The following is a 288,358-nucleotide window of genomic DNA, read 5'->3' on the forward strand; positions in this document are numbered from 1 at the left end:
TCAAGCGATCCTCCTGTCTCAGCCTCCCGAGTAGCTGGGACTACAGGCATGCACCACCATGCCCGGCTAATTTTTTCTATATATATTTTTAGCTGTCCATATAATTTCTTTCTATTTTTAGTAGAGATGGGGTCTCGCTCTTGCTCAGGCTGGTCTCGAATTCCTGAGCTCAAACGATCCGCCCACCTCAGCCTCCCGGAGTGCTAGGATTACAGGCGTGAGCCACCGCGCCCGGCCTGTGTTTTACAGATTTTTATCGTGAGAGGGAGGTCATGAAGGGAGAAGAGTAGGTCAAGAAATTTAATGCTAAAGATTGCAAAAATTAAGTGAAAATCATAAAAAAGGATAAAGTATTTCTGAAATCAAAATACTGAAAAAATAAAAATTTACCAACATTGTGTTAAAAAAAATACAGTTGCATTCAAATTTTCTTGTTTGAATTATTTTAGGATTTTTACTGTCCTTAAAATACACAGTAAAACTGTGTACACATACACATGCAGTAATCTTTTAGTAGTGACCACTATAGTCAATACTAGAATATGGTTCACTGGATTTTTACAACACTAATTGTGGAGAAATTATAAGAATCTGCCTATAGTTTGCTGATAACTCATCAAATCTGTGTAGGAACATCAGGTTTTTTGGAATATTGAGCAATTCATTTTTACCCATGCTATATAAAAATAATTCATGTTTCTTGTGGGTATTTTTTAAAACACTTCTTATTGTAATAAAATTATACTCAGATCTCCATGAATTTCCAGTTGGAAAATGGTCAAATTGCACCTCTCCATCTTTAAACCCCATTTTTTAATGTGTCTTTGTTTTTAGTTAAGAAGCATTTAAGAATGAAGACTAAAATCCAATTATCTTTCTGTTGACCTAGAGATACTTTAACCAGGTTGTATATAACTCATGTAGTAATTTATACAATTTGAAGAAGAATAATTTATAAAAATTACTTTTAAGTGTCAAATATATTTATACATGAAAAAATTTGTTCAATCATCATCAAAAAGTAATCTTTAAACCTGGAAACTAGAACTGTTTTCTGTATTTTAAAGAAAAATATACATTTATTTCAGCCTTAAAATATTTATTGTCAAATAGGCTGGATGTGGTGGCTCACGTCTATAATCCTAGCACTGTGGGAGGCCAAGGCAGGAGAATTGCTTGAAGCTAGGAATTCAAGACTAGCCTGAGTAAAACAGTGAGAATCCATCTCTACAAAAAAAATTTTAAATAGCCCGGTGTGGCGGTACATGCCAGTAGTCCCAGCTACTCAGGAGGCTGAAGTGGGAGGATCGCTTGAGCCCAGGAGTTTGAGGCTGCGGTGAGCTATAATTGTACCACTGCACTCCAGCCTGGGTGAGTGCAAGAACCTGTTTCTATAAAACAAAAAAAATATTTATTGCCAAATAATGTTGAAATATTTTAATTTTATTATTAGGGAAACATTTTCTATTCACATATATGTTAAAATCTTCTGGCAAATTGGTGTTTATATTCCCTACAATACAGCCATTTTCTTTATGCCTACTCTCAGCATTTATGGCCCTATTCTCAGGGGACTGAAAAGTGTGCCCTTTCTCTACTTCTTGCAGTTTCGAGGTTATTGCTCTTCGGAGTTTGAAGTGGCTATTATTTACACATTAACAAAAGACAGCTTGTTTATGGTTCTATAATACCAGGTATGCTAACTAATATAATTAGACACAAATAAGAGGCAAACATTTTTTTAACAAATATGCAATTTTTTTTTTGCAGTGCACAGATTTAAAAAAACATGATATTAGCAACTTTTTTAGCATACTGATGACCACTGCATTGTCAAAGTTTAGAAGATGCTTGGCATTCTTAAAGCGACACTTTAGCAATTAATTTTCTGAAATATTGATCCACTTAAAAAAAGAAAGGGCAATTAGTGGTGAAAAGGACTTCAACAACTCTATCAAAATCTAAGTAACTGTTCATCTTACTGGCAAAGCATGTGGATTGTCAATTTAACCACTAGTGGAAATACTTTCAGTCCAGGCTACCTAAGGACCACGGAAGGGACCTTGAATAAAGGCCATAAGTAAATTTGCCCGCATTAAGGGTTTCTCTGGCAGCTTTGAGTTTACAACCAACCTATAAAGAACCCATATGCAAACAGATTCAAGATCCCAGTTTGGAAGGTCCTTTGGGCGAGTGTGGGGAAAAAGGAGGAAAGAAAGATGCTGTAATCAACAAGAATAATTTGGATGTCTGACTCACTTTCCTCTCTCTCTCCCCACAGTCTGATTTTTTTTAATACTCTGCCAGCAATTCTATTTAATAGAAGTTGATGGGAGTGAGAAAGCGATTGCTTTTAAAAATGCAGCACCTCTGTGTAGTTAAAAGACTCTCAGACAATTGGACTTGTTCAGTTGGACTGTTTTCTTCTGGACACCAAGCCAAGATGCATGGAATTGGAGCTAGGTCATTGTGGAGCATGAAGCACCCTAGCAGGCCTTGGGGGAGGGGTGAGATGGGACGAGTTACAGAACATGGGGTACAGGGACCTGGGAAGAAACACAGAGAATGAGGGCTAGATGCAGATAGGACCATAGACATTCTTTAGCGTTGACCACATCATAGACACAAAAAGAGCAAGAGGAAGTAGTCTTTCTTCTCTTCTTCTTGGCTGCTTTGTCTGGTGCCCTGTTCTTGGGCAGAACCTAATCTAGTGTAGTAAACACAGGCATACCTCAGAGATACTGCAGGTTCGGTTCCAGACCACTGCAATGAAGTGAATATTGTAGTAAAGCGAGTCACACAAATCTTTTGGTTTCCCAGTGCATATAAAAGTTATGTTTACACTATAGTCTATTAAGCGTGCAATAGCATTATGTCTTAAAAACACAATGTATATACCTTAATTGAAAAATATTGCTAAAAAATGCTAACAATCATCTGAGCTTTCATTAAGTCCTAATCTTTTTGCTGGGGGAGGGTCTTGCCTCCATGTCGATGGCAGCTGACTGATCAGGGTGGTGGCTGCTGAAGGCTGTGGTGGCTGTGGCATTTTCCTAAAATAAGACAACAGTGGAGTTTGCAGTATCACTTGACTGTTCCTTTCATGACAGGTTTCTCTGTAACATGTGATGCTGTTTGATAGCATTTTATCCACCGTAGAACTTCTTTCAAAATCGGAGTCAGTCCTCTTAAACCCTGCCACTGCTTTATCAACTAAGTTTAATATTTTAAATCCTTTGTTGTCATTTCAACCATGTTCACAGCATCTTCACCAGGAGTAGATTCTGTCTTAAGAAACCACTTTCTCTGATCATTTATAAGAAGCAATTCCTAGCCTGAGCAAGAGTGAGATCCGATCTCTATAAGAAGAAAAATTAGCCAGGTGTAGTAGTGTGGGCCTGTAGTTCACAGCTACTTGGGAGGCTGGGGCAGGAGGATCGCTCAAGCCCAGGAGTTTGAGGTTGCTGTGAGCTATGATGACACCACTGCATTCTAGCCTGGGTGACAGAGTGAGACTTTGTCTCAAAATAAAATAAAATAAAAACAAATGAAAATTAAAATAATTTTTTAAAAAAGAGGAGCAACTCCTTATCTGTTCAAGTTTACCATGAGATTGCAGCAATTCAGTCACGTCAGGCTCCACTTCTAATTCTAGTTCTTTTGCTATTTCCACCACACCTGCTGTTACTTCCTCCATGGAAGTCTTCAAAGTCATCCATGAGGGCAGGAATCAACCTCTTCCAAGCTTCTGTTAATGTTGATATTTTGGCCTCCTCCCATGAATCACGAATGTTCTCAATGGTGTCTAGAATAGTGAATGCTTTCTGGGAGGTTTTCAATTGACTTTTCCCAGATTCATCAGAGGAATCACTATCCATGGCAGCTGTAGCCTTATAAAATGTATTTCTTAAATAATAAAACTTGAAAGTCAGAATTACTCCTTGATCCATGGGCTACAGAATGGATATTGTATTAGCGGGCAAGAAAATAACATTAATCTCCTGTACATCTTCATCAGAGCTCTTAGGTGCCAAGTGCCTTGTTAATGAGCCGTAATATTTTGAAAGAAATCTTTTTTTTCTGAGTAGTAACTCTCAATAGTAGTCTTAAAGTGTTCAGTAAATCATCCTATAAACACATGTGCTGTCATAGGCTATGTTGTTCCATTTATAGAGCACAGGCAGAATAGATAATTCTTAGGGGCCCTAGGATTTTCAGAATGGTCAATGAGCATTGGCTTCAACCTAAGTCATAGCTACGTTAGCCCCTAACAAGAGAATCAGCCTGTCCTTTAAAGCTTTGAACTCAGGCATTGACTTCTCCTTTCTAGCTATGAAAGCCCTAGATGGCACCTTCTTCCGATGGAAGGCTGTTTCATCTGCATTGAAAATATGTTGTCTAGTGTAGCCACCTTTAATCAATTACCTTGGCTAGATCTTCTGGGTAACATTCTGCAGCTTCTACATCAGCACCTGCTGCTTCACCTTGCACTTTTATGTTATATAGACAACTTCTTTCTTTAAACTGCATGAACCCACCTTTGCTAGTTTCAAACTTTTTTTCTGCAGCTTCCTCACCTCTCTCAGCTTTCACAGAATTGAAAAGAATTAGGGTCTTGCTCTGGATTAGGCTTTGGCTTAAGGGAATGTTGTGGCTAGTTTATCTTCTAATCAGATCATGAAAAAGTTCTCCATATCAGCAATAAGGCTGTTTTGCTTTCTTATTATTCATGTGTTCACTGGAATTGCTACTGGAGTAGCAATTTTAATTTCCTTCAAGAACATTTCCTTTGCATTCACAATTTGGCTAACTGGTTCAAGAGGCCTAGCCTTCAGCCTGTCTCAGCTTTCAACATGCCTTCCTTACTAAGCTTAATCATTTCTAGCTTTTGATTTAAAGTGAGAGACTTGTGATTTTTCCTTTCATTTGAACACTTAGAGGCCATTGCAGGGTTATTTAATTAATTAATTAATTTTGAGACAGAGTCTTGCTCTGTTGCCCTGGCTAGAGTGCAGTAGCAGCATCATCATAGCTCAGTGAAACCTCAAAGTCCCGAGCTTAAGTGATCCTCCTGCCTCAGCCTCCCAAGTAGCTGGGACTACAGGCATGTGCCTCCATGCTCAGCTAATTTTTTCTATTTTTTTTTTTTTTGTAGAGATGGGGTCTCACTCTTGCTCAGGCTGACCTCAAGCAATCCTCCCACTTCAGCCTTCCAGAGTTCGAGGATTACAGGCATGAGCCACCAAGCTCTGCCTCATTGTAGGGTTATTAATTGACCTAATTTTAATACTGTATCTCAGGGAATAGGGAGGCCCAAGGAGAGGGAGAGAGGAAGAGGAATGGCCAGTGGTGGAGCAGTCAGAACACACACAAGATTTATGGATTAAGTTTCCTGTCTTCTATGGGCATGGTTCACGGTGCCCCAAAACAATTATAATAGTAACATCAAAGATCACTGATCACAGATATAATAGTAATGAAAATGTTTGAAATATTGTGAGAATTATCAAAATGTGATGCAGAGACACAACATGAGGGCATATGCTATTGGCAAAATTGTGCCAATAGACTTGCTCGACACAGGGTGGCCACAAACCTTCACTTTGTAAAAATGGCAATAACTGTGACACACAATAAAGTGAAGTGCAATAAAATGAGGAATTTTCTGTACTGTAATTCAGTCATGAATTATTTAATAGATGGGTTTTTCTGGATTCACTTGGGAATCTAGCACTAGGTAATACATGGGGATGGAAATACACTCTGAGTTTTAAGGAACCGATTTACAAATGAACATTTGGAGGGCAATCCATTTATCATTTGAGGATTACCCAAATAAATCTGTCCCTAGAAACATCAGCTTCTGACCCCTCTGGGAATTATTCTCCATGGCATGCCTCATTTAGAGCCTTAGTTCTACCTACTGCTTGTCTCTTGACCATTTAATTTCTCATTAGATACCTACAAAAGTTAAGTGATGAATAAAAAACAAGATGCATTTAAGTCAGTTCTATTTGGAAATTCTGAGTGGGTTTAATTAGGCGAAAGGTGATATGTCTCAAAAAGTCGGTTTGGTTTTAACGGTGCATTTCTTTCTCCATTTTCCCTCTGATCCCCAATGCCACGATTAATCAAGTTATGAAAAGCCCTTCAGTTACTTGGAGAGAAGAGTGCTTTTGGGATCTGTATGGCTTTTTGAAATGAAGAGCCAGGTGAATTACATCAACTTTTCTTCTTTCCCTGGTCCATTTTTGCAGAGTTTTGGGTTTCCTCTGGGTGCTTCACGAATGCTGCATGTCTAACAAGTGTAGCACAAAATGTAATAGTAGGGTCTAATAAGGGCGATGTGTGTGCTTATTTCTATTTTCCAGGCATGCACTGCACATGCAATCATGGGTGAGTACTTTCTTCTTCTTATTTTTTTTTTTCTTATTTCATATAGTAAGATGAAAAGTACTTTCTTCATAGATGCTAACACTACAGCTTTATGCCCTCTACATCCCTTTGGACCTTTCTGGGTAAGTTCTGTGATCAAATCACAGTAATGAAATGATTCTTCTCAACCTTGGCTGCTCACTGGAATCACCTGGGAAGCTCTAAAAACTAGTGATGCCTGAGTCACAATCTCAGAGCTTTTGACTTAATTGATTTGAAGTATGGTCTGGGTGTTGGGATTTCTAAAAACCTCCCCAGGAGATTCGAAGGTGCATCCAAGGTTAGGAATCACTACTTGGGCTCAATTCACTTTATATAGAGACATGCTGACTTATACAGAATTTTAAATTCAATTTAGGTCGATAAATATTTATTGGGCGCCCACTTTGTATAAGGCACAAAGACAAACTCCTGACATAGTCCATACCAACAAGTAGCTCAAACCTAGTACAAGCAAGAGTGGTTAGTGCCGGGGGGGGGGGGGGGGGGGGCCCGGGGAGGAGGGAGGAGGGGGAGCAGGAAGGTATACAGAGGCTGCATTCTGAGTAAAACACTATACAAAGTAAAATTCTCTTCCTCTAGACTTAAGAAATTTGGCATAAGGATTCACAGAAAGTAGAATTCTATTTGGTTGGGGTGTGGGAGATCAGAAAATATTTCACAGAGGTAATAGCATTTGAGATGGACTTTAAGGAACAGGTAAGCTCTCCATAGATGGAGACTAGGGAGAGAGCCTTCCAGGTAGAGGCAGAAGAGAGGCATGTGGCTGGGAAGCAGGGCCCTGTGTGAGGTTTGCTGCTGCATTGGCTGTGTTTTCTGAGTAGTGGATGAAAACCTTTGGGATTATGTTGGGGTGAGCCTGAATACCATGAGGCAGAACAGCTGGTTCCTGGTACCACCCCCCCAGGTAGCCACTGAGGGTTTGAAAATTTGGGAATAATGATCTGCAGCTGAGATCTGGGCTGGATCTGAGTGGGGAGAAACAGCAGAACTAGCGGCGGGAGAGGTTAGGAGTCTACTACGGCTGAAGTCAGAAGTATTGAGGAAATTAAGAAAGTCATGAAAGTCTGAACTGGGGCACTGCAGGGAAATGGAAAAAAGTTCCTGAATAGAAAAGGAATAATAGAGTTAGAATTAATAGAACTTATCAACTGATAGGATAGAGAAAGCAAAAACTGACTTGGATGTTTCTTATTTGGATTATGAGGAATGTGATGGTGCCATTAATAGAAATCACCCAGCCAGGCTGAGGAATGGTTTATGAACGGGAAGATGATGAGTCTAATTTTGGGTATGTTGAAAACAAACACATCCGCTGGAACTAAAATTTCTTATTTGACTATCCCTCATTGTAATTGAATTCTAATAGAATTCTTAAAGGAGGGCACTGATTTGTTTAACACAGTGGTTCTCAACAAAGGATTCTACCTCCCAGGGAACACATAGCAAAGTCTGGAGATATTTTGGGTTGCCACAATTTGGGTAGGGGTTGCTGGTGGCATCTAGTGGGTAGAGGCCACGGATGCTGCTAAACATCCTACAATGCACAGGACAGTCCCCCACAACAAAGAATTATACAGTCCAAAATGTCTATAGTGTTAAGGTTGAGAAACCCTGCTTTTAACACTATCTGATAGCTCGAATTTCAGGAATGTTTTGGTCTGTTATATTTGGGGTGAGTTAGTGCCACCTAGTGGCCAAGCATAATATTTACCCTAGTTTTCTGTTGAACACTAAAAAGACAACAGATAAAAAATATTCAGAAAGCTAAGACACACAGTGATGAATGAAGAACATCCCTTCATGGGAGAACTATCTAAGGTTTACAGAAGTATATGTGATTGGGGGTCAGGTGTACAATCTAGAGAAGTCTTGGAGTTAAAAAGTGCTTGTTGGTTGTAAGAGATATCAGAAGTCAACATGGAAACAGAACATTTTACAGGATGCATTCCATATAAAATGTATTCTATTCCATTAAAGTTACCTATATTTTACTACTGTTATGCATACATAAAAAAACAAAATCTAATAATTCTGCTGAATAATTGACTCAAATTGTTATTTCTAAAGGATATAACCTATGGCATTTTGTTTTATTAAGAAATAAAGGTTGCAATTAGATTGAAAAGATTTTAAGTTATGAAAAAATGAGACAAAGAACACTAGAAGCTTCTATTTGCTAAAGAGTAGATTTTTGCCTCAAGAAGGAGCATTCTATATACCTTAAATATTACCTTCCTCCCAGATTGTAAGCTCCCTGAGGACAGGGACTGTGTCTTAGTCACATCTTTGTATCTGCCACGGTGTCTAGCATTGCAGCTTATACAGAGTATACACACAAATGATTTTTTGAGTGAATGAATTTATTCTTATACTGGAAATCCTTGCCTTGAAGTGAAGAAAGTTTCAAGTCTTTCTAAGCAATTGCTATCTGTTCACACAGGTACGACGCCAACTGAGGCTGCCTGGCACAGAGATTGCAGAGATTTGAATTGATAGCAGACATTTCCAATTCATTACCCTGGCAAGCCTAGGGCAAACTGTGCCATGACGACCATTCCCAGGGCAGTGTTTGGACTGGTGTGTGAATTGTATATTCTCTAATATAAGATTAGGTTAATATAAGACTCATTCATCCAGCAAATATTTATTGAATGTCTACTTTGTGCTAAGGTACTCTTCTAGGCAGTAGGGATATAGCAGTGAACTTAAGTCTAAGAAGTCCTTGAGAGGCAAGTTTTGAATTGAATTGGTGGATTAGGATAAAGATGCGTATTTCCCTTTCCCCCACTTTCCCAGTTAGCATAATGTCTTCTATGTAGAAAATGCAATTTGATCAATGATCTCAAAGCATTTTACAGCTATTAAAGGCCTCTCCTTCCACACCTGCTGCTCTGCTGGGGCAAGTGAAAAACCAAAACTCACTCATCACTTCCTTTCCTTGTTTACATCTTTTCCTTCCGTCCTGCTTCCTACACTTTCAGAATTTTGGGGAAGGGGGAGGAGTGTGTGAGGTGGTATTTTATGGGCAAATGATGACTCTTGCACATTTTGCAAGTGGTAATTGAAGCTAGTAGTTTTTAAAGTGACCCCGCAAAACAATTTCTTTCTGATTGGTTTATTAACAACCCTTTAGTTCTATAATCTATGGATATGCAAAGTCAGAAAAGAAAAACCAGTTACCATCCAAAAGAAAACGGTGCAAACAAGCTGGTGGGGCCCTGTTTTGGCCACAGAATAAGTGCACTGTGCAATATCAAGTGTTTTGGTGCTTTTTTTTAAACCTCAAGCACATTTTGGCACCTTATTATGTGGCTCCGTATACCCAGGATATGCAAATCAAAAGTGTGCACATATGTGAGTTGTATGGCATGGTCTCCTAATGCTAAGTGGAAGCTGATTTAGTGAATTCACCAAAACTATTGCTATAAATAAAATCTATGACAGGTGATGGTGACCTCCTCACCTTTTTCCTTTGCATTATTTGTTGAGTTAGTTATATCCTAAGGTCACTACTATCTAACTCTTCTCAGCCCAGGCATATGGCTCCTAATTGCTCCTAAATGGGATCTAAATATCCCTAACACAACAGGGGCAGGGGAGCATGCTAGTTTTTTCCCAAAGCAGTGGATGACAGCTGTATGGCATCTTTGGTTCATCTGCATTGTCTTCTCACGTTTTTGTTGGAATCTTTAGAAGGCACAGCCTACATCTCTCCCTCAGCAGAGACTGCAAGAATCCCCAGCTGACTTATTCAAAGTGCTCCTTGCCACAGGTCCAGCAGTGTGGGAACTTACTCACATCCAGTTGCTTGGAAACCATCGTGTCTGGCTTGTCCTCCTTCCCCCTCCACAGTCTGCCCTCTTACAGAGCACGCGGCCAGACATTCTTAAAGTTCGTCACTTTCCACAACACTCCGAGAAGAGCACGAATACACCATTGTGCTTTCCATGGAGGAAAAGGCAGAAAAAATGTCAAGTCCTTTACTGGTGAGAGATCCATAGCGACTGCCACTGGGCCGGATGGACATGGGCGTTGGGAGCTGCTGGTGCCACTGAGCTGGAAAACGGACCAAATAATGTATTATGACCAAAGGACTGCAGCCCAGCAGGTACACGGAGAGGGGCATTCTGTCCTCTCTCCAACACCCGCTGTGGATTCTTGTAAAGCGTTTCAACATATTTGGGTCTGAAATGCCTCATTTGTAAAAAACAGCTATAAAACCTCCCCAGCCAGGAGTAGGGAAACCTGGCTAGTGATCTCTTAAACCCCTAATTCCAAAATCTGTGATTCTAATCCAGTCAGATATTAGAATCCTATAAGAGATTAGAATTCGTATACTAAGGAGGAGTGAATGACTGAGGTGATTTCTCAGAATTATCCCCTCCCACTGAGCATGGGTGTCTGCCAGGTGCCCCTGTCTGCCCTCTGCGCAGAGAGGATTGTAGGCTCTCACGGAGGGTACTTCAAAAGGTAGAGAAAACTGCAGAACTGGAAGCCAAAAGATGGATTCAACCCTTTGAGCAATACCCACCCCACACCCTAACCATCCTAATCAGCCATTACCAACCTACATATCACCCTAATCAGGTTCTAACGTGTTACAGCAAGAAGGCTGACAAGTAATTTAGGTGCGCTCAACCATGGTTCAGGGACAAAAGGGGATGTCTTAGAGCTTCCATGTTCACCAAGCACTGTCCAAAGTGGACTCTGTTTTTAGCAGACATGATCCTTAGGCTTGAACATGGCCTGAATGAAATACCCATGCAAACTTCACGGTCTCTCCTGTTGTCTCTGATTCAGAAATTGCCAAGTAATCTTCTGATTAGGTTTCTCGGAACCTTGATATGGAGAGGGGGGTTCACTAGGTGGGGAACACTCATGCTCTGGGTCCTAGAAAGCTCTGCCCCTATTTAGCATTCTGATTTATAAATTGGTCCCTTGTTGATTTTGTTGTCTTGATTCAGTTTTTCTGAGTCTAAATACCTCTGAAGGAATTGAGACTATAAAATTTCGTAGGACCAAACCTATAGTGATTCCACTAAAGAGCTGGCTCTGGCTCTCAGTAAGACGCCCCCCCACCCCCCAGCAGTCTCCCCCCAGTCCCTCCATCTCTTAGCCCTCCCCTGCTCTCTCTGACATCTTAACCAGATCACTGTACTTCCTTGTATCAGAAGCTCTCCTTTGAAAGAGAGAGGGGAGCTACCGTCCCTGCTCCTCTGCCAGGCAGAAGTGTGGTGGTGAGTGGGGGCTAGGGACTTGATTCCAGCCTAAGTCCTCTCACCCCAGGTCCCAGCTGAGGAAACCTCCTCTTGCTGGTGCTGTGGAATCAGGACAGGAATGGGGGCCCGGTGACCTCACCTGGGGACTCAGCCACTGGAGGGCAGGATTGGGATGAGTCATCAGTTCCCGGGCTTATTGGTACTGAGTTTCTCAGATGGAGACCTACTGCCTTCTGACATGGTGAAGACTGGGAAATGGTTAAGAACTTAGCCTAGATTAAGAAACATATCACTGGCCTCTGTCTTCCCCGACTGTCCCAGGGAAAAGTACATTAGTGTCAGCTTTCCTCACAGTTGAATTTGCACTCAAGCCCAAGGATAAGGGAAAATAATCAGAAAGCTATATATTTCTCCAGAAATTAGATGTAGAGACAATGGCAGGTGAAGGCCCCTCCTGTATGGTACTAAATAAAGGGAATACCTGGTGTGTCCCTAAAAATAGCAGGGATCTTAGGTTCTAGACAAAGTTACTCTTATTTGTTATTCTGCTTAATCATGTTAAACCAGTTATGACTATGAAATGTATTCATATTCTAACCCTGTGGTCCCCAACCTCTGGGCTGCAGCCTGGTACCGGTCCATGGCCTGTTAGGAACCAAGCCATGCATCACTGCCTGAGCTCCGTGCACTATCCCACGTCCCTATGAGTGGAAAAATTGTCTTCCGTGAAGCTTAGCAGGAGGTGAGTGCACGGGCAAGCAAGAGAAGCTTCATCTGTATTTACAGCTGTTCCCCATCGCGCGTATCTCCGCCTGAGCTCTGCCTACCCCCTTCCATGAAACTGGTCCCTGGTGCCAAGAAAGTTGGAGACCGCTGTTCTAACCAATTGTTTTTTAAAAAATGAGAAAAAAAAGAGGCACTCTTTTGGGTTAAGGACTATGCTTCCAAAAATATCAGTTAATGCCAAAAAGTATAGGGGAGAGGAATAGAGTATACAAATGCATTAATAAAAACTAATCTCTTAGATCCTTTTGAAAATTGGAAACGTTGCTCGAAGAAACGATACAAAGACCTAGATTTGCTTCCTAGCTGTAGTCACTAACCTTTCTGAGTCTTGGTTTCTTCAGAATTAAATGAGGGTAACAACAATTACAATACTCTCATGGGTCTGGGAGGATCCAAGGGTAGCACTTTGTTCATTACAAGTTACTATACAAATGTCATTTGATATTATTATTATTAGGACAGCTCTCTATTATTAGAGAAGTCTGATCAGGGGATTGGAGCAATACACATTTGTTGAAGGAATACATGAATGAATGGGGCTTGGAAAATTCTGCTGGGGGATCACAGGCAGTGGAGAGTTCCAGTAGGTGGCCTGCAGCAGCAAAGAAACAGCATGAAGGTGCGGGTTGCTCAGAAGCACAAGCATGTGTAAACTCTGGACTAGCTGTAATTCCTAGTATCAGAAGCCCTTTTCTGGAAGAAGGTTAAGCTCATAGTAAAATGTAAAAATGCACAAAAGCCCTGAGTAAGTAACCAGGATGAGATGACTTTAAAAATCCATCCCTAAAGCATAAAAATATAATACAGCCTATTCAATTCACTTACTCCACCTATCCTTGAAAAAAGATTTTTAAGATGTCTATTATACACGAGGTTCAACTTACAACACTACACTTACCATATATGTCCAACCTGGCAGTGCACGACACGATGCCGGCTTCGTTCTTGGCTGACAACGTGTACCACCCAGCATCTGATTTCTTGGCTGGCTGAATGAGGAGGCAGACATACCCTGTTGTGTCCTGGTGCATACTGCAGAAGAGAAAGAATATACCCATATTTTATCTGGGGCAGAAGCATTCTTGTCAAGTTTAGGGCTCGGGGAAACTCTTAGAGCTTTTCCTCCCTAGAGGGAAGAAAGGGGAACTAAACTTAAGAGAAACATCAAGACAAATTTGAAAGGGGAAAGAAGTTACAAAAGAGCAGCAATGAACCTAGTGATGCTAAGAGGAGGGGGACAGCCGGGGCTGAGACCTGCCATTGCCCTCCCACTGCTCCAAGTCCACTGAAATTGTACTCTTTGACAGCGCTACCCTGACTTTTCACAACCAAAGTCCAGAAAAATCTCTTTTCCAAACAAAGTTGGAAATCTCAGCAAGAACTTTGTTAGGAAGCTACGAGAAATCAGACCAAAATGAGAGCCCAGGGATGGATGGACTGACAGCCCGGAGATGCCGTTTCCTTATGTAACCAGCCGGGCATGTGAAGCATCTAGCTTAATTTGGTTAAGGAGAAAATCAGCCTGCTCTTTCCTTCTATTTGTTCTACATCAGTAGTCCTCAACCTTGGCTGTACATTGGAATCCCAGGCCACACCCCAGATAATCACATCAGAATCTCAGGCTGGGACTCAAGCATTAGGATTTTTGGAAACTTCCCAGTGATTCCAATATGGAGTCAGAGATCAAAACCACAGGGATACATCTCCCCTAAACCCCTTGTTGGCCTGGCGTCCTTACCATACATCGTTCCAAGCTCCTTTCTGATGCTACTACAGCTAATTCGCAGGGCAGAGATAAGAGCAATAGCTTCTTGAACTCAAAGGATGAACAAGTGTTTTCTTTTTGTTGAAAGTTATTATGATATATCCAAGAATTTATAATGTAATAAGAATAAACAAGAATAAAGTGATGGCAAGTATAACAAGAATAAAGAAATAAAATATTCATCACAATCTCACCACCCTAGCACTTTGGCTACTTTTCCTTTCTGTTTAATTAACCCATTCATTCTTTGATAGATTTCTTTAGTAAACCTTTATTGAATACTATGTTGGGCACAATGCTGGATGCCACTGTCTTGGGAGCTGAGGGTGCAAAGATAAGTATGACAAAAATTCCTTATCTAGAAGAGTCCCTAGGTTTAGTGAGAAAGAAAAGATAAAAATATAGAAATAAATCATAGTGACATGAAAACCATAGACACTTACAACATAGTTATAATCACAGTAATATACAGACAGTTCCCAACTTAAGGATGGTTTGGTTTTTCGACTTTATGATGGTATGAAAGCAATATGCACTCAGTATGCTCCTTGATTTATGATGGGGTTATGTCTGGACAAGTCCATTGTAAGTTGAAGAGCATTTGTATACATATCTATCTCTATATCACTATATCTCTATCTGTGTGTGTGTGTGTGTGTATGTGTATGTGTGTATATATATATAGAGAGAGAGAGGGAGAGAGAGAGAAAGAGAGAGGAGACTATTCAGGTATTCCCAGGTGTGTGGCTTTCCAGAAACCAGTAATTATGGCTTCAAAGTATCAGAACGTTCTGTTCTTATAATAAAACAACAGGTGTGCTTGTCACCAAAGGCAAGGGGAAGATTCTGTGTGAACGGGTAGTGGTCTCTGAGTCTTAGACCCTCCCCCTTGCAGGATGCCAATCACCCTCCAGCCCACCCCGACCTCCATCCCTACCTCCCAGGCTGTCTTCCCTGGGGAAGTGATAACTAGGCTGAGCTGGTCCCCTGAGTCCAGAGGCTGAGCAGTCACCCAGCCCCAACAGTGAGCCTTGACTGGGAATGTGATTTCCAGACATTGACTTTTTGCCCAATTCAACCATATTTAAAATACTAGACCCTCAGTTTAACACATTAACTTCCATATGAGTTGTATTTAACTCATGCTAGTTTTGAGCCCGGGGCCTTGAGAAGCAAAACCTGGGCAAAACCCTGCAGTTGGTTTGGGGAAATATTACTTGTTAATGTTCTTATTGTTTCTATTAATATTGACAATTTAATTCTAAAGATGTGGATTAAATGAATGAAACTCAATAAATTTTGTTTTTCTATTTATGTTTACCTTTAAAGTATGCTTAAGCCTGACAAATCAAGAAAAAACACTTTACCCTTATGAACTATTTTTCAAGTTTTGATATTACTTTTTACATTACTAATTTGCAAGCTTTTATATTACTTTTTTAATTTAAAAAACACAGAAAACAATAAAAAAATAGCAAATTTTTTGTTCAATTAGAAAGGGTCATTTTGTTTTTTGAAGTTTTTGTTCTATTTTCATAATAAAGTATCAATGGCCCCAAGGAAAATATTTTTTTTTGTGGCAATCAGCATGTTAAGGTAGACACCAGGCAAGTTTACCTAGTGTAATGCATTCAGTCTGGTTTAACATGTTACATTAATTTAGATGGAAGTGTTAACTCAAGAATATTCTCTGTTCTCGCTTAAGTTTTACCAGAGAAAAATCATTATATATTTGTAAAACCTAACAGCTACAACGTCCTCTGGGGCATATTCTGTTTACTGCGGAGGTAGAATTCTCAGCAGAGTTTTGTACAGAAGCTATGATACCTTTGCTCTCTTGCCCCCTTGTGGTATAAAACCAAAATGGCAAAGAAATAAGGTCGGTTAGGGAGAACGAAGCGAAGCACCCAACTTAAAAACTGGATCCTTAAGCTTACTTTAAAAACAACCATTTAGTGTGGATGTAAAAAGAGTATAACTGCCTTGCCGTTGTTTTGTTTTATTTTAGCTTTTTATTTTGAAGAATTTTCTGGGTCCTAATATGACTGAAGACACAAGACAAAAAATATGCAAGATCTTCATAAATTCATCGTACACTTTTAAACTTAAAATTTAAAGTTTTAAAGCTATGAAACATCCATACAATGGACTATCAGTCAGCAAAAAAAAGGAATAAGTTCTTGATACACACAATAAGGTCAGTGACACTCAAATGCATTATGCTAAGCGATAATCCTAGCACGCTGGGAGGCTGAGGCAGGCGGATCGTTTGAGCTCAGGAGTTCAAGACCAGCCTGAGCAAAAGCAAGACCCCGTCTCTACTAAAAAAAGTAGAAAGAAATTAGCTGGACAACTAAAAATATATATAGAAAAAATTAGCTGGGCATGGTGGCGCATGCCTGCAGTCCCAGCTACTCGGGAGGCTAAGGCAGGAGGATGGCTTGAGCCCAGGAGTTTGAGGTTGCTGTGAGCTAGGCTGATGCCATGGCACTCTAGCCTGGGCAACAGAGCAAGACTCTGTCTCAAAAAAAAAAAAAAAAAAAAAAAAAACACACACACACAAAAAACCCAGACCCAAAAGGCCACAGACTTATCTGGGTGGCCCAACAAGCCCCCCTGACAGTGTTAGCCCTTTTGGATGTGGCGGCTGCTGTACCTGATCCTCTCTCTGGTGAAAGGGATGGTCTCGTTGTCTTTCTTCCAGTAGAACACGGGCGGGGGCATGCCTATCACGCGGCACTCCAGTCTCACCGGGTGGCCCTCAGGAACACCGCAATTCTGCAGTTTCTCCAGGATCACAGGCGCTTTCTTCACCTCTTTGGCTGAACAAGAGAAAAGTCATTCTCATTTGAATAGTAAGTCCTTGAGGTTCATGCCTCAAACTCACTACAATTGTGGAATTTAGCAGAGTGGGCACACGCCCGTCAGACTCTCATGCCTCTTAGTGAGGGTCACTACCTTGATGAAAGCTCCACAAAGGTTAAAAAAGAAATGGGGAGGCCGGGCGCGGTGGCTCATGCCTGTAATCCTAGCACTCTGGGAGGCTGAGGCCGGTGGATCATTTGAGCTCAGGAGTTGGAGACCAGCCTGAGCAAGAGTGAGACCCCATCTCTACTAAAAATAGAAAGAAATTATATGGACAGCTAAAAATATATATAGAAAAAATTAGCCGGGCATGGTGGCGCATGCCTGTAGTCCCAGCTACTCGGGAGGCTGAGGCAGGAGGATTGCTTGAGCCCAGGAGTTTGAGGTTGCTGTGAGCTAGGCTGACGCCACGGCACTCTACCCAGGGTGACAGAGTGAGAATCTGTCTCAGAAGAAAAAAAAAAAAGAAAGAAAGAAAGAAATGGGGCAACCATCTCTGCACATCCCATGATAAATGACACTTGAGGATCTGGGTCACACTCACAGGATGCAAATGCTAGGAGTGGTTTCTTTTATTGCTTAACAGTAAATTTTCAGAAATAATATACTCTATGTACTGAAATAGATCCTTTTTTTCTTTTTTGAAGGAGTTTATTTTGTAGGAGATATATTAATTTTTCCTCAACTTTTTATTTTGAAAAATCTCATACCTACAAAATAATACTTTTTTTTTTTTTAAAATAAGCTTCTCAAGGAGGCTTTATTTGGCCAGAACAAATTTAAATAAAGATACCTCACGTCTCAGGGTTTCAAAGTCACTATTTAGCAAAATAGTGGAAAAAAAGGTAAAAGCCTGAAATCAATGTATCCTTGCAGAGTTTTCCCTACCCTGTTGGGGAGAAGAAAGTAAGAGTGTGAAAAGGGAAAAGATCTACAGGGGACACAGCCACTAGCCTGGGAGAGGATTAGCATGCTGAAGCCACCCTGATTCTCTTAAAGGGCCACATAGACAGCAGGAGAAAGCCCAGCACCCGAATGTCTACATTTTGAAATTTAATTCTTGGTGGACTACTGCCCTGCAGGGTTGGCACCACCGAGGTGACAATATCTTATTGTCCTTATCTATAGGCATTACAGTGTTTTGTTCACATCACTTATAAGGTTTTATCTGTTTAGTTATTGATTCAACATGTGTTGAGCACCTCCATGTTCCAGGCACTGGGATACACAGAGGAGATCCGCAGGTGATGGAGATATACGGAAGAACAAGCTCAGCGTCTCTTCAGGGAGGCAAAGAAGTAAACCATTACACACAGAAGGCTCTAAGTACTCCATGAATCTCTCCTTTTCTATGTGCCAGGGAAATACAGAGGAGGCTTTATTTGGCCAGAACAAATTTAGGAAGGAGCAGTTGTCTCCGTGGATCCGCTGTGCCTGGACAATGACATTTTGAGTCAGGCCTTAGAGAGTGAGTAGGAGGCGGCTAGGCAGAGAAGGGCATTCTAGGTAGGGGACCATTGGTGCAGAGGCATGAAAGCTCAGGGGGAAACAAAAGAGCCTGATATGTTCCAGGAATAATGGACTGTAGGTCACTAAATGACCAGAATTTAGTGACAGTCAATTGATTGGTTAATTAATTATTACAATGGCTCCCATTTATTGCATGAATATTATGCAAAAGGTACCACATCACATTTTTAGATTACCCACGTCTTTGAAACCAGTGTAGGCAATATGGCCCTTACCACAGTGAAAGGGAAACAGACTGAACTCAGTGGGGCAAAGGACTAAGGAATTCTGCCAGAGGCTCTGCATATTTGGGCAATAAGGGTGGAGGGAGTTATGTTCAGGGGTTCCACCAGCAGCAAACCTTACCTACTACAGAGAGCTCCAGACTAAAAGAATTCTGCCCGGTTTTGTTGGTAGCAATGCATGTATAGGTCCCTGCATCGCGTTGAGTGAGCGGGTCGATGAGCAGGGAGTGGACTCCGGTTTCCCTGACCAGCATCTTGTGGGAGGCGTCTGGTAGCACAGGCTGGCCATTGAGCAGCCACGTCAGCTCGGGGGGCGGTAAGCCACTCACCTAATAAACAACAGGACAGCTGAAGCAAATGGCAGACTGATGACAGGCAGATTTATTTGGTGGCTGAATTCTTCATCCTTGTTTGGCACCAAATATATACTGAGAGAAAACACCGGGTGGTAAGAAACCTCTCCATAGGGGCATCGGGAGAAAGAGGGGTCTGAATGAACGGTTGCATGAACTTGAACTGTGTGGTATTTTGACCCCAATTCAGGTCATGATTAACCTATTTGATTATATTCTAGATTTGAGTAAATGAGAATTAAAAAGCTAAATAGATAATTAAAATAGGCCTGCAGTATGAACTTCAGAGAGGATATATTGCTCACATAAGCAAGAGGTGGCCAAGAGAAAGGCTAGTGTTCTCAAACTTTGCTGCATATTATAATCACGTGGGAAGTGTTTTAAGATCCCGATGCCCACTCACCTCATTAAATTAGAATCTCTGGGGCTTGGACCCAGCCATTGGAATCTTTTAGAGTTTAGGGAGGGGGGAAATAACAGTCAATCAGAATATTATTTAGGGAGCCACTGGGAGAGTAAGAACCACCTACAGAAGTGGGCTCTTTATGAAGCTTAACCTCACACCTCCACTAACTTGCATCTAAGTCTTCCATAACATCATACATCTTCGGGGCAGAAAGGGTGACTTAAGTTGCTCTTCGTACTGAGAGATATCTACACTGTACAACTAAAGCCTACTTGAAAAATTAGAATGTAGAATAGCTAAGTGTGATGGAGGTTGATTGTTATGAGAAATTAGCTTCTGCTCTCATAAACTGCCTTGGAGCCATCTTTTCATGGCTATAATTTTTTAAAAGGCTACACCTCGACTGGGCAAGGTGGCTCATGCCTGTAATCCTAGCACTTTGGGAGGCCGGGGCAGGAGGATCCCTTGAGCTCAGAAGTTCAAGACAAGCCTGAGTAAGAGCAAGACCACATTTCTACTAAAAATAGAAAAAAATTAGCTGGGCAACTAAAAATAGAAAAAAAAAAATTAGCTGGGCGTGGTGGTGTGCACCTGTAGTTCCAGCTACTCGGGAGGCCGAGGCAGGAGGATTGATTGAGCCCAGGAGTTTGAGGTTGCTGTGAGCTAGGCTGATCCCACAGCACTCTAGCCCAGGGGACAGAGCAAGACCCTGTCTCAAAAAAAAAAAAAAAAAAAAAAAGGCAGTTCACTTCAAGGATGTGAAAATCACACTTTTGGCTTTATATTAATAGTAATAAAGGCTTTCCAGGCACCGTATGGAAAATGTCAGAATTACAATAGTCCCCCCTTGTCTGAGGTTTTAGTTATTTGAGGTCAACCATCATCTGAAAATATTAAATGGAAAATTCCAGAAATAAATAATTTATAAGTTTTAAATTTTGAACCATTCTTAGTAGCATGATGAAATCTCTCACCATGCCACCCAGGACAGGAGTCATCTGTTGGTTCAGTATATCCACGCTGTCTATGCTACCCACTAGTTGGTCACTTATTAGCCATGTTGGTTATCAAATTGAAAAAACATGCTATATATAGGTTAAGTATTACCTATTATTTCAGACATCTACTGGGGAGTATGAAACGTATTCCCCTTGGATAAAGTGGGACTACTGTATACCACCTCTTTGGTTATCTTCTAAAAGCAGAGTTAACTTGATACAATACCAATGTAATTTTTATTAAGATATAAACATCTAAAAGTTTCATAAAATAATTTTGTCTGATATTAAATGCTCCAAAAGAGCCTTATGGGAATAAAAAGTGATCTCTCTCCTTTCCCCATCCCATCTTCCCCTGAAGAAGAAATACTGCAAAACAAATATAAACAAAAATAAATGCAAAATATGAACAGATCTGGAGCCAAGGATGAATGCTAAAGTCTACCTTACAGTCCAGTCGACAGAGGCGTCCCTCATGAGCTACCATGTCCCCAGGAGCCTGCAGGAAATGAGGTCGGAAAAAGCGTTCCTGTAGGGGCTCTTTGTCTCTTTCTTGAACTCGGGATCTTCCCCTATAATAATGAACATGTTCAGGTTCAGGCATTAAACATAGAAACCAACGTACAAACTTACAACCACAGGAATTTAGGCATGGTTTATAGGACCTGGAGAATGGATTTTTTTTGGGGGGGGGGATTGTGGACCATCAGTAAATAATAAATAATAGATAATGGTGTGGAGCTGATGTAAAACACGAAGTGGTGAGCATCTCACACACTGTAGGATTACCTCGGGAGATGTGTAATCAAATAAACAGGCTTTAGCTCCTTTCTCTCTGAAGTCATTCTGGGTTAAGTGGCTCAGCTCCCCTTGCTCTGGGTTTGACCAGTTGTTCAAAAGTCATCAAAATAAACAAATAAATCAGTATTCAATCTGAACCTCAAATGAGAGCCAAAAGAGAAGTCCTGTTTATTACCCAGAGCAAGGCAGCTGCAATCCCTGTGTCTTTGAGTAATAAAATTTAACCTGGCTATAAATTATGGCAGGCCATTAAAGATGGCCATGAACTTAAACTGGATAAGACTGACCAACGGTAACAGCTGTTATAAAAAAAAAAAAAAAAAAAAAAAAAAGGAGAAGAAGAAGAAGGTATAGTTGCAACCGTGGTGAAATACTGTATCTGAAACATGCGACACTATTTTTGTTCGTTTAGTAAGTCACATTTAATTCATCTGTGTCAGCAGCTATGGAATGCTTTGCTAAGACTTTGTGGCACCATAAGATTCCAGGGGAAAGCCAGGCTCTTCTTCTTAGCGATTAGTAAAATCAGAGAGAAAGTAAAACCAGTTGTTTCATTGGAGACAACAGCAACAACAAAAATATTCCATTGATAGACATATAATCATTAAAGGTTTCTGTTTTATTAAACAAAAGATAGTAATTTAATTCAAAGGGTCTGATTTATATATTATGTGTCCAGGTGCTACTGAAGGTTACAAATTTTGAATCATTAAAAGTGGTGCTTCTTAAAGTTTAATGTGCTTGTGAACCACCTGGGGATTTTGTTAAAATGCAGATTCTGATTTGGTAGATCTGGGGTGGGGCCTAGAGGCATTTCCAACAAGCTCCCAGGTGATGCTAATGATGCAGGTGGAAGTAATGATTTGTAGATCCAATACTTTGGTGCTCATTATGGTGGGTAGGCTTAGTGCCTGGGAGGGGCCCAGAGGAGGGGGATTTGTACCACCCTTACCTGTGAGACTGACCAGAGGGGCTTAGTCGACTGCGAATGGGCAAACTCTGTACCATCAAGTGGCCAGAACAGCTGATTCTCCCCTGAAAAACAGAAAATGAACAAGATTAAAATAAGAAGAAACCCACATTTTTAAAATGTTTGTAAATTTTTCCAGACCAGAACATTATGAAACTTTTGGCTAACTAGTATGAGTTTTTCTTCAGGGGAGAGCACTAAAAACAATATAATATGGCTTCTTTTATCACTGTTAATATTCCAGGGGGAGAGATTTTTAAGAGTATTGTAATGGCTTTCATTTTTAAGCTGAGAAATGAACAGCACAAATGTAAAAGAATTTGAATTCTTACGTACTTAACATTATTTGCAGCCACAATGCAGAGAGCATGGCCAAATATTTTTTTATACTTCCCCCAATAAGGAGTCTTCAAAACTAACATTTCCATAGGAAGCGTGGATAAGAGTGGAAATTATAGTTCTGTACTTCCTATTCAAATAGTAATTGAAGGTATTTATTCTGCCATATCTTTTAGGGGAATTTTAAGACTTGGCTTCATTCAGAAAAGGAAAGTGGAAGATTATGGACTTCCAACTTTAAAAAACAAAATAATCAAAAAAGAAGACATTATGAGTTTGAGGGACATTCACAAGGCTTTACAAAGTAATTTGCCTATTTTCTAAAGAACAAAAGTGACAGATCATTCTTTGATAGAATGACTTACTGACTCTAAGAGAATCATGAGTTGTTAAACATAAGATACAGTCCCACAGGCCTGGGAGGTATACAGAGTGAAGAGACAGTACAAATGTCCCTTGACAAAGGCTGAAGGATTGAGTGACCCATCAGTGGCTAACTAGTCTTTTAAATTGTGATGCTGTGCTCTAGTTACACACAATCACAATGCTTCTCATTCATTTTCCACAGCAATCCTTAGTAACTCGCACTTCTCAGGGTCTCATTCACAATGACATCAACCGCTCTTTCCTCAGAGTGCAGCACAGCGCAGAACCCTGCGTCTCCACCTGGGGGTTGGCTGCCATGATGGTGTAGTTGCCATCGTCATCACTGGTGGTGGATTCTATGTGCAGAGAACATGTCCCATCTCCTTCTCGCCTCATTTTGCAGTGCTCATTTCTCTTAGAAATCTGCTTTCCATCTTTGAACCAGTAAACCTGAGATGAAAGATAATCAAGGAGAAAATACACTGTTGCATGTCCATTATCTTTAGAGGATAATGATCTAGGGAGTAGGGTGAGGTGAAGGCCAATTGGCATCTCTACAATAAGCGAACCATCCCTTACAAAGCACTTGGAAAAAAAGATACAAAACATATTCAGAATGACGGTATAATATGCCCCTCCACTTGTACCTATACAGTATTTGAGCAAAAAATCCAATATAATTTAGGACTAAGGGCTTTTGACTGCTATTTGTACTTCATAATTAGTTAAAAAGCTACCCTAAGGACCAGATATGTCTTAAGAAGCAAAATCATGAAAAGCAGGAACTTAGATCTTTTCCCATTACCTGCTTTATAAGCTCAAGTCTCTTGCAGTTGCAGATCTCAGCACCTAGACTAGCTCACCTTGCTTGAAAGGATAGTATGGTTTGTTATACTAAGTGGAATGAGGCTAGGATTAACTTGCTAAATTTCTCATCTAGCCAAAATTTAAATATATATGTATACATATATATTCATGTTTAGTTTTACATGCGTCAAGGAGATCTCTCAAAGACAGAGAAGATAAAGTACTGGTTGCAGCTGCTGTCCACTGCTTTTCCTGGTTACCTAACTATACATGATAACACCCTGCTAATGTTTATGAAAGTAGAGTGGAGAGCAATCCCCTGCCACAGCCTCATCAGGTGTAAATCCTTCTCTCTGCTGACTGCCAAAAAATATGGTGACTCATAAGATTTTTCAGCAGCCAGTGATAATGATATGACATTTTTGGCATTTACCAACCTAATAGTAATGATATAAATATAGCTCACTTTGTGCAACAACAGACACCCTGTGGATATTCAATAGATATTACATAGAAAAGTAACAATTTGGTGAGTTTGATGGCTAAGAGAGTCAATAGCCCAAATATAAGTATCATGACTAAGAAATTTATTTTAAACTTTTATTAAAATTCTAACTTACCCATAAGTCTGATTTCTTTTTGGCCTATTTGATGATTCTATTCCTGATAGTCATTTTTTTTAGTCAAATTATCTGGCCTTTGCTAATTTTCTTTTTATTATTAGTATTATTATTATTATTTTTTAACAGAGACTCTTGCTCAGGCTGGTCTCAAACTCCTGAGCTCAAGCAATCCTCCCACCTTGGCCTCCCAGAATGCTACGATTACAGGCAGGAGCCACCGGGACTGGCCAAGGCTTTGCTAATTTTCTAGTATTGGTTTTCATTCCCTCTATGGATACTTCACTAGAGTCTGATAAGACTTTCTTACTAAGAGGGAAGTGTATAGCAATGAACATCTACATAAAAAAAAAAAAAACTCCAAATAAACAACTAATGATGCATCTCAAGGAACTAGAAAAGTAAGAACAATCCAAACCCCAAATTAGTACAAAAGAAATAATAAAGATTAGAGCAGAAATAAATGAAATTGAGACTAAAAAAATTCAAGAGATCAACAAAAAGTTGGTTTTTTGAAAGGGTAAACAAAATTGACAAACTATTTGCTAGACTAACTTAAAAAAAAGAAAGAGAAGACCCAAATAAAAATCAGAGATGAAAAAAGAAACATTACAACTGACACTTCAGAAATATAAAGGATCAATAGAGACTACTATGAATAACTATACTCCAACAAGTTGGAAAATCTAGAAAAAAATGTATAAATTCCTGGACACATACAACCTCCCAAGATTGAACCATGAAGAAATATAAATCTTGAACAGACCAATAACGAGTGACAAGATTGAAGCAGTAATAAAAAGTCTCCTATCAAAGAAAAGCCTAGGACCTGATGGATTCACTGCTGAATTTTACCAAACACTTAAAAAAGAACTAATACCAATTCTACTCAAAGTACTTCAAAAAATTAAAGAGGAGGGAATACTTCCAAGCTCATTTTACAAGGCCAGCATTACCCTGATACCCAAACCAGAAAGATACAACAAAAAAAGAAAACTACAGGTCATTACCCCTGATGAACAGAGGTGAAAAAATTCTCAACAAAATATTGATACTAGCAAACAGAATTCAACAACACTTAAAAAGATCATTCACTGTGTAGCACTCTGGGAGGCCGAGGCGGGTGGATCGCTCGAGGTCAGGAGTTCGAGACCAGCCTGAGCAAGAGTGAGACCCCGTCTCTACTAAAAATAGAAAGAAATTATCTGGCCAACTAAAATATATATATACAAAAAATTAGCCGGGCATGGTGGCACATGCCTGTAGTCCCAGCTACTCGGGAGGCTGAGGCAGTAGGATCGCTTAAGCCCAGGAGTCTGAGGTTGCTGTGAGCTAGACTGACGCCACGGCACTCACTCTAGCCCGGGCAACAGAGCGAGACTCTGTCTCAAAAAAAAAAAAAAAAAAAAAAAAGATCATTCACTGTGATCACGTAAGATTTGTCCCAACTATGAAAAGATGGTTCAACAAATGCAAATCAATAACGTGATACATCACATCAACAGAATCAGGGACAAAAACCATGTGATCATTTTAATAAATGCTGAAAAAGCATAAAATTCAATATCCCTTCATGATAAAAACCTTCAACAAGTTGGATGTAGAAGGAACATACCTCAACACAATAAAGACCAAATATGACAAACCAACAGCTAAAATCATACTGAACAGAGAAAAATTGAAAGCCTTTACACTAAGATCAAGAACAAGACAAGGATACCCACTTTCACCACTTTTATTCACTAGTACTGGAAGTCCTAGCCAGAGTAATTAGGCAAGAGAAAGAAATAAAGGGCATACAAATTGAAAGGAAGAAGTCGATTATCTTTGTTTGCAGATGACATGATCTTATATTTAGAAAAACCTAAAGACTCCGTAAAAAACTCTTAGAACTGATAAATGAATTTAGTAAAGTTTCAAGATACAAAATCAACATACAAAAATCAGTAACATTTCTATACACTAACAGCAATCATCTGAAAAAGAAATCAAGAAGACAATCACATTTACAATAGCTACAAAAATAACAGAATATCTAGGAATAAATTTAACCAAAGATGTGAAAGATTTCTACTAGGAAAACTATAAAACACTGATGAAAGAAATAGAAGAGGACATACAAAAAAATGGAAAGATATCCCATGCTCAAGAATTCAAAGAATTAATATTGTTAAAATGCCTATACTACCAAAAGTGATCTATAAATTCAATCCAATACCTATCAAAATACCAATGACATTCTTCATAGAAATAGAGAAAACAATCCTAAAATTCATATAGAACCACAGAAGACCATGAACAGCTAAAGCAATCCTCAGCAAAAAGAACGAAGCTTGGAGGCATCACACTACCTGATTTCAGATTATACTACAAAGGTATAGTAACCAAAATAGCATGGTATTGGCATAAAAACAAACACATAGGCTAATGGAACAAAACAGAGAATCCAGAAATAAATCCATGCACTTATACCCACTCATTGTCAACAAAGTCACCAAAAACATATATTGAGGAAAGGGCAGTCTCTTTAATACATGGTGCTGGCAAAACCAGATATCCACATCCAGAAGAATGCAACTAGATACCCATCTTTCACCATATGCAAAAATCAACTCAAAATGGATTAAAGACTTAAGTGTAAGACCCGAAACTATGAGACTACTGAAAGAAAATATTGGGAAAATGCTACAGGACATTGGTCTGGAAAATTTTTTTGATAAGACCTCAAAAGCACAGGCAGCAAAAGCAAAAATAGACAAATGGGATTACATCAAACTTAAAAAGTTTCTGCACAGCAAAGGAAATAATTAACAAAGTAAAGCGACACCTAAAGAATGGGAGAAAATATTTGCAAACTATCCTTCTGACAAGGAATTAATAACCAGAAGATATAAGTAACTCAAATAACTCAATAGCTTCAAAGAAATAATCTGTTTAAAAATGGGCAAAAGACCTGAATAGACATTTCTCAAAAGAAGACATACAAATGGCCAACAGGTATATGAAAAAATGCTCAACATCACTAATCATCAGGGAAATGCAAATCAAAAACCACAATGAAATATCATCTCATTCCCGATAGAAAGGCTATCATCAAAATGACAAAAAACTAACAAATGCTGGCGAGGATGTAGAGAAAAGGGAATGCTCATACTCTGTTGGTACTCTCATGTTTATTGCAGCACTGTTCACAATAGCCAAGATATGGAATCAACCTAAGTGTCCATCAACAGATGAATGGATAAAGAAAATGTGGTATATATACAAATGAAATAGTATTCAGCCATAAAAAGAATGAAATCCTGTCATTTGCAGCAGCATGGAGGGAACTGGAGGTCATTATGTTAAGTGAAATAAGCCCAGCACATAAAGACAAATATCACACATTCTCACTCAGATGTAGGAGCTAAAAAAATTGATCTCATGGAGGTAGTGAGTTGAATGGTGGTTACCAGAGGCTGGGAAAGGTAGGGAAGAGAAGACGATGGAGAGATGTGGTTAATGGGTACAAACACACAGTTATATAAAAGGAATAAATTCTAGTATTTGATAGTACAATAGGGAAATTATAGTTAATAAAAATTTACTGTATATTTCAAAATAGCTGGAAGAGAAATTGTAACGTTCCCAACACAAAGAAAAGGTAAATGTTTGAGGTGATGGATATTCCAATTGCCCTACTTTAATCATCACACATTGCATACATGAATCAAAATATCACATATACCCCAGGAATATATATAATTATGATACAATCAATAAGATATACAAAAAAAAAGGGAAGAAAAAAGTGTAAAAAAAAAAACTTTCTTGAAGACACTGTCTATAGTTTCATGCTGTTGGTTGGCCAATTGGCTGGTCATCATCCCTTACCTTCGGAACAGGTATCCCAACAATTTTGCAGGTGAATGTGACTGGAGAGCCTTCTGTGACCCGGAAGTGCTTGAGTCTTTTGTCAAAGATGGGAGCAATACACTTGCCCGTGGGGATCTCATCATGTTGGATTTCATCATCTGATTCATCAACAGGAGTTCGTTCCAAGCGAAACTCTATTTCATTCATCAGCCTCTGCTCAAAGCTTGAAATTTTGTACTCCTGTCAAAGTGACAAACATGCTTCAATTTCAATTTCTATATGGTGAGGAAGAACATGTCCATCAGTGTAATTGAGGATGCAACTTTTCAAGATTCAGATTTTAGATTTATACCATGGAACTCCAATAAACCAGGCATGTTCTATTTCTATTTTCTCACCATGGAGCACTAAAGGACATTTCTTTCTATAGCGTCTCTAATACCAAATTGCCTTAGGGAATCCTGATTCCTCACCTTGAGCCTGGAGCCCCAGTAGAATATTGTAGGGAATGGAATGAAGATGACATAACTTCCATAACGACTATTGGTGTTCTTTTCAATATGTAGAACTGTCTATAGGGATCAAGATTGTTATTTTACCACAAAGTAACCATGGAACTTGATAGGAACTAAAGGTGGCCCAAAAGGTTTTAAGATTGCCTTGCATTTGACATTGCCAGGAGCGGGAGAAGAATTAGCCCCGCTGGATAAATTTAAAGGGATAATGGGAGATAATGATAAATTGCTTTTTAAGAAATACTTGTTTAATGTACCAAATGTGTAATATAATATATAAATTGCAGATGAGCAACAAAATAAGAATACATAGATCAAGGAGTTTCCATGAAAGATTCATTAAATATTTGGGAAGTCGAGCCACGGAATAAGGAAACTATGCAACTGTATGTGGCCTGTTGCTAAAACACAGAATCTTTACATTTGAAATGTTAACAAAGATACACACCTTCCCCAAAGCAGGAATTGATGTTTTTTGTAGTGCTTTGCAACTAAGAGATAGTTTGTCCCCAAAATAACTATTCTTACTACACATAAATCAAAGTTGTCATTTTAAGATATGACTGACATGACTCAGATTTCATTAGGAAATTTGCAAACACAAGCAATATGTTTCAGTTAAATTTAAAGGTACTTTCTGTAATGTTTTGCACAAAGGTTTCACTACCGATCCACTTCCAGTGGATGTGCATTTTAAATTTCCAATACTGAATTTATGCTGTGTTCTCCATTTTCCCTTGCCTCATCTCCTTTGTGAGTAAAAACAGGAGTTCGTGTGTCAGTGGCTCGTAGCCAACATCTGCACTCAAAGGAAAGAATTTGTTTTCTCTGTAAATTTGGCCTGTATAGTAATCAGATCAATGATAAATGACCCATCCTTTTCAGGCTCATAAATTGCATAGAATAACAGTTGCTCTGTGAAAAAAGATGAAAAGCTAAAAATATTTATTTCAGAAGAATATGCCACTTGAAAATATAACCTTTTTTTTTCCCTTTAAAGATAATCCTCTTAAGGCTGATAATTTGACAGCTTGAAACATTTGATTTCTGGGACACATCTACAGAAAGTTTCTTTGAATTGAAAGAATTTCTTCAAATTGGTAGAGAGGGTTTTCCTTCTGTTGAGAACCACAGTCTAATGACACATCTCAATCAGAAATGGCATTGCCAAGGCATGGACCATGATCCAACACTCACTGCCTGAGTTCACCACTGGCTTCCTCTACTCTGGGTGCCAAATTTGGGCTTCAGGGGCCAGTAATCAAATAGGATCAAACCAGCTAGAAAACCTGCTCATAGTATTCCCAACCCTTTCTGGATATGACGTGCACTAAAAGAAAGTATTGTATGTTAGAGAAAGTGTTCTCCTTTTTGTTCCAGGGACTGCAAGAGTTTGGAGACAGCAGATAAAATATTCCTAGGTAAATTTCAAGGTTAACATACATTTTACTATTTATCTAATGATCACGCATTGCCTTCAATAGAAATAACCAGTTTTCATAGCCTACCCCTTGTCCCTGCTGCCAAATTCCTGGTAAGTACCTACTGTGTGCTAAATACTCTTATAGGCACTGAGGATGCAACATTCTTTAAAACATAGACTCTACCTTCAAGGAGGTTGCATAAAATACTTTTAATCCAAATTTTGAATTTAAGAATAAATAATTACTAAAAGATGAACAGATTTACTTTCTACTTAAAAGTTCAGTTAACATTTGTTTAGTTTCAGCATGTTTTTAAACGTTTTCATCTTTTTAATCAGCTGATTTAAATGGATAGATATCATGCTGGGTAGTACCCATAATTAGCTCTGATCAGAATTTGTATAGTCAAGTGAGATATTTTCCATAGATATGCAACAAATCCAAACTTTTCTACTTGTTAAAAGTTTCATTATCCTATCTGAAACTAATGTAAATGCCATAATTGTGTGTTAATTCGGCAAATATTCACTCAGTATCTACTTTGTGCCAGTCACAACAGGGATGCAGCAATGAACAAGACATCCCCCAATCCCAGCCCCCAGGGAGCTCATGGCTGGTGCATTCTGTGGCCCATGGCAGAGGACAAAGGGACACCTCACTATCGCAGCAGTCAGGGTCCTGCAATGCTCAAGGTAGGCAACCTAAAACGAGTGGCCTTACAATCCGCAATGTAAGGCCAACGTGGAATTCTTATTAGAAAAGAATGGATGGCATGACCATTTGCTCACAAAAGAGGACTGTCATAAAGAATTCATGGTAAGAGATGAAAGAGGTAAGATTTAAATAGAGGCAATGACTGAGCAGCTTAGAGAAGGAGATTAGGTGAACAAAAGGCAGAACAAAAATTAGGTACTTATTTTTTTCCCTCTGTCATATAGGGCACTATCTGGGTACTGCAGAGAGTTTTAAAGCAGGATTAATAAAAAAGCAAGCCGGTGGGTGAACAGAATAAAGAGATGGGAAAGTTTCCAGAAAAATGAGGTCAAGGAGGAAAGTTAGGATAAGCTATTAGATGGGGGGGGGGCATGAAGATTAGAAATTAACAATCAACATAGCAATCAACAAATATTTACCGGGTGCAGAACATCGTGGTAAGTCATGTGTGAATTAAAATTATTCATCATGAAGGCTCCATCATGTTTTACAATCCTGGGTTCCTTTGACCTCTCAGATTTACCCCACTAACCTACACCATTTAGGTTTTGCTGATGTCCCATCAAGATCTACCAGCGATGAATGGCACCCTTCGAAAGAGGAAATGATGCAGCCGACAATCGAGAAAGCAGGAAACCTCTCTCTTGGCTTATCCCCAACCCAAAGACACTTCGTTGCCAGTTTAGAAAGCTAAAAATTTTAATAAATGTGAGCGTCTGAAAGTATGACACCTTTGTATTTCACAAAGTTCTAAGAATCAACAAATGTTAATTGCTAATTAATATACAAAACCTGTTAGAGGGTAAACACTGAAATATTACAACAGAGAAATACAAAGTGGTAGATATATCACAGAAAACTCATTGCCTAAAATATAATTTATAATTTTGAGTTCTGGAGAGGAAATATTTTCCCAATCAGTAGTACTCATTGTGTGAGGACTTCTGATTTATTTTCATGCTCAGCACAATGTGGTAATGCTAGACCATCCAAAAGTTCTAGGACAGTTTATTCTTCACTTGCTTGGGACTAAAACAGGGCAAGAGAATCCAGCTTTCTGGGCCTGAAAGTTTTCAAAGCAAAATAAAGCAAAACAAATGCATATTCTTGAGAAGGAATTATTTGCTCCCCAACCCCCGACATGTGTAGGCTAATTTGGAAATGAGAAAACAGATTATTTTCATTCCTGTGTCTCCAGACTGCAGGTATACACAACAACCAATACACAGTGCCTCTATCTGATTGTTCTCTGATTGTCTAGTGTTCTTACACTTTTCTGAGCTTTCTTCTTAACCTCACCAACGTGGGCCACAATATATTTTAGACAGTTCTTCATGACATTTTCACTATCATTTCCCAAGGCAGCAACAGATAAAACAATATATTGTAATATTATTTCCCAAAATTTCATCAGAGTCAACACTGCCAACCAAATGCAAGCATTCCATCTCAGATAGCTCCTTAGTTTCCTGAATTTCGTTATGCAGCATGGATTTCGTTATCCATGGCATAGAATGCAGTCTAAGACCAATTCTGTAATTAACCAACTGTAATGATTCTTAGAATCATAATTCTCAGAAGATTGACACATGTCACAGGTGTTCAGATGGAGAAGATTAAGATGTTTTTAGAGACTTTCCTTGTTCCTGCTATTAGTCCAGAAGTTAATTCACGATGGAGGTTTAAGAGAGAGAGAGTTCTACTAGGTTTATGGCACTCAACTCAGGGAAAGTTTGTTTACATGTACTCACATCTCAGGTAATTAGGAGAAAAACGCTTCTTTCCCCTAGACTTGGGCAATGGATTAGCCTGGATCTACCTACAGAATAACTATAAAAGTAAAATCCAACAGCTCATGTGCTGAGCTGGTATCATATTTAGAGGGTTCTAATTGCTCCCTCTCTGAGTTGTAAACGACATAGGCTGAATACAGTTCTGATTTCAATGACACTTAGAAGCATTAACAACCACAATGTGATGACAGAATTATAGGAAAACAAATCTGCATTAAACAGAGCAACATTTATGGGGCTTGAAGTTAATTGTCATAAAACAGGAAAAGGCGGTAGAGTTTCAGGGAAAATGTGAAAGTGTCCTGGAAACCACAGCTCTAGTTGTAGTTTCACCACTGACTGATACTCGTGCCTCAGTTTCTCTGTCTAGAAGATGGAAGAGAATAGTGGCCTTGGTATTTACCTCCAGAAATAGATGTAATTTGGTGAAATAATATATGAAAAGTATACTCAGTTATAGCAAGTTTAAATATTCTGCTTCTGTTTAATAATTTAAAATCAATTTTTAAAAGACTTTAAACAGCACATTTTCAAAAGAGCTCACTCAGAAAAAGTTTCCCAATATATAACATAATTGCAAAATATTGTATATCCATGGCTCTACTGGAAGTAAGATGTAGGAACACTAAGGAAAACAGCGTACGGGCAGGGAAATCTAGAGCTTTGTTTCTAGGGGTCACTTAGGTGACAAATTCCATAATGTTTGGCATATTGTTTTGTTATATTTTAAAAGAGATTTTATCAGTTCCTGTCTTGGGGAATAAACAGAGTTAGATCATTAAAATGTGAAACTACATTAAAAATAACTATTTGATTATCAAAAGCAAAAATAAGTGGTTCAAACAAGAAAATTATCTATCTTTCTTTTGTTTGAATGGTGTACTCATGTGGCTTTTTTCTTTTTCTTTCAGTGTAAATACTTACTAGAAAGTAAGGAGTCACACAGGTTGAACCACAGGATGTTGCCTAATGGCTATTTCGCATGATTCAACCTAATATAAGGATTGATAGGAACTGGTGATCAGACTTCCAGGCACATTAGATTGAAGGGCAGCTTAGAACCCCAGAGTTCCTTAAAGTCTAGATCATCTCAAGGCTCAGATATGGAAGTATCTCAAAGACATGATGGTGTTTGCCAAAACTTGAGCTGAGGATTGCTGGAATGGACAACAGACTATCTAATCTCTCTCCTTCTTGAATATATTCTATTCGTGGTAAACACTTGTAAACAAGTAAACTGAGTTAACTGTTGGGGGTAATCAGGAACTGCAGATCTACATGGATGAGTTTCCTACATGACCCTGGGGTAGTCTGTGCTCTACCATCTAAGCTGCAGCATCAACCTCATCGAGGTCAGATGACCTGAGGATCCAAGGGCTGAATTAAGCAAAAATATATTCCTTATAATAAAATTGCAATAAGTCATCTGAATCCAACAATCTTACCTGCTGGTTTGATCTGACATCACTGAAATTCATTTTTTTCCCCAAGTCTAGAATCACTGCATTCTTAGTTTCACGAATGTAATCATCGTTCACGGGTTGAGGAGACTTTGTACTTTTCTTCATTAATCCCTGGGATGGCCTGTAAAATAAATTCACACCTGACACACCCATGAAAAGCACTAGCCAGTGTACAAAGGCTGAGAAATCAGACGGATTGAAATGACAGCCCGATACTGGCTGTCATTAGATAGACACTTACGGAGTTGAGAGCACTGTACAGAGAATCTGTGTTTCTAGAGGTCTTTTTGGTATTTTAATTATGAAAATTTATTCAAAGTAATCACACTCTTTATCCTAAGGTGGTGAATATCCATTTTGTGTCTAAGAGATAGGTTTATCTAGGAAGCCACTCAATGAGAGTCCTGTCCCAGATCAAGCTATTCTACATGTACATCTCCTCTTAACTGGCATCTCTCACATTGAGAAACCGCAAGGACACTTACACAGATGGCGCGCTTCTAGGCAGCCCCATGGCATTGGTGGGCGGGATGGTAGGGAGAGAAGGCAGAACGGAGCTGAGGAAAGCCACTGGGTTCTGAATCCGGCTGGTGGGAGAGACAGGAGTTGGGGACACACAGTGGGGCTGAAACTGGTTTCCGCTGGGGATGGAAAATGTGAGTGGTGGTGGTGGTGGCGCTGGCTCTGTTGGGCCTGGTAGGGGTGGCTCATTTTGGATGGAAACCCCTCCTGGAGATTTGGTTTTCACGGAGGGGTGAGAAACTAAGAGGCTTTCTTTGCTCACTGTCCTCTGAATGGTTTGAGGAGTGCTGCTCAAGGTGAACACCGGAGAGCTGGAAGGGGACACCGTTGCTGCCGTGGTGTTCGTGGAAGGGAAGAAATGCTTCGGCCGGGCCAAGCTGAACGTCTGCGATGAAGGGGCCTTCACCTGTTTGCTGGACGTTGTCACCAGCTGGGGAGCAGTGGAGTTCAAAACACTCATGTTGAAAGGAAACTCCTTAGGAGATGGAGGAGATGGGTTTTGCAACTGCTGTTGTTCCAGGAGGACTTGGTTGTGAAGCTGTTGTAACTGAGTGGAATCACTGCACACAAAACAAGAGCGGAGAGAGAGAAGGAAATGTGTTATCATAGGCCTCAGCCTTCAGAAATGTACAGTTAATAACTTGATGCTGATTAAGAACACACAACCAGAGTGGCAAGGAATCAGCTCATCAATCACCAGTGACTTGTTTGTCCTTCCTTCTTCCCAAGGGCATCATTCACATTGCATTCTTTGTGTTGTGACCCTGGAGTTGTGCAATATAGAGTGTTTATTAATTAGAAAAAGGAGGTAGAGACAATGTTCCTCTTGTTGGCAGTGCTCAAAATTCTGATGACCAGCAGGTAGTATCCCAGCTTCAGAACCGAGCTACACGCCGACGTGAGTTACCGAAAGGGGCTGAATTCTCCAAGAGAACACGCTGTATTCTTCACTCTGCCTTGCTTTAGAGCAAACCTTAGCAAAGAAACTGGATGTGTCTTAGTGCTTCTTATCCTCTCCTGACAGCAAAGCTTTGTAGATAAGGTGACCACATGTCTGGATTCATCTAGGACAGTCCTGGTTTAACCTCTTTTCCAGGCATAATTATTAATAGCACTCACTTTCACTCTCAGAAATGTCCTGATTTGAATGATAAATTATATTGTCACCATAAATAAATATTGACTCAGAATTTTCTTGTTTCTAAAAGGAGAAAGAAGATCAAACTGGGAGCAATTTCTCCATTTGTAGGAACCTGGGTCACAGAGGTACTACGTGATTTGCCTTAAGTCCCACAGTCTATTTAATTTCTCTTCACAAAACAGTTAATTATTTTTTAAGAAAGAAACTGCAACAAAATATCTTAAAATCATATATGCATAAAGTCATCAAGGATGCCAAACTTTGCTGTTTAGGAGAATCTACACTTGAATGAGTAACCAAGGGAAGACCCACACGAGAGATCACAGTGCTTCTGGGCCACTAGTTTCATGTTCTTTGGAAATATGTGTTGCTTCTGGGACACAGAGGGTTATATGCTGAACATGAGATCTATTAAAAATGAAAAGGTTCTGTGTTTTCAGTCCATCAGGAAAGTCAACACCAACAGCAACACAGCTGAACCAGAAATTCTCCAAATCTTGATTTTCCCAAGTCTTGGAGTTTAAGACCTTTCTCCTTCCCTTCGTGAACATTTCTGACATCATATGTGGAAAAAGTAATTTCACAAAATAGGGACCCACTGCCAGGTCCATTACTGCTGTCAGATCCTATGTACTGTGCAATATTTTGTTCATCCATAAAAAAACTCTTGTCTTGAGTTAAACTAAAAACTGAAAAGTATTAGCCGCTTGGCATAGTCACTTTCTTTCCCTCTTTTTTTTTCAGAAGTGAGTGTTTAAGCTGAGAGAGTAATGTAATTAAAATTTAATTAAACCTTCTCATTTCTTCACAGATGAAAGATTCAGTTCAGACCAAGGAAATATTAAAAGAAAAAGAAAAAAAGAAAGATTCAGCAATGAAGAGAAGCAGAAATATCTTTGTTAAATTTTTCTTAGAAAAATATATACAATTAGCACAGTTTCTGCTGGTGTTGACTTTCTGATGGTCTGAAAATACAGAAGCTTTTCATTTTTATTTTTATTTTTATTTATTTATTTATTTTTTTTGAGACAGAGTCTCACTCTGTTGCCCGGGCTAGAGTGAGTGCCGTGGCGTCAGCCTAGCTCACAGCAACCTCAAACTCCTGGGCTTAAGCGATCCTCCTGCCTCAGCCTCCCGAGTAGCTGGGACTACAGGCATGCGCCACCATGCCCGGCTAATTTTTTGTATATATATATTTTAGTTGTCCATATAATTTCTTTCTATATTTAGTAGAGACGGGGTCTCACTCTTGCTCAGGCTGGTCTCGAACTCCTGACCTCGAGCGATCCACCCGCCTCGGCCTCCCAGAGTGCTAGGATTACAGGCGTGAGCCACCACGCCCGGCCAGCTTTTCATTTTTAATAGATCTCATGTGCAGCATATCACCCTCTGTGTCCCAGAGGCAACACATATTTCCAAAGAACACGAAACCAGTGGCCTTGAAGCACTGCGGTATCTTATGTGGGTCTTCCCTTGGTTACTCATTCAAGGTTAGATTCTCCTGAATGGCAGAGTTTGGCAGCCTTGATCCATTTGATGGATCTCATGCTTGGCAGGTCACATTCTGTGAATGCTGTAGAATAAAGAGTGCTATGTGGTTTTCAGAACGTGTTTGTAGCCTGAGTAAATTTTAATCTGATGATGTTGTAGAAATATTTTATTGTGGCTATGGAAATAGAGAAGGTAGTACATGAAAATTATGTAATCTTAGAAAGAAAAAGATGATGAAGAGGTGCCAGGAAGTCATTTGGTATTGAATAGTTCTTATTTTCTCTTACTGCCAATTGAATAAAAGCTAAGATCCAGTCTTCTCCTTTAAGTAAGACTTCACATGACATGTCAGCCCTTATTATTTTGATTATTTTGATTGTCTAAATTATTTTGATTGTCTAAAATTCTGGAAGAATTCATTTGAGACTAATATCTTTTTGTTTGAACATTTTTTTCCATTAATAAAACCTCTATCTTGTTTCAGAAGAGATTTAAAACAGCTGTTTGGATTAATTTACTCATTACATCAGGGCAAAGTGTTAATTTTATTATTCAGTGAGCTTTTATTGAGTCTTCTGTGGGTCTACTATGCTAGGTATTGTGGGAGATACAAGTATGCCTGAGACTATATGAGTTATTGAGGGCTGAACAATGTAGTGGGGCACACATTCATATAACACAAATAACCAGTGGTTATTTACAAATAATATACAGAACTTATTTACCATTTCCTAATACATGTATAAAGTGCAATGAAAGAGTAAAAGAAAAATTCATTACAAAGCATACTAGTTCTAAAATCCTGAGTAACTCCTCTAATTTAAAGTAACAGCCTGTCATAAATTGCTATAAACTCAGCTGCTCAATTCTCGTTTCTATGAGTATTTCTGAAATCAGGATTATACCCAAGCTTTCTTTCTGTAGCTTTGTCAGCTCTCTCTGGTTACCTTAAAATAGCTTCCCTTTTGCCATGACTTAATTTAAGCATATGGGCTCTGCGGACAGACAGACTCAGGTCCTAATCCTGGCCCTGCCACTCATTATCTGTGTGGCTTTGGGTAGGTTCTAGGCTTTTCTGACCCCGATTCCTTCATGTGTAAAGTAGTAATAATAATATCTCTTAATGTTGTTGTGAAAATTGGTAAATAAATCACCCCAAACATATAAGTGATCAATAAGTATTGTATTTTTTAGTCTCTGAACTACAAAAGTTAATTTCAGTATTTGTTCAAATGAATATCAGAGTCTCAGAATTATAAGGAATACAAAAGAATATATTAGGGATTTTGAATTTTTGAGATAAAATGTCAGACAAATACAACACGACCAATTTGGGATACTGTACTGAGTACTTTCGAAAACAGTTTTGGCAGTGACAATTTCGGGCAGTGTGTGCTGGAGCCAGCTGTCACAGACTCTGAAGAACAGAAAGTGTGCATGTCCTCCTAACTACCCCTTCAACGACTTTCTCTTGGTAGCCTGAAATTCCTTATGGTGGGAGGAAACTGGCAAACGTTAAACATCAGGCCCCTGTTGGTTGGCAAACATTTGCCAGCGCATCACGACTTACAATAACCACTTCTGAGTAAATGTGCTGTGGTTTCAGCAGTGGTTGCTGTACTGGCTGTGCACTAGAATTATCGGAGACAAACAAACCTCACTGATTTAGGCACTACAGCCCAGAGAGTGAATTGGCCTGGGAAAGGATCCAGGCACAGTTATTATTATCTTTTCAAATGTAGGTCAGTTGTTTTCAAACTTCATTGAGCCTCAGAATCCTCTGAAAGGCTCGTTCAAACACAGATTTCTGGGCCTAGCCCCAGAGTTTCTGATTCAGTAGCCCTAGGGGTGGGGCTTAAGAATCTGCATTCCTGTCAAGCTCCCAGGTGATGCCAATGTTGCTGGTCGGCCTGCCACAAGGCCCCAGGTGATTCTCACCTGCATCTAAGACTAAGAACAACTGCTCTAAAGAAACACTTGCTCCCAGAGCACAGGCTTTCCCAGTATATTCTGATTTTTGTCTGACACTTTGTTCACTTTTAAATGTTAATTATTGTTTTTGCCTGGGTGTGGCAGGTGGCGAGTGGAAAGGGCTGCAACTCAGGTTATCGCTCTAACTCTAGACCAGTGGTTTCCAAACCGGATGCTCATTAATCTGTGAACAGATTCGGATTCAATTGAGATGGAGGACATAAATCTTTTTAAAAAGCTCTACATTGTGGCCGGGCGCGGTGGCTCACGCCTGTAATCCTAGCACTCTGGGAGGCCGAGGCGGGTGGATCGCTCGAGGTCAGGAGTTCGAGACCAGCCTGAGCAAGAGCGAGACCCCGTCTCTACTAAAAATAGAAAGACATTATACAGACAACTAAAAATCTATATAGAAAAAATTAGCCGGGCATAGTGGCGCATGCCTGTAGTCCCAGCTACTCGGGAGGCTGAGGCAGTAGGATCGCTTAAGCCGAGGAGTCTGACGTTGCTGTGAGCTAAAGCTGATGCCACGGCACTCACTCTAGCCTGGGCAACAAAGTGAGACTCTGTCTCAACAAAAAAAAAAAAAAAAAAAGCTCTACATTGTATTCTAGAGCATAGTCAGGATGAAGACTCACTGCCCTAGACAGCTTGGTATTCAAGCTGAAAATTTCAAAGTCAGATTATCTAGGCTTTGATGATATGTTTAAAAAGGACAGCTTCCTTTACTGTTGCAATTTTAAGATTTACATTATCTGTTTTCTATATGCATGGCAAATTGAAGAAACAAGCAGAAAATTGTATCCTCAAGATTGAGTCAATATTTTTTAATGCAAAATCTATGAGGTTAGTATCAGGGAGGTTAAAACTAGTCAGTAAAGGTTGTAGGCATGTGGCTTCACAAAGGGGGTGTGTGGGTGAGAGAGAGAGAGAGAGAGGGAAAGCATACACATGTATATTCATACCTATGCTATATATATAAAAACATGTATACAATTAAAAGAAAACTTAAGGAAGGCAAGGAATATTAAAGAATTGTGTAGTGCTGAGGACTGGATTTTTAGAGAGTGTCACTACATAATCTAACAGAAAGAATTTTTATGTCAATTGGAAGTCTCATATGGTAGACACTGCTGTCTACTTAATTCTCCCTTTGTAAAAGAACCTGATTTTATTCAGGGTGGCAATACATGCAGCTAAAGACTACATTTCCCAGCCTCTTTTGCAACTAGTATTCCATATGACTCAATTCTGGCCAAAGAGATATAAGCAAAAGATTTGGGGTGAGACCTCTAAAAAGGCTCCTTAAAAGGGATTCTGACATCAAGAGTGTGACTTCTGCCCATTTGCCCTTCCTGCTGCCTGGAATACAGATGTGATGACTAGACCACATCAGCCAGCTTGGTCCATGAGGGGACCTGGAGAAGAGGCCAGTGTTTGGAATGACAGAGCAGAGAGATACGATGGAAGGAGGTTGGGTTCTTAACGACCATGGAACCACCGTAACAGTCCCAGACACGTCTACTCCCTTTGTATGAGAGAAAATGAACCCTCAAGTATTTACCCCTGTTAGTTTGGGTTTTCTGTAATATGAAGCTTGACTTAATCCTAATTGACATACCTAATAGCCCTTCAAACAGTCCACGGGTAGGAGAAAGCCCTACAAAGGAGGCAATTCCCAAGGAGGTTGTTTGGAGTTACTGTTCCCCATAACTCCCTTCTCTGAGAACTTCCCCCACCCACGGTTCCTGATTTGGTCCATGTGATTCTTCCTCCTTCCAAACATGAATCCTCTGCACAGCTGAGTATATGGGGGAGGGGGTGGAGGGGGTGGAGGAGGTTACCTGACCAGGCTGGACCAATTGGAATTTGGAATCCAGCTGCTGAGAACAATTTAGTCAGCAGTGGCACTTGACACTGATCATGATGCAGAATGGGGACATGGCCACTTATGAATTGATGCATCTTCAAAGACAGAAGAAGGGAGAGGATATGTAAAGAAGAAACAGGGAGATGCTCAGGCAGAGGATGAGCCAGCCCTGTGTGCTCCAGCAGAGCAGACAGCCTGGACTGGCTGTGTGATCCCTGAGTGACAGGCGAGGAGGCCCGGCTCCCACCTCTCTAGTTCTCCTGCAGGGCCTGGCTGTGCTTTGTTTCCCATTCCTGCCTATACCCCTGCAATAACCTCTTCCCCTCTCTTTACTTTAGGTGGATTCCTCTTTCCTATGACTGGCAGAACTTTGAGGGGACTGAGACATTTCTGGATGTGACATTTCTGGATAAGGCATGTTTCATAACATTGAATTTTATGTCTAGAATTTTGCCTTATGTGGTGGTGAGAATATAAAACTGAACAACATGAACTGCTTCTAGTGAACATCACATGGCCATGAGCAACACATGCTGGGAGCACTGTTGCTGTATTTCGATGTTGATATTTAAAGGTTTATGTAATTTTAATTTTTATCATTTTGAGTGTGGATGAAACAGAACATAGTAGTATTATGCTCTGTATTTGCTTTGCTATGGATGAACATTAAACACTACAACATGGCTCTGACAGAGGCTGTCTGCAGAGTTAGAGTGACAACTACAGCAAGCTCTTGATCAAGTCAGAAAATCATGATTACTTCTTCTTTCATTCTATTATATTTATACAAAACCTGCTATGGTTACTACAGTGTATCCAGCAATAGCTAAGAACTATCTAGAAAATATTAAATAGCTTTTCCATAATGACTACAGAAGCTTAAGTTCAAGCAGAGATGGGAAATATAAGGGTGAAATTACAGACTATAAAGACTGTCAGACATAAGCAAGGGCTTTATAAGAAGAGCATAGAAGTGCTTTACCTAGGGGCCTCAAATGTTAGACAAATGTTTCTGAATTAGTTTAGGTGCAAAATTGCTTGCAGGTAGAATGTTAATAAGGATGATAATCACTTACATTGATGTAAGGATCACATTTTGCAAAGCATTTAATGTATATTTTCTCATTTGGTAATTCTCTTTTTCAGTTCCACCATTTTTAGGAAGGTGAGATTCAAGAGAATTTCACAGGTGCTCTTGGTTGTCCATCTTTTTTTTTTTTTTTTTTGAGACAGAGTCTCACTCTGTTGCCCAGGCTAGAGTGAGTGCCGTGGCGTCAGCCTAGCTCACAGCAACCTCAAACTCCTGAGCTCAAGCGATCCTCCTGTCTCATCCTCCCGAGTAGCTGGGACTACAGGCATGTACCACCATGCCCGGCTAATTTTTTCTATATATATTTTTAGCTGTCCATATAATTTCTTTCTATTTTTAGTAGAGATGGGGTCTCGCTCTTGCTCAGGCTGATCTCGAACTCCTGAGCTCAAACGATCCGCCCACCTCGGCCTCCCAGAGTGCTAGGATTACAGGCGTGAGCCACCGCGCCCGGCCTGGTTGTCCATCTTACAATAATTTTTACTTACAGTTTGGGTTTGGCCAGAACTGGAGGGGGCTCTTTGACGGGTGAAGAAGGCTCCGAGACTTTTGCTGCCTGTCCATTGAACCTCTCTGGGAAACAGGTGGGCCTGGTCTGGTTGGCAGCTGCCACTCCACCCTCCCAGGACGCTTCGCTTCCTTTGTCATCTTCAGGCAGGTTGAAGTGCACACGAAGTCCAGCCCTGGAGCTGGACCGGGGCTCGTTGTGGTTCACCAGAACCCCCTCGAGTTTGGGTTTGGGGGGTTGTTCCACAGAAGGAGGCTCTGGGTTGGGTGGAGATGGCTGTTGCTCAATAACAGCCAGGTTGGTGGTAGAGTTGGCTGAGTGCAGAGACCCGTTACTGCTGAGGTCTTCATTTCCTGCAAGGACATGCACGGGACCTGAGCTGTTAGCCTTACCCAGCAAGACTGAGGTAGGATTGTAAACCCCAGGTTGGGACATTTATACAAATGGGAAAATATTCAAACCAGGTGGGTGCATGATGGGAAAATGCTTGTCAAAACCAGACTATAATCTGCGGTATTAAAGAATGGTGAGAATGCAGGAAAAAAACTAAATTAAAAATTTAAGTATTCTTTTGGAAAGAATTTTAGAAGTTTATATGAGACCGAGGAGATGTTTTCTTAGGAAGTGTAATCATGACAGTAGGATAACTGAGGTAGTGGAGGTGGTGGCTCCAAGTGCAGTAAGAAATTAAAAATTGGACATAATTCAAAAACATTTTCCTCAATAATTTCGAATCTTTTTAGGAGGGCCAACTAGCTTCATATGAAAAGCAGTAAGGAAGGGTACCACAAACTGTGCATATTCACATTCAAAGTCACGGGCTAAACTGTTCTGGCATTTAGACAGCCCTTACCTCTCACATCCAGCCGTGCGATGCTTGACACTGTGCCATATTTGTTGCTTGCAGTGCACGTGAAGCATCCAGAGTCTTCTGCAAACACCTCAGCAATGACCAAAGTGCAAATCTCCTCTGTATGCCAGTAAAACAGAACGGTTACTGACTTAATTATGAAATTGAAATTATGAATTTACTGATATCAGATGATGATTCTACAAAAGTCAATCGAAGAAGATGACTATATTAATTCTTTAAAAACAATTAGTCAAAACAATTATTTGATCGAATTGACTGATTAGCAGGCTAAATAAGTCAGGGATATAGAACCAACAAATCCATGCAGACAGGCTAAGTACTGACAAAGGGATTTTAGAATAAGATATTACATATTATGGATTCCCCAATTATTTTCTATTTTTATGTCATCAGTCCAGATGGCAAAAATAGAACTGAGTAATGATAACTTAAAAGATCACAAAAACCAAATCAGGAGTCAAAGGAAAAAGAGGCTTGTGTGAAATGAAAGGACTAATAAAACATTTTTTAAACCCAGGTCTCTCACTATTTCCATGGGGAAATTTTGCAGTGAGTTATTTTCAAATAAAGGACACAATTTAAAATTGGACATTAAATAAATATTTTGCCTAGGTAGTAGTAATTAGCTGACAGAGTAACTTGAAATTCTGGGTGAAAGAACAGTGAAATGCATTTCCACTTTGGCAATTCTTATGGACTACTCCAGTACACAATATGGACCCCTGTGAATAACTATAGAGATAATTCCCAGATAGAACTATATGATTACAGACAGCCTGAAATTATTAAAGTTAAATATTCCTTTACAGCTAAGGAAGAGGCGGTATAAGATAACAGCATAAACCTCTAAGTATCACTCAGTAGACAAGACATTAAAAACAAAATTATTAAAACATAGTTGTATTAGGAGAAACTTGGCATCTCCATGCTTCACGATAACTGAATTGAATTAACTAGATCACCTCTAGGAAAACTGGCCAGGAGGCCTGGGCAGACAGTATTGAGTACTGCTATGGTTTGGATATGTCCCCCAAAGCTCATGTGTTGGAAACAATTCCCAATGCAACAGTGTTGGGATGTGGGGCCTAAAGGGAAATGTTTAGGTCATGACGCCTCTGCCCTAATGATGGATGAATGTCATTATCGTGGGAGTGGGTTTGTTACAAAAGCGAGTTTGGCCCCCTCTTGCCCTCCCCCTCTCTCTTGCGTGCACTCTCTTGCCCTTCTGCTTTCCATCATGGGATGATGCAGCATGAAGGCCCTCACCAGATGTGGGCCCCTTGGTCTTGGACTTCTCAGCCTCCAGAACTGTAAGAAATAAATCTCTGTTCTTTATAAAATTACCCAGTCTCAGGTATTCTTTATAGCAACACAAAATGAACTAAGACAAGTACCTACTCAATAACCTTTCATCCTCCTTCCTCTTTGTTGATAGGACCCTGGCTTTGTCTACATTCCTTGGAGTGGTCATATGCTTCAAAGAAAGCTGGCCCCTCTCAGCCTCCGGTGGTGAATCATAATTGGTCTAAGCCAGTCAAGCTAACTCTATTAGTGTTAAGTGATGGCATGTTACACACAATTCTGGTCAATGTGATATTAGGGAAAATCTATGGGCGAGTTTCTGAGAAAGTTTTCCTTGTTCCTTAAAGGGACAGAAAATAGTGTTATTTTCTATTTTTGCCTCTGGATCTTGTCATCTGCATTTGATACTTGGAACTGTGGCAGCCATCATGGGTCCATGAGTACAACCAGCCTAAGATGGCAGAATGGAAAAATGGAAAAAAGGCGTGGCTTCTGATGATCTCTGAGCTAGAGTAAACAATCTCAGGACTGCCATTTCTTAGGGAGTCCTGTTATGTAAGAAAATACATTTTTCTTATTGCTTAAGCCACTTTTAGTTAGTTCTTTACTTGCTACCCAGAGAATCCTAAATGATGTAGAGGCAAAGTTTGGTTTGCCTCTCTGACCTTTTTCTGAGCCCCTGGCCTATATTTCCTTCTCTCCATTCCCCTTCCCAAACATTCATACTCTCATATTTCAGCAACCTGCTCTCAGAAAACGATGTAATAAATTCATTCACATTACACTATACTTGCCTAAGATAAAGTATTCTGTCTCTGAAAGGCATTTGCATTATACAAGCTGGAAGGAAGAACTCTCTAGCTGTGGAATGTTAGACCATGGAGCTGGGAAGGGCAGGACTTGTTTTGGGCAGAGTTCCCTTTTGGGTGACTCAGAAATTATTTTGTGTATGTGACTGTGACTCTAGTGAAAAAACATGCTTCAGATGAAAGTGGCAAAGGCCTAAAATATTTTCAAGTGGAAAAATACTACTCTACTATAAGCAATACAAGAGTAAGACCACTTCTGGTCTGTACTAGTGTAGGGCCATGCAACATGGATGTTCAATGTCTCCTTCTGGAATGCCTTTCCACCCAGTTGTCTGAAGAGAGAATCACAATAATGAAATTCCAAGCCATCTTTCTCATGCAGGGTTAATAATACAATCTGATTTTTCAGGGTGGTCCCAGAGAGGGCATTCAGATGTTTATGCCTTGGTTTGTCAGTGACTTCTCTTTTCTAGCAGTAAGAGCTTCACCTACTGTCACTTCTAGCTATCTCATCTTAGTATCCACCCAACCAAATCTAATAACATCACATACTTTTATTGAATCTCTACAAATCTCAAGATCTGATGCTTAAGTTTTGAGACATCCAGGCTGTGGAATTGGAATTGATCTAGCATCATAGAAATTGCTCTGCTCTGTTTTAAGAGGGCTTGAGTGGGAAGGAAAGGACAGAGGAAAAATATTCCTAAGAAACTCTCCTCAGTAATCAAGAACTAACTGCATTCATGGTAGGTATTAAATACATATTCCAAAATTGCACATGCTCCCCTCCTCTTCTTCTCCTACAATGATAACTAGAGTTCATTTGGATCTTTGTTTCTAAAATTTTATTTTTTACTTCTTCTTGATCTCACTGTAGTTTCAATATGCTTTCTTATACATATATATATCTCAAATCACTCATTACATACTAATAAATTAAAGATGAAATAATCTTTACCTGGCTCTGCCATGGATCGAGGTTCTAAAAGAAAAAAGAAGATTCCGAGCATTTATTTTACTGAGAGGCCACATTTTCATCAAAAGCTTCCTATAGAATTTCATGGAAGAAATTTCTTCCTATAGAATTTGCATATTCAGGAGCGATTTGATAAGGTTAATCTCACAATGTTAAGCAAAATGACATAAACACCAATGACCTCAACAGGGATATGCTGGCTATTACAGAAAGGCAGCAAAAGAGCAACTAACTAAATGATGTTGCGACACACCTGGGTTCCATGTGGGGTACATAAACCTTAGGTGGGGAAAAGTTCCTGAGTCAGCTGGGATTCAAAAATGACTTGCTTTTATTGGTACTCGTTCAGCCTTACCTGAAAAAAAAGTTTGCGAAGACCAAGAGATCGTTCTTGGCTTTGGGATCTCATATCCTAATAAAATGTAGAATATACTTCCTGCTCTAAGGTTTCCAATGTGAAGCTCCTCAGGATAGATAAGAATTTCCTCAAGAGCAGGTTCTTTATCTTAAAATTCTTTGGCATTCCTGAAAGTGCCCACCATAGTACCGATTGTAGGTGTTCAATTAATATTTATTGAATTGCAGGCACTCAGTAAGTAGTTGTTGAACTTAGTTGCAATCTTCTACACTGATAGAACTGTTGAAGTTGTTTTTCTCTCTCAGTTTAAATGGTATTCAGAATATTGGTTGTTGCTACTGCTAATAAAATCTGGCAGTAGTTCTGATTCATATATCACACTGATCAAAGTACTACTATTTTGTGATAGGCAGAAAAAATTAATGAAAAGCAAATAACTTATCACAAAAAATGATAAGTATGTGATACAATGCATATGTTCATTAGCTCAATTTAGCCATTTCACAATGTACACATATTTCAAAACATCATGTTATACAGGATAAATTATGAAATTTTTATCAGTCAATTTAAAAATAAAAAGAAATTCACAATAAAAGTAATACATGTTCATTATAAAAAAACTGAAAAAATACAAAAATGCAAAAGGAAGTAAAAAATTGACTCTAGACTCACTGCCCAGCGACTGCTGACATCTTAGCAAATTTTCTTTCCAAGTTATTCCATAATAGATTGTTCTATATAGTTAACAAAAGCTTATTTTAAAAAAGAAAATAAGTTGCTCTGTATTTTATGGCTGAAATGGGCCAAGGAGAAAGCACTGCATGACAAAGTGAAAGTGCTGTGTGATAAGAAAAGAAGAATTAACCACTGGAATTTATAAAAAACTCTTACAATAAAAAAGAACAAAAATCCAATGTAAATTAAAGAAATACAAAGACCTAAATAAATGTGAAAAAGAAGTTCCATCTCAGATTTAATTAGTGAAGGGCAGATTAAAACAAATGTTCCCATATTTGGCCTATAAAATTAGTGAAAAATTTTAAAAAATGGTTAACCATCCATTGTTGGTGAAGCTGTGAGACAAAGGCATTCCCATATCTTGCTGGTTGTAGTAGAATATAGCTAGGGCAACATGTGTCCCAGTTCAACTGGGACAGACCTAGTTTATGTCTGGGATCCCTGCCTAATTATTAATAGCATTCTCTTTCATTCCCCCTAAGTGTCTCAGTTTGGCTGATTAACTGTGTGATCATCCTAAATTTAGCTCAACCTTTTAGGATGGCATTTTAACAATATATTTTAAAAGCCTAAAAGAATGTGAATTTACAGTAGAATTCTAGTGCTAGAAATTTATTCTAAGGCAATAACTATAGATATTCACAAAGATTTGCTTGGTCAACATGCATTGAACCATAATTTATAACAGCAAAAATTTGTGAACAATCTAAATGTTCAACAATAGGAGATAAATACATATGAAATTGATATTATTGATTTATTTTTAAAAGTAAGAAAACTCTGCATTTATTAACATGGAAAGATGTTCACGAAATGTTGAGTAAAAGGTCAAATTCACCCAAAACAATATGATGTTTTTATTTTTAAAAAAATGCATGGAAAAGTCTTGGTGAATATACACCAAAATATTAATAGCGTTTGGTTTTGGGGAGTATGATTACAGGTGGTTTTTACTTTATTCTTTTTGATTATATTTTAATTAGTTATTTAAAAGTTAAAAATAAAAATAAATATATACAATAAATTTATAAAAATAAATTATCAGAGAAATGATTTTAAAGTGTCAACTTACTTTTTTGTAAAATCCTAAAATCTGGAGAATCTTCTATTAAAGTCCCTTCTCTATACCACTCAACTTTAGGAGATGGAGCTCCTTTTACTCTGCATTCAAAGACAACCAGCTGACCCTCAGAAGCTGACAAATTTTGTAGCATCTATAATAAGAAGAAAATTGTTAGAATCAAAACGTATGCATTTTTGGAACCTAGCTCCAGTGGTTTAGAATTTTAGAAAAAGACATCATCTCCTCCATATCTGGATTTTTCTCCAAATCTATATCTCCAGCAGCTTCAATTCCATGAATGTGCATTGAATCTACTTTTCAAGAGAGAATCATCTGGGCCCATATAAACCTTTTCCTCACTATCTTTCCTTTACCTCTCTGTTACAAGGCTAAGTAAATTGATTAAATATTAGGCAAAATCTTTTGAGTAAAGTAGTGACTTTTCAGTACAGTTTAACTCTCTTCTTAAATGCCCAAATTAAATTTGGTTTCCAGAAATAATAATAATTTAAAAATCTGCACTATCTATGAGACATATTCAACATGGGAGTAACGTATTAGTCCACAATTGACGTGGCTGTTCATGATGTGGAACAGCTCTGTGGCCCAAGTCATTGATTTTTGTCTCTCTTCCTGGCTTTGCCTTGTTTACATTCTGGAGTCCTGGAATTTGATTTTTGTTTTGCTCTTTTGTTTTCCTTGTGTGGCCTTTGCAGTATAGCCTCAATGATCTGCTGAGGCACATAAACAATGGCAATATTTATAAAATCATAGTCACATGTGGAGTCTTACATCATTGTAAAATATAATTTTGTGAAAGAATCATTAAATACTTTTCTATACTTCCACAATGTAAGATTTACAAAAACCACTTTGAGCTGTAAAATATCAGTGTATACCATGCTAGTCTGTACGGGAGAACGGAACGCTCGTTTTTTCTTTCACAACTAGTTTCTCATTCATTGTGATTTGTGAGCTTAAAACCACACGCTCTTTTCTGTATTTGGTACTTCATTTGATTATGAAATGTTTCTTTGGCATGTATGTGGGCATATTTTTGTTTTTCACTTTGACCCAACGACTGTAAAAATAGAAAGGTTATGATTAATCTTCCTCCACAAACTCGTAAGCAATAAAGGCTGCAAGGCCTTCTATTGCTACAATGTTGGGACCTGCATTTAGGAAATACTGGCTCTTGCTTCAGAGAGGAGGAAAGCCAGTAGTTTTTTTTACCTTTGTCATTCACTCTCATAAATACTTAGCGACTTTTTACAGCGCTTTTCTGAAGAAATTACAATATTTTGTGCTTGGTCCTATCATATTTATATTAATAGCATTTGTCTAAGGAATACAGCAGTGGGGATAACCACCTGGCTTTGAAAGCGACTTACTTTTTACTTTATAGGAGTGTGTACATTGATATTGTGACAGCCAGGGGGCACTGTAGTTCAATGTTAGTGTTCTGTTCTTTTTGCATCCTCAAATTTGATTGCTGTAGTAATTCAAGATTAGATTAGCACAGAGTGGTTTCTGAATTAATAAAGAGCTATTTGATAAAAAGTCTTGTTATTCCTTGTCTATCCAAAACAACATCTACTGGTGACAAGAATGGAAAGCAGGACGCATTAATGGGTCTTGGGTGCTCCTGGCAAACTGGTGAATATGTTCTCCACTCTGACCTCTGAGCAAATTCTGTGACTAAATGGCAGCTTTGGGGCCTGTTTAAAACTTTAATGGCAGCCAGACATTTCTCTGGAATTCCTACATACTGGTGTTTTTATTCCTTCTTGAGGCAAACAAATTAGAGAACCAAACCAAAACAAACAAGTAAACAAAGGTGGAGGTGGCATAAGAGATTGAATAAATGAAATATGACACACTTGTAAAATGGATATAAACAGAAAGAGGTCAATCTACACACTCTGACACAGCTTGCAGTTCAGCTCAGATATATGAGCCAATTCTCAATCTGTAGAGGTTACACCAAAGCCCTGCTTGCAAAAGGACTTCCTTGAGAGAATATGTTGCTCACAATTTAGCCCAACATTAGTTGGTTGTCATAATTCATTTGATATTAAAGGCCAAGACCTGGGTTCTATTTGAGAGTCCAGCCAAGTTACCTGTGATACTACGGTGTATGGAATAGGTCTACTCAGTCTGTGATAGGAGATGGAAGCTTATTCCAGGGTGGCACAACATCAACACTCAGTAAAGGAGGTGCCAACAGTCATCTCATGAGACACTTAGAAAAATTGTTGAAAATCATAGTCATAAGGATGATGATAGTTGTTATTGCTGAAAACTGTGTTTTTCTGCAAAGTTTCATGAGAAAGTCTCACATTGTACATGCTAGGATCCAAACCAGTTACACCATTAGAACATAATGTAGATGACACCACGGTCATCACAACAGTAGGTCTTAGGCTATTTGTTACCAATGGCATGATGTGTACAGACTTGACCATATTCATCTTAACTTCCTAAAGATGAATAAGATTTATGAAACAGTCTCCAACTAGCAAAGATTAAGTTAGTTTTTACCAGGAATTATGGATCTGGACTAAAGTCACTCTAACCAAAGGTCTACAACCTTCTGAGGTATATAATATGGGAAGTGCAAATCTATCTTGTGTGTCATCACCATGGTGATCATCTGGGAGGACATTCTTTGTACGATGATGTGACAACACACAGACTTGAGAAGCACATCTTCCATGGCCTTTGGACATTGGATTTTTTTTTCCCTCTATTCTTTCTAAAGACACTCTGAAGCTACAAAGTGATGAAAATTATAACTCCTTCTTAGCTGAAATGGACATTATTTACCACAAAATAAAGATTAATATGCACCTGCGTTATGCCATGCACTGTGCTGAGTGCTATAAATGTGAGTTGAGAGGATATAGTTTCTGCTTAGCCCACAAATATAATGCAGGGACCTCCTTGAGAAAGAGCATCTTCCTCACTGGTTAAAAGATGTTAGCTACAAAGTTCATTTTGTCATTTTATTCGTTTTTAAATCCAGTTGTTATTTTTGCACTTTGGGAGATGCTGCAAGTGAACTTGTGCAGTGCTTAAGGCTGGAATTGGATCAGAGTAGTTTTTACTGATAAAGAACTGTTTGGTTAAAGGCCCTTTTGCCCCTAGATTGTCACAGGTGCCTTGTGCAATAGTTGAGTCAGAAAAGTCTCTGGAATCAAAGGGTTGGGGAGAGTTGCCCATGAACTCTTCAGAAATCTGGATCCAGCTACTGGCCCAGTTATTTCAGAGTTTCCTGCCTTTGCTGTTATATAACGAAATGCTCTTCTTCAAATTCTCACTTCCCCTGCCCCCTTGCACTCTTCAAATTACTGCTGAAGCAGCTGGAGCCAGGGCTGCTGCAGCCTTGAAAGCCCGCCAGAGCAGCTGCTGTTGGAGTGGGAGCAGTGGTAGAGTAAGATTCTAATTTGATCATTTACCTCCCTTCGCACTCAAGAAGTGTGAGTGCTGTTTTGCCGGCATAAACAGAGTGAAAGTATTTTTAATACTGCATAGAGGATGGAGGAGAGTCTATCTCTGGTCACAGTTAAAAAGCATTTCAAAACATAGCTATCACCTATGAATAGAGCAATGAACTAATGTATGGAATCCCATAGTCTTCTCTCAAACTCTACCACTGGGCAGCTCTCCTTTTCATTTTAACCTTTTTTTTAAAAAAGGAAAGTACTTCCCTGTCACTGAAGGAGAAAGAAGGAGTTAAGTAAAACTCTGCTCTCTAATTGTTGCTTCAAAAAAAAAAAAAAAAAAATGGCTTCTTGCCATGATTGGCAAAGAAATGCTTTGTTGGGCAGTATAGAAAGTGAATCATAGAGGCTGGAATGCCAGAAGTCCCTAAATAAGTAAATAGAGCAGGAATAACTTGAACAAACATATGCAAAGGATCAGTTATCGTAGCTCATAGCCACGTGATACCATCATTGGTGGCTCTGACTCAGAAATTTGCTAATGACACTGGCAGTGACTATGACCTCAATCCTGCCCTCACTGACGGAAACTAACGCAAGCACACCGTTGCTGATAAGTCTCTCTGGAATCTGAGCCATAGCCTATCCTCGTGCCTACGTCTGAACAATCCTGATCCCATTTATGGAGGCAAAAGCACACATCCAGAGGGCTGAGAAAGCCTCATCAGAGTTTGTGTCGTACCAAGGACCGTTTTCCCACCATGAAGCCAATGCTTTTTAGAGATTTTATGTAATAAACAACATATGCTAATGATTAATTCATTTTCCTATTTTTATTTATCAAAGGCATATGTATCTGCTAATCATAGCATCTAATTAGAAGGAACTAATCAGAGTCACCACACAAAAGCAGCTTAATCTGATACTCTAATCAGCCCCCGTGAAAAGTAAATGTAAAGAATAAATGTTAAAGTTCTGCTGGACTTTTTGAAATAATAAAAATAACTTCAGACCTATTATTACCTTTATGGACTCTCATCCAGCTATTAGAGATAGACTTCAAGGTGACTGGGAGAGACAGAAAGGAAAACAGCTTATTGTTGTGATAAATGTTGTACCAGAGGTGTGCTTTGGGTGATACGGATACAGGGAAGTCAGAGTACCTAGGACTATTTGAAATTGAATGGAGATAAGGACCTCTCTGGTGTCACCTGTCTGGCTGGGCAGATAGTGTTGAGAAAGGGAAGAGAGGAGGAAATTTTAGTTAGGACTGGGTATAAACTATTTTGTGGTTTAGCTGCTTTTGAAGAGTCAGCCCTGTCTCTAACGTATGACAAATGGGTGTGACAAGTTAAAGCATCTGTGGTACTTAATCTCTGTTTTAAGGTTAGGTGACATACCAGTGACAATAGAGACAATAAGAAGTAGTTCTATTATCCGTGTTACACACACACACACACACACATGCACACACACACACACACACACACACAAGTCCACCTATAACTCCTCATCAAAGTCTTACATCCACTAAGGTACAACATGTTGCTTTCCTACTTCAAGTCTCTGGAAATAATAATAAAGCTAAAACCCCAAATTCAGGTTCTGAAATGAACCTGAAAAATTGAAAGCCATCTTGTTTCTCAGAACAATGTTTGCCTAACTGATACTGATATGGGTAAATATGGCTCACTCCAGACTCCATGTTGGACTTTGGAAAACCATCTTGGATGAGCTGACACAACAGAATTTCCCTGACATGGATGCTGCTGTGGATTTAGCCATTCCTTTAAGGATCAGTACTCACTGGAAAAAAATCATTTTTGCCATTTTGCTCAAAACTAAGTTCTCAGCTTCACTACCATTGATATTTTGGGTTGGACAATTCTTTGTTGTGGGGGGCTGTCATCCCATGTGTTGTAGGATTTCATCAGCATCCTGGATGCCAGGAGCACCCCCCCAATTATGACAACACAAATGTTGCCAGACATTGCCAATGACCTTTAGGGGGCAAAATTAACTATGATTGATAACCATTGCTCTAAATCAAAGCATATTTCTGAGAGAATAAAATCTCTTTGGGCTCAAGTTTTGCATTCATGTAAACAATAAACAGTAAATCAAGGCATAGATTCCACCTATTTGGTCTTCATAATACCAAAAAATTCAATGTGACTCGATTTTTTCACCTTTGAACTTACTGTCTTGGGCAACATATAAACACAGTCTATGTTACATAGGGAAAGAATAATAGATTGAGAATTGGGAGAATTTGTTTCCAGTACTGATTCTGTCACTAACTAGTCCTGCAACATTGACTAAATGTCTTCATCTCTCTGACCCTCCCTTGATTTTTTTCATTTGTAAATGTACATGCTTGACTAAATTTTCCAGTTCTAAATGCAAAGAATATGAGACTCAGACGCCAGGGAACTCTAGCCCAGGAAACAGAGCGAGACTCTGTCTCAAAAAAAAAAAAAAAAAAAAAGAGAGAGAGAGAGAGAGAGACTCAGAATTTGATGCCACCACCATAGTTGATCCCATGGAATAGCAAAAGAAGAAAGCTCTTTGTCCTAGAGCAAGGCTTTATGTTAAACCTCCTAAGACTATTTAACCCAACCTCCTTGAGCACCAAAGACAGGTATCTGCAATCCAATTCTGAAAGTCCGGAGAAACGTTTGGAGTAATAAGTGGCTAGAAACGTATCACCTTACTTTTAGGTGTGGCTCCTGTGTTTAACGGCCATAGAATGGCCATAGAGATCAGTGTGGTGAGTGAAGAAGACCCTTCTCTCATTACAAAAAATGTTATTAGAAATCTGGGACTTGAGGTGATACTGTACCAATTACCAAAAAAACCCAAACCCTATACTGCACTTATATGAGACCCAAATTCTGAAACAAAATCAGTAAATCCTGGATCCTATAACTTTGTTTGGGTGCTGTGGTGTCTTTAAAGCCATGACAGAAAGAAGTAATATTTTGATTACCTTTGTAAACACAGGAGCTGCAATGATAGGTTTTCCATCCAATCCTTGCAAATAATTGGTAGGGCTCTGACACTGTTAGAAGGGAACCAACAATAGATTCACTGTCACTAAGATTATTAGATGCATAGAGAGATATAATAAATCTATAGAATTTGATATAGGAAATTAATCCCAACCAAAAGACTGATGATATTTTCTAAGTTTATGAATCACAGAATTCAAATTTTAGACTGAATTGATTATATTTCTTTCTAGGTCATGGTGGCTATAAAATATGTCCCCTCCATCTTCATCCTGCTCTTTCACATACAGATCTATGTAATTAACCCTGAACCCCTAAAGAGGTTCCATAGAACCCATGGGGCTACACAGATCACAGTTTGAAAACTAGAGGATTAGAACTAAAACTTGACATCTCTATGTTACTAAATGGGTCAAATTTTAAAAAGAGGCTGCAGATCAATATATTTAAATATATTTATCATCAATAAATAGATATATTGAAAACATATTACAAATATATTTAGACAGTATGATTTCATATGTTTTAAAGTCTATGCATACATATATATTCTTATACATGCATAGAAAATGCCTGGAACTATTTGCTAGAAAGTGCTACGAAGTGGTACCTCTGAGGAGTGGGGCATGGAAGTAGAACTTTGGCTAAAGTTTTTACTTAATATACTTTCGTACTTCTTGAATGTTTTTATAATAAGCATGTATTATTAGTAACTTGAAGGATGAGCACTTTTACTGTTTTCTAAAAAATAACTCCATGCTTGTTCCAACTTAGAAAGTAGAATTCTTCGCAGCTCCTTGAAGCTGAGTTTTATGATCTACAGTGTTTGTCCTGGGCCAGCCTGAGAACTGGCAGCTCACTGCATGTGTAATCAACACTTCTTCTAAAGCTGGAGTGTCAGAGCCAATTTGTAAAGAGGTTTTTTTTCTTTTCCTCAGAAATTAGCCTATAAAGCTGGAGAATATATTCCTAAAGCAGCAGGAGCCGCTGCTCTCGTACATCAGAAGTGCAAAGTGATTGTCCTGTTGTCGGAGTTGCACCTGAGGAAAACATGACCATGCCATGCAAGATAGTTGTGGTCACAGTGCCTGTCGTCACAGTCCATGGCACTCGAGTTTTGCTTAGATTCTTGTACCTGCTGAATGGTTGACACACGGGGCTGGGCCACCAAAGGCTGGGCTTGGGGTACAGCTGGAGGAATGGCTGCAGAGGTAGTGGGAGGAGATGACATCTCAGTTGGCTTCTGTATTCTGAGAAATTGTTAAAATATAGATTATAAAGCAGACCTATCACTGCTTGTGAAAATTCTTTCAGCAAAACTAGTAACGTGTCACTGCTTCCAGTTGGGTGTAATAAAAATCTTGGTTTGAGAATATTCCATGTTTACTGAGAGCATCTTTGCTATGCATTTTCTTGGGCAATGCAGACATGAAGATGAACAAGACACCATTCCTGTCCTTGGGTTAGTTGTTCTCGGTGTAGCCGGGAAGTCAAACATGTGACAACTCAGTGAGATCCAGGACAAGTGCTATGACAGAAGCATGTGCAGAAGATAAGTTTTGGACATTTGTTGTGTTGTTGCCCTCTGTGTTTCCCCTCCCCCTCCCATTTCAAGTAAGAGGCCAGGCTTTGTAAATCTGTACCTCTGGGATTTTGGCATGGCAGAAAGTAGAAATAGCCTGAAGTTGACGAGCTCTTCAAGTTTACACAAATTACATTAAAGAGATTATTTGAAGGGTAAGAGAGCCAGGAAGTATTCTTGAGAAGGCTGCAAAGGGACTTTGTAAACAAGAGAGGTCTATAGATCTTGCCAAAGAACCTGACCGGAGGGAGAACCTAAGTCCAGAGGGGAAGGCAACCGTCTGCATAAAGGGCTCCCGGTTGTGCTAAAGATACGAGTATCTAAGCATGTTAGGAAGCAATAAGCACTGGACTTGAAGGGACCTTGAGATCTGGGACATGGGCCTCTCACCCATAACTCATGGGGATAGATGACAGACAGAGGGCTTCCCTTTTGTCTGCTTTTAACCTCTGTCTCAGCTTCCTCATCTCTAAAGTGGGGAAATAATAATTCTTATCTTACAGGGTTTTTTTGTGAGGATTAAATGGGATAATTAATGTAATATGCTTGCTCTCACCCTTCTCCCTCTCTTTCTTTCTCTCTACATATATATGTATATATGTCTCCCAGGGATCTTTGCACAACTGTGGAGTAGGAAAAGGACGCTCAATAACGGCAGACTGCATATTTTGCCCTGCCAGGCAGGATCAGGCCTCAGAAGCAGAATTACGTAATGATGCAAAGCCTATCAGTGTCTCCAGAGCATCTGTTTTCTTCTGCAATAATATTAATAGAATCCCTGATTTCTTTACATGGCTACTCCAACTAAAGACTACATTTCCCAACTTTCATTGCAGCTAGGCGTGGCCGCATGAGTCCTCTCTGGTCATGGGATATGAGGGATGATGAAATACCCACTTTTAGAGAGATGACCTTAAAAGAGGCTTGGGACTACCATTTATTTCTTCGTATCTTAGACTAAGATGATGAAGGCAACACCTTAGCATGAGATGAAGCAGAAAGCTGGAAGCAGACCAGAACCTAGTGGAATGTGGAGCCATTTTACCAGCCAAATCCAGACTTTTATGTAAATAAGAAATAAATATCTGTCTTATTGAAGTCACAGTTAACTTGGGTCTCTATTGTACACAACTAAAGCTCAATCCTAACCTCTATAGGTAGATTTAAAACAAATAAATAAATGGGATATTTCTTGCTTATTTAAATTTATACCCATTAGGTTTATAAAACAAGTTATAGGAGCCTTGAGGAAGGAGTGATGAGTGTGCAGTAGAGGAGAAGCTTATTATAGAACTCGAAGAGGAAGAATATTTAGACCAGGTTATGTAGGATAAATAGGAGTTTGCCAGGCAGAGAAGGAGGAAGGGCAATCCTAGCGAAGTGAACAGCTTGAACAAAGGGGTGAGGAGGAGTTGTATATCCTTTGCGCGAGATGTCAGCAGTGCAGAGAGCCTGAGGTGGGAAACGGAGGAGGGGACAGGAAAGCCTGGTTGACTCTCCGCTGAGTAAGGCTTTGTGTGTGTGCTGTGTTAAGATTTTCAAAAATGTTGTTTGTGTCATGTTTGATTTTTGTTCCTCCACAGATGATCATCTTTTCTAAGCTAGGAAAATGAGAGGAGCAGAATTATGTTTTAGAGAATAACTGGCTGTAGTTCGGAGACTGTAAAAGAGAGAAACAGGCTGAAGCAGAGAGGAAGGCCCCTAAGGAGGTGGTTGGCGTAAAAGGCAGGAGAGAAGGAGTTGCTACCGCAAGGCCATGAGGATGATAAGGAAGAGGGTCGGCCGGGCACGGTGGCTCACGCCTGTAATCCTAGCACTCTGGGAGGCCGAGGTGGGCGGATCCTTTGAGCTCAGGAGTTCGAGACCAGCCTGAGCAAGAGCGAGACCCCATCTCTACTAAAAATAGAAAGAAATTATATGGACAGCTAAAAATATATATAGAAAAAATTAGCCGGGCATGGTGGTGCATGCCTGTAGTCCCAGCTACTCGGGAGGCTGAGACAGGAGGATCGCTTGAGCTCAGGAGTTTGAGGTTGCTGTGAGCTAGGCTGACGCCATGGCACTCACTCTAGCCTGGGCAACAGAGTGAGACTCTGTCTCAAAAAAAAAAAAAAAAAAAAAAGGAAGAGGGTAAAGGAGGAATCATTTATCCTGGTTATGAATGTTCATATCTGCAGAAAGGCTAGAAGCAAATCATCATTTCAAGGTAGGCACACATGAAGGATTTCTGCCCTTAAGGAGCTCACCCTCTGTAGGGGGAACAGAATATGCAAACACAGGTAACAACTCTTCAACCAGTCTCCCAAATATTGCCATTTGTTTCAGGTAACTTCAAGGAATGGTGCCGTGTCTGTTTCTGGTTCCCATGGCTTCTGTCTACTCTCCTCTGCTAGAATACCCTTTCCTCCCTTTTTAGGGGGATGTTCACCTACTGTCCTTTTATGACTCAGCTTAGGGTCATCAACTCTGTGGAGACTTTCCTGATCTCTCTCTCCCCCCAACCAATAAACAATCCTTTGTGCCAAATCCTATATACCCTGTACATGGTCATCATAGCCTGTTACACTTTATTATTATGTATAATATGTTGTATATGCTTGGTATATGTTTCTTGCTATGTTTGCTATATGTTTTCCTCTACTAGACTGTGAGCCTCTTGAATCTGATTTTTCTTAGCAGGATAGGTACTTAGTCAATGGTTGTGAAAAATAATGAATGGATGGATGCAACTTTGTTTAGTATTCAGTACAATTGTTTAGCAAAAAGGTTATGAGTTATCCTAGTCACTCATTTAGATATATGTATAAAACTATTATATTAATATGTTAAATAATACTGAAGTTTATATATATATACATATACATACATGTATGGTTATAGTTTGGAGACTGTAAAAGAGAGACATGTATGTATATGTATATATATAACATTTAGTATCACAAGATTTTGTGTTTCTGTGAGCACTATTATTCAGTCAGAAAAAATAAATTTTTTGAATCACCGGATTATTTGTTTTTTACTCTGTAGATATTAGTATTATGATATTTCATAGGTGATACTTCATTTTTCAAATATTGGGAATATGAATATTCAAATTAATCTGCTAGGTAAGACTTAAGCAAAAGAAGTAGAGTCTTCTCCAAATCTGCTCAATATACATATATATATTTTTCGGATCATACCCTGGAGCCACCTCTTCAAGTTTCTAGTAATCAATTAATAGCTTTCTTGGGATCCAAGGATGCTAAGGCTATAAAATAGAAAATTAGAATTACCGATTCATCTCTTCCTTGTGAGGGTCCCCTTCTGAGTCAGAAGAAGAAACCCCTGGAAAAATAAAAACAAGACATAAGATTTTTAAAATGGTAATTTCTTAAATTGGTTCATAAACAAGATACAAGAATTTAAGATGATAATATTTTAAACTGTTTCCTAAACATTTAAAGACCTATAGAATCTTAGACCTAGAAATGAACTCAGTGATTCCCTAACACTAACATCCAATTTGACAAATCAGGAAATAGACCCTAAGAAGTGGAGGGAATTGCTGAAGGTCACATGGCTAGTTAGTGATACTGTTCAAATTGGCCCAACTTCTAAGTGTTCTGGAATGTAAAACACTTGCTGATGCCTTTGGCCTAACAGAGCAGTCTTTGCTGATATTCTCTTGAGTTCAAAATTCTTTTGCTCTTGGCCTACACAGATTGAATAAAAGAAGGGATTACAGTGGATTCCAAACATTGTAGGTGTAGGTGGATGCTCTTCCGTCCAGTCCTAATATTAACAAGTCATACTTCATTTTGGGAGTGGGGATGTTTGAAGTCCTGTTGCTACAAAGGAAAAAACCCAGAAATCCAATCTCAGCACCGTTAGCAGAGCTTTGATCCTGGATTTACTTCTCAAGAGAGTGAATTCCAGGAAGACATAACAGAGCTAAATCTGGAGGTGTTTATTGGACTCTGAAAATTTGAGATAAAACACATATATACCTGCAACACATTTCTATTCATGTATCTATTTAATAAACGCTTATCAAATACTTGCTATGTACTTGGCATTATATAAGGTATTGGATATATAAAGAAGAATGAGACAGTCTTGGTCTTACAATCTAGTTGGTAAATGGGCATTCACATGATAACAATACAGTGTGTAAGTGCTAACCCCAAGGTATACATAAGGTATTATAGGTGAAAAAGTGCTAAAGAATGGTCCCCAGAAAAAACTTAGAGGATAAGACAAAATAGGAACACAAACTTAGGTAAATATATAAAGAGCATAAATTTATTTCTCCTCTAAAATTAATCATGTAAGTTTGGTGCTAATGTAAATGCCTTTGCAATGCTCCCAACTGGTCTCCATGCTACTACCCTTAACTCCCTGCAGTATATTCTCAACCAGTGCCCAGAGTGACTCTGTTAACAACTAAGTCAGATCACGTCAAGTCTCTGTTCAGAACCCTCCAGAACTTCCCATCTCCCTCAGAGTGAAAACCAAAGTCCTTGCAGTGATCTACAAGGACTTACATGATCTGCTCTCCTGCCTCACTCCAGCCCCACCATCTTGAACTTCTGACCTCACCTGTTCCTTTCTTGTGCTCTGCCCTGGCCATGTAGGCTCATCTCTGTACCTCAAGACAAGGATCCTCCCACCTCATGGCCACTGCCCTTGCTGATTTTTCTGCCAAGAGTGATTTTCCCTTGAATATCCTTGTGGCTTACTCCCTCCCTCCCTCCTGGTTTTCACTCAAATGTCACTTGTAATGAGGCCTTCCCTGGCCACCCTGTCTAAAGGTACAGCCAACACACATACACACACATACCCACACATGTGCACACTAATGCACACACATATACACAATTCCTATCCCTTTTTCTTGCTTTTTATTTCTTCTATAGTGCTTATATATATACCTGTCATGTTACATACTTTATTTATCTCATTTATTTTCTGTCTCTCCCATTATAATGTAAACTCATCAGTACATAAACGTAGGGATTTTTGTCTACTTGGTTCGCTGCTGTATCCCATGGCCTAGAAGAGTGTGTGGTAGAATAGGCCCTCAATAAATATTTATTTATTGTAACTCTATGTCTTAGTGGTAAGTGTCATGCTCCAAGTGCATTTTACTTTACCTTCTATATAAATCTCAGCAGAAGTTGAATCCGTCCCATAGATGTTAGAAGCAAAGCAGGAATAGCGTCCTGTGTCCTCTTCGAAGGCTTCGGCAATGGTCAATGAGTGCAGATTTCCTGCCTGCACAATGTGAATGTCTGGGGAATTTTCAAGCTCCTTGCCCTCACAGTACCACCTGCAGGGGAGAGAGTATGGCCATTGCACATGACTGGAATATGAGACAGTAACCTAGATGGCTCCAGATATTCTCTAAGGAGGAAACTGTGAACTTAATTTAAAGTCAGAACAGGCCGGGCGCGGTGGCTCACGCCTGTAATCCTAGCACTCTGGGAGGCCGAGGCAGGTGGATCGCTCAAGGTCAGGAGTTCGAGACCAGCCTGAGCAAGAGTGAGACCCCGTCTCTACTAAAAATAGAAAGAAATTATATGGACAACTAAAATATATATATATACAAAAAAAATGAGCCGGGCATGGTGGCACATGCCTGTAGTCCCAGCTACTTGGGAGGCTGAGGCAGTAGGATCGCTTAAGTCCAGGAGTTTGAGGTTGCTGTGAGCTAGACTGATGCCACGGCACTCACTCTAGCCTGGACAAAAAAGTGAGACTCTGTCTCAAAAAAAAAAAAAAAAAAAAAATAAAGTCAGAACAAAAACCCATCCATTATTATGGTAGCATTTGATTGTAACAATGAGAAGAGTTGGCAGGATTCAAATCACATTGACACCTGAGTCAGGAAATTAGAAAGTGGCTCCTATTGAGAATGATACAAAGGGAGAAGATGCATGGGAAAGCAAGTACCACCAACCACCAAGAGCAGGGTCTTTAATATGGAACTTGGCTTCACCTGAAATGACTTCTAGATTTCCATAGCATGCATTAAATAACTGTGACATTAGCTTATTTAGATGGAATCTAAGAGATAATAAAGGTTTGTGAAGTTGAGTACACTCATTCCCTCCTGAGAAATTTCATCTGACATAACTAAATGAAAATTAATTTGCTCTGTTACTTGAGTCATTGGAGTAAGGAGGATGGGTCATATTCTCCCAGGAGTGGCCCAACTCTGGCAAATAACTTAAGGTAAATATGTTTCTATATGCTAAGCTAAGAATAGGCAAGGGAGGATTCTTCCCAGAGTTTTGGATGGAACATGGCCCTGGTGACACTTTGATTTCAGACTTCTAGTCTCCAGAACTGTGAGAGAACAGATTTCTGTTGTTTGAAGCCATCCAGTTTGCAATAATTTGTTACAGAAGCCCTAGGAACCAGGTACCATGGGCAAGAAATAAGATATGCTCATGTTATTTACATTTGCATAAAGACAACTGGAAAGAATAAATTGCCAAAATAGCCAAAAGTGGCTACCCACTGGGGATGAAGGGCAACAAGGTGGATAAGGATAGATAAGATGTCTCAGTGCACACTTTTATGTTTTTTCATTTTTTGAAATAATTTTTTTTTTAGAGAGTTGCTAAGGCTGGAGTGCAGTGGCATGATCACAGCTCACTGCAGCCTTGAACTCCTGGGCTCAAGTGATCCTCTTGCCTCAGCCTCCCGAGTAGCTAGGACTATAGGCACATGCCACCATGAATGGCTAATTTTGTTGTTGGTTTTTTTAGTGATTGGATCTCACTATATTGCCTAGACTGGTCCCAAACTCCAGGCCTCCAATGATCCTCCTCTTGTCTTGACCTTCCAAAGTATTGAGATTACAGGTGTGAGCCACCATGCCCAGCTACTTAATAATAGTTATCAACATAATAAAAAGTAATTAAGTGGGAAGTATTACAACTATTCCATGTCAAAAATTAAATAGTCCTGGCAGTTGGTAATCTTTACTGTAATTTCAGATCTAACCACTCAGTGATTTAATCCCTCCCTCCCACCATTTACAAAGCAAGATTCTAAAGTTCATTTAAGAAAACCCACCTATTCAACTACTTCCCAATAGTCAAACTATTCTCTACTGCTCCATAAATATGTTATGGTCACCCCCACATTCAAGTCTCCGCTCATGTTTTTCTTTCTATCTGAGATTCTCTTCCTCTGTCTTTCAGCTACTGCAAATATAACTCATCCATCAAAATTTGGCTCAGATATTGCCTCCTACACTAAGCTATCTTTTACCATCACTTCTCAATGATCGTTATGTTTTCTAACTTCACTTTTTTCTAAACTGGGGCTATGTCATGCAAGACTTGATTATATGCTGTCTTTTATTGTCTATTTTGAAATTTTGTCTTATCTCACCAATTTCATTAGATTGTAAATTCTTGGAAGGTAGAAACAGTGTCTCATATGCTCTTGCAGCAACCACCCTGCATGGCACAGTTTTCTCTATACTATCTCCTTTGGCCATCTTACCTCATCCTGTAGTTTCAATCACCACCTCCATTTGGGATAACATCTAAATTTGTCTTTCCCATTCTGATTTCTGGACCCATGCCCCATCACTCTTCCCTTCACTGTGTTTCAACCACATTGGTTTTCTACATATTCTGTGAACACATAAGCGATTTCCCCACCTTGGGATTTTCCCCAAAATTCTGTTTCCCCAGATATTTACAAAGATAGGTCTTTCTTATCAGTCAGACTTCAGCTCAAATGTCCCCTCCTCAGAGAGGCCTTCCCTGACCCTCTTCCTCTATAGTCCCCTTGTCCTCAGTCACTCTCTCACATTACCCTCTTTTGTTATCTTCATAGCACGTTACTGTCTGAAATGATCTTATATACTTGTTTACTTTGGTATCGTTTGCTCCCCTGACTAGACTGTAAAGTCCATGACAGGACTACAATCCCAGTACCTACAGTAGTGTCCTGGCACATGGTGGGTACTCAGAAAATAAGTGTTTGATGGACTTGTTAAAAGGCTGTATGATGGAACAAATTAATAGTTAATATTTGGTAAGTATTTGTTATTTATTTCATCAAATTCTATGCCAGTCTTTGATTTCTGTTGTGATAGCAGCAGTACATGCAGCTGCTGAAATGTGTCTATAAATCTCCCAAAGCATAAATCTCACCAAGACCTCAAAGAACTTGTATAAACAAAGCCTCAGAGCATGTGTCGTTCTAAATCCAAATACTGGACATCCAATTAAACATGATGTATTGAGTACATGTGTTTACCTTTATTCCTCTCCGTAAATACCCCTAAAATGAAAATAAAAGAATTTTTAAAAGGTACAAAACCATGAAGGCAAAGAGAGTGGGAGGGGAGACAATACCAGAACAGAACCTTAAAAACTTTTGGAAGATAGAAAGCAGATTGAGGAGCCAGGAGAGTCGAGAAATGTGAAAACCAAGTGCTGACTTGGGAATGTCAGTGAAAGAAGAAGCCAATTTGTGCAGCAGAACCCCAGAAAGTTTTGGGATTTGAAGATAAGAGGTTGCTAACAATGGGGGAGGAGACAGAGCTTAAGATAGAGAAATTGGTTACAAGTTTGGAAAATGAGCTTTTAGATCTCCACACTAGGTCACCTCTCCTCTTCTGAACAGGATGAAAGCTGAGTTGCAGGCTAACCCAGCAGCTGCTCCATGTTGGAGCAGGAGGAGAAAGGCCTTCCAAAGGGATTTTTCTAGGGAAAACCAAATGGGTCTGATGGGTCACCTGAGACCTAACTGCGTAGAAGAGAATATTTAGGAGAAGTTACACAAATTTATTGGAGAATTGAGACAAATTTGTGTTAGAACAACAGAACTAAGCACATCAAAACAGAAGACAGCAATCAATTTTAGATGAAAATAAAAAGTTGCACAAGCAAAGAAACATTCATTTTACCCTTCTAGGCTTAGTCATGAACAATATTTAGGTAGTAATGTGAAGGTAAACATTAAATAATATTTTAAACAACAGTGTGATATGATTCTGTTGAGGTGATGAAGGAAAGAACAACAGGGGTGCTGGTCTAGTACAGGGGTGCTAAACTTCCATCTTACACAATAGGAAGTCAACAGAAAATAGCTAACATCGGCATACCAAGCAATAGCAATGTGAGCATCTTACAGTGGTTCTGAAAGTGTAGTTCACTTTTTGTGAAGACAAAACTATTTTCATACGATACTAAGATATTATTTGTCTTTTCACTGCATTGACATTTACATTGATGGTGCAAAAGCCACAGTGGGTAAAACTACTGGTGCTTTAGCAACACAAATTAAAGCACTGTCACAAAACTGATGAGTGGTTATTGTGTTTACCACCACATTTGCAGTAAAAAATAAATACATAAGTATATATATAAATAAAAAGAAAAAAGAAAACTCCAGTTTCACTGAAAAATATTCTTGATGAAGCAGTAAAAATCATTACTTTTATTAAATCTCAACCTTTAGTTCATGTGTTTTTAATACTTTGGGAGGTGAAATGGAGAATAGCATAAAGGATTTCTCCTGTATATGTAAGAGCACTTCTGTGATTGTTCACATTGAGCAATACATAAAACAATATTTTAACTTCAAAGAACAAATGACAGACAAATTATGGTTATTCAGACTTGGGAATTCGGCAGACATTTTCTCAAAAATGAAAGCAGTAAGCCTGTCACTTTAAGTAAAAATAACAGACAGTATTTGTTGCCAATGAAAAAAATTCGAGGTTTCAAGGAAAAATTAGAATTTTGGATAACTCGTATCCCCCACAATGAGTTTAGGGATTCCCAATACTTAAAAACTTTTTCATTAAATCAGTGATGATTTTAATAAATATGCTTTTTAAATATTATACAATAAAATGTGTCACCTTTTGGAAGATCTGCATTACTATTTTCCAAATGACCAATGTGTCATGATGTTACCCTTTAAAGTTCAAGACAGACCAATGGGTTTTAGTACAGCAGAGTACCAAAGCTCATTGGGATGATTCCAGATTTCACATGGGAACTAACCTTTAAGAAACTACTGCTTGTTTTATATTGATACAGTATTAAATAAGAATAGCCACAATTATCTGAAAAGCCTATTAAAATACTCTTCCTGTTTCTGATAACATATCTGTGTAAGGCTGGATTTTTTTTCATTTATTTCAACCCAAACAACATAGTACAACAAACTGAATACAGAAACAAATATGAGAATCCAGCCATTGTCTATTGAGCCAGATATTACACAGCTTTGCAAAAAATGTAAAACAATGCTACTTTTCTCACTCAATGTTTTGTTTTGAAAAATACAGTTATTCTTCATAAGATTATTTATGTTAACATGTTTATTATTAGTTTAAAACGAATAAGTAAATATTTAAAACATTTCTCAGTTTCGATTTCTAACATGATAAATAATTATAAGTCACATAAACAAAACCTCTTTTGGGCCTCAATGATTTTTAAGACCAAATGGGTCCTGAGAACAAAAGGTTTAAGAGCTACTGGCATGTTATTTAGAAAGCTAGAGGTAAATAAGCAGAAAACTGCAAAAAAGAGTTCAAAGTGGTCTGTGCTTTAATGATATTTGACTTTTTAAGCAATGTAACTATTAATTTGATAAAACAAGTGTAAATAGCTATTTCAAAACAAATAAATACCTTCCTTCATATAAACATTATAGGATTATCTTAATTCTTTACATCATATTTTTTGTCCTTATGAAAAGGAGAGTGAGGACAACCATGTGCCATTGGATAGCAAGGAGATCGGTGGAGTGATTCCAATGCCCAAACTCTGTCAGAAGCGTTTCTGTCCTTACTCAGATGGCCAGGACGGCTTCAGCAGGCCCAAAGAACAATCAGTAACCGTCACTCTGACATTAACAGCATGACCCACTTAGAAATAACACACAGATCAGGCTGCCTTCTGGAAAGGTGATTCAATTTACCCAGCTACTCTGAAAACTTTTGAGGGTAAAGAAGAAATCAGACTCTCCTTAAACGTCTGCCGTGTTGGGGAATGCTTTCATAGACGTGCCCTGCCCAGCAGCGTGTTTTTAGAATGCCAAATCCTCATGATACTTACCGAATGGCACTGCCTGCCAGCTGTGATGCATTGCTCAAAAGAAATGAGTACATGATCTGGGGAAATGGGGCAAGTTCACATAACAAAAAAGGACCCGCCTTTCATACCCAAGGCTAGCTCGCCTCATGTAAGCTACCAAGCCTGGGAAGGAAGAAGGAAGACACCAAGAGACACATTTTCCAGATTGAACTGGACTTTTTGGCTACATATTACCATTCTGCTGTTAGGTTACTATTTCATCTAAAATATGGCTTGGGTAAATATTATGACTCACTGTTTTAGCACATTAACAACTTCTAACCATAATTTGAATGTGTTATTCTGACTCACCAGTAACAACGTTCATTAAAAGAATGATTACTCAGAGTCTTTCTTTAAACATGTCCCAGTCCTTCCACAGTCCCTGTCCCACCTTCTATTATTCCCTCCCCTAATACCCTGTTCTATTTCTTCGCAGGACCTATATATAATTTATAATTATATATTTATTTGTAGGTTTATTTGTTTTAATGTCTCTCTCTTTTACTGGACAATAAATACCACGAGGGCAAAGATTATCTCGTTTGTTTACCACTGTTTATCTGGCACCTAGCAGAGTGCATTGGTACATCAAAGCTGCCCCAAAAACATTTTGTTGTATGAATGTTAAATGAATGAACCCAATTAGGATTATTATGGCCTCAAGTCTTTTTCATCTGCATTTTTTAAGAAGGCTTAGGTGCTAGAAAAGAACTTCCCTTGAATTGTTTTTAATTAGCTTCATCTAACAATGTTGGATCTCATAAGGGAAGAATGTGAGGCCTGCAACACAGCCAAAAGGTAGTTATTTGCTTGCTGACATTTCTAGCTCTCTCCAAGATTCAGAGCCACTCTTCATATACAGAGTACAGCTGGAGTATATTGGACAATAGGATGGTGGATGTTTTCTAACAGGACTCAAGGTCATGCTGGATTTTGTGATATAATTTGTATGTCCTGTTTGACTGCTACTGAGTTAACAAACTTAAGTTTTCATGTCCACTCGTGGGAAGGTGGGAGTGTAAATGGGAGGATATGTCTGTGCTTTCAGTTTTATTAAAACTTATTGAGTTCTTCCAGGTGGAAACTTCTTCATAACTTAAGAAAAGCATAAATAGCAATTGGCTAATGCTAAGTCTTCAGGGCCACCCCTTATCACATAGCCAATTTTAGACATAACAAAAGAGAGGATGAATAAATGTGAAGATGAAAACAGTTCCTAAAATAATATTTTAAAAAGACTAAATTACTTTGAGGAGGGGTAACTAGTAATCCTTCTAGAAATTTCCCTCTAGAAATCCTTTTTCTTTTTCTCAGAGTACTTATTACTAAATTCCTACATAATTTATTCGTTAAATCTATTGTGACGAAATAGATTGAGAATCTATCTATTCTCTTTCGTCTCATCTAGAATGTAATATGGCAGAAAACTTTGCTTTATTTACCGATGAATCCCAAGTCCTTGGACTAGTTCCTGATGCCTAGTGAGTGCTGAATGAATTGTTATTGAACAAATGAACAAGTGAACGTATTGAATTTCCTAGTTTTGTTGTTATTGTTGATTCAATGTACTTGAATCTTTCCATGTTACATATTCTAAAGTTTAATTTCTTCCTTTCTTCTGTTTGCTATGTTAAATCTTTCTTTCAGAAGAAATTCTATGTGTTCAATTTAGAGCCCCTTTCATGGTATTGACTTTCCTTAGCTGTTTGAAAACCTTGCAATTTTACGGAGGTTGGCTCTGATTACATACAGGAGGTGTTTCTGGTGCTTGTCAGGGAGGGGCAGGCTGTAATTTCAGGTGAGGCATGTATTGTGTTCCAGCAGCTCTTCAGTCCTGTTCCCGCTCGCTATCTGGGACACTGCCCTGCCTCCCCAGCACGCATTTGCCAGCTCTGGCTTCTGTGTCAATTGGCTGTGTTTGCTGCTCAGCCCAAGCAGGGGGAGCAGGAGGCACAGCCTACACAGCTGCTCTGAATGTAGTTTCCAGACTAATCACCCTGACTCCCCCTGCGCCCTCTCGCTTATTGTGTCTTGTGTCTTCGAGCCTCAGCACACCCAGAAGAGTTCTTAGCTCCGCAGCCGTCCTCTCTGGGGTATGATTTGGGCTTTGCATTTTCTTGTCAGTCAGGTTCCATCTGCTTAGAGGCAGATTTACCAGAAAACCAATGAAACTTCAGGTTTCCTCACCTGCGTGGTTCCCTTCCAAGGACCTGTACTTAAGTGTGTCTTCACAATTTTGCATTATTTATCTTAAAGAGGACCTCCCAAATTGTATACACTTTAGGGCCCGCAAAACTTGGATCTGTCACCTCCGCATGCTTTATACATTTGGGGGATTTCTAAAAATTTCCGGTCTATAGATGGCACTCTATACTGTTTTCCAGTTAGGTTTTGGGGTATTGGAAGGGAAGGTAGGCCATGTGCTCAGTTTACCATTCTGATATGATCCCCTTTTCACTGTTAAATTACGTCTAATCTGCCTCTGCACCCATTACCCTTTTAAAACTGCTCTTACTGAGGTCATCATGGTCTCCATGTTACTAAATCAAATGATACTTTTCAGTTTGCGTCTCACGTGATCTCTAGTATTTAGAGTGCTTGAGTACTTATTCCTTCGTGAAGCAACTCTTCCTTATGACTGCCCCCATTTGTTTCCTACCATTTGAGATGTTCCTTCCCAGTCTCCTTTAGGGAATTTTCCTCATCTACCCAAACTTTAAATCTTGGAATTGCTTTGCAATATGATCTGGACAGGAGTGATACTCAAAATAATTGACAGTTGATTCAGACTGGATGCCTCCAACCAATCAGAAAGATGCAAACCATATACTGCCTCAAGGGCTATACCAGTTGTACTGATTAAACATTCCACTTGGGGCTTGGGGCCAATTCTCTTCTCACAAAAATACGAGAAGGAAAATACAAAAATGCAAAAGTTCTAAACAAAATATTAGCAAACCAAGTCCTGAAATACATAAAAATATAATAGATTATGACCAAATTGTGTTTATCCTGAGAATTCCAAATTGGTTTAACATTATAAAAAACCAATATTCTTTACCAGGGTAAAGGAAAAAACCTATGATAATCTCAATAAATGCAGAAAAAGTGTTTGATGAAATTCAGCATCCATTCATCATTTTTAAAAATATTAATCTTCTAGACAAAAGAACTTACCACAAAATCTTACATAATATGTTGAAAAATGGAAAACATTCCCTTCAAGATCAGAAATAAGACTAGGGCACCCAGGGTCACCACTTCTGTTCAACATTGTACTGGAAGACTTATCTAGCTCAAAAAGGCAAGAAAATGGAATATAAAATAGAGGACTGGAAAGGAAGAATACTCAAAAAAAAGTCCATTGAGGAAAGATTTCATGAATTTAGTGGTTGTTGAATGAGAAAAATTCCCCTAAGGAGAATTGTTTCATAAACTTAGCAAAGTTATAGAAATCAATTGTATTATTATATATAACAAATATAGAATATAATTTTTTAAAAGTTACCATTTATAATAGCATAAGAAGGAGGTAGCTAAGAATAAAGCCAACCAAAGATTTGTAAGACCCAGAGAAAAGTTTACAAATCTTTATTGAAATATATTAAAAAATACCTAAAAAATAGAGAAACACATTATGCTCTGGAATATGAAAGCTCAGTATTTTAAAGATGCCAGATTCTCCCTAAATTGATCCACAGATTCAATGTAATCCCCCAAATCTTATTAGATCTTTTAAATTTTTTGTGGAATTTGATGATTCTAAAATTTATATTGTAAAGCAAAAGAACAAAAAGAACCAACAATCCTTAAAATGAAAAAGTGGGAAACCAAGAACTGTGAAAAATCTATGGTAATGAGATAAACCACAGGAAAAGAATAGAGAGGCCAGAACTAAACCCACACATTTATGGAATTTTGATTTATCCTATAGCTGGCACTATATATCAGTGGGGAGAAGATGTACTCTTTCATATTGTGCTGGAATAATTGGTTATCCGATCTAAAAAAAAATTGAAATAGGTCCCCTGCTTTACATCATACACAAAAATCAAGTTTAAGTGGATCAAAAACTTAAATGTAGAAGGTAAAATTATAAAACTTTTAGAAGACAAGATACAAGATTATCTTTATGACTTTGGGGTTAGGAAGAATTTCTTAAATGAGACAAACTACAAAAACCAAAATCATAAAGGAAAAATTAATTAACTTGACACTAAAGTTAAGAATAATTATCAAAAGACACCATAGAGAAAATAAAAAGACAAACCAAGAGGAGAGGCTATTTTCATAATGCATATGTCATATGACTAGTATCCAGAATATTTAAAAAGTTTTATAAATCAATAGGAAAAGAACAAACAACCCAATCGAAAAATGAGTAAAAGACATAAACAGGCCCTTCATAGAAAATGAACCCTGAATGATCAATAAACAAAGAAAAAATTCTCAACCTCATTAGTAACTACAAAAATGAAAATTAAAACCACATGAGATAACACTTCACACACATCAGATTGGCAAAATTTAAAAAGTCTGGTAAAGGTTGGGCATCACAAGTCCAAAAATATGAAATCTCAAATGCTCCAAAATCCAAAATGCTCACAGGAAATGCTCATTGGAGCATTTCAGATGTTGAAGTCTCAGATTTGTGATGCTCAACCAGTAAGTATAATACAAATATTCCACAATCTGAAAAAATCCAAAATCTGAAGCACTTTTCTCGTCCCAAGAATTTCAGATAAAGGATGCTTAACCTTTAATATAAATATTGGCAATGATGTAGAACAACCCAAAACTCTTATACAATGGTGATGTGAATGTAAATTGAAACGATTCCTTTGGTAAAAACAATTTGAGATCATTATTACATAAAGTTGAAGTTATATATATTCTGCCAGCAATTCCATGCCTAAACACACTCATGCACCAAGACAAACTTGTGTACCAGAAAAGTATATTAGAGCATTTATAGTACTATGGTTTATATTAGGAAAAAAAAAACTGGAAACAATCCAAATATGCATCAATAATATTCTAGTCATAGTAAAATACTATATAGCAATGAAAACAAGTGAATTAAAGTGACATGTAACATGAATACACTTTTTAGGGGAAACATTCAAGTAGCAGAAGAAAATAGACATTATGATTCTACTTACATAAAAATTTTAAAACTTGTAAAAGTTACTAATATTATTTTTAAAAGTTTTTCATTATGGACACATTCAAACATACACAAAGTAGAGACTAGTATAATGAACCTCTATGCACACATTGCTTAGCTTCAACAAATTATCAGCAAATTGTCAGTTTATTAAAATACAGATGGCTGAGCCTCATCCTTAGAGATCCTGATTCCGTGGGTCCAAGGTGTGGCCTGTGAATTTGCCTGTCCACCAAGGTCCCAGTTGATGCTGACGTTGCTCGTCTAGGGAACCATTTTGAGTAACTTGTTCTAGGAGGTTCTCAGAATCTGGCCTCTACACCCTCTCTGGACTAATCTCAAACCATTCCTCCTCACTCTTTATATTCTGGCGACATCATTCCTCCAATTCCCTAAATTCAACAATTACCTTGCTGCCTCAAGGGCTTCAAATTTTCTATGCCCTCAGCCTGCAATGCTTTTTTCCCCACCCTACTTTGCTAGGCAAACTCCTAGCCATCCCTTGTGTCTCATCTTTAATATCACTTTTCAGGAAAACCTTTCCAACCTACTCACAAGATCCCTTTGCTACATGATCCCTCCTTTATAACATTTATCATAATTGTAATCATATAAATCATTTGTGGAATTTTTATTTATTATCGGTGTCCCTTCTAAGCCCCATGAAGTCAGGGAATTTGTCTGTCTTGTTCACTGCTTTAACTTTAGTGCCTACAACAGTATATCACACTTAAATAGGCACTTAATATTTGTTGGATGAAAGAATAATCAAGGTTTCTAGACTTTTCTAAAAAGTAGAAAGAAAAAGACCCTAAATAATATAGTATGAAATTTCTGTTTATCATTTAAGATATCCTTTTTCTTTATAACTATTTTGTTTCCTTTTTATATTCTTGGCACAGTACTTATAGACAAATGTCTAGAAGTAGCAATAATAAAACTTGGCCATAGTGGGCATCAGCAACTATAAAAGGCAAATTTGTGCTGCCTTCAAAGGTTGTGTACAAGCAAACAGAGCGTGACCTAGCCGTACATTCCTGGGAAAAGAATTTGGAGTCAGGATACACAAAAGGATCATGGCCATTTGCTGTGAAGTCACACAGACTCTTTCATCTGTGGGAAACACATGAATGTATTCCATTTTCTAGGACAACTCCTCCAGTGAAGCTATGTCCAAGATTAATAAGCTTTCAAAAATGCTAGTTTCAGTGATATAGGATCCCACTTCTATTTATAAAACAATTTCTACCCAATTAACTTGGAAATCAACAATATAAACAGAAATGATTTTTCACCTTGCTAAACTAGGGTGACAAGAACATGGATAAAATACTGATTACACACAGGAGCACACAGATACAAAGTTAGGCTTCAGTTGCCCAGTATACTTACTATATTTTCTTACTAAAATAGCAAGATGATACTGTCCTTATTGACTATGATGTTTCTATTTAGCAAACCAAAATGTCTCATTATTTTATTATTTTAATGCATTTTTTAAAGGGAAGCTCTGGATCAAAATTTGTGCTACTGTGTCCTGTGGAGATGCCTCAGGAGTTTCAGTGGTGAGCAAGCAGGTAGGGCTCCAGGCGCCTCCACCCCACCCCTCTTCAAACCCAATAGCACCAATTTTATCTTAAAATGAAATCTCCGTGTGTGTGTGTGTGTGTGTGTGTGTGCGTGTGTAACATGTATTGGGATAAAATGTAATGAGGTTTTTTTTTGGGGGGGGGAAGGGAAGAGTTACTGCTAAACGAAGGAAAACATTACTCCACTCTAGCCCTGGACTGAACCAACAACTAGAAGTTGTGTTTACAATCCCTTTGTAATGACAGAGATATTGTGTCAGACTTTCCCAGTGTCCAAGTTACTCCCTGGAACGTCTCTAGCTCCAGTACTCTCTCGTTTGACCTTCAGTGCTGCATTTCCGACTGCCTATTGGATATGGTCCCTCTCTCCCAACAGACTCAAACCCTTATCAACTTCCTCCACAAATTAGCTACTTTTTCCACTTTCTCAGTCCTTGCCAGTGACCCCATCTTTCTTTCAGGTACTCAACTCCATAAACTTGTGGAGTAAATTTTTTTACTCATCCTTCCTATCTAGCCAGTCACCAAGTTCAGCTTGATTTCTTTTCTTCTAAATGTCTCTCACTAAGGTCTTTTCTCCTCATTGCCACTGCACCCACCTGTGTCTGACTTGCCTGGGATGCCTTCCACAGCTTCTTAAGTGGCCTTGTGGCTCCATTCTTTTCCGATTTCACTCATTCTTCCAGACTAATTCTCCTTAAATGCTCCCTTTCATCTTGTTACTTCCCTATACACAACCTTAAATAGTTTACTGTTTGTGTTGAAACCAAGTCTGTACTATTCTGTGTTGCTTTCAAGGTTCTTCAAAGTCATCTAGCTCTACTCTCCTTTCCAGTTAGGTCAGTCTCCTCCCTGCCATATAAAAACATTATGTAAACACGTTGAGTTGACCTGGCCTGAAAGGACCCATCCCTTCTGCCTACCTCTTTGACCTCATCTCTAATCTTTCCTTATCTGATACCCATGTTCTTGGCACCACCAAGTACTTGTGGTTCCCTGAAAACACTTGCCTCTGGGCCTTTGCACCTGCTTTCTCCTTCCATCCTTGTTCTCCTCCACCTCCTGTGTTCATGCTTCCTTTATCCTGCACTCCAGGCAAAGTAACTCCCATCTTCCTTTGAGCCACCATTGCAGCTTATGCATACTTTTGTTATAGCCCTTATGATGCAATATTGTTGTGTTTTGATTACATGTCTGTCTGAGCTACCCTCTCAGAGGAGTTTAGACTGGGTTTCAAAACTAGGTCCCTGACCTCCAATAGCTCACGATTGTTTTGTACTAATAGTGAATCACTTTGGTAACTCAATAGGTATCTGTTGAATGAATGAATGAGTAAATCTTTACCTAAATCCTTTTTACTCTTCAAATTCAACTACAATTCCCCTATATCTCTGAAGCCTTCTTTGACTTTTCTAGTCCTCCCTCTCTTCTCTGAAACCTGATAGTACTTATGGTTTGTACTATAAAAATCAGGTTAATTTCTTTAATTGGATGGGAAGCTTCTTGAAAGCAGGGACTTGTATAAATACTGTGTCTGTCATTGCATGGATTACAGTGTTGAGCACATAGTAAAAGCTAACTAAATATTTGCTTTCTAATTAGTTATATAAATTTTGTGCTTAGGAAAATAATGATAGCTAACAATGTACCTGAAAAACTCTAATTTTTTTCTTAATATAATTGCAGCCATGAAATTAAATACTAATTCATTCTGAAAGTATTTACTGAATATCTACAAATTTCCTGGCATTAAACCAGTGGTTGGGATATAGACATGAACTCTATCAGTAAAGAAATTCTTCCCAGGTAAAATTAATATAGCTACTTGGAAGGTATATACATGTATTTCACTTTTAAATTTGTACATTTGTCAATTTTTAGTTGGTTGATTAAGTAGTTTTTGAATTGTCATAGATTTCTTGTTTTTGAGGGAACGGGTACTTTATAGTCCTTCCTAATTGATCTTTCTCAGTGGTGCACTGAATTTGTTCTTCTATCTGAGATTGTTGTGGTTGAGAAATGGGAGGATGAGTACTGAACAATCTGGTCTAATTTTGGGGGGGACGAATCTATGTCTAGAAACTAGTGGACTGGACAAGACTAATTTAAGTTGCATGTAGACCATAACATGCGTGCTCACCAGCTATCTGAGACTGACCAGGTGCCACAGCGTGGTATCAGTCATGGTGCTATAATGACATCTCGCTAGTGTTACTGACTGGAATCCCAGAGAGTGTCATCAGGCACGTTTAGAGCAGAAGGGCAGACACTGCCCTGTGTGCTTCAGTTCCAACCCTTTGCCACATCTTAGGCCAACTGTCTCAGTCCTGATTTAAATCTAAGTTGAGTTTCTTGTTTTCTTCTTTCTTTATTCCTTAGTTCACTCAATATTTCTAAGTGGCTACTATGGGCCAAAAGCTGTGCTTGGTGCTCAAGATACAAAGGTAAAAACAACAGAATTCTTGCCCTCCAAGGAAATCGGTTGAAGAACCTGATTGTAAAATGTATATGCCACCGTAGAAATAATATTTAATATTGCCTTAGGAAAGCAAAATTCAATGTATAAATATGTCTTTGGGCCAGAATCCCTTGAATTAATTTGCATATATAAATAAAATAATATTAATACTATTAGTATCTTATAGTATGAATATTATGTATGAAAAAGATGAGGCCCTGTTTACATGTAGAGAATAAACATTAAATAGTGACGAAGTCATATTCTAGTAGTAATTGGGTAGTTAGGGAGGCAAAGTAACTCTTATAGGACTCTAAATACTAGTAATTCTCTACAAAAGTAATAGAGTTCAACCACATTATTCACATATTATTTCATTGTAGTATTAGAGGTAGCAATTGTTTCCCTGGGGGCTAAGGCTGGTTCCAGGTTTTATGGGAACTGAAGCTCATAAATGTGGAGGGCACCTTAAAAAAATAAAATTAGAGCACAAAATTAGGTGTAGCCTATGCAAGTGAGGAGCTCTGAAGCTTATATTTTATTGGCCTCACAGAAAAGCTAACCATGGTAGGCACATAAAAGAAGAATGTCCTCTCCATACATCAGTCATAGTGTTTGTGAAGCTGATATCAAAGGTTTTTAGAGATAGGGTCTCACTCTCTCATCCAGGCTGGAGTTCAGTGGCATCATCATAGCTCACTAAAGCCTCAACTCTTGGGCTCAAGAGACCCTCCCACCTCAGCCTCCCATGTAGCTGGGACTACAGGCGCACACCACCATGCCCTGCTAATATTTGTACTTTTTGTAAAGATAGGTCTCACTATGTTGCCCAGGCTGGTCCTGAACTCCTGGCCTCAAGTGATCTTCCCGCTTCAGCCTCCTAAAGTGCTGGGATTACAGGCCTGAGCCAGCACACCCGGCTTTCTTTAAAATTCAAAAGATACTGCCAGTATTCATTGAGTAGAGATCTTAAATACTTTCTTTTTTTAAGTTACAGACTGTAGAACTTTACTGTCCAAAACTGTAGTCAGTGGCCACTTGTAGCTATTGGGCACTTGAAATGTGGCTAGTACAACTAAAGAACCGAATTTTAAAATTATACTTAATTTTAATTAGTTTAAATTTAAAAACTGATACTCATCTCGGTTATTGCAAAACTTTTAAGTAAGTTTGGAACAACTTGGATATATCAATCTACTTTTTCAATAATAAATTTTATGAAACCTAAATACAGATTAAATTTTTCCTAGGAAAATTTAGCATCCAAATTGAGATGTGCTATAGTTGTAGAATCACACTAGATTTCAAATCTCTGCTTTGATGAAAAGAATGTAAAATATCTTAATAATTCTTATATTGAACATATGTTGAAATGATAATATTTTTAATATATTGGTTAAATAAGGCATATTATTAACCTTAATTTCACCTAGTTATTTTTACCCTTTTTTTTCTTTTTACCTTTTTAAAATGCGGTTAGTAGAAAACTTTAAATTACGTGCATGGCTAGTATTACATTTGTATTGGACAGAGCTGCCTTAGACACTGCTTTTCTCAAAGGGAGTATATAATTTTCGAAACCACGCACTTAAAAAATAATACTTAGGAGGATCGTGGTAGATGGAAAGCAATGACCAAACATTACTAATGGGACATTTTTACCTTACTTGAGGTGGTGGAATTCCTACCACTATGCAATCCAACTGTACTCGGGTTCCTTCTGGAACTTCTCTGCTCCGTAACTTTTGAGTGAACCGGGGAGGCTGCCCCAGAGGTTCTTCATAGTACAAAGATGAAGGTGAAGACCCTGGGGTGGTGTCTCCACCAGCCGCCTCACTGGCAGCCTGCTCAGCTTCACGCCTCTTGGCTTCCTGCTGTTCAAGGGCGTGATTCACTTCATTATCCCTGGTATCCGCAGGGATAGGGATGGGAACAGAAGATCTTTCTCGTCTTTCTGACAGATCTGACAAACTGGAGCTGTTTTCCTGCACAACTTTGTTTTGAGATTCCAATTTACTCTTGTGGTTTTTGCAGGCACGAGGTCTAATCCTTTTGGAGCTATGGGCTTTGAAAAGGGAGGATAGCTCTTCAATGAAGTCGGCAGCCTTATTTAAGAATACTTTTTTGGACTGGGTTTCAGAACAATACTGTGGCCTTTTTGCCTCCTGGGGCTTCTCTTTAGAGCTGGTAGGACTTCGAGGGTCATCCTGGCAGAAGTTAGGCTCAAAACTTGATTTAGGTGAGTGTTTCACCTGATCAGAAGAAAGCCATTTTCTGGCTTGAGCTTCCTCTGTTTTCTCCAAAGGGTCGTGGTTGATGGCCAGTCTTGCCAGATTGACACTTTCATCTAATTCTTCTTGGCTCAGAAAGGCTGAAAGATCTGGAAGGTCATCTTGGCCTCCTCCTTCTTCAGCAGCCCCAGAAGGACTGCCAAAATGGAAAGGGTTGGAGGAAGGTTCTGCTCGACTTCTCTCATTGTTCCCCCGATGTCTGGTTTCAGCTAAATAGCTCTCTCTTAGAAGCTGAGATATGGAGGTAGAAGCTTCTACGCTGTCGTCTTGCATGCTGTCACAAAACAATAATAACAAAAAGTTCAGATCATTTCTAGGGAACGACAAGTCTATGTCTGTTACAGTATAGTGGATTCTTAAGAACTTAGAGCTCAAAATTAAAAATTGCCTAATTTTAATACTTTTACAACATTTACCTTAAAGACTTAAAGATTACTCTCTAATTATAAAATAAATAGGAATTGAATGATGTTTCCCTGAGATTGAAATTAAAAACCTGGGTGATTACCACTTTATTAAATTCTTTACATTTAAGTTCAATTGTGAAAGCTAGGACATAACTATAGTAATATTAAATACAATATATGAGCCTAATTTTGATATTTGTAAAGGCCTATTAGTTATAAAGTGCTTTCATATATAGAGATTTACTCTCCACCCTTTCCTCTTTACCTTGAATGTAATAAAATTATAGAAATTATAAGATATTGACAACACAGTCTCATCTAGTTACTGAAAATACAGGCTTGATCTACCTCATAGAAAATAAATAATTCTTTTGGTTTTTGATAAGCTTGTTAGAGACAAGCTGTTTATTTATTTTTTATTTTTTTTGAGATAGAGTCTTGCTCTGTTTCCCGGGCTAGAGTGCCGTGGCGTCAGCGTAGCTCACATCAACCTGAAACACCTGGGCTTAAGCAATTCTTCTGCCTCAGCCTCCCGAGTAGCTGGGACCACAGGCATGTGCCACCATGCCCAGCTAATTTTTTCTATATATTTTTAGTTGTCCAGCTAATTTCTTTCTGCTTTTAGTAGAGACAGAGTCTCGCTCTTGCTGAGGCTGGTCTCAAACTCAAGACCTTGAGCGATCTTCCTGCCTCGGCCTCGGCCGGAGTGCTAGGATTACAGGTGTGAGCCATCATGCCCAGCCAGAGACAAGCTGTTTAAATTCAATGTTGTTATTAAGCTCAATTTGCTCTTGAAAACTATGATTTAGCCTCTTCACATAAGGTTACAAAGATACTAAGTAGAGCCTAGATTTTAAAAAACCTCTTAAATTAACAATGGTTAAGAGAGGATATGGGAGATACAGAACTGTAGTTCTTGGCAGGAGATTTTTCACTGTGTATCTTTCCTAGATTTTGAATTTTAATAATATGAATATATTACCTAGTAGATGTATTTATTGCTATTATTTTTTTTACAGACAGGGTCTCACTTTTTTGCCCAGGCTGGAGTCCAGTGGCGTTATCATAGTTTACCGTGGCCTTGGTCAAACTCCTGGGCTTGAATGATCGATCCTCTCACCTCAGCCTCCTGAGTAGCTAGAACTACTGACACACCAGCATGCCTGACTAATTTTTAAAATTTTTTGTAGAGATGGGGTCTCACTATGTTGGCCAGGCTGGCCTTCAACACATGGCCTCAAGCTATCCTCCTGCCTCAGCCTCCCAAATTGCTGGGATTATAGGCATGAGCCAACACTCCCGGCTATATTACCTATTCAAAAAATAAATATTTTTGAAGTCCTAAGAGAATTGTACAATAATGCAAACCAATTTTATATTATTAACATTGTATCCATTTATTCATTCAAACATTTACTAGAGGGATGGCAAACCTGTGACTGATAGGCTGTTACTCCTCTCTCTCATCCTTAAAAGATGCAGCTCACTGATTATAGCACTCTTCCCATTGACCTTGACTTTCTTAACGCTCTACTCCTTCAGCCACCACCAGTCAGTCAGAGATGGTAGTGGAGCTGAAGACTACTTGCTATTCTTGGCTACTATGTGCTGGGCCTTGTGCTGGGAAGGTGGACAAGAAAGTCATCTCCTAAATCTTTCCTGGCTTTAAGATTCTATGACAGAACTTATTTCAGTTCATTCATCTCTTTTTGCTTACATGCTAGCCTCACGATATCACATATATAAGGCTTCCTAGGAAGTACCCTAGATCCCAAACTTCCAGAATGCTACCCAAAACTAACCTTTAAATTGACAAAGTAGGTAGTCACCTAGAGAGGGCAATTAGAGATGGCTGAAAGGATCACCTACAATAAAATATTTTTTCCACCTACTTGCCACAGCCTGAGATTGTCCCTACTAAAGCCACTTATTTGGTTAAAGTCTATGTGGTGCCTTTAAAAAAGATTAATCTAAAATGCAAAGGTGTTGGATGAGGGCAAAGATTTATCTACAAAGATGTTCATCCAGTATGGATGATATTAAAAAACTGGCACCACGTCTAATAAGAAATTAGTTAATTAAATTATGAGATACTCATTAAATAGAACTATATGGCTATTTTGAATTCCATAGAATAGTGAATAATATACAACACAGTATATAGAAATGTAATTGATACCCCAGTGGAAAGTTTTTCTCATTTGTGCATCAACCATGTGGAAGAACAGTTAAAGATATATGAAATAAGGAGCAAAAGGCTATTTGAAAATATAATTAATATAATGACTGAAAATCCTCATTTGTAAATCAACTATTTCTTTAGTTTACATTTTTGTATATTTTAGATGGGAGGGGGAAAATTAAGTGCCTTATAAATCAGGATGGCCTGCTGTTGTCTACTAGTTGGACATTACTGTATATTGTGTTTTAATGTTACTTTGTCTTTAACTCTTTATTTTCAGATGACTTTTATCTTGAGGCGGCATAGAATGAGCATTGGCCTTGGAACCAGATAGATTTGATTTCAAATTCTGGCTTCACCTCTTAGCAGTTGGGTGGCTTTGAGAAATTTACTTAAGTTCTCTGAGCTTTGATTTCTTCATTTGTAAAACATGGATAATATTTATTTCCCAGGGGAGTGAGAATTAATAACATTATAAAGGCAAAGTCCTTAAAACGGGGCCTACCACTACAATGGGTACTCAACTGATGTTAGTAAAAAACAGTACTTTGGTGAAGGTGATGTTAACGTTTAAGAACTTTCAAAAAGTTTATCTGTGGTGGAAATAGAAAAGAAAATCCTCATTTAAGTAATCACTGCTCTCTGCATCTAGTTTTTTGTTTTTAAAGAAAAGAAGCCAATTGAGGTGTTAATATGTGCCTGTTCTTGTGCTTATGGTCATGAGAAATTATTAAGATAACAAAACTTTCAGGTATTTAAAATAAAAAATATTTTTAATGTTTCAATGTAGTATTTATGACCTAATCTTTGGTGTTAGAACTGGTTCAAATCCTAGTTCTGACACTTCCTAATTTCCTAGTATAAACTTGAGAAAAGTTTAACCTTGACAAGCCTCAGGTTACTCATCTGTAAGACAGGGATAATAGCAGCAGCCATCTCATAGGCTGAAGTGATGATTAAATGTGCTTAACATTTAGTAAACATTCAATAAATGGTAGTTACTATTACAACAATAGTAATCATTATTATATAACAACTATGGCCACATATCATGGTCTCTATTTTGTACTGACACATTTCTCAGCACAACTCTTCCTTAGGTTTTAGAAGACCCTGTTGTTGGTAATATCATATGGAATAAACTCATTTTTTAGTTATAATCTGAGGCATTGACCAGAGAATTGACAAAAATTGTCAAGAATTGATAAGCTAAGAAATGGAGGTAGAACTAGTGAAGCAGCTTAATCCAAGGAACATCTTTGAAGAGAAACTGAACGCTTGATTTGTAATTAATTCAGCACATCTATATTCTATTGAAATACTCACAGTCTCATGAATGAACTGTGCTGACTTCGGATCTTTGTACATATCTTTTTGCTTGGGCTGCTCACTGTTCCACATCTCTTCACTATCTTACCAGACCTAGTTCTACACAATCTTCAGTTCCAAGTGGAGACATCACTGCCCTGGAATTTCTTCTCTTCCCTGGGTTGAGAACCTCTCCAATGTGCTCCCAAAGCTCACTGTCCTTAACATAGTCCCAAACACAGCACTTATCAGAAAATATCAAATTTGTCTTTTTACTTTCTGTCTCTTTCACTTTGTTTTGAATACCATCATCTCTGCATACATAGGACCGAGAAGGGAGTCAATAAATATCTGCTGATTTCTTTTGTTAATTAGAATTTCCTGCTAAATCTATTGTTGTTCATCTTTTATTTTTAATTGCAGGGTAAAATAAGACAGATAAAGGAGGACAAAGAAAACTTCCAGGCACACAAAATAAACATAAACTAGTAAAGGCAGTCATAACTTTAAGGTGACTTTCAAATGAAAATTTATTTATGGTAGATAAAATGACTGAAATTATGCTTTGCTTTCATACCAAAATTTCAAAGAGCCTCTGATTTATAATCAGAAAACTTGGTTTTGAATTCCAGCTCCAACACTAGATTACTTTGTTATTTCCACTTAATGCATCTGAATCTCCATTATCCTCATCTATCAAATAGAATAACAGTTCTATCTTTGAGAGTTCTCAGATGAAAATGCATATATAAATTGTTAAACTGATAAATATTAGCTGAAACAGGAAATATGAAGATGTATCATTTTCTCTTCCAAGTACTAATTTTAAAACTTTCTCCTTTAAGCATTACTTTTAAAGCTACCTGTTACAAAATTTGTACTTTTAAAAAGCCCAAGTGCTATTATAGATAACCTAGGTTTCATTCATTCATCCAGTAAATATTTATTGAGCATCTGCTATGTGCCAGTCACCATTTTAGGCACTGTGGATTCAGTGGTGAGCAAAAGACAGTCTCTGCCCTCACAGAGCTGACATTCTAGTGGGGGGAAATAGCAATGTTAAGAAGAAAAATAAACTAGGAAAAGGGAATAGAGAATAATAGGGAAAGGAGGAAGGCATGTTATTTTAGCAAGGAAAGTCAACCACATCTTCTAATGCAGTGGAGAAGTTAGCCATGTGATCATCTAGCGGGAAGAATGTTCCTGACTGGGGAAAAAATAAGTGTCAAGGCCTGAAGAGGTGAGTGGTGTGTTGAGCCAGGAAGAGAGTGAAAAAGAAGAGTGGAAGAAAATGAGGTCAGAAAGGTACAAGATCAGATCATGTAAGCCCTTGCTGATCATGGGAAGGACTTCAAACTTTATTAAGCATGTGAATGGAAAACCATGTTGAAGTTTTAAGAAGCAGATGACATGGTTTTGAAAAAGTTCAATCATGGCTGCTCTACAAAGAATCAAATTAAGGGAGGAGAGTGGAAGCGAACAGATCAGTTAGGAAGCTATCGCAATATTCTATGCAGAAGATGATGGTGGCTTGGATCAACGCGTGGTAGGAGGGGGAGGTGGAAAGAAATGGTCAGATTAGAGATATCCTTAAAAGTAGAGCCAATATGATTTGCTGATGGATTGAAAGTGGAATGTGAGAGAAAGAGCTGAGTCAAGGGTGACTCCAATATTTATGGCCTAAGCAACTAGGTGATTGGTGGAATCATTTGCCCAGATGAGGCAGGAGCAGGTTTCAGGAAAGGAATATCATCAGTTCTCTTAGACATTTCATCCAGGGTGTTCAGAGTGACACTTGGCTTTGTTCCCTCTTTTCTGTTTCTTACAAAATTGAAACTTAGGTTTTACGCTGCTTTCAAAATAAGAATGAGTAATTGCCCTTGAAAACAGATCATGGCATTGGTGAAAGTGTACCAGGCTGGAAATGAAACAATTAATGTCGCATGAATCATCAAGACAGACTTTAGTAAATCATGTAAACTAATCTGGTCACATAGATTATTGAACTTCCTTTACTTTACTAAATATCTCTATTTTTTTCCCTAGGACTTTTCCTGAAAACAGGATCTGTCCTAAGAACTTGCTGAAAATGTAAGTTTGGTTCATAAAAACAAAACTTGATGCCCATACCTTTGGGCATATTTCTCAACTCATGTTAGCTCAGCACTACTCTTCCTTAGACTTTAAGAAAACCCTGTTGGTGGGAATATCATATGGAATAAACTCATTTTTTAGCTATAATATGAATATGTAAACTGAGGCACAGACCAGAGAATTGGCAAAACTTGGTATTAAACAACTTGAATTCAAACATAAATACTGAAGCTGTCTGGCTGTGAAGTATCATTAGATATTTAAATGAGAAAAAAAGTCTGGGAGGGAGGAATACCAAGATCTTGGTCAAAGGGAACAAAGTTTCAGTTAGGCAGGAAGAATAAGCTCAGAGATCTATTCATGCTGTTGTACAACATGGTGACCATAGTTAATAATAATGTAGTATATTTTTGAAAATGTCTAAGAGAATAGATCTTAAATGTTCTCACCAAAAAAATGATAAGTATGTGAGGTGATGGATATGTTCATTAGATTGACTTAATCATTGCACAATGTATACGTATATCAAAACATTACATCATGCACCATAAATATAGGAGGCTGTCCGGGAAGTATCCAGCCATGTAATATGAAAATTACATATTAACAATGGCTGGATACTTCCTGGACAGCACTTGTACACAATTTTTAAATCAATTAAACCTTAATAAAGCTGAAAAAAGAGAAACATCTTTTCTATATGTGTCTTTAAACACTGCTCTGCATTCACTATGGTGTGGAGAACATATCCTTTAAAAAAAGACAAAAAACCTTCCACGAAACCCAAATATGGTTTCTAGGTCAACACAAAAATAGTCTAATAGTAAATAATTATTTGTAAAGAGACCAGAATAGGAAAAGATAAGGAATGTTTAAGGAACTCACCTAAAACCTAGGATAAGCAGAACTACCCTGCTTACTTCACAGCTTTGTTTGTGAATGCACTTAAAAAATGTACAGCACTGTGCAAATTTAAGATAATCCTTTTCTGTTGATGTGTAATTATTGTGCTTTTTAGGGGAAGAATAATCTTTAAAAATTAGACTTTTCTCCCTGTCTTTAATGCCAATATTGACCTGTTGCTTTTGCCTTCTTACATCCCATGATGTCATACAAGAGAAGTCTCTACATCCTTTCTTTTGGAGAAACCAAATCCCAGTACATAGGGACCAGTCCTGTGTGTGCAGATCATGTTTTTAAATTTGGCTTCAGGTGGAATGTACTTTGTACACTGTCTGTTACAATATCCATCCTCTCGCTATTACAGTGATCATTCCCATCCTAGTTTTCTCTCTAGTCTGTTTTTAGGGTGAATGACATTAATAGTTTAATAAATTAGTATATAATGCATTACCAGAGTGAGAACTTGATGAATATGGAAATGATATGTCAATAATAATATGGAAATAATATAAGACCCATTCTCTCAAAGACGTTTTAGTTTGAAAGAGGAAAAAACAGTACACAGAGGTAAATACAGGCAAATGTATATTTTAGAAGAGAATATTGAAATGAAAAGGCAGAGTAAAGATGATGCATAGGAGAATTAATGGGAATCTGTTTAACTAGGGATGTTCCTTAAAGGGCAGAGGGTTAAGGAATGAAAAGATTTTTAGATAATAGGCCAAAGTTGAGTAGGCCATTCTCTTATTACTGTTTTTTTAATTATTATTTTTAAGCCATTCTGTATAGAAAAAGCACTATTATTGTTTTAATAGAAGGTAGGAAAGAAAGTAAAGCTTTCTTCTGAGTGGGAGAAAAAGAGATTAGCTACTATGAAACATACTATGTATGTTTTTGTATACAGAAGAGGATAAACATGTAGGGAAGCACTAGTGTAAAGGATACTGATGCCAGAGCCCAAAGTTACTATTTAATCTGAAAGACAACAAAGAAATTGAGTCATTCTCTGTTAACTCAAAGATTTCTTATTTTTTAAATAAGAAAAAAAATTAACACTTTCATCTTTCTTCAGCCTCTTACTATTTGGGTCAATTTTGTGTGTGTGTGTGTGTGTGTGTGTGTGTGTGTGATTAAGGACTTGAAAAAAAGACACCTTCCCTAATTAAATTGATATAATATGTGTGGTAGATTGAGATAAGAGTAGGTCCCCCAAATAGGCTTGGGATCTCAAGATCAAGTTCTAGTTCAAGCGCATGGTTGGAAGGCTCTGTTGAGCCCCTCCCTGAATGTGGAGGGCATTGTGACTCCAATGGGAGGTCTCTGTACCAGGCACCCTGTACAGAGCTTGTCAAGGTGAATGGTTATACATGAGTTCTGAGAACTCTTTAGTGACTGCAAGTAAATAGTCACACCAATTTTTGTTTCCATCAAAAATATATCTGCTGAAAATAAGTTCTTGAATTTCTAAATAGACCATTGTGTCTGTACCTGAGTTGTTCCCTTTAAGCAAATGCACAGTACTCTAGTAGTTTTAAAAGCACTTGGTCAACTATGAAGCACCGTGGAAATTTAAGAAAATAACTTTGTGGTGCTTGATTCTTTTTCATCCCCTGTGAGAGGGAAAAATCTGTTAAGAAAACTCTTTCAATTTTCTAACTTGTTATAGCTAGTAACACCATGAGACCAGTAATGGTTGTGTCAAATCTCAATGTGAATGAAAGAAATTAATTATTCTGGGGTTAGCTGTACCATTTGTTGTATATTTTCAGGTTGGTGAGCTGAGTCCATTATTACTATTGTGTATAGGAATTAACTGTTGAAAAATTGAGCTCTCACCTTTTCATAGACTCACATTAGTTCATTAAAGCCTTTCCAAAATGGAACCTGATTTGCCGGCTGTCTCATTTCTTCAAAAATACATTTGCAGAAACTACTTCTGTGAATTCCAAAACCAGCTAGGATGAAAACTCTTTCAGTTTCTTGTGTCCATGAATTGTGGCTCTGAGTGTCTCACTGAATGTGCCCTTGCAAGGACATTGTAATAGAAATATGTAACAGAATCTGTATTATAAATTATCTATATATGGAAAAGTAAATCTTCCTATATGGAAGACTGAGGTTTTAACACACTATTATGAGTTCTAATAGCATTAGCCATATGCTATAAGTGGGAATAGAGACACATTTCCAGAATTTGGATAGTGTCCAACTGTTTGTTTCATAGTCCATTATTGTAAGATTCTGTAAGGCCTATAATTTTGTCTCTTGACATCTCTGCAAGTATAGTGTCCATATATTTCAGATTTCCTGGGATGGCCTTGATTTTAAATATTTTGATTGTTGTCAAATCATGTCAAACAGTATATCTTAATTTTTATTTTTAAATATATGTTTATTATAGTTATAAGTACAGGCATTATCAATTTCTTAGAAAAGGACTATGAGTTTTATGTGAACTTAAGAGTTATTATTAAGGAGAGACAATAAAGTTATGACAAATTTTTAATTTAGAGCTTGTAGAATTCATTTCATTATTGCTAAGGTGAAAGTAATTGAATCATAATTTTTTGAGAAAGAAACCTGGATAATTGTTTTGTTTCTTTTAAGCTGAATGATGCTAGTGTCTTTCATAAGTATTTAAAGATATGTTGATAAGATAATACAATTTCTTAATGCCAATACTATAATGTTCACTTTTGTGGACAGGAAATACAGAACAATTCATCTTATCTCTTTCTTTGCTTATACAGTTTTTAAAATATAATTCAAGATGTGCATCTAATTACTGCTAATAGTGCAATGTACCAGGCCAAACATTTGCCACTGACTGTCAAGTGTCTTTCTGATGCAGCTGAAAAGGGGGGTGGGGAGAGAGAGAGGGAGAGATAGAGAGAGAGAGAGAGAGAGAGAGAAAGGAGAAAGAAAGAGCAATGTCCCTTGAGCAAGACTTTCTGCAGCTGTTGTGTACATTAATCCAGGGAGCAGATCTCCCAACACTAAATATAGCAAGCATATCCTTTTACATGACAAAAAAAATTTAAAATGAAAGTCTTTAACTATGGAGTCATATCATTTTAGATTTGATATCCTTTAAACAAGGAAATAGGCATTGTACACATATTCTCTATGCAAACATTATTTTAATAAATGAATGTGTGGAAAATGCCAATGATATGAGCAACACGTCACAACTTCCTCTGTTGAGCTATTTTTCCTTAGGACTCAAATCGGTTGTAATCTCTGTGAATCTCATCAATCCCCTCCAAAATCTTTACATGTAAAACGCTTTATTTTTCATTTAATTCTGTGTCCTATCATATATAATTAGGAAGTTATCCTAGGTTTCATTCTAAGCAACAGTAATTAGCTCTGAAATATCCCTTTTTCCATTGTCAGTGCCCTGTTATCAAAACACACTTGTGAACTTAAATCTGGATATTACCTTTCTTTTTTTAGTTGACCCAGATGAGGATGTCCAACCCAGGCACTCCACTGCGATGATAATTATCCAGGGAGAACTTTTAGATGAAAGCACAGGAGAAAAGGAAAATTCTTCACGCCCTTGGAAATAGAGAGTAGTCGTCCATAGAGAGTGAGGAGTTAACCTTAGTTTCAGTGAAGATGGCTGTAAGAAGCTGGACAACCTGTCACCACCGGAGCCAGAGCATTTGTCAGCTCACAGGTCCCAAGTTATTTTGAGCTGTAGAAACCATGTGCCTGTGAAACATTCCACCTGATTGGACAGGAGAAAACTGAGCAAAGGGATTCCATAGCAGGACAGCACCTATGGGGGCTGGGGGTCAATTGATTCTTCTATCTATAGAATTTTACTTATACCTAGAGGCCCAAGCTGCTTATCAGTTTATGTTTTGAGTTAATACTAAATGCATTATACCACATTCCATCTGTCCAAAAATGACATTATTTTTAAAATGTATGAAAATTTTTAATTGTTAAGATCTTTAATTCTAATCAATGGGCAATTTACTCTCATTTAATCACTGATATATTTTAGGAAGTTTGGCTATGAAAAGCCAATATGAAACTGAGGTCTAACATTTCAAAGCTGAGAGCTTTTTTTGAACTGTTTGTCAAAAGGCTAAGCAAAAGCAGAGAAGATAACTAATATTAAAAGTTCCTGATTAGAGATCACAGGAAAATGGAGAGGAAAACCCCATCAGCCTGAGAATAAATCCAGGAACAAATTAGTCTGAACAAACTTTTTCAGAAAAAACAAATCACATACTGTTTAAAAGTCAAAACAACTATATAATATAATACATCACAATGCCTATTCATGTGTTAGTACCTGGGGATAACTTCTTGTATATTATTTTTGGAAAAGTCAATGCCAGATGTCTTCTTTCACAAGCTTTACCAATCAGTTAGAAAAAAATCCTTAACCAGATCAACATCTGCTCAAATACTTAATTTTGTCAAAGTATAGGTTCTTTGATATTAATTTCATACATTTTCAGAATATGAATTTGGATAAAAGTTAACGTCATTGCTTAGTACAGATTAAGTGATGCTATAACATTATCAGTCTTGGTAAAAGCCTGGGTTTTGGAAATTCGAATTAAATGCCAAGGATTATTTTTTTAAAGGATCATTCTTAGATTCTCATAACAAAATACATTGGTTTAAATCTAGCTTTCTTAATTAAATGATACAACTGCTTATAGGGTTTCTTCTCATTCATTCATTCAACAAATATTTACTTACTGCCTACTATGTACTAGGTACTGGGTATAAAGCAGTGCACAAAATACACAAAAATTCCTGACCTCATGGAATTTACTAAGAGATCTTTATCCTCTTCAGTCATCTTGAGACTATCTATAGTACATGGAATAAATATAAAATTAGTTTATTGTGATTACATCAGAGGTTAAACTGCACCTTTTGTTATGTGGTATTATGTTTACACAGGCAAAATAAAAAAGAGAATTGAGGAAAACTTTTAAATCATTCATGTCAAAAGAACTGTTACTGAGAAGGGAAAAGGTACAGGAGTAACTGAATTATCTGGATAGGTTATTCTCATTTCGGCAGTGATGCTGATCATTAGTGCACAGGTTCATTTGCTCCCTTACCTAATCCTGTGCTGATACTAACATCAAGACTACTTAATTGTGCTGTTTGTCTGCATATGCTATTTATGTGGATACTCCAACAATTTCTTTTTATTTAAAAAGAGAATCTTCCTCCATTATCCCACTCAGATCATTTTTTTTTTGAGACGGTGTCTCGCTCTGTCACCCAGGCTGGAATGCAGTGGCCCAATCACAGCTCACTGTAACCTCAAACTACTGGGCTTAAGTGATCCTCCTACCCTCCTCCCTTAGCCTCCTGATTAGCTGGGACTACCGGCATGTGCCACCATGCCTGACTAATTTTTTTATTTTTTGTAGAAACAGGGTCTTGTTGTTGCCTAGGCTGATCTCAAACTCCTGGCCTCAAGTGATCCTCCCACCTCGGCCTCCCAAAGTGTTGGGATTGATTACACAGGCGTGAGCCACCGCACCAGGCCTCCCACTCAGATCTTAGGCCATAATCAATATAAATGCTGCTAGGTCTTGGGTGGGAATGTGGAAAAGTGGAACATCTATTTTAAGTAGCTAATAGGTGTGCTACAAATTGATCTTCCAAAGGAAATGCTTAGAGACACTGTAAGTGAACACATTTTTACTTCCCTGCAAACTGCCATAAAAACCATGGTATCCTACCTTTCACCCATGTACAGAGAATACTGAGGTTGGGGGAGACCCATACTAAACCATAGAATAAAGTGATTGGGCAGTGGAATTAGGAATCCATATGAAGAATTAAAATAGGTTTGAAATGCAAAAAAGAGTTACAGAAGAAAGAAGCTAAAGAAATTCTGAATGGCAGTAATCATTCTCTATTCATTTTTACTGTAACATGTTCAAATACAGATAGTATACAAAATTTTTGAGCTCTTTGGAAAAAAAGCTGAATATAAATTTTAGAAAATAATATCCAGCAATTGTGAGCACCTTGATTATAATACATCAAGCTCATATTTTAGATTTTAGTTTTTTAAACTTAGTTTCTGCTTCCAAATAACCCAGATTCTACCCGGTTATCCTCACCAGCTATTGTATAAACATTATACTACAAATCTACTAGTTCAGATTTTAGAAGAGTTTATTGGTACAAAGAATAATCTTTAAAACTTTTTAATACACAACATACTTAAACTTTATAAGTGACAAGCAGACACAAGGTTAGACATCTTAAGTCTTCCCTGTAAAACTGAGTGGCCCATTTAACACCTGTGTTTATTGTGGTTTGAACACGATCCTGTGCTTGCCTTCAGCTGTTTTCTTAATTCAGTCACTCAGCTACAGAAACAATTTACTTACATTGGGATGATCCACAGGAATGCCAAGGAATCTGGAAGATCTATGACAGAGGAAGTCTTCACTTGGAGGATAAACATGGGAGAATTTCCATGCTAGTGGATTCATGTAAAATTTTTGTATTTGGTATTTTTCTATATTGCTATAGGCTCTAATTCTCTAAAACAAATTGCTCACATATACCAAAGTTTCAGTAAGTTTTGCTTGAAGTTCATAGATTTATATCGCGGTATCCCCCTCCAGTATCAGATGAAAAAACAAAACAAAATCTCTGTTTTATTTTTGAAGAAAAAAGATATGTATGTATATTCTAATCTTTTTTAATGAGAAAAATTTTCACATCAGAGACAAATTCTTTATCATCAGAAACAATACATGGGTGGTAGATTATAGAGGGTCTTATACAAACTCCATGACCATAATATAATTGAAAGTACAATGAAATCCTTAAAAAATGTTTCATCATATTGGTCTTGAAAATGCTTGCCTGAGAAAACTAAAAACATTTTAAAAAGCTATTTAAAAGTTCAAAACATATTTTGTTTTAAAGATGAAAAACATTAAAAAAAAACTAAACAGAACACCTGTTTAAAAACATTATCTAAACAGTAAATTTGTGGTTACCTGTCTCAGGAGAAGCGCCATTCCTATATCAATCAACCCGGATCATCTAAAGTCCAAATCTCACTGCCTAACTTGTGTCAGCCACAAAAGTAGCATGAAGGAAATGCGATACTGCCCCACCAGAGTAATGAAAGGTATTTACAGGGTTCCGTTGCGGATCCAGGGACAGTCGTTTAGAACAGATTGCTCTTTCAGATCAACTTTAATAACTCAGTCTGCACGACATTCTTAGCCTAGAGGGATGGTGGGGGTGGATAATGACTAAGATGACTAAGGAAATAGTTTTTTTTGGTCTCTCCTTACGAGGTGAAAACGATAATAGTGAAGAAATTCTGAAGAATAAGGCGTAAGGAATGCACAAGATATCCATACATGGATGTAACATCCTGTATACATCCATACAGGACGCATATAACATGTGTGGATACCTCTATTTGGTACCAAACTGAGACTATGGTCAATACATTTATTAAGGTAAACATGAAAAAGTAATCAATTACTATAATACTTCATGTTTTCTTCCCCAATTTTAGGGTAATTAAATTAAAGCTTTCCTATGTGGTTTCCATTAAAACACAATAAAGCTTCCTTTACTTGTGCTTTTTGTATGTAGTACATATCAAAGTTTACACTTTTTAAAAAGCATTATTTCCAAGAAGAAAATCTATTCAGAACTTTTAAAAAGAACATGCTGTGACTTACCACTAAGTTATTGAAGAAATCCAAAACAATTAGTATCATATATGTACTCCTCAAGATATGTAGTAGATTCCCACTTCTTGCCCCATTAATATAATTATATTAACGTGCATATAAATATATTATAATCTCAGTAGAAATGAGCTAACATTCCTTAGCTATGTGCTAGGCACTATGTTAAGTTCTTTATGTGCGCTGTGCTTTATTTAACGTATTCCCTCAACAACTACAAAGTAGGTACTATTATAATTCTCATTTTACAGATGAGAACCCGGGGCTTAGAAAGAGGTTAAAAACTTGTCCAACGTCACACAGCAAGTAAGTGACTGAGCCAAAATTGAATCTAAGTCTGTGCTCATAACCATCACAAATATTTAAATTTTCATATTTCTGACATATTTGTGAAAAATTAAGGGTAAAAATGAATGTAAAACATATTCTCTCTTTTAGGAAGGATTCTAAAGGAACACTATGTAGGACTTTTATTTTTATTTTTCAAGAGCCAGGAAAACAGATAAGGACTTTAAGTTTATAATTTTTCTGACCGAAACCAATCCTGAAATTCTTTTGTATGACTAAGCAATAAAAAGAAGAGACAGTGTAGAAAGAAAAAAGCAAATGCTTTCAAATACACTCTATCTGCAATATTTTAGCTGGGAACATGAATTGTTGAGTAGACTGGAGCAGTATAGGCATTAGTGCTGAAAGGTAGGGCACTGGAAACAGTGAAATGCTTCGACAGACCTACTTTTTTTTTGTTTCTGTTTATTATAGGCATTGTGCTGAAACAACTTAAGGGCTTTGTTCTTTTGAAATTAAATTTAGATGCTTTGGTGTTATTTCTGAGCACATCAGCATGGGTCAATAAACGTTTTGGAGGTTAGGGGTAGGAAAATAACAGTTTGAATATTCTCTTTTCATAACATTAGCACAAAATATGTCGGTATGCCAGGCTCTGGGTGATTCCACTCAGATTCTATTTTTGGTCTGCATGGACATGTCAGAAAGCTGAAAACAAATTTCAGTGTTCTTACTCATGACCCAAGTAATCACACTAACACTAATGATATGAGGGAAAGGAAATGGGAACTAACATTGCTTGCAAGTGTACTCTAGTCTGTAGAGTAGCTTAAGTTACTCTTATTTAATTCTCACAGCAACCCTGCGAAGTATTGTTATCTGTGTGTTACTGTGAGGAAATGAAGGCTTAAAGGAGCTTAGCTTTAAAGTCCTTTAAATGGCCTATTTAAAAAAAAAAAACAGTAGCTTTCCCAAAGTTACTGAACCAGTAACCTACACAGTTGGTTATTCAAACCCAGGCCTTTTAGTTTAGATTAGAACTGACTCTCTTTTCATCAGCCCCCACTGCCTTCTCATGAAAAGTGATGATTAAGGTTAGTATAAAAAATCAGAAATCACCCAAAGGAGGAAATTCATCATGATTTTCATCTATATTGATGTGCAAAAGGCATTGTTATAACAATTACTTTGGTTTTATCGACTTTTGGTGTTTATTTAACAGAAACAGGAAAAGAATAGAAAAATAGCATGTGACTAAAGTCTAGGGCTGTTTTTACAAAGAAGACTCAATAAAATTGGTTGACTGAAATAGCAACGGGTAATACACATTTCTGAGAAGTTATCATCTTATTACACATATCGTGAAATTATTAAGTACCAAATGGGATGAACTTGTTGCCAAGGAGGGAAGAGTACAGAGGGAGAGTTTGGAGAACATAAACCACAGAAAATTCAAAAGGGATTTGTATCTTATATCCCTAACCAAGCTCACAATTTTGTTTGCATATGTATATGTCTATTTTTTGTTTTCTTGATTTAGCAAACTTCCTGTCAAATAAAGGCAGTATATCTTAATGTAGGAAGATCTGCAAAATATTTTTGTTTTGCTTTTTCATCCATTCTCCTCATCTCCAAATTGCTCTTCATTCCCAACTGAGTATGGATTAGATTAAAAAAATAGTCCAGGCCGGGTGTGGTGGCTCACGCCTGTAATGCTAGCACTCTGGGAGGCCGAGGCGGGTGGATCGCTCGGGGTCAGGAGTTCGAGACCAGCCTGAGCAAGAGCAAGACCCCATCTCTACTAAAAATAGAAAGAAATTATCTGGCCAACTAAAATATATATGTATAGAAAAAATTAGCCAGGCATGGTGGCACATGCCTGTAGTCCCAGCTATTCGGGAGGCTGAGGCAGTAGGATCACTTAAGCCCAGGAGTTTGAGGTTGCTGTGAGCTAGACTGATGCCACGGCACTCACTCTAGCCCAGGCAACAGAGTGAGACTTTGTCTCAAAAAAAAAAAAAAAAAAAAGATATTTTCTTTATAGGCCACACGTGCTAATCTCAATGCATGGCACAAAGTAGGCATATAATAAATATTTGTCTGTGGCATGCCATAAAGATGATGTGTAAATTGTTCTAAATTATTCATTCAATCAATACATATTTACTGAATACTTATTGTGTGCCAGGAAAGATCAAATGGCTTAAACTCTCAGCAGCATTAACTGATTTGATTGTCACTAATGGTTATGATATTTGTTTAACACAGAAATACTGTTAAGAACTAAGTCCAATTAGGAAGGGAGCTAAAAATGATTGGATGCCCATTGTGCAGCAGTCATAAAGCAAAGAACTATGTGTGCTTTTGGCTCAATAGATGCTTAAAATTTCTGAGATAATTGGTATAAGGGACCCTTGCTCTAGAAAAAGGCATGGTGCTCTGTACAGTGCCCACCTTGCCCCAGGGCTGGTTCTTCCACAGGTGCACCTTAAGGGGTACTTTCATACCTTTGTATCATTCTGAACTGGCATATTGCCATATTTTTCCTGACCACCTTTGCACAACCTTTGTTTTATGTTAGGTCCTTGCTTTCTAGACCTGATCAAGCTCTTTTTTGCTGCTTCTCTTGAGTTTTATACTTCTTGGCCCTAATTCTTATAGCTGAGGGGGCAGCTCTGTCCATTCTCATGTCCTGGTTTTTGGGATGCCAGCTCAAGCCACATACTGAGTTTCCTATTTGTCCAGAAATAAAGAGTACACTTAAAACACACATAATATTGCTCCTTTTGTAATTTGTAAGCATGATGGTTGGGTGTTCGTGTGCATGTGTGAGACATGCTTCCCTCAACTGTGTTATAACGTTGGCACATTACCGTCCGGCATGAAAAAATACACACACATAATATTCTCCCATTTCAATAAAGATTTCAACTATCTGTGACTGACTCCAAATTGCACATACTTCCTGAATGGCAGATAAGCCAGAATGCATTACTTAGCTCTCTGAGTGACCCTAGCTAACTCCAGTCCAGCGTCCACCTCAACCAAGCTTTGTTGTTCATATTTAATACATAATTTAATTTAATACAGCAACCCGGGAAGTATGGGTCATCATCCCCATTTTATGGAGGATGAAACAGAAAAAATTATATGCTACTGTGGTTTTTGCAAATCCAAGGATCTGAAAAAAATCTCAGGAAGTGCACTTTGAGAGTATCCAAGGTATACTATATCATTATCTTCTTTTTATGGAGGAAGAAACAAGATCAGAGAAGAAATTACACAAAGCCATTCAAAGCTGTGATTCACACCTAAGGTCTACATGACGCCAAAGCCAAAGCTCTTCTATACTACACCATGCCACTTTTTGGAGGCATCCACGCCCATTAGTAATGCACTTAGGAATCAATTTGGAAAAAACCTTGGGAGATGTAGAGTAACAAGTAGGAGACATCCAGTGATATTGGGACTATGTTGATTTAGTGACTTCCTCCAAAGTGCCTTCCAGTTCTTGGAAATCCAGATGATTTACTATCTCTGGCTAGTCAAAGAAGCAACTTAAAGGAATTGAAGCAACAATAAATAATAAGCAATTCTCTCTGTGCATCTCTACTTGCAAATTACTAGATATAGTAAAATGAGGCATAAGAGACCATATACTTACTATATTTTAAGTAGACATCTATTTAGCATTTCATCTTTTCAAAGCTGTTTACAATCACACATTGTTACAATCACACATTTTACATGCCAATAAAAACAACAATGACGACAAAAACAAAACAATACTACTTTCCTTGAAGTTGCTCTTTAATTTATTTTTTATTCTTTTTTTTTTTTTTTAATAAAACCTTTTTTTTTTTTTTTTAGGGCCCAGGGCCCTGGCTGGGGAGCTGTCACCAGCAGCAGCAGAGCCCAGAGCCTGTTCTTTTTAATAATTATTTTGTACCTAGAAAAGTTAAGCGCTAGAAAAGCCATGCACATGTCAATGAAAATCAGCAGTAAAACCCAGATTTCCAAGTTGACGTTACTAATTTAGTTTAATGAGAGCTATTTTGAGGAACATCCCAAACTTTATCTATTAGCAAAACTGGAGCAATACATTTGTGCCAAGTGAGACTTACAATAGCTTTGAGTAACTGGGTATAGCAGGCAACTAAAAGAAACATTAAAAGGTGGTTATAGATTATTTTGTGTCTCTAGGCAATAATCACTGCAAATATCATTTTGCTAAGTTTCAAGCAAACTGTGAGAACCAGATTAATTTATTTTATTCATTGAAACAGATCTAATTGCTGCATAAACTTTATTTTAAAGGTCATTTCTTGTATTAAAAACTTTTTCCTTAGCTACTATGAGAAATCTCATAGAGACCCAGATTTTCAAAAACTTTCTTATCTGCTTTCTAATTTTGCATGAATAGTAAGTGGAAATAATCCAATTACTATGTTATTAATAACAAAAAGAAGTAGCTGGACTACCTATTTGGTGATCATTAATTGTGTTTGTGTTGGGAATGAAGTAGTTGATGGAGTTTTATTTAATCTTCTAAAATTAATTTAGATTCTAAACCTATTCATTTAGAAAGCAAGGGGCAGAGAATGCTTACAATCTTAGGTAATGTTTAGCTCAAATGATAAAAAAAAAGATGAGCATAAAACCCATCTTAAAATAAAATCGAGATCTATTTAAGGACCTTAAACTCAGAATAATGATACACATGAATCAAATTTTAAGAAAGATACATCACCTCTTTTGGAAACAAATAATAGTAAAAACTGGTATGGGGAGATGAATGATTTTGAAGTTGGGACATTTATATATTCCCTGTTTGGTTTTGACATAGAATTAAAAAAATACATATCACCTATATAATAAGATGGTAAAAGAAGAAGTCAAATAAATGCTATAATTAGGTAAAGTGTAATTGTATTTAGAGCTGGATTCCAACTCCACCACTTAATTATCTGAGAAACCTTAGGCAAGCAATTTAATCTCTTTGTGCCTCAGTTTTCTCATCTCTATAAAAGGGGAAAATACTAATATTTTGTCTGTTTCCTCATCTCTAAAAAAGGGGACAATACCTACCTTGTAGGAATGCTGTGAGAATCAAGTGAGTTAATACTCTTAAAACAGTGCCTAGTTCCTAGCAGGTGGTCAATAAATGTTAACCACCATTATTATTAAAAATATATTTTAAATAAACTTCTTTTACTCTGCTTTGTGAAGTCACAAAGAGTGAAGTATACACAGTTGCCCTGAGCTGTAAACTCTAAGGAAAGGCCAAAGGCTGAATGGGCCATTTAGACTGATGACTCAGACACAGTAGTTCAGGTTTCCAGTCTGAATCTCCTTGGCTTCTATCCCAAGGCTGACGAGAATGCTAATTAGTGTCAAGAGTGATGAGTTTTTGTCACACGGGGTGCTGTCCATTAGAGATGCAAATCAGATCACTTACATGTTGTATAGAACACCAATAGTGTTCAAGTTCAGATTCAAACCAATGACAAAGAAGTAAAATGCTTCATATCTAGTTACCATGCTCCTGAACCATCTGTTTCTGAATTCTAAATTCTCATCTCACCCACTGCCAAGGGGCTAAACATAGCTAAAGGATTTAAATCATAATTTGAGCTGACAACCCAGGTATCAAACAACCTTTCTTTAGCCAAATAAGTAGAGTGGTGACAAATATCAGAGCAGTATATCCACTCTATGGTAGGTGCTTTATGACAAGAAAATAATAATTGAGGGTATTGGTAAATATCTTATTTCTCATCTGATCTAAAAAAGGATGTCAGCATAAGCTTGGTATTGAACATAGGCTAACAAAACTATTGTTAAGTGATTTAGAGGAGAGAAATCTAGGAAAGTGAGGGATATCCTAATCTTTCCATGACCCTGAATTGTCTAATTGACTAATGTTGAATGCATGTAAACATTCTCATGTAGAAAAAGACAAAGCAGATTTAGTTCTTCTGAATAAATGCTCTTAATGATGATGATGAACTGGGGCAGACATCAAATAAAAGAGCAGTGATGTTTTAAATCCTGTTACATTTAAATACCCCCAAATTAATACTGCATTTGAAAAAAATGCTTTAGTGTTTCTTTTTGTTTATGAGCTATTTCTCATCAGAGTCCTATCAGTAGATCTGCTTTAATATTCCATGTTTTACATATGAGAAAACTGACATACAGAAAGAACAAGTAACTTAGAGTTACATGGCAACTCAATACTAGAAAAAACCCCTGAGTATTAAGAGTTATTATTTGCATAGAACCCTGTTTATTTATCTTCAAGTTCTGATGAATTGTGTCCACATACATAGGATGATATGAATTAGGAATTATTAGAAGTATTGGTTGATTTGCATATATTATCTTTTACCCATCTCTGAATCAGGTTCAGAACAAAATATGAACTGCCTTAGCATAATTCTGTTGTATTTCAATTTTGTGAGTAAAGGGCCTAATCAAAAACCTATTTTGAAATCTGATTTCCAGGTTATCTACTCTTTTTCATTTTGAATTGTGGTAAAATATATATAACATAAAACTTACCATTTTAACAATTTTTAAGTGTACAGTTCTGTGGCACCAAGTGCACTCATGCTGTTGTGCAGCTGTCACCACTATCCATGTCCAGAACTCTTCTCATTGTCCAAAACTGAAACTCTGTACCCATTAAGCAATAACTTCCCAGTCCCTTCTTCCCATAGCCTCTGGCAACAACCATTCTACTTTCTGTCTCTACGAATTTGACTACTCTTAGTCCTACGTAACTTATTTTTATGAACATTAAAAAATGTTTTATTTTTTAAAAAATATTAGAGGAAAATTCATTAAATTATTCATTTCCAGTCAGTCTCTGAAGTAAGAGTCTGTAAGGGTTCTGCCTTGAGGATCCACATTAGGCTGGCCCTAGATGACTGAATTTATCGAGTTATGCCATGACTTGTATTCAGATGTGAGGCAGGGGGACTGTGGTCTGCAAAGTGATTTGTCATTGGCTCTCCTTGCTACAGTGCCCAGGGTACTTCTGCAAACTATGGCAAGAAAGAGTTGTTCACATGTACCACCTTTCATGCCTTATGCCTTTACACAGTTACAACTGCTTGTTTTTTTTTTCTCTGCAAATTCTAAAGTATAAGACCTGGTAAGATTATTTCAGAGAAGCATAATTTATATATGATGAGAGAAATTAAATTTGTGATATAATACTACTAGCTACATTTTTAAAGCATGGTTTTGTTAAGAATTCTAAGCCATTTTATAATACTTGAGAGCAAATATAATGAACCTCAGGAAGGTCGAAAACATTGGTTCCTAACTTTTTCAAGGTTAGGATGGGGTCTCCTTTTCCAACATTTAAAAATGATGTGGGCTGGGTGCCGTGGCTGACGCCCGTAATCTTAGCACTCTGAGAGGCGGAAGAGGGAGGATTGCTTTGAGCTCAGGAATTCCAGACCAGCCTGAGCAAGAGCAAGACCCCATCTCTAGTAAAAATAGAAAAAATTAACTGTGCATGGTGGCACGCACCTGTAGTCCCAGCTGGGGACTTGGGAAGCTGAGGCAGGAGAATCACTTGAGGCAGGAGTTTGAGGTTGCAGTGAGCTATGATGATGCCACTGCACTCTAGCTGGGGCAACAGAGCAAGACTCTGTCTCACAAAAAAAAAAAAAATGTGGATCTCCCAAGTGATGATAATTAAACTTTTTTTACCCATTGATTTTAGAAAATATGTAACAACAAAAAAGAAGCATTAATCTAATAGTTATTTCTAACAAATTTGTTTTATTAATTATAACACTAACAATATATTGTTTATTCTGTTTTCAGATAATCCTTGAAGTACACGTGGATTTGTGTACATTCAATGACTTCATGGTTCTGTAGGAGTCTTGCTGATCTAAGAAAAAAAGCAGGGTCTAGCTCTATCTGTATCTATTATTAGCTATGCAACCTTGGGTAAATCATTCTATAAGCTTTAGTTACCTCTTTTCAGTTACTAAAAAGTGAAGGAACTCTTTGTTTTGCTTACTACAGGAAATTATTAATACAAAGAGTATAAAAATAAGATTATATAAAGTATTTAAAATTTAAATGTGACATATAAAATAAAAAGTGATATCTACTTATGAAATAATTTGATTATTATAGAAAACACATGGAAGCATCAAAGGGCACTCCTACACTCTGAAAATTAGACTAGAAAATCAACATCATGAATAATGTATGTAAATTTGGACTCCTTAAGAAAAGAACTAGCATTCCAATGTATTTATAAGGATGTTCATAAAAAACTGTTTGTAATAGCAAGAAATTGGAAACAACATACATTTCTTAACACAGAAAGATAATTATTGTAAGGCTGGTGGCAGGCACCTCTCCCCTCCCTAATGGAAAAAGAAGAAGCCCACGAGACCTGCCAAGGACAATGCCTGCAGGGCCCAGCTAAGTTAAAGGACAACCACACCTAGATGGTTACCCTGATAAGAGTCTCAGTTCCTAGAGTCCACACATACCACCGGCCCCTCCTATTTCTCAATACCTGCCCTAAAACTGCAAGGGACAATTCCTTGCTCTCCCTACCATAAATCTTCCTGCCAAAGAAACCCCTACCCCCAACCCTAAAAACATATATAAACCCACTCAGACTTCTGGGCGATGCGACTTCTCGGGTCTCTCTCTCTCTCTTCCGGGACCCGAGAATCTCGCCCGGGCCTCCCTCTCTTGGGACCCGTTACCCTCACCCAGGAGCACCCCAATAAAGCCTCCTTGCTTACCTCTTTCAACTCTGCTCGTCTTTCTTTCTCTGGTGCCAGCCAATCCAAAAAACCTTACATTTGGTGCCGAAACCCGGGAAGGTACTTTGACTTTCAGCTGCACTGCCCCTCCCGTGGACTCCGGTCTTAAAACCTTACAATTATGATATATAAAATTTTAAAAAGGTTCAAAACAGTATTTATAATATGACTCCATTTTATTTTTTAAAATTCTGGAATATAATATTCTAAAATGTTAGTTTTATCTAGGGAGTATTATTATAGGAGATTTTTCTCTCTTATTTTTTCTTAGCTATACTTTTAAAAAACTTCTAATAAGGGTGTATTGTTTTTATAAAGTGAATAAAACAGTAAAAGTCTTCCCCCACACCAAAAAAAGAGAATGCCTCAAGGACATCAAAAGAAGGAGGAAAAAAAGCAAAATTTTGCTATAGTCTAATTGATGGTATGGATGGTATGTATGGTATGATGGTATATGCACATCTCCCTAATATATGTATTTGCATATAAATATAAATATGTACATATTTACATCTCCATATCTTAGGAGGTAATAAGAATGATAGGTAGGAAAGAGAAATCAGAGAAGAAAGAATCAAATCAGCACTGTCTACCCAAGAGGGCCCAATCTACTCCTGATGGTGGAGCTGGGATCCCCAGGCCCACACTGCCAGATGCCATAATCAATTTCTCCAGTAGCATCCTGATTTCAATTTAGTTTTTTAAAAAACAAGTTTCCTTATAAAGAAAAAAAAAGTTGATTTTTAATGTAATGACTAGCAAATGATATTTGGTTTGCTTTAAAACCATCTTACTCATTGTAAATTAACAAATTGGAATTCATGCTGATGTAGTAATCTCTTGGGAATTTGGTTAATGTGAGTACTTTGCTAAAGGACTGGTTTCCTCTAAGAATTTTTGAAAAAGAAAATTAAATTTCTGAGCTTGAAACACTGAAGACCAGATGATGGAACCTGGTAATTTCATCTAGCTAATTACAAGATGCAAGGTCTCATGACAGTCAAGCAGGTGGACTTTCCTAAGAAGAAATCCTATAATTCATCTTTAGCATAAAATAAACACAAGGCAGGTATGTTTTGGAGACTTTGCCGTAAGAAACTTCCACAGTATGAACAATAGGTATGGCATTTTAGCTATGATGCAGTGTTATTGTTCCTAGTCTTGAGATGTAGATAAATTGAAGGCCAAAGGAAGTAAATCAGTTATCCAAGATTGTAATTGATATCAGTTCAAACTTGAAATTATAATTGGTGCCTCCTAGACCAGCACGTGAAACTGTTTTTCAGAGCCTTTATGAAATAATGTCACAGTTATATAATGCGTATATCCATGACTGTATGTATCTACCTTCCCTGTTTCACTCTGCTAGGTTAAGATTTTTTTCAAATCTGCTCCGTAGGTTTTATCACATGGGCAAATGCCTAACTTTGAAAGGAGGATGGAGGAAATTTACTAAGAATCTAATACCTGCCAGGCACTGTTCTAGGCACACTACATCTTACTTCATTATTTACTTAAAACTTAGGATGTGTCCTATATATATTCTCTAATGATATCCTTAATTCCATCAGGCCATAGCCAAGATTATCATTAAATAAAAATCATCAGTACTGTAAAGCATTTCTTCATCATTTCATTATATATATATAACATTGAAGTACCACTGTCACTGAATAATCTCATAGTAATAGATTATAGATGTTCACTGAAAACAAGACTGGACGTAATGACAATTCTGCTTTAGGATAAATCAACAGCTGATTCTTCCACAGAAAAGGTTTCTCTTCTCTCTTGCTACACACTTAAAAAAAAAAAAAACCTCACAAAAGACCACATATTGTATGATTCCATTGATACGAAATGTCTAGAATAGGCAAATCTATAGAAACAGAAAGTAGACTAATGGCTGCCTGGCTGGGGCTGTGTGTGGGAGGGTGTTGGAGGAAAAGAGGAGTGACTGCTACTGGATATGGGTTTTTTGGGGAAAGGGTGTGATGGAAATGTTCTAAAATTGAATGTGGCAATGATTGCACAGCTCTGTAAATATGCCAAAATCCATGAATTGTACACTTTAAATAGGTGAATTGTACTGTATGCAAGTGATATCTCAATAAACCTGTTACTTTTAAAAGTTCTGAATTTCTGCCATCCAGTTGTATAATCTCTTCAGATTAACCCTGTGAGAAACTCTTAATAGCACTGGAGGGTTTTACCATTAATGAAGAGTTATAACTTTAAAAAGTAATTGATAATGTAAAAATGAATTCTGGTACAGGAGACAGGAATTTACGGAAACAATGGAGAGTGACAGACCAACACCCCGACTGGGAATTACTCATGAGCAACGTAAAATCATTCACTGATCTAGTTCTTTATGAAACAATAACACAGAAAATTCTGGTCCCCTCCAGGATTCTGTTGTCTGTCCTCAATCGGCTCAGCTGCTCTGTACTTCATTCATGAAAAAAGCAAACTGTTGCCCATAGAGTTCTATTTGTATTATCTCTAATCTTTCCTTTCTGGCTCTGCAGTATCCATCCCATCCCTTTCTTTACATCACTCCACAATGCCCTTTCATCATTTCTCTTCCCACATGCTTTTACAGATTTTCTAGGACACCCTCCCCTCATTAACACTTGAAAAAAGTAGCACCCAGGGAGCCCCAATTCAATAAGGTGAGAATGAATGGTTCAGATAAATACCTTGGGTAAGGATGGATAGAAGCATACTTTTATTGCTCTTTTAATCATTACATTCGTGGAGGCACCTCTTTACTGGGCAACATTACATATTTAAATTATCTCGATATCCCCTTAAGAAATCTCTTGCTTTACCTCCCAAGATGAGTTTTGAGGGAAGGCCTTACCTGGCACAAACAGCAGTGGTGCTCCAAAGGGTAAGAAGGGTTCCTGCTGGGACTCCTGGCCCCTCACCTCACTTGCTGAAGGCAGGGAAGGCTGCCATGGCTTTCCCTTCCTGGGCTTGCCCATCCTGCTAATTTTAGGTTGCTTCCTCATGCGGCTGCCATGGGTATCAGAGCATGTGGTTCCCCTCAGCGGCGGAGCTATTTTCTCCTGAGAGCCTCACTTGTTTGTTTTCAACTTCTCTCCCTTCTCTTCCCCCTACCCACCTCTGAAAAAATTAAACATATTTCAGAATTATGCTTACTCTGACCTGCATTTATTCCTAAACCCAAGAGACCAATGAAAACTTTTCACATTAGATTTTAGTTCTGTCTGTAGCAAGATTTCCAAAATCGTGTTTACCTAACAAATATTTATTAGGTTCCTACAGTGGATAGATGTTGTTCTAAGTCACTGGGATACAATGATGACCAAAACAGACGTGTATTTCACTGATAAAATCTTAATAACAGAGATTTATCAAACTTCCACTATCTTCTGTGAAGACCTTGGAATATAAAAATCGGTAAGTAGGGCCCCATTTTTTCAAAGTGATCACAGATATTTCAATATACAGGGAGAAATTCAAAGACATAGATCTTATAAATTCCTGTTGAAATTGAGTTTTAAGAAAAATGAATGGATTCACTCATTCAGTTAATCAGTAAAAATGGATTTAAGAGTATTCTATGAATCTAGGACTTTGCTAGGCACTGGGAGGAATAAATAAAAGTATACCACAAGTCTCTCCCTTAGAAAGATTTGCTCACTTGACAAATATTTAGTGGATGTTTACTATGTACATGTTTGCAGTTTTCTCCACTGAGGACTTCTCAATTATCTTTTTCCCTGGAGACATTGTTCTGAAAGTTATTATATGCTAAATCAATTTTTCTAGCAATTTATTTCTTATATTTTATTAATCAAAGATAAAAATTTTGCCAACTAGATTTTTTTTTGTAGCTCACTGCAACCTGAAACTCCTCGGCTCAAGCGATCCTCCTGTCTCAGCCTCCGGAGTAGTTAGGACTACAGTCATTAGCCACGACGCCCAGCTAATTTTTCTACTTTTAGTAGGGACACAGTCTTGCTCTTGCTCTGGCTGATCTTGAACTTCTGAGCTTAAGCGATCCTCCTTGTATTTATTCATTCTTGTAAATGTAAGGGTGGAAAGATCCAAGTTCTTGACCTTGAGTTAGTAGTTTAGTGAGAGAGAAGACAGGCAATTGATTATGTTGTAATGTGGCACCAGAGAGGAGGGTGCTAATTGTCACAGACAGGATGAGTCTTCATAAACAAAGTACTGCCCAAGATGAGTATTGAAAAATGAGAAACTTAGTAGGTTAGGAGCAACATGAAAATGTAGGGAGATGTGAGAAAGCATATTTTATAGTGCATAAAACAAAGATAAGGTGTGATTTGAGAAATGTGGCTGGGATGAGCTTGTAAAGGAGGAGAAAGCCTTGATTATGAAGAACTTTGAATGCCTAGGTGATAAAGATTTTGAGGAGATGTGATCAAATCTGCATCTGAGAAAGATTACTCTAGTGGCTGTGTGGAGGCAAGACTATGGTAGTCCACGGGCCAGGGCAGAAATTCAGGCTGAAATTGATGATAGTGGTGGTGTGTGCCTATAGTCCTAGCTACTTGGGAGGCTGAGGTAGGAAGATGGCTTGAGCCCAGGAGTTTGAGGCTGCAGTGAGCTATGATTGTGCCACTGCACTCCAGCTTGGGCGACAGAGTAAGACCCCGTCTTTAAAAATAAAAATCATAATAATAAAATTGCTGATATCCTGAATTGAGGCCATGGAGGAGGAATGAAGTTTGAAATACTTACAGCCCCAAAGCAAAGATATTATGTTTTTATATGTTATTGGAATAAGCAAACAAACTGCTTATTAACTTAAAGGATATAAGTATGCAAGTGAAGCAGACAATATGGAAACTCTACGCAGCATCTCAAGATTTTCTTTTATATCTCCCTGATCATTTTGCTATTCTGTGGAGCCAAAGGAGTTGAAGAACCTAGAGAAGCCATTCCAGGTGTTCAAAGCACAAGTGATGACTATCAACAAAATAAGGCACATCTGAACACATTCAACTTAGGATTTTTATTCAACTTGAATAAAACTGAACATGTCCATTATTTCTTTATATCTGTGGATAACTGCTCCTGTAGGTTCATGGTCTGGACACGTCTTCCATATGAATATAACAAAGCTTCCTAATACTTGGAAAGAGGTCCTTAGCACCTTGTTGAGTAAAAATAGTTTCTAAAACTCCAAGATCCATTGAATAAAATTATATTGACCTTTATGTGTGCACAATATACTTTGGAGTATGGAAAAATATTGGAATATTGTTTAATATATTGTTAGTATGTATCTCTTGGAGTAGTATTTCTTATAGTTATTGTCTTCTTTACTGAATTGTTTAAATTAACAATAAGCGTTAATATTTTAAATAAGTTATTTTAATTTTTTTAAAATGGGAGCTCCCTACACTAAGCAAATTTAAATTTAAAACAGAAGAGTTTTACACTGAATACTTTTATCCAGTCTCTCTATTTGTAACTGAATTAGAGAAGGATGATGTTTCATCCTTATCGTAGATTAATTAGTATATAATTATATTCTCTGATTATGCAATCCTTCAACACTAAGAACAATTCTAACATTAACCATTCCACAGGATTTCTATTTTATTGTCAACATTATCAGAGCTTGTGAATGGAAGCAGTTTGAAAGCTGCTCTTTGAAATTTAGCTTGCTGGGTAATGCTTCCATTTATTTATTTATTTATTTGAGACAGAGTCTCGCTCTGTTGCCCTGGCTAGAGTGCCATGGCGTCAGCCTAGTTCACAGCAACTTCAAACTCCTGGGCTCAAGCAATCTTTCTGCCTCAGCCTCCCAAGTAGCTGGGACTCCAGGTATGCGCCACCATACCCAGCTAATTTTTTCTATATATTTTTAGTTGTCCAGCTAATTTGTTTCTATTTTTAGTAGAGACGGGGTCTCGCTCTTTCTCAGGCTGGTCTCGAACTCCTGAGCTCAAACGATCCACCTGCCTCGGCCTCCCAGAGTGCTAGGATTACAGGCCTGAGCAACCACGCCCAGCCAATGCTTCCTTTTAAAGACTGAACAGATGAAGTTGTTGTTTGTGGTAAGTGAACAGCACACACTTCAATTCACTTCTTAGGAGCCCATGTTTACAAAGAGTAATTTTTCTTGTTTGGCTTTTTTTTTTTTAAATAGGTAAAACAGCATCTTGAACTGCATGATATTTTTCTTGGACAAACATTTCTGTCATTTTAATATGGTTAAACTGTATTTAGGCAATGTGGAGGCGGCAGCTATAATTTGTCTTCTAGGAACACTCTGTCCTTCCTAGTCACTACTGCTCAACTGTTCTTTTAGGCTATTGGATCTTACATTGAGATTATAAGAACACATTTTTCAAACTCTAATGAAAATCTGTCCATAAAAATGTCAGTGTTTTGTATTTATTTCTGGATACCAGCTATTAGGATAATCTTTTTCATTTTTCCAAAAGAAGCATGAGTAGCGGTAGACATTTTTTAAAAATTTGCAATCCATGTGCATAAAAGTTATCCGTATGCTAAAGGCGACCAACAATTGGTTCTATAAACATAACGAATTTGGGGGAAGAGGGTAAAAAGCTTTTCTATCTCCTTACTTTTGTGGTGCTCTGTGTTGCTTTCATAAAAATTTTAATGCCTAATTAAGAATCTGAAATGTGTTTGTCAGTTCCCATTATAAAAAGTGATACTAAAATAAGATTCTTAGCAAGGCTATCTCCTTTACAACATTACTTTCAAAGTAATGTTACTCAATAGATGAAGATATTCATGCTCTGGCTAATCACTATTCAAAGAAGCAGTACTGTTAATTTGACAAAGATCTACAGTAACAATTAGTGTTAGTCCTATTTGAGGGCAGTGAGGCACGCAATTTAAAAATACACATAAATATTCTTCCCAGATTTTATATTTCTGACAGCTAAATTAGAACTTTCCAACCTCGAATATCTTTACAAGACCCTTTAAAATCAGTAGCAACAAAATAGTTCAATTTGCTACCCAAAACTATGACTGATAAGCTCTAGTAGTTGCTATTACTTCTCTTCATTGCTATTGTAACTCTGTTTAAAAGAAAAACACATAGATTTAAAAGCTTCGTGTAGGTATGCATATCACATTTCATACTGTACTATTATACTTTGGTGATTCTCACTATTAATTAGAAATCACAGAATATTCACTTTATGATTGCTGTGATTTAAAGTTAATTGTAAAGCATAATTTATCATGCAGTTAAGTCTTTGTTTCTAAACACAATTTTCTTCTTCACTGCCACAAACAGCAGTGCAGTTTGAAAAGTTTATCTGTTAAGAAAGAGTAGTAACTGAAGTTAACGCACTAGAATTTCAAATGCATGAACACATCCCCACATACTGGTCAAGGGCCACATTACATGTGATTATTCAAGTTTATGCCTGTTTGCATGTCGTTGGAATTCCTGTCATTAGAAGATGGAAAACAAACACAAAGAAATCGTATAGTTATAAAAACAAAGCATTTAAAAATGTTTCTGGCATTGATGATATAAACATACTGAGAAGGAAACTGAAGCCAGAATGTAAATTTGGAGTTGGAAAGGAGGTTGGGATAACTGTGAGGGTGAAAGTTGAGAAGGATTCCTATCATAAATACCTAGCATTATTATTCTTTATGTGTAAATTACATGGCATATTCTATAACATACAATATTGTCAATAAAATTGTTTCATTTGCATCTATTAGAAAGAAGGGCCACATTTTCCTCTCTGCTGTTTCATTTATGTAGCAGTAGAGTTATTTCTCCCACCTAAGTCTTTTCCAGGACAGGCCCATACCCACTTAGGATAATAGAAAAAAGACTTTCTTTTCTTTCTTTTTTCTCTTTTCTTTTCCCTCCCTTCTTTCCTTCCTTTCTTCCTTCCTCCCTCCCTCCTTTTCTTCCTTCCTTCCATCCTTCCTTTTTTCCTTTCTTCCTTCCTTCCTTTCTCTCTCTCTCTCTCTCTCTCTTTCTTTCCCTCTTTCTTTCTCTCTCTCTTTCCCTCCCTCTGTCTCTCCTTCCCTTCCTCTCTTCCTTCTTCCTTTCTTCCTTTCTTTTATGACAGGGTCTTGCTCGGTCACCCAACCTCAAACTTCTGGGCTCAAGCCAACCTCCTGCCTCAGCCTCCCAAAGTGCTGGGACTACAGGTGTGCACCACCGCACCCAGCTTTGAAAAAGGACTTTCTATAATGCAATTCAGAATAAAGAAAGAAACTGCTATGGGCTGAATTTTGTCCCCCACTACCCTTGGGATTCATATGCTGAAGTTCTAACCCCCAGTACCTCAGAACGTGACTGTATTTGGAGATAGGTCCTATAAAGAGGTAAAGTAAAATGTCATGTGGGTGAGCACTAGTCCAACACAATTTTATAAGAAAAGGAGTGTAGGACACAGAGAACACATAGACCCAGGGAAGACCATGTGAACACACAGTAAGGAGGTGGCTATCTACAAGCCAAGGAGAGGGGTCTCAGAAGAAACCAAACCCACTGGCACCTTGATGTTAGACCTGTGGCCTCCAGAACTATAAGAAAGTAAGTTTCTGTTATTCAAGCCACCCAGTCTGTGGTATTTTGTTATAGCAGCCCTAGCAAACTAATACAGAAACACACTCTCAATTTTTCAAATTTAAGGTCAAAACAGAACATTTGATTTTTTTCCTAGTCAAAATCTGTCCTCTTTCCACTTCCCTCAACAGCCATTCTCATTTTTGTAAATGTCGTGACTGTTTACCCAGTTGCTCAAGCCAGAAAACTGCCAGTGACTCAGCATTCCTCATGTTTTCTAATCCCCTACAGACCTCCTATCACAATCCTGTTAATCCTATTCCCAAAGTATGTTTTAAATCTACGGCTTCACTTCATCTCTACCACCACTACCTTAGTCCCCACTGTTATCATCTTTCATTTGGATCATTGCAAAAGCTTCCTAAGTAATCTATTTTCCTCCATTTTTTTCCCTAACCCAGCAATCCTGTCCAGTTCAGTAGCAAAAGTAGTCTTTTTCTTAGCACAGGTGATCCCTATCCCTCTCTCCTGGCTTAAAAGTCTTGAGTAGTAAGTGCTTGGAATAAAACTAAACTCCTTAACATCTCCTATTTGATGTAGCCTCTGCCTGTCTCTAAATATATCTGGTATCCCTGTACTTCATCTACACTAATTTTCCCTCAGTTCCTGGAAAATGTCAAATTCTTTCCTGCTTCAAGGGCTTTACTTTGCTCCCTCCACCTAGAATGTTTCAGGGCTTGATCCTTCTCCTCCTTTGTTTTCAGTTTTAATTGCAGCTCTTCCATCAAGGCCTTCACTAACCATCCTATTTCAAGGATTCACTCTTCTCCATCTCTACCCCTTGACTGTATTTATTACAACTTGAAATACTTTATTGTGCCTCCCTACTTGTTTTTGTCTATCTCTCTACTAGAATTGGGTGGGCAGCAGAGAGCAGGTGCTCAGTAAAGACTTGTTGAATGAATCTTGTAAAAGATTTGACTGCCTGTGTATGTTTCAGGCTGAAGCCATAATGCTAGGCCAAAGACCAAGGAGAAGAGATGAAGCCTTTTAAGACAGGGGATAAAAAGAGCGGAACCCTCCAGATGGAGGGACTCACTGAGGAACCAAACAAGGCATGGCTATACAACTGCTTGATTGAAAGGCCCTAACTTGGAAAGCAGTTGCCCACTAAAGGTAGAATCTATTATTTGGTTACAACTGGTGACAAATTCTTTTGGACAGTACCATTCTGTCCTTTCAAAAGTTAACAAAAATGGGGGGGAGGGGAGCTGAAAAAAAAAAAAGTTAACAAAAATGATTACATTTGCCATACCTCCTTATTATTATATTAATAGAACTTTCTTCACTATACTGTAATTGTTGGTTTTTGTGTCTCATTGATTAGAGTTCCTTGAAGTCAAGACATTATTTTATTTACCTTTTTATTGCCCAGAACCTAACAGAGTTCCTGGTCCCATGTAAGTGCTCCCACAAATACTTGCTGATTCACGTGGTCCTGCTTAATATCCTTAAAGCCAGAGGTTTATTTGGACTATGTCCACAGTCTCTAATATTCAATTAGAAGAAAGCAAGAAAGAAGTGTAAGATGTGAAAGGATAGTGAAAAGGTGAATGGGAAAACAGACTTTATGGTAGGAAGAACTGTGATGTCAATGAGAGGAGAATGAACATGGAAGAACAACATGTACTTAACAAATGTCCAGAATTCCAGGCTAATAGGATTATCCATAGGCAGCCGGTACCTAGATAATGTCGGTTTTTTGCTCCCTGAAAAAGTTTTAAAATACATGTTATCCCATAGGTTACCAGGAGTAATCCATAAAGTAGGTGCAAGTCACATGAAGGTTATAGAAAATTAGGATAAAGGAAGAACAGTTATGACTTCTTGATAAAGGATTGCAGTGGATTGAACAGTGTCTCCCAAAAATTCCTGTCTATCTGGAACTTCAGTATCTGACCTTATTTCTAAATACAGTCATGAGCCAAATACAGTCATTCCATTCAAGAATGGATTGTATGTTTGTTGGTGGTCCCATAAGATAATACAGTATTTTTACCGTACCTTTTCTATGTTTAGATATGTTTAGATACACAAATACTTACCACTGTGTTACAATTGCCTACAGTAGTCAGTACAGTTAACACACTGCACAGGTTTGTAGCCTGGAAGGAATAGGTGACGCCACATAGCCTAGGTGTGTAATGGGTTATATTGTCCAGGTTTGCATAAGTACACTCCATGGTGTTTGCACAATGACGAATCACCTAACAATGCATTTCTTGGTATGTATTCCCATTGTTAAGCAATGCCTGACTGTAATGTCTTTGCAAATGTAATCAAATTATGGCTCTACAGATGTAATTATGTGTTCATATAGATTAGATGGGCCCTAAATCCAATGGCTGGTGTTTTCATAAAAGAAAGGAGAGGGAGATCACATAAACAAAGATAAGGGAGGCCACTAGAAGACAGCGGTTGAGGTTGGAGTTATGCTGCCTCAAGCCAAAGAACACCAGGAGCCACCAAAAGCTAGAAGAAGCAAGGAAGAATTCTTCCTAAAATCTTTGGAGGGAGTGTGGCACTACTGACACCTTGATTTTGAACTTCTGGCCTCCAGAACTGTGAGAAAATAAATTTCCGTTGTTTTAAGCCACCCAATTTGTGGTAATTTGTTACAACAGTCCCAGAAAATTAAATACAAACATCAGAAGAAAATTGAGGGATGATCCTTTCAGTGACACAAATGAACTCAAATTGGCATTCCAAGATACATTGCCCTAAAATGTTTGCCATCTCCGAAAGCAATGTTTACCAAAATAGAAACTTCTAATTCACTTAAAGAGCCAAATAATTCAGTATATAACTCATAAAATGAGATCCTCCTGGCACTCAATATTTTAAAAATTTCATAGAAGAATTACAATCTTAAACAATATATAAACATACATAGTTTGCAAAAAAAGGAAGACTTGATTAGAGTTCTGTATTTAATTTTAGATTATATGAATAATTGTAATTATGCATCTCTATACTTTCAATATTTTCTATTTTGGAAGCAAGTAAGGTTTTTCTTATCTGCAACTTTTAAAACCATAAGATTAATACTATTTATAGAAATTTGGAAAATAGAGAAGAGAAAAAAATTGCTCCAAATTCTAACACTCTAACATAACAATTTCTAGTATTTTGTTACATTTCTTTTCCATCCTTTTTAAACATGGCTACAAGTAGGACATATACAATTTTGTATCCTGCTTTAAAAAAAAAAACTTTACTATGATGTCATGGCATTTTACAGTCTTCCAATTCATAATTTTACCAGCCACATATCAATACCCATTTCCTCATTGTTGGAACTTAGGTTGCTTATAATTTTTGCTTTGAAAATAACACTACAATAAAAATCTTGTTCATACTTTTATTTGCCTGCCTTCTTGTTTTTATCTATCCTAGAATTGGGAGGGTGTCACATAGTAGGTGCCCAATAAAGATTTGTTGAAAATATCTTGTATTTCCTTAGGACAGAATCCAGAAGTAATACAATACAGATAAATAGTTTAGTGTAATGTCTCACAATAAATATTGCTATTATTATGAACTATTAAGTAAAATTTACTGGCTCAAAATATATCACCAAATTTATCAAAAGGTCATGATAGGCTGGGCACAGTGGCTCACACCTCTAATCCTGGTACTCTGGGAGGCTGAGGTAGGAGGATTGCTTGAGGTCAGTTGTTTGAGACCAGCCTGAGCAAGAGCAAGACCTCGTCTCTACAAAAAATAGAAAAATTAGCCAGACATGGCGGCGCACACCTGTAGCCCCAGCAACTTAGGAGGCTGAAGCAGGAGGATTGCTTAGGTCCAACAGTTTGAGGCTGCAGTGATCTATGATCATGCCATAGTCCAGGAGACAGAGTGGAAAAAACAGAAGTTAAGATAATTTATAATGCTGTCAGCACCATTAATTAATTAATTCAATAAATATGTTCTGAGCACAAGCTATGGGTCAGCAACTCTTGAAGATACTAGGGGAGAGAACATGGAACAAAAAAGGCAAAATCCCTGCCTTTATGGGATTTTCATTCTAATGGAGGAGACAAAGTTATATATATATTTATGTAATATATAGATTGTATACAATTGCATATCTATTTTCTTATTTTTATATATTACATAATAAACATTATATATTTATATATAATAAAATGTCAGGTTGTTATAATGGATATGAAGAAAAATAAAGCAGGATAAGCTGATAGGGAGTGAGGGGCTGGTTTTTTGGATAGGGTGGTTAGGGAAGACTGGAGAGGTGACATGAGTAGAGACCCGAATGGCGGAAATGAGGTGAGATCCAGCAGGAGCAGTATAGCTGGATGGAAGGGAACAAGGAGAAGAGTGGGACAAGAATGAATACTTCTTTTAGTGGTCTCTCAACAGTCTGAGCATTATTTTCTTAAATAAAAACAGGTAAAAAATACTTTACTTTTGTTCTAAATTAAAACTATTTTATTTCTCGTGATAAGGACTGCTTTCCCAAATGTTCTCTCACTAGTAGTCCAGGAGAAATTATACTAGCAATAGTAAAAGTTAACACTTAAGAAACTCTTGCCATGAACAAGGTACTGCATATATATTTTTTTTTACTTTACTAAGTCCTTGCAACATCCCAGTGCTATATGGATTGTTAGCATAATTATAAAAATGATGGCTGAGATGTAATATTCTACAAAACAGACCATTAGTAAATGTCTGTGTGTTCCGGTGGATAGAAGGACAGAGGTCTGAGGTGAGCTGTAGGCTTAGGCTCTGAACCCAGATAAACCAGCACCAGAGGCCATAACTCACCAATCTCATGCTGCTTTTATACAGCACATTTACATTATGCTAACAACCTTGTGATCCTATACTCATTTCCCCTAAAATATAACCATAGCCTATTTTCTAAGATCTTACACAACAGTTTCACAGACTTAGGAGGTTAAAAGGAACATCCGGAAATGTCCATTCCACTTTCTGTAAGCAAGACCTATCTTTAAAAATATTCCAGACAGAGATGCATACATGCGGCAGAGACGGCTGTCCACCAATTCATGCTCTCCCTTCCATAGTAGAAAGTATTAATAGTACTTGGGAACTCAGAGACTATGTTTCTAGCACCCTTGTTTCTAGGTGTGTGGTTCTTGCTAATGTTATCTTGTTAATGCAGTGACAAATGGCATTTGACAGACAAGGGTTTTAAGAAACTCCCCTTGCCTCCATCTCCCCAAGGCCCTGGAACTCAGTTTCTACTCATTAGGAATAATTGCTTGGTTTGTTAAAAAGGTAAAAAATACACTTTTATTATGTTAAGCCACTCAAATTTTAACGTTTATTTGTTGTAGCAGCATGTGCATATCTTAAAGATCCTGAATTTCATAACTTTCCTTTTATTTTTTATTTATTTATTTGTTTTTCTTTTATTTTTGTCCGTGGCAGCCATCTTGGGTCTAAGGAGGCAGGGAAGAACCTTATCACAATTATGGCGAAAGGTGCTAAAAAAACTGGCAAATAATTCTCAACGTAGTGGTTATTTCAAAAGCTCTGTGGGATACTTCTTGGAACTAGCCAGTTACCTGAGCCCACGCATAGAGGGGTCTAGAGAACCATGGTGGATTCCCAGCTGATGAATCAAATGATTCTTAAAGGAACGGGCTGAAACGTGCGCATCCTGTTTCAGTCTAAGACTGAAACAGGATCCGCACTTTTTACCTGCCACACACATGCCCACTTCTCCTCTCTGGGGATAATAAAAACAAACCACCGGACTGACAGAGGGCCTGATCGCCACCCCCTCCACCACCCCACTCAAAAAGGTCCCCTCCAGCAACTCATTCTTATGCTAACTGGCGAAAGGTGCTCTGCCTTTTAAAATAATGGAGAAAGGATGGTGGAATGATACTTAAAAGAATGGCTTCTTGCCAGGCTCCAGTACCAAGTATCAGCAATACCTAGTAAGCTAGGCCTCAGCATAGGTTTTTTTTTCCATAACTCTCCTTTTAATGATACATTCTGAGGCAACAAGTCCTTAAGGTTAAAAGGTTAAACAAGCAAAAGCCCTAAAGAGCAATGAAGCTGTCACAATAAGAATAAAGTATGTTTGTAGGCATTCCTACCATTTATAATGTTGAAATTACGCTTTCTTTGCTTAAACATCTTGTAATTTTTACACTTATTTCTGTAACATACTATTGCAGGTTGAATTTGGTCTCCCAAAAAGGTATGTTAAAGTCCTAACCCCCAGTACCTGTGACTGTGACCTTATCTGGAAATAAATTCTTTGCAGATGTAATCATGTTAAGATACGGTCATAATGGATGAGGCTGGGTCTTAATCCAATGAGTGGTGTCCTTATAACAGGAACATTTGGAGATAGCCACACAGGGAAAACACCAGGTGAAGGTGGTGGCAGAAATTAGAGTGATGCTCCTACAAGGAGTGCTGGTAACCTCCAGAACCTAGGAGAAGTTTGGAAAAGATTCTCTCTCTGAGACCCCCAAGAGGGAATTGACCCTGCTGCCTCCTCAGTTTCGGACTTTTGGCCCTCAGAACTGTGAGACAATAAATTTCTTTTGTTTTAAGCCACCCAATTTGTGGTAATTTGTTACAACTCTGATACACACACTTAAACATATTCTAGCACAAGTACTTCTTAATCTGAAATATATTTTTCAATTGGAGATAAAGAAACGTGGCCTATTGTGAAATTCCTTCTTGGTTCTCAACATTCACCCCAAAGTCACAGGTTCTACCAACGTCTAAAATTTCAAAAATGCGTTATTCCATGTTCTCCTGCATATTTAGAGATTATGTTAACACTGGCTTAGGAAACAGACTTTGTTTTTACGAAGCAGAGACTGCAGCAGAGACTGCATTACTTAATTTTCTGTGATGGAACGAGGTGCTGCAATTTAAGCTTATCTTCCAGGGACGTGCAGAAAGTGAAGGGAGCCAATACTTTATCAGGAACCTAAACTGGGGTTGACATTTATCGCAAGTAGCTTCAGCCATTGCTATTAATATATCTCACACCCTCAGATTAGCTTCAGTTGAAGCTAAAGGATAAAATAAAAATATTCACCTGTCTTTATATCCATATTTGTGAATTTCACCTGCTACTTCAAAATCTCCTTAGAAAAAGGGAGAGTAAAATATTAAAAAGGCTAAAACCCATGAACAGAAATACAACCAATAAAAAGTTTTTTTCTTCATTAAAAGGCCCTGTGCACGCCAAGGCGTTGTCAAAAACACGTTAACACTTTCTTCGTTTGTCTTCGCAAACTCCAACTTCTGTAGTAGGCGTTTCCCACTTAAAAGCAACGCAAAACAGCACACTGCGCAAGCGCCGGGGGTCGATGTGCCCTGGGAGGATTCTGGCGCAGGCGCGCGGGCCGGGAAGTGGGCGGGCTCGCGCGCGTGCTCTGCGGTTCACTTCCGGCTACCCCCTCCCCGCTCCCTCACGTAGCCACCTCCCCCTTTCCCTTCTCCTCCCCAGTCTCTTCCCCAACTCTCCCCACCCCTCGCGCTCTCCGCCCCGCTCGCCTCCCGTCCTTATCCTCCCGCTTCATCCGGGTCGCTGACGGCTGTCTCTGCACTGGACAGCAGTGGCGGCTGCTTTCCCCTGAGGAACCCGGTAAAGTTTCACAGGGGCCGGGAGGGGAGCAGCGGAGCAGCGGCACAGACGCCGGAGAAGCCCTGGTGATCGCCGCCACTAGCTGAAGGAGGAGGATCCCAGGAGTTGAAGACCTGCCTCAGCAGCCGTGCTGCCTCACTCTCTGGGGAGGGGCCGCCCCCTGTCGCCTTGGGCTTCCCCTGCCCTGAGGGGCTGGGTGAGTCGTTGCCCCCGGTGGGTTCGGGGGCGTGCGAGGGCGTTAGGGCGGGGGGCAGGCTTGGTTGGGCGGATACAGGCCAGCCTGGCGCAGGGCGCTTTCTCAGCGCTTCCTGGGGGTGAGGGGCGCGGGGCGAGGCTAGGGTCTGGACTCCCTGGTCTGGGAGCTGGAATGTCGCACCTCCCTGGGGAAGAGCCTCGCTCCGGTTGAGGCCGTGGGGTGCCAAGCCTGGTCCGCCGGCCTCTGCGGCTGCTGCCAGCGGGCGGCTGCCGTAGTTGTCTGCTTGGCCGCGAGGTTGGGTGTGTGCAGATGATTTCTCTTCCCCGGTCCCAGTGAGCTGATCTGGGTGCATGTTCAGGGAAAGACGGGACTAAGCTGCTTCTCATCCCCTACCTGTTGCTGGCGAGAGGACGCTTTCTGACTTTTAAAGAAAAGAATGGTTAAACCTCGAGCGTGGAAATACTGGGTATTTTCCTGTCCTCTTCTAATTAAAGAAAAAAAATATGTATGTATGGGAGACAATGCAGAACTCTCGGGAACTATCGAGTTCTGATGCCCCAAAAGAATGAAATTAAACCTGTTAATGGATGGGTTGTGGAATGGGTTTGGGCACTTACTGGCCTGAACATAGGGAAAATTCGGTTTTGAAACTTCGCAAGTTCTATGTAAGGAGTGTGAGTGACTACTACAAGGATAAGGCTGACTTCCTGTAATAGTTATTTGATAACGCGATGTGTTAAGAAATCTATGTAGGTTTAGATGAGGTGGACTCTGATTGTTATTTGTGTCTTTTTTAACAAGCGAAGAAATATTCAGTCAGTGTACTGGAAAGTTCTACAGATTTCGCCATCAAACTACTAGTGTCCCAGCCCCCATTCCTATTCTTGAAAAATCAGCAGTGCTGGGATTACTTGCAATTTTTTTTTCATCTTCAAATAATTGTCTCAGAGGTATATAGATTGCCCAGGAGAGATGTTTTTAGTCACAGTTACCACTTGTAATAGAAAATGTTGAATTTTGGGGAGACTCTTACTATTTAAACTGCACATTTTTTCTGTATTAAAATTACACACATTGATTTAATTTTAAAATTAAATTAGTAGTGAGGTTGTAATATTAGTGTTTTGATTTGTAAAATAGGATCTATGGAGGTGATTGTTTTTCTGTTTTTTTTTTTTTAATGTTTACTGGTTTATTATAATACAAAGGATATTACAAAGGATATAGTGAAGGTGATGTTTTAAGATTATGGCTGGATAAGAGAATCCTAATTTTCTCTCTGGCCTATTAGTATGAATAATTGGAAGAGTAATTTAAATTGTGGGATATTTCTAAAAATTTCCATTATTTTATTTCTGTTACAGATAAGAACTTCAGTTTTCTGTTGATGTGGAGGTAGGTATTAGAAGGTTTAATTATACTGGGATTTGAGGGAGATTGCAAGGTTATAGTTCTGCAGTTAGCTATATTTTTCACTGTGTATACTTGATTTTTTGGGCGGTAGAAAGGTGTCTTATTTCTTATTCCTGTTGAAATTATTTAAAGCAAAAAGTAAAAAAAATCTGATTAATTTCCTCAAGATACTTATTATTTCCATTAGTTCGGTTTACCACAAGATAACAAAAAGTCAAAGATGATTAATGTTTTAAATTTTGCAGAGCATCATAGAGTGATGTTTTTCCAAACATTTCTATATGATGCATTAAAAAAATACAACTGATTCATTTTTGAAACAGAATGATACTTATGTAGCATGTTATAAAATACATTTAATGTTTACTATGTAGCAGTTATTGTAGCCTAGCACTTGAAAGAGTAATTATACATCCTTTTTCCTTTGAAGTCATATTAACTTTTTTCTGTTTCCTCAGACATAGGGTACCTCCAACTTTCCAGTGTTTCAGAAGAAAATTTTTTATTGAAACTGGAAGACCAAAATAATAAGCATGTTGTGCTGGGGAAATGCATCCTTTGGACAGCTAGGTTTGGGTGGAATTGATGAAGAAATTGTACTAGAGCCCAGAAAAAGTGACTTTTTTATACATAAAAAGGTCCGAGATGTAGGATGTGGACTCAGACATACTGTATTTGTTTTGGATGACGGAACAGTGTACACATGTGGATGTAACGATCTAGGACAGCTAGGTCATGAAAAATCCAGAAAGAAACCCGGTAAGTCGAAAATGTTTTTATTTGTTATTTCTAATAATTATATCATTTTCAGTTTGAAGTATCATATAATTTCTCTAGTCCTAAGTGTATATTCTTTATCAAAGTTTAAAAGCAAAGTAGGTATTAAATATATCCTTTACATTTGCATGCTTCTAAGAACTTTATTTTGTGTGTTTTTTTTTGTTTGTTTGTTCTATTGTAAACCTTTGTTTTACATGGCGGAAAAAACAGCCTGCAGTGTGTAGACCTTCTTTGGTGGACAGTATAGAGGTATAGAGTATATTGTTTGTAGGTTCTCTTTAATAAATTCTGTTCAGCCATCTTGAACAGATTTTAAATGCATAATTTACTCTGTGTTTTCCATATGTCTTTTTACTTTGACTTACTTGCCTAAACTATATCTTAATTCTTTTATTTATCTCTCTATCATAGTATTTTAAATATATAATTTTATTTGGTTTAGTTAGAAATATCTTTTATTCCCCTAATCTCCTACTTTCAACTAGTAGCACTAGCAATTAAATTCAGATTTTTGTGAGTATGAGGTATTCTGATTTTGCGGTAGCCAGACAAGCAGAATTTAAAATAATCTGTAGGATAATGAAAATTTTGAGGAATTTGATCACATTTCGTGTTCTGTTTTCCTGGATATGGTATTTTAAAATCAGACATTACCACATTTAGGAATGTCATTGTTACGTGAGTTTTGTTTTCAATTGTGGTAACTCAAAGTTAATAATTTAAGGTGGCAACTTCAGGTGAGACTGCAACTATATTGACTTATGGTTTGTTTTAATTTTAACAATAATGGCACTTAAGTATTTTCTGTGGCAGTTATTTTTCTTTATCAGTTCATTATTTAAGTGATTTCTATTGCTCGTCTACTTTTGAGAGATTAATGTAGATATAAAATATTCAGGCATTAAATTAAGACATATTTCATCTTTCATACCATTTCGCTGCCATGCCAAACCTCACTTTTCTAACTTGCAAATACTATGTAGTTTTCATTCTTTCTTTGTGGTTAGGGTCTTAATCTCCTTTCTTTTACCTTAATTGACAGGTTTAATTACTGTAGAACTCAAGGTAAATGGCAGCTTTCTTGTGCTCTACCTCACTGAAAATATTTTATAGATTCTTACCAGATTTTCATAATCTCAGGTGTTGAGGTGGTCATATTGGTAGAAATGAATGGTAATTTACTGATATGCATTTAATTGTTATCTCTGCTTTAGAGGCAGATGGACCCTTTACTATTTTTGCTTAGCTTAGAGTATTACATCAGGTAGAGATTTTCATGGTGTTGGGGCCGCTGCTGATTGTTGTACTTAACATGCCCCATAGAAATAACTGAGCATCTCTCTATATTGCTTTAGTAATTTTTGAAAGACTGTGGGGGCAAGTAGAGAGTAAAAGGCCAGCACGTAGGAATTATCAATATAGTTGCTGAAGTTTACTAAGGTTTAAAATTTTTAAATGTTATTAAATACTTGTTCAGTGTCCAGGACAAAAGTAGACACTGTGTAATAGTGTAATGATTATAGTGCCTGGAACAGCTTCTAATTCTATAGGTGAGAGTCTAAGAAACCTAGCTAGACAGGATAGGTTTCTTCATGGTCATGTTGACATTGTGATGATTGCATTGTGACATCTGTATCATCCTATTGAGTCATCCTGGAAGCATTATTTGGTAATATAAAGTTGAGAGGGTGGGTTTCCCTAACTTGTGATACCTCTTTAGGATTGCCACATTGTTGTCCAGGATACACCACAGTCTGTGGAAGAGAAAAATGACAGGCATGAATGTTGTCTTTGACAAATTTAGAACCTGGGTTGGGAGTTAAGGTGTACATAAGTGAAACAACTGCAGAGAATTGAAATTTGACATGATGTGCCTTTGAGCCTAGGGAATTGAAATGATGGGAAATGTCATTTCGGGATAGAATTAAAATAAGATTTCTGGGAGAAAAATGAAGGCTTAAGTTTAATTCTATTGGTTATCTCACAAACAGCCAGAAAATAAGTTTGGTGCTAGAATTGCTTAGTTTTATAGAAGGGAGGGCCCTGATACTGAGAAAAGCTTTTTATTATCAGAAGTACTGGTTTGATGCCATATTGACGTGAACCTAGGTTTCAGAGGTAGGAGAAAGCAGAAGTTTAAAGAGAGATAGTTGCTCAGACAGGGACTTCATCTTTTAACCTCAGTCTTAAGATGCTTGAGTGGTAAATTTTAATCATATTTTTAACTAAAATTATTTCTATTTGGAATAATTCCTTAATGATTTAAATGTGCCCCTTCCCTAACCCTTTTTTAAATTTGTGAGTTTGAGGATTGGATTAGAAGGTAAGGAGTTGTTGAATCTTATTTAATTGGTTTTAAAGTCTTCTGGTAATTGAGTTGGTTGTATTTTTAGGACAGTGTAATAAACATAGTTTATTTCATCAGAGCTTTAAAGAATGTGTCAGAAAGAAAACAGGCAGAAAGGAGGGAACTAAGAATTGTTTCTTTAGATTGGCTTTATAAACATAACAAATATTCTATAACTAATGAAGAATGAAAGAGAAAGAGGTGGTCTTATTAGGGATAAGTTACTCTTGAGAGTCATGATAACCTAGTGGAGGACTTGGCCTTAAAGTGTAGTAAATAGATTTAAACCTGTGGCCTATTCAAGAGGATTTCTGTTCCGGACATTTTAGAAACCACAAAGGTTTAACTGATTTCGTTTATTATATTAATACCAAGATTGCAGATTATGTTCATGTTTATCTCTGTTCTCTTGTATATGTATGCTCTGTTCTGTCATTACTAGCTCTTTCTGAATTATTTCCAGAAGTGGGGAAATGAATGGCTAATTTCACTTTCATGTATTTTTGCTTCATAAGAACTTTCTATGTACATTTTTAAACTAGTGTCTCAATTTCTTAATTCATATCTAACAAGTAAATATATTTAATCTTCAGTATACTAGACCAGTCCATTTAAATCAATTGTTAGTTTTATTTTTACATTTCCTAATTCACTTCTAAAGATTTTAAGATAGCCTATAGGAAGTGTACTTTTCTTAAAAAGATCCTTTACTCACTGTATATCTAATCATAGGTATAATTTGATGACCATGGTCCTAAATATATGTTTCCACATCTGTTTCCATTTGTTTCATGTTAGAAACAGTACTAAATGGTTTTATGACCATAATTTGTAAATAATGTGGAGTTCTGTTAAAAGGGACTGTTAAGTAGCTTTTTGTGGTAAACAAAATTCTTTCAAATGCAGTATCTCATTTAATCCTCATAACAATTTTGTGTAGTAGCTAGATCAGGTGTTACTATTCCTATTTTACACATGAAGAAACTGAAGTTAAAGGAGATTTAAGAGACTAACAGGGACACTAGGTTAGCAAATGTTAAGAGACCACTCTAAATCCTGTGGTTTTTATATTTATCCCACAAAGCTTTTCCCTTGCCATATTTAGAAGGTAGAGGAATATTTGTTCACCTAGGAGGAAACTAGTTTCTGTCAGTATTTTATTATAATGTAATTCTTAGAGTTAAAAAAATCTTTAAAAATTATTTTATAACTAAGGTTATACAATGAAGGCACCATGTTTTAGTATCTTCTTTTGTGCATAAACTCAAAGAAATCATTTTAAGAACTGTATAAGAAGATCGAGAGTTCTGTTTTCAAGACATAATATCATGCCAAACTAACTAAAAAATTCAAATATGTATAGTGTATTCTTGAATGGAAGACTGACTTGATTAGCAAAGCCAGTAACAGGGTAAAAATTTTAATAGTATGATAAAATTTATTGTAGTTTATGTTCAGCTGTTTTACAGAAAATATAAAGATCATGAGCATTGGTTCTATGTTACTCATATCCCAAAATAGTAATTTATACTGTTGGGTCATTCCAATAAAAGCTTTTTGGTCACATAACAATAATTACTTGCTTGCCTTTCTTGCTGCTTCATTTTCTGACCTGTTCTCTCTGCTCATAAAACATAAATCTATAAAAGAACTCCATAAAATATAGTGGAAATTTAAAAAGTAATAAAGGCAAATAAATATATAACTATTGAAAATAAAGTTATTCACTTAAGAGTGGATTAAAAATACCCAGTTGTCCCACATATTTCTTACTGAACCAAACAAAGCATATAAAACCAAAGCAGCTCATTATATTTTATAATTTCTAATTTTCATGATACCTCTAAGGAAGAGAAAGATATGGATGATATGAAGATTTGAAAAAAATAATTACTTGGGTCAGGAATGGAGGCTTGCTTTGGACACTTTACTTTGAGAAAGGTTAGTGCCCAAGAATCACAGTGTCAAGGGTAAGGAAGAAAAATCATAATGAAAACAGATGACTACTGTTAGAGAGATGTATAATAATACTTTACTTTGTGTAGGACCCTACATCTGAGGAATTTCAAGAGCATTACACAATAACTCATGGTTCCTTTCAAAATCCTTGTGACACAATTTGCAAGAATTATCCTCATCTTAGGGGATAAATTTTCGGAGAAATGGCAGCACAAGTTGGTAAGTAACTTGTCAAAATAGCAGGTGACTGGGGAACAGCTAAAAATTGAATCTGAAAGTATAAGTCTACCAGTCTCCTACCTTATTTGCTAAATTGTGCTTATGTTTAGAATTATTTACAGTGATATCTTCTGTTTGAGGCAGATCAAATGCTAATGCACGGATTATTTCCTTGCCATTCTATTGGATGGCCTATTGAAATCATTATTTTACCAAGATGCTTGCATTGTGATACCACTTTGGTACTTCATTGTAACCCTGTGTGGTATGAAGAATATTTAGACAAACAGAAAAACTTACCATGGTCACCCAGTCTTTTATCTTTTCTCTGTTAAATATCATTTATATCCCTTTTTTGTCTAACTGCTATGCTACACTAGAATCCAAGGTCCATTATAACTGCCATACAGGATCGATTTGGTGGCTAACCTTGGAACTTGGATTAATTATAATGGTTATGTTGTATCAAGTCTGCCATGTAGATACATGCATCTCTCTCTGGGATGCATTGGTTTGGTGAGTGCTTTATAAAACTCTTAACCCACACAGAAGACAATAATAGTAGTAGATGCCTAATCTGAATAGTTTAACAAATGGAGGCTTCTTTAAAGGATTTGGAACCAGTTATTTTCTCATTGGTATATTAGTGTTTTTACATGATTGGAAGTGAGCCACATACTTTCCTTAAAAGATCAGGAGTATGGTAGATTTCAGTTTCAAGTTTAGGCAGTTACCAAGGATTTCTGCTGGAGATGGCAGTCTAAGTGGTATAGTTTTCATCATCTCCTTAGTAAGGATTCTTAGGGTTCCATGTCCCAAATATGTCACATAAATGTAGCACTGTTGTTAAAGCTTGTTTCTAAGAAACCTCATGTATTTTTTAAATACAGGAGAAACAAATCAAAGTCACTTCTGTTTTCCTTAGGCTGTAAAATATATAAGGTACTTGGGGTACATATTAAAGACAGCCAAAAAGAGGAGATATACTCAAATGTTGTTACAAGGGTTTATTTGGGCTAGCATTGTGTTAGTGAGTAGAAAAAGGGGTAGCATTAATAAAGAAACCATGTTCATGAACCCATGGTTTATCTGCTTCCTTGCATTTTTTTTTTTGTGCTGATAGAATTAAAAAGGCAATAATTGCTGGACATAGTGGCATATGTTTGTAGTCCCAGCTCCTCAGAAGGTTGAGGTGGAATGATCACTTAAGGCCAGAAGTTCGAGGCTGTAGTATGCACTGATTGTGCCTGTAGATAGCCACTGCACTCCCGCCTGGGTAATGTAGCAAGACCCTCTCCTTAAAAAAAGGCAATAATTATTTTTACATCTTAATGAATTGTGATCCTTACCTTATATGTAAGAAAACCCTGTGCTATGTGTAATTATACAAAAACTTTTTGAAGTTATTTTTTTAAAAGGGAAATTTTTTGAATTTGGGTGGCATATTGTTTAAACCATAATATTTTATTTATCTAGACTTATTCTTGCCTTCATTTCTAGCATGGCAAAATTTTAGTTTAGCCTTTCTTGGCCATGAAAAACATTCTGGAATCCTTTAGTAATTGGTTTTTCACAAATTATTTGAAAATATCTTAATTACTTTTTTGTTAGTATCTAAATTTAGCCTCATTTTATTCTTTTGCTAGGTGTCATCTTATTCTGAAATAATACATTGTTAGTTTTTCATAATTTTTGTAATTTTAAAAATATTACATGTTCTTGGTAGAGAACTTGAAAAATATAGGAAAGTAAAAATCAACTATAATGCTGTCATGCATAGAAAAATACTGTTGTTATTTGGGACCTTTTCTGTACTCATATATGTTTCTGATTACAGACTGGGAGTATGTTCTCAATATCTCAACTTTTTTTCAGTAGTTAATAATTTAGTAAGTATTTTCCCATGTTTTAAAATATTGTTTAGGGATATTGTTAATGATAATTTAACATTTCATCATTTAGATGTCTTGAAATTTATTTGTGTTCTATTTTTTGGAATTTATTTCCAGATTTTTATTACAAGTAATACTGCCATGAATATATGTATCAATTTAGTCTATTTGCATCTCTGTTTATTTCTTTAGGAAAAAGGAACATCTTTACTTTTAGCAAATCTAGAAAACATAACTGAATGTATTTTAAAAATTTAAGCACAGTTGTGTCTCATTTTACAAAGTTTGATATAAGAGGATATTTGTAAATGAAAGTTTTAAAAATGTATTCCTTTTAAGTATAATGTAAGGAATATCATTTAAAGATCTAGTAGGGAAGTGAAAACGCAAAAATAATAGAAATGCACATCAAATGTGCTAAGTGTTATAGGATGCATAAACAAGAGTGCGGTGTAGAGATGGTATAGCCATTTAGGATGAAGTGAATTGTGGGTGAATTTCTGTAGGAGAGACAGCACATGAACTGGAAGGATATATGGAGTTTTAAAGAAGAAGGAATGAAGAGTGCTTTATAGTTAAAGCAGCTCAAATGGCAATAGGCAAGTTTGAGGCCTAATAAGAGAATAATAACTTGTTGAACTGAAATGTCTGAGAATAGTGAGCAGGAAGGTTAGAAAGGTAAAATTGAGGTCAGATTATATAATTAATCAAATTAAGCAGCTTGAATTTAATTTGGTGAGTATCCATTGATAGTTCGTAATGGGAATTATGGGCTTGTAAAGGGAAGATTGGAGTGGAAAGGACTTGGAAATAAAGAAACTAGTTAGATTATGATGATAGTCCTTTAAAACAAGAAAGGAGCAGGTAGATTAGGAGAGATTTAGGAAGACAGAAAGAATGAACAGGCTTTGGTAACCAGATGGAAATAAATCATAAGTGTAAAGGGAAGAGTCAGGTATGATCCTAGGTGTATCATTAACTAATAGAAATAGGGAATTCAGGAAGAGGAGGTATGTTAACTATTTTGTTTTAGGAGGAAAGATAAAAGATTCTGGTGAAGTGAATTTTGTTGTGAACTTGATAGCAATATTCAGTGAGTAGTAAGAAATTTAGTGCTTTAAGTAGAGAGAATGATCAGGGCTTAAGGCATGATATGTTTTATTTCCAATTTTGTTTTATCTTCATAGTAGGAACTAACATTCCAGCTGTAAATTTCTCCCTGGTTCCATCCTATGAAATAATTAAAAATACATTAACAATACTCAATTTTGTGCTTTTGGGAGACTGTTTGAAGTACCCGGTGATACAATACATTTGCAAATTTAAGGTAACCTAAATGGTTTCCTATTCTACTTCATATTTTATAAGTTTGAACTTTTATATGCAAATAAAATGAAAATGTCTATTTTTCTGTGCATTTGAATTTTATTAATAGATTCATTTGCTTTTTCTTGTTTAGCTGACACAAACCTATTAGTTGATTACTATGTTTGACTTCATGACTTTCTTCCAGCTCTTACTGGAAACAAAGTTTTTGAAGTTATAAGATGCAGTGACATAGATGCAAGTTGGTTTTGGTTCCACTAGTACCTGAAGTATAATAATTTTAAGTGTAAATTGGATATATGTATTGGCAGTGTAGACAAGAGCTCCTGGGAAATATGCCCTCTGAGATAATGCTCTTGCTTCTGTGAAAGGGACATGGGAATTGGGAAGGAATAGGTTATGGCTAAAAGAGGTCCTAAGGAGCAGAATTTAGGAGCCTCTGAAAACAATTGAAGGAAAGTTTAGCTACTTTATAAATTGTTAGAAAAAGTGTGTGATTTTTTTTTTTTTTGGATGACATGACATGGGTAAAGGAGAGCTTAGATTGTTTCTCACAGTTGATCCCAAGAACTTAATCAATCAGCACATAAAATAATTTCTGATCCAGGTATCACTCAGCTATAGATTTCATAACTAGGATCTCTAATAGAAATGAACACCATGAACCTACCTTTATCCTCTGAAGAGTAACTAGGTAAAAGCCTGACTGATTGGTGTAAAAGCTCTGCCTGAACATAGGTCTACTTATATACTCAGTTGGGGAGTTGAGTAAGCCTCTGCAACTGGGAATAGGGGAGAAGGGAACATTAAGATGTTGGTATGGCAGTGCGTGGCGAGAAGAAATATGCAAACCATATAATTGGAGAAAATTTTATTTATTTTTAAAAATGCCCTTCTAAACAGAAAGAAATTGAATAATGAAATGTTTAGAATACATTATTCATATACCACAATGTTGATATTCAAAAATAGTAGCAGTGAACTTCATTATGTGCCAGGCATTATTCAAAAGTCTTACAGCCACCCCAAAAAGTATACGTTTTGGTGAGGAAAATAAGACTTCAAGAGGTTAAGTAACTCTTCCAAAGTCACAATTAAAACTTAGTGGAAAGAAGAGCCAATTAGAAGAAAAATGGAAGAAAAGACATCATTTATAATAGTAAGAAAAAGATAAAATAACCCAGGAATAAACTAGGGAGAAATGTGCAAGACTTAGATGAAGAAGACTTGAAAGCACTACTGAGGGACACAAAAAACTTGAACAAATGAAAGCCACATTTGTGGATAGGGACACTCAACTACATCAACCTGCCAATTTTTTCTAAATGCATTTGTAAATTTAATGTGATTCTAATAAAAACACCAAGTGGTTTTTTGGGTTTCAAGACAAATGGAAACTCTAAAAAGTAAGAACAGTAATATATTAAATAGTAATATATTTTAATTTTGAAGTTTTTTTTTTTTTTTTAAATGGAGTCTCGCTCTGTCACCCTAAATAGAGTGCACTGGTGTCATTGTAGCTCACTGCAACCTCAAACGCCTGGGCCCAAGCTCTTGCCTCAGCCCCCTGAGTAGCTGGGACTATAGGTGCGTGCCTAATTTTTCTGTTCTTAGTAGAGACAGGGTCTCGCTCTTGCTCAGGCTGGTCTTGAACTCCTGACCTCAAGTAATCTTCCTGCCTCGGCCTCCCAGAGTGCCAGGATTACCGGCATCAGTCACCATGCCTGGCCTTAAAGTCTTAGCAGTTAAAACTGCCTCACAAATAGACATTAAAGCAGTAAAACAGAATATTAAGCAAAGACATAGACCCAAATAATCTTAAATCAGTGGGGGAAAAGATTCAAGTGAGGACTGCTTAATAAATGGTCTTGGAATAAGTAGGAACATCATCTATGTTCTAGAGAATAAAAATACTGGGTTCATACCTTACTCTATGTAGGGTAGATTCCAAATGAATCAAATATTTAAATGTAATGACTAATGATAAAAGTATTTGAAGAAAACACATACAAATTTGTTTATTTTGGAGTCAGAAAGTCCTTTTAAAAATATTTTAAATATTATTTTCAAGTACAGTATATGACTTTCAAAGGAAAGCCTTTTTTACTAAAACACGAACAGGTGTAGAAGGAAAGATAAACTACATGAAAGTAAAAATAATTTTGCTAGGCAGAGATCACTGTAAACGAAGTTCAAAAGACAAGGAAAAATATTTATGACTCATATTACAATCAAAGCACTAATGTCCCAGATATAAAGCACTCCCACAAATTGATAAGATAAACTACCCAATAGCAAAATGGGCAAAGGATATGAAACAGGCAGTTGACAGCAAAGGAAATACAAGTGGTGTTTAGACAGATGAATACTGACTGTTTGACCTCATTCATATTAAGTAAAAGAAATGAAAAACAGTACACTGAGGTGTAATTTTTCACATATCAGGCTAACAGAAATTCTTAAGTTTCATAAAACACTGTATGATGAAGTCAGTAAAAATGTATTGATATGTTGTTTGTGATAGTGTAAATTGAAAAACTCGTATAGAGCGATTGTCCAGCATATGTCAGAATTACAAGTGGACATTATTTTTTATCTAAGAAGTCCTATTTTCAGAAAATAGTCATTTGTACATGTACAAAATGATATGTACTGGCAACATTGCTTATAAGGCAAAATATTAGAAACAATCTTAATGTCTGTCTTTTGGGAACTGGTAAAATAAATTATGGTCCATTCAATCAGTGTGGTTAATACTGTATAATTGTGAAAAGAATGAAGCAGCTCTTTGTATCCTGACAGGAAAGATCTTTAGTATACATTAAGTAAAAAGAGCAAAGTGTAGAACATTGGACAGAGCTATATTTTGGTTAAAAAAAAAAAGGAAAAATATACACTTGCATTTGCTTATAGATACATAACAGCAGCCCTCAACTTTTTTGGCACCAAGGACCGATTTTATGGAAGACAGTTTTTCCATGGATGGGGATTGGGGGCGAGCAGAGCTCTGCGGCCAGTTGGTCCCTAACAGGCCATGGATTGGTACCGGTCTGCGGACTCGGAATTGAGGACCACAGCATTAAAAAACACTGGAAGGGTACATATAACTAATACAGTTTGTTGCTTTTGGTACAGAGATGGAACAGAAATGGTGATAATTAGGTTGATGGAGGACATGAATGGGAGACTTTTCACTGTGTATCTTTTTTTAAACAATGTAAATATGTCACCTATTCAAAATTTTTTTTTAAAGGATAGGCTCTGGAATTAAGAGTGCTTAGATATAAATCCTTGCTCTGTTGCTTCTTAGGTGTGTTATCTTGGTCACATTGCTTAGCCTCTTTGTGCCTAATTGTTGTCTTCTGTAAAATTAGGATAATCATGCCAAACTCCTAGGATGGTTGTAAGGATTAAGTGAGATAACACACGTAGTACAAAGAACAATGCCTGGCATGTGTAAGTGTTCAATAAATGTTTGCTTAAAAGAAAAAAAAATATTAGAGTGGGAATTTAAATTTAGGTCTGCCTTACAGTAGTGTGGATATTAGGCTATTTTCATATTAGCCTAATGCCTGTTATGTTGTCCTACATGGAAACTATGCTGTTTCCATATTTGCCTCCAGAAAGACAATACAGATCTTTTTTCACGTACAGCTGAAATTCAGGCATTTATTCAACAAACAACTGTCTTCTTACTATATCCCTGACATTGTGCTACACATGAAAGTACTTCTTTGTCTTTGGTCTTCAGTTACCTTGTGGGAGCTCTTTCAAAGACTATGCCAACATTTCAAAAAGTGTTTGTGGTGCTTCAAGGTAATGCTGTATTGGAACAAGATATAAAATGGATTGGCTTCTTTTTACCTTCAGACTATAAAGATATAATGAATGCCAAAAGAGAAAAGAGTTAAAGATGCCTTTTTTCTTGTGAGAAGCACATTAATGATGGATGTTATATTGGTCATTGATTTCAAAAAGTTTATTTAATGATTAATTACAAGTTATAGGTTGTGTACTGATATTTTGACAGACATGGACATTTGAATAAATACTACTTAGTCATACTTTAAACACATTAACACATTGATTGCCACATTAGGAAAAAAATTTTTTTCCCTTGGGGACATGGTGTTTTATTACGAAAATAGAATAAAAACTTCAAAAACAAAAGGATCCTTTCTAATATAATGAAAAATTTGTTATTTTTTATTGTTTTCTGGGCGTGAGTTATATACAACTTGAAAGATAAAGTGGCTCCCAAGGTGAAGAGATGTATGAGTTACATATGCTAGCTAGTTTTGAGCCTGGGGCCTCATGGAGCATATAACTTTTTTAAGTTTTGTAATAAAACACTGTGGCCCCAAGGGAAAAAATTTTTTTTCTAGTGTGTTAGTCAATGTGTTAAACTCTGCCCCACCCCTCCCAAAATGATGAGCTGATCTTATTTTCACACCAATCTGAGTAAATTTTTGGCTTAGTGTATAAATACACAATATGTATTGTATCCACTGTTAATATGATACTTAACTAGGGTAGAAATTTATACTTCAAGAAAATCAAGAAGGACAAATATATATATGTCTGAAATTGTAAAACTGATAAATTGTAGAGAACAAAAAGGGAACATTTAAAATGGAAACCTTTGTAGTGTAGGTTAGCTATCTGTCTCCATCTCTCTGAAAACAAAGTGCAAAAACAACTCCTCTTCTTTGTTAATATTTGTTGAACTTACCTAGGATCAAACCTTAGATTGACTTTAGGATCTTCTTTCTTGCCAGTAGTAGTACCAACATTGACTCAGTTGCCAAATTTTACTGATTGTTTTCTCAGTAACTCTTCTGTCTCGTCACCTCCTTTGTAAATAGCTGTGTGACCTTGAGCTAGTTACTTTAAACTCTTGGGCTCTTAGTTTCCTCCTATTTCTATCTAAAATTCTTTGTTTTCATTGCTGTTAGAACATTACTGGTCTATGTGAGAACTGTGACAATAGCTTTCTAACTGATCTTCCTGCTCCATCCAGTTCATCCTTCTTAATTCAAAGTTAATCTTTCTGAGATATATTTCTATTTCTGTTTCTTGAAGTTTGCCAAGCTAAAGTACCATCTCCTTCATTACTCCCTGGTCACTCTTGTTAAGAACTCAAGTCACACATTTTGTGTACTACCAAGCACAGTCCATGACATTCAGTAAATGAATTGCATTGCTGGTCTTCCTGTTACAATTATCTTCCCTACAATGTCAGCTCCTGGGAGCTGAAAACCTTGTCTTACACATATCTTTTTTAAAACTGTAGTGAAACACTATGGTGCACTTAGAAGGAACCTGGGGTGGGGTTGGGGTTGTTGAATGAGCACATGATCAATGTATTGTATTGGTTATGCCTTAGGAAGAGAAGAAGGTAATAGACTTTTGTTTTAATGAACTTGATGGCCATCAGCTATATTATAACCAAAATTTAAAAATTTAAAACTCTACTAATATATTCTGAGGGTTCATTCTTGTCTTAAAAAGAAATTGAACTAAAGCAGCTGTATGACTAATAATTGTATTATGTTGGACTCTGTATTTCAACTTTACTTCTCTTTTCCTCTTCAAAGCAATTAATTTCAGCAGTTCCTAGACATCCAGAAAGTACTTTTTAAAAAGAAAGCATATTATAATGCCTTAAGTATTTATAAAATTATAAGGATATTTTGAAAGTAAATCAAATTATTAAAACATAACCATGTTGTATTTGAATATTAAAAAGACAGCAGTTCAATAAATGGGGAAATGTTTACAACTTAGTGTCTTTATCTGTGAAGTAGGGATGATGGTACACCTGCCTCATGGTGTTATGAGGATTAAATGAGGTTAAATAAAGTGCTTAGCACAGTGCCAGGCACATAATAAGCTCTGTGTATATGTTAACTATGTGCCTCTATATAAATAGAATTCATAAAAGGGATATGAACTTGTGAACATAGCCATTATAAAGAATTTCTTAATCTAGTTAGTTGATCTCCATGTAAATATTATTTTGTTAGCCATCAACTAAAACAAGTAAGTTACTTTACATTAACTTTAGATTTTATCAGAGAACCCATTAAAATACTGTCTTGGATGTGGGTTGTACCATTCCAAGTTCCTGTTGAAATTATTGGTGATAATTTTAGGGAACAAATATTTTCATTTAATGTTTTGATATTTTAGTATTTGTTTAATTCTGAGTTTGTTTTATAGTTTATGGTGATTATTATATGCATGATATGAGAGATTCTTTTAAAAGTGCCAATAAATAGTAATTTTACTTTGCTTTATTTAAATAATAACTTCAATATTATTTTTCAGTAATAGGGAAGTTTGTGCCTCGAGTAAAGTAGCCTTTGGTTATTTGTTTTCTCTGTAACAAAATTAGCAATATGATTCTTTAAAGTATAAAAAAAATCTGAATTATTCATTGGTGTTATTCACTGATCTCAAGCAATTAATGTCCTCATCTTTAAAAAGTCAGAATCATAAAATGCTTCATCTACACAGTAAGTGGTTTAATTAAACAATTAAAGAACAAGAAAAGAAGAAAAAAAAACACTTTTAGATAACCAGTGTTGAAAATGTACTATTTATTTTTCCAGTCTTTTCTCTGCATATATGTTGGGGCTATCTGTGACATATTTTTTAATAAGAATGGAGCTCTGTAGTACCTTTTTATTTCATAGTATGGTATCTTGTGAACTTTAAAGTTAAATTTTTAGATGAAGATTTTAAGTGTACTTTGCACTGCTCTAATTGTAGTTTTGAGTTGTTAAAAGAGAAGGAAAGAGGAAATCTGTATTTTTAGCAACTAATGAGGCATGGAAGGACAGGATTTTGAAACAAGATCTGGCAGTATTAAACATATACTAATGCATTGAAATGATGCCTCTTTAAAATAGGTGTTTAACAAATATATTCCTTCTGACCTCAGCATTAACAATTGTTTTCAGTACGATTGTGCTTGTTGCTATTCATAGCAGTATTGTTTTCTAGATTCTGATAGCATAAAACATCAACACAGATTTTTTTCTCTCTATGAAACTGTTAGTGTTTTATATGAAACTGACAATGTTTTATTTTGTGGTCATTCCTGGCTGGACCTGTGCAAGTGCAGAGCTACAAAATATTTGAGTCAGCCAATGTGCACATAACCAGCTGAGGTTCAACATGGCAATGCTCTGCCTTCTTGCTTTAGTTGTCATTATAAAAAATGTCCTTTTTGTGGTATATTCAGTGCTACATTTTTTCCACTTTTGTACTTTTTGTTGGTGATGTTGCTGTTTAGTATTGCCCCTAAACACAGTGCTGAACTATTGTTGTGCAGTCTATTGTTCCTAAGTGCAAGAAGGCTGTGATGTGCCTTACAGAGAAGAAATGTGTTAGATAAGCTTTGCCTACGCATGAGTTACAGTGCTATTGACCATGAATTTAATGTTAATAAATCAACAATACATATTAAATAAGGTGTTTTTAAACAGAAACATACATGAAACAAGATTTTGTATTGATTAGTTGGCAAAAATGTCGTCACCAGAGGCTTGTAGGAACCTAACCTTGTATTTTCCCTAGGGGCAGTGATTCAGTATTTGCTAAATCAATGTTCATGGTGACTTTATAGAGCATAATTACCACAAATTACCATAATTGCCACTATTGAGTCTTTCCAACTAGACTAAAATAAAAAGACTAAAATAATAGGTGGAAGAATGAAGGGGAGTATCCTAGAAGGATGATGCAGTAGTGAAATAAACCATCATTATTTGGCATCCTTTTTTTTGCATTGTGCAGAGTATTGTATCATCTTTCAAGAAGGTATAAAAGAAGTTTGAAGTTACCATCTTTGTAGCTTTTATTTTTTTCTTTATGTAGCTTTCATTGACCACAATTGAGAATGCAGAATTTTTCATTTTCTGCCCATAATGACCAAGAGAAGAAAATTGACAGAAGACATTTCACAGTTATTAGACAAATCAGAAGACAAATGCAGAGAGAGCACCACTTTAGTGCTGGTGGTGGTGAAACTGATCATATAATGAACTCTTACACAGTGAATCTGGAGATGACATTCTATATAAAATGAATTTTCACAAACTCAAGAATGGGTGAGTGAAACCATATTTCTAAGGTCCCACAGGAAATAGGATATATTTAACAGGAGGTTGAAATAGTCATTCTACAGGAGGGACTTTATTGGGTAGTGTTTTGCAACAAGAACCTGGTCCTTTTCTGTATGTGTGATGGTATTCTTTTCTTCTTTCATGATGTTTGTACAGCAAAATTTACTTGATGTGGTTTATAAGTGAAAAAAACACTAAAGTCAGATGTGCATACAAAGGTGATTGGAATGAAATAGAAGATGTAGGTATGAAAATTTTCTTTAGGTTGATCATTTTGTTTTTTTTTTACAAAGCTAAAAATGAAAGTTTTGCATTTATGAAGCAAAGATGATGGCCTTTTTCTCCTCAGAAAGATGATGCACCATTAGATTCTTCAAAAGTGTGCATTTTAATCATACAAGTGTAGGAAGAACCAGAAGTAATGATGAACAAGGATCTATTAGAGATGTATTTGAAATACATATAGAATCATTATTTACAAGGTGGACATGTTTCATGTGTCTAGTGCTTTGTCTTTTCTGTTTTTACTTACATCTCTGAAAAAATGTATTTTTTCTGTCCTAGGACTGTCTTCTCCACTTATTTTTTCTTTGTCTTTTTGTGACTCCCTAAATTAAATGTCCCTTCTTTTTTTACTTGGAAATATTTTGAACCATAAATACTGATAAGAACACAGTGATAATTTTTTCACACTTTTATATGAACATTAAGTATTAAAAAAGTTGAAAGAATAGCTTTAACATTTTGCCATATATTTTTATGTGTATATTTGTATTTTTTTTTAGAACAGATACCTTTTTATTTGTGAATTAAAGTTGACTGTAATGATCATGTACTGTTACTTAACCTTTCCAACAAGTTTAGCATCATACATTCATAATTTCAACATGTAGCCTTTATTTCTCAAGAGAATCAATAGTTTTTAAATAGACTTCCTTGGCAAGTTTTTCCTTTGTTTTTGGTCCTCTTTCTTGTGTCTCCATACCCATCCTATGTTGATGTGAATTTAATCTCCCTGCTATCCTTCCCTTTCCTAACTGTTACTGGCCTTGGAAGATAAATGTAGCTTGGTAATTAAAAGTTTAAATAGAATTAGTACAGTACCTTGTACGTAGTAAACAGGAAATGTTGGTGTCAGATTGGGCATGAATTCTGTTTTGCTTCTCTTTCCCACACAAGGCATTACTGGGCCAGGTTTTCTAAGTGAATTTTTTTGTTTATTTTGTTGGGTTCATTTATTCATCTGTCATTCTTGTCATTGACTTCCTTTTCGGACCATGAATTTGACCTGGATGTAAAATTTTTCAATAAACCTTTGATCTGACTTTCTAGCATACTGGGTAAAAATGGTTGAGGCTATTCACTTTGAGGAGCCATTTGGAAAAAATAAGTAATTAAAAAAAAGTGTATAGAGACGTTATCAGTTTTGTGTATTTGTTGCCTGAAAATTTAGCTATTAAATACTATTCTCAACTCATATAACTGTGTTATGTTTCTTTAATAATGTACTTCTGAAGTAATCCATTCTCAAAATTGATATCTCACTAATTTGATAGGGCTAAATTCTGAAAGAACTAAAATTACTTATCTTGAGTTTTTAGTACGTAGAAAAAGATTAAGGTGCTCAGGTCACTTTTGAAGTGGTTTTGATGCATTGCTTTCATTACTTTAAGGCTTTATTTCTTTTTTTTTTTTAATTTCATTTTTATTTTTTTTTATTTTATTTTTTTTTTGAGACAGAGTCTCACTCTGTTGCCCAGGCTAGAGTGAGTGCCGTGGCGTCAGCCTAGCTCACAGCAACCTCAAACTCCGGAGCTCAAGCGATCCTCCTGTCTCAGCCTCCCGAGTAGCTGGGACTACAGGCATGCGCCACCATGCCCGGCTAATTTTTTCTATATATATTTTTAGCTGTCCATATAATTTCTTTCTATTTTTAGTAGAGGTGGGGTCTCACTCTTGCTCAGGCTGGTCTCGAACTCCTGAGCTCAAAGGATCCGCCCACCTCGGCCTCCCAGAGTGCTAGGATTACAGGCGTGAGCCACCGCGCCCGGCCTATTTCTTTTTTTTTAAATTAAATTTCTTTTTGTTTTGAACAGGAAATATATTCACGATTCAAAAATCAAAGCAATATAAAAATATACATTGATAAATTTTGGTCTTACATTTGACCACCCTGTTTTCCCCTCTACCCATATCCGCTATATGTAACTATATTTGTTAGTTTTTTATGTATTTTTCCAGTTTTTTTATGTGGATACAATATAAGCAAATATGAATATATGTTCTTATTCCTCCTTCCTTTCAGAAAAAAATAGCAAATCATGTACACTATCCCATATCTTGATTTTTTTTTCCCCTCCACATATAATATACTCTGGAGATCTTTCCATATCAATATATTGAGTTTCCTCTTTTTTTTTTTTTTATTGCAAAGTATTCCAATTTGTAGATGGAATCCTTTATTGAATACTGGAGAATTTCCAGTCTTTTGCTATTATATATAGTGCTGCAAATGTATACACACGCTTGCACATGTACATTCTTAGGTGTATCTGTAGAATAAATTCCTGGAAGTGATATTGCTAGGTCTAAAGGGCAAATGCATATATATTTTGTTAGATAATGTCACATTTCTCTTCAAAAAGGTTGTTCCATTTTGTATTTCGACTAACAATGTACAAGAGTGCTTTTCCCCCACAGCCTCACCAACTGATTGTTAATTAAACTTTTGGATTTTTATCAGGTGAAAAATGGTATTTTGGTGTGTGGTGTATTTTTAAATAAACTTTATTTTTAGAGCAGTTTTAGATTCATAGCAAAATCTAGCAGAAAGTACAGAGTTCCCTTATACCTCCTGTCCCCACACATGCACACTCTCCCCAACTTGAAATCCTACACCACAGTGGTATATTGGTACAGTCAGTGAACCTACATTGACATCATTATTAGCCAAATCCCATAGTTTATATTAGGATTCACTCTTATTGTTACATATTCCATGGGTTTTAACAGATGTATAATGACATATACCTACCATTGTAGTGTCAAGCAAAAACAGTTTTACTTCCCTAAAAGTCCTCTGTGCTCTGCCTGTTTATCCCTTCTTCCCCCCAGCCTGACAACCACTGATCATTTTACTGTCTCAATGGTTTTGCCTTTCCCAGAATGTCATGTAGTTGGAATCCTATAATATGCAGCCTTTTCAGATTGGCTTTTTTCACTTTGTAATATGTATTTAAGTTTCTTACATGTGTTTTCATGGCTTAATAGCTGATTACTTTTTAATGCTGAATAATATTCCATTGTCTAGATGTACCACATTTTGTTTATTCATTCAGCTATTGAAGGACATCTTGGATGCTTCCAAGTTTTGGCAATTATGAATAAAGCTGCTATAAACATCTGTATGTGGGTTTTTGTGTGGAGATATGTTTTCAGTTCATGGGTAAATACCAAGGGATATGATTGTTGGATCATATGGTAAAAATATGTTTAATTTTATAAGAAACCACCAAACTGTCTTCCAAAGTGGCTATAGCATTTTGCATTTTCACCAGCAATGCATGAGAGTTCTGTTGCTTCACATCCTTGTCAGCACTTGGTGTTGTCAGTGTTTTAAATTGTGGCCATTCTAGTAGTTGTGTAGTGGCATCTTGTTTTAATTTGAAATTCCTAGATGACATATGATGTTGAACATCTGTTTGTTTGCGAACTTGCCTGCCATTCCTTGGTGAGGGGTCTGCTTTGATCTTTGGCCTGTTTTTTAATTGGATTGTTTGTTTTCTTATTGTGTTTTTTTTTTTTTTTGAGACAGAGTCTCTCTCTGTTGCCCAGGCTAGAGTGAGTGCTGTGGCGTCAGCCTAGCTCACAGCAACCTCAAACTCCTGAGCTCAAGCGATCCTCCTGTCTCAGCCTCCCGAGTAGCTGGGACTACAGGCATGCACCACCATGCCCGGCTAATTTTTCTATATATATTTTTAACTGTCCATATAATTTCTTTCTATTTTTGGTAGAGATGGGGTCTCGCTCTTGCTCAGGCTGGTCTCGAACTCCTGAGCTCAAACGATCCGCCCACCTCGGCCTCCCAGAGTGCTAGGATTACAGGCGTGAGCCACCACGCCCGGCCTGTTTTCTTATTGTTGAGTTTTTTTTTTTTTTTTTTTTTTTTTTGAGACAGAGCGTCGCTTTGTTGCCCTGGCTAGAGTGAGTGCCATGGCGTCAGCCTAGCTCACAGCAACCTCAAACTCCTGGGCTCAAGTGATCCTCCTCCCTCAGCCTCCCGAGTAGCTGGGACTACAGGCATGTGCCACCATGCCCGGCTAATTTTTTTCTATATATATTTTAGTTGGCCAGATAATTTCTTTCTATTTTTAGTAGAGACAGGGTCTTGCTCTTGCTCAGGCTGGTCTCGAACTCCTGACCTCGAGCGATCCACCCGCCTCGGCCTCCCAGAGTGCTAGAATTACAGGCGTGAGCCACCGCGCCTGGCCTTTATTGTTGAGTTTTAAATGTTCTTTGTATATTTTGAATAGTGGCCCTTAATCTGTTGTATGTTCTGCAAATATTTTCTCCCAGTCTGTGGCTTTTCTTCTTGTTCTCTTGATAAATATAAACTTTTTATTGAAAGTTATCCCATATAGAAAAGTACAAAATTGAAAGTGTATAGTTTGGTGAGTTTTCTAAGTGAACATATTAGCTTCTCCATGTAGTTTGAATTTGCTTTTCTCTCATCAGTAACGTTGAGCATCTTTTCATATGATTAAAGGGCTGTTTCTGTTTATTTTTCTGTAAACTGTTAGCTCACATCTTTTACCCATTTTTCATGTGAATTATTGTTCATTTTTTTTTCCCCCAAGGAAGGCTTTGAAAATTAGGGAGGTTATTCCTTTGAGATATGAATAATATTTTTTCCTTCATTTTTCTCGTCAATCTTTTGACTTTGATTTTAATTATTAATTAGTTTGTTTTGCTATGCAAATAATTTGAATTTCCTCAAATAGCTGCGATCCCCAAGCCCCTCAAATTGCCGTGGCCTGTTAGGAAACAGGCTGCGCATCACTGCCTGAGCTCCACACCACCAACCTCCCTTACCACAACACCTTTCCCACCCCGGGTCCATGAAAAAATTGTCTTCCATGAAACCTGTCCCTGATGCCAACAAGGTTGCAGACTGCAGCATTGATACATGGAATCTCTTCCTCTTTCCTCAGTTTAGAGCTTAGCTAAAGTGTTACTGTCTTCCAAAATTCTTCCTAATGCCTTTCAAGGCTTAAATAAATATCTCATGTTCCCTTAGTGTCTTTGTGTATCCTTATCTTAGCATTTAACCACAATCCTTATCTCCTTATTTTTCCATAGACTGTAAATTCCTTGAGGGCTAAAACTCTGTTTTATTGATCTCTGTGTCTCAGGTGCTTACCTCACAGTGTACAGTTTACAGTAATATTAGTGTTTTATATAAACGATTGCTTCTTTGTTTCTTGGATTGTGCTGGTTTTGGCTTTACAGTCATTGCTATCTGATTTAATTATTCTGAATTTGTTATTGGTGAACCAACTAGTGTTATTCACCCCTCTTGTCATCCTGTCGTTTTCTGCTATTTCCTTTGAGGGTTGTTTTGGAGAGACATTGACTTATTTCTGGAGCCTCTGTGAGAGATAACATCTTGTAAACATTTTACTTCTTAATAATTATGATTTATGGGAATGTTTTGATGTAAGCAAATGATGTTTTACTTCTAAGTCTTTTTTCTTGATTTTTTTTTGGGGGGAGACAGTGTGTCATATCTCTTTTTTTGGTATGTTTCCACAATATAATTTTGTAAAAACATATACAAAAAGTGAGGGATTAGTATAATGAACTTCCCTGTTCTAGAAACCTCAACAGTTATCAAGTCATAGTACTTTAAGGTAAGTCCATCCTTAGAGTTGTATAGTTTCCTAGAGGCTATCTAGGGCTAACCTCCCACTCCAAAATGCAAAATAGTGATCCAGATACAATTTGAATTTCTCTGTTTATAGAAATTTCAACCTCCTTGATGCAGTCTGTTTTATTATTGAATAGCCACATTTGTGAATTAAGCCAAAATGTGCCTGTGAAGAAACTGGATTGATCCAGTTTTAACCACTTTCAACATAAGACTTTTAGTTTATTGAAGATAGTATTATAACTTTCTTATTAAGCTTAAAAATGTTAATTTTAAATGGCATCTTAAGAAAGAAACTTGTAGTGATACTAGTAAAAAACTGACAAACATGTTAAGGACTAGGGAAACAGTTTCACTGTCCTTATTGATTTGTCAGTTGCTAGCTACTGACAGATTTTTGAAGGGCCAATATTTTAAGTTAATTTCTGGCTTAAAACTTGAACACATTTTAATCACATAGGGAGTTTTCATATCTTTTGATGTTAAAATGACAATCTATAACTGGAACCTATCAGTTATGGTCATATTGCCTTTCGGTTCTCTACTTCACACGTTCAATAGATACTTTATGACATCTGTAAAGAATTTGTTTTCCATTTAGAAATTGCCAATTCAGATTATTGCATTACTTCAGAATCACTCCATGGTAGTATCAGTAGTGTAATATATGTGTCAATTATGATTTTATTGTTAAAAATCAAATAGCCCAGGTTATTTGATTCCTTTTTTACTTGTATTTTTTTTATTAGTAATGGTTTTGAATGGAGAGTACATTCTAAGACAATCTTTATGAGCCCTTAACTTTTTCCCCCAAATGTTCAGGTCACTTAATATTCTTAGTTGATTATGCCCTATAATGTAGTTAGCTGTACTTTACCACAATGAGAATTGTGTATGGGCCATATTTGTTAGATTTTTCAAAATAACTGGTTATATTTAGTGTGTGTTTAAGTATTTCCTTAACTTTTCTGTGTAAAATGAGGATTGAATGTATTTTATTCTCATTGGAAGTGCAAAACTAGAATGTAACATCTCTCTTCTTGATTTCTGTAGAGCAGGTTGTTGCTCTGGATGCCCAAAATATCGTAGCTGTTTCATGTGGAGAAGCTCATACATTAGCACTAAATGACAAGGGCCAGGTGTATGCTTGGGGTCTTGATTCTGATGGACAACTTGGCCTGCTAGGATCAGAGGAATGTATCAGAGTACCCAGGTAACAAAGGTGACCATAAAGAGGTCCTTAATAATCTTTTATAATAAATTTGTTAATCTAAATCATTCTGCTTACTGTGGGCATGTATGAGTTGACACCTAATTATTTCTGCCCTTTGAGTCCTTTAAGAGTTTGGTTCTTGCTTTTAATTTTGATTAAGCTATTGATTGGCTATTTTTTATGTACTCTGTGTTTTCTCCATCATCAATAGAAATTGCATTTATGTTTGTAAAGAAAAGGGATGGGAAATACCTTCTTTTCTCTTAGCGGGTTAAGCTAATTTAAACAACTAATTCTACTATCTTGAATACCCCAGCTATTGTAATATTTATTAAATATTGGTTGGTTACATGTTTTTCTCTAACTTCTTTTTTTAGTCTTTATTGTTAACTGAATATAGAACTTCAACATGCTTAGGGTAAAAAGAATTCAGTTACTTTCCACTTTTTTACATAGCGGTGACCACAATTTATGTTAACCATTAACTCATCATAAAATTATTTCAAAAGTAAAAAAATAATGCCTCAATATTGTAGTCTTACAGATTTGCATAGGGCATAATCATTGTTTTAATATTAAAAACTGTAAGAGCATGAATTATCAGGTAAAAATACAAAGATTTAAAGAAAAGTATTCAATTTCTTTTAGATACATAATACATTAACTTGTACTGATTTTTTAAAATTATACATATTCTAATCTCTTTAAAATCTTTTGTTTTTTCTTCCCAGTGATAGTCATAGGGATAAAAGAAACTTCAGGGAACCAAGGTATTCTTAAACTAATTTTAGATTTATTCCAGGTAGCATTTTTCTACACACTTATGTGCTTTGTTTTTAACATTTTGTTTTGGTTTGAAAACTGATATGTAACTACTAGGATAAGAAAATGGAGCACAGGAACTCTTAATTTGACACTTTGTATTTGCTCTATTAATGAATTATCTGTTGAGACTTTTGGATACATCATATTCACATGTTTTCTTTATTGAGCTTACAACCAAATTCCACAAAACTCCCCAAACAAGTTTTACCTTTTGTTTCTACTGCACTAAACAATTAAATAACAAATACAATTCGTATTATGCTTTTGATATCTCTTGATGGTGCTTTTGGGGGAAAAAATTTCTTTCTTAAGCTAAGCAAGTTGAATTTTTTTAGTCATTTCAATTTTTATTTCTTTCAGAAAGTGGTAATTTGTAACCAGATGGTTACTGGCTAGATAATATAAAGCATTCATAGAAACACAGTGACTTCACATTTGACCTACCCTCTATTGCTTTTATTTTCTCTCACAAGTAAACTATGATTCATGGCAAAGCTTTCTTATTTACCTTATTTTTACTCTACTCATCTCTTAATTCTCATACTTAACATTTCTATTGCTGTTCAATTCCAGTATAAGGGATTTTAGTCAGTAATACAGTGGTGAATAATAAATGGAAAGGTAATTATTTTATTGTATGAAAAACTTTTTGAAGGTTACCAAATAATATATTATCTATTTTTTACTTCACTGTTTTGTGAACCTGGATGGGGACCTAAAAGAGAATTTACTTGAGTACTTTGGTTTAAACGTCTCTGTGTGTGTGTGTGCTAAACATCTATGTTGACGTTAAGGTTCTACTGTGCAACCTTTCAGTTTTCAGAATGTTATGTATTGATCTGGTTTGTTGTAGTGTATACCTAGTTTTTACTGGTCATATCAGGTTTTAAGAGGCAATTTAGTATTTCAGTAGAAATACATTTTTATAAAAGACTGCCAGTAATTATTGTTTTTAATTTCAGCACCAAATCATTTTTTAGATGCAAAACTTTTTTTAGGTAGCTCAGAGATATCAAAAATGTTTGTAAATTTTACATACATTATCAGTAAAGAGATTTCTAAAAATTAGTGTTTATAGATTTTTATAAGCGTAACCAGAAAAGTGAAGATTCACATTGGCCATACTTTTTTAACAAAAAAATCCATTTTTATACCAATCAATAGATGAGTATGTAAATTAAGCAACACTTTAAACTTAAGAATGTGTAATTAATAATACAGTAGGTTTATATTTGAAACAAAGTTTGATAATTAATTTTTTCCTTCTAATTTTATTTGGTTTTGAAGTTACTTCTTCTTGGAAAAAGACTGAATAATTTGAATAGCTTTGGTGACTGTCTAGATTTTTTTTTAATGTAGAATATATATTATACTTTTATATTAAAAAAGTTAAGCCTAATTTTACTATCTTAGTTTAATCTTAGTGGAAATACATAATTTTCCACACAAACCTTCGAAAAACAATTATTGGCAATAAAGTTGTAGTTTATTCTTTAAAGTTCCGCTTCCTGGACATATGCATTAAAAATTATGGCAGGATAGAATAAGATGATTCTTATGAGTACAGCAATTTCTGAACTATACAGACTAATTAAAGGTTTGAATTGTGAGCTTGGTCAAAAATAAAATTTATTTTCTTAATATTTTTAAACATTACAGTTTCTGCCTAATTTTAGCATCTGAAAATTAAGAACATTTTAGATTAAAAAGAAAGAGTATTTCTTAATGGTGAGACTAAATTTTTCAAAATTGAAAAAAAGTTGGTGTAAAGATTTTTCATAAATGACTAGGATAACTAGGAAGTAGAAAATTGTTAGTTATATTTTATTGGGAAAATATTTAATACTTTAGTTCCACAAATTTTTAATTATATAAACTTTTCACTAATTAACATTATTTGTTGGACTTTGGCTTCAGAAACACAACTGGCGATGTCTGGTTTCTGCCTATATTGCCACTATATATTAAGTTGGAAAAATAGAAGAATACAAGAATATACATATTCAACAATTAATATGCTTTGGCAGAGTCCCAAGGGAAGAGTGTATAAATTTTATTTCCAAGTGTGTTAACTGTTTTCTTACAAATTTCAGACTGCTTTCAAGATTCATTCAAGAAATGATTCAGTTATTTATAGTGGATCATTTTAGTAATAGCATAGTCATTTAAAATGTCTGGCATACTCTAAACTTTAGAGAGTTATTTTAAATTTTTAAATTTAGAGAGTTTGCTCTAGATGTCTGAATTTTGATTTTTTTATAGATATGATTAATTAGGAATCTTCATGTTTTGCATGTGTGTGTATATTATATATTTTAATTTATAAATTGTTTTGGTTTATTTTTACTTTTCTGTTATGTCCATTTGAATCCTTCTAAAAATTAAAAACTATTAAATATTTACATTATCTTTTTTACTTGACAAAGGGATTACTTTTGATGAATTCTACAAAATTCTATTTAATTATTTTAATTGTTATCTTTTTAGGAAAAATGAAACATGGGAAACCAATTTGGTAAATTAAATTTTACCATTCATACTAACTTTCTCCTTTTTTTGTTTCGGAAAGCTTAAAGAAAAAATAAAGTGCAAACACCCTCCCTCTCCCATCTTCAGGGTATAAATAAATCTATATGGAGACAAAAAGTGATAATTTTTTCTTTAACGCAGTAATGCCACAGAAGAATATATTTTCTCTGTTGTAGATATAGCTAATGGAATTAGCATTTATGTTATATTGTAAGCCTTAGGATAGTATTTTGGAAAAGAGAATCACTGAGCACAAATTGCTACACAGATTTAGAAGTTTTTTGGCAAATTTTATGACTAACTTAATACTGAAGTCTCCAACACTTTACAAATTGATTTATTCTTTAACAGTGTATTCATTACATACTATTTGCCCGGCACTATGGTGGGTGCTAAGGATTCTTGTGGATGTAAGACACATAGTCTGCCTTCCCAGAGCCTATTGTCTAGTAAAGGAGACAAACATTAAATGAATAGGTACACTCATAATTAATAGCGATAAATGCTGTAAAGGAAAAAACATAGGATGCCATGAGAATATAGTATTTTGAAATGTTTTATTTGTAAAATTGTACTTGACACATGGAATAGTTGTTTTTTTCTTCCAAAATACTTAATATAGTGAACAGACCAATATATGGTGTGCCTAGTATGCATAAGCAGTAACAGTATATGTTTAGTAACTTCAGCACAGTTGTACATGTCCATGTATTTTTAAAATTTTTTTTTATTTAAAAATTTTTTTTATCTTTTATTTTTTTAGAGACAGGGTCTTGCTATGTTGCCCAGGCTGGTCTTGAACTCCTGGCCTCAAGGGATCCTCCTGCCTCAGCCTCCTGAGTAGCTGCCATGTATTTTTTATTCCTTACTCTTTTTGTATTGCTGGTGTTTGATTTTACTATTGCAGAAAAATGGCATTTTGTAACATTTGAAAATTTAAAGGTGCATTGGATCCTCCTAATTTATTGGATTCTGCTAAATTGTAGCAGTACAACTCTCAGGTTTTGTAGTTAAGAACATAAATCCACTAAATAAAAATATTTTTAATACAACAGTATGGAATTAGAGTAACTCTCCTTTTTCCTACTCAAAATTTGATTTGCTGAAGCTGCTTCCCGAAAATCAGGGGTTTCGACACTCTGCTCAGAACTTGTTCCGGACTCTCATATGGCAGAATCAGGTCAGGTGGCAGTATCAGGTAAAGGGAAATAAGAAACATAGTATATTTCCTCCCCCATCCCCCTCCCCCTTTTTCTTCCTTGAAACCATTCAGGACCAACGATAGCATGACTAGGTAAAGGGGAGGTACATAAGATTTTGGGGGTGGTTGATGCACAGTCAATTGATTTTTGTAATGTTTCAAAAATTAGCCTTTAGAATTGCATTGCAGTTAAACTAAAATGAGAAAAGGAGGGAAAAGGAATTACAAAGTATAAGGACAAAACACAAAATGGCAGAAAATAAGCCTTAACACCTTAGTGATCATTATAAATGTGAATTGATTAAATTTCCCTAGTAAAAAAATTGAATGTCACCAATTTAGATGTAAAGCAAAAGGATAGCCTAAAAGTAATAATGTTCCATAATTTGTGAATTGGTAGAACAACGTGATAGGAATCCCTATTGGTTCTTAAGGAACCTAATAAAGGGGAACATACATTAAACTAGGCAAAATAACAGTTTTAGACAAAATTAGATGATGTACATTTGCTTTATAAATGTATTGCCAAGTTTTATACTCTAAGCTAAAGATTTTTAAAAAAGATTTTGATAATAAAACATGTGAATGGTAAGAGTACTCTGAGGAGTACTTAAGGTGTGAGCATAGTTCATTTTGTTTAAATATTGTCTTTCCAAGGTGTTTTCTCATCACACCTTTTACTTTTTCTGATATATATGTGTCTTATTTACTGATTTTAGAATAAACTTTCGGTAAATTTGGCTTGTATGAAAAAAATAGTATGACCTGCCAGATCAATAAAAAAAAACCTACTTGCACATGTTAAGTAGTCAACAAATAGCATTCAGGATCCATTTGTTAAATGGAATTAACAGATCATCCTTATCTCTTCTTGTTTTCTAGAAATATTAAAAGTTTGTCAGATATCCAGATAGTACAGGTTGCTTGTGGTTATTATCATTCACTTGCACTTTCTAAAGGTAAGCGTTGTTTTTATTTTCTTTCCCCTTTCGAGTTTTATTACTTGGAATTTCTTTAAATGAACAGAAAGTTCTCCAACTTTGTTCTTATGTTTCCAAGATTGTCCAGGTTCTTCTTGATTCTTTTCCATATAAATATTAGAATTAGCTTTTCAATTCTCTCTCTCTCTCTCTCTCTCTTTCTCACCTTTACTCTCTCTCTCACACACAAACACACACACACACACACACACACACACACAGAAACTGCTGGGTTTTTTTTTTTATTTTTAAATTAAAAAAATGTTTTTAAAAGTAGAGATGGGGGTCTCACTATGTTGCCCAGGCTGGTCTTGAACTCGCGGACTCAAGCAATCTTCCTGCTTCGACCTCCCAAAGAGCTGGGATTACCATGCTGGGATAGGGATTGTGATTCAAATTTCATTGTCTCTGTAAATCAATTTGAGGAAGACATTTACAATATTGAGTCTTTCAATTCTTACACATGGCACATCTGTCCATTTACTTTGTCTCTTTTTAATTTTTCTCAGTATTTTGTTTTATATGGATTGGTCTTATACATCTTTTATTAGACTTTTCCTTAGGTATTTGATTTTTTTGTTGTTGTGAATGGTGTTATTTTTAATTATTTATTATGTAGATATGAAGTTGATTTTTGTGTGTAATTGTTCATTAAACTGTTAAAAGGTGTTCCTTCATAGCTGGGGAAGATTGTATCCCCAATCTCATTTAATCTCACAGATAAACTTTTTATGAATAAAAATAGAAAAAAAAAGGCTAAACATCAGCTTTGTTTGCATTCCTCTCTTACTGCTTTAACTTAGTCATATGCCAGCTAAAGATTGGAACATGGATTAGTAAAAAACCTGCCATATGTTCATTTTTTCCCATTTAAAAAAAAGTTCCAGTGGCTCCATTATTATTATTATTATTTATTTTAATTCAGTAAGTGTCTGGTGAGCCTACTATGAATAAAACACTAGGCTAGAACTGTAGGGAAATACAGATAAAGTAAGAAAGAGACAGTTTTAGGGACCATTCAGTCCAGGGGAAAAGGCAGATATCCAAACAAAACTGTAGTTTGAGGCAGAAAAAAATACATACTGTTTTGGACAAGGTAAAAGTAAAATGCTTTGAGAATGAAGAAAAAGATGTAATTAGTTCTAATTGATAGAACCAGTAACAATAAGGAGGGGATTGGTATTCGGTGCAAGTCTCGAAAGATAAGCAGAATTTATTAAGAATTGGAGAAATGTTGGGAAGCGGCTAAGGGGATAGTACTAGTAAAGGCATAGATTTAAGAAAGTGATGTATATGAGTATTGGCATGTAGTTTTATGTGGATATTGTGAGGACATGGGAGATATACTTTAGTTGAGGCTGAGGTAAAAATAGAAATCTGTTATAAAGGGTCTTAATGTCATAGTAAGGAATTTGGATTTCGGTAGGTGGTGAGGAACATGACATCTCTATGTATTCTTTGTTGTTGCTTTGTCAACTCCTCTTTTGATATTTTGGTATGTAGATCTAACATAAATTTAAACCTAAAGATTTTACTGAGGGGTTTTCCATCTTAACCTGTTTTTTTTTTTTTTTTTTTTTTTGGCTTTGTTCAGCTTTATGCTTTAGGCAAAATCTTATTCATTTAACATACATTTTTTTGAGTACTTAGTAGGAACTGGGCACACTATAGTATACAGTGGTGTATACTTACTATTATACTTACTAGCCCTCATGATACGGTCACACAGATAATGATATAATTATATACTGCGACAATGATTGTAAAGAAAAAGTTTAGGGTATTTAGAACATATATCAGGGGACCAGACTTAATCTGAGGGATCAGGGAAGGAAGGCTCCTGCTGGGATAGTAGAAGGAACTGGACAAGGATAAGGAGAAGGTATAGGCTGAGGGAACAGGAAGTGTGTGTGAAGTGTTCTTTGGAGAATGTAAAGGAAGGCAAGTATGGTGAGTGAGGGAAGAGGCTGGTATGAAAAGAAACTGGAAACATAATAGGTCACACAGAGCCTTACAGGCCTTGTTAAAAGTGTTTATCCCAAGAGCAAATGAGAATTTTTTTTTTCAGATAAGCAACATTATCAAATAGGCATTTTTATAATATCTCTGCATATATGCAAATATCTGCTTATATGTGCATAGAACATTTCTGGAAGGACTTATTAGTAGTTGGTAAGACTGGTTGGTTGTCTCTTGGAAGAGGAACCAGGGATCTAATTTTTTTGTAAAAAGTATGTACTATTTTGTAGTATGAATTTTCAAAAATCAGTTATTAGTGTGTATCAATTATTTAGTGTCACTTGTTGGTTTAATGAAAAGATGTCTAAAGTTGCGAAGTAGGATGGCAATGGTGGAGCAAAAGTGACAGGCAGGGAGAATGATTATGGGAACCAGGTAAGATAGTGAGGAATGGACCTATCTGCCATATTTTTCTTCAGAAAGAAAACTATATATAACTCAGCGGTAGATGATGGATTGGATGTGTATGAGGCAAAAGAGGAGTGGGGTATTAAGGAAGACTCCCTAGGTTTATAACTTGTGCTTCTGAATCAGTTATGATGTCATTTACCAAAATGGGGAACTATGGAAAGAGGTCAAGGTATGCGAATTAGGGTGGGGTCATGAATTCGGCTTTGGGAATGCCTTTGAAATATTCCAAGTGTTGATGTCAGGTAAACAATGGGTTACATGGGTTTATTGCTCAGGAGAGGTCTGGGCTAGTGATAAAATTTTGAATGTGATCAGCATATACTTGCTAACTGAAGCCTTGAGCTTGGTTGAGTGCTTCTTGGGAGAAAGTATAGAATAAAAGTAAGACTTTAGGAATATTAGAAAGAGACAGTCTTTTGTTGAAGAGTATAAAGAAATGAGATTGCTCCTAGTCATGTGACTCACATATTCATTAGTGTAGTCAGTCAAACTTAAAGTGTACTAATACAGAATATTCTTCTAGGTAGTATTATATTTTCATACAGAAATAATTGCTAAAAAGAGAAATATGTATTTTCATCTGATGAGAGGAAGAATGTCCCAAATTAATAGATGATCTTCAAATGAAATTTATAATTGCATGTGAGAAAAGTAATTTTTTTATTTTTGTTTTACAGCAAGTGAAGTCTTCTGTTGGGGACAGAATAAATATGGCCAATTGGGTTTAGGCATTGACTGTAAAAAGCAGACTTCGCCACAGCTGATTAAGTCTTTGCTTGGAATCCCTTTCATGCAAGTTGCAGCTGGAGGAGCCCATAGTTTTGTCCTTACCCTTTCTGGAGCTATCTTTGGATGGGGACGCAACAAATTTGGTCAGCTAGGTCTCAATGATGAAAATGGTAGGTTCTTATTATTTGTAGTTTAAATGTACTTTTAAAAAAGAGATGGTCTTTTGAGATGTATCAGTGATTCTTAGTGTCAGAGAGAAATGTATCCAAATCTTCCCTGGTATAGAGGTGAGGGTGAGATGTTAATTTAAAAATTCCATTTGATAATCATTTTTTTGGGGTAGTGGAAGGCTAAAAAATATCCTGTCATTGGCCAGGCATGGTGGCTCACACCTGTAATCCTAGCACTTTGGGAGGCCGAGGCGGGAGGATGGCTTGAGGTCAGGAGTTCGAGACCAGCCTGAGCAAGAGTGAGACCCCATCTCTACTAAAAAATAGAAAGAAAGTAACTGGACAAATAAAAATACATAGAAAAAATTAGCCGGGCATGGTGGCACATGCCTGTAGTCCCAGCTACTTGGGAGGCTGAGGCAGTAGGATTGCTTGAGCCCAGGAGTTTGAGGTTGCTGTGAGCTAGGCTGATGCCATGGCACTCTAGCCCTGGGCAACAGAGTGAGACTCTGTCTCAAAAAAAAAAAAAAAATCTTATAAAATAAACTATAAAAAGTTTATCTGGACAAAATCTTTATTGTTGGATGTTTGTTAAAAGATAGTTGAAAAACATTTCTTAAAATTGGTGATAAAAGTTTTTCCATTACTGGCCACCATCAGTGGAAAGAAGCTATAAAATTATTCTGGGGAAGTAACACGAACTGTTAATCTATTTGAGTTTTTCAAGAAAATATTTAACTGATTTGGGTTGTTAAATTAATCTTTGGGCTTCACTGTTAACACTGATGCTGGTTAGTATCTTGGAAATAAACATCTTGACTTTGAAAAAATTATAACTACTTGAAATAAGTTGGGATCTTAGAACTGGTTTTTCATAACTACATTAGGTTGAATGCCAATACTTGACCTACAAAAACTAATTTCATAAAGTTTGGCATAATTGTAATGACTGAAATGGACAAAAGTGAGTTGTTGATCTAGTAACAACTAGTAATAATCAACAGATAATATTCTCAGAAAGAATTAAAGAATACTTTGTTCTGCATAAGAAAAATATGTCAGATTAGGACATTATATATCTTTTCTGGTACAAAATAGCAGAAAGTATAATTTTCAGGCTTTTGCTAGGATCCTGTGAGCATAATTATCATGAGGCAAATATAAAGAATGATGTGTATATATGGAAAATTAGAAGCAGTTGAATAGTTTTGCAGTACCTTGATTGCTGAGTCTTGTGTAGATTGGCATATTGGCTGTTTAACACTTAACTCTATTTTTAAATTCCTCAGTATCACAGTAGCATGGATAGATAGACCTGGGAACTCAATTAAGTAGGCTTGTACTGCAAAATCATTGGATCATAGTTACAATTATTTAGTCATCACTGTCTACTGAGCTTTGGAAGCTGTAGAGAAAACCCGTTTTATAAGCGTTTTTATTATGAAAATACTGTTAACATCTCTTGTTGGAATTTTCAGATAGATATGTTCCTAATTTACTAAAGTCACTAAGATCTCAGAAAATAGTTTATATTTGTTGTGGAGAAGATCATACTGCTGCGCTAACCAAGGTATTGTACTTCTAAAACTTCTTTATTATTACTCATAATCTTTTGTAATGAGTGTTTTTGTGATATTTATATTAAAATGTGTTATTAGTGTTTCAAAAACAATTTATCTTGAAAAAAAGACCTAGATTATTATTCATTCTTGAAAATAACCCTAATTTTCAACTTTGCTTTCTGTTATAAAATGTGAATTATGATATAGTATTACATGTGATAATATTGTTTAGTTTCTCAGCTTCATACAAAATACTGGTTAAATAATATTTTGAATAAACTGATTCCATTTTAGTTCATCAAGCTTGCCATGCTGTATCAAACCGATTTGTATCATATAGCTCTGCCTAATTTGAATTTAGCTTCCATTTGGCTTATAAATATTTCATAACAAGTATTAGAGGAGATTGAATCTGTTATTCATAGGCCAGGTATTGTGCAAGGAATTACAGTCAGCTTTCATCACAGTCGTGTCAATGGCTTTAACTCTGACCTCTCCTTTTCTTGGGTAATTGCCAATTCAGTATCAGTATTGCTTAGTCTCTAGGGACTGTAAGTTAACTGAAAATGAAAGCATTCAACTAACCCTACTGGATAATTATTTATTGTAGTCATTTTAATATAAAGAAACTGGCAGGTTTTTCATTGGCCAAATTAGAAATTAATGTTTTTATTTCTATGTCTTTCTTTGTCCTATGTAGGAGATAAAATTGATAAAAAGAAATGAACTTCTAAGCAGACTTAAAAGTTCTGCATTCTTCTCCCATGCTGGGAATGTTAGCATGACAAGAATTATTTAATAGTCACTGTCACATATAGTGAACTCGGCCGGGCGCGGTGGCTCACGCCTGTAATCCTAGCACTCTGGGAGGCCGAGGTGGGCGGATCGTTTGAGCTCAGGAGTTCGAGACCAGCTTGAGCAAGAGCGAGACCCCATCTCTACTAAAAATAGAAAGAAATTATATGGACAACTAAAAATATATATAGAAAAAATTAGCCGGGCATGGTGGTGCATGCCTGTAGTCCCAGCTACTCGGGAGGCTGAGACAGGAGGATCCCTTGAGCTCAGGAGTTTGAGGTTGCTGTGAGCTAGGCTGATGCCACGGCACTCACTCTAGCCTGGGCAACAGAGAGAGACTCTGTCTCAAAAAAAACAAAAAAACATATAGTGAACTCAAAGCACTTTAAAAAATATAATGACCAATTATAAAAGTTAATATTAAAATATCTTATATTGTCTTTTAATAAAGAAGTTTGGCTACGCATGCCAATCGTAAATTATTATACCATATTTTGTTGAATTTAGCATTAACATTACAGATGTAATCACTGAAGTCTTATTTGGCACGTTTTAAATTTTAGTCATTCTTGTCTGTCATTGGTATTTGGAAGAAATAAGGCTACGTAGAAATAATAGTAAAAATATTTTATATCAAAATATAAAAGATATTTTGTGTGGTATCATTCCAGAAACTAATTTTGTGGTAGAAAGACTCACAATGCTTTCCAAATTCAGCCTTTCAAATAACTACTCATCTTAATGTCCCAGGATACGTAATTATTTGTATCTATTGAGTTTTTGAAAGTGCTCATTCTGCTAATTTTCTTTATTCCCCTCTCAGAAGATAGTAGCTGACGATATTTTTTTCCACTGGAATTTTTGATGTACGTTATTTTTTTTTTTTTTTTTTTTTTTTGGTTGAGACAGAGTCTCACTTTGTTGCCCAGGCTAGAGTGAGTGCCGTGGCGTCAGCTTAGCTCACAGCAACCTCAAACTCCTGGGCTCAAGCGATCCTACTGCCTCAGCCTCCCGAGTAGCTGGGACTACAGGCATGCGCCACTATGCCCGGCTAATTTTTTCTATATAGATTTTTTTAGGTGTCCATATAATGTCTTTCTATTTTTAGTAGAGACGGGGTCTCGCTCAGGGTGGTCTCGAACTCCTGACCTTGAGCAATCCACCCGCCTCGGCCTCCCAGAGTGCTAGGATTACAGGCGTGAGCCACCGCGCCCGGCCCCTATGTACGTTATTTTTAACTAAATCAGATAGTTTTAAGTATCCGTGAAGTAAAATATTTTACTTTCTCCTGATTTAAGTCAAAATATATATATTCCATATCCATATATCTTTTGCTTTTCTGGAAGAATTTCTTGTAAATAGATTAAGATTGCTTTATGAAGCAGTTTTCTTGTGCAAAACCTACATTAGGAAAACTGCATTAAGGAAACTCCATTAGGGAAGATTTAAAAACTGACTTTTAAAAACAGAATAAATGGAAAGACATGCCATGTTAATGGATATGCAGATACCTCCATAAAGATGTCACATTTTTTTCAAGTTATTTATAAATTTATTATGTAAATCACATTTAGAGATAACTTTTGACTTAGCAATCCTACTTTTAAGAATCTACACCCAAAATACGAAACTAAGTATGCACAATTTATTGTGGCGTTATTTTAATAATGATGAAATCCAAATGTCTATTGAGTATGAGCTTAGTTGAATAAATTGTGGTACATCCATGCAATGGAGTATAGTGAACTATAAAACAGAATGAAGGAGATCTCTATTTTATGCTATAGAATGATCTCCAGGATATATTGCTAAGTAAAAAGAGCAAGGTGTAGAATAGCTGGCTTGTGTGTGTGTAAGAAAGGGAGTAAAATATAAACATATTGCATGTTGTTTATATTTTTTAAAATAGAAGAATAAATTTAAAATTAATAGCTAAAACAAATGTACCTTGCCTTACAGTATTGATTTTGGAATCCAGAAATGGTTATGTATAATTAAATTTTATATGAAGTATATAAATTATACATAAAAGTTATATATATTAATCTTTAAAAATTGAAAAACAAGTTAGTGGCACAACTACACAAACAAGAATTATTTTAGGTGATTTTAAAATATAGTATTTCTCTGTACATTATCACTAAGGGGAAATACGCTAAGGATAAACCGAATCCACAAAGAATTCTTAAGCTGCATTCTGTGGTTGTATTGTTACTGTCTTTTCCCATGTTACATCTGTAGGATAAAGCAAATAAGTATTATTTTACTATCATTAGAAATAGGATAGGATAAATATATATATATATATATATATATCTCCCATATATAAGATATAGCAAGTAAGTAGTTATTTTACCATCATTAGAAACTATGATTTTCAGCTTTAAGAGAAAAGAGATAGGTATAAAATTATAGGAGTTAAGTTAAAAATTCTGTGATCTTTAATTTGAATCACAAGTATTAGTATGAATTCTTAATTTATTTTTCTCCTTCTAAAAATATGTTGTTTTTGTTTTGTTTTTGACATTGTCATTGAACGGGTCCCAGAAGTAATGAACCATTGCAATCTAGATTCAGTGAGCATCCCTTGATTGCTGTAGATTCTCCATTTAAAGGAACCAGGGCTGCTTGCAGAAGAATCTTGATTCCATGTCTGGGGCAAAAAAAATGTATTAAGAATACCTTTGGGCATTTTGTGGTACAGAAAAGCAAAGATTACTAGGGTCCTGTCAGAAGGACAATTTGAAAGAACTTTCACTGGGTATCAAAAAGAAATAATGACTGCGACAAATGGAAATACATCAAATGTATAAAAATCCATGAGTTTGTATTGATCTTCCTCTCCCCCTAGATCAATACAAACAATTTATTGCTTACTTTTGGAAGTTGTTAGGACAGCTCATTTTTTTTAAAATTGTTAAATAATGAGACAGAATTAAGCATTTATCCTGCCATTCATTTGCAAGTTGTATTTCAGGATAATTTAATAGTTGATGAGTTAAGTTCTTTATAGAAGATTTTCAGCTCATAAATCTAGAAGAAATAATAAAATTAGAAAATCACAATTTTATGCTCCCCGATGAAATAATGGATCTAGGAAAAAAACATTAAGCTTAATGGGGATGGATTAGACTGATTACTTTGACCTACTTATTTGTTTTTAACTTCACGGACAAGACACATGCTTTGTGACATGATGCAGAAAAACAATCCAGGAAAATTTAATCATGGCCTGGATTGTGGGTATGTATTTGTATCTGTTAGAGTTATATGCTGTTAAAGATATATACACATTTATGGGTGAAATAATTTGATGACCATAGTTTGCTTTAAATTACTGCAGTGCTTTTTTCCTCCAACAAAGAAGGGTAGTGCCTTAATGAAACAAAATAACCAGTGCTTTCCCAGTTATTGAAACTGAGTGATGGTTATATGATGATTTACTACCATTTTATCTTTACTTTTGTGTATTTGTTTGAAATTTTCTGTAAGTTTTGAAAAGAAAAATCAGTTTTCTTATACAGCAATATATATAAGAACTTAATGTTATCAAATAATGTAAACAGGATACAGAATTGCATATGTAGCTATAACTATGACGAAAAGCTGTTGAACTTGAAAATACTAATTGTGGTTGTGTTAAGTTGTCATGGATTTTTAAAAAATATGTAACCTCTAATTCAGTTATGTGTTTATAAAACGTAAAATTTTTTGCTGTGTTACAGCAGTTATATTCTAAAAACTGCTATATTTGTACACTTGGCTTACATGTACTCTTTGTAGAGCATTTATATTCAAAGCATAGCTAGCTTGAAAACTGAAGACAATACCATTTTCAGGTTTTGTGAGATTTTATAAATGTATACTTGGAATTCAACAGGAGAGTGTAATGATAATGAAAGGCAATGAAAATAAATAAGTATTAGTATCTCTTTAATGATGATTTCAACTAAATATTTTGTAATGGTTAAAACATCATTAAATACTTTAAGAATATATGAAAATACTTAGTGTTTAACCTGGAATTCTTAGTTTTAAGGTATTTTATTTTGAAAGAGTCACCTATCATCTGTTGAGTTATGAAGACAATAGAAGAGAAAAAATTGAGTCCATATTAAAGATTAATTTATTTTACTGGACATCAGTTGTTTTCTTTTATCAGTCCTTCTGATATTAAGGGGTTTTGTCTTTTTTTAGGAAGGTGGAGTGTTTACTTTTGGAGCTGGAGGGTATGGTCAGCTGGGTCACAACTCTACCAGTCATGAAATAAACCCAAGGAAAGTTTTTGAACTCATGGGAAGCATTGTTACTCAGATTGCTTGTGGAAGGTAAGCTATTATATAAAGAGCATTTTGGTTTGTATGCTATAATCGATTAGGGGTTGTTTAATGAATTGTTTTAGGGATCTAATAATCTTAGGTGCAATATTCTTCCCAGATTGATTTGCTTTTGAGGAGTCATCGTGGCAGGGGAAACATCTTTTATACTGATTATTTTACCTATCTCTACTTGAAACATTTAGCTGAGGCAGGATGTTAATAATGTAATACTGTATTTGTTGTATTTGGCATCACATTTGAAAGGGAAACTATAGATCCTCTTTTTTTCTACCTTTTTTCCTTAAGAGATGAGGAAATTGACCAGTTATTAAGACAAAATTAGTTAGTGGTAAAAGTTTAATTGGTATACTGATCTCCTGAGTCTCAGTTCTTGGGAGTAAATAGCAGAATCTTTGAAATTGAGCTTCATCTTTGGGGATACTACATTGAGGAGACTCCTAAGTAGCAAAATGTACCTTTCTCGACCACTTAATTTTGACCACTTAGCTTAATGTTTTCCCACCTTGTATGTATCCCTATGTGATCTAGTTTAGTTTTGGCAACTATTAGTTTCAAACATATAAAATCACACTGTAGGTTTTCTTCAGTGACTCATTTTTTCCTCTTAACATGCTTGTATGATTTTTGTGTAGTTAGGGTTCTCAATCATTAAGTCTCATTATTGTGTTTTATTCAATTTTATGCATATATGATTTATTCATTCTGTTGCTGATGGACATTTGGGTGTTTCTGGTTTTTGGCTATTACATATAATGTTGCTTTGTAAAACATGAACCCTTGGAAAAAAAGAAAAAGAAACAAAAACAAGTAATGTTGCTTTGAACATTTATTATATGGTATACATAAACCTTCATATACATCTAGAATTAAATTGCTAGGTTACTTAATTTGAATTTTGTATGTTAAGCTGTATTTTCCAGGTTGGTTTTATGAGTTTACATTCCCATTAGGAGTGCATGAGAATTCCCAGTGCTCCATGTCCTTGTCACCATTTGGTATTGTCAGACTTCTAAATTTTTGCTCATCTCTTGGATATTTATTATTACTTCATCATAATTATAATCTGCATCTCCATGATTCACTTGAATACCTTTTCATATGTTTATTGGCCATTTACATTTCCCTGGGATATAAAAAATTGATTTATAGTAGTTTTTAATGTACTGTGGTTACAAGTTGATAATGTATTGTTTCCCAATAAAGGGGTAAAAGTTCTTTATTGGGAATATGTTTTGCAGATGTCTTCCCATTCTTTGTTTTGTCATTTTCATTGTTGTCTTCTGATGAACAAAAGTTTTAAGTTTTAATGCAGTTGAATTTATCAATCTTTTACCTATGGTTAGGGCCATTTATTTCTTAAGAAATCTTTTCCTACCTGAAAACTTAAAGGCAATTCATCTCCTTTCTCTTCAGAAACTCATAGTTTTGCTTTTTACATGAAGATCTATAAGCTCTCTAAAGTTGATTTTTTTTGGGAGGAGGAGGTATAATCTTAAGAAATCAAATTTTTTTTATATGAAACATGAATAGTCAACTACCCTAGCACCATTTAAACAAAATTTTTTTGTGGTAAAATGTATACAAGTTTACCATTTTAACTATTTTTAAGTGTACAGTCAGTAGTATTAAGTACATTCATATTGTTGTCAAACTGTCACCACTCTTTAGCTCTACAACTACTTTCTTTCATCTTGCAAAATTGAAACTCTATACCCATTAAGCAGTAACTCCTCATTCTCCCTCACTCCCTCACTCCTGGCAACCACAATTCTACTTTCTGTCTATATGAATTTGACTACTCTAGATACTTCATATAAGTGGAATCTTAGAGCATTTGTCTTTTTGTGACTGGCTTATTTCACTCTAGATAGTGTCCTCAAGGTTCATCCATATTATATCTATCATATGTTAGAATTTCCTTCCTTTTTAAGGCTGAATAGTATTCCATTGTATGTATATACTATATTTTGCTTATCCATTCATCTGTCAGCGGATACTTAGGTTGCTTCTATGTTTTAGCTATTGTGAACATTGCTGCTATGAACATGGGTTAAAAATGCCTTCAGTTCTTTTGAGTGTATACCCAGAAGTGGAATTTGTGGATCATATGGTAATTCTATTTTTGATTTTCTTAAGAACTGCCATACTGTTTTCCATAGTGGCGACACTTTTTTTCCTCAGCACTGCAGAAGGGTTTCAATTTCTCTACATCCTTGCCAACACTTGTTATTTTCTGTTTTTTTTACTGTTTGTTTTGAAAATATCCATTCTAATAGGTGTAAGGTGGTACCCCATTGTGGTTTTCATTTGCATTTCCTAATGATTAGTGATGTTGAGCTTTTTTCACGTTTATTGACCATTTGTACATCTTTGGGGAAATATCTGTTTAAGTCCTTTGCCCATCCTAGAATCTGATTGTTGTTGTTGCTTTCTAGGAATTCTCAATATATTCTGGATATTAATCCCTTATCAGATGATACATGATTTGCAGATATTGTCTTCCATTCTGTGGGTTGCCTTTGTATTCTGTTGTTAGTGTCTTTTGGTGCACAAAAGTTTTAAATTTTCATTAAGTCCAATTTGTCTATTTTTTTCTTTTTTTGGCTGTGCCTTTGGTGTCATATCCAAAAAATTGCCAAATCCAATGTCAGGAAGCTTTCCCCTGTTTTCTTCTGTGAGTTTTATAGTTTTAGTTTTTACATGTAGGTCTTTGATCTATTTTGAGTTAATTTTTATATATGATATAAGAGTCTAGCTCTATTCTTTTGCATTTGGCTCTCCAGTTTTCTCAGCACTATTGGTTGAAAAGACTCTTTTCCCTCCATTGAATCGTCCAAACACAATTGTTAAAAATCATATGCAGCATTCCTTTATAGAACTGGAACAAGACAAGGATGCTCACTATCACCACTTCTATTCAACATAATGCTGGAAGTCCTAACCAGAGCAATCGGACAAGAGAAGGAAATCAAGGGTATCCAAATGGGGAAAGAAGAGGTCAAACTATTGATCTTTGCTGACAATATGGTTTTTTTTTTTTTTTTTTTTATTTTATTTTTTTGAGACAGAGTCTCACTCTGTTGCCCAGGCTAGAGTGAGTGCCGTGGCGTTAGCCTAGCTCACAGCAACCTCAAACTCCTGAGCTCAAGCGATCCTCCTGTCTCAGCCTCCCGAGTAGCTGGGACTACAGGCATGCACCACCATGCCCGGCTAATTTTTTCTATATATATTTTTAGCTATGCATATAATTTCTTTCTATTTTTAGTAGAGATGGGGTCTTGCTCTTGCTCAGGCTGGTCTCGAACTCCTGAGCTCAAACAATCCGCCCACCTCGGCCTCCCAGAGTGCTAGGATTACAGGCGTGAGCCACCGCGCCCGGCCGACAATATGGTTTTATATCTAGAAAATCCCAAAGACTCAACCAAGAGACTCCTGGAATTAATAAATTCAGCAAAGTCTCAGGCTACAAAATCAGTGTACACAAATCAGTAGCTTTCATGTATGCCGATAACAGTCAAGCTGAGAATCAAATCAAAGATGCAATACCTTTCATGATAGCAACAAAGAAAATAAAATACCTCGGAAAATATTTAAGGTGGTGAAAGACCTCTATAGGGAGAACTACAAAACTCTGAGGAAAGAAATTGCAGAGGATGTAAACAGATGGAAAAACATATCATGCTCATGAATCCGCAGAATCAACATTGGTAAAATGTCTGTAGTACCCAAAGTGATTTACAGATTCAATGCAATCCCCATTAAAATACCAACATTATTTTTTGCAGACCTAGAAAAAATAATTCCATGCCTCATATGGAACCAGAAAAGACCCCGAATGAATAGCTAATTCGTCCTTATGTAATAAGAACAAATCAGGAAGCATCACTTTACTAGACTTCAAGCTATACTACAAGGCTATAATAACCAAAACAGCTTGGTACTGGCACAAAAACCAGAGACATAGATCTATGGATCAGAACAGAGAACTCATATATGAATCCATCCTCATATTGCCCTTTGATCTTTGGCAAAGCAGACAAAAACATACACTGGGGTAAAGAATCAATATATGGTCCTGGGAAAATTGGGTGACCACATACAGAAGGCTGAAACAAGCACCTGCACCTCTCGCCACTCATAAAAATTAATTCATGATGGATAACAGACTTAGACCTAAGGGACAAAACTATAACAGCTTGAGATGTTGGTAGAACTTGTCATTAAAGCCATCTTGGCCTGGCTTTTTTTTTTTTTTTTTTAGAATTTTTAACACATTATTTAGTTTCTTTAATGGCTATAAGGTAGCTTTTATTTTCATGAGTCAATTATGTAGAAATTAAATTTTTCATAGTTTTTACATTTTGCCTAATTTTAAACTTGTTGACATAAAATTTACAATGTCTGTATCGGTCTCTTGTGTACAACATGTCAGTGACATGTAATAGTAAATATTTATTTCTTACTCTATAGTTCAGTTAAAGTGATTCTTCCTCAGGCCTTAGGTTAGCTGGAGTGGCTCTTACTTGGGCTACAAGTTAACTGGGACATTTCTATTTCAAGCTGCCTGTTCATTGAGGTGGCTTTGCCCAGGCTGTGTTTCAGCTGGGTTGACTTGTTACATGTTTCATTCTTGGGCCCATTCCAGAGAAGCAGTGGGCTGCTCTGGGTATTTTATTCTCTTGATGATGGCAAATGCACAAGAAGTCAAACTCAACTGCACAGTACATCTCAAGCTTCTACTTGTATCACATGCACTGAAATCTTATACACCAAAAGCAACTTACATGGCCAAAGTTAAGGTATAGGGAATATATTCTGCTTAACCATCAGGCCATGATAGGAATGTGCATGCTTAGTACTACAGGGTAGTAAATTTAGATCATTTTTTAGGTGAAATATTTTATTAGTCTCTTGTGAAATATAAATTATTTAATGTTATCCAATTTTGTAATTCTTTTTTTTTTTTTTTTTTTTTTTTTTTGAGACAGAGTCTCACTTTGTTGCCCGGGCTAGAGTGAGTGCCGTGGCGTCAGCCTAGCTCACAGCAACCTCAAACTCCTGGGCTTAAGCGATCCTACTGCCTCAGCCTCCCGAGTAGCTGGGACTACAGGCATGCGCCACCATGCCCGGCTAATTTTTTCTATATATATTTTAGTTGGCCAGATAATTTCTTTCTATTTTTTTTAGTAGAGACGGGGTCTCGCTCTTGCTCAGGCTGGTCTCGAACTCCTGACCTTGAGCGATCCACCCGCCTCGGCCTCCCAGAGTGCTAGGATTACAGGCGTGAGCCACCGCGCCCGGCCCAATTTTGTAATTCTTAACAGTTAAAATGTACATGATTTGAATAGTCATTCTTAGCTTTGTAAACCCAGTTCTTTTCAGCAATTTTATTCATGTAACTGTTGGATCAAGGGTGAATTTTCAGTTGCATATTGAGATATAGGAACATCCTACAGAAGGAATTTAGGTAGGTATCTGGTATTTTGACCAATTTGACTTTCAAGTGGTCAGTACTATACAAAATATGTATTATTTCCTTATTGAATAATTGTCAGACACCTCCTGAAGGAAGCGGTCAAAGAGTACTAGAAATGTGAGTCCATCAGGAGATGATCCAAAAGGAAAAAGTTCACATTCTGGTAGTATAATGTAATGCTTTTTGAGCTATTATGTCAAATTTAGGGCTTAAGATAGTTATGTTCATTCAGTGGCTCTGAACCCTAACTTCCCACTCTAATCACTTGGAGAGTTTTAAAAAATACATACCATTGCCTAGATTTGCTCCCAGATGATTCCCATTTCAATAAGAACCACTGCTTTAGTAGACCAGTTTTAGGAGGAGTTTTAATAAACTAGTATTACAGTAATTTTTAAACTATTGATGTGTTTCTTTGAGATGTCACAGTGGCTGCTGCTTAGGGGAAGCAGAATGGACAATGTTAACCATATCGGCAATTGTTCAACCATAGTAATTTGTCTATTTTATATGCAAGGATTCCATTTAACATTTGCTTTGTTAAAAAGGTAGCCTTGCTTTAAAAACTTTTGATTGACATTGACTCATCTGGCTCTGAGAGAAGATGGTTAGATTCTACTTACGTTTTCTAGTAATCTGGCAATCTAGTAATCTGAAAACTCTTTTGAACCAAAATACCTTTTAAATAGCACAGGTGAATTTGCTGGGCAGTAAAGGATATTCCCCATGGCAAAAACAAATTTGAAAACCAAAGCTGTTAGTTTAAATTGACTCTGGAGCTACTCTGAAAGAATTTGCCAGTCTAGGTAATGTATTAATTAGCTTATAGTGCTAAACAAATCACCCTAAAACTTAGTGGCTTAAAAAGTTATTTATTTATCTAATAATTCCGTGTTACAGTAATTTTGTCTGGATTTAGCTGGGCTCAGATGATCAGCTGATGATCTGGCTAGGGATTGGGAATCTAGGATGAGACTGCTTGTCTCTGTTCTGCATTGTATCTCATCCTTCATCTACTAACCTTGAATAATTCTTACAGTGGTAGAGCAGGATTCCTAAAGATAGAGAGGGAAAGAGTATAAAGCCACTTGTGAGGCATAGACTCAGAACTAAGGCACTGTTGCTTCTGCTGCATTTTGTTGGCCAAAGCAAGCTGTAGATTAGGACCCAGATTTAGGACATGGAGACCCCCACCTTTGTGGGAACAGCTGAAAAAGTCGTATTGTATGGGATATGGGTATAAGGAGAAAAATAAACAGTATACTACAGATGGCAAAGAAGTTTGGGGCAGGAGATGAAATCTAAGACCTGACAGAAGCATAAATGAGATCTGAAATGCCATGTCTTCCCAATAAAACCATTTCATGGAAAGGGTACACAATGAAATATTTCCCTGCTGATGTAAGGAGCTTTTCTTTCTGTCCTTGGCCTGGTTCCCGATATGGAACTCCCCTGAGAATTTGTAACTACAGGGCTGTCTTAGAGTGGGTTTGGAGCTTGAGTGTATACTTGAAAACCTCATAATCCAAGAAATTAGTACAAAGTAGTTCAGGTTGGTGCATATATTTATTATAATTTACAATATATAAATTAATGGAGAAAAATCCTTCTAGAGTTTTTCTAGGGATTGGGAAAAAACCTTCTAGAAATGGGTTAAAGCATCGTCATTGAAATTTAAAATTCAGTGGATAAGTACAACAGCAGGTTGGACACACTGCTAAAAAGAAAAGTAGTGATTTGATATATTCAGAGAAATTACTCATAAGAGCATGCAGATAAAAGAGAGATTAAGAAACTCGTAGCATATATTGGAAAGGTCCAACATTTGTCTAATTCTATTCTACAACAAGAGAGGAATGAATGGGGGAGAGATTATTTATTAAAATAATGCTTGAGAATTTTCCAGACTTGATTGAAGACATAAAACCTTATACTGAGGAATACAAAACCTAAACCTGGATGATCACATTTAATCCATTCCTAAACATAGTGAACCATCAGAGGGAGTTGGATGAGTTTACTCAGTAGATTGGTGGGTCCTCTTCAGCTATGATTCTGTGGTTTCGTAGGTTTGCCTTTACTATAGTACCTCCAGAGGAGTCTGGGTGCATACCCGTAAGGATCAGTTTCCCCGGGAGAAAGGAAACATTGTTTCTGTTGTGCATTGGTATATATACCAATCTTCTGATTGGTACTAAATTACATGGTTCTTACCCTAAAACTTTTGGGTGGTGCCCACATGGTGGGCTTTCAAGACTATAGCTCTTGGCTAGAAGGGGAGCAGGGCTTCCTGGGACAACATAGACGCTACTGTGGTGCTGAATCATCTATATTATAAGGGATTTCAGTATAGATCTGGGTCTTTTCAAATGTGGACATCTGTGGATATTTTCTGGACTATGGTTATGCAGACTACCTGTGTGATATAGGATTCATTTAGTATAGATTAAGACTGTATTTGCTATGCTTTTCTCAATGTAAATTGTTTGGAAGGTAACATTAAGTCTGAGGTTTTCTATCATTTTACTCTAGGCAGCACACTTCTGCTTTTGTTCCTTCATCAGGACGAATTTACTCTTTTGGGCTTGGTGGTAATGGACAGCTGGGAACTGGTTCAACAAGCAACAGGAAAAGTCCCTTCACTGTAAAAGGAAATTGGCTCCCTTATAATGGACAATGTCTGCCAGATATTGGTAAGTTCTGTTATATCAAAGCTTTGCTATACATATTAAACTTCTTGTTAAAAATGTTTGTCTTAAATGATGAACTTTCTGTATTTGAAAGAATTCTAAAATGCACTGTTAACAATGTATATGGTTGCTTAGTTTGCTTATATTTACTTATATGTGCATAAGGAATTTCTGGGTAAATAAAGTAGTAAAAGTAATTCCAGAGGACGATCTAGGTGGTGGCGAGATACCAGTGGGAGGGAGGTTTTTTTTTAATTGTGAAATATACATAACATACAATTTGCAAATGCAATCATTTTTAAGTGGGAGGGAGTTTTTTTTAATTGTGGTAAAATATACATAACAAAATTTGCAAATGTAATCATTTCTAAGTGTACAATTCAGTGGTGTTTTGTATATTCACATTGTTATGTAACCAATCTCTAGAATTCTTCATTTTGCAAAACTAAAAGTCTATCCCCATTAAACAACACTCTATTCCCTCCTCCTCCTGGCCTGGCCTTTGGCAAGCACCATTCTGCTGTTTCTGTGACTTTGACTTGACTCAAAAAAGAAAAATTGTTGCAGCCACCACTCTGATCAGTGGCAAAAAGATTAGTACTTGATGAAGGTTCAGATGATTGTTAGCATTTTTTAACAAATAAAGTATTTTTAAATTAAGGTATATAGACTTTTCTTTTAGATATAATGCTTTTGCACACTTAATAAACTACAGTATAGTGTAAGTGTAACTTTTTATAAACAGAGAAACCAAAAATTCATGTGATTTGCTTTATTGGCGTATTCACTTTATTGCAGTCATCTGTAACCAAACCCAAAATATTTACAAGGTATGCCTGTACCACATTTTGTTTATTCATTTGTTAATAGACAATTAGGTTTCATCACCTTTTGGCAATTGTGAATAATGCTGCTGTGAACATGGGTGTACAAGTATCTCTGAGATGCTGCTTTTAGTTCTTTTGGGTATCTATAAGAGTTTTAAATTGTACATTATTTTCTGTCTTTAAAAATTTGAACTATATAAATCAATCACTTATTCAAAATATTAAAATTTTTAAATTTGCTTTTTATATCCTTGCTGCTTTAGCCAAACCTGTATTCCTTTCCTTTCCTTTCCTTTTCCTTTTCCTTTTCTTTTTCCTTTTCCTTTCTTTTATTTTTATTTATTTATTTATTTTTTTTTTGAGACAGAGTCTCACTTTGTTGTCCAGGCTAGAGTGAGTGCCGTGGCATCAGTCTAGCTCACAGCAACCTCAAACTCCTGAACTTAAGCGATCCTACTGCCTCAGCCTCCCGAGTAGCTGGAACTACAGGCATGCGCCACTATGCCCGGCTAATTTTTTGTATATATATATTTTAGTTGTCCATATAATTTCTTTCTATTTTTAGTAGAGACGGGATCTCACTCTTGCTCAGGCTGGTCTCGAACTCCTGACCTTGAGCGATCCACCCGCCTCGGCCTCCCAGAGTGCTAGGATTACAGGCGTGAGCCACCGCGCCCGGCCTCCTTTCTTTTATTTTTAAAATTTTTTTGGAAGCAGGGTCTTGCTCTGCTGCCCAGGCTGGAAGTGTAGTAGTATGATGACAATTCACTTTAACGTCTTTAACTCCTGGGCTCAAATGATCCTCCTGTCTTAGCCTCCCAAGTTAGCTGGGACTACAAGCAGGTGCCACCACATCGGACTAATTTTTCTTCTTTTTTTTTTTTTTTGGTAGAGACTAGGGTCTCACTGTGTTGCCCAGGCTGGTCTTGAACTCCTGGGCTCAAGAGATCCTCCGCCTCTGCCTCCCAAAGTGCTGGGATTATGATTGTGAGCCACCATGTCTGGCCTTTATTTATTTTTATGTTCTATTATTTAATTTTTTCATTGACACTAATTTACTAAAGAGTTTGAAATATTTGAATGCTGTTTTCTAATTCATTTTGTTGACATGCTGAAACCAAGATGTGCTTTCTCTTTTTATATTTTACCATCCCTAAGTATGCCTCAGAATTGTTTTCTCATTTATTTTATCTATTGGTGGAAACCAGAATCCTGGGTTTTCTGTAAAGTTATGTGAAACTTGAGTCACATGTGTGTGTGCATGTGTGTGTGTTGTAGATTTTACCCATTCACAATGATGAGACTGAGCATACTATAAAAGATGACCTGTGCAAAGGTCCATAACTTTTTACGGTGAATAACCTTGAGTAATTTTTTTACATTAAAAGACTTTTAGTTATGCTCCTTTTTAGCAAAAGTCAGCATATGATATTACCATTTTTCTTATTTTAATTTGTTTTTGTGCTTTTGTTTTTAAAGTATGGCTTAATTTTCTTTCAGTTACTCTTAGGTTTAGAGCATGCATTTTTTTAGCACTATTATTTTTCTTGTGTCCTTAGCAACATGTTGGTGTTTCATCTTATTATTTTTTTCCACAGAAGGCATTGTTAATAATGTAGCAAAGAGATTTTGTAATTTTAAGTGGTATGGCTACTGTAAGGAATAATGTATTTGTGTTTATAAAGTTGTCACTTAAGGATGCATTTTTTTTTTAACCTCCAAAACCACAGACCTTGAGATTATGTGCATTAAAATGAGAAAGAAATTGGAGTATTAAATTGGTTGTTTTGGCTCCAATTTAGGTTCATCAGAAAATTGTTGATACATAGTAGCCAAAATGTGGACACAACCCAAGTGTCCATCAACAGGTGAATAGCTGAAATAATATGGTATACACATGTAGTGGAATATTGTTCAGCCATAAAAAAGAATGAAATTCTTGTACATGCTATAGTATGGGCGAACTTTGAGAACATGCTGAGTGGAAGAAGACAGACACAGAAGGACAAATATTGTATGATTCCACTTATATGAGCTATCTAGAAGTTAGATTCATAGAGATAGAATTCTAGTAAAATGGTGGTTACCAGTGGCTAGGGGTGAGGAGAGAATGCAAAATTATTATGTAATGAGTTTCCATTTTAGAGAATAAAATAGTTCCAGAAATGGTTAGTGATTATGGTTGCAAACCATGATATACTTGATGTCACTGATTGTACACATAAAATAGTTAAAATGGTAAGTTTTCTGTTATATATATTTTACCATAATAAAAAAGTATAAAAATTGTTAATAATCACTTTGTACTGCACTAGAGCTGTATAGAATAAAAACTAGTTAAATGTGGATTTAATTTACTGTTTTCAGCCCCTCCAGAGGTCAAACCCATGGCCCTCACCATAAATCCCATTGTTGTCATAAACTGTCTGGTGTGTCCAAGGCCATGAGTAAACAAAGACTTTCTTAACAGGAGGGATATTCCAGTGGTTTAGAGATTATGTCCCTGGAGCCAAGCAAGGGGGGGGGGGTACCATTCTTTAGAATGTGTGAAGTTTAAACAACTGTATTAGTTTGCTAGGGTTGCTGTAACAAACTACTACAAATTGGGTGGCTTGAACAACACACATTTATTGGCTCACAGTTTTGCAGGCTAGAAATCCTAAATTAGCGTTGGTTCCTTCTGAAGGCTGTGAGGGAGAAGATGTTACATGTTTCCTAGCTTCTGGTGGTTTATTGTCAATCTTTGCATTCCTTAGCTTGTAGATTTCTGCCTTCATCGTCACATAGCATTCTCTGTGTGTGCGTGTCTTTATTCAAATTTCCTCCTTTTATAAGGACACCAGTCATATTGGGTTAGGGGCTCACCCTACTCTATTATGACCTCGAGTTAGCTAATTACATCTGCAATGACCTTGTTTCCAAATAAGGACACACTCTGAGTTAATGGGGATTAGGATTTCAAAATATAAATTTTGGGGAGACTCAATTCAATCCATAACAACATCTCAGACCTGCTGAGCTAATCCTTTGCTGCACAGAGGGTGTTGTAGGCATAACTTCCATAAATACAGGTAAACTTCATTCCTTAAAATGACTTGCCATATCTAATTGAATAGCCATCATTGTCAAATATGACGCTAAAGACAAGTCTTTGGTTGTATAATTGATTTGTTCAATTATATTCTAGTAAGAAAGGGAACAGATTCTTACTGAACCTATGCGAATAACTATATTGCTAATAAAAAAAAGGGAGACTTAGTAAGAGTTTGAATTCTCATTGAATTCTGAGCATCACTGAGAATCAGATATCATTTTTAAATTTTTCTTTTAGTTTACCAAAGCAGAGTTTATAAAATCGTTTTGATAATTTTAGATGTCTAGATAACTTTAGAAAGGAGAAATGACCCCCTTAAATATCCAGAAAACAGAACATTTTAAAATAGAACTAAACATTATTCCAGACAGATAACCACAATAAATTTTTCTTCATTAATTAATTCATTCTTATGTAATAAATTTTTATTCTACTGGATCTTGGGTTAGCAGTTTTATGAAACTGTGTCTTAACTAACAAAAAAGAGTATAAGAAATCCTAGTGTAGCTCACTGTTATGTTTTGTTAATTATTTAAGAGGGATCTCCTCAGAAGCCTGTACCCAAGTGTCTATCTTTGATATATAAGTTGTTTCAAGTACCATCTGCAATCCTTTTCACAGGGCTCTGAGACTTTCCTTCTTTGTTGAAAACACAAACTCTGGCCTGTAGCTTATAGGAGAGTCTTTGGGAAAGCATCAGAGTAAACAGAAACTAAGATGACTATAGCTAACATTAGTGATAATTATTAAGTGGTATGATCTAATGAAGGTTCATATTAAGAATAATACTACTGACAGGGAAATTTGGTTGTTTCTGTGGTGTACAAAACAGATTATTCCAAAAATTAAATAAAATGTTTCTAAAGATAATTAAACCTATTTTCAAAGAACTTGGTAACTCTTAGGTCTGATATATAAATATAGATGAACATAACCTTTTATAGACCAAAAAATCTTGAGATAAATAACATAATAATCCTCAGACCCAATATACCGGGAATACACCAAGAATATCAAGAGATTTGATAAGTCTAGGATTGAGTCTGGACATATACATTTTTATAAAACTCCATACGTAACTCTGAAGTACAGCCCCCTTTGAGAACCACTGGCATAGAATATGTGAATTAGAGCAGTAAGGTTGTGCCAGAAAACATTTTAAATAATAACTGAAATTAGGACTGATCATACTATACTGTTAATGTCTAATGTCAGTCAAAGTACCACCATAACTTAGATAAATATAGGAAAATTCGACAACTATTTCATGAGAGTTAAATAGTATTTCCCTTAATGTGTAAACCTATTATGGAAAGCAAGGACATTGATGTATCTCCAGGGACTTCTCCTAAAGGGAACAATTTTTGAATATTTATATTAATTACATTTTCTCGTATAAATTGAACCTAGGGGAAGGCTAAGCATCTTTTCTGATTTGACGACTCTTCCCTTGCAACCCTTATAACACTAAAACATCAAACAAGCATAATTATTTCTGGCTTTTTCTTTTTTTATATGTTGAAAGAACAAATATTTGTGATTTTCTAAGGCTTCTCTGAGAAATCTCAAATGTATTGTTAGGTGTAAAAGATATCTTGGAAATTTTATTTTTTCCTATATTTAAGATGCAATTTTAGGAAGTATATTAGTTTGATAGACCAAAATAACCATAGACTGAGTGGCGTAACCACAGAAATTTGTTTTCTCACAGTTCTGGAGGGTTGAAGTCCATGATCAAAGAGTTTGTAGGTCTGGTTTCTTCTGAGGCCTCTCTCCTTGGCTTCCAGTTGGTCACTTTTTTACTATGGCCTTTTCTGTGTGTGTGTGTGTGTGTGCGCGCGCACACACACACATGCGCATCCCTGGTACAGTTGTCCTTTGGTATTTGTGAGGGAATTGGTTCTGGGACCCCTTGTGGACAGTAAAATCCATGATGCTCAAGTCCTTTCTATAAAATGGCATAGTATTTGTATTTAACCAATGCGTATCCTCCCATATGCCTTAAATCTTCTCAGGATTACTTAACCTAATGCAATGTAAATCCTATGTAAATGGTCATTATGCTATATTGTTTTTTTATATATATTTATTGTTGAATTTTTAAAAAAAAATATTTTCCATCCAGCATTGGTTGAATCTGCAGATGTAGAACCCTCGAATACAGAGGGCTGACTGTATTTTTTCCTCCTTTTATAAGTGTCATATTGGATTAAGGGTCCCACCTTAATGGTCTCATATTAATAATCACCTCTTTAAAGACCTTGTCTCCAAATACAATCACATTTCTAAAGTATACTGGGAGTTAGAGCTTCAAACATGAATTTTGTGGGGTACACAATTCAGCCCATCATAGGAAGGCAAAAATAAGTATGAGAGGGAATTTGGATACATCATTAAGATATGATCATGGTGCTTGAGAAATAATATTTTACTAAAGTGACAAAATATTTAAATATAGATGATAATATGCTTGAACAGAACTTTAGCTCTTTCATAAGTGAAGAAACTGTCTTTTTATCTTCTTAGATAGTGAAAGGTAATAAAGTCAACATAAAGCATAAAAGATTATTCTAGTAAGACAGAATATTTGCTATCTAGCTGATTACACAAAAAGTAAAGAACATTTTGTATTATAGGCATTTATCAGTAAACTATCAGGGAGCAGGCCCTTCAAAATTGAGTGAACTTTGCTAAGATTTTTAATACATTTTATAGTTTCATTCAGAGTCAGCTATAAACTGAAGCAAATAAAATTAATTTACCAAGTTGAGTCTATAGTTATGTTATTTTGTATTTTGGAACAAACTGACACTTTCCTCAGAGGATTCATAAGGTGAAAATGATGTTCATATTAGTATTAAGATGTTTTCTATATCAACATGTAGTGCATTCATTATTGCTCATCAAATCAGTATTTTTTAAAATTTCTTAATTTTAAGTTCTAATACATTAAGTATTAATGCTTTTAACCCACATAAACAAAAGCCCTTTGGGGTCCTGAATAAATCTTAAGAGTGGAAAAGGGTTCAGAGACCCTCCAAAACTACTCTTTTTCCTTGTAAAACAAAAGCACATAGTATCTCTGTCACTATATTGTTCCTAAGTAGAAGTACAATTTACGGAATTGTAAATAGCTGAAAGACAGTGAAAAGTGGAGATAATTCTAAACAGTACCTCAATCAAGACTCTGTATTATTTTTTTGTTTGTTTGTTTATTTCAAGGTCTTCAAAATTTTCCATATCAATGTATTTTGTAAAGAATAAGAAAGTGAATTAGCCCTCCTAGATGTGACATCACTAGCTATAAAACTGTATATACATAGACATTCAGATCATTATAATTTAATGGAAAGTTCAGGGGGAAAAAAATCCTTGTATAGGTATTATGTATAGATTTTGTTTCAAGGTCAAACTTCAGTTGCTTGGTAATGGCTGCTGCAAATGTTGAGAGGGATTTTTAGGACACTTTGGGATAAAGAGTGCCAGAATTGTTTAGAGTGTGTGGTATTGATGAAAGAGGTAGTGCCTTTTCATAAATATTAAAACAAGGCATGGCTAATCTGTAGAGAAGGGGGAAGAATTACTTACCATACAAAATTGCAGACAGAAAGGTCAGTTTAGATCCTAACCTCACAATATACTAAAATAAATTATAGATGGATTAAAGAGTAAAAAGTTAAGAAAGTAATTCTGTGATTTGAAGTTAGGAAAAGCCTTTCTCAGCATAAATACAATGAAAATTGTCATAAAGAATTAGATAAATATATTTGACTAAATGGAATAGTAAATTTTCTGTGAGTTAAAATTAAGCAAACAATTATTTGGAAAAAATATTTGTAGCAATTACAATCTAAAGTTAGTATCCTGAATATCCAGAGTGCTCATACATATTGATGAGAAAAACGGTAAGATACCTAACAGATAAATAAGACAAATATAAAGGTATCTGATAGAATAGATAAGGAAATTATTAGAAATTTCCCAAAGAGGAAGTTGATGTTTCTAAGGAACATGTAAAAATTAATACCCTCTTTCATATAAAGGAAGTGCAAATTTAAAAAGTCGTAATACAGTAAATAAATGCAAAAGATCAAGCATTAGTCCTCCCTTTCTTGTATAGGGTAACTGTGTAATAGGAGGAAGCTAATGATCCAGCTGTAAGATGAAGTAATGCTAGCATGTCACCATTTTCAACCCATTGTGAATGAATTGTCTAAGCATGAGCATCAGTGCTTGCTAGTGTCATAAAAAGGAACTCAACCAAAATTCTTCTCAAAGGAGTTACGTTTCCTGATGGAAGAACAGCCCCCTCCCCATGTGTAGTAGTTTTACTGAAAGAAATCAAACCATGATTGAAGCCTCTCTAGAGTCAACTACCAATTTATAGAAATACAGAAGACAAAGCAGATGTTTGGAGAAACCTAAACAGGAAACAGGAAGCTGTACAGGACAAGTGACTAGGTTTCTCAAACTTTTTGGAGTAGTAATTAAAAGGAAATGAAGGAAACTTAACTTTTGGTACCTAACTCATAGCCTCCAAAAACCCATTTGTGTACTGTAGGTTAGTCATCGATCTTCTGGGGCATTATTTATGTAGGGCAAAATCGTATTTTTAGGAATGAATAACATCTTGCTAAATCTTTTGAGGAAATGAAGTTCGTGTAGACTTGTGATAATGATGTGGAAAAAAGATTTTAAGTTGAGCGATCACCTTATTTAATACTGATTTACCCTTTTATTGTGTTCTTAAAGGTTGTTTTTGGCCTTAGAGAGCATTCTTGTGACTTGGGGAAATTTTACTATATTAATGTTCTGAACTCTGAAGCTCTTATTATTGGTATGTTCTAAGCTAGATTGTGTTTATTTATATTGTGTATTCATATTGACAAATATTTACTGAGTTTTTTTTACAATAAAACATTGTGCTTGGTAGTAGGGAATATTCAGGGGAATTGAGATGTGGTCTTTTCCTTGAAAAGAATTTATGATTCTGTAACAGCCATGGTCACAAATAATATAAGGTGAAGAATTAGTCCATCAAGGGGAAGAGGTCGGGAGTAGGATAACAGATATGATGTAAATCTTGTATTTTAATGTTTTACATTTTATTTTTATTACAGATTCTGAAGAATATTTCTGTGTAAAAAGAATTTTCTCAGGGGGAGATCAAAGCTTTTCACATTACTCTAGTCCCCAGGTAATAATATAGTCATGTAAATAAGTACTTAGCTCCAATAATTTTGAGGAATTTTTATTTTTATTTATTTTTTATTTTTTCTTAGAGATGGGGTCTTGCTTTATTACCCAGGCTAGAGTGCAGTGATGAGATCATAGCTCACCACAGCCTCAAACTGCTGGGCTCCAGCAATCCTCCTTTCTCAGCCTCCTGAGTAGCTAGGACTATAGGCATGTATCACCGTACCTGGCTCATTTGGGGTCTTGCTGTGTTGCCCAGGCTGTTCTTGAACTCCTGGCCTCAAATGATCCTCCCACCTCAGCCTCCCAGAGTGCTGGGATTACAGGGCTGAGCCACCACACCTGGCCTTGAGGAATATTTAAAACCCATATTAATGTTCTTTATATGTCCTAGAGTAATTGCCTCAAATTTTTTCCCCTCAAGTCTACAAATTTTTTCTGATCGATTTGTTAAGTTTTTGTTTCAGGTGTTTAGTAGAGATTTACTTCTGTTTAAAAAAACAAATACATAGTAGGGGGTTCTTGGTTTTGAGTGACATACAGTATCTCTCCCCTCTGACTGTCTCTTTACTTTAAAATTTAGAACTGTGGACCACCAGATGATTTTCGATATCCTGATCCTTCAAAGCAGATCTGGACAGTGAATGAAGCTCTAATTCAAAAATGGCTGAGCTACCCTTCTGGAAGATTTCCTGTGGAGATAGCCAAGTAAGAAAAACATTTTACCAACACAAAGACAAATACAACTCTCAACCTCATGGTAGAGCAATCTTTACTTGGGAGTTTTCATTTAAATATGTATTTCATTGAATATCACTCAATGAATATATAAAACATTTAAATGTCTAGAATTTCCAGAATATTTTAAAAGATCTTATTTAAATTTGTGTAAGTCTTTTCATATGATAAGGTATGTTAAATGATAACAATATTAAATATAGCATTTTAGTATTGGGTTTGAAAAGTGTTTTTTTGAACTTCATTAATGGTTACTGTCTTAACTTTTATGCTCCATAGAAGACTTGAGTATTACTTTTTCTTAAATATTTTGCTTATAGATTAACTTGTCCAGTACTTAGTATTTTTTTTGTTGGTGTTGGTATTTAGGGTGAGGGGTTGTATTTGATAAGCAGTTTTGTTATTCTAGATTGTTTTCCCAAATTAAAATTTTTCAGAAAATCCCATGTGGAATTTAAAAAGTTAAACGTGCATACTTATGTTAAAAATTTTTTTTTTTTTTTTTTTTTTTTTTTTTTTTTTGTTGAGACAGAGTCTCACTTTGTTACCCAGGCTAGAGTGAGTGCCGTGGCATCAGCTTAGCTCACAGCAACCTCAGACTCCTGGGCTTAAGCGATCCTACTGCCTCAGCCTCCCGAGTAGCTGGGACTACAGGCATGCGCCACTATGCCCGGCTAATTTTTTCTATATAGATTTTTAGTTGTCCATATAATGTCTTTCCATTTTTAGTAGAGACGGGGTCTTGCTCAGGCTGGTCTCGAACTCCTGACCTTGAGCAATCCACCTGCCTCGGCCTCCCAGAGTGCTAGGATTACAGGCGTGAGCCACCGCGCCCGGCCTAAAAATTTTTTTAAGGATGACACATTCATTTGGTAAATCAGAGGATGAAAGTAGTATTTGAGAAATACTACTTTCTTGGTAATACCTTCATCAAGTATTAATCAGTCTTTAATAATTTAAATAATTCTAATTTATTCTAATTATGTGTTGATTAGAGGAGTGCTCTAGCATTAAATATTAGATTAAATATTCATTTTAATTTTTATTAAAGAAAGGTGAACAGTTAAATTTCTCATTTTGTGATTTAAAAAAAATTTTTTTAAATTTCTTTTTAGTGAGATAGATGGAACATTTTCTTCCTCTGGTTGCCTAAATGGAAGTTTTCTAGCTGTTAGGTAAGTGTCAATTCCTTGATATGCTGAAATTTTCAAATTTATTATATTAGATAATATATGAAATAGGAAATGAAATGATTTTAACGTTTTCTTTTTCTTTTTTTAAAGCAATGATGATCACTATAGAACAGGCACCAGGTTTTCAGGGGTTGATATGAATACTGCTAGGCTTTTATTCCACAAACTTATACAACCTGATCATCCACAGATATCTCAGCAGGTTTGTTTTTAAAGTATTTTATATTTACATTATTATCTGTTGAGTTTTTGCTAAATGTTTTATAAATTTATGGCTTAATCAGCTTTGCAGTTTCACAGACTCTTCATTATGATGTAATTTGGGTAGTTGTATTAAATACACTAATAAAGCATTAAAATAAGGTTTTGTTTTTTTTTTAAAGCATTTATAATTTAGCTTTCAAATGTCCGTAAATCTTTTCAGGTGTTTGTAGCAGACTCTGAATTACTTAACGTTACCATGTTGGTTAAATCTGCATATATAGGTAGAGAGTTTAAATTGAGACTTGCACACAAGATTTTTTGAATTCTCTTAGCAATGCTTAGGCATTAATTTTCATTGTGGTCCAGAATACATTCATTGTAAGAGATTGTCTTTTTTTTTCTTCACCATTTCATGTTTGCTGTAGTACAAGAATTTTTCTTTCTTTTCTTCCTTCTTTCCTTTCTTTTTTCTTTTTTTTTTTTTTTTTTCTGAAAGTGCATTCATTTTAAATGAAGTAGGTTTTACTTTTTGTCAAAATATAGGTGGCAGCTAGTTTGGAAAAGAATCTTATTCCTAAACTGACTAGCTCCTTACCTGATGTTGAAGCATTGAGGTTTTATCTTACTCTACCAGAATGTCCCCTGATGAGTGATTCCAACAATTTCACAACAATAGCAATTCCCTTTGGTACAGCTCTTGTGAACCTAGAAAAGGCACCACTGAAAGTACTTGGTAAGAATTTTAATATTTTCTTTCAAAACTTTTTAAATGAAAATGCTTATAAGTTCTTATTTTTTTGCTGTTTGAAATTTTGCTGCCCTGCTTATTTGACATTGTCTTAGGGAAAAATAGATTTGTTTTTCTTTTTGTTGCTTTTGTCTACTCATTTGATTCTAGTTGGTGGAGTTGTTGAAGTCAAAGCATGTTAGATATAGAAGTTTAATCAAACATAACAGTAGAGTCAATATTAGGAAAGATAAAAGCTGTTGGTCCATATTCTTCTCCCTCATCGCCTTCAGAGTAATCTTGCTATTAAAGGAGGAGGAGCAATTAAAACCGAACAAACATGAGTTTTAAATCTTTCTTTAACCCTGATGTCAACCTTTTGCCTTGTTTCCTTTACTTGCTGATTTTCTGATGTTTGGTTTTATTTCTCTGCCTATAGACAAGATTTTACTGCTCATCTGATCTTGCAGTTCTGTCTCTATTGCTCTGGTTTTTTGACCTAAACTTTTCTCACCTAAATTTTTCTAATTGTATGCATTTCATCTCTGTAGTTTGCTTGCTACATTTAACCCAGTGCTTTCTTTTATAAAAGTATTTATTGGATAAATGGAGCTAAGATACATAGAAGTAATAAAATCAGTATAAGAACTGTAAGGCTGAGGGTGAGTAGAGGAAGCAACAGCAGGGGATAGAATGCTGGAATCTGAGGGAAATGAAGAGTGAAGCTGGGATTTACAAGAGTATTGCTTCCTTCTTGTCAGAGGTTTTTGTAGTCTTTCTACCTGCTTCACAGGATTATAGTGTTCATAGTAACAAATAGTGAATGTGGGGAAGGACAGATACGTTACACTTTATTGTTCAGCTTCTGTGTTTGAAGCTTGCATTTTAAAGGTGGTTCACAGTATTTCAACCATATGTTAAATTGAAAGATACAACTTGGAAAAATCCTTAAATATTAGAGCATTATAGTTTTAAAATGTGATTTGTTTGAAAATTAAAAATTCTAATTTCTAAAACAGTTTTAAATAACTGGTTTAAATATTAGGTATAATGGTGAATTTTTAATATAATTTAGGAAACCAAGAATATAAATTCAATAGGCCTTTCATACTTTATTTTTGCTTTTGAGAGCTTTTAGGACAGTATTCTTTAACTTGGTCTGGTGGTTTGTGGGGTCTATAAACCTTAGGAATGTTACATAAAATATTAATGTGCATCTCTCTGGGATTTTTCAAAAGGTTAAGAACCACTGCTTTAGGAAAAAAGTCAGTATGATTTTGAACATTGTGATTTTTAAAAAAAATTCATTTTATTTGCATGTTCACCCTTTAATAACAGAAAACTGGTGGTCAGTACTTGAACCTCCACTGTTCCTCAAGATAGTGGAACTTTTTAAGGAAGTTGTGGTACATCTTTTGAAACTCTACAAGATCGGCATTCCCCCTTCTGAAAGAAGAATTTTCAACAGTTTTCTTCATACTGCATTAAAGGTTTTAGAAATATTACATAGGGTATGTCTAATAGTTTATTTTTCTCTTTCCGCATTCCTATTAACAGATTGATAATGTTCATTTTAACATTAATGTATTACAGATTGAGATCGGCATAAGATATATATTGTAGAAATTTGGAAAAGTTATCTATACTTTCCTTTAAAGAAGTAATATACCTTTACTTTGGAGGTTTGGTCTTACTTTTCTAGGCATTTATAGATAACTTGTCTGTAGTTGGGAAGAACAATAGCATACTAATGAATTCGAATTCTCCTTATGTTTTCTTGTGAAGAATATAATTTGTTAGTTTAAATGATACTTTTTTTTGTTAGTTTATAGGTGGTTACGATATGAAAGAGACTGTGTCCTAGTTGTAATTATGAACATTTAAACTCATGTTCTTTTGCTGATGGGGACTAGTGGCCTCAATCAAAGTAGACTGTTTAATTTGAAACAAATGACTACTTTGAAATTGGAACCATATGTAATTCATTAATTTGCCTATTGTCCTTTCCTGTCCTTCTTCCCAGTGTAAGAAATAGTACCCTTTACACTGGTAGCAGTTCAAAGTTATATGAAGAAGTAGAGTCTCAGCTGTTTCAATAAAGATGGATTTGAATCATCCCTGAGAGTTGGTAGGTATATCTCTTATTATGCCATTTGGTATTCTAGAGTTTCTATTTAAATAAGACATGACCTAAGGGAGAAGCATGTGTTTCTAGCCTATAGAGAGAATGAAAAAACCCACATGAACCTTTAGTCTTTAGTTTCTTATCCTTAACAGCTTCTTTGTATTTTCAGACCCTCTTGCCTAAGGTAAATAAAAAAGGGATAAAGGAGATAGCCCATCTATTCTTTCTTTAAGAAAGAACCCTCATGGATCATTTATTTATTTTTTTTTTACGTGAATGTCCTGGGTGTTTTTCTCAGCTACTTAACTTCATGAACTTTTTTCTTTTGTTTTTTTTTTTTTTGAGACAGAGTCTCGCTCTGTTGCCCAGGCTAGAGTGAGTGCCGTGGCGTCAGCCTAGCTCACAGCAACCTCAAACTCCTGGGCTTAGGCAATCCTACTGCCTCAGCCTCCCGAGTAGCTGGGACTACAGACATGCGCCACCATGCCCGGCTAATTTTTTCTATATATATTTTTAGTTGTCCATATAATTTCTTTCTATTTTTAGTAGAGACGGGGTCTCGCTCTTGCTCAGGCTGGTCTCGAACTCCTGACCTCCAGCGATCCACCCGCCTCGGCCTCCCAGAGTGCTAGGATTACAGGCGTGAGCCACCGCGCCCGGCCAACTTTTTTCTTTTGTATTTAGTATGTCCAAGATTCCTAGAAAAATGATAGTCATTTCTTTCCTAGGGAAACAAGTCATTCTTATGTTTGTCTTTACCCAGAACAAGGCTTTCTTTTAGCATATCAACATCTGGGTCTGCAGTAAACTGCTATTAAGAAAATTGTGTAACTTATGGGCTGGGTCTCACCTTTCTGTATACCTTTTGCCTAGGATTTGAGAGATTAATTAGATTTTTTTTATTAGCTCTAGACTTCTTCCTACTACTTTGGTGAGCCATCTCTTTTCGGCTGGACTCTATTCCCAAGTAATCATTCACTCTCTCTGCCTTGATTGTCTACTTATCTTTATTTTCCCTTTAAAAAGTACCTTTTTTCCTTAGCTGTGTCTTTACTTTAAGAAAAAGGAGGGGAAAGCGAGGGCAGGAAATTGAATATTTTGTCTTTCATAGCTATAGGCAGGACTTGAGGAAATAATTTAAATTAGTAGAGCTTGAGGTTTCTGCCTAACTCAGAGATCTCAGTCTCTACTGAGGAACTTTATAGAGTTCCAAGTCTAGAGACTTTTTTGATGGAGTCATTCTAGATACTAGGATCCTAACTTCTTGTTAGTTGAAGAAGGAAAATAATCTAACATTTATGGCTTGGTAACAATGGTTAAGATTAGAGCCTCCTTTGTACATAATTCATGTGAATTACTCATTTAACTTTTTAAAACCCTGTTGTGTAGTTCATATTTTGCTGCTTTTTATAGACTGGAAAAATGAATCTCAGTGTCAAAGGCCAAAAAACAATAAGTAGTAGAGTTGAAATACAAATACAAACCTACTTGCAAAGTCTCTGCTTTTTCTAATGCTCTTCTATATTAGCAGATTTAGTAACGTAATATCTTTAAAAGGGGGTTTGGTTTTATTTTATGCCCCTAGATCTAGAAGTTTATACTTTAGATCACAAATAATATTATGTTATGGGCCCTGGGCTAGGAAGCAAAAGAGCATATTTCTAACCCCATCTGTGCTGCTTCCTACCAGTGTGATTTTGAACAAGTCTCTTTCTCTTTATCCTATATGTTAATGTAGAATTATCTATAAGGACTCAAATACTAGCCCTGATAGTTTTCCAGGATTGATGTATTATTTAAATTATACAACATATGTAAGTTATTATACATTTATAAGGCAGTGATTTTGTTTTTACCACCACCACCATTTGGATGGAAAACCACTATTTTTGACTTGATTTATTGGGTTAAGAGGAAAGTGGGTTCTTGTTTGAAGTTGCTATACAGTCAAAAGCAGGATGATACTGGTATGAATTTCTTAAGCATCTTTTTCTGGGAGTCTTTAGGGCAGTCAGTTGTCTTTCTTCTGCCCCTTACTTTGGAGAAAACTTTACTTCATCCTACTCTGCCATAAATAGATAAATATGGCTATATTAACTGTGGATGATTTATTTTCATCTTAAGAGAAACCTAAATTATTTACCAAAACTTGTTTTTTCAAAGGCACCTTGTGTCTGTCAACTGTCTATGTTTTTCTCTGCAGCATGGTTGAGAATTAGGGTAAGTTTCCTCAGATAGTTTCCTTCTTGACCTAACGCTGGGTTAGGAACTAGAGAACTGGACTTTATGTTTCCTGTTTATTTCAGGATGTATGGATGCATTTGTTCCTCCCATATGTCATGTCCTTTGGAAAGTTTTTGAATTAAAAATTATTTCTAGTACTCCAAATGGTATCATAAGAAAAATATCATGGTACCTGCTGTCAGGAATGGATTATCAGATAAATGAGGTTACTGGCAAGTAATTGGGGTATTTAGTAGTTTTCTGAGTTTTTACACAGTACATTGTAGAGGTATTTGTATGCCAAAAGAAGAAAATTCTAGCCTAACTGCTACATGATGTGCTGATCTTCTAAATCAGTGATTTTCAAACCATTTTTTTTGCAAGGAACCCTTAAATAAACCAAATGGATAAGACATACATATGTATACCATAACCACCCCGAACCAAGGTTTATAAACCAGAATACTAAACTGTAATTAAAATGTGAAATAAAAAGTGTTATGATAAAACTTATATAATGTGAAATAAAAAGTGTTATGATAAAACTTATATAGATTTTATTTTGTACATTTTAGGCAATAATACTGAATGTATAGGTTGTTTTTGAACTTCTACCATGTGATTTCTTCTTTTTTAATTCTTTTTGTAAATATTTATTGAGTGCCTACTATATGCTTATCATTATATTGGATATTAGGGATGCAGTGATAAGGAAAAGATGTGATTTCTGCCCTTGTTAATCTTATTATGTAGAGGGGTTGTATACATACAAGTAAGTAAACATTTATAGTATAGCATGGGAAGTATTATAGTAGGGAAAATGTAGGGTGCTATGAGAACACATGGGGAGAGCACAAAACTAGAGAATTAAGGAAAGGCTTCCTGGAGAAAATAATGGTTTGTTGAATCTTATCTACCATGCAAATATATCATTATATATTTTTTAAGCCACTCTTGATTTTATATGCAGGTCTTTTGGATCTGTTTTCTGTTTAGTGTTTAATTTCTCTTTTTTAAAACCAGTGTTAACTGATTTTAGTTATCAAATCATTGTGGCCAAACTGAGTTCAGCCATAATTTCCCCCCAAGTTTAAGTTTGACTGAAATTTGTCTGTTCCTGAAGCAAACCTGGTTTCTGAATTGTTCATTTTTATTCAAACATATTAGCATTTCTTTTCAGAAACTTTGTATGTATCTGAAGATATATAAACTGCAAACACTGGTTGCTTTTAGGGAAGGAAACTACTTCTCTAAATAAAGAAAGGGTCTTACTCCATTGCCCAGGCTGGAGTGCAATGGTGCGATTATAGCTCACTGCAACCTGCAACTCCTGGGATCAAGGGATCCTCCCACTCTGCAGCCCACAAGTTGCAGTTTGCTGACCCCTTGCTCTTGGATGAAGATTTTGATCTCTGTGTGTAAACTAGGTGTCTTTGTATTGTATGAAAGCCAGTAATAGCAGTTTCACTTTGGTCAGCTTCTTCCAAATAAGTATCTGGGTCACAGATATAAATTAATCAAAACAGTGGAAAAAAAAGAGCTCAAAGTGCTTTTGTCAATAATTAGAGGGATTAAAAGTTTTGACTGAAAATAAATACAGTATTATTAAATGTGTGCTTCTTAAACTGAATTATTTCTGCCCTCAAGAGTAAGCTGCAGGATTAAGCATTTCAAACATATTAATAAAAAGAAAAATATTTATATGATTTAACTATATAAGTATTCAAAATATATATTTAAAATATATATTGTGTGTATTTATATATACAAGTATACATGTATGTAGACATATTTTAAGGAGCAAATTAGAGAGTCATATGGTTAAGTTAAAAGTGTATTAGAGAGGACTGTGTTAGATTTCTTTCTCTCTTACCTGTGTGACCTTGGTTAACTTTTTTAAATTCTAAGCCTTAATATACTCATCTGTATGATCATAATAATAGTATATATTTCAAAGGGTTGTTTAAATGAAATAATGTACTTGAAGTCTACTTAGTGTTCCATAATAATAGCTATTATTATTTTATTATTGGAACATAAAGTTTGAGTGAATTTTAAGTAAAGTCTGCATTTCAGTAAAAATTTTAGCTTCTTATCTTGGTATGTATAGCAAAACCTGACACTCTCTCCCCGCCCCCATTTCCTGAGGAAGGAGGTAAGTAATGATGTGTTAAGTATGTGTGTGTTCTCTTTTTCCATTAGGTATACTTTAGAGCAAAAGTTTGAAAAACATGGAAATTATATAAACCATTCTTTTTACTAAAAATTAATAACTATACACTATAATACATTCATCTGAAAATATAACAAATACATACCAGCCATTTTTTTTTTTTTTTTTTTTTTTTTAGAGACAGGGTCTTGCTTCCTGGGCTCAAGAGATCTTCCTCAGCCTCCTAAGTAGCCAGGACTACAGGTGGTGCCACCATGCCTGGTTAACTTTTTTTATTTATTGTACAGAGATGGAGTCTCGCTGTGTTGCCCAGACTGGTCTCGAACTCCTGGCCTCAAGCGATCCTCCCACCTCAGCCTCCCAAAGTGCTGGGATTACAGGTGTGAGACACTGCGCCCAGCCTAGACCAATCATTTTAAAGTGCTATTAGAAGCATGAACTATATACGTGTCTCTTAAAAGTTTTATTTGTCCATCCATTCATCTCTTACTTGTTGAGCACCTGTTTATTTTTTATTGTTACTATTTTTTTTACACAGATCTCACCAAGTCCGAAGAATGAGCACCTGTTTAGACACCAGTGTTGTCCAGTTAGATTTATACCTCTACTGGATAATTTCTTTTGTTTCCTTTCAGACATTGCTTAGTTGGTTTACTGTGTATATGATTTTTCAAAAACTATAAAGTTACTCTTGTTATTCTTCATAGAAAAGTTAGTTAGATTTGTTTAGTTGGTGTGTTAGATCAGGTTTGTTTCTTTTGATGGTTTATTTTCTTCTCCTAAATGTAGTATCTCTACTGTCCTCATTAAAAAGTTAGTCAGACTCTTTGTTTTACTCTTATCTTTCCCTCACCTACTCCCACAGTTTTAGTGGTCTCCTTTAAGGAAAATAATTGTCAGTTATGTCTTTGAGGCAAACCTTTCTCTTGAGCTACTTGACAGTCTGGCCAGCACTTCAAACTAAAAAAGGTTTAATCCCAAATTTCTCATCTTTCCAGCTCCCACTCCTGCCCCATCAAAATTGTCTTCTGTTCCGTGTGTGTGTGTGTGTGTGTGTGTGTGTGTATGTGTGTGCACATTAACAGCAATTTTTTTGTTGCTGTTACTCAGGCTTGAAATATTGAAGTTGTCTTTGAGTCTCATTTTCTATATCTATTTGGCTGCCATGACCTCTGCATTCTTTATTATCTAGAAACCTTAAATCTTTTAGTAATACCCTGATTCATTTTCCTACCACTAATGTCTTTACTTATTCTTAACTATGCCTCATTCCGCCACGAGAATAATTTTCATAAAATATCACTGATAATATCATTTTCAACTCTAAAACCTTATTTCCCCGTGTGTCAGCTCTTGCCACAGTAATGTTCTAAAAAAAAAAACATGTCAGAACTTATTGGCATACAGTAATAAGCACTTATCTCATTCCTGCTGGAGTGGTGCTTTTATATTTTAGCCTGAGACCTCACTGAGGTTAGCAGACCTGGACAAGGTTTAGCTCAGCTAGTTCCAAGCTTCATGTTGAGTCCAGTTTTGTTCCATGTGCCTCTGATTTTCTTTGGACCAGCAGTTTAGCTGGGGCAGGTATATATAAATTTTGTCTCCTTTAGCTCATGCTGTTCTGTAAGGTTCTCCCTTAAACCCTTTTTGTTTTTTTTGAAATCTTTTCCATTTACTTTCTCTTTAATTTTTATTTTAAAGAATATCTTCAAACAGACTAAAACACTGTAAGACATATAATGAATATGTATATGCCCTCCATTCTAGATTCAGCAATTGTTAATGTACTGTCAACGTTTGCTTTATATGTATGTGTATGTATACTTTTTTCATGAATCATTTGAAAATAAAATGCAGGTTTCACCCTTTAATACTTCAGCATTCATCTCCTAAGAATATAAGTATTTTTCTATGTAACATCAATACCATTATTTTTCTTAAGGAAATTAACTATAATTCCACAATATTATCTGTCAGTGCAGGAATATTCAAATTTCCTCAGTTATAGCAAACATTATTTATATCACTGCTTTTTAAAAAACTAGAGTCCAGTCAAATTTTGTTTTTTACAATTGTTTTTGAGTCTTGTTATTCTCTTTTCCAATCTATGAACATAGTATATCTCTTTATTTATTTAGGTCTCTTTATTTTCTCTCAGCAATGCTTTCTAGTTTTCAGAGGTCTTGTACATCATTTAAAAAATATATTCCCAAATGTTTCTATGTTTTTACTTTCTAATTATTTTTATTATATACTATAGAGAAATTCAACTGAGTTTTGAATACTGACCTTTTACCCTATGGCCTTGATAAATTGTTAACTAAAAATTCCAGTTCAGTGTTGAATATAAATGGTTACAGTGGTCATCGTTGCCTAGTTCCTAATCTTAGAAAAGAAACATTCAATATTTTACCAGTAAGTATGATGTTAACTGGGGGGGGGGGGGGGGGGCTGGGGTTTGTAGGTGGATTTTATCTACCTATAAAAAAAGTTTGAAGAAGTTCCATTTTATTCCTGGTTTGCTGAGAGCTTTTTTTATGAATGGATGTTGAATTTTGTCAGGTGCTATTTCTGCATCTGTTGAAATGAACAAGTGATTTTTTTTTCCTGATCTTTTCAGCAATATTGTGAAATTTGTTGATATTTGAATGTTAAACCAACCTTACATTCTTGGGATCAACTTTACTTAGGCTTTATATTATACTTTATAAATACGGATTTAATTTGCTAATATTTTATCGAGGGTTTTATGTCTTGTGTTTGTGAGAGATATTGATCTGTAATTTATGTTTCTCATATTGCCATCAGCCTTTGATATCAAGGTTATTCTGAGTTCATGAAGTGAATTAAGAAATCATGACTTTATTTATTTTCTGAGTTGAAGATTAGTATTATTTCTTCCTTAAATGTTTGATAGAATTCACCAGTGAAACCATTTTGGCCTTGGTGTTTTGGGAAAATTTTAAATTTCTTATTAAATTTTTTAAACAAATTTGGGATATTTCAGGTTTTCTGTTTCTTTTTGAATCAGTTTTAGTAAGATACCTATGTGATGTCTCTTCTTTCATTCCTGATAGTAGTAATTTGTGTCTTCTCTCTTTCTTTATCAGTCTGGCTTAGAGTCTTATCAATTTTATTGATACTTTCAGAAAATCCATTTGCTTTCTTTCTTTCTTTTTTTTTTTATTTATTTATTTTTTTTTTTGAGACAGAGTCTCACTGTGTTGCCCAGGCTAGAGTGAGTGCCGTGGCGTCAGCCTAGCTCACAGCAACCTCAAACTCCTGGGCTTAAGTGATCCTACTGCCTCAGCCTCCCAAGTAGCTGGGACTACAGGCATGCGCCACCATGCCCGGCTAATTTTTTCTATATATATTTTAGTTGTCCATATAGTTTCTTTCTATTTTTAGTAGAGACGGGGTCTCACTCTTGCTCAGGCTGGTCTTGAACTCCTGACCTCGAGCGATCCACCCGCCTCGGCCTCCCAGAGTGCTAGGATTACAGGCGTGAGCCACCCCGCCCGGCCTGCTTTCTTTTTCTTTAGTGTTTGTCTGTTTTCTCTTTCATCGATTTCTGTTCTTGTCTTTATTTCCTTCCTTCTACTTGATTTGTCCTCAATTTGATCTTCTTCTCCTACATTTTTAAAGCAGAGGCTTGGGTGATTGGTTTTGGACCCTTTATTATTCCTAATATAATCATTTAATGCTATAGATTTTCTTCTATGCCCTGCTTTACTAGCAAGCCACAAATTTTGATGTATTTTTACTTTAAGCTTAAAATATTTTCCTAAAGCCCCTATTTTCTAGGTCTAACATCTGGGTTGTCTCTGAATCTGGCTGTTAATTGCTGTGTCTCTGGACACCTTTGTTTTATTTTGTTCATTTGATTTTTGTTATGTCTCATAATTTTTAGCTAACTGTAAAATAGTAGAAACGGAAGTAGGTTTAAAGGCTATAAACAGGTATACCCTCTTTTGTCTGGTTGTTAGTGTGGGATATTAAATCTGTCTAGTCAGAAGTTATCCTGGGATTGAATTTTAATTTCTCTGGTTACCATTGTACCACAGGCCTCAAATTCCTCTACTGTTGTCTTGTGTTCAGGGCAGAAGTGAGTATCAAAGTGTTTTTCTCAATATTGGTGCCCCTCTCTGCATGCCTCTCTTCACTCTTGCCCATTGTCAGTGGTAGACTGGTGTTGCGGGTTACTCAGTGCTTTCAAGATTGGTAGAGGGGAAGGAACAGAAAAAGTTCTTTGTTGTGATATAGCCTTGGTCTTAGGTAGATTATGTGTGCCTGGACCTCAGGATGGGACTTTAACAGAGTCCCTTCCTCTTATCTCTATGGCAGCCGAACTCTACTTTGGCTCTTTTGTGTGTCTTGTGTGGAAATGACTGCTTCCTCCCCTAGCACTGGGGGACCTCTAATCCTATTGGTAGAAAATTTTGGGCCCAGAACTGTTCTTGCCTCCCTTCTTCCCAGGGGTTGAAGGTTTTCTTCTCCCCCAGCAATAAGGCATGAGTTTGCTTCCCCTTCCTCAGTGACTTAAGGAAGGCTCTTGCTCTGTGTGAGGAAAGGATCTGGGTAGGATGGTGGGCCTTTGTTCCTTTCTCACAGTGGCTTGCACGACTGAGAGGGGCTCTTGATCATCTGCCCTGTATCTGGTTGTCCTGATGTGCACCCAGCGAAGGTCTATGGAAGAGTTGGTGAGTGAGTAACTGCTGGGGCTTCCAGGGGTTCTATATTGTCAAGCTACCCTACACTCAGCTTGAAGTAATTCCTTAAAATTTTAGCTGATTACTTCTTATATGACAGTGGTACCTTGCTTGGACACAGATGAGCAATTTCTGGCATCCTATTTCATTTTGGAAGTATCTGTTCATCCTTGGAATTCAAGGTACTTGGTTATCTTGTACTTTAGCCCTCTCATTGGTTCCAGAAAAGTTTTGGTAATTTAGAGGTGTTTTATTTAATTGCCAATATTCTGGGATTTTCCAAATATCTTTCTGTTGCAGACTTTTTAATTCCATTGTGAGCAGATATATTTTGTATATTTCAGATTCCTTAAAATGTTTTTTTTATTACATTAAGACTTGTATGGTCCAGGATATGGTCTATCTTAGTGGATGTTTTATGTACAATTATTGTGTGAATTGTTCCATAACAGTGAGTTCAAGTTGGTTGAAATTGTACATACCATCTATGCTTGCTGATTTTGTCTTTGTGTGTGTGTGTGTGTGTGTGTGTGTGTGTTAACAAGAGGGGGGTGTTAAAATCTGCAACTATAATGGTGGTTCTGTCACTTTCTCCTTCCATGTATTTTGAAGCTCTGCCGTTTGGGATTGTTGTGACTTCTTGGTGAATTAATCAATCAGTATGAAATGTGCCTTTTTTCCTTTGGAAATGCTTATTTATAACTTTTACTTTTAGAGTAGCCTCCAAGCTGCTGCTTTCTGTTGCTTTGTTAGTTTTTCCCCTCTTCTAAGTATCATCTTATGGACTCATGATTTGAGTTAGCCAAAGATGTAAGGGGAATTTGCACACAGATTTGGGGGCATTACCCTCTGGATTCCTTTCTGTAATTTTTATTCTCACTGTCTGGCAGCCACAGTCTCTAACCTCTGGCTCCTTTGTGTCTGGTAAGACTATTGCTTTCTGCTTGAGCTCTGTCCCCACGCCTCATGTTGGTTTGGGAAAAAAATGTGGATCTCACATGGTTTTTCCATCTTAAAAAAACTATGTCCATTCCTGTTTCTGCCAACTTTTGATTGATCTCCAGTGTTTTTAAGTATAGTAGCTGCTTTTTTATATTTTGTCTAGAGTTTATAATTGTTATTGTCAAGAGGATTAGTCTGATACAAAGTATTTTGCCATATCCAGCACCAGAATTCCTCTAGTCTCTTTTAATTTAGAACATCTCCACCCTTTTTATTCCCATCACCTTGACATTTTGAAGAATCCTGGCCAGTCTTATAAAAGTCCCACAATCATGATTTCTCTGATCATTTCCTCGTGGTCATGTTTAACTTGTTCCTCTATCCCTTGTATTTCCTGCAGACTAGAATTTAGATCAAGGGACTTAATTAGATTCGGGTTGAACCTTTTATGTTTCATAGATGGTATGTATATTTTACCAGGAACATAATAACTCATTGTTCTGGTATTGGTCATGATTAACTGTAAAGATTTGTTTTTCCCTTTGTAATTAGTAAGTAATCTCTGGGGTGGTAATTTGTACCCTCTTCGTTTTTCACATGATACCGAGATGTCAACTCTTAAAGTTTATTCTAGTGAGATCCCAGCACAGATACCACACTTTAACAAGCTTTAGCTATTATTACTGTTATTTAGGACCCATTCCCCAACCATAATTCCTTATAGTTTCTAGTTATATATACACTTTGATGGTACATATCTCATACTGTGTTGTGATTATGAAGACATATATGTCTTTCGCTTCTAGATTTTGGGGTACTGAATGCAGATCTCACATCTTACAAATCTTTGTGTCTCTCATAGCATTTAACTAGCATTTGATATATAGTAGGCACTCAGTAATTATTTTTTATAGGAAGAAAAAAATTAAGTCTCCAAAGTCTTTTGCTATTAAAACATTTTTTAATCGCTGTCTTAGTTACTGGTTAAATTTAATGTTAATTACACTTTTTTTATAGGTAAATGAGAAAACAGGACAGATTATACAGTATGATAAATTTTACATACATGAAGTACAAGAATTGATAGACATAAGGAATGATTATATCAACTGGGTCCAACAGCAAGCCTATGGAATGGTATGTTTTCTGTGCATTTTGTGATTTCATTTCTATATTATTTGTTCTAATACAAAAGAAACAATTACTTGTTTCTGAAATACCTGAAAGTTTTTTCAGAGCTTTTATTCAAAGCTTTTCTTAAAAATAAAAACACATTGCAAAGGAGTAGCTATACAGTATTTATAAGTAAACATCTAAACTGAAGAGCTATATTATACTTTTGTAAAGAAAAATACAAATGTGATATGGATTTTTAACTTTCATTTATTTTCCATGAGATTGCCTCTTATTTCTCTGATGTTAAGAATACTAGAGTGCCTGATATTAGAACTCTTAAAAATGTTTTGTTCTTGTGAGATTAGTGCTTCAAAACTACCAAAAGAGAACCTTAAAATCACTGATTCTATTTTTGAATTTGCCCTGTTACGTGTTTAATTTTATTTCAAATTTTTGATATACATCACGATGTATACTAAGTCTTTAATAATTAGACACTTAATGTCCCGTTAAAATAGTAGGATAGTATTATTAAATTTGAATTAGGCACCTAAAGTTTTAATGTAGGAATGGGTAAGCAGTTAGATGTAAAACAGTCAGGTTTAATACTGTTTTTTACTAGCCATTTTAGTATACTTGAGACCAACTTTTCTGTCCCCAAAGCAGGTAATTTATTATGTGTGCAGTAGTTGTAGAAGGGTGATTAATCTTTCATTGCTTACTGGGCTTCTTGTGGGTAGGCACTGTCAGTTAACTAGCACCTCTGATAGTATCTGGAATATGTTTAGTATAGTAGTTTTTGAATGGCAGCCTGGTTAGTTCATGCTATTTTTAGGATACTTTTACTTCTAGGAATCAACTTACTTCTAGATGTCTTTCCCTTCCATAGGTACTTAGGTCAGGACTTGGAGAGACTCATTGACTTTTCTCCAGAACTACTGGAAGGCTGGATCAAGTTTATAGCCATTCTGTAGGTTTAGGTCTATTCGTTTGCTCATTCAACAAATATTTAGTGAGAATCGCCTATGTAGCAGGTGCTGATTTAGGTATTGAAAATACAGTGATGAATTAGATAGATTTGAGCCCTGTGTCTCATGAAATTTATAATCTAGTGACAAAATTGATGATAAACAAAGCAAAAAATACCAGTTAATAATATGCACTATATAGAGAATTAAAATGAGAGGATGTAGTAAAGACTGGTTTCTTAAGATTGAATAATCTGAAAAGACTTGTCTGATCAGGACTGAGTGATAATCTGAATGGCAAAGGGCAACACTGTAAAATCAGGACAGAGAGAATTTAAAGAAAAATGAACATTTGGTAAAAGACCTTAGGTGAGAACAAGCTTGTTATGTTTCCAGGATAGAAAGCTAAAATATGAGAGTGGGGAAAGATCAGAGAAATGGGCAAGGAACAGATCATGGAGAGTTTAGTAAATTAGCATTAGGAATGATTTAATCTGAAGTGTTCTGGTAAGCCATTAGCAAATGGTAAGCAGGAAGGAACTTAGTCTGATTTATATTTTGAATAATTGCTTTGTTAGCTGGGTAGGGAATGGGAAAAAATGAAAGAGGGAGACCAGTGAGACTGTTATTTTAGTAGATTAGGGAAGAGAAAATGATGGGGTTGACTAGAATAGTAGTTGTGTAGGTAGATGAAAGAAGAAAATGGACTTGGAATACCTCTTGGAGATAAAAGGGACAAGAATCACTAATGGATTAGATGTGAGGAAATGAGGAAAGGAGAGAAATCCACAAAGGAGATTAAGAAAGAAAGGCAGGTGGGGTAAGAGGAAAAGCAGGAAAATGTCATGGAAACCAAAATTTAAAAGTGAAAAAACTGTGTTGAATGCTGCTGAGGAGGATAAAACCATAGAGTTGATGGTAAATTTAGTTACATGAAGGTCAATTGGGTACCTTGATAATGCCATTCTAGAGTTGGAGGTATTGCTAAAGAGAAATTTGGAGGTGAGGAAGCAAGAACATTAACCACAGGCAATACTTTCAAGAAGTTCTGCATTAAAAAGGAGCAGAAAAATGGAGTGGTAGCTGGAATCAGGGGATAGGTTTTTAGGAAAGAAAATAATTGACCTCAGGAAAGTTTTGAATATTTCCTTTTTCTTTCCCTATTTGAACTAAATCTCTGACCTAGGTGAAGCTTTTCAAACTCTTCTTCCAGAGCACCCGCAAAGGCAGGAGAAATAACCTATTTCTTGAGGTTTTTAATCTTCCCTTGGCAAGACTTGTTTTGGAGGCTCATTTTCTGTCTTTGAACATATGTACATTCTATATTCTGGACATAATAGATACTGCAATGTAAAAGGTATTAATTTATTTGACATTGAGGAAAACTGACGCTTCAGGAAATGAACCTTGTTTATCCCAAGACTGCATATGAACCCCCTGATAAGCCACCTAGGGTACCCTGGGTCTATGAGCAGTGTTTTTGAAACAGGAATGATATTTGGACTCCTTTTAAAGAAAAACAATTTCTTACAAAGCCCAGTGTTCACTTACATGTTGTTATCTTATATAAATATGTATACCCATTAAACTAGTTCTAAACTTCTGATGCTTAGCTCTTAAAAGATCTTTAAAACCTTAACAAATTCATAATTATAGATAAAAATAGAAATTTAAAAATCAAGTTAATGTTAATTTAGTATGGAGGATGATTATGTTCTGATGATTAGGAATACTGGCTCACACCATAAATATGGTAAGGAAACAGAGTAACATAAGAGTGCCTGGCCATAAATCAAGTCTCAGCAAATGCAGAAAAATCAAAATCATACCATGTATCTTCTCAGACCATAGTGGAACAAAACTGGAAATCAGTTCCAAGAGAAACTCTCAAAACTACACAAATACATAGAAATTAAACAACCTGCTGCTGAACAATCCTTAGGTGAATGACAAAATCAAGATGGAAAAAAAAGATTTTTTTTGAATTGCATGACAAAGACGACACAAGCTTCTAAAATCTCTGGGATACAACAAAAGTAGTTCTAGGAGGGAACATTATATCCTTAAATGCCTATATCATAAAGAAAGATCACAAATTAACAATCTAATGTCACACCTGAAGGAACTAATAAAAGGAACAAACCAAACCTTAAGCTAGCAAAAGAAAAGAAATAACAGAGATCAAAGTAGAAATAAACAAAATGGAAATGAAAAACACAATATGAAGGATCAACAAAACAAAAAGTTGGTTGTTCGAAAAGATAAACAAAGTCAATAGGCCACTAGGTAGATTAACCAGAAAGAGAACAGAAAGGACTCAAGAATAAGCTCAATCAGAAATGAAAGAGGAGATATTACAACTGATACCACAGAAATACAAAGTATTTATCCATGACTATGAAAGTATTTATGCACACAAACTAGAAAATTTAGAGGCAATGGACAAATTTTTAGAAACACCCAATCTCCCAAGCTTGAATCAGAAAGAAATAGAAATCCAGAACAGACAAATAACAAGTAGCAAGATTGAAACAGTATTTAAAAATCTCCCAAGGAAAAAAAGTCCCGGTCTGGTTGGATTCACAATCAAGGTCTGCCAGACCTACAAAGAAAAATGGCACCTACCCTACTGAAAACTGTTCCATAAAGTCAAGAAGTGGGGAATCCTCCCTAAATTATTTTATGAAGCCAGTATCACCCTTATACCAAAGCCAGGAAAGTACATAACAACAATAACAAAAAACTACAGACCGATATCCCTCATCAACTTAGATGCAAAAATCCTTAACAAAATACTACCAAACTGAATCAGACAGCACATGAAAAAGATAATTCACCATGATTGAGTGATTTTCATCCCAGGGTATGCAAGATGGTTCAATATATGCAAATCAATAAATGTGACTCACCACATAAACAGAATTTAAAAATAAAAATCATATGATTTCAGTAGATGCAAGAAAAGCATTTGATATAAGCCAGCACCCCTTCATGATAAAAACTCTCAACAAACTAGTTATAGAAGGAACATACCTCAAAATAATAAAAGCCATATATGACAAACCCACAGCCAGTATCAGACCGAATGGGGAAAAGTTGAAAGCATTCGCCCTGAGGAACCAGAACAAAACAAGCATGCATACTGTCACTACTTCTATTTATTGTAGTACTGGAAGTTCTAGTCAGAGCAGTCAGGCAAGAGAAAGAAGTAAAAGGCATCTAAATCAAGAAAAAGGAGAGGAAACTATCCCTTTTGCTGAAGGTCTTGTGTCTAGAAACCCTAAGGGCTCCACCAAAAGACTCCTAGAATTGATCAATAAGTTTAGTAAAGTCTCAGGTTATAAAATTAATGTACACAAATTAGTAGCATTTCTGTATACCTATAACAGGCAAGCTGAGAGTCAAATCAAGAACTCAGTGCCATTTACAATAGCTGCAAAAAAAAAAAAAATACCTAGGAATATACTTAATTAAAAAAGGGAAAGATCTCTACAAGGGGAACCATAAAACACTGATGAAAGAAATCGTAGATGACACAAACAAAAGGGAAAACATCCTGTGCTCATAGACTGGGAGAATTGACATTGTTAAAATGTCCATACTGCCCCAAGTGATTTGCAGGTTCAACACAATTGCTATCAAAATATCAATGTCATTTTTAACAGATCTAGAAAAAACAATCCTAAACTTCATATGAAAACAAAAAAGATCCCAAATAGCCAAAGCAATCTTAAGCAAAAAGAAAGACTCTGTAGGCATCACATTATCTGACTTCAAATTATACTACAAGGTTATAGTAATCAAAACAGCATGGTGCTGGTATAAATGTGGGCACATCAATGGAACAGAATAAAGAACCCAGAAATAAAGCCATTTAGCTGCAACCAACTGATTTTCAACAAATCAGACAAAAACATACACTAGGGAAAATACACACTATTCAATAAATGGTGCTAGGAAACCTGGATACCCACGTGCAGAAGATTGAAACTGGGTCCCTATCTCTCACCTTATACAAAAATTAACTAAAGGCCATTCGCGATGGCTCACGCCTGTAATCCTAGCACTCTGGGAGGCTGAGGCCGAAGGATCGCTCGAGGTCAGGAGTTCGAGACCAGCCTGAGCAAGAGCGAGACCCTGTCTCTACTAAAAATAAAAAGAAATTATAGGGACAACTAAAATATATACAGAAAAAATTAGCGGGGCATGATGGCACATGCCTGTAGTCCCAGCTACTCAAGAGGCAGAGGCAGGAGGATTGCTTGAGCCCAGGAGTTTGAGGTTGCTGTGAGCTAGGCTGATGCCACGGCACTCTAGCCTGGGCAACAGAGCGAGACTCTGTTTCAAAAAAAAAAAAAAAGAAAAGAAAATTAACTCAAAATGGATTAACGACTTAAATGTAAGACCAGAAACCATTCTAGAAGAAAACATAGGAAAAGCTCTTCTGGACACCGGCCTAAGCAAAGCATTTATGACTAAGACCCCAGAAAGCAAATACAGTAACAATAAGAATAAATAAATGGGACAATTTAATTAAACTAAAAAGTTTCTGCACGGCAAAGGAAATAATCAACAGAGTAAATAATCAACCAACAGAATGGGGGAAAATATTTGCAAACTATACATCTGACAAAGGGCTAATACCCAGAATCTACAAAGAACTCAAAAAAAATCAGCAAGAACAAAACAACCCCATCAATAAGTGGACAAAAGACATGAACAGATTTTTTTTTAAAAGATAGACAAATGGCCAAGAAACATATGAAGAAATTCTCAACATCACTATACGTCAGGGAAATGCAAATTAAAACCACAATGAGATTGTACCATACCCGTCAGAATGGCAATTACTAAAAAGTAAAAAAACAATAGATATTGGTGCAGATGCAATAAAAAGGAACACTTGCACAGTGTTGATGGGAATGTAAATTAGTACAACCTCTATGGAAAACAGAATGGATATTCTTCAGAGAACTGAAAGTAGCCCTACCATTTGATCCAGCAATCCCACTACTGGGTATCTACCCAAAGGAAAAGAAGTCATTATATCAAAAAGACACCTGCACCCAAATATTTATCACAGCACAGTTAACAGTTGCAAAGATACAGAATCCACCTAAGTGCCCATCAACTGATGAGTGGACAAAGAAAATGTGGGGGTTGTGTGTATGTGTATATCATGGAGTACTTCTCAGCCATAAAAAGAAATGAAATAATGTCTTTTGCAGCAACTTGGATGGAACTAGAGACCATTATTTTAAATAAAGTATTTCAGGAATGGAACGACAAATACCACATATTCTCACTTAAAAGTGGGAGCTAAACGAGGGATATCTATGGTCACAAAGTGGTATAGTGGACTTTAAAAAGTAACAAGGGAGGAGGGTGGAAGAACGGTGAGGGATAAATATCTACCTATCAAGTACAGTGTACACTATTCTGGTGACGGGTACACTGAAAGCCCTTATACAGTTCATCCATGTGACAAAAAACACTTGTACCTCCCTAAATCTTTTGGGGGGAGGGAAGTGCCTGGGTTCAACTCCCACCTCAGCATTTATTCAACTCTGTGTCCTTAGGAATATTACTTAATTTCTCTGAGATTTCATTTTCCTTTCTGTAAATTAGGATAATAGTACCTATCTTAAAACAGTTATTGAGAAGATTAATTGACATGATTCATAAGAAGTGCTTAGGGTAGTTATTGACACGTTGTTAAGTCTTGGTAAAATGATGATTATTGTTAACTGGCTTCTTTGAAACACGCTGCAAGTTTGGCAATAATCTCTACTTTGAGGTGTCTGATAAGTCTGTTCCCTTGCTGCCTTTTTCTGTGTACTAAAATGAAATGTTAGCTTTTAGAATGAGATGTGATGCTCATTTGGCCATCACTCATCAAAAATACCATTTAAGTATGAAGTCCCAGACAATTACAGAGATCCTATCTGGTATCAGTTTGGTTATAATCAGAACCGTTGCAGGTCTTGGAGTTTCATGGCAATACTGGGATTATAAATGGATTTTCCTAATTTTAGCTTTTTAAAATCAATTTTTAAAAGTATTGATATTAAACACTAAATTTAAAATTCTCCCAGAGCACTCATAGACCCCCTACAAATATATCCCGTGGGAATCTCCTAGCCCAGTTTGTGAAACATTGTCCTACAGAGTAATATCTGACTGTATCACTGAGAACTCTATCAGATGTGCTTTGACTTAGAATTTATATCTAATAACTTTGCCTTGTTCTAAACACTGCAAGAAAATTATTTTGTCTTCATGCCATAGTCTGTTGGGTTTTTTTTTCCTCTATTACCTTTCTTTCTCAGTCAATGATTTTAAAAATCCATCAGGTATATACTACTCTGATTCCTAAACTTTAATAACTAATTCTGTGAAATTATTGGCTTTCTTTGTAATATCCTATTTTTCCTTTTTTTTAAATTGTAAAATATTAAGGGGGTACAAGTGTTTTTGTTACATGAATACCATTTATAATGCTTAAGTCAGGGATTTTAGCATGCCCATCACCTGAATAATGTTTATTGTGCCCATTAGTTGAGTTTTTACCCCTCGCCTCCTCAAACCCTTCCTGTAATATTCTTTTGTACTGCTGAGATGCCTAATTTTTCAGCTTATTCCCTTATCCTTTTTTTCACCTCTTTCCTCTTACATGTTTTTGTGAAGTCTTTCCTTGATTTTCTTACTCCTGCTAGTTGCTATATAATCTGTGTTTTTTCCCAAGACTCTGATCTTGATGTGTAAAACTATTGTTTCATTTGGATTCCTTTGCTTTTTATCTCTTTCTCCGTCTACTGTGATTTCTTGGCAAAATAAAAAAGCATGTGCATTTTCTCTCTCTCTTTCTCTATCTTCTGTGATTTAATGATCTTTCTCCACTTTCTAGGTATTATTCTCAGTTGTACATTTCCTTACCCTCCTTTAACTTTTCTCTTAAGTTGTTTATTAAAATACCTTTGTGGTTACTACCAAATTCTTTCCTCTTTTTTCTTCCCTTTCTTATACTTTTAATTATTATACATGTATGTTATCAATGTATATCTGATAAAAATTGACTAATTCAGAATAAAGTATAAAAAGGCCTATCCTGTTTCAATTACAATGAGATTCAAGTTAAGTGTTTTTTAAAAATGCATATGCTATTTTTTCCAAAAACTGAATGTATACCTATGTGAACCATATAAGTAAGTACTAATAAATACACTGTGGTAAATTGGTGAAAATTTTATACTCTTTGACATTATATATTTATGTCATAAATCTTATTTATTTAATATTGTGCTGCATGTATAAATCATCACTATATTTGTTCTGTGGCATTAAGTTGTACATTATCTGTGGGCAGATGCTGAGCTAGCAACATTGCATGTTCACCAGCAAAATAGGAAGATAAACTGGTATAACAGCTGAGTGAACCAGCTTTGGAAAGATATATCAGTATTTAACTTCCCTAGATTGGGTTTCTTTCTCACTTAATAAAATAAAGAAGTTGACTGAAAGTCCATTTATGCTCCCTTGCAGCTCTAATATTTCCCAGAAAAGTTCGTCCTTGCTTTTTAAAGCTGCCTTGTCATCTTTAATGGCATTAATATTTTACAGGGATCCAGTCTTCAGATTCTTAGACTGATCATATTGTCATTTTCTTTCCTTATGCCTTGAATTACCAAATTATGTTTGTGTATTTTCATTTCCTTCATTTTATAATTATCTTTTTATTTCTGTCTTAGCTAAGACTCTTCCTATTTATTTGAATTACTTCAATAACTTCAGTATCTTTTCTTTATATCGTCTCAGAGTAAACCTATGTTATGCCCTTAAATCAGGATAACACCAGCAGTGGTTTAGTGTTTTGCTCATGAGTAGTCAGTTGAAACTAAAAGGTGCCAAGGTGCTGCATCCTTTTTGTCTTTAAAAACTGGAACTCTCATTGACCGTTGGTGTTAAAAGCCTTAGTGAAGTCTGATTTAGATCTTGAAACTCTGACTTTTGAACATTCATTTAGACCTTTGTCACTCTAGCTTCTTAGGACCTTGAGTAAATATGACATTGACTAAATTAGGTATGCCTTAACCCAATTTCAGGCTCCTCCCATCCCCCTAAACAGCCGGCAGTTAGTGCTTGACAGTATGGATTTGGAGCCAATAGTAGCTCACTCACACATTGAGTGGTGTGTTGAATTTTTAGCAACAGACCTTCCACTGATCTCACATGTTTCTGTTATCTTGTCCCCACCCCTCACACTGCTTTGTTTTCCTTTTAAATTTCCATTGAAACTACTATTTTGAGTAATTTAATTTGAGCTACCTTGCAACTCTTAATATTTCCTAGAAGAATTTATTCTTGCTTTTTAAAGCATTTACTTTTTTAAATGTTTGACTTTGTCTACAAACTTTAGTCCTTAAACTGAAATTTCTAATAACGAACTTAATCTGGTTTTCCTTTTGATGCCTGTCACGTAGGTAAGCCATTTTACCTAACGTCTAATAGTCTCTTCTTTTCTCAAGTTTTTCATGATCTCTTATTTTCATGTTCCTGACAGTTCACATCTCTCCAGTCAAATTTTTGGTATCACCAAATCATATTTCTACTTTAGTATGGCTTCGTTACACTGTAAATTTTAACATTGTCTTATTGACCTCCTCAATGGATAATCATATGCATAGGACCTATATTTAATTACATGTAGTAATAAAAAAGATAGTGCATATATATTAATGTTCCACTCTTTACCCAGGGATAACATCTATCTCCTATAATATTAACTCCCATGATATCTAGTGTAGTTATCACTCAGGCCATAGGTGAATTTTGATGTTTCTTTGCTTATTTAAACTGTCTTAGTAGTAATAACACTTTTTAAGTGTCTTACAAGAGGGATGTTGATAATGCAGGAGGCTATGCACATATATATATGTATATATTTGTGTTATATGGGAAATTTGTACCTTCCTTCCAATTTTTAACCTGAAAGTGCTCAAAATAATAAAGTTCTTTTTTTAATAAGAAGTCCCACAAGATATATTGTAAAAGAATTTCAGATGGTCCTTTTAAATTGCCTTCCTTTTAAACTGAGTATAATTTAAAAGGTCTTTTTTGCAGAAAAGCCTCTAAAGACCCTCTTGTTAACACTGCCAATAGCAACATGTACATAGTAAAAACTTGGTACTCTGAATTTGTTGAAAGAAACTATTATCAATAATTTTCTTTGTCAGAATAGGATTTGCATAGAGTCATGTTTTGTTTATGCTTACACTGCTTTGGCTTTATTTAACACAGTATAGTGGGAGAACCCTAAATCTTTGTTCATGTCTTAAAGCCTCCAGTAATCACCCTCATGGCATGTGAGAACTTAGTCAACTACAAAATTAGAGAGAATAGTCTACATAAAACTGCCCTCACTTCTAATACCAATTGCAAGTTTGAGGGGTTCCCCAAACTACTCTCAGGGTTGATAATTTGCTACAAGGCCTCTACGAACTCACTGAAAACTACTACACTAATGATTACAGGTTATTACAGGAGAAGGGTACAGGGTAAAATCAGCCAAGGGAAAAAGTACACAGGGCAGAGTCTAGTAAAACTACCAAAGGCAGAGCTTCTGTTGTCCTTTCCCCGTGGAGTCATGGATCAGTTACTTTCTCAGCATCAATGAGTGACCTCAGTCACAGGGTTTTGCTAGCCAAGGAAGCTTACCTGAACCCTGGTGCCTAGAGTTTTTATTGGGGTGCAGATACATCCTGTTCACGTGGCTGACCTTTTCTGGTCCCCAGGTCTTCCGGAGGCAGAACTGATACCACATGGCCCAAGCCCCCATCATAAATCACATTGTTAGATTGTCCAGTGGCTAAAGCCCTCAGGCAAACAAAGACACTGGGTCTGTCAGGCATAATTCACCTCCCAGTAACCAACAGCAGTGCCCTCTCTTTGGATAAGATTCGTTCCTCGCTACACAAGGCACCATCCACAGATTTATAATAGTAACGTATTTCTAGTGCCTTACATGAGTCTGTACTCTGAGCATTTGTGGAAGCTTTCCACAAGAAATTACACATTTCTGTTCAATAAAGTGGTAAGCTTACATTATTATTTCCTTCATAAGTACATTTTTCTCTCTTCATTTCTTCTTTATACTTACTAACCCCTATGTCCTGTCCTATACTTTCTATTTATTTTATGTTAATTCAGTTTTAAAGAATGGTTAATGTAAGGTACCATATGTTTTACTGTTTTTTTTTCTGTCGAATAAAAACAATTTATGGCTTACTTTTTCTCACTTTGTTTCCATATAGCAATTTAATCTATTAAACACTTTCAAATATTTTGTCAAAATTAACCAAGTCTTCTGAGGAATGTTTTCTCCATTTTCCAGGTAGAGAAACTGAGCCATAAAATTACTTCTTCAAGACCAAGTCAGGCTTAGAATTAGTTTCCCTAATCTACCTAAATTCTACAAATGGGGGTGCTTAGTTGCTGAAACCAAATTTCATTATGTTCAAGCCTCGATAATTTTATGATCACAGGGTACTAAAACAAAGATGTAGACATAGATCTGTAAGTTGCATGTGGAAAGGGTAAGTTTTATTATAGATGTATTTTCTACCTCATTAATTCAATATTCTGCTGTAGCAACATATATGAAATGCTACTTTGAATAGAAATAGTTAAATTTGGACACTAACATTGCTCTTTCCTCATTATTGTTATATTCTACACTGCTGTCTTAGGATGTCAACCATGGATTAACTGAGGTAAGTTTGGTGTAATAAAGTCTCATGTTCAGAATAAGATATACTGTGTTTTGTCCTAAGTGATAGGAAAGCCAAAGGTTCCTTTTTGGATGATTTATATATACATATATATATATCTCAATCATTCTTAAAATTGACTCTATAGAAATTATCCTGTTTCAACATTTCAGAAGAATTTTCTGAAGAAAAGTAAAGCCTGTTTTAGTTAACATTACCCCTATATGATACCTTTCAACAATATTTGCTTTAAAATAGTTCCTGTCCTCCTCAAATCTTCCAGTATAAAATGTAATGTGTCCTTAGAATATAAAAAAGCAAACCTTTACTTTAAAATTTGATAAATGCCTACCTAATAAGGCAGAAAACATTTTGTATTGGAGAAGTAAAGTGAGCTTTATTTTTTTAAACTAATAATTGATAATCAGAATGGTCACAAAATTAAGCTCTTTTATTACGATCATCTTTCTCACTTCGTCTCACATGCCATCCTAATATATAAAGTCCTAGCACTTTGGCTTATGTAGTAAACAACCCTAAACTGCCTTTTTAACACTTGAAAACATTATAATACTACTTTTATCTGTTAGAGATGTCTGGTTTTGCTTTGCTTTGCTTTTGGTTGTTTTTTGGTATGCTTTTCCCAGCTCTTGAACCAGTAAGGCATTTTGAGTTAGCTTTAAATTGTAGGTCTAATATTGTTTGCTTCCTCATTCTCAGATAGAAGTAAAATTGTGAAAACATGGTGTTTTGGAGCCAAAGAAGCACTTTAGGAATACCTAAATCTTTTTGAATTTCAGAGAAGTAAAATGACTTTCTATGATCAATAGCTGGGTTTTGCCACTATATAGGATGAAGGTGTAAACTTTGTCACATGGGAAATTTTGAAGAGTGATAATTTACTATAAGGTGCATATAACTTGAATATTGTATGATACGTTGAGAACAAAGAATTGATGGTGATTGGGCAATATTAGATTAATTTGTTTTTGGTGGCTATAGATAAGAGAGACTTAGATAATTTGAAATATATTCAAGAGAAGGCAGGATGGAAAAGAGCTAGAAACCATATTATTTTCAGAATGGCTAGAAACACTGGGAATGTTTAGCATTTAAAAAAGACAATTTAGGGATACAATAATTAGAACTTAAAATATTTCAGTCACATATACTTCCCTGCAGGACCAAAACAAAGACTAAACGATGCATAGTGATATATAGAAATGCAGATTTGGACTTAATATAAAGAACTTTTTGATCACTTAATAAGAAGGGGATTGTTTATGGTGTATTACTGCTTCATTGGAAGCCTTATTGCAGCAGCCTTATAGCAGCAGCCTGTCAGGGCAGGCACAAAAGTATTACTTTGTTGTTTAGATGATAGGAGTAGATCTTCCTCCAACTGCAAGAATGTATGACTGACAACTGATAACTCTTTGTATTTTACTGCACTGTTAAAATAATTAGCAATCAATCACTGCATTACCTGCTAGGATAAATAATTGTTTCTGATAATGGTAATAATAGATTAGTTCTCTTAACTTTAAGGGCTAACAGAATAATAATACTAATACTGCTTTTTTTGTATGTTAAGTGAATGAACAGATTGTTGGACTCATAATTTTGACGCCCTAATGACATGACATTCAGTAAATAGTTGTTAGCTGAAGCAATAGGCAGATTACTTATCACTGGCCTCAGTTGCTAGAGTAGCCCTAACATGTGGGAAATGGATACTGTATTTAACATAGAAGCCCCTAATTTTAGAATAAATTTGTAACCTCATTTGCTGAAACTTGAAGTTAATGTATGCTAAGCAAAAGATACTTGTAATTTATAATTTTATGGACTCTCAAGTATACAGTTCCCTCCTAAAATTGGGAATTGGCTTTATTCCAAAGTCTCAACTAGTTACTAATAAAAAATCCATATTCAGAAATAAGCAACCTGTTTTATTTATAATTCCTTAACCACACATGAGTGAGTAAACTAAGTATGTGATCAACTTTACAAGAAATGACAGCACCCATAATAAGTTTATCACAAATAAATTTGTACTAATAAGTTGATTTTTTATTTCCAGTTGGCAGATATCCCTGTTACAATCTGCACATATCCATTTGTATTTGATGCTCAAGCAAAAACTACTCTGTTACAAACAGATGCAGTCTTACAGATGCAGGTAAAATATTGTATAATATTACTCTGATTTGAGAGGGTTTTTTAAAATTATTTCTGTGATATTTTTAGAAAGTAAATATTTGAAATTTGCCTATAATCATTAATCAAGGTACTCAAAGGACCTTGGGTAGCTATAAAGAAGACTGCCGCATGTGCCATGTGTATTCTTAGGAGGGCTGCTTATAAAAAAGGGCTGCAATGAAAATAGAATAATTTAGACCTTAATCATTTTGTATCTTAAAAAATGGTATAATCCTCTTTCATTACAGAAATATGTAATCTTTATAAACAGTTTTACTAGTATGCTTGATAAAATATTGGTTTGTTTCAAAATCTTGCTTCATTATGTATTTATATACTTGATAAAAGGTGGAAGTCACTAGAGAGATGATGTTAAAGTAGGAAGCATTTGATCACTTGTTAGGAGGATGTAAAATTTCCTTGAAGAAAGTTTTAGTAATAAGCTATTTTCCTGAGGTTGCACATCATTATCTCCTACTCTTCTTTCTTCTCTCCTTCCTATCTCTCTGCCCCTCCTTCCATTTTATGTTGAGCATGCTTTCATTTTTTAAAAACTAGTTCATATTATTGACTTTGAAGAGTTACAGTAAGTTTGCCTTATCATTTAAACCTGTAAATAAAAAGGATTTTGAACTTCCTCCTCTGGTATAGACTATCTCACCATACAGATAAGGACTAAGGAAAGGGTGAAAAGAGACTTTGAATGTTTAGTATTCTAAAAATACTTTTTAAAATTTAAAAAGCCTAAATCTTAATAATCATTTTCATTTTGTTCAAGTAAATGCATGTGGTATTTTAAATCCCTCCACATATTTTAATAAATACAAGGAGAAGTTTTAGAGATGAGCTTATTTCCATTTTCATCAACAGAAGAAATAAATATTTTTGTAGGTTTCTATGCTAACAACTAGTAAACCAGTTTTTTGGAGGTCTTTGTTAAAATGGTAAGTTGATAACTTGGGTGCTTTTAATATGGGGATATTCCATTTTAAAACAAGAACCCAGGGAAAACCATAGGAAAAGAACAAATGCTTTAAATGATAAAAGCCAAATGCTTGGTTTGTGAATACATGCGGTGATTACCCTACTAGGTGGATTTCTGTAGTACTTCCTTAGGTTGTACTAATTCTCTTTAAAGATTTGTTTTATGCTGGTTTTTTTTTTTCCTCCTCACTCTCTGTCCCTACTCTCCAGTTACTGTTTTTTAGAAAAAACAGTGCTCAGATTTACCATTATTATAGTTCTATGCTTACTTAACTTAATGGTGTTATAAGTTATACATTAATATAAAAAATTTAAAAAGATACTCTTTATGTTTAGTTTGATTTTTATGCTGTACTATATACTCTGGTGGGTTTTGTATGAATTCAGTAGCATAGGAATTATTGCATACCTATAAATAATAGGTAGAGGTTAGCTTATCCAGTCACAGTGGCTTCTTTGTAGCATTGCTATTAAAATTTTAATCTTTTGTTTTCTAGATGGCCATTGACCAGGCCCACAGACAGAATGTCTCCTCTCTTTTTCTCCCAGTGATTGAATCTGTGAATCCCTGCTTAATTCTAGTGGTGCGTAGAGAAAATATTGTAGGAGATGCGATGGAAGTCCTTAGGAAAACAAAGAACATAGATTACAAAAAGCCACTCAAGGTAATTTGACATTTTCTGTTTTATAATTGGGGCTTTTATTCAGAAGCTGTGTTTCAAGTTTTCCTATTTGTTTTTAGTGAGTGAATCTTTGAAATTTAATAAATACAATTATATATTTTTTAAATGATTGTTGAGCATTTATATGTAATAAATAACATGCTGTAGGATCTCCAGAATGTACTTTGATTTCTTTCCAGTCTACTCAGTGTTTGCATTATGCTATTCTAGGTTATATTTGTTGGAGAAGATGCTGTTGATGCAGGAGGAGTACGCAAAGAATTTTTCTTGCTCATAATGAGGGAATTATTGGATCCTAAATATGGCATGTTTAGGTATTATGAAGATTCCAGGCTCATTTGGTTTTCTGATAAGGTAAATGTCCAACCGTCTAAATTACTTTTGTGTATATTCCTATGTATGTATACCTATATGTGCCAAGTTAACTCAGTAAATAAGAGTTACTACTGGATTCCTAACATATTTTGTTCGGAGATCTGCTTTATTACAATTTTAAGAATTACAAATTTTTGGACTTAGAGTCTAAAACACATTAATGTTTACCACACATTTCAAATTAACAATATTGATTATTCCTTCCGCTGATTTCAATTTGGGGATTGAATAATGATCGCCAGATTAACTTTCCTTCTGGGGAAAATTCACTTATCATTAGGGATCATTGATCTCTCTACCTTATCATTTAGGGCAGGGCTTAGCAAAGTTTAGTCCATTAGCCAAATTCTTCCCACCACATGTTTTTGTAGATACAGTCATGCCCACTCATTTACCTATTGTCTATGGTGGCTTTTGAGCTACAACAGTTGAGGCAGAATTGAGTAGTTACAACAGAGACCTCATGGCCAATAAAGCCTAAATATTTACCGTTTGACCCTTTGCAGAAAAAGTTTCCTGACCCCTGATTCAGAGGCTATAAGTGAAATGAATGGTTCCATTTGTAGAGCTCCATTTGAATAGAATATCTATCTATTGGTTATGAAAACCTTGATGTACTATTTAATCCTTCTGTCAGGCTGGCGGTCTTATGTGATGTTAGCTACTGTTGATGCTCAGTGCCTTAGAGCCATTAATTCATTAGGGGTTGCAAAATGGTGTCACTCTAATTCTAATATTTCTTTTTCATTTATTAGCTTGGATACTTCCAAATAGAGAAATTTTCCCACACTGTTTGATCCCTTAGTAGTACAGTTCATGTCGGAAAGGATTTTTTCTATTTACTGACTTTTCAAAAGAATAAATCAGTTCATTATCATCTTCCAGTGGTAACAATGCACTTTTTGGTTTTTGTTTTCAAGTATCATTACATATTCATGGATTTAAACATGTGTGATGTTTTTCAGTCCATTGCAGTTATTATCTTTATAGATGCTTATATTGTCCCATCTTTGTCCAGGGAGAATTCTTCAAGTTGATACCCGAGTCCTTTTGAAACAACCTTAGTACTCTTTGGTGGCTTCCTTGCTACCTAGAGTACTTGGTATGACAAAATGTTCCAGACTTATCTTAAATGTTTACTGACTAACAATACCAACATTACCACCAATATTATGATTACTGAACATATTTTTTAAATTGTTTTGCAATTCTTTTTGACCTTAGGACATACCCTAATAGACAACCAAATAATAGTGTTTTCGTATTACTTGAAATTGTTATATTCTGTATAATTATACCACCAAATGGTTACACATTTAGGTTGTTTTTTATGATATACTATTTAATCCTTCTGTCAGGCTGGTGGTCTTCTGTGATGTTAGCCACTGTTTACCTGTTGAAATTTAATTTTATAATACAAAATATTTACATAGTTCCAAAGTCAAATCTATAAAATAAGATATATTAAAAGGAGTCAAGCTCTACCTTATTTTCTCCCTCCTCCTATGGGTAATCTTTTTAAAATAGGGTAATATTTTTAAAATTTTGTGGGTCATCCTTTTTTTAAAAATAAATATAAGTAGATAGCAGTATATTACATACCTAAATCAGTTTCCTGGTTTTGACCATGGTTATGTAAGCTGTTATTGGAGAAAACTGAGTAAAAGGTACATAGGAATTCTTTGTACAAAGACTTATATAATTTGTGAGTCTTAAAGTGTTTTAAAAGAAGATGTATTTTCTAAAAGCAGTGGTATGCATATTTTTTTTCTTCATCAAGACAGGCTATTTTATTATAGGTGGAAAATTGGAGCATGTTTGCATGTTGTGATTAATCAAAAAAGTGAAAAATTAGTGATGAAGGAGGGGATATCAATTGCAGGAGCAGAGTCCTTAAGTTGTGGAGAAATAATGGAATTTAGTGCACTAATGGGGGATTGACTGTAGTTAGACACATGGATCCATAATATCAGGAGAGAAAGCCACATATATATGCAAATACAAATCACTTGATAGATTTGATGGTAGGACGTTGTGAAAGTTTTCTTGAAATTGTTTCTATTTTATAGTAAAATAAGATGCAAGGTCGTTAGAGGATTAAAATGGGGGAAGGATGTGGGAGTTGTGAGGAGAGAGGAGAAAGAAGTTGTGAAATTATCACTTTGGGGAATGGGAAAATAAATTGACCATGTAAATAAATATAAGAATAGACTGGTAGCATTGAAGGCCCACTTGAGACTTAACGTTCATGAGTTTAAAATGAGAGCAGTTAGCTTGGTTGATATTTTGTGGGTTTTTTTTTTTTTTTTCCTTTTCTCTTTAGTCACATTTCGCTGCTTGGGTAGAACTAAGGAAAAGGCCAACAGTTGATTTTAACCAGGTTGTGGTTTTAACAGATGAACGTAGCACAGAAGGGAGTAAAGCAAGAGAGGGATTTATGTTGATGGACCATACAATTTAAGTTTTTTGAGGACTTGGTTTGGAGATAATGATTATTAATAATAAATAAACAAGTGGTGGAGTCAATAGATTGTACTTGATGGTGGAAGTGAATTGTAGTGTGGGTCAGGATTAGGGAGACTGAGATGAAATTGGAGAGGATGAAGCATCATAGGGAGTGCTTTAGGGAGTTGAGATTTGGAGATTTGCAGTTGAATGTAAGATATAACCATGGGAATAGGTGTTTGAGGTATGAAGGGAGGACAAGATTGTTGGAAGTAAACAGGTCTAGAAATTGAGAGGCTAGAGTATTGGATGCATTTTTTGCCTGGATATTGAAATCAAAAACAATAGCAGGAATAGTACTAGAGAAAAAAAGCATAAAATGGTGCCAAAATCGGTGAATGAGGGATTGTGGAAGGTCTTTAGACAGTTGTACAAGGATTAGTAATAGGAGGTATAGTCAGTTGATAGGTGTTTTAGAGAAGTTGGGGAGTTTAGGAAGGCAAGTAGAAGGATATATAGCAGCAATGAAGAGCAAGGAGACTTACCTTACCTCTAAGCCCAATCATATGAAGGGTTGGAAGAGAGAAAAGACAGCATTTATGATCACTGCAGGGGAAATGGTGTCCTCTGGAGAGACAGTCTTGTTCACTTAGAACAAAAGGGGGAAAGAAAATTTGGAAAAGTTCAGAATACAGGCAGTTTTCTAAATGATAGATTGTGAATTCCAGAGCAAATAGTGAAAGGGGCTTGGTAGAGCAAGGACAGTCATGAAATTGTTACATTTTAGGGCATATTCAGTGCCATGTGGATGTGGGATGAGCGATTAACTTGTGAGTTTTGAGGCTTTGTATGTTGGTAGGAAAACAGGCATGGGAGATATGATGGAATAGTCCTAATGGCTTGAGGTGGGTGGACAATGTGTTGAGATGGGTACCTGCCTTCCTGGCACTCGCCTCCTACAGCAGTTTGTAGTGGTATAACAAGTAATTTGAGAGGGCCTATGGGGTGGGGACCTGTCCTGGGAGGAATACAAAGAATTCTGCAAATAGGTAATGTTTTGATAACAGGTGAGAGATACTTGTAACAAGTTTTATGATGGATCTCTGTGGGACCTTTTCAGTTATATCTCAGCTTAGCCAATGAGAGCCCCTTAGAGCTGGCTCACCTTTTATGTACTTTTGACATATCGCCGTTATTCTTCAGGGATTTCCTTACATTTGGTACAATAAATGTTCCAGGCTTATCTTGTGTTTTCTCTGCCCCAGCCCTGGCATTAACCATATTTCATAAGAGCCCTCTTGTCTTTAAGAGGAAAATGGTATTTGGAAATCAAGTTCTGGATGCCAAGTATACTTATTGCTGCCAGGGAGTCATTGCTTCATGTTTCTCTCAGCAGAGAAGTAGGAACTATGTGTATGTATACACACATGCACATACAGATCTATCTATATTTATGGCTGTATGTATGTTGAAGACCATGAAATCAGACTGATACCTCTAATTCTACCCAAATACCAGAGTTTAGTCTTCTCCGTTTCCACATTATGTGTATAACTTTCATCACCAGTGAGAAACCTGCTGTCATCTTCAGGGTATTTACTCAGTTTCCCTGTATGTAACCAGTCTTTGGGGGGCACTGGCCTAAGGCTCAGCCTCGGATATACTGGACTACCCTCTAAATTCCCTTTGTCGTGTTAAGAAATTCCCTTCTGTCCCTTGTTTGTTAGGTGTTTTTATCATGGAAGAGTATTGGAAATACTCTTTTGTCTAGTGCTTTTCCTATATCACTTGAGATGATCATGTGGTTTTCTTTTTTCATTTTGTTTATATGGTGAACCACTCTTGCATTCCTGGGGTAAACCCCATGTGGTCATGGTGTATAATCCTTTTAATATGCTGCTTGATTCAGGTTGCTTTTGTTTGTTTGTTTTTTTGAGGCAGAGTCTCACTGTTGCCTGGGCTAGAGTGCCGTGGAGTCATCACAGCTCATTACACTACAACCTCAAACTCTTGGGCTCACGGGACTCTCCTGCTTCAGCCTTCCAAGTAGCTAGGACTATAAGTACACACCATCATGCCTGGCTAATTTTTCTATTTTTTTTTTTTTAGAAATGGGGTATTGCTCTTGCTTAGTCTGGTCTTGAACTTCTGATCTCAAGCAATCCTCCTTCCTCTGCCTCCCAGAGTGCTAGGATTACAGGAGACAAGCCAAGTTTACTATTATTTTGTTGATGATTTTTCCCTTCTGTATTTGTAAGGAATGTTGGTCTGTAGGATTGGGTCTTTTGTTTGCTGCTTTTTGTATTGTTTTGTTTTGTTTTTTTGGGGTTTTGGGTTTTTTGGTTTTTGGTGTTTTTGTTTTTATTTTTGGTGAGGTCTTTGGCTTTGGTATCTTGGTAGTGCTGACCTCATAGAATAATTTAGAAAATGTTCCCTCCACTTCAGTTTTTTGGAAGAGTTTGAGAAGGCGTTAATTCTCCTTTAAATACTTAGTACAGTTTGGTCCTTGGCCATTCTTGGTTGGAAGGTTTTTGATTGCTTGTTCAAACTCTTTGATTATTATGGGTTTATTCACGTTTTCTAGTTCTTATAGTGTCTACTGAGTACAGTTGGCCCTTCGTATCCAGTGGTTCTGTGTCCATAGATTCCACCAACTACAGATCAAAAATATTCTGGAAAAAAAATAGTCTGTATACATTTGTACTTGAATGTATACAGACTTTATTCTCATAGTTCCCTAAACATCACAGTATAACAACTATTTATATAGTGTTTACATTGTATTGGGTATTATAAATAATTTGGAGATGACTTAAAGTATACAGGAGGATGTGTGTAAGTTATACACAAATACTGCACCATTTTATATCAGGGACTTGAGCATCCTTGGATTTGGGTATCCACAGGAGGTCCTAGAACCAATCCCCAATAGATACTGAGGGATGACTGTAGTTTGTGGGTTTGTAGGAGTTTGTCCATTTTATCTAGGCTGTGTATTTTGTTGGTGTACAATTGTTCATACTATTTTTTTTTTTTTTGTTGTTGTTGTTGAGACAGAGTCTCACTTTGTTGCCCAGGCTAGAGTGAGTGCCGTGGCGTCAGCTTAGCTCACAGCAACCTCAGACTCCTGGGCTTAAGTGATCCTACTGCCTCAGCCTCCCGAGTAGCTGGGACTACAGGCATGCGCCACTATGCCCGGCTAATTTTTTCTATATAGATTTTTAGTTGTCCATATAATGTCTTTCTATTTTTAGTAGAGACGGGGTCTCGCTCAGGCTGGTCTCGAACTCCTGACCTTGAGCAATCCACCCGCCTCGGCCTCCCAGAGTGCTAGGATTACAGGCGTGAGCCACCGCGCCCGGCCCATACTATTTTTTATAACCTTTTTTATTTCTGTAAGTTTAGTAGTAATGGCCCCACTTTGAGTCCTAATTTGGTAATTTGACTCTTCTCTTTTTTTCTTGGTCAGTCTAGCTAACGGTTTGTCACTTTTGTTGCTCTTTTAAAAGAATCAACTTTTAGCTTTGTTGCTTCTATTTTTTCCCTATTCTCTGTTTCATTCATCCCTGCTTTACTCTTTATTTTCCTCCTTCTGCTAGCTTTGGATATAGTTTGCTCTTCTTAGTTCCTTAGGATAGAAAGTTAGGCTATTGATTTGAGGTCTTTATTCCTTTTAAATTTAGGTGTTTACAACTTTTAATTTCCCTCTAAACACTGCTATTCTTGCATCTCATAAGTTTTGATATGCTGTGTTTTCATTTTCATTAATCTCTAAGTAATTACTTATTTCCCTTGTGATTTCTTCTTTGACCCATTATTTATTGAAGAGTGCAATGTTTAATTACCATGTTTATGAATTTTCCAGATTTCTTTTTGTTATTTCTAGTTTCATCCCATTGTGGTCTGAGGAGATTTTTTAAATGATTGTAGTCTTATTAAATTTGTTGAAATTAATTTTGTGAGCTAATATATGGTCTTTCCTAGAAAATGTTCCGTATGTACTAAAGAAGAATGTATATTCTGCTATTATTGGGTGGAGTGTCCTATATATGTCTGATAGGTCTCATTTGTTTATATTATTGTTCAAGTTCTCTGTTTCCTTATTGGTCTTCTGTCTGATTCTATACGTTATTGAAAATGGGGTATTATAGCCACCAACTATTACTTCAGAACTGTCTTTTTCTCCCTTCACTTCTTTCAATTGTTGCTTTATATATTTTGGAGCTGTGTTGTTAAGTACATGCATATTTGTAATTGTATATTCTTGATGAATTGACCCTATTATCAGTATATATCTTTGTCTCTTTTAGAAATTTTATATTATGTCTATTTGGTCTATTATTAGTATAGTCACTCCAGGTCTCTTTTGTTACTTTTTACATGAAATAACTTTTTTCTAAACTTTCCCTTTCAACCTATTTGTGTCTTTGGATCTAAAGCAAGACTTACAGACAGCACGTAGTTGGATTATATTTGTTTGTTTAATCCATTCTTCCAGTCTTTTTAATCACAGAGTTTAATCCATTTACATTTAATTTCTAATAATGGAGCACTTCTGTGTTTTCCTATGTGATTTTTATATGTCTTGTGTCCTTTTTCTTCCTTGATTCTCCCATCACTGTCCTTTTTTATGTTTGATTGTTTCCCTAGTGTACTGTTTTCCCTTTTTATCTGCATTTCTTGTATGTATTTTAGTTATTTTCTTAGTGGTTGCCCTGGGGGTGGCAATTAACATCTTAAATTTATAGCAATCTAGTTTGAATTAGTACCAACTCAACTTGCAGTAGTGTATAGAAACTGTGCTCTTAGATAGTTTTTCTCTTCCTCTTTATTTTGTTACTGTTGCAACTTATGTCTTCATACATTGTGTGCCCATTAACATAGATTTATTGTATTTTATGCATTTGTCTTTTAACTGTATAGGAAAAAAAGAGGAGTTACGAATAAAAAATATAATTTTACTACAATTTTTATTTCTTTGTATAGTTTTGTGTTACTCTGTAGTATTCTTTCATCAGCCTGAAGAACTTTAGCATTTCTTAGGGAAGTCCTAGTAGTGGCAACCAATTCCTTTAATTGTATATCTGAGAATGGCTTAATTTCTCCCTTATTTTTGAAGGACAGTTTTCCTCTATATAGAATTCTTGCTTGACAGTGTTTTTTTCTTTTTTTTTTTTTTCAGATCTTTAAATATTTCATCTCACTATCTTCTGGCATTCATGGTTTTTAATGAGAAATCAGCTGTTAATCTCATTGAGGAGCACACTGGTGTTCTTCAATGAGCAATGACAAGTTGCTTTTCTCTTCAGAATTGGCTTTCACACTTTGATTATAATGTGTGTTAGTGTCGATCTCCTTGAGTTCATCCTGCTTGGAGTTTGTTGAACTTTTTTGGATATTTAGATTTATGACTTTTATCAAATTTGGGAGTTTTTGACCATTTGTTAAAATACTCTTTCTGCCTCTCTCTCTCTCCTCCTTATAGGACTCCCACTGTGTGTTTGATGGCATACTTGATGGTGTCCCACAGATCTCTAAAGCTATGTTCATTTTTCTCTTTTTCTTGCTTTTCTTCCTCAGACTGAATAATTTCAATTGACCTATTTTCTTTTTCTTTTTTTTTGAGACAGAGTCTCATTCTGTTGCCCAGGCTAGAGTGCCGTGGTGTCAGCCTAGCTCACAGCAACCTCAAACTCCTGGGCTCAAGCAATCCTGCTGCCTCAACCTCCTGAGTAGCTGGGACTACAGGCATGCGCCACCATGCCCGGCTAATTTACATATATATATATATATATATATATATTTTTTTTTTTTTAGTTGTCCAGCTAATTTCTTTATATTTTTTTAGTAGAGTTAGGGTCTCACTCTTGTTTAGGCTGGTCTCGAACTCCTGAGCTCAAACAATCCTCTGGCCTCGGCCTCCCCGAGAGCTAGGATTGTAGGCGTGAGCCACCATGCCCGGCCATCAATTGACCTATTTTCATGTTTGCAGATTCTTCCTTTTGCCTATTAAAATCTCCTGTTGTACCCCTCTAGTGAACTTTTTATTTTAATTATTGTACTTTTCAGCTCCAGAATTTTTATTTAATTCCTTTCCATAATCTCTCATTATTGACATTCCCTACTTGGTGAGACATTAATATCCTGGTTTTGTTTAGTTCTTAGTCCATGATTTCCTTTGGCTCTTTAAGTATATTTAAGGCAGTTGATTTAAAAATCTTTGTCTAGTAAATCCAATGTCTGGGCTTTCTCAGGGATATTTTATATTAATTTCTTTTTTGTGTGAATGAGCCATATCTTTTTCTTTCTTTTCATGCCTCATAAATTTTGTTGAATACTGAACACTGAATATAATGTGGCTGCTGTGGAAATCAGATTCTCCTCTCTCCCCATGGTTGTTGCTGCTTGTTGTGGGTTCTTGTTGTTTGTTTAGTGGCTTTTCTAAACCATCTTTGTAAAGTCTGTATTCTTTATGTGTGGCTACTAAAGTGTGTTCTGTTAGCTTAGTGGTTACCTTAAACACTGTGAACCAAAAAAAAAAAAAGGAAGAAAAACATACTGTCCTAGGTTTTGCAGACTGGCTCTGTCTTGGCTACTCCTTCAGACCCTAGCTATATACATACATGTCTGACTTAGCCTCCATTTCTTGCTTCTGCAGTGTCTAAAGATCAGCCAAAGGTGAGAGCTTAGGGTTTTCTCTGGTCTTGTCTGAGCATGCGTCCAGCTCTGGGTGTACACCTGATCTGCTAGATTCCCTGCTATATACAAGAGCTTTTCAAAGCTGTTATTCCACCAAGTATCTCCTTCCCCAGCCTCTTACTTCCTAGGTATTCGGTCTGTCTGTTGCTTGCCCCAACTGTTACTCCTTACCTCTAGTGGCCATGGCTAATATTAGGTCTTTAAGTATGAAGTGTCTGATTTCAAATCAAAAGTGTAGTTTATTATATCTCAATCAGGAAGCAGTACAATTAATCAAAGTATGCATCTAAACTGTGGACATAGTTTTACCATCTTAATGGTAGCTTGTTTATGCCCGCAGTGAGGAAGTCTGGAGAACAGATAGCAATGAAATCATGAAAGGCGTTTTCCACAGCTTGTTGAGAACTGAATATTTTTCCTTTTAAGAAGTGGTCCAGGCCGGGCGCGGTGGCTCACGCCTGTAATCCTAGCACTCTGGGAGGCCGAGGTGGGCGGATCGTTTGAGCTCAGGAGTTCGAGACCAGCCTGAGCAAGAGCGAGACCCCACCTCTACTAAAAAAAAATAGAAAGAAATTATATGGACAGCTAAAAATATATATAGAAAAAATTAGCCGGGCATGGTGGCGCATGCCTGTAGTCCCAGCTACTCGGGAGGCTGAGATAGGAGGATTGCTTGAGCTCAGGAGTTTGAGGTTGCTGTGAGCTAGGCTGACGCCACGGCACTCACTCTAGCCTGGGCAACAGAGTGAGACCCTGTCTCAAAAAAAAAAAAAAAAAAAAGAAGTGGTCCAAAGCCTGGAAGAAGTAGTAGTCAGTTGGTGAAAGGTCTGATGAATACGGTGGATGACAGAGTTTCCAAGTACAGCTTTTGCAGTTTGAGCAGCATTGTTTGTGCAGTATGTGGTCGAACATTATCTTGCAAGAGAAATGGCCTGTCTCTGTTGACAAATCTTGGCTGCTTAATCGCAAGCATCCTCATCATTTCATCCGTTTGGTTGTAGTGCACATCCACTGTAATTGATTGACCAGGTTTCATGAAGCTGTAGTGGATAATACCAGCACTGGACCACCAAACAGACATTGTTAGCTTTTTTGGATGAATATTTTGTTTTAGACTGTGTTTTGGCACTTCATCTTTGTCCAACCATTGTGCTGAATGCTTGCAATTGTCAAAAATCCATTTTCACCACATGTAACAATACAGCGTAGAAATGGTTCACATTTATATCGTGACAGCAAAGAAAGGCAAGCTTCCAGATGATTTCTCTTCTGATGCTCGTTTAATTCATGCGGAACCCATCTATCCAGCTTTTTTACCTTGCCCATTTGTTTCCAATGGTCCAATATTGTTGGAATAGTAACGTCAAACCTTGCTGCTAATTCACATTTAGGTTGAGATGGATTTGCTTCCACAACAGCTTTCAGCTCATCATTATCCACCTTGGTCTCAGGTCACCCACATGGCTTATTTTCAAGATTAAAATCACCAGAACAGAACTCTCAAACCATGGATGTACTGTACATTCATTAGTCACATCTTTCCTAAATGCTTCATTGATATTTGGAGCTATCTGTGCAGCATTAGTTCCATGACGGAACTCACATTTGAAAATAACACGAATTTTTGACTTATCCATGGTTTCACAAAAATTGCTCTAAAAAAATTTGAAAGATAATCACAAGTCAAAATGTGCATTTGAAAGACTGAGGATGTACCTTCACAATAAAAATAAAACGAGAAGTGTCAAAGCGAAATGTCAGAGATGTCAACTGTCAAACTTAGCACTTAAGGAAATCGGATACTTCATACTTAACCTAATATATTCGCTTTTAAATACTTTTCACAAGTGTTACTCACCTAGGAAATTGTTTAAGGCCTGGGGGAACTCAGGCAGGCAAAACAAAGGAAAGCCCTTGAGCTGATCTCAGGGAGCTACCTACCAGACAGATCAAAAGACATAACCACAGTCCTTTGAGAATAAGGTTCATATTGCTTCCCCTGTTGCCAAAAACTTGCACCAGAAATGCAGGTTTTGGGAATGGGGCATGGTAAGTGGGTAAGTTAAAATACCACAGTGCTCTTTTATTAAAATCCAGCAGCTTCTTCATTAAGTATTCCCCTAGTTGTTGTAAGTTTTAAATTAGTTTTTAGAGTTACAGCAGAGTTCTTTCTGACAGTTTTTGCTATCTTATTGTTCTGTGGAGGGGATTTCATTTTGGAGTTCCCTATTTGCCATTTTCAGTGACATCACCTTTGTATTTTGGGGAGAAAGTGATTATTGTTCTTCCCCCTTACTTTGAAAATTTGTTTATATGTTTCCCAAAGTACCTCTTACTCCTTGGTTTCTTTTTTGTTTCTGTTGTCTTTTTCTTACGATCATTGGCTGCTTATTCACATTGTAAGAGTGTGGCACTGAAAAGCTACCTAGATACTTTATGTGCATAGGTGTGTGCATTAATTGATTTACAGGCCCCATTCATAGGTGGGGACCTTTTAAGGCAGAATCTTCAAATGCCAGCATATATTGCTTTTCCTTTGGGTTTTCAACAAAGGTTGTAACTCTGGCTGTCTGTGTTTTGGTAGTATTCTGAACTATGGAAAGAGAAGCCAGGATTCTCATGGTTTACTACTGTACAGACCTTCATTTGATCTCTGTTTTCAGTGCAGCAGCCTTACCAACTGCTGTCTCAGGTCCCAGAGCCTCTTTGGTTCCCCCTCTCTAGAAATGCATGGGACTTGGCTGGACATGGTGGCTCATGCCTGTGACCCAGCACTTTGGGAGGCTAAAGCAGGAGTATCGCTTGAGCTCAGGAGTTTGACATTACAGTGAACTGTGATCTCCACTGCACTCCAGCCTGGGTGAACACAGCAAGACCCTGTCTCTTAAAAAAAAAAAAAAGAAAAGAAATGCCAATGACTTTCCGTCAAGCATCCTATTTTCAGCCCCACTCTAATACCTCTGAGTTTCAAAGTCTTTATGTTTATCAGCTAAGCTAATTCTGACTTTACAGGTATTGGTAGTTCCAGTTCCTGGGCCTAAAGCACAAATTAGCTATAAATTACTGTTTCATTTTTTTCTGCTTTTCCAAATCAGTTACCAGCCATCCACCTACTTTTCAGATTTTGAAATGTTAACATCTCTTTAGTGGTGTTAACACTCTCTTATACCACTTTTATCCTTTATTCTCATTTAGAAGATTTTAGAAGGGAGAAAGCTCAACACATTATTCATTCTCCCCTATTTAAGAAGGACTTTCTAAACTTAAACACGATGTAGAGCATAACAACAGAGAAAGATTAATTTGACCACTGAAAACTGAAATTTATACATAGCAGAAAACATAAAATTAAAAAGCATATAGCAGACTGGGATATATGTGACAAATATGACACAGGGTAATGCCCCTTATAAATTTGAATACAAATACACAAGAAAAGCATTATCCCCCAAAAGATAAAGTGGGCCAAATGCATGAAGGGATATTTTCATAAGCATACACAAATCTCTGATTTTCGGTATTATTAATAGCAAAAAATGTATACTAAAGGAAATTGTCATTTTTAAACTCAAGACAAAAATGTGTGTTTATGTGTGTATAGTGAGAGGGGGGCATTTTCCTATTGTACAAATGGCAGTTTAAACTGTAACTGGTGTAGAGGAAAACAAGTCAGCAGTATGTTTAACTATCTTTTGACTTAGGAATTCTTTCTTAGAAAGCAGAATTTCTCCTAAGGAAATAATTCACACTATGGACCAAAATATGCAAAAAAAATGCCCATCTTATTTTGAATGTTGCTAGCTGCTAGCTAGTTAGAATAACTGACATTTATTTTATTTATTTATTTTTTTTTTGAGACAGAGTCTCACTCTGTTGCCCAGGCTAGAGTGAGTGCCATGGCGTCTGCCTAGCTCACAGCAACCTCAAACTCCTGAGCTCAAGCGATCCTCCTGTCTCAGCCTCCCGAGTAGCTGGGACTACAGGCATGCACCACCATGCCCGGCTAATTTTTTCTATATATATTTTTAGCTGTCCATATAATTTCTTTCTATTTTTAGTAGAGGTGGGGTCTTGCTCATTGCTCAGGCTGGTCTCGAACTCCTGAGCTCAAACGATCCGCTCACCTCGGCCTCCCAGAGTGCTAGGATTACAGGCGTGAGCCACCGCGCCCGGCCTAGAATAACTGACATTTATTGAGCCTTTACTGTGTGCTTCAGAAACTACACTAAAAGCATTTTACATCTGTTATCCCATGTAATCCTCACAACAAAAATATGAGGTAAATACTATATTTATCTTCTTTGAAAACACTGAGGCTAGATAGTGACTGCTAAACCAGGTCTGGAGCCCAGGTCTAATAAAAAATTATTCACTTAATCATCATGTTCACCAAATTTTCTGTGAATGTATGTTACTTCTCTAAAGATGGGAAAAGAAATAAACATTGTGTTCAGTGTTTAAATAATCTAAATATCCAGCTACAGTTAAGTAGGCAATTTAGATCATCATACTTTCATGTGATGTAATGTACAACCATTAAAAATCATGTTCTAGAAACATTTAATGACATAAGAAAATTAGACAAATGAGATAAAACCTTAAATATAGTATTTTTAAAATTATTTTTGTAAACTTTCAGTAGATGGAAATACACAAAAATATTTTTAAATCATTATTTCTGAGTGATTGGTTTATAATTGTTTATTCACTTTGTTTTTCATGTTTTTTCTTTATTTTCCAAATTTTAAATGTATATTACTTTTTAAATCAGAAAAGTTATAGTAATCAGTTCACCTGTAAATTTAATGAATGACATGGTTATGCTTATATTTCTGGAAAAAACTAGTTGTAAAATCATTTGTATGGTATGATGTCAGCTTGGTTCTAATTTTTTTTAAGTCTTAGAAAATACATTAGATGGAAATGTGCAAAAATACTAACAGTGATGTAATCCCAGGGAGATTGTAATGAGCATGAATTTTTTTCTTATTATTCATTACTTTTTTCTCTATCTACAAAATTTTATCCTGTGAGCATGTTTTGTAATCTGAAAAAAATTAATGTTTTTACTTGGAGGACATGTCTTTACTTTTTCTTCCTTGTATTTTTAGACATTTGAAGACAGTGATTTATTCCATTTGATTGGTGTTATTTGTGGATTAGCAATTTATAATTTTACTATTGTGGATCTCCATTTTCCTTTGGCTTTATATAAGAAACTGCTGAAAAAGAAGCCATCCTTGGATGATTTGAAAGAACTAATGCCTGATGTTGGGAGGTTAGTTGTAAAAAGTATCAAGGTTAGGGTTTGGAAGATAAGAAATGAAGAATGTACAGAAAGCTTTCCTTCTAGGAATAATTACATTTTGTTGTTCCTATTAAATTTCTGAAATAGGTCTATAGTCCCAGCCACTCCAGAGGCTGAGGCAGGAGGATTGCCTGAGTCCAGGAGTTTAAGTCCAGCCTGGGTTCTTAAAATTTTTTAATTTAAAAATTAAAAAAATTTTCTGAAATAAACAAATGCCCTTTTAATAAAGGAAAATCCATTATATTACTAAGACCAAAATTTTCTACTAAAAGGCTACATTTTTAGTCTTCAAAGCTAGATTTTTGGTATTTTAACAGTGCTTTGCAAATACCAGATAAATTTAGGAAGGTCATGTTTCCTGAGAGTGGTTAAGTGATTTATTTGGACTTTTACTTCTGATCACTTTCATTCCTAATTTGAATATGTAAAGTTTCTTTTTATTTATTACATAAAATGGAATAAAAATTAGATATAAGTAAGGACAAATGTTGACAATAGGAGGATACATGGCCTTTGTATTCAGAGGAAGGGATAAAAACCTTAGACTGGTTTTTTTCTTCTTCAGTGTTTGTAAGTTTGGCATTGTACATCCACTATTTTGAAACAAATATAAAAGTACAAATTAGTGCAAGACTTTTATCAAGAGGGAATAAGAAGTATATACTTATTCATAAGCAAAATAGTCAAAATACCCAATAATATTTTACCTCAAAGAAACATATATATTGTTTTGCAGAAGCATGCAACAATTACTGGATTATCCAGAAGATGATATAGAAGAAACATTTTGTCTTAATTTTACGGTAAGATGGAAACACATAGGTTAGCCTAATTATTCATCATCCCTTTTATTTAACAGCTATGATTATGGTTTTTCTCTGTTTTATGGATGAAATTCTTAGAGAACCCTTTAGCTAACATTTATTGAGCATTTACTATGTGGTAGCTAGTCACAGTACATGCATTATTTCGTTTAATTCTCAACAATCCTATGAGGTTAGTATCATCCTTATTTTACAGATGAAGAAAACTAAAAACAATCATTATCTTCAGAATCAGTATTCATATCCAGCTCTGTGCTTTATCATTATGCTAAAGATATTTACGAATACAAGAGGTCCTCTTTAAGGGTTTTTAATCTGCAATTACAAAAGAATTCTTAGAGAAGCAAAAGGTTATTGTAACACTTTACTACTAATATCACTACTGAACTTACCACTGGAAAGATTAATTCCCACTGACATACATCCCTTCCTGCTTCATACTAACATTCATCCTTGCCTAACTTGTCTTCCTCACTGTTAGATGACATAACACAAATACTATTTTGAAAATGAAATTGCACATCTTGTAAAAGATGCAGAATTTTGTTAAATCAGTGGAAGGGATGTTGAATAAGTGATCCAGTCACATACAAAGCCATTGACAAATGAGGATCTGACAGAAATAGACTAGTCGACAGTTAAAGAAGAAAAAATCAGCAATGATTATGATGTGGCACTTCAGAAGGGAACAATCTGAATGTTGGGAAAATTGTGAAACCTTCAGTTTTCTTTTTCTTCTTAAAATTTTTTATTTTTATATTTCTGTGTTCACCCCCCCCCGCCGCCCAGTATAGTCCTCTTTATGGTTTTGTTGTCAATGCTGATAAAAGATAGCATATTCTGCTGTCACACAGTTTGCCTCACTTCTTAAGAGATTTTCAGTGGCTCTTTATTGTTTGTAGAGTAATAGCTTTAGAATGGGCATCAAAGACATTTATAATCTGGCTTTCTTTCTAACTTCCATTGTATCCATTGAAACCAAATTTTGTTATATCACACAGTAGTTTTTCATATATCTTTTCTTCCTCTTTTTTAGAGCTACTTGCCATACATTTTCAGAACTTAATATTTACTCTCATATCTATCCTTTTGTTCAACTGATGTGCTAAGTTTGAAATCACTTCAGACCTCTCCCAGTCTTTCAGAATCATACCCATCCTGCTACGTGCTTTTCAAATGGCATTTCTTCTTCCTCAAGGTCTTTCATACCTCTTCTAGTTAGAATTAAGTTTTCTTTCCTCTATGATCTGATAACATTTATTTTTATTATAATGGGTTGTTTATATAACCACATTTCTCCTCATTTACTAAGTAGTAAACTTCAGAGCAGGGATGTATTCCTCTCTTATCCCACTCCTATTATAGTGTTTTATAGATATCAGATTTTAATGAAAGAGGATAATATTGCAAAAAGAAGGAATAAGAAAAGATGCAGAGATGGGAATGGTAATATTTGTAGAAAAATTGCCAGACCAGTAAGAAAAATAAAATATTTCAAAACAACTCTTTATAAACCAAATTAATGCATAATTGAAAAAACGGCCTGTGATCAAGCATACAAGGCAGATAGAGGAATACAGAAGTGACAGTTGTCATGGGGAAAAATGCATAGTTGTTCTAAGCTGAGTTTGCATTCTGATCCTTGGATTCTATCTATTACTTATCTAAGGAAAACATCCTTTCTAATATTTTACTCGTACAGTAATCATTCTAAAGTTTTATGTACAATAAATACTCAGTTTCCTGTTCTTAATTAACCAAACACTTGGCAATTTATAATTAGTTAGTTATGGTAGGATTTCACACTACTAGAGAGCTTAAAAATTCCTAGTTGTGGCCTTAAGCAGAATTCACAAATAAGCTTATGATAGCAGAATTTTATCTCAAATTTATTAGTTGTAATATTAAATGAGATAAAAGGTAAAATATAATAGATTATTAAAATACTCTAATAAGTTTTGAGTCTGACATTGACTTTTTTTAAAAATTTAAATTAATAGATCACAGTTGAAAACTTTGGTGCAACAGAAGTGAAAGAGCTGGTTCTAAATGGTGCAGACACAGCTGTTAACAAACAAAATCGGTAAGTGAATTATAGCAGCATCAGTGGAGTAATAAAAAATCAATAGGCATTTTCTTCTGTATTTAGAAAACCTGTTACAACCCTAAGTTTTCAATCATATAAACTTAAATTTTGAATCATTAGTGAGGAAGTAATCTGCCTTTTGTTCCTGAAATCCCTTTAAGACATTAAACAAAAGAACAAGGAGAAGGGAGAGGAGACAACAGCAAAGATATTTTTGGAAGCCAAAAAACAGTGGTAACTAATGTTAGCAAACTAGAGAAAGCTGCAATATAAGATGGGCTGGAGGAGCCAAGAAGCCAGCCAGTTCATACTGCAGAACAAAGGCTCAGGTGCTGAGTATAGACTATACCTTTAGAAAGTGCATGGGGTTTGGGGAAATGCTAGGAACAGAAAGTTGACCCAGGAACTGAACTGAAAATAGGGAGATTACGTCATGAAAGTCTACAGCTCCCTCCCCCTTGATATTACACATTGGAAGATCCTTTTCTGGGGAAACTGCCTAACTTTTAAATGTGAATGGTTAGCCAAAGGACAATAGACATTTAAAGAAAGACCAGAATAGTCAAAAAGAATGGCAAGGAAATAGGAATCATGCACGATGAAGGACAAAACTTCAAAAGAAACTAAAATCAGTGTCCTCACAATGATGAGTGACATCCAGATGGATACTATTAATATTAGCCATTTTTAAAAATTTATTGAAAGAAATGAGATGAATGAAATTTGTCAAAGAAAATGGTACAAAAAAACTCAGCCGTGAATGACATCCTTTCAGGACTGAAAACATAGGAAGTGGAAAAAAAGACATATACTAAGACAAACCAAGACAAACATCCATGAAATTGCAAAATCTTGACTCTAAAGCCATCTGGGGGGGAAAAAAAAGCAGACCATTTGCAAAGAATAACATCAGACTTGCAAAGAACAACACTGAATTGCTCCTTGGCCCTTTGGCTAAGATCAAGCAAGTGAAGAACAACAGAAGCTAGAACATCAAAATTCTGGGAGAAACTTAGAATTTCATATCCAAACTATTAATATCAAGTATGTGGGTGTATAAAAACATTTATTGTTTTTAATATGTATTAAAACCATACATGCACAATCTCAGAAACTTCAGGAGGATGTGTTCTGTCTACCAAAACAAAGAATCAAAAAACCAAAAGCATTTCCAATATAGGATAGAGGCAAAGAGGATTCTTTCTGAAGGAATAATAACTGTGTAGAAGATTTAGAAAGCTAACAATCTAGGAATCTAGGTTAGATCAAGAGGTTGGAGGGCTCCAGGAAAAAAATGCAGCTTATGCTACTTAATATATTTGAGTGAATCTAGAGGAAATTGATATTTTTTAGAGAAGTTGGGGATGATGTTGAAGTAGCAAGCTAAGGAAAACGTTCTTTTTAAGAAAAGAAAGGTAACCATAGAATACAATTTAACTCTGTGAGTAACATTTATATGTATGGAAATGTTAATGCATATTAAACTAGAAATTGTTGTCTCAATATAATGGGAGGAGAACATGTGAAGGACAATTAAATAAAAGGTAAATCCTCACCTTTCATAATAGGTATTCAGTGCATTAGATAATATTTAAAATTGAAAATCAAGGAATAACAATAGAACTATGTAGGGGCTTAAAGGTAAATATCAGAAGGAATAGCAAAAAGAGTTAACAAATAGTTGCCTTTGAATAGAAGGAATTTCTGGTGGAGAAGTGCAGGACAGAGAGCTGCTTTGTTCTCTTCTATTTTGTTTTAGTCCTTTAGACAAAGTTAGCTTAGTGTCTATTGCTGGGGACTTTCTCCAAATGATTGTAATCCGATTCTGCTACTTAAATTAGTTGATGTCTCCATACCTCAGCCTCCTTTTCTGTAAAGTGGAACAATAAGTTGTACGTACTTCATGGAGTCATTGTGAGGATTAGGTGAGGCAAAAATTTTAAGATACTTAGAATAGGACCTAGCACATGTACGTGCTCAGTAAATGTTGGCTATTAGGATTATTACTATTTGATGTTTTAAACTGTGCGTATGTCTTACTTTGATAAAAATAAAGCTGTTCTTAAAATGATGTGAAACAATTTTAGATCCTTCTAGCTGTCCTTTTTTTTTTAAAAAAAATAAAGCTTGGTTTTGAAATACTTTGGTTATGATTTAGATTTTTTTCTGCTGAGAAATAAAGAATTTTGGCAAAAAATATGTTGGCACATAAACTGATCTAGCGTTTTGTGTTTAAAGGACTTAACTAGTATAGATGAATGTAACTTTCTAATTGGATGAATTATAAAATTATGCATTACAAAATTGTTCTTTTTCTCATCAGAACTCATTAGCATATGCTGTCAGTTTTTCCTTAGGCCCAACAACTTTATATTTTACAATGGCCTCCTTTAACCCTTTTTCCTCCTTGTAAATTCAGTTTGGAATACCATTGTTCCCATTTGCAGCAGCATCCTTTGTTATTTGGAAGACAAAGATATAAAATATTGAAGTCCTCTAGTACCTATTCTCATTATTTGACCAGATAACATCATAAAAATGTTTGTGGCTAGCAAAACAAAACAAATTGAATGAAATTGTGGTTCTAATTACTGGGTTAAAGAGGTTTTCCTTTTTTTCTTTACAGTTTCTTTTTGTATCATAAGAGGCAGAAGAGAGTCAGAAGGGTTTGTGTGTGCATACACACATACATTTGAAAAGCAACTCCACTTGTAATCTGTAATGATTATGCTAAAAGAATGCAGATAAAACCCCCTCTTAGGTATTTATTTTTATAAAATAAATTTTGTTTAGATTCCTTAGAATGAAAGGGAAAAAAAAGACTGGAGTCTGTCGAATAATCTGAATCCCAAAGCTCTCATTTTTTATCACCTAATATTTGTAACAGATCATTCTTTTTAGGGGTGCATGTGCGGTGATGTATGTAAATTCTTAATAATTTGCAAATATTTTAAAATTATTTTGATAGTCATTTGTATCATTCTTCCCATTAGGAAATGACATTTTTTCTATTAGCAATAGCCTAAGAATAACTGAATGCCTCATGGATATACCTGATTTTTATATAGAAAGAATAATAGGCTTTTCCATAATGACTGCTCTCTTTGAACCCTACTCATGCTTTCTCAGTTTTGTAGAAAAATAGCCAAAAGTACAGGAACACTGAAAGTTGTAATAACACTATATTATATATTCTCTATAAATGATTTTTATAATGTGTGCATGTGTGCTTTTCATTTCTAGGCAGGAGTTTGTTGATGCTTATGTGGATTATATATTCAATAAATCAGTGGCTTCCTTATTTGATGCTTTTCATGCGGGCTTTCATAAGGTCTGTGGAGGAAAAGTCCTTCTGCTCTTCCAGCCTAATGAACTACAAGCAATGGTTATTGGAAATACAAATTATGATTGGAAGGAACTGGAAAAGGTAGGGAAAAACATCTATGGCATTGTTTAAATGGAAAGGCAACAGAACATGGCTTGTTGGTGGAAATCTTGCCCTTTTATGTATCATTTTTCATTTTATACAATTTATTGCTGTCATTTTGTAGGAAAAAACTCAACCTTTCTTATTCCACAGTGAATAGATTTGAACTGTGTATGACTTAGAGATAGCACTTCTGTAGTTGGTGGTATTGGTGGTATTGATAGAAAAATGTCTGTAACACAGGTTGGATAGAAGCCCCAACCAAAACTAAATGAGATTTCATTCTGCCTCAGTCCTAGGAAGACCATCATGAGAAGCATTTGCAATGCTTAAGATCTTTGTTTCCTTTTTTTCCTGATTAGTCTGAATGTTAAATTTTTTTAGCAGAGAATAAATAAATAATGTTCTTGGTCTTCATCACTGGTACCTTAACCAATAAAGGGAACTTTAGGAAGAAGATTGGAAATTTTCGAAACAACTTTTCCTTCTCTATCCAAGTAATTCTTAAATATTTCTTCAGATAAACATTTAATAAAAAGTGCTAGTCTAGATAAGCTTTGAGAAAGTTATATGCAGGGTTGACCTGTCCATTTTTCCATCCTTGTAATCTAGCATCCTCTGATATAATTTTTGCATTAATAATTAGATACTATGCCCCTATTAAGATGACTGACCTAAAAAATACAATGCAAACCATCTGGAACTTTCAAATATTGCTGGTGGGAATATAAAATGCTATAGCTACCTTAGAAACAGTTTGGCAGTTTCTTATAAAGTTAAACATACATTTGCTATATGACCTAGCAATCCTACTCCTGGGTATTAAATTATGTTCACACAAAAATCTGTAAACAAAGGGAGAAATAGGGCGTTATTGTTTAATGGCTATAGAGATGAAAGGAGTTTTGGAGATGGATGGTGGTGATGGTTGCACAACATCATGAATGTACTTAATGCCACTGAAGTTTATACTGGTTAAGATCGTTAAGATATAAATCTTATGGTTTGTGTATTTTACCACAATTTTTTAAAACTTATTTTTTAAAAAACCTACAAACAAGTAAAAAACTGGAAACAACCTATGTGTTCTTCAGTGGGTGAATGGGTAAAACAACTACGGATGTTGATTCACTAGACCACTACTGGGCTTTAAAAAGGAATACACTATTGATACATGCCACGACTGGATCAATCGCAGAGGCCGTATGCTGAGTGAAGGAAGTCAGTCTCAAAGGATTACATCTTATGGTTCCATTTATATGACATTCTTGAAAGAACAAAACTGTGGTGAACAGGTAGAGGGAGGATATCACTGTAGAACTATAGAGAGACAGTACAGTACAAGAGACTTCTAGCACAATAGTGATGGAACTAATTTTGGTGGCGGTTACACAAATCTCTACATGTGCTTAAAACTCATAGAATGTACACATCCCAGAAAGAGGTCAATTTTACTATGTAATAATGCAGGGAATAAAATTTTTAAAATAATTAGGACTTCTAATTAAACATGGTAGAATCAGCACATCTACTCCCAAAATCTCACTAGAATGACAATAATGGAATAAAAATAGGAATACATACACCAAAAAAACAAAAATAGTGAGCAAGAGAAAAAATGATGTTGGAAGATAGAAAATAGGTGGATAAGTTGACAAATGACCTAGAGCACTAAGCCTCCAGAGGGACAGGGTCGTCAGGAGGCAGCCCATTTTATCCCCCAGAATCTCTGAGTTGGCACACCATGTTACAGGGATGTGGGGTTGGCCTAAAGGCAATAGAATTACTTCAGAGCCATTTTAAGGAATAATTGGATCCCTCATGTTTCTTCTACCCAGCAAAAGACAACTTGGGAGAGAGGCTTTATAATCTGGGCAAACAGGTGAAACTGATGATTGCACACAGAAAGCTGGTAGCCAGGCCTAAATCCTTCGGTAATGCGATTGAAGGTTTCTTTTTGTCGGTAAATTTCTTCTGCTCAAGAGAAGAAACCTGTAGATACTAACTTTAAGGGGTCCCGCAGTAGAAATGGACCCTACCTCTAATCACCGTAAAATGAAAATGATACAGGGGCTTCTCATCACCCTTTAGATGCCACATAATTTGTCCCTCCTTGCCTCATCTCCTATCATTGTTCCTCTCACTTACTCTGCTTCAGGCTTAGCCTCTTTGCTGAGCCTAGAACCCTCCATGCACATGCCAGTCTTAGGGCCTTTCTATTTCCTTTTCCCTGTGCCTAGTGTTCTCTTCACCTTGCTAATCCCAAAAGGTTCTTGCACTCACCTCCTTTATATGTTTATCCCTTTTCAGAGTCCTTACCTGGATAACTGATCTAAAATTGCAAACCCCTCCCCTGCACACATACCCCCTATTTTCCTTCCCTGTTTTATTTTTCTTCTTTGAATTTGACATAATATAAATTTTACTTATTTGTCTTTACTGTTGCTCCTTCCCTCCTACCACAATGTAAGCACCATGAGGGCAGAATTTTTGCTTCTTTGTTCACTGCTGTATTCCCAGCACCTAGAAGAGCACTCAGTAAGTGATAGAAATGTTCATTCAGTAAGACAGGACATTTTTTAAAAAGTAATGTTAGTGTGCTTTATATTTAGTAATTTGATTTTTTTCCACTGTGTATCTGATACATTATAACTTTAGTGACTATGATTTGTGGCTTCAAATCTTCATTCTTAATCAGGACTTGTGTGCACATTACCCCAAACGATTTTGAGGTTTAAAAGAAAAAACTTTGGCCATCATCCTTTCATTCCCCACTAACATGCTCTCAGACTTTAATTCTAACAAGCTAATAAGTTAACTGCTAGAATTTAATCCATTTTCTTCAAACTCATTTACAAATAACAGCAAATATTTTACAGATTTGAATTATCAAGAGTTCAGTGATTGAGATTATCATGGCTACAAATAGGAAGAGCCCAAAATTCAAGAAGCCCAATAACAAATATTTATTGAGCCTCTACTCTGTGCCTGAATACTATGCAAGAGATTAGGGAGAGGGCAGTAAATAAGACTGAAACATGGTCTTTGCCCTCTAATAAGGGAGCTAGATGTTAAATACATAATTGAATTGTGAGAGTACAAAGAGTAAGAGTTTAATGAATGGTATATAAGGAGGAAGCTAATCTAGGCTAGATGAGTCTGGGAAAGCCACTCACTAGATGGTAAGTTCCACAAGGTAAGGAAGGATGTTGTAATCTCAGTTTACCCAGGGCCTAATAAAACTGTGGCTAAAATTCATCATACAATTGTTGAAAGAGTCAATGAATGAATTAGGTGACATTTAATATGAAAAAAGGATGTGTCTATGTGGTCTAGACTGAGGGAACAGTGTGTCCCAAAAGAACCTGATGCTGGAATGATCTTGCTATCAAAGAACTGAAAGTTAAGGCCAAGTGTGTCTACTTCCTTCTCTCTTAGTGCTAATATTTTTGAGAGGGGCAGTATATTAGTTCTATTTCTTAGTGGCCTCAAAATAACAATATTTACTGTCTTACAGTGTCTGCGGGTCAGAAATTTAGGAGTATCTGGGTAGTTTGGGCTCAGGGATCTCTTGTGAGGTTGCAGTCAAGATATTGGCTGGTGCTACAGTTATCTAAAGGCATACTTAAGGATAGAGATTCATTTCCAAGATGGCTCATTCACATGGCTGTTGGCAGGAGGCCTCAGAACCTTGAGTACCCCTCTTTCTAGGGCTTTTTGAGTGTTTTCATGAGATGGCAACTGGTTCCTCCCAGAGTAAAGCCACAGACTTTTTTTTTTTTATGATTTAGCTCAAAAGTCATAGTATATATTCCTCGTATTTGCAATATCCTAATGATTACACAGGTCAGACCCCATTAGTGTCAGGGAGGGGACTATACAAGGGCGTTGAATATCAGGAGACAGCTCTGAAGGCCATCGTGGAAACTGACTACCACAAGTTTCAACCCTGGGTGGGGAACCTGCAGGCAGCCTTGGGGCCACGAGTGTGGCCTTTTGACTGAATCCAAATTTTATAGAACAGATCCTTTTAATAAAGGAATTTGTTTTGTGAGGTTTGGATTAGGTGGAAAGGCCGCACTTGGGAATCTAGAGGGCCACATGTGACCTTGAGGCCGCAGTTCCCCTGCCTCGCATGGGGTTTGGACCTTGTTAACATTACGTGTCAATTGCCAGATTCAAGATTCAAAACAAAACTCATATCCCTTAATATTAATAAAAGTTTATGTTGTTTTTAGAATACAGAATACAAAGGGGAATATTGGGCAGAACATCCTACGATAAAAATTTTTTGGGAAGTATTTCACGAATTACCATTGGAAAAGAAAAAACAATTTTTGTGTAAGTATTTTTACTGGTTCTATATTTCATGAGACTGGAATCTAATTCTAGTATTATTCCAAGGTCTTTTTTTAATGTTTAGGGTAATTTAGGGGGAAAAAAAGAGCTAATCTGCATTCTTAATGACATGTGTTTTCTTAATTCAAAGGCTAAATTCAGCTTGCCTCCAAAATAGCATTAGTTCTTAGAGATAAAAGCAGACTATTAAAATATGTTATAGTTAAAATAAGCTATGGTTACAATAAACTAGGATTGTAGAATTCCTTCTAGATTTCTAAAAAGATTTCTGGAATACAGTTATCCCTCAATATCTATCCATGAGGGACTGGTTCCAGGACCCCCAAGGATACCAAAGTCCACAGATGCTCAAGTCCCTTTTATAAAATGGTGTAATATTTTCATACAACCTATGTAATCTTTAGATTACAGTCACATGCCACGTAACGTTTCAACAAGAGACCACATATGATGGTGGTCTCATAAGATTGTACCAGATTTTTACTGTACCTCTTCTATGTTTAGATACACAAATACTTACCATTGTGTTACAATTGCTTACAGTATTCAGTACAGTAACATACTGTACAGGTTTGTAGCCTAGGAGCAAATAGGCTGTACCATACAGCCTAGGGGTAGGCTATACCATCTAAGTTTATTCAAGTACACTCTATGATGTTCACACAACCACAAAATTGCCTAATGATGCATTACTTAGAATGTATCCCCATCTGTTATGCAGTGAATGACTGTGCCTAATACAATGTAAATGCTACATAAAGAGTTGTTATATTTGGATTGTTTAGGGGATAATAAGAAAAAAGTCTATATATTCAGTACAAACTGTCTTTTTTTTTTTTTTTTAATATTTTCAATTTTTAGTTGGTTGAATCCATGGGTGCAGAACCTATGGATGTGGAGGGCCAACTGTATAGCTCTTTTCTGTGTTCAGTCTTCATTTTCTTTTCCTCTTTGCCTTAGCACCAAAAATTTCAGAATTGCTGTAGAAAATAGAACTTTGCCAGACCTTAGCTCCCTCATTTATAACACACATGTCTATGTGTCTTTTATCTGTTAAAATGTGTATTCTAATTGAAATTTGACCTATTTTTAAAGTTGTCAGAATTTATGGATATAAATATTAGTGACATTTCCTTTGATACTTTAGCTATTGCACAGAATATTTTGGCAGTCTTTTTTGAGAATCTTAGTTAAATTCTTTTCTATATCATCAGGATAACAAATTATTACTCTCTGAGAGTGATTTGAATTTTGGCTGCCCATTATAAATTTTTTATCAAAAATTACAGAAACAAAACAAATAGGAAAAGGAATCATAATCAAAACTCATTTTGTATTCAGTTTATTAACTAGTTCTAAATGGCTTTTCCCAAAGGGCTCTCAAAATGTTTTTGGCAATGGCAATAGCCATTCATTCATCAAACATTTATTAAGTACTTTCTTTGTGCCAATATTAAGATTATAGTTTTAAAGAAAAAATGTGTTTGGGTAATCAGTATGTGTCTCAGAAATCTTGTCTTTCACAAATTCTGGAAGTAGGCTTCCATCTCAGAGCAAATGTTAATGTAAAGCTCTGCTGTAGTGACTGTACTACATACTGCTTGCTACTTTGTTGTTTTGAAGTAGTTGGCTGAATGATATTTTTCTTGGTAGTATTTTTGACAGGTAGTGATCGAATTCCTATTCTTGGTATGAAGAGTCTGAAACTAGTTATCCAGTCAACAGGAGGTGGTGAGGAGTATCTCCCAGTTTCCCATACCTGTTTTAATCTTCTGGATCTTCCAAAATATACAGAAAAAGAAACTCTACGCGCTAAACTGATCCAAGCCATTGATCACAATGAAGGCTTCAGCTTAATATAACTTTGGAGTTATTCTGACAATTCAGTTTAGTGCAAAAGCATTAAACTATTGTGTTTCTCTTGTGGTGATGAATTCAGCAAGGTAACAAAGGTACTATTATAATTCTTACTTGCAAAATGTTCAATGCTATGAGTGTTCATGAAAGCCAAAAAATATTAAAGGAAAATGAACAAACTGTTAATATTAAACTTGTACAGAACCATGGATTTTTTTTGCCATCTTCTAATAAACATACAAGTATTGTGAATACATTGAAGTTTTACTAACATGAATTTTAAAGAGTTTGCATATTTCAGAAATGATCTGGTGTGTGAGTGCATGGAAATGTTGCTTAACTTTTCTTCAATCACTGGGTGAAAACCTTTAACTTTGGCCTGCAATAGTCATTTGATTATTTTTTCATTTTGTAAATAATGTTAAGTTTTGTAATAAAATAGTTATGTTCTGATACCAGTACAGTTTCTATGGTTGTAATTGATCTGAGCTGACTTTTAAAGGTTAAAAATTATGATTCAAATCTTACTCTGAGAATCTATAAAAAGCAAAAAAAAAAAAAAAAAAGGCATGGTGGAAAGTCTTTGCTTTTTTGCTAGAATAAATATCTTTGTGCAGACCTAAATTACAGATAGGAATTATACCAAATAACTTTAAGTTCTTTCCTCTTTTGTGAATCCTGAGATGCTGATAGATGGGGAAGTTATCAGAAAACTAATTAATATTTAGTAATGGAAGAACTTTGTGTCTACAGTTGCCAGTTATAGAAATATTGGCTACTATGAGAACCAATCACTGGATTATAGCTTTCAAAACTATTGATGCTGCAGGTTAGTATTTAGTCAGAATTTTCAGTGCATAGAACTATTTCTTTGAATTTTAAGAAACAAATCTTAACAGTTTTATGGTGCTGATGCTTAGTTATCTCGTGTCATTAAACTGTAAAAGTTGAGTTGATGCAATACATGTGACTTTCTGCTTTAATGCAAATATTTATTTTTAAAATTTATTAAAAAATGCCGTGAAAACTGTTTAAATAATAAAGATTGGTTTAATATTTAAACTTTCAGTGGTTCTCATATAAGATGCGAAATTTTTCAAAAAGGGGCATGTCTTAGGGAAGATCTCTTAAATTTTGGATTGCTTGTTCCCATATAAATTTATAGAGGTCCACAATCTCTCACGTTCAATTCCAAAATACAAAAATCTCATCTCATTTTGCAGCAAAACCTGATCTGAATTGTTGAGGGTATTTATGGTATTCACTAAATAGGACTGTGACCACTATTGGGTGCACTACATAATATGTTTTAATTCCAAAATGCAAATAAGCTCTAGGGTTTGGATAAGGGATTGTGGACCTGTACTTTTCAGTAGTTTAACTTAAGAAAAACTGGTGAGCCATCGGTCTGTTTCATAGACAGAAGCTCTAGAACAATATTCTCACCTAAGGTAATTTTCCTCAAAGTAGCAATGAGAATTCTTCCATGTACCTGATACTGTACCATTTCCCTGTGCATCCATTCCTTGAGGGCAGTAGTTATTCAAATCAAAAACTTGTGTCAGATGCTTTTTTTCATTAGTAACCTTGTATGCTGTGAAGCTGTGAAATAGCAGGCACTTTGGATTAATACAGAGTTCAGCAAACATATTTTAACAAGGGCATAGCATCTCATCTGGGAACACATGTACAAGGCTTAATTTGGGTAACTGATACTCTTTTCCTCCCTCAGTTACTGCAGACTGTAATACAGTAGCATTAACAGCGAGGAGATTCGTAATAGAAAGTTAAAATACCACTATAGATTTTTCAAAGTGCCATTTGTTTTTTTTAAAAAAGGAAAATCTCTTGAGCCTTGCAGATCAGAATAGCAAGTAGGCAAATAATTGAGTTTGTTAAATTGTAGGGACTATGATTACTGAGTTGGCTAATTATGAAAATATTTGGCCTCCCACACATCTATTTGTAAGAGACAAGTATGTAGTGTGTTTGTAGCTCCCTTGTCTTAATTTATAGTAGTAATCTTAGCCAATAGCCATTGTTCAGACTAATTTATAAGGCGGTAGAACTAAGACATTCCTTTCAACTGGAAATAAAACCAGAATGCAGTATTTAAAACTGAGACCGAAATTAGACTCCCAGTATTAGCCTTATCATAGGACCCACTGGTAAGGACCTTTGTTAGGGTCAATTTTTACTAACAGATTTTTGGCTGGCCTTACAGATTTTACTGCATTTGGTTTAACAAAAGTACTAAATTGAAGTGCAATACGCACAGGGCAGTCTTCCCCTGAAGAGTATACATTAGGCTCTCTGAAATCAGAGCAAGAGTAGATGTTTCTGTTCTCTTCCCCCACTTCCCAGCCTCTTCCGCACTTTGGCCATCCCAAACTCCTGTGGTAGTTTTGTTCTCCTTTCCTAAAGAATTCACCCTATTTTGATAGCTCCCTGCTCTGGGAGTATTGGCTAATGAGCCCAAACTTCCTAATTGGTGAAATACTTCTAGAGATAAATGGGAACAGAGCCTGCTTATTTAATATGACTACCTCCTCTTTAGGTCCAGCCCCAGGAAGTGAATGTTAACCCTGTTTCTCAAATCTGGCTGTACTTTTCAATCACCTGGGGGTGCTTTTTAATACTATGCACAAGCCCTACCTTACACCAATTAAATCTGTATTTTTAAGAGGTGAAGCTCAAGCTTACATTTACTTTTTAAAAAGTTTTCAGGTGATTTTTAACAGTCCCATTTGACAGCTACTCCTCCAAAAGTGGGGAGAGGTCATTAGACTGTTTTCTCCATATTTCTATTAGTAGCCTAGCTTGGGCTGAAGGCTTAATGGTTTATTTAGATCTTTGTTCATTTCTAGTGGGGAGGGGTTTTGGTGTACACACACTCCCCTTCAAGGTATAGGAGCTGAGACTTCTTTCAAATAAGACATAATGTGAAACACCATTGACTGAAGGTGCACCATCATTTTATGTATCACAAAGGAAAAAATCATGTGCTATTACAATCTGTGAAATACTGTGTGTGCTGCACTAACCAAAGGGGTTTAGGGATAGTATTGAGTGCAAGGCTTTAATTAAGTCTTGCCAAGTACACAGTTTCACCACTTAAATGAACATACCTCCTTTTAGAGTATGAACTACCTGACTTCCTTTCTCCAATTTGTGCATATAGAGAATGATGTCAATGTTCCTTCATTTTATATCTTCTAAGGATGGAATTTCACAGGTAATTTCTCTAGTGTAGTCATAGACTATACCAGAGCAAGATTTTTTTTAAGTAAATCCACCTAGAAAGTTGCTGGGAAGACAGAACTAGGAACAGGAAACCACCAGCTGAGGCTGTATTCGTTACATACACATCGTAAGGGGCACAATGCTGACCTCTTCAATAGTACTTTAATCTCTCAAAAATTTTAATGGCCTAAGTAGGTTCTCAGAAAGTTGATACCAAATGTGGTCTGCAGTCTCAGAACTTGTAAGACTTAGGAGCCAGAGAACAGATTGATAATCTGGCTTTTATAACACATGGATTCTTAAATTCACTACATTTCCACTATTCCTACTGTATTTCGAATACCAAAGTCCTGGCCCTTTGTCACATGACTTTGTCAAGTGCTTCTTAGGCCCTGCCTTCCTGCCTTTTCCGTGCATTGTACCAGCCAAGGCCCCTGGTCTAGAATGGCTGAAGTATTAGTTCTGGAACACTGGTGATGCATCATCTGCTACAATCAGCACCATCAATGTTTGTTTGCAAGTACTGGTCTGGTTAAACTAACGAATGAAACCAAATTGAATGAAGAAATGTAGGCTGAGAAGAAAGCATCTAATATAGTCCCCACAGCTGTACAAATTCTGCAAGATATAAAAATTTTATACCTTAAAACAATGTAAGTTAACAGAAAAAAGTCAAATGACAATTTTAATAGACTTTAAAACAGTGTGTACAAGTATAAAACACTGGTTTTGTATTTCAAAAGTTGGAGGAAGATATCCAGTCATTGAACAGTCTACAAAACATGTGCCAGTAGATTACATAAAAGACTATGTACAATATAAAAAGCTGAAAACAGTCTTCACTGTAAAAATAATTTAAAACAAATTTTTCAATTTAAAATATCATCTATAGCACAAACACATCATGCAAATGGAAAACTAAATATACTGCATTCTTTAGTGTAGCCAAATAAATTCAGATTGAGACATCTTTTAGGTAGGGAAATGGCCATTCAATGATTTTTTTCTGTCTGGCAGTAATGGTCCTAGCTGGGTATTTTATGCCTAAAGAACAGCTATATTTCAAATCCTTTTTATTGTAATAAATATTAAAGCAACATAGGAATACTTTATAATTTGGGAATAATGTTCAAAAAAGGTCTGGAAAATAAATGCTTACTGTGCAATTTTATAAAGTATGAACTTTTTTGAAAGGCTTAGAAGCAGCTTTCATAGCTGAGAAAGTTGATCTCTAGTTTTAAGGCAGGCTAAACTTTTAAATAATATAAGTTATAAGAACTAGTTTCATTCATTAACTATTCTGCTATTACAAATTACATCATGCTCATCTCCATAATACTAGGCTAGCAGTTTAGTATTTATTTCACCAAATCCTCCCAATAGGAGACATGTACTTTCTGGCTGAGTTATAATTAACATCTTATTACTTTGGAACTGTAATCAGGGGCCTGTTGCTCTCCTCATTAATGGAAAAACAGCAGTCCAAAATATTACACTCTCCCCAGTAGAAGTACCATTATTATAGATTCCAAAAGGCTTTGCATATTCACATCTTGGCAGTTTAATACTTGTGGAAAAGGATCAATGCAAGCTTCACCACAGTGATAGGTATTTAAACAACAATGGCAAATATTTCCAAACTAAGGGGATCCAGGCAGGCACTATTGTTTCTAAAGCAACTGAAACATTTCCAAAGCATTTGTTTGTTTCTCAGATTAAAGTTTTATGAGCCAATATAGACATTACTACATGTCTGCAGGAAGTACAAAAGCCATCTTCATTTGAACAATAAATACAATAATCCTGAAACTCTTAGCACCAAGTCTCCCTTTAAAAAATAAAGACAACTAAGTGCTCTCCCACATATTGTTGACTTCCTTCTATTCACGTTGCATGTCATTTGAAATTTTAGAAAAGTTAGCTGCCACAAGTTTTGGAAAAATGCCAGTGTTTAAAAATAAGTAATTGTGCTAAAAAATCAAAAGTTTACCAGAACAGAGATTTTGAGGACTTTAAACCATTCAATGTTACAAAGAAAAGTGAAAATACCATTCTTTGGTCTAGATAAGCTGTTCCCTTTACATTAATTTAACATTCCAATGGCTTTTTGAAAACTTTAAAATGTTGAAACTCACTAGGCAAAACCCAAAAAATATATATACACATATGAATGTATCATACAAATGAACCTTTAAAAGAAAGTTAAAGTTTTGACCAACAGCTGATTAAAGATACTTAGTACCTTTCTTTTAAAAAAAAGTTAGTGTTGAGTTTGTACAAGTACAGAAATAATGAAGTTAAAAATTATTCATGAAAAAACAATCTATTTTACCAATCTATAAATATTACACCTTTCTGGTTTTCTTGCTCTATTGAGTTCACAAGTAAACATTCATTTTGACATGCTAAAGTTCCTAATGCTGGTAGAACAATTCCTGTACCTGGACAATAACTACACTATGATTTGTTTGACGGATAGTTCATGTCTATTACTTCCTGTTTCACAGATATAGCTTCATTAACTGCCTCTGGATCACCTCCGTCAGCCCCAAATCCAGTTCCTCCAGCTCTCTCTGGAACACAAGGCTCATCTTCTAAGCCATTGTAGAATTCTTCAATTTCACTTTCGTCCTCAATGGGTTCTTCTAAACTTGGACTCTGGCATGTTCCACTATCACTGTTACTGCCACAAGAACTAGAGGATAAGACATCATCTTCAGAGTCTGAATATACCTCAGCGCCATGGAAAATGTAACGATTTGGTGGTAAAAACAGATACTGATTACCTGAAATATAGTAGGGAAAGAGAAGTTATTTTCAGTTTTCAAAGACTAACTCAATGATTGAGCAGTCTGGAATTAAGTGTAGGTTCTAGCTCCACCTTTTGTAAGTATCATTAAGAGAGGCTGTTACTATTAGTGTCATTTAAAAACAACTAGGAGACCACAATGCCTCTTCCTCTCCTCACGCCATGGACCCAGGCCAAGAACTCCTCTAAGATGTCAATTTAATCCATGAATACTAATACATCTCTCTTAAAGTCTACAGCACACTGAATCAATCCCAGCATGGTCAAATTTGCTTTTAAGTGGAAGAGTAAGATCCCTAAAAATTAATGATGGAAGGTTAGCCTTGAATTCTCAAGTAGCCTCTAACTTATATCTGTTTATTGGTAGATGGCGTCACTCTAAATACTTAGCATACGTAAGTTTCACTCCAATGTGGCTCTCATACTTTTTTATATTGCATCATGACCAGTTCTCACTCTATAACCCATTATTGTGTGACAATTCCATCTGAACCCACAAATTGATTTCACAAGACCACTACAAATTATAGTAAGAAAACCACTTCTCTGTTATAAGAGAATACATAATACTCTTCAGTTTTCTAAGACACCAGTATTAATTTGCATAGTTGGAGCTCAGAGTCAAGTGCTTGTATTCCACTGCCTAACAGATGATCCCACCTGGCACTTCTAATTGGGCTATCATCTTTCAGTCACATCCAGTCTTTTTTTTTTTTTTTTTTAAAAAGGGGGTCCCACTATGTTGCCCAGGCTGGACTCAAACTCCCGGGCTCAACTGATCCTCCTGCCTTAGCCTCCTGAGTAGCTGGGACTACATGGTGCCCTGCTTCACTCAGTCCCTTAAGGGGTCCCAGCATATGGTTGTCCTGCACTTTCCTTTCTATAGTTTTGACTCATGTTGCCAAAAAATGTTTCGTTCTGCCCTGACCCCCCCCCCCAAAAGAACTGAATAATCTATCTCAGCCCACGTACCTAATACCTATGTGTTTGCCCTTTACTAGGCAACCATGAAGACATATTAAAAGTTTACCTCATCTGTGCTCCCACTTCCTCCTTTTTAGCCTTGACCTGACAGACAGAAGTAGAAATAGGTGATAACTGCAGCTGCCTAAAATGAGGGAAGTCTAGTGGTCATTTGGTTTTAACAGCTACAATTTTACACTTTACATATTATCTTTTTATATTCTTACAATTCTATAAAGGTATGTGCTATTTAGTTCCCCTTTTACAGATTAAGAAACTGAGAGATTAAATAACTCTGCCTAAGATGGAGCTGAGACAATGCAGATCTGATTTCAAAATAAATCTAGTATTGTTTCCTGGAGCGAAGTGTTTTGCATGTTTGACACACCTGTCAAAAGCTATTCAAGGAAAATTCCCAGTGCAAGTCTTCAATGCATAGGCAGACTTCCTATATAGTAGAGACTTACATCACCTGACTAAACCAGTAGCAATTTTTCTACTTCTGACTTCTGCCACATTTGCAAACATAAACATTCTTCCATGCTTTTTCTAGGTTCCTCTGGAAAGACTTTCCCTTTTAAGTCCCTACTTTTTGTTTAAGAAGTTAGGTTTTTTAGAAGCCTTCTATAATCTAATCTCAAAGTAGAATCTGATCTTTTGGGTGGTGTTTTTGTTCAAAATAATAAAGTACTTTGTTCTGTTTCAGCAGCACCTCTACTAAAAAATATTAGTGAATATTTATCATTTGTTTTTATAATTATAAGCAAACATTAAAGCTGGGCATGGTGCACGCCTATAATCCCAGCTACTTGGGAGGTTGAGGCAGGAAGATTGGATGTTGCAGTGAGCTACCCTTGTGTCATTTGGTCATTTGGTGACAGAGTGAGACTGTCTCTTAAAAAAAAGAAGAAAAAAATTATACATAAACATTTGGTTAATCACAGTGTCTCCAGAATTTACTACAGTGCTTGGTATGGAAAAGGCCCAAAGGCTTATGCAACTGAATTAAAATTTACTTACAGCAAATGAATGTAACACTTAATTTGTCAGATTTCACCAAGTATGGTAAATGGAATGAGACTTAACCGTCTAAGTTGCGCAACACTATTACATCTAAGCAAAAGCATGTGTAGCTTTTTTTGCTCTTAACATTGATTAAATCAGGATTTTTTCGCCACATATGCTGCTTGGACTTAGATATCAATTTTCAAAGAAGTAGAAAATGATATCACCTATGTCAATTAACATTAATTGACAAAGACTTTGCATGTGTCAAAACAGGGTAGGTGTTATTCTCACTCGGTGGAGAAGAATCCAAAGTTATTTTTAGTTCTGAGACAACACATCACAGTGGTTAAGACTGGCTCCTCCACTTCCTAGTGGTTACCTTACATGAGGTACTTAACCACTATGGTCCTCAGTTTTCCCACCTGTAGCAGAGAAGTAATACTAGTTCTTACACCTCATGAGATTAAAATCAGATAATGTATATAAAGCAGCTGACCCACAGTAGGCAATCTACCAGCTAAAGCTCTCACCCAGACAATGGCAGAGCACTCAGCATCAACCCACTCTTGATTCAATTATCTTTCCATCCCCTAGAGAAGCACAATATACAGAATAAACACTTTCTTCCCCATATTATGTAAGATATTACCTGATTTACCTTTCTCTAACTTAAATTATGAACTTTACAATTCCTCTAAACACAATCAACTGTTCCATTCAGCTATAAAGCTACCCTATCCACTAACCTGCCAAAATTGCTAATTTCTTGCAGATATTTTGTTACAATAATTATACTTTCAAAATGGTACAAAGGCCTTTCTTACCATCAAGCCGCTTACTGATCTGTTCCTTTGCAAGTCTACTGGGCCAGCACTTTCTCACTGTTTCAGCAACTGAAGTTCTTTCATTTTTCTTCCCAGTATTTGAACTAACATTCTTCGAATCGGAATTTTCAAACTGTTCAGCAAAACTTTCCACATTCCTAGAAGTCTGTACTTCCTGTGATTTTTCTTCCACACAGCCTTTTGTTTGGGATACATCTAAATCATCATTACTCTTAGTTGCTTGGTCTAAACTTGTAACAATCACTGAAGTATCTGGTGGTGAAGTTCTTTCTGGTGAACTTGAGTCTTCTGAAATATGAAGAGGTGTGGGTGGCAACTCTGACAAATGAGCCAACTCTTTTTGTGTTCGTGGAGGTTTTTCAGTAATTTCTGAAAGCTTTACAGGGTTACAGCAAAGTTTGGCATATTCGCCACCTAACCTATGACACAATTCATTAATTATGACATCACAGTCTCCAAGAAGCTCTACATCAAAATGCAGATGAGGCAAAGGTTCTCTATTAATTAATATCTGAGGCACTTCATGGGGTATGGAACCTAAAAAGAGGGTGAAAAATAAGAGTTAGAAAGAGGGAAAGGAAGCTAGCTAATAAAGCCGCAACAAATACACCATGCAAAAATCTAACAAGGACTTGAGCTCCAAATACCAAAAAAGAAATCCTCCACTAATACTTGACCAAATCAGTACATTTAGTAAACAAATGAGCAGTGAAGCATCTTCTATAAAATGTCAGGTTCTATTCCTGTCACCTGGTTACCTCTGAGCAATCTTCTCAGAATTTTTCCACTCTGTACCTCAATTTCCTTGTCTGTAGAACAGAGATAATAACCGTACTTTCCCAAAGGTTGTGGTGAGGATGAAATGATTAATAAATCAAGTGCATAGAAGAATTCTTGGCACATATATGTTAGTTATCATTCTACTGAAGTAGCTCCTGATATAAAGGTAAAAAGTCATACAAATCTATTGTATACTATTATAAACCTGTGTTTCACATTTTTAAAAATAGTCCTTGCCTATCACCAACACTATTATACTATCCCACGAAAACCTTTTACGGCAGAAAATGCCTTTGAATTAGCTTTAAAAAGAGAAAAAAAATCAGAAACAAAGGGACTTCCATATTAAATTTTTATGTTTCATTTAATTACAAATTATCTTATATACTACTTTAACAATTTCACAGTTAACTAGGGAAGACTGAGTTAACTGCTAAAGTCACCGATGAGACAGACACAGAATTGGAAAATCTGACTCCACCTTCCTCAAATTGTTTATTCTGGCTGCCCCGCTGACTGCTGATGTAGGGCTTTAATTCTCTGGATAGGGATTTGATATTGTCCACCTCTCCTCCTGCTCTCACTTATGAAAAGACACATCTGATGCAAATGAAAGAGCTCTCTCATATTCTCCTGTGATACCTCTGGGGCTTGTGGGGGGCAGGGGAAGTAGCATGAAAACATATTATGAAGAAATTTTCCTGAGAATAACAGGAACTTAAATTGTATGTGAACATTTTTATATACACACCCTTGTGGGTAAGCTAGATCCATATACCACCATTATGACATGGCGGGTTGTTACTACTACAAGAATAAACCAACCATTTTGGGCCCCCAAATTCCACCTTATATGAGTATGTTACACTTTTATCAAGCTATACATTTGAACTTACTGGATCTGAAATCAATTAAATTTGAAAGATCAACAACTGTAATCATATTAAGACAAAAAAAATACATGGATTAAAGACTATTTCATAAATTAATTGAAGCTAACCCCTGCCGCATTAAAAGCACATCTCATTAAAAAAATCTAAGTTCAACAGTTTCCCTTCCTTTTTTTTTTAAATTAGAATTAAAATTTGACATTACTTATGTTTTGATAACCCTCCACCCTCACCAAAATGTCGGAATCACCAATCTTCATAAAGAACACCACCTAAAAAATAAAGTTTAGCCATGCATGGTGGCATGCATCTGGAGTCCCAGATACTGAGGAGCCTGAGGTGGGAGGATCCCTCAAGCCCAGGAATTTGAGTGTAGCTTGAGCAACAAAGCGAGATCTCATCTCTATTGAAAAAAATTAAAAATTTAAAAAATTTAAAAATAACGTTCAGCTCTTCACTCTTTATACATTCACAAGGGATGTATATTAGGTCATTACATATAAAATGTCTGATTCTGAATCAAAAGCATATTTATTATATCTCAAACAAGAAGCAGTACAATCAAAATATGCACCTAAACTATAGACACAATTTTATCATCTTAACCATAGCTTGTTTATGCCAGCAGCGAAGAAACCTGGAGAGCAGGTGGTGATGAAATCATGAAAGGCATTTTCCACAGCTTGTTGAGAATTCAATGTTTTTCCTTGCAAGAAGTGGTCCAACGCCTAGACGCTGTAGTCTGTTATGCAAGGTCTGGTGAATACAGTGGATGACAGAGAGTTTCCAAGTCCAGCTTCTGTTGTTTGAGCAGCGTTGTTTGTGCCATATGTGGTTAAACAGTCTTGCAAGAGGACTGGCCTGTCTCTCTTGACCAAGCTTGGCTGCTTAATTACAAGCATCCTCATCATTTCGTCCAATTGGTTGCAGTAGACATCCACTATAATCGATTAACCTGGTTTCATGAAGCTGTAGTGGATAATACCAGCACTGAACCACTGAACAGACACCATTAGCTTTTCTGGATGAATACTTGGTTTTGGACTGTGTTTTGGCACTTCATTTTTATACAACCATTGTGCCAAATGCTTGAGATTGTCAAAAAGAATCCATTTCTCATCACACATAAAAATACAATGTAGAAATGGTTCACCTTTATGTTGTGACAGCAAAGAAAGGCAAGCTTGACACGATTTCCCTTCTGATGCTTGTTTAATTCATGTGGAACCCATCTATCCAGCTTCTTTACCTTGACCATGTTTCAAATGGTCCACTATTGTTGGAATAGTAACATCCAACCTTGCTAATTCACACGTAGGTTGAGATGGATACGCTTCTGCTACAGCTTTCAGCACATCATTATCCACCTTGGTCTCAGGTCGCCCATGTGGCTCATTTTCAATATTAAGATCACCAGAACGGAACTTCTGAAACCATCAACATATTGTGCGTGTTCATTAGCCACATCCTTCCCAAACACTTCTTGATATTTTGAGCTGTCTGCTCTGCATTGGTTCCACAACAAAACTCACATTCAAAAGTAACACGAATTTTTGACTTATCCACTTCACAAAAATTGCTTTAAAAACATCTGAAAGATAATCACAAGCCAAATGTACTTTTGAAAGACTGAGGATGTACCTTCACAATTAAAAAAAAAACAAAACCAAGAAGTGTTAAAGTGAAATGTCAGAGATATCAACTGTCAAACTTAGTACTTAAGGAAATCAGACATTTCATACTTAATAACCTAATATCACTCATAGCACTACATATAGAAATGTTCTCCAAAAACCATCATCAACTTACTTGGAATTAGTGCTACCGGTCTTACTTTCAGGGATGACCCAATAACAATAAGGAGATCAACTTCATCTTTGTCATATTTCATGGCTCTATGAAACTGTTCTGGTAAATTTTCACCAAAAAAGACAATCTCTGGTTTCATGATAGCAAGTGGTTCATCAGCTGGGCACCTAGGACATCTAGGAACTATCTGAATGTTCCAAATTTTGATTGAGGTGGGGAAGCAAAGGGAAAGCACAAGTTAGAAACAATCAACATTTCTACACTTCTATGAATACATTTTCAGAATTATCAAAGATAGAAAAGCTGTGGATAAACAGCAGGGAAAACTGGACACAATCTATACGTCAACTGTAAAAGACAGGTAGTTTATTAATATACAAGTAAATACTATGCTGTTATAATATCTGTTTAGAAGTACACTTAACATTCAAAAGTCCATCACATATTAAGAGGAAAAACACAATGTTTATATACACACAAAATGGGACCCAATCCTTTAAAAAAAAGTTTGTAAAATACAATGACTCCATTTTAATATTCTACCTTTCTCTCATAATTGTATGATTAACTATACATATAGCTAAACATATAGGACATATTTCCAGATAATTTTTATTTTCTGCCATATTTTCCTGTATTTTTCAGCAGTGAGCATGTGTGAAATATTCTTACAATCATTTTTTAAATGTTTAAATCCTTTTAAAAGTTTTAAAGGATTACCACAACTAATTTAAGATTCCTGAATCTGCCAGGCACTAAAAGGGAAAGGAAGGAGAAAAATTAATGTAGCAACACCTCACTTATGATCTGGCTATTTTAAATTTAGATACTAAGAAGCCAATTTCATCATTTTAAGAGACACAGAACAATGTTTTCTAAGGTATTGAAAGGTTTTTGTGTATTTCACCAGCATTCTCAATACTAACACTTTCTGTCCCACACAATTACTTTTAGGGGGGAAAAGATCTGGAGGCAAAAGAAGGCACATCAGAAATGTGCACAATTCCTAAAATATGGGTGATGGATTACCTGATTAAAAATATCTCCTCGTACAGCTTCACAGTCAACTTTGTATTTACAAATCAGGCAAGATGCTGTTGCAAAGGAACCTAAAAACAACCAACATATAAATGTTTTATTAAAGGAATATTGCCATTTCTTGAACATAACACAAAAGTTATAAAGTTTGATACTAGAAAAGTTAGAGAGTTTTAAGATTTTTCAGAGACTCTACAGGAGAATCTAGGGGATAAAGAATTAAAATATTTATATACATAAATGAGAGAATTCAATTCTAAATTACTAAAACATTGATAAATAACTTTTTTTTTTTAAATATGCAATCTTTATTAGTTTTAATTTTCCCTTCTAGTCCTTGACTTTGACAGTATGATTATTAAATGCCTTGGGATAGATAGTCTTATTTGACATGAATCTGTTTGGTGTTCTTAGACCTTCTTGCAGCTGGATATTTATATCTTTCTCAAGTTTTGGAAAGTTTTCTGTTATTCTTTTTTTGATAAATGATAACCTCTAATAAAGCTACTTTTTTCAATAAAATAAACTCTTCCAGGGCTAAAAATCTGTAGACTTGGAAGGTTCCAATTGTATTACCTTAGCTCAATGGTTGTGCTTTTTTTTTAATTTTTAAAGTTTTTCTTTTCCTTTTTTTTTTTTTTTTTTTTTAGAGACAGGGTCTCACTATGTTGCCCAAACTGATCTCAAACTCCTAGGCTCAAGCAATCCTCCTGCCTCCATCTCCTGAGTAGCTGGGACTACAAGCACAAGCCATCTTGCCCAGCTTAACAACTGTGTTTTAGAAACACTTCAGATACGTAACAAGTGGCCTGTTCATATTTGTTGTTTTAGATTAAAAGTCTTCTAAATTTCTGAATCCTGTACATCTCAACTATCCATGTCCTTTGGTTTCCTAAAGATGTCACATTTCTTCACACATAGCCAGGATTAACTTTTGTAATCAAAGATTATTTAAAATATGAAAGGCAGGCAACTTCAATGTCTTTTGAAATCCAAAAACACAATAATCTTATGTTTTGTACAATTAAGTGTGAAGGCCAATACTTCTGGTTTTATTATTTTTGCATCCTACTTTCCTGAGATTATCTATAATTAATCAGATAACATGATTAAACAGTAATGCTAAATCTCCATTCCTGGATAGCAGTCTGCTTTCTAATCCTGATTTATAGTTTCCTGCAAAACTAAATAAATAAATTACTGAAAGCCATTCAGAAGTTTACTAACCATGACATTGAATTATCCTTTGGATTCCTGCAACCTGTTCCAGCGTATCTATGTTCTGAGTATAGTTGCGAAGTAGTTTTCCTTCCTTATCTGACAAGGCTATGAATTTGTGACAGAGAGATGGCTGGAATTGTCCAGGATATATTTCCTATATAACACAAAAGGTAGAAAAAGCTTACATTAATAAGTATAACACATGTCGTATATTTACGTTAACAAAAAACTACCAATGATAATCCCCGATGTATAATTTAAGAATTGAAATGTATGAGGCATTTTAAAGCATGTAGATGGATGCAACACACACTTACAAAAGGACTGTTGCTGTTATATGTATAAAACTCAGAGATTAGCATACTTGGCCCCTTGAAGAAAAGGATAAAGTCAGCCCCGTAAACATCTCTAATAAATGTTAATAGAAATTTTAATAAAAGTAATACACACCTTAGGATTTCTAATTTTTATTGGCTGCAAATTCAGGAAAAAAGGGAAAAGTTTAAACTGAAATTACAGAGATCAAATGTACACCGACTTTTTGCTTGTTAAAAAAAGGCACTGTCAATATAAGAATATTAAAAAAATTTTTTTTGATTTATCATTCATTATAAATATCAACCTGGAAGTTGGAAGTTTAAAGCTAAAGTTTTAATTCCTTACCAAAATTGTTTTCCTTCCACTGCACAGGCACATACTGGTATAGTATAGAGTTGCTCATGAATGCTGAGTTGCTGGATTTTGTGTGTGTGTTTTTCCCCCCAAATAATGCTTCAATGCTGTTTCTTCTTTAAAAACAAAGAATTCAGATATACACATGGCAAAAAGATCAGAGAAAAAGTATCAATTTTGGTCCTCTCAACTTTTGACAGTGTTTTTATTAAATTTCATTTAGTAAGTGACTATGGCAAAGGAAGTTTCTTCTCTACTTTTTTCTTTAAAGTAGTAGTGTCATCTACTTACTTCCTTACCATTCATTACAGGCACTAACCTACCATAATGCTAGCAAAAAAACTAGACACAACCATATGTCCATCAATAAGGAACTGGTTGTATAAATATGGTACATCCATAATAGTGGAGTATGCAGCCATTAAAAACAATAAGGGAGATCTAGATGCACTGACATGGAAAATGGTCCATGACATACGTAAAACAGCCAAATTAGTCACCAGAGTGTATAGTTTGTTTTGTTATTGTCAACTAAGAAAAAATGGAAATTATATGCACATGTATATAGATATGTCCATATAAACAATCAAGTCAGGAAGGATATAAATAAGCTGTAAACAGAGGTAGGGGAACTTTCACTTCTGACATTATACAAAAAAGTTTAATGAAGAGATTAGAGATGACTTTACTTTTTACCTATTAATATTTCAAACAAAAAGCTACCACCCAAACAGGATACTTTCTAGGGAAAACTTAATAATAAGCTAATCCCATGATAACAACTATCATGTACATGCCCATATGTTGCTAAAAATCTATTATACAAAAATCCAAAAATTCTGCCTTACATTCAAATGTTTATCATAAATAAATTTCACGAATAACTCTTGGCAATTTTAAGAAACAGTGCATACAGGGAAAAGCAGCATGGGAAAAGCTTATTAAAGTCAATGGTTATAGAAGATCAAAAGCCACATTATATGTTTTGGAAATTGAGTTGTGCTAGAGCAACCACTGTTTTCTTCCCAGGATGCTTTGTTCCAGTACATTTGTAGTGTCTTACTAAAGCTCCTTCTGGAAATAGCTTCTAGACTATTTTACCAATATTAGACTATGCTAGGCAACAGATAAAATAGGATCTAAAGTAGTAAGGAAAGTGGTAACAGCATGCTAAACACAGAACAAGGAATGACTAACTCCCGGGTCAAAAAGCAAGAATAAGTACCAAGCCTCCACCCTCCTTTAACTGTGTGCCTTATCCATCCACTCTCAGTCCTTTTTGAAGGGGAGGGTAAGAAACACAAAGATGCATGGGACACTAGATTTAGTTCCCCACTCCAGTTTCCCTTCATCATGCTCAACCTGTAACAATTCAAGGTAGTTCAGCACTTAAAGTTACAAATAAATTCCTGTAGTTGGAGATACCTTATGAAAGACTTTTTTGTTTTATGACCCTGTATTTTATGTATGAGAATCTGAAGGATCTGAGTCTTAACTTCGTCTATTTTCTGTCAAGTATGAGGTAGACCATTTAAATTTATTAGATTTAAATGTAATGTTCAAACGTAAGGATATAATCTGATATTTTTAAAAAATTACTTTGGAAGGACTATTTTAATAGAAATCACTCCTAAGACAGGCTCTTAACAGGAACAGTTTGCCAAAAACCAAATGGCTGGGAATACAATTTACAAACAGAATATAAATTAATTCTTCCATGTTGGAAGTGTGACATCCTAGCCCTGCTCTAAGCAAGACAGGTCATCCCAGATGTGAACATCCTTAAAGCCCTTTTAAGGAACCAATCATGAGGGCTGGGTCATTCTGTTATTGCCATAGGGATCCTAATAGATTAAGAGTAGAAGCAGAGCTGGAACAAAAAGGCTCACAACACTATAAAAACAAACCCTGCTTCCACATAGCTGTCTGAAAACATTTAAATAATCCAGGAATTGGCCACAGGCAACCAATGTGGTCAAAACTGAGGCTTAAAATTATCTGCAACAGTGAAGTTTCCTACAGAAATAATGGCTTTCCTCCAGAGATGCTAATGCTTTCTTTCTTCCCCAAATTTCTAGCAATAAGAATAAATGACTCCAGTCAAAGGCAGGGGTATACCTGCAGCCTCTTAAAACTAAAAAGCCAGGCAAGGTGGTGTGTGCCTGCAGTCCCAGCTATTCAGGAGGCTGAGGCAGGAGGATCACTTGAGCCCAAGAGTTCAAAGAGAAAGTGTGCTATGATCGTATCTGCACTCCAGACTGGAAAAAGAGACCCATTCCAAAAAAGAAAGGGAGGAAAAAAAAAAAACATTAAAAGGTTTTACAGATGTCAATATTTGCTAATATATCCACCTCCTCCTATACAGGAAAGGGAGGCAGTAAGTAGAAGTTAGTAAGAACCTAGAACCTAAATTCTCCATGCTGTCAAAAAGAGAAGTGAAACAGAACAATCCTGGTAAGGAGAATCTTCATAATCCCTATCTTATTTCATTCATTCAACAAAACCACACTTGAATAGACTACTCAATATCTTGATTTATTCAACACTTACTGTTAACTAATAAATTAAAGTTGGTCACCTGGCAAATTCAACTGCATTTAAAAAAAAAGTCGAGTTCCCTTAGGAACTCATGGGTCAGCACACTTTTTCTATACACGGCCAGCAGATAATAAATATTTTAGGCTTTGTAGGCTATATGGTCTTTCTTAACTACTCAGCTCTGAAATTGTAGTGCAAAAGCAGCCATAGACAACATATAAATGAGTAAGCATGGCTGTGCTCCAGTGAAACTTTGTATTTATGGACACTGACATTAGAAATTCATATAATATTCACATGCCATGAAATATTATTCTTTGGATTTTTTCCCCCAGCCATTTAAAAATTAATTCTTAACTAGAGGGGTGAGATTGGGGATATGTTGGTCAAAGGACACAAAATCTCAAGACAGTAAGTTCAGGAGCTCTATTGCTGACTATAGTTAATAACGTATTGTATATGTGAAAATTGCTGAGAGTACATTTTAAATGTTCTCACCACAAAAAAAATGTGAAGTAATGAATGTTAATTAGTTTGATTTAACCATTCCATAATGTATATGCATATCAAAACATTGTGTTGTAGACACTGTAAAGACATACAATTCTAAGCTCACAGGCTGTACAACAGACAGTGGGCCACATTTGGACTGAGGCCATAGCATGCCAATCTCTGTATTACCCTAATACAAGAGAATTTCAATTAAGTTAAGCTATATAGTTACCACTTAATGAGCTTTTAGTATGTACAAAGACTAACATGAGAACTTTTATTTATTATAATGCTGTAGACAAGGCAGAGGGCTGGGTTTTATACTTTTAAAGGGTTATAAAGGAAAACAAAGAACATATGACAGAGACCCTATGCACTCCAAAAAGCAGGCCACATATTTATTTACTACCTGGCCCTTTACAGAAAAAGTTTACTAATCCTACTGTAGGCATACATACCCCTATTATGCAGATGAAAAAGAAACCGAAGTACAGAAGTACCTTGCCATTTTTAGTCGCAAGAGCCAAGAAGTAGCAGAGCTATCATTCAAACCCAGGTCTGATATGAAGTCCAGCTCTTAACCACTATGCAATACTTTTTGCCTTTTCAATTTTTGATCCCTCAGCCTCAAGTTTTCTATTTTTCTTTTAGGCTAAGCACCGTTTCTATTACGTATTGCAAACTAGTCTAATTGAGTAAAACTAGTCTGATAAGTACACCTCATTTTGCTCACCTTCATGGGATTACTGGAGGCTGGAATTCCAGTAAGACTAAAACAAAAACACTTGTCAAGAATATATAATGTATGTACAACTATTATGTATCCATAAAAACAAAAAATATAGAAAAAAATTTTTTAAAGTAAATTTTTTTTTTTAAAAAAGGATATATAATGCACCCACAAGTCACTATGAAAAACCATGGAAACAGAGAAATATGGCTAAGAACAGAGGCAATTTAAAGATACACAAATGGCCAACAGTAAAAAGTAGTCATCCACATTGATAAAAACCAAACACTAATAAGATGCTAATATTTTACCTATTTTGAGTTTTTAAATTGCCTTCAAAACAATCTTAGATTTAAAAAAAAAAAAACCCTAGAGACCTATTAATAGGAGACTGGATTAAATACATTGTGGTGCAACTATAAAATAGAACATTATGTGGCCACCTTTTAAAAATGAGGTATTATCTGTTAAGTGCCATAATGAAACTTTTTTCAAGAATATTATGTGGTTTAAAAAAGCAAGATAGAAAACAGGGTGTTTAATTCTGCTGGTCATTTTTTAAGTATTTACTTAAAACTTAAGCTAACATCCCTCTCCCACCCCAATACAAACAGATTTTTTACCGAGAAGGAAACCCAAGAGAAAACTTTACCATGATAACCTTTGAGGAGACAGATTAGGGATAGAGAAGACTAAAGGAAGATGCTAACACTTCATGTTGTGTACTGTCTGAATTTCTTTTTAAACTAGCTAGCTAGAGATATATGCCTTTTAAAAAATATTTTAATGCCACTAATGTATTCTGCAGTCTTTGCAGTTTTCAGGGAGGTGGGGGTAGTACATTCTAAATCAGCCTTCTCATGTACTTCTGATGGGAATCTATTTTACTTCAAACCTTTCCAGGTTACAGTAAGGCAACATGTATCAAGAGCCTCAGGAGCCTTACAGAAAAAGCAAACTAGAAATTTCACTTTCAGAAATTTATCTTAAGAACACTGGAGACATACCAAAAAAGGACAATCATGGCAACACTATTTATACATCCAAATGTATAACTGCATATCCAAAATGTACACTTGAGAGAGTATTACAGTACCCCACCTTAATGAACATTATATGACCATTAGAAAGTATTCAGTATCAGACAGAAAAAAAACTTACTATCTTCAGGTAAATGGGACTGTGACTACTATTTTTTTCCTTCCTGCTTGCATTCTTTGATTTTTTTTTTTTTTTTTTAGGTAATGAGCTTGTTTTAAAACTTATCTTTGTATTACATAATCTGGTATGTTTGCACATTATCAGTAATTTTTTGAATAAGTATAAAGATACATTTTTGGAATTAAGTTCATAAGAATTCAGTTCATATTTTTCCCTCCACATTTTCTTGGATTTTAATCACTTTAGGGGAAGAACAATCACTGAATTCAATATGGGATAGCAACTTCTCTTTGAATACAGTCCTTTAAAAAAAAAAAGTATTTTATACATCCTAATTCAGTTTCACCTTCACTGACTCTAACTACAACCACACTAATTTTTATCAGCATCAGTGAATTATTTTAGGCTTATGAGAACCATGACCACAACTCATTATCAATTTTAGGCCTTATTATGTAAAAGAGTAAGAACATGGTTCAGAACATGGCTATACAGCTTTAAAATGGGCCTTAACTCTTCTTGTGGGAAAGAATGCAAAGTGGTACCACAGATAGGCATACTGTAATACACAATACTCTGAACAATTTTGCAAGGAACATTCCACAATGTTTGAAGACATTTCTGACTGTAAGGACTGGGGTAGGGATGCTAATGCCATTTAGTGGGTAGAGGCCAGGGATACTGCTAAACAACCTATAAAACACAGGAAAGCTTCCCACAGCAAAGAATTATCCAACTCAGAATGTTAATAGTGCCAAGCTTAAGAAACTGCTTTAACACTCAGTAACGTCTTTAACATGCCTCTCCATGACTTGGAATTTCCAGTGTAAATGAAATCTAAGTTTCTTCTCAATAATTATATACAACCAATGGCATAATGTAGAAATTCTTCCTATCCTTCTAAATTTCACCAATAATATTGCCTGTTTTCATGGCTTCATTTTAAATCTGTTTTCTCTCATAACTAGCAAAAATCATAAACCATTTTTCTACCTGCCTACTACAGCAACTAGTAGAAAAGTTTAGGTTATTACATGGGTATCTTATTCTTGAAATATTTAGGAATCTAGTAAAATATAATGACAATATTTATGTACCCTCCCCATCTTCCGTTTTTGAGTACTATCCTACATTCTTTGTCCTTATTTATTTCTCCTTAAGCTTTTTTGTCGTTATTAATTTTTAGACTCACTTAACTCATATTGTTTCTCCTGCCTGTTATTATTAAGTACTATTTCAGCAACTAGAAGGTTTCTTTTAGTCAGTTCCTAATGTGAGAATTGAAGAATGAATAAGGTCAGGCATGGTGGCTCACACCTGCAATCCCAGAACTTCAGGAGGCTGAGGTGGGAGGACTGCTTGAAGCCAGAAGTTTGAGACAAGCCTGAGCAAGATAGCAAGACCCCATCTCTACAAAAAATTTTTTTTAAAAATTAGCCAGGTGTGGTGCTACATGCTGTTAGTCCCAGCTACTCAGGAGGCTGAGGTGGGAGGATCACTTGAGCCCGGGAGTTAGAAGTTCCAGTGAGCTGTGATCTCACCACTGCACTACAGTCTGGACAACAGAGCAAGATCCTGTCTCATATAAGGAAGTAAGTAAATAAATAAATAAGAATTATGTATGAGTAACTATAAAGGTTTATTTAGCTCTTACCATAAGTGAAAACTGAGAAAAGCATCAAGCAAAATTAAATTCACATAAATAGGATTTTCATAAGTCATTGAATTTTTTCTGTTTATTAATAAAAAATGTGTTTTTAATATTACAGACGAGTGAAAAGTGCTGACCCCTCTAACCTTTTCTCCTCCCAGGTACTATAAAACTTGTACACAGTGGTTAACGACCACTATAATACATTAATGGTGTGCCATTTTTACTATAATTCACATATTTTCTCTTATGCACTATCTAGATTTCTATTAAATGTATTTTTAAAAGTTCTGAGGATTTGTCTTCATCAGGGTAATTATGAATTGCTTCTACATCTGTAAAAGCAGATTCTCACGTTAAAGTTAGTGTAAACTAAAAATGCATATAGAGTTTGTACATTATCAAGATAGCTAAGTTTACAATCCTTCTTACTTGCTATTTCTATTCTCAGTTACCACATTTTTCCAAGTGTCAGGTTACCAACTATATACATAGAAGTTTGCTACCAAAAGAACACAACTCTTAATTTTAGATATTTAACTGTTCCTTATAACTTTACTAGGCAATTTAGTATCTACTTAAGCAGATCTTTATATGATAGTGGGAAAAAAGCTGACAGAGAAGTTAGCTTTGGCAACGTGTTTTATTTCCTTGAAATAGAATTTACAGCAAAAATCCTGTAAGCATTATATAAATGTACTAGTGAATCAAGCTTTTATAATCAGAAGATCAAAGTAATTCTAGTTACTTGCTGGTTTTCTGAAAGTGTCAATGTCTGCTAACTACAGCTATTATAATGCCAATGTCCTAGCTCCAATTCAAGAAACCTGTAACTAAGCATATTTCAAGGGTCTTCCAAAACCATGCAATATCAAATAGCACTAGTAGGTTAAAACAACTTATCTTCACAAATCCATAATTTTGTAATTAGCAAAAAACCAGTAACTTTATTTATTCAATCAAGGTATGAACCAGGTGTCTGCCCTAAAGGTCAGATACATACAGATGACCATCATTACTGCAGATACATGAAGTAAAAAGTTCAAAACTTTTTAGTTTCAAGTTAATTGCTAGAAAGACTCAAAATTCTCTTGAATTCTCCTGAAAACTTTTCAAATTTAGTTGCAGTTTAGTAAGTAAATCATATCCAAGAATTTTTAATATAATTTTCCCATTTTATTCTAATGTCCATTTAATATACGACACACCTGGATGTAATAAAATTATATTTCTTTAAAGATAGTCACCAATTTACATTAACACAATTTATTCTGCATTAGTAGCTTTTCCTATAGTCATGTAAATATATCACATGGTTTGAAAGTAGATGAGAGGTCACCCTTTTTAAGACTTAGGTTCACTAATTTCTGGATTCACTAAAAAAGTCACTAACACAAAAGACCCTTTCAAATACACTTCCAAATTTAGAAACAATTTTATAATTTCTTTCCATAAGACTACAGTACAGAAAAAAAGCAAAAGTTTTCTAATGACTAAAATCTCTTGAGCATGGTATTATGCATTATTAAATTTTATACTCTAGAGTAGAACTATGCAATAGATATATTAATATGTGAGCCATGCATGTGATTTTAAATCTTCTAGTAACTCCATCTAAAAAGTGAAAATTTCAAAATGTATCTTATTTAACCCAATATCAAAAGTATTATTTCCTCATATAATCAATATGTGTATCTGATAAATAAAATTAATGAAATATTTTACATTTTTTTCCATACTAGATGTCTAAAATCTGAGATGTCTTCCAAACTTACAGCACATCTCAACACATTTCAAGTACTCAACAGCTACATGTGGCTAATGGCTTCTGACCTGGACAGTGCAATTATAGAGCAGAATAAGGCTGCTCGAGAATCTGTTGACAAAAATGCAACCTAAGAATCTTTTCCACCCCAATCACAAATGATTTTTAGGAACATCATGTGTTAAAACCTGTCTACTACAAAACACCTAAGCAGATGTTATAACCTTTACGACCCATAAAAAGCCCAGACAAAATAAAGACCATAAATGAAGTACAAATTTGAAAAATATGAAACTGTCTCTTCTTTGAAAATAAGCTCAATCCTAACACGAAGAAAAGTAGACGACAGTCTTCTCTGGGAGGAAGGGAATTCTAAGTAATAACTGATCTTATTCCACCATAGTAGTAGCATCCAGTTTACTAGACAATGAATGGTAAGCTTAAGAGGCCTTATACATGAACAAAACACTTTTTCATGAAAGGAGGCCAAAGAAACAACTGGAAGAGGTCATAGTACCTTTGCAAACTTGAAGAATGGTCTTGGATCTTTTCTGAAATATTCAATATCAAACATCGCTTGAGGATCTGGAAGATCTGGGAAGTCTACTGCTAGGCGAGCATAAATACCATCTCTTGACCTGAAGTCAGGTATTCCACATGAAACAGATACCTGAAATATGCATGGCATAATTCATACAATTAAATATTTTACCTTTGTAATAACTAGCTCTCTCACCATACAATTAGGGAAGATTTTCATTTGAAACTACTTTTGGGGAACAGAAATATTACCATACCCTAATTTCAAACAGAAATAAAACACCCAAATAAACTAATATAATTAAATCCACCACATATCCAATTTTTAATGGAGATAAGGAATTTTTAAGTCAGGCTAATTTTAAACCTTTAAGCATTTAACCAAAAAATTAAAGCAAGTGCAATTTGATTGGAACGGGAGTAAACCATGTCAATCAATTATTTTAACTAGAAAGTAGGCAGGAATTTCCGACAGACAAGTATTTCCAAAGAAATCTTTCATATGGTCAGGGTTCTATTACCTGAAGAATACCAAATTTATTTTCATTAAAAAAATGTATAATATTTCAGTTCTTAATTTTTTTAAGAATACAGTTAGATACTATGCTTTTTCTACAAATAAACCCTGACATTTCAAATAGGGATTTCTTAAGTTACTGTTTTGTTTCATAATTTTATCAGAGTTGACTCCAATTTGACATCAGAGTAAAACAAACTTGTCTAATCACATCTGTGAGCAATACATAACTATTCTTGATGATCATTTGGATTACATAACACATTTTCACAACTCAAAATGGCAGAAAACAGGACTGAATTTTATTCTAGCAGTTGCTCTGGTTGCTAATATATGATATACTCTGTATTTGACACACACTACGCAATAGCCTTAGGTAACTAACTAACTGCAACCTTAAGGTGGATCAAATGTAAAATTTCAAGTCACCACAATCTATCATCTTAATTTAAAATGGAGGGAAGGCAGCAACCAGTTACCTTCCCAATGCTAAGTTCTTCACTTGTGAATACCAATTAGATTCCTGGTTTCTCCATGAAGATGGAACAAATACCCAGTTTCTTCATCAGACTCTACCATACCCTAACAAAAGCAGAATTATAATTCCCTGCATCTCCTTTAGGAGCTGTAGTATAACGTAGATTAGAATCTTCCCTTAACTCCACTTACCCACTGTGCTAGAAATAAACAGAAGCAAACATTTTTTAAGGCTGTTGGAGAGGTTCTAAAAATCTAAACTATTTTTTTTTTCTTCTAAACTATTAATAATTTAGCAACTACTGCAGCACTCAGCTTTTGGCAGTTTCCAAACACCCATTATCATGTAAGGATAAATTCTTCTAAACCAGAAAAACGTTTCTTATTTGGAAAAGACTTAAGAAAAGCATATACCACCTCCCTCTTTTACGAGTGTTTTATACATCTTACATACCCCAGCTCCAGTTAGAACTATAATTTTTTTGCACTCTTGTAGTAATTTCACAGCATCTTCAATTGTATTAATATCTTTTCTTTTTTTCCTTTTCGGTGGTTCTGAAAGGATATTAATAACAATCTGCCACAGTGTCATATCATCCAATTCAGGTGGAGGAATTGTTTCTGGTAGTAAATCTTTAAGAATTGTTCGAGGATCAGTACCAATCATAAGATGTTGCTGAACAAAAGTATATGGACCTATATTAAGGGGAAAAAGACTTAGATCAAATACACTTTAATTCAAAATTTCATTTATTTTCTAAAGTTATGAGTTAAGCAATCTGTAACGTTTTGAAGAGTCAAACTAATTAATACCAGAATTAAGTGTTTATGGTTAAACTCTAGAAACATACACCACAATTGATAACAAAAGTATTTACAAAAGTATTCTCCAAATCAATATAGAAAAGATCTTACCAGTCCTGAAAGCACATACTATTTATTATTAAGACCACAGAAGAAAAAGAAATGGAAATCTATACGTAACTGCTCTTGTAAAATTTTTCCTGTAATAACTCTCACTTTGATCTTAACCAATCTCCCAAGATGGGTTACAAAGCTGATGTTTTGAAAATTAATAATTTTCTATTACCCAAGTTGCTCAGGTAAGTTTCCTAGCTTGAGAAAACCAAAAACATAATATTATAGACACCAAAGAGGACCTATTAATAATAATCATCCTGCTTAAATAGTCAAGCCATTTGAAGGAGTGAAAACCAAGAAAAAGATCCACTATCAAGATAGTTATACCTCTGGTATGAAAATCTGCTAATGTTCTCTACTCTACTTCAAAATACTTTCCTATTTCATTCACATATTTAATAAGTATTTATTAAGCACAAACTATGTGCCAGGCACTTTTTTAGCACTGACAAAATAGCAATATACTTGTCAGTCAAAAACACCTACCCCCACTGAGCTTATATTCTTACAAAGGAAACAAGACAATTAAAAAAACAAGATACAGGCTGGATGTGGTGGCTCATGCCTGTAGTCCCAGCACTTTGGGAGGCCAAGACACGAGGACTGCTTGAGCCCAAGAGATTGAGGTTGCAGGGAGCTATCATGATGCCAGCCCAGGCAACAGAGTAAGACCAGACCCTGTCTCAAAAGCAAGCAAACACCACACACAAAATACAGAGCTTAAGAAGTGGTAAGTGTAAGAAATAGGAAGTGAGGAAGACATTAACTAGGGGAAGAACACACCACGAAGAGGGTACAAGTGAAAGGAACCTGAGGTGTTAGAAGGACCTGGCTGCTTGAGAAATAGCAGAGGTCAGCTTCCATGGGCCTGAGCTGTTTAAAAACAAAAGCAGGACAAAGCACTAGAATTTCCTTATAAAAATACACTGGTTAAATCTTACCACATACCTAAAAACCTCATCGATAGGTTAAGGGTGCCGAGAATTAAAAGCTGGCATAAAAGAAAATCCAAAAAAAAAAAAAAAAAGGGCATCTACCCTCTAAAGCTGCACAGCTAGCTCTGAGCCATACCTATCCGTGGCCTTGGCGTCCAGTCACTAGAGCTTGCATGTGAGGCTCTATCATCTTCATCACTTTCACAGGAATGAAAGCCATTAGTGATAATTTCATCACCAAACAGAAGGTTATCTGCAAAAGAAACCAAAACTAAAGTTACCCACAAAAGAAAACAAAATTAAGTCAAGGCTACTGAAACAATACGCATCTAAAACGCACAAACAACAATAAAAGGTTATGATGCAACCATTTTCACTGAATAAAGCATTTAACATTCATACTGCATGTGTAAAGAATGCCTAAGGGCTAGGCCAGGCAAGGTGGCTCACCTAGCACCTGTAACCCTAGCATTCTGTGAGGCCGAGGCAGGAGGATCGCTTGCAATCAGGAGTTCAAGAGCAGCCTGAGCAAGAGAGAACCCCATCTCTACCAAAAATAGAAAAAATTATCCCAGCTTGGTGGCACGTGTGCCTGTAACCCCAGCTTACTCAGAAAGCTGAGGCAGGAGAACGCCTTGAGCCCAGGAGCTTGAGGTTGCAGTCAGCTATGACACCACTGCACTCTAGCCTGGGCAACAGAGCAGACTCTGTCTCAAAAAAAAAAAAAAAAAAGAATGCCTATGGGGTCAGCTTGCACTGTTCACAGAAGCAGTTTCCTCATCTTTAGGAACTCTTCTCAGAATCTAAAAGTTTCATCCAAAATCTAGAAATACAGTCTACTTTTAAAAATCCAACCAGAAAAGGTAGTAATCTAGATTGACTTTATCAATCACAAATAATGGAGTTCTTGAAACCTGTCAAATAGAAATTTACCCAAAAATGTCACTCAAATAATCCCACAGCAGTATCCACTTTTAATTCTTATATAATAATAGACATATTAAATTACCTTTGTATTATTCATTTCCCCTACTAAATATTAAGTGGTATTATTAGATACTAAGTAAATAATCAGTATTAAATCGTGTTTCTTGAAATCAAGGGCTGTTTTAATAATGCAGCCCCTAATGTGCAATTTGTTTTTTTTTATTTTACAGAAGGCCAAATGGCCCAATAAATGAATGTGACACAAATATTGATAAAGATACACACCTATCCAGGACAGAAACTCCTTAGATAAAAAATATGAAACCCTCAAGGAGGACATGACACATCGGCTTCAGTGTGCCAAAAATGTCAATTTGTTTCAAGACTACATACATACAAAAAGATTATACTTAACCTAAAGACTGTTATCGTTCTGCTAAAAACATGATTAGCAGAAAAATAATATTCATATGAACTACTCTAAAAGTACTAACTCTCCCATGCCCACTAATAATTGCATCACAGAAGGCGTAATGTCTTTAGAAACAGCCCCGTTCTTCAAATTTTGCAGCTGTGACTTTATAACAGCTTTGCTCTTATAAAATCTATACTTCAAGCTCAAAAATACAGACCTTCCCCCACCCCCAAAAAGCAAATTGCACAGGTGTCAGTTTGCAAAAGCAACTCAAAAGGCCGATCAACGGGACAGCCTAAAGTTGCAGACTTAAGTGTGTTCTGCGGGTGGGGGTGAGAATAAAAAAGAAAAAAAAAAACCTTTAACTAAAGCGATTCTAAAATAGTAGGAAAGAAAAGAAAACTTATTTTAATGCAACTCCGAGAGCCTTTTAACCTAGTGGCTGCGCAAAGCGCAACGCCGCCCAGGCGGGCCGCAGATGGAGGGAAGGGAGTGAGTTCGCAAGCAGCTCCCGCACAGCTGAGCGGCGGGCCGTGGAGAGGAGGAGGACGCCGCGGATCCAGCCCTGAGCCCCCGGCCAGTCCCAGAGACCCCCCGCAACCCCACGCCAGGAGAGGCCCCAAGAAAGGGAGGAGGGGATGCGCAGTCCTGGCCGCCCGCGCCCTGCGCACCTCGGTACCCAATCGCCGCTGCCGCCTCTTCCTCCTCGCCCTCGTCGTCGTCGTCGTCGTCGTCATCGTAGAAGTCGTCGGGAGGCAGCGGGTCCCGGGATAGGCCCTGCAGGCCCGGCCCATTGTCTCCTTCTCTGGCCGCCGCCGTCGCCTGGGCCTCTCGCTCCCCGCCCGCCCCCTCCGCCTTCCGCCACAGCGCCGCCGCCGCCGCCGCCGCCGCCGCCGCCGGGCAGCCCCCGGCAGCCGCTGGCACCTCTCGCTCGGGGGCCTCCCCAACGGGCTCTCCCGGGCTCCGTTCGAAGCCAGGACCATCTCTCCGCGGCCTCTTGCGGAGCGGCTCCCCTGCGGGCGGCGACGCGGCCTCCCTCTCGGCCGCCGCCGCTGAGGGGGAGCCGCCGGGCTGAAGGGCGAGCGCCGCCTCGTCCGCCATCTTTCAACTGCCTCTCTGGCCCTCCTCCTTCGCCTCCTCTGCTCCCGCTCGACGCGCGGCACTGGCGCCCCCGCGGCTCCGACTGCGGGAGATTTAAACCCCGTCACGTGACCCACCCCCTCGCTGCCCCCGCCCTCCTGCAGCTCCCGCCGCTCCCGCCACCCACGCGGGCCGAACCACAACACTGCAGGTCACGTGGCGGGCGGGGGCCGGGGCGTCTCCCTCTCCGCCTGGGCCTGGAGGAAACGCGGCCTCGGCTCCCCCCAGCCCCGCCCCTCTGTGGCGGCGTGTGGTGCAGCCAAACTGTCCCTTCGGCCGGTTTCTCAACTTCTCTTTCAAACCGACCTCAAATCTCTACCACCTGGGTGGCTCAAGTTTTGTTTCGCACTTTGAGTTTTCGCTTCTGCTTGCAGTGTAACACCTTGCTTGCCTTAGCCTAGTGTAGATTTAGGAAAGGGTTAAATCAGTTCCTGAGAGACGATAAGAAATGAAGTTGGCGGAGGCTCAACTTCCTGAGATACGCTGGATAGTGGTTCTGGTTTTGCTAGTGGGTAGGAGTAGAGGGAAAGGGACACAGCTCCCTTCCCACCCTCACGCCATTCTGACACCTCCTCTTTAGCTCCTTTTTCTCTCCATTGTTTCTCTCCCTAGTCGACAGCTTTTTTCCCTTCTCTCCATTTGTAGTGTGGTATAGATTGTTAAAGCCTTAAAAATGTGTATGCCTGTGAAAGACCTTTGACTTCGGGGATTGGAGATGAGTCTACTTTCTGACCCCAGCTTGGCCCCAAATGTGTGTGAATTCACTGGGCCTCATTTTTCTCATCTGTAGATTGGGTGTGTTGGGTTAAGTTGGGCAGTATGAGGAGAGCACGGAAAGAACAGAATTTGACCATTATGACATCCGGGTTTGGTTAAAATTTGGGGTCCTTCCTTTCTAACTTGAGCAATTTAATCTTTTCTAAACCAAAATTTTCTAAAATGATAATAACACAATTTGCAGGATTATGGTTAAAATTAAATGAGATAACTAGCTGTAAAGTGAGGGGTACCTAGAAGTTTAAAAACCTAAGTTCCTTACCTGCTTGAAGCCTCTCCACTTACCACTTTCCCTGAAATTCTGGGACTCTTGTGACTCCATATCTGGCCTTACCTAAGGACCCGTATAAGACATGGTAGATCTAGAGCCAATGTTTGGTAGGGCATCTGCCTGGAAGGCAGCATTTCTCTGCAAGCAGCTGAAGAAATGTGTAAGGCCCTGCAGAGGCTACAGCTCTGTGATGAGCGTGTATCCTCCCGAACACAGACAGAAGAGGATTATACGGAGGAGTTCTTTGACTTCTTGCATGCAAGGAGCCACTGCATGGCCCACAACTCTTTTAACAGCTTGAAATAAAGGTAGAGATTCATTCCTCCAGCCTTCATCACCTGGGCATCAGGATATATTTCCTCTTGGTTTTGAATGTGCCATTTATTTCTAATGTGTGTAACTGTTAACTTCATGTGATCCTCATGGATTTTGACTTAGGCAAGTAGTTTCTATATGATTCTATCATAATACAATTCTGTGATCTGCAGGAAAAAACAATCAATTAATCATATTTGTGTAGGTCTTTTTGTGGACTCTGCTCAGTTCTGTTCCTCTATTCTGTCTATCCTTTCACCAATATAGTACTACACTGTCTTCATTGTGTAGCTTTATACTAAATCTTGAAAGCAGGTAGTGCCAATCTTTCAATGTTATTCTTTTTCAAAATTGTTGGGGCTATTCTAATCCCTTTGTTTTAAAATTTTAGATTCAGCCTGTCCATATGTCCATATCTGTCTAAAAAATCCTCCTGGGATTTTGACTAGGATTACATTGAATCTGTAGAGCAATTTGGAAAGAATCAACAATTTAACAATATTGAATCCTCCAATATTCCAACACAGTATATCTTTCCATTCACTGAGATCATCTTTGATTTCCTTCATTAAGGTTTTGTAGGTTTGGGCATACATATCCTATACATATTTTGTTAGATTTATATCCACCTAAATATTTCACTTTTGGGGTGTTATTGTAAGCGGTGCTTTTTTAAACACTTCAAATTGTAATTGTTCATTACTAGACTACAAAAATACAATTGATTTTTAATCTTTAATTGAAAAATAATAATTGTGTATGTTTATGGGGTAAAATATGATGTACAATGTGATGTTTTGCTATATGCAGAAATTGTGGAATGATACCTGTGCTAGCTGTGCAATTATGTGCTATGGCGCCTTTGGGTCAAAACCAGGAGATAGGGGGGGAATGGCAAACACCGCTGTATGTGTCCTTCCTCGCCTTCAATCCTCCTCCCCAATCTGCCTACTACTACTGATTTTTCAGGGTCCTCAAGTAGTAGTTGCTTTCTGTATCTTGTCCAGACTTTTTAGGTGTAATCATTGGGAAAGATAGGCTATGGGCGGCACTTACTCCATCTTGGCCAGTACCGGAACTCTTGAAAAGTCTTTTATTGATCACATATCATACTTCTCTACTACAAAAATCTATATATTTAAATAGAAACTTAATTAAAATATTCCTCCTGAGTGTTAAAAACATTTCTTCTGGATTGAGCTATCATTCTTATTATTATACAACTTGTCAAAATAACATTAATATAATCCTGATAATTACTAAGAAAAAATAAGATTTTACTGGAAGTACATTCCTTAATGAAGTGAATGAGACTTTAAAATCTTTTTTCAATTAGTTTAAGTATCTGTGAATGGATATTAGTTATTACTAGATTGAGATAGTTTCAGTCAGCTCTGAAAAACCTTGCCCACATATATATGCAAACATAAATGGAGGGAATTTTGTTATAGCTATGTCACCTAATTCTTTGAACTTCTTTCTAGTTATATGCCAAAAATCACGTAATTTCCTATTTTCAAAAATTATTTTTAATGATCTACTAGCTGACAGTATGATTAGTTTTTCCTTTGGTTTTTGGAAAGCAAAGAACTGGAAACTACCTGATTTTCAAAAGGATTTGTTACTCAGTCACTAAGGGCATTGACCTTATTTTATGAGAAGTTTTGTATGACTTAACAATTAACTGTACCCAGTTTTCTTCTATTAGAGACACTTTGTTTAAGAAAGTTGGGGGGCTGGGCGCAGTGGCTCATGCTTGTAATCTAGCACTCTGGGAGGCTGAGGCCGGCGGATTGTTTGAGCTCAGGAGTTCGAGACCAGCCTGAGAAAGAGCGAGACCCCGTCTCTACTAAAAATAGAAAGAAATTATATGGACAGCTAAAAAAAAAAATATAGAAATATTAGCCAGGCATGGTGGCAGAATTCTAAGATGCTCCCAAGATGCTTGCCCCCTTGGTGTACAAACCCTCTATTATCCTCTGCCTTTGGAGTGGAGGGGCTGTGAATACAATGGGATAACTACTCCTTTGATTAGGTTATAGTATATAAAACTGTTTTAGCAAACTGGAGAGATTTTTCGGCTGGCTATGAAGAAGTAAACTGCTATGTCATGAGGGTGCTTGTGAGAAGGCCACATGGCAAAGAATTGCAGGGGCCTCTAGGAGCTGAGAGCAGACAGTGGACAGCCAGTAAGAAAGCTATGACCTCAGTCCTACAATCGCAAGGAGCTGTATTCTGCCAACAACAGTGAGTTTGGAAGAGGACCTAAGCCTCAAATGAGATCAAACCCCCAGACTACACCTTGATTGCAGCCAGAGACCAGAGTAGATGATTCAGTTAAACTCTAAGGGGGCTCTTGACTCATGAAAACTGAGATGATAAAGGTGTGTTGCTTTGAGCTGCTAACTTTGTGGTTCATGGTAATTTGTTATGCATTATAGAAAACTAATACAGATGGCCTGTATTAAAGGAATGAATATTATTGATATGATTTAATAAAGCATGTTCTAACTACTGTATTGAATAATCCACATTGACTCTAAAAGAAATTGCAAGCTGGGGTGCAGTGGTCTGTGCTTATAGTCCCAGCCATACTGGAAGCTGAGGATCATTGGAGCCCAGGAATCTGGGCTGTAGTGCACTGTGATCGTGCCTGTAAATAGACACTGGACTCCAGCCTGGGCAACATAGAGCTATTCATTTATCTCTAAATAAATAAATTTTTAAAAATAAAAACAAAATTTATTAATAAAAAAGAAAAGAAATTACATAAAATGTTTATCTACGATTTTATCCAGTGTCAAAAACTTTTGAGAAATTCAGTATTCCAGGAGACTTTCCAGGTACATTAAAAAGAATCAGTCTTATTAACCTGTACTGCTTCAACTACCATCGTGGGGCTTTTTGGTTTTGTTACCTTCCCCAGCCAATGACAAATCATGGGGATTAGTACTATAATTGAACAGAGTTTTTTAAACTTCAATTTATAATGAGAGCTGTGTTAAGCCTTTCAGTATTTCTTATTAAAGCTCTCTTTGCTTTCACCAGACTTTCCTTCATGAACTGTGCATTGTTGGGCACATGTCAAGGGATAAAAGAAGTAAGGTTGTTAAGCAAGGATCACCACCACTTCCATTGTCCACACCGATTTCATCTCAACAAGACCAATATATTCCATTTATAAATCAGTGAATCATGCTAAACAAAAATATGTTTAAGTCTGGGAAAAGCAGGATGCTCTAAGGAGGATTTATGGCATCTTGATCAACATTAAAGGGGTTGTTTCCAATTGTCCATTGGTTTGGCATCTTAGATGTTCTCACGCTTGGGACATTGTCACACTGCAGTCATATTCAGCATGGAGGGTAGGAGTGACTTTCCTGTGAACAGTGGACTAGTGCCGTTATGAAGGGGAAATGGGGAAGGATAGCCTGAGTTATGCTATGGAAGGGTACACATGAAAGTTGAAGGTGTGGAGATAGAATTTCCTAAAATTCTACATGTCTATATGTCCCTTGGAAAGTCTTCCCGTTGTCCAGTTTGACAACATTTACTCTAAAATATGCATTCCTCCTGGTCAATGACTGTATCTTATTATCTGTATTCCCTTCCTGTCTTCCCCTTCCTTAGCACCAGACATGGCAGATAATGGATGTTCGGTAGACATTGGCCTCCCAGTGGGCACAGGGAGACTCTGCCAGAAGTAGGGTCCCTCTGCCTGGACAGGGCAGGATAACTGCAGTCAAATTCCTGCTTCCTAATTCTCCATTATATTTATTTCCTGTAGGCCATTTAATACCATCTCATTACCTCAGAAAGGCAGATTACCGTGTGAAATAAACCATTCCTCTCTAAGTACTCTAAATTCAACATAGATTTGTTGAACCTTGGCATAAGCTCTGTGTTTTTTTGGAGTGTGTATCGGGGGAGAGGGGAAGAGAAAAATTCCAGATGGGGAAATAGATTCATGTACAGGAAACTCACACATAGGACTGTTTTGTTTTAAGCAACACTTATGCTCCAGAAGATCTCATCAATTCAAACATGTTTTTCAAGACTGATTTGGACAAAGGACTGCAATGAAACAATTTCTGCTTAGCAGCTAAAGTGACAACAATATTCGCAAAAAAACTCAGCTCCTCAGCTTTGAAATCACGTAATTCTTGATAAATTTTTAAATTTAGAAAATGCACATTATTTCCAAATTCACACATTCAGAAGAACATTTATTAATACTCTTATATCACTGGATTTCACCATCTTATAATTCAAATTCTCAAACAGCAAATACGTTGGGTTTGGCAATCTCATTCTGTGTTCTGAGTTCCTGGTGTGCTCATAGCTGAAGAATGACCAGACACACCAAAGTAAGACAAGCACAAGGTGAAATTTATTGAGGGGGAGCTAGATAGGATTATAGAGCAAGAGCAAGATATAGGTATACAGAGCAAGATACATACGCCACGGATGACAATGGGACCCCTTGATAGCAAAAAGAGATCTTGGTTATGGTCTAGGTCTTGTTTCATAGTGTCTGGACCACTTCCTCGTGGTGCAAATGACACCATGGAACCACTTTGATTGGACAGTTGGGAGTTTTATGACCTGAGTCTTACTGCACACGCAGATCTCCCATGAGCCCCTCTGAAAGCCCATTTGGGGGAGGTGAACCACAATGTAGATTTAAGCTAATGACATGATAATTAGCCTTATGTTGTCCTAAGTCACCTTCCAGACTCTATTGTACCTATGCTGCTTGGCCTGTGGTCTAGAGAGTCCTCTCCATTCTTTTGCAGTTGGCATGCTAAGTTCTGATTGGTAGATTGGTAGGGTGTTCCCTCCTCCCCCAAGTATGGCAGTGCTCAGGACAGGATTAAGGTGGGGCAGCACCAAGTCGGGGATGGGGGGGCGCCTGGGGCCCACCCTTCTTCTTCCCAGGTGGGGCAATTGCAGCACCAAGGCAAGGCACCCACTTTCATCCCTAGGAGACCTGGAATCCCTTGCTATCTACTTAACACATCTGCACTACCCAAGTACTGTAGTTGAATTAACTGTTTTAAGGAGAGCCTCTTGGTCTGTAAATTAAACATCTGAGGTCACCCGTGCTTAGCAGAGTATGGGGCACTTGGAAGGTGGGCAACACATGAGTATTGCAGTATACTTAGTACATATGGTGGAAATCAAGAGAGTTTCAGAAAATCCTGAAAATGTCAAGGGATACTTTTTTGGGGGGAGTGTGTGTGTGTGCCTGTGTGTGTGAGAAAAATTAACATACCTTTTAAATTAAAAAAAAATAAACGAAACAGGATGGAGGGAGGCAGCTTTGCTTTGCCTGAGGCTAGAACATAATGGCTCAGTTCTGCCTCCATCAAACTGGAATTTTCACTTTCCCTACTCTCCAGTCCAGTTTTCTGGACAAAGAGGGAGGAGGTTTCTTCTACCCATCTAAATTTTTGAAAGAAAAAAAAAAAAAAGGCAGAGGAAGGGATTTGTTCGTCCCTCATCCATTCTTTCTCTCTCAGACCAAAGGGAGCCGGACATGGGAGACACAAAACCTTAACTATAACTGAGCTGGAAGAACGTCAGTCCGAAAACACACTCACAAGCAAACCCAGGGCACTGCCAAGGGTGTGGGGCACTGAGCCACAGGAGGATTGTATCTGGAGCACCAGATCCCCTCTCAGCCTCAGAGCCTCAGGAGATTGGGAAGGTAACCTAAATTTAAATGTAGGATCTTAAGTTTACTTAAATAATGCAATAGAAGGCAACGGAAGCAAAAATGCTCTCAGTGAATCTTTGAAGGGGGGGCCTTTGTAACAACAAAAGAATGGAATCTGGTTGGACCTGGGCTGCAGTGTTTCCAACCTTGCGAGTTATTAAAATCTTCTGTTGAACTCTTAAAAATCCCAATGCTGAGACAAGACCTCAGACTAACTACATGGGAATCTCTAGGTGTGGGAACCAGGTACCAATATTCAAAAGCAAGCCAGTGAGGTGGCTCACACCTGTAATCCTAGCACTCTGGGAGGCCGAGGTGGGAGGACCACTTGGGGTCAGGAGTTCGAGACCAGCCTAAACAAAAGCAGGACCTTGTCTCTACTAAAAATAGAGAAAACTAGCAGAGTGGTGGCTACTCGGGAGGCAGAGGCAGGAGCACCACCAGAGCCCAGGAGTTTGAGGTTGCAGTGAGCTGTGTTGACACCATTGCACTCTGGCCCAGGCAACACAACTTAAAAAAAAAAAAAAAAAAAAATTAAAGTGGCTCAGCCTATTCCAATGTTCAGTGAACACTTTTGGAGAGAGCTGGGAGCCCACCTCTTAACCTGCCAGGCAACTGCTCCTTGCATTTAAGTTAGCATATTCTATTTATAAGTCAGACTGATTTAGTCTGCCATAAGTACTCAAGGGTAAACATGATATTAGGGCATGATTAATATTTCAAGTATATATTCCACAGGAACTATGAAGAAGGTATCATATTTCTTTATTAGTTGGCCTCTTCCCCTTCTTTTTGTCTCACGGAGCACAGTACCTTTAAATGAACCAAATGTTACTCTGAGGCCTGAGAGACTCTGACTTAATCTCTCTGGGCCTCAGGTTCTTAAAAACATTTTTTAAACCTCAATTTTATGTAGTTTGAACCCTGAAGCTGCTTCGCTCAAGTAACTCTGCAGTCAGAGTGACCTTTATTTTTTAATTGAGGTAAAAAGTACTGTTACATTAAGTTTAGCCTAAAGTTGCCTCCTTACATATTTTAAGTTCGGGCTAACATTTCTCCATACACAGTGAACTGTAACCTAACTGGATGTGCAAACCGCTGTGACCTACTCTTGCACCTCTCACTGAGTTTCGGCCAATCACAGGCAGCCCACTGTTCAAATCATGTTCAAATAAGGCAAACGCCGAGCTGTAGCCCACCCAGTTCTTTCTATACCTCCCTTCCGTTTACTATATGTCACTTTCCTTTTCCTGTCCATAAATCCTTTCTGACCACGAGGAAGCAGCGGAGTCTCTCTGAACCCATTCTGGTTCAGGGAGCTGCCCAATTCAAGAATCATTCTTTGCTCAATTAAAATCTGTTAAATTTACTTTTGTCTAAAGTTTTTCTTTTAACAGTACATACAGTGAAATGCCCAAATATTAACTTACATTTTGGTGAGTTTTGATAACAAATACACCTATGTAACCATCACCCCAATCAATATATGGGACATTTCCATCACCTCAGGCAGTTTCTTCATGGCCTTTTACAGTCAATTCTTACCCCTCTGGCTGGGCGCAGTGGCTCACGCCTGTAATCCTAGCACTCTGAGAGGCCGAGGTGGGAGGATTGCTTGAGGTCAGGAGTTCGAGACCAGCCTGAACAAGAGTGAGATACCGTTTCTACCAAAAATAGAAAAAATTAGCCAGGCATAGTGGGGCCTGTAGTCGCAGCTACTCTGGAGGCTGAGGCAGGAGGATCGCTTGAGACACGAGTTTGAAGTTACTGTGAGCTTTGATTACACCACTGCACTCTTGCGGGGGTGACAGAGTGAGACTCTGTCAAAAAAAAAAAAAAAAAAAAATTCTTACCGCTCTGCCCATAGGCAGCCACTCTTCTAATCATCATAGATCAGTTTTGCCTGTTATTGAACTTCACTGAGATGGAATCATATATGACACATCCTTTCACAGTGATCTTTTTAAAGATATAAATAGGATCATGCTAGTACCCTGCTGAAAACCTTTTAATGGTTCCCTATTACTCTTGGAATAAAATATAGACTCCTCTCCATGGCCAGCAAGCCTCTGAATGCCTCTTAATCCTCCAGCATTGTCTCTCACTCTACTTCGGTGCTCATGACAATGGTGTTCTAGTGACGATGGTGTTCTAATGACATGGGTCTCCTTTCCTAGGCTCCTTCCTGCTTGGGTCTTTTGCATCACTGTATACCCCCGTTAACTCATACTTACCTTCAGGCATCATCTCAAATGTTATTACCGCTGAGATGCAGTTCCAGGTGCTCCCAATTCTGAATTAGGTTCTTCCTCAGTTCTTTTCACTTCTGCCACTATCACAATCAGTAATTATATATTTCTGTGTGTTTATTCTGTTCTACTTAAAAATTGTCTGTCTCTCCCCCTTTACCACGAGGGTAGAGGCCATGTCTGTTTTGTTCACCACCGTATTCCCAGCCCCCCTACCCAGAGCCTGAACCATATTAGGTAACCAATAAATATTTGTCAAAATAAATGCATGAAATGGCTTAACTCTTGAACTTACTATGTCACAAAATGGAAAGAAGAAAGATATAGAGAAAAAAGGCAAAAAAGATGTGGGCAGGTAGGGGTGGGATTCCAACAGAGAACTGGTCCTCATTTACTTTTGAGCAGTGAGAGTGAAGAAGAAAAGTTATAAACAACAACGGGATGGAAAGAACACTTGGAAAGGGATAAAGACACCTGGCTCAGTGTGGTTTCTCTGGAACCCAATTTCCTCATCTATAAAATGCAAAAGTTAGACTAGAAGATTTTTTCCATATTGCCTCACCCCATTCAGTATTTGGAAATAAATGTGGGCATTTTCTGTAGTCACAATGACTGGGGACCACTACTGGCACTTATTGGTTCAGGGCACCAGAAACGTTAAATGTGCTATGTAAAATGTCAATGTATGAGATGGTCCTACATCTTGTATTATCCAGAATACCAGTGTTGAGAAACATTATGAGAATATAATTCTATGAAATCTAGTGAGCATGGCCTGTAGTTCCTCATTTTGTCATACTTTATAGGATACTTTCTAAGCAAATGTTCATTGCATTTGAAGTTACCTTATTAAGATAAATTACTTATTTATAGGTCAAACTGCTTAATTTAGTCTGTGATAGGAATTCAAGAGTAGATATGACATCAGGGCATAATTGGCATTTGGGGTATATATTTCATAGGAACTATGTAGAAGGTTATCGTATTTCTTTATTAGCTGGCTTCTTCCCTTTCCTTTTTTCCTATAGAGCACAGTAGTTTTATATGAGTTGGTAAGCATTTCTCTAAGCAGTTCAAAGCTTGACTCTATTTCATTCTTCCTTAGGGGATGTATAGATAGAGGTCAGTTTCTGTCTGGGAAAAAAGGCTCAAAGCAGACAAACATCAAGATTACACAGAGAATCTTCTGTGGCGAGGTTGATATTTTAAGTGTTGTGCTTCTTTGTCTAACATTTTACCCATCAGATTTGACTGCTCAGTTATAGTAATTAAGGAGATTATGTTTGCTCAGTGTGGTCTCATCTGCACAATTCTAAGGTCCTGGCCTGCTCTATGTTGTTTCAAAAAAATGTAGTGGAGACAGCACAAATGTCTATCAACTGATGTATAGATAAAAAAAAAATGTGGTATATCCATACAATGGAATATTTGGTCAGAAAAAGAATTGAAGTCTACATACATGCTGCATGGATGAAACTTGAAAACATTATGCTAAGAGACCAGTCACAAAAGACCACATATTACATAATTCCATTTACATGCAATGTCCAGAAAAGGCAAATCTACAGAGACAGAAAGTTGATTAATGTTTGCTTAGGGATAGGGGTAGGTAACGTGGAGACAGAGGAACTCCAACTCCAGGGCTCAAACCATCATCCTGCCTCAGCCTCCTGAGTAGCTGGGACTACAGGCATCAGCCACCACATCCAGCTAATTTTAAAATTTTTTGTAGGGACAGGGTCTTGCTATATGGCCCAAGCTGATCTCAAACTCCTTTGCTCAAGCTCTCCTCCCGCCTTGGTCTCCCAAAGTGCTGGGATTACAGGTATAAGCCACCGTGCTCAGCCTGGTTTTTCTTTTTGAGGTAATGCAAATGTTCTAAAATTGAATGTGGCAATTGTTGTGAATATACTAAAAACCACTGAACTGTACACTTAAAATAAGTGAATTATATTGTATGTGAATTATATATCCATAAATCAATTTTAAAAATATGAAAAGTATTTAACTTCATTCATAATAAAAGAGAAATGAGAATAAAAACAACAGTGAGCAACCACTTTTCACTCATCAGATTGGCAGATGTTTAAAAGTCTGAAATATTTATCATGGGCAAGAGTGTGGGAAAGTTGGTGCTCTTGTGCCCTGCTGGTGGGAGTATAAATTGAAGCAACACTCTTGGAGGAAAGTTTGCCTTGCATATATATATATATATATATATATACCTTTTGATTTAGCCATTCCTCTTCTAGGAATTTGTTCTACTGTACATTCATAAAGCATGAAAATGATTATTGCAACATTGTTTACAATAATAAAAACTGAAAACAACCAAAAGTCCATTAACAGAGAATTGAGTAAAATAAATTGTAAATCCATTTGTGAATAATTCACAAATGGATTCACAAATCCATTATAAATACCATGAAGCTGTTAAAAGAATGAAGGTGTAGAACAATATACATTATGTCCACTATTTTGTGCAAAAAGGGAAACAAATGGCTGGGTGTGGTGGCCGACACCTGTAATCTTAGCACTTTGGGAGGCCGAAGTGGGAGGTGTGCTTGATCTCAGGAGTTTGAGACGAGCCTGAGCAAGAGCAAGACCCCATCTCTACTAAAAATAGAAACAATTAGCCAGGCATTGTGTGATCCCAGCTATTCTGGAGGCTGAAGCAGGAGGATCGCTTGAGCCCAGGAGTTGGAGATTGTAGTAAGCTATGATGATGCCACTGCACTCTACCCAGGGTGACAGAGTGAGATTCTGTCTCAAAAAAAAAGAGAAAAAAAAAAGGGAAGAAAATAAGAATATATGCATATGTATTTACATAAAGCATATACAATAACTAATATGAGTGGTTACTTGGTTGAGTGGGAACTAGATATATGGGAGATAGAAGTGGATATGAGATTTTTCACTGAATATCTTTTTTTTATACAAACAGTTTATCACATAAAAGAAAGAATGAAAGTAAAGAAGGAAGCTATACAAAATGAAAATATATTCCAGAAAGAGTGGAATGGGTCAGTCTCCAAGAGTGGAGAAAGACCTGAATATTTTTCCATATTGTTTTATTTTTGAGTCATGTGAATGTCTAACCTAAATAAAGTTAAATTTAAAAATTAAGAATATGACCGAAATAAAAGAATAAAGCTTATCCACATATAGTAAAATATAACTTGTACAAGATATGTTAAGTGACAAATACAAGTTGCAGAAGAGCATATACAGCATTCTTTCATTCAATTTTTTCCAACTAATAGATAGTTTTGAGCCTCTAATTTGTGTTCTAGATACTAGGAATATGAAAGCAAACAAGGCAGCCTAGGCTCCTTCTCTCTTGGAGATGACATTTTAGTAGTGAGTAAGTAAGCAAGCATATAAATGAACAAGGTGATCTCAAACATAGTGATGGAGGGTGACTTAGATTGGAGAACAGTTACTTGATGGGTGTCACAAAAGGCCTCTCTGAGGAAGTGACACATGAGCTGATATCTGAGTGGCGAAACCTGGGAAAAGAAAGTTGTCCAGGAAGATAAAGCAAAGGTCCAGAGGCTGGAACAAGCTTGGCAAATTTGAAGATCTGGAACATAGTCTGCATAGCAGGTGGAGAGTGGGAGACGATGAAGTCAGAGTGGTAGTCGAGAACACATCATGTGTTTAAATAAAAAAATAAACATGTTTGTATATAAACTGAAAATATCTGGAAGGATACACATGAATCTTATTAATAGTGGCTATTTTGTGGGTGGGAACTGGAGATGAGAGTCAGTAGGAGTCTTTCATTTTCTATCTTCTAGTAGAGTTTGAATTTTTAAAGCATTTTAAAATATATAAAATAGAAATATGCTTCAAAGAAAAAAATTTTAATGTAGTGTTGCGCATGAATCAAGGAAACCAGTATACCTAGGAGCTTGAGGATTCCTTTGGTTCTAGTCCCTCTAGTGGTGATAGTGAGGTAGTGCTGGTGACTGTGTCCAAGCAGAAGCATCCTATGGTGAGCGTTAAAACATCTTTAATATTAATTGAACTCTGAAACACTCAACAGAAGTTTGAATTCTCGAAATCATGTAACCCTTGCCAACTTGTGGGTGGAAAAACCCCCAAAGCTGCATAACGCTCACTACAATCACTTACTGTTTATTGTGAAGCAGGGGCCAGCAAGGTCTTTAGTTTCAAAAATTATAATAAAACATCAGGAAAACTCTCCAGTGTGATTGTCTTGAAACTGAATGGCTCAAATACCTGGCTCCTGGTCACCGTCTCTTCTGAGCCTTTCTCAAGCATGTACTGCCTTGTCTTCTCTCCACCTGGACAAAGCTCCCTCCTGCTCCCTTCTTGGTCAGCTCGCCCCTTCTCCATAGCTTCCCCAACAACTCACTTTGTCCCCACCCTCACTCACCCTTTAGCACTCCCTGAGCAGGATAATTACAGCTGACATTTATGGAACTGGGTAGCAGATGCCACATTAATTCATGTTATCTTGTTGAATCCTCAAATTGACCCTGTGAGCCTCGGTAATAGAGCCATTGTCATCCCCCTTCTACAGATGAAAGGGGGCAATCTGAGACGTAGGGCCGTTAAGTAGGATCACACAGCTGGCAAGTGGTAACTGGGATTTGAATCCCATCTGACTTTAGACCACACGCATTTAACCAGTAAACTATACTTGAACATATGGTTTCCATTTGGATATTAAATATATATTTTAATAAGTTTAAATCATAGGTCATAAATTCACCTGTCTCTAGGGGCCAGAATGTGAGTCCATATATATTCTTTATATTCTTAAGGAATATGTCCTCCTTCATTTTCTTGAAACCTGAGGCCTTCTCGCTCTCTCTCTTGTATTTCTACATTTGATAAAAATAGGGATCAAGAAATATTTACTTAACAGAAAGGTTAACTTTTCTGTCAACACTATTATAAAAATATAAGTGACATTGTGATAATGCCTGGCAGCTGACACTTGGCCTCAGTATCAGAGAGTAAACAGGGAGTTGGGGGACTGTGACAAAATCAATAGTACAGGCTCCATCTACAGCTGGGTGTGATGGTGGAGCCACCCTGTAGTCCTAGCTTCTTGGGAGGCCAAGGCAAGAGGATCACCCGAGCCAGCAATGTATGATTGCACCACTGCATTCTAGCCTGGGTGGTAGAGTGAGACCCCATCTCTAAAAAAATTTTTTTTAAATGGGGGTATTCATAGCTCGGCTCTGAGCAAATGCTGCCACTTGGAATGGCAAGTGGATCCAAAGTTGTCAAATCTTCCAATATTTTCAGAGAAGGCAGAAGCCTGGAATTTTACGTAAAATCTCTCAATTTTAAAAAGTTGGCAACTGATTCTCTTTTTTCTTTCTTTCTTTCTTTCTTTTTTTTTTTTTTTGGGATAGAGTCTCACTCTGTCACCCAGCCTAGAGAGTGCCATGGCGTCAGCCTAGCTCACAGCAACCTCAAACTCTTGAGAGCTCAAGCAATCCTCCAGCCTCAGCCTCCCAGAGCGCTTGGATTAACGTGAGCCACTGCGCCCAGCCTAATTCATATGTTTTTAAGAAACATTGTATGGGAAGCCTGATTTGACCCGTGGGTTACAAGTTCAGTCTTGTCTCTTTAATTGTAATGCAAGTTCCTTATGGGAGTAACCACTAAAATAGATTCCTTTTGTACCTCCCACAGCATTAGGCACGTGCCATGATCTCAAGGAACTTTTGCTAAGCCCTCAATCTGCTCATGAATATTAATCTATGTTTCACTTCCTTTTGGCAAACATTCATTTGGCAAACTCGAGCACTTATAGAATCATATTACCTGTGAATTTGTCACTGAATCAAATAGATTCTCTGAATTGACCACAGAGGACTAGGCCTAAGACATAGAAAGTATTTAATAAAAATTCTTGGTTTTATTTCATTAATATTTCCTATCAGATTAACATCCTGGGTCTAGGTGACACCTTGCTGCACTTTAGAATCATTTTAAAGCTTTAAGAAAATACCCATGCTTGTTCCCCACCATGAGGCTCCCTTTTATTAATAATTGGTCTGCAGAAGGGTCCTGCATTGGTAGATATCTATTAAACTTTGCCAAGTGTTATGTAACTTTGAAAGGATTCTAAACACTTACATAGTTTCCATGTGAGCGACGTGTTTTCCTGTAATAAGAAGATGGAGTGTCCAGCCTGAGCAAGAGCGAGACCCCATCTCTACTAAAAATAGAAAGAAATTATATGGACAGCTAAAAATATATATAGAAAAAATTAGCCGGGCATGGTAGCCGGGCATGGTGGCGCATGCCTGTAGTCCCAGCTACTCGGGAGGCTGAGACAGGAGGATCGCTTGAGCTCAGGAGTTTGAGGTTGCTGTGAGCTAGGCTAACGCCATGGCACTCACTCTAGCCTGGGCAACAGAGTGAGACTCTGTCTCAAAAAAAAAAAAAAAAAAAAAAAAAAAAGAAGATGGAGTGTACTCTCCCCTCCTTGTGAGGATGTTACATTACACCTCATCAGACCACACATGTGAGTTACTGGCCTCAACTACTTGAAGTAGTTTCCTGTAATTATTAAAAATGTAAAAAAAGAAAAAATACATACACATAGTAAAAATTCAAAAGGTATAAAAGAATCCAGCAAAGTTTACCTCTCATTCCTATACTAGGGCCATCTAGTCCCCCTCCCTGAAGGCAACTATTCTTATGAGTTTCTTGTGTATCCTTCCAGTGACATTATTATCATAAGTTAATAGTTATTTGTTTGGCTTCAGATGTGAATCTTTATTTCAATCACTCTCCTTTTTGACAAATCCTTTAATATTTCCTTGAGAGTAAAGGTGCAAAGGTTAGAGGGAAAGAATGACTGAGTGTGAGTGTTAGAGTTTATAAGGATCTGCTGGTCATCCTGTCCTTTGCTATTCCAGTGTGGTCCCTGGATCAACAGGGACCTCACCTGCATGCATGTTAGAAATGTAGAAGAATCTCAGAACTCATCCAGACATGCTGAAGCAGAAGTTGCCTCTTCACCAGATCTCTGGTGATTTGTATGCACTTTTAAGTTTGAGAATCATTGCTCTTGTCCAATATTCTTCTTCACAAATCAAGGAAGGATGGCTCAGCAAGGAATCAGTGAAGCGCTGATACTAGAAATCATGACTCCTGACACCTTGTCCGTTGCATTTTTTCATATGCCAAAATTCTGGCCAGATAATTTGATGTAGCATTTTTTTTTTTTTTTTTTTTAGACAGAGTCTCACTCTGTTGCCCGGGCTAGAGTGTCGTGGCATCAGCCCAGCTCGCAGCAACCTCCAACTCCTGGGCCCAAGCAATCCTTCTGCCTCAGCCTCCCGAGTAGCTGGAACTACAGGTATGTGCCACCATGACCGGCTAATTTTTTCTATATAGATTTTTAGTTGGATAATTTCTTTCTATTTTTAGTAAAGATGGGGTCTCGCTCTTGCTCAGGCTGGTCTTGAACTCCTGACCTTGAGCGATCCTTCTGCCTTGGCCTCCCAGAGTGCTAGGATTACAGGCGTGAGCCACCGCGCCTGGCCTGATGTAGCATTTTTATAAATTTTTTACTACCATGGACTTTGGAGTCAGACATAGCAGGTTCAAATCCTAGCTTAACCACTGTCACATAGTAGGAGCTCAATAATGGTGTGTTAAATAAAATTTATAGGAGGTCATTGGTTTAGACTGAGTTCCTGCACTAGGCCCAATAACCCAAACCAAAATGGAGTTACTCATGCTGAAGTGGTCCACATCACCAAGCCAAAATTAAGTTGTTTATCCTATCTTCCAAGAAATTAGGGGAGAGAGAGATGGTAGCACATCCCCAAACAAGCCAGTTTTAGCCAGCATGATAAGGAAGTCAGTCCCCTCTGCTTTAATCTTTACAAGGAAAGTAACTTTGAAACAACCAACCGGCCTTTCGGCCTTTCGTTCTGTTTCTGCTTTGTTCAGCCCTTTTCTGTCTATAAAGCCAACCTCCTACTCAGCTCATCAGAACATCTGGTTTAGACTGAGTTCCTGCACTAGGCCCAATAACCCAAACCAAAATGGAGTTACTCATGCTGAAGTGGTCCACATCACCAACCCAAAATTAAGTTGTTTATCCTATCTTCCAAGAAATTAGGGGAGAGAGAGATGGTAGCACATCCCCAAACAAGCCAGTTTTAGCCAGCATGATAAGGAAGTCAGTCCCCTCTGCTTTAATCTTTACAAGGAAAGTAACTTTGAAACAACCAACCGGCCTTTCGGCCTTTCGTTCTGTTTCTGCTTTGTTCAGCCCTTTTCTGTCTATAAAGCCAACCTCCTACTCAGCTCATCTATTTTATAGAATGAGGTGTCTGATGTTAGAATTTCAAATAAAAGCCAATTAAGATCTTTAAATTTGTTGTAATGTTGTCTTTTGACAGGTGGTTATGCCTCCTCTTGAGGCTTGAACTCTGATCTTTTCTTTTGCCCAAAAATTCCTTTGTAAGGGGGCCTGGTGAGTCACACCTACAGATGACAAAATATCACTAAACAGGTTTTGTTAACCCAATATAATGTTGTTTACTTCCGAACCTGATTCTGGTATAGCATCACATGAAAGGTAGAAGACCCTTATCTTAAGCATTCTTTCCTATAATGCCCGGTCTTTTAGACAAAGCCTTACTCTTTCACCCAATTGTCAACTAAAAATCCCTAAACCCACCTATGACTTGTAAGCCCCAGCTTTGAAATGTCCTGCCTTTTGGGGCCAAACCAATGTATGCCTTTCATGTATTGATTTATGACTTTGCCTGTAATTCCTGTCTCCCTGAAATGTATAAACCAAACTGTAACCCAATCACAGGAGTCCACTTGCTCAAGGCTTCTCGGGTGTGGCTCTGGGCCATGGTCCTCAAATTTGGCTCAGAATAAACCTCTTTAAATTATTTTACAGAGTTTGGCTTCTTTTCTGTTGACACCTCCACCCATGAACAACCTTCCCCACCAGGAATATCCTGCATGCTTATTATTCTTAATAATGGGATTAATAGCATTTGTCATCGCAGCCGATTATAACTTGACAACACTTCAACAGCCTTTGAAGATTCATTTACAAATCCTAATCAATGTCTGACTCAACAGAAAAACTCCTTTTGACACACCTTGGGTCAGGACGCTGTCTTGCTCTGTCAACGAGGGAGGGATTTTATTTAGCTATTCTACAAATGGAGGGACTGAAACAGAGGGAGGTTAAAGTTCTGGCAGGCTCTGTTTTCTTTCTACTGGATCTTAAGCTGGAACGGATCAGTAGATTCTGAAGAGCCGGCCTTGAGAGCCAGGAGTTAAGTTGGAACCTAAACCCTTCTATCAGAGCGCAAGCCTGGTGTCCAGAACCCCAGCCTGACTTTGAGCGTGAGCCTGTGTTGTGGGAAATCAGGACTCATGGTTACAGTTTCTGGAACTAGGGCTTTGACACCTGGAAACTCGGATTTGAAGGAAACGCCAGGGAAAGGCGCCGATTTCGTTTTACAAGACAGAACTTTGGCGCCAGACTGGAAGGAAAACGAGAAGTCGGGGAAGGGCACGTGTGCGCGCGACTATGGGGGCCCGCAGAGCCACCTACGGGCTGGCTAATTTCTGTTCTCGCTCGCAGCTTCTGGCGCTTGTAGCCTCTTCTCTTCTGGACTTTCTCCTTTTCATCTGAACTGAATTTTAGTCGTTTTTCTCTTCCCACTTCCAGACGATGGCATTTGATGTAAAAATAGCACTTCCGGAGGGCCGGGTCCCTGAAGACCTATAGAAATCGGCGCATCTCGGGTTGCCCCTTTTGCGCCGTTCCCGCGATGCCTTGTGGGAGTTGTAGTTCTGGGGCGGGCGGCGCCGCCAGGCGGGAGGACACCGGCTGGTTCTTCTGGCGCCCCCAGCCCTGAGGCTGGGCATCTGACTCTGCGTCCGGAGGTCCAAGGAGCTTTAACTCTGCTAAAAAGTTGTACGTGATTTCTACTATATACATATATACCATATATATGGTTTTATATATCTATTTGGTTTTCTTTAGTGAACCCATGTAAATAAAAGTTATTTGCTGTTTTAAAATAGTAAAAAAAAAAAAAAAAAAAAAAAAAGTCGAGATGACTACACTGACTTCATACAAACAGTTCAGAAAGGTATAAACTGAAACAAAAAGCATCCTTTCTGTACCTACCCAGTTCCTTCCTCTGAAAAAATACTGTTACCTGCTTTTTAAAGATGGATACCTCCAGAAAAAATTATAAGTGCAAAAGTACATATTGTTAAAAGGTACACAAAGGAGATAATACCATAACACTCTTCTCAACCTTCTTTTTTTTCATTTGTTGTACATGTCAGAGATCTTTCCATTCTTGCACGTGAAGAGCTATCTTACTCTTTTCAATGGCTGTGTACCATAAAAATCATGAATACCATAATTTATTCATCCACTGCTCTTTTCCACCCCATTGATGAATATTTTGGTTGTTTTCAATTTTTTGTTGTTATAAACAATGCTGCAATGATCATCTTGAACCCATTTTGGTGTATATCCACAGGCTAGATTGGTGGCGATGACAATTTGCCCAGTGAAGGATATATATGCTTTATAAAAGTTGATAAGTACCACCAAATTGCCAGATTATAACAATTTACACTCATCCAACAATGTATGAAAGTGTTTTCTACCTCATTTCTGCTTTCTAGCATGGGTGTTATCAAACTTCTGACGTTTTGCTGATCTGAGATAAATCTAACTTTATCTTCCTTTTATTTGTAGTTTCATAGTTAGTAATGAGGTTGCACTCATATTTGTATGTTTATTGGACATTTATATTTCTGAAAGTGGTAATATTCTTGGATTTTCTATTGGGTTGTTCTATTGTTTCTGTTGGGTGGTTCATCTTTTTCTTATTGATTTATCTGCTTTTGTAAATTAATGAAGTTAGTCTTTTGTTATGAGAATCATGAAATTTCTTTCCTTGTACATTATTTGCCTTCTGATTTTGCTTTTGTATTTCTTGGCCACACAAATGTGCTTAATTTTTATATAATCATGCTTATTAGTTTTTTTCTATGGCCTTTGAGTTATGTCATTTTCTGTAATTTATTTTAGTATAAGAAGAAGTGGCTCTAGCTTTATCATTTCTCATTTCTCCAAAAGATTAGCTAATGGTCCTATCATGATTTTTTGTTACCTTTATAGCTAGGGAGAAAACCCAATGAACATTAAAAATATACCCTACTATGAGATGCTGCAACAGGTTTGAAGGTTAGTTTTGGGGAAAAGAATAGAAATAATTAAGTGGAACTCCAACTTTCTTCAAAATATCTGCTAATCTTGTATTATTGCTTTTTCTGAATAATATCCTAAAAGGTTGTTAATATTTATTAAAATAAGTAATAAAAACTTTTCTAACCAATACATACGTAAAAAAAGAGACTGGTTAAATGAAGTATGGTACTACCAGGGTGGAATGCTGTATGCAGCTTTTAAAAGAATGAGACGATTAAGTGAAAAGGAGAAAGGAACAAGATTCAGAAGAGCGTTGATGTTGTCTGAATGTCTGAATGTGTCCCTCCAAAATTTATGTTGAAATCTAATCCTCATTGTGGTGGAATCAAGAGGCTTTCTTTTGGGAAGTGATTAAGTCAAGAGGGCTCTGACCTTATGAATGGAATTAGTGCTCTTACAAAAGGTTAAAGAGAAGGCTCATGCCTGTAATCATAGCACTTTGGGAGGCCAAGGTGAGAGGATTGCTTGAGACCAGGAGTTTGAGACCACTCTAAGCACCAGCGAGACACTGTCTCTACAAAAAAAATAGAAAAATTAGTAGAATTAGTAGAATTAATAGAAAGTAGTAATAATTAGTAGAAATAATTAGTAGAATTAATAGAAAAACTAGTATTGGCTGAGCGTGGTGCTGGGCACCTGTAATCCCAGCTACTCAGGAGGCTGAGGCAGGAGGATCACTTGAGCCCAGGAGTTTGAGATTGCAGTAAGCTATGATAACACTGCTGTACTCTAGCCCAAGTAGCAGAACAAGATCCTGTCTCACCAAAAAAAAAAAAAAAAAAAAAAAAAAAAAAAAAAGTAAGTTAAAGGGAGCTGCCTTGCCCCTTTCATCATGTCAGGACACAGCAGTAAGGCTTCATGTGTGAAGCAGAAAGTGAGCCCTTACCAGACACTGAATCTGCTGGCACCTTGATCTTGGACTTCCCAGCCTCCAGAACTGTAAGAAATAAATTTGTATTATTTATAAATGACCCAGTCTAAAGTATTTTGTTATAGCAGCCCAAACAGACTAAAACATGTGTGTACAAAATGCTGCCATTTCTACGGAGATCCAAGAATAAATATATATGCTGTGTATATCTGTAAATGCATAGAATGACTCTGCAAATTGGTACCAGTGGTTGCCTCTAGGAAGGGAACTGGTGGTTAGAAGACCAAGGGTGGGAAGGACACTTACCTTTCATGCCTACCCTTCTGTACCTTTAAAATCTTATTCTATGTGCATGTAGTGCTCTTTCAAAAAATAAAATAATAAAATTTAAAATCAAAGTGTGTCCAATTTTCAACTCTGTTTGTCAGTTTCCAAGCTTTTCCTTCCTCCAAATGCATGCAGCTTCCAGATTAATCTTAAAGCTCCATTTTT

At 36.4% G+C, this 288,358-nt stretch overlaps 3 protein-coding genes and 1 non-coding gene across 10 annotated transcripts; 2 read left to right on the forward strand and 2 right to left on the reverse strand.

Moving 5' to 3' along the window:
* Positions 1-8,780: 8,780 nt before the first annotated feature.
* MYPN (myopalladin) lies at positions 8,781-93,691 on the reverse strand. 2 transcript variants are annotated; one of them, XM_069460335.1, is made up of 21 exons: positions 93,515-93,691; positions 89,947-90,065; positions 78,982-79,884; positions 62,136-62,311; positions 60,276-60,327; positions 56,554-56,668; positions 55,397-55,468; positions 48,974-49,115; positions 46,785-46,808; positions 43,695-43,811; positions 42,822-43,194; positions 34,737-35,333; positions 34,234-34,372; positions 28,361-28,582; positions 23,361-23,510; positions 22,338-22,420; positions 21,030-21,156; positions 18,949-19,156; positions 16,865-17,030; positions 13,342-13,475; positions 8,781-10,494 (listed from the first exon to the last, which is right to left on the reverse strand). In XM_069460335.1, the coding sequence occupies exons 3-21, from the start codon at positions 79,881-79,883 to the stop codon at positions 10,325-10,327; spliced, it is 3,969 nt and encodes a 1,322-aa protein (XP_069316436.1). In that variant the 5' UTR covers position 79,884; positions 89,947-90,065; positions 93,515-93,691; the 3' UTR covers positions 8,781-10,324. The 2 variants fall into 2 exon arrangements, with proteins under 2 accessions (XP_069316436.1, XP_069316437.1); XM_069460336.1 differs by lacking the exons at positions 78,982-79,884; positions 89,947-90,065 and adding an exon at positions 92,894-93,161.
* A 3,602-nt stretch (positions 93,692-97,293) lies between these two features.
* On the forward strand, positions 97,294-97,395 carry LOC138376764 (small nucleolar RNA U13). Its single transcript, XR_011231736.1, has one exon. It is a non-coding gene; the product is annotated as a small nucleolar RNA U13 (small nucleolar RNA).
* A 22,022-nt stretch (positions 97,396-119,417) lies between these two features.
* HERC4 (HECT and RLD domain containing E3 ubiquitin protein ligase 4) lies at positions 119,418-237,333 on the forward strand. 4 transcript variants are annotated; one of them, XM_069460993.1, is made up of 26 exons: positions 119,418-119,735; positions 121,083-121,113; positions 121,590-121,890; positions 144,766-144,925; positions 150,363-150,439; positions 153,568-153,789; positions 155,268-155,359; positions 160,347-160,477; positions 168,498-168,658; positions 177,697-177,773; positions 178,356-178,480; positions 179,626-179,685; positions 179,794-179,905; positions 180,451-180,640; positions 181,973-182,145; positions 193,824-193,943; positions 205,636-205,659; positions 207,740-207,838; positions 209,340-209,507; positions 209,736-209,879; positions 224,156-224,322; positions 225,089-225,155; positions 227,177-227,259; positions 230,506-230,689; positions 234,928-235,030; positions 236,702-237,333. In XM_069460993.1, the coding sequence occupies exons 3-26, from the start codon at positions 121,665-121,667 to the stop codon at positions 236,908-236,910; spliced, it is 3,174 nt and encodes a 1,057-aa protein (XP_069317094.1). In that variant the 5' UTR covers positions 119,418-119,735; positions 121,083-121,113; positions 121,590-121,664; the 3' UTR covers positions 236,911-237,333. The 4 variants fall into 4 exon arrangements, with proteins under 4 accessions (XP_069317094.1, XP_069317093.1, XP_069317095.1 ...); XM_069460992.1 differs by having other exon boundaries at positions 119,418-119,718; XM_069460994.1 differs by lacking the exon at positions 205,636-205,659 and having other exon boundaries at positions 119,418-119,718.
* A 3,469-nt stretch (positions 237,334-240,802) lies between these two features.
* On the reverse strand, positions 240,803-266,419 carry SIRT1 (sirtuin 1). 3 transcript variants are annotated; one of them, XM_069460006.1, is made up of 10 exons: positions 265,688-265,768; positions 264,047-264,163; positions 262,509-262,750; positions 261,038-261,190; positions 252,175-252,299; positions 251,518-251,665; positions 250,282-250,361; positions 249,253-249,439; positions 245,753-246,310; positions 240,809-242,934 (listed from the first exon to the last, which is right to left on the reverse strand). In XM_069460006.1, the coding sequence occupies exons 5-10, from the start codon at positions 252,205-252,207 to the stop codon at positions 242,606-242,608; spliced, it is 1,335 nt and encodes a 444-aa protein (XP_069316107.1). In that variant the 5' UTR covers positions 252,208-252,299; positions 261,038-261,190; positions 262,509-262,750; positions 264,047-264,163; positions 265,688-265,768; the 3' UTR covers positions 240,809-242,605. The 3 variants fall into 3 exon arrangements, with proteins under 3 accessions (XP_069316105.1, XP_069316106.1, XP_069316107.1); XM_069460004.1 differs by lacking the exons at positions 252,175-252,299; positions 265,688-265,768 and adding an exon at positions 265,924-266,419 and having other exon boundaries at positions 240,803-242,934; XM_069460005.1 differs by lacking the exons at positions 252,175-252,299; positions 262,509-262,750 and having other exon boundaries at positions 240,803-242,934.
* Positions 266,420-288,358: the final 21,939 nt, after the last annotated feature.

This window comes from Eulemur rufifrons, chromosome 28 (genome assembly GCF_041146395.1).
Source record: "Eulemur rufifrons isolate Redbay chromosome 28, OSU_ERuf_1, whole genome shotgun sequence".
NCBI lineage: Eukaryota > Metazoa > Chordata > Mammalia > Primates > Lemuridae > Eulemur > Eulemur rufifrons.

What these genes read in the sequence shown, in the direction of transcription:
- MYPN (XM_069460335.1), bottom strand. Translation starts at nt 79,883, where the DNA reads ATGCAAGACGACAGCGTAGAAGCTTCTACCTCCATATCTCAGCTTCTA. An exon ending in CGCACGGCTGGATGTGAGAG is followed by an intron (nt 43,195 to 43,694) that starts GTAAGGGCTGTC and finishes ATGTCCTTGCAG; the next exon opens with GAAATGAAGACCTCAGCAGT. An exon ending in ATGTCAGATCAAACCAGCAG is followed by an intron (nt 28,583 to 34,233) that starts GTAAGATTGTTG and finishes TCACTTTGACAG; the next exon opens with GAGTACAAAATTTCAAGCTT.
- HERC4 (XM_069460993.1), top strand. Translation starts at nt 121,665, where the DNA reads ATGTTGTGCTGGGGAAATGCATCCTTTGGACAGCTAGGTTTGGGTGGA. An exon ending in GGAAGTTTTCTAGCTGTTAG is followed by an intron (nt 179,686 to 179,793) that starts GTAAGTGTCAAT and finishes CTTTTTTTAAAG; the next exon opens with CAATGATGATCACTATAGAA. An exon ending in CTAATGCCTGATGTTGGGAG is followed by an intron (nt 224,323 to 225,088) that starts GTTAGTTGTAAA and finishes ATTGTTTTGCAG; the next exon opens with AAGCATGCAACAATTACTGG.
- SIRT1 (XM_069460004.1), bottom strand. Translation starts at nt 266,353, where the DNA reads ATGGCGGACGAGGCGGCGCTCGCCCTTCAGCCCGGCGGCTCCCCCTCA. An exon ending in AGCGGCGATTGGGTACCGAG is followed by an intron (nt 264,164 to 265,923) that starts GTGCGCAGGGCG and finishes TTTCTTTTGCAG; the next exon opens with ATAACCTTCTGTTTGGTGAT. An exon ending in CATTCTTCAAGTTTGCAAAG is followed by an intron (nt 251,666 to 261,037) that starts GTACTATGACCT and finishes TGTGTTATATAG; the next exon opens with GAAATATATCCTGGACAATT.